At 36.7% G+C, this 288,358-nt stretch overlaps 8 protein-coding genes and 2 long non-coding RNA genes across 24 annotated transcripts; 5 read left to right on the top strand and 5 right to left on the bottom strand.

Annotated features, from left to right (window-relative positions):
- The first annotated feature begins 14,179 nt into the window (after positions 1 to 14,179).
- On the top strand, positions 14,180 to 44,522 carry LOC113435447 (ras-related protein Rab-10-like). 4 transcript variants are annotated; one of them, XM_087931204.1, is made up of 7 exons: positions 14,180 to 14,544; positions 26,745 to 26,805; positions 28,334 to 28,472; positions 38,623 to 38,716; positions 42,265 to 42,419; positions 42,780 to 42,881; positions 44,181 to 44,522. In XM_087931204.1, exons 1-7 carry the CDS (start codon positions 14,388 to 14,390, stop codon positions 44,256 to 44,258), a joined length of 786 nt encoding a protein of 261 aa, XP_087787330.1. In that variant the 5' UTR covers positions 14,180 to 14,387; the 3' UTR covers positions 44,259 to 44,522. The 4 variants fall into 4 exon arrangements, with proteins under 4 accessions (XP_087787330.1, XP_087787329.1, XP_026555027.1 ...); XM_087931203.1 differs by lacking the exon at positions 42,265 to 42,419 and adding an exon at positions 23,267 to 23,325 and having other exon boundaries at positions 14,185 to 14,544; positions 38,623 to 38,712; XM_026699241.2 differs by lacking the exon at positions 42,265 to 42,419 and having other exon boundaries at positions 14,189 to 14,544; positions 38,623 to 38,712.
- Positions 17,682 to 56,361, bottom strand: LOC148126373 (uncharacterized). Its single transcript, XR_015743190.1, has 3 exons — positions 56,234 to 56,361; positions 29,523 to 29,633; positions 17,682 to 21,719 (listed from the first exon to the last, which is right to left on the bottom strand). It is a non-coding gene; the product is annotated as an uncharacterized LOC148126373 (long non-coding RNA).
- GAREM1 (GRB2 associated regulator of MAPK1 subtype 1) lies at positions 55,781 to 129,528 on the top strand. 2 transcript variants are annotated; one of them, XM_026699239.2, is made up of 6 exons: positions 55,781 to 56,264; positions 80,707 to 80,847; positions 113,035 to 113,165; positions 116,859 to 118,022; positions 119,763 to 119,929; positions 122,861 to 129,528. In XM_026699239.2, the coding sequence occupies exons 1-6, from the start codon at positions 56,144 to 56,146 to the stop codon at positions 123,774 to 123,776; spliced, it is 2,640 nt and encodes an 879-aa protein (XP_026555024.1). In that variant the 5' UTR covers positions 55,781 to 56,143; the 3' UTR covers positions 123,777 to 129,528. The 2 variants fall into 2 exon arrangements, with proteins under 2 accessions (XP_026555024.1, XP_026555025.1); XM_026699240.2 differs by having other exon boundaries at positions 55,782 to 56,264; positions 122,864 to 129,528.
- An 18,572-nt stretch (positions 129,529 to 148,100) lies between these two features.
- On the bottom strand, positions 148,101 to 161,188 carry RNF138 (ring finger protein 138). 5 transcript variants are annotated; one of them, XM_026699246.2, is made up of 7 exons: positions 159,229 to 161,188; positions 156,974 to 157,100; positions 156,234 to 156,399; positions 155,348 to 155,463; positions 153,629 to 153,700; positions 151,363 to 151,468; positions 148,101 to 149,238 (listed from the first exon to the last, which is right to left on the bottom strand). In XM_026699246.2, the coding sequence occupies exons 2-7, from the start codon at positions 157,078 to 157,080 to the stop codon at positions 149,170 to 149,172; spliced, it is 636 nt and encodes a 211-aa protein (XP_026555031.1). In that variant the 5' UTR covers positions 157,081 to 157,100; positions 159,229 to 161,188; the 3' UTR covers positions 148,101 to 149,169. The 5 variants fall into 5 exon arrangements, with proteins under 5 accessions (XP_026555031.1, XP_087787327.1, XP_026555029.2 ...); XM_087931201.1 differs by lacking the exon at positions 159,229 to 161,188 and adding an exon at positions 158,847 to 159,209; XM_026699244.2 differs by lacking the exon at positions 159,229 to 161,188 and adding an exon at positions 158,280 to 158,717.
- On the top strand, positions 157,962 to 187,493 carry LOC148126372 (uncharacterized). Of its 2 annotated transcripts, none has more exons than XR_015743188.1 (3): positions 157,962 to 158,106; positions 182,394 to 182,521; positions 183,293 to 187,493. It is a non-coding gene; the product is annotated as an uncharacterized LOC148126372 (long non-coding RNA). The 2 variants fall into 2 exon arrangements; XR_015743189.1 differs by lacking the exon at positions 157,962 to 158,106 and adding an exon at positions 182,051 to 182,124.
- RNF125 (ring finger protein 125) lies at positions 174,472 to 182,610 on the bottom strand. The gene is made up of 6 exons (XM_026699247.2): positions 181,655 to 182,610; positions 179,661 to 179,814; positions 178,570 to 178,664; positions 178,237 to 178,327; positions 175,470 to 175,577; positions 174,472 to 174,785 (listed from the first exon to the last, which is right to left on the bottom strand). The coding sequence occupies exons 1-6, from the start codon at positions 181,846 to 181,848 to the stop codon at positions 174,693 to 174,695; spliced, it is 735 nt and encodes a 244-aa protein (XP_026555032.1). The 5' UTR covers positions 181,849 to 182,610; the 3' UTR covers positions 174,472 to 174,692.
- A 3,100-nt stretch (positions 187,494 to 190,593) lies between the features above and the next one.
- TRAPPC8 (trafficking protein particle complex subunit 8) lies at positions 190,594 to 254,643 on the top strand. Of its 5 annotated transcripts, none has more exons than XM_087931200.1 (32): positions 190,603 to 191,008; positions 193,886 to 194,080; positions 202,774 to 202,857; positions 208,499 to 208,588; positions 211,358 to 211,532; positions 212,567 to 212,720; positions 214,587 to 214,677; positions 216,886 to 217,139; positions 218,019 to 218,134; positions 222,765 to 222,915; positions 224,425 to 224,525; positions 224,986 to 225,091; positions 225,857 to 225,874; positions 226,812 to 226,943; positions 228,403 to 228,627; positions 229,089 to 229,197; positions 230,200 to 230,394; positions 230,544 to 230,674; positions 231,321 to 231,395; positions 235,769 to 235,895; positions 236,776 to 236,933; positions 237,314 to 237,753; positions 238,717 to 238,864; positions 240,406 to 240,502; positions 243,627 to 243,695; positions 243,791 to 243,831; positions 245,338 to 245,505; positions 246,855 to 246,956; positions 249,980 to 250,027; positions 251,412 to 251,557; positions 252,698 to 252,787; positions 253,653 to 254,643. In XM_087931200.1, the coding sequence occupies exons 1-32, from the start codon at positions 190,852 to 190,854 to the stop codon at positions 253,885 to 253,887; spliced, it is 4,428 nt and encodes a 1,475-aa protein (XP_087787326.1). In that variant the 5' UTR covers positions 190,603 to 190,851; the 3' UTR covers positions 253,888 to 254,643. The 5 variants fall into 5 exon arrangements, with proteins under 5 accessions (XP_026555036.1, XP_087787326.1, XP_026555033.1 ...); XM_026699248.2 differs by having other exon boundaries at positions 225,854 to 225,874; XM_026699250.2 differs by lacking the exon at positions 202,774 to 202,857 and having other exon boundaries at positions 225,854 to 225,874.
- An 809-nt stretch (positions 254,644 to 255,452) lies between these two features.
- LOC113435452 (cation channel sperm-associated auxiliary subunit delta) lies at positions 255,453 to 257,795 on the bottom strand. The gene has a single exon (XM_026699253.2). It carries the CDS (start codon positions 257,793 to 257,795, stop codon positions 255,483 to 255,485), a length of 2,313 nt encoding a protein of 770 aa, XP_026555038.2. The 3' UTR covers positions 255,453 to 255,482.
- Positions 257,796 to 263,448: 5,653 nt separating this feature from the next.
- B4GALT6 (beta-1,4-galactosyltransferase 6) lies at positions 263,449 to 284,107 on the top strand. 2 transcript variants are annotated; one of them, XM_087931199.1, is made up of 9 exons: positions 263,449 to 263,538; positions 267,839 to 267,955; positions 268,173 to 268,286; positions 272,803 to 272,927; positions 274,162 to 274,278; positions 274,596 to 274,783; positions 276,735 to 276,857; positions 280,087 to 280,188; positions 281,004 to 284,107. In XM_087931199.1, exons 1-9 carry the CDS (start codon positions 263,463 to 263,465, stop codon positions 281,149 to 281,151), a joined length of 1,110 nt encoding a protein of 369 aa, XP_087787325.1. In that variant the 5' UTR covers positions 263,449 to 263,462; the 3' UTR covers positions 281,152 to 284,107. The 2 variants fall into 2 exon arrangements, with proteins under 2 accessions (XP_087787325.1, XP_026554928.1); XM_026699143.2 differs by having other exon boundaries at positions 263,535 to 264,499.
- Positions 284,108 to 285,290: 1,183 nt separating this feature from the next.
- On the bottom strand, positions 285,291 to 287,770 carry TTR (transthyretin). Its single transcript, XM_026699144.2, has 4 exons — positions 287,581 to 287,770; positions 286,664 to 286,803; positions 286,029 to 286,164; positions 285,291 to 285,555 (listed from the first exon to the last, which is right to left on the bottom strand). Exons 1-4 carry the CDS (start codon positions 287,647 to 287,649, stop codon positions 285,448 to 285,450), a joined length of 453 nt encoding a protein of 150 aa, XP_026554929.1. The 5' UTR covers positions 287,650 to 287,770; the 3' UTR covers positions 285,291 to 285,447.
- Between the last annotated feature and the right edge of the window lie 588 nt (positions 287,771 to 288,358).

Here is a 288,358-nt window from a genome sequence, read left to right as displayed (position 1 = left end):
ATACATAGAAAAGCTTCTTTTGAATCAGTGGTAAAAACATCTGATCGCTCTGAGACATGTCTGAATCATATACTGAGACACTCAGGAGGCAAGGGACATCTTTATGTTTCTATCCACCCTGGGACATATTATTACTGCATGGGTTATGCTTTAGAAAGGGCATTTTTAAGAAAATAAACCCTTAACAAAAAAGCATTGTAGCAGACAATGAAGATTTGACACTGCACGTTTTTCATTAAGAGCAATTTGGCAAAAGAATATAGATGAAAAAGTGTGTGTTTTAACTTTGTTATCAAGACTACTGCATTAAATGAGAATCTACAGGTGATGGAGATGGATTCATTGCCATGTTCAATAGGTAATGATCACAAATGCTAAACACTGAATTTCAGTAGCGGCAGAAATATTAATGTGAATTGCAAAATAGGTGCAGTAGTGTTTCCATGATTTGGGGTGATGGCTCAAAGTAGGAAAAATTAACAATGGTTATGAAATATATCGTGGAATTTGGACTATATAGCTGATGCCACCACAGTAGCCTGACTTTTCTATTGTGTTTAAATTGCATCATGTGTTAGTGGACGGAAAAGATTTCTAAGACCTTCATTAAGAAAACTATATTTTCAAAACAAATTATAACCAAGATTATTTTCATGTGGTCAACCCTAGAATTCTTGGTATAAAGGGGAAAATATGGGCGGTGGAAAACAAGAATTGAAGCTGAATTGGAATCTCTTCTGATGTATGCAAGCTTTTAGTCTTTGTTCTTCCTGGAACTAACTGCTCTTCTCATTTCATAAATTTACAGTGCAACTTTTGACACTGCCAACATTTTGTTTGGTAAAGATTTTCTTGTGTAAGAAATAGTATCCTTCCAGTAGATGCCTATAAATATGATCACTGGATTGAAGTCAAGGAATATCTTCTGAGAAAAAGATTCAGTGTCAATATTTAGTGAAAGACTAAGCATATTTATTTTACAACTGCAATCACAAAAAATATGAATATTCAAGACTTCAACAAGCATCAGCCCTGTTTAGTAGAATTGACTTTCCTCTGAACCTAAGTTATTTGAAATATTAAAGGTATGGATTATTAAAACAGCTAAGCTCAAATCTTCCAATATTTTTTCTCGGTACAATAATATATAATACTTCTGAAGAACTGTACAATATATACATTATTTAGCTTTAGCATTCATACTTTTATATCACTTAATGTTAAAATGAAATTGTGTAACTCCACTAGTCAGTGTGTAAGCTGTAACTTACATAAGGCAATGTGCAAATTCATTTATCTATTGAAATACGTTTTATCACATTTTTCTACTTAAAAAGCACTCAAGCCGTATGCCTTGTTACTTGATTATTTATGTTTGCTTTATAAAGGGATCATATTTTCTGAAGTTTCTGAATATTACATTACTGGAACCTGTATAATATAGTAGGAGAAAATAGTATTTTTATAAACACTTTACAGCCAGTCTATCATGCTTATATAAGCCATCAATATTTAAACTGATTACATTAAAACAGGGTAATAATTCTGTACCTTTTAGATGTGGTGTTCTTATGCTGTTTTTGTTACAATTCAGGGCATAGCTCCTGCTGAATCCAAATTTATAAAGCAAGGATGGGTAATTTTTTTTAATCAATGAGGATATTTTGATGTTGAGTGCTCACATTGTTGAAGGTCTCAATAATTGGTTGCCATGCTGAAGGATGGCTTTTCATAAAAGAGCTATGGTGATGGACACAAGTCTCAGAACTACCAGAAAGCAAACTGGTTAGGTTATTTCCCTACTATTCCATGGACCTTCCATCCTTGAATACTCTCAATCATTCCTTATTAGCTTTTCTTTTCTTTTCTTTTCTTTTCTTTTCTTTTCTTTTCTTTTCTTTTCTTTTCTTTTCTTTTCTGGAAAGCCATGGGGGCAGGGAGGAGATATCTCTAATAAAGCACACTCTGCAACCACTCAAGGCCAAGTGAGCATTCTTACAAATAAATACAGTAGTAAAAGCTAGTGCTTTGCTTTGTAGCATGCTACTTTTCCTTTTTTAAAAAGGTCATGTGAATAGGGGGCCTGGCAAACCCTAAGAAAAGAACCACAAGCATTCTGAAGTCAACAAGAAAAATACAAGTAGTCCTTGACTTATGACCACAGCTGGGAATATTGCTAAATGAGGCTATTAAGTCAATCATGCCAAATTTAACAACTTTTTTTGCTATAGTTGTTAAACAAATCACTGCAGTTTTTCAGTGAATCATGAGGTTGATAAGCAAATGTGGCTTCTCCCATTAAACTTGCTTGTTGGAAGCCAGCTGAAAAGGTTGCAAATGGTGATCATGTGATCCTCGGATACTGTAATCCTTGTAAATACATGCTGGTTGCCAAGCTCTTGAATTTGTATCATAGGACGATAGGGATACTGCATCAGTCATAAGTACAAGGACCTACTTTTTCAGTGCTTTTGTAACTGAATGATCGCTAAGCGAATGTTCATAAGTTGAGGACTACCTGTAATTGCATAATACCAAAAAAGAAAGAAATGGCCAGGCATAAATACCCAGAAACAGAATGTTGAGATGACATATTTGCCTTCCATTAGTGATTGAAAAAGATGATTGTACTGGCTGCTTCTACTATAAGGTTGGGTTAGTGTAATTCGAAATAAAGCAAGCTTTACAGAGAAGAGTAATTTTCCTGCTTGTTTTAATTTATTCACATAAAATGCTTGCTGTGATATTTTTTTTCTCGCCCAAGTATTCTATACACAATCTCAGACATTAGCAAAGGGTAATAAATAAGGTTAAGCAGAAGTTAACAGTCTCCATCCTGATAATGGTGTCTGACTATTTAGCAAGGAAATGAAGAGATTTTACATGTCCAGATTCAAATGGATACCACTTTGGAAGCCCATGAAAGGAATAGTAACAGGAATGTTTTCCTGGAAAACTCTTGACTTAGCTTCAAATCCTTAAATTTTATAAATAACTCTATGCTATAATATTGGGGAGAAGGAAAAAACAAGTGAATTAAAATATTCTTTGTTGGAAAAGAGTATTATTTTAGCTGTATTCTCTCCTTTGCCTATCCTAATAACTACAAGGTATTTACTAGATTCTCTTCTCTCTTCTGTTGAATATCCTTATGGATGAAGATATAATCATATTGTAACAATGTAATAATAAATTAAATCCTGTTTAGTTTATTGGACAATGGTTCCCTCATCCCATTTTTGTTCTCCTTACTGATGGCTGTCTGAATTTCTTCTTTGTTTGCTAAAAAAGTTCATCCTTACTGCTAAGAAGCTCTTTGCAACATACAAAGCAAAGTGAGAGAAAATGAAAAAAGAATGTGAAGACTTCAAGGAGACAGTGAATGACTTAATGCAGAAAGGGGGAAATTTGTCTGCATATTCCAAAAGTAAGGGCATTCTACACATCTCTAAATGCACTAAGTGGTGCAGTAAACCAATAAATTAGAAGAATGTAAATGTTTTGTGGGAATTGCACACAAGGGGAAATGCTTCCTCATCCTCATATTTGTTTTCATGCAAATTATTACAGAACTAGTACTACTGATACAAAGCTGAGTAAGACATCGAAACCAGTTACAGAGATTACCTTAAATTGCAAAATTACACCAGTATTCTTCTGCCTATAAAAATCATTCTGATAAAAATGTCAAAAGGAAAACTTATTAACACCTAGCCTTAAGTAATTTCTTCTTTCAGTTCTAATATTCTTAATTTTTCTGATTTATTATAAATTCAGCCTAATAAGGGTTCAATGAGATGATTTAACTTATCAGACTGAATTTATATTAAATGACCTAGCAAAGTTTGATTGTTGATGCATTTTGTAATTCTCATAGACTTTTTGCAGGATGATTTTGTGTATCCATATGGTTCTTTCACACATTATCTAATAGCACAGCCCTATTTTGCTTCTGTCTGAATGGCAGAGATGGAATCACAACTGATGCCTTTACCAATGAGACACAAGTTTAATGCCATTGGGGGAAATGTAATTACCCCAAGGTTTGTTTTGGGATTTATTCTGCAGACGTTCTTTGCCAGAACTAGCCATCTTTTTGATCCTTTGATGTTTTGTCTAGCTAAAAGGAACTCTGCTTAGCATCTGACAGTTTGGGGACACATTTTCTGCCTTTGTACAGTTGGTAGACTTTGGACTACTCCATAGTATATCCTAATGGCCACTATCAAGAGGAAAGTCCATGTTTAACCAACAAGTGGAGATGGGAGGCTAATTTCTTTCCAATTCAAACTGTAATTAAGCTACACCAATTGAAGGATGCCATTATTGTCCTTAGTAGACTAGACAAATCAATTAACTTTAGAAGACAAGTTATTTAAGCTGATGCAATGAATCTGCACTGGCCCTAGCAAAACCATCATCCTGTAATAAATGGGTCTAAGTAATAGCTCCATTACACAAATGGAACAGTGCCAATGTAGGACAAATGTTTTTAGTATTCTCAGAGGCAACTTATATATCTACTACTACTACTACTACTACTACTACTACTACAAAGACCTTCAACTATATTGGCAGATGAGATTCAGAACTACCAAATAATCAAGCCTTGGGCAGCAAGAAGAGTATAGACTGGAGTATTTATATTTCAACCCCATGAAACTAAGATCAGTTAATTGAATGAATTAATATTATCCTCACAGCATTGATGATTCCAAGTAATTAAACTTGTAACTGAAAATAGTAGGAAAAAAACCACACCTGACTGAAGAGATAAGAAGTCCAGTGAAAAAGTAGTATCATTTGTCCTACAATACTAGGTAGCCTTTCCTAACATGAAAGGCTAGTCTTTCCCAATGCTTCCCAGATATGTAGATATCAGTATTCACAATTCCCAGCCAAAATGGTGATTACTGAGATTTTTAGAGGTTCAAGCCGGGCATTCGGGTTGGGTAAAATTGTCCTAGAATTTCTGTGCATTTCCAGAACATTTGCTAAAATTTGGTAAGCAAATGAAATAGGGCAATGGATAAGTTTAGAGATACCTCATTCAACTTTCAGTAGAGAAATTGTCCTCATGAATTCCTTGAGGTTCATCCAACAACCACACAGTTCACTAAATAGCACTAATGTTGCTGTTTTGTTTGCATATCATATCTTTCAGCCCTACACTGATGAATTATTCTTCATTCTGGGAATCAAAACAAAGGCAGTGGATTTTTACTAGAATTTTATAATCATGCCATTGGACCTTCCACAAGGACAGCAGAATAAACCCTAATGACTGAGTTATCACCTGTATGTCCAGTTATTGCTAGTGTAGTAAACCAAGTGATCAGACTTAACTACAGGAAATTTTATAGTAGTTTGCCAAGAAAATAGAACAATTGGTAAGCATCTAAATTAGCAATGTGGGAGGCAATGTGAATGGGATGGAGGAGTTTGAAGAACTCTTGGGCTAAGGATATTGGCTAAGCACTCTAACTAATAATCACATTATTTGCACTGACTAAAAGACTTTATTATGGCTAGTTAAGGAGACTTTGGTTAGCATTTGAAACTCAAACCTCCTACATGCTGAGCTTGCTGTCAATTTAGTATTGAAGACAATGTTATCTTGCTTAAAGTGCTTTGAAATTTTTATTTAAAATGATAAATGGCAGTGTTGCAAGGCCCTTTTATCTTTGATCTAATCTAAGGGACGTATGAGGGGGTATATACTGAATTTTGAGGGGTTACAATGGTTTAGTTCTTCTTCAGACATAAGCAACATACATATGTTTTACATGTGAGCAGACAGAACAGGAACAAAATCCTTTGTTTTCATCACCTACAAATGACAACTATTACTACTCACCCATAAAGGTTCTCTGTGAAATTCTAGAGTGAGGAATGGAAAACCTTTACAGACATTTGTTTATTTATTTAAATTTTCTTTGGTTGCTCATCTTAAGAATAGAACTCTGAATGGATCTTGGCAACAATAACAAACAAAAACTGTGCTTCAGCCAACTTACTTGGATGCATCCAAAAGAACCTTTCACAGGCTCCTATCTGTCAGGTGCAAGCAATCAGATCCACGTGTGAAAAAGTTCAAGTTGACTACTTTATTGTATTCTATCTCAGTACAAGAATTTCCCCAGACTTGGGAACAAACAGATAAAATTCCATGAAATTTCGGGTGGGTGGGTGGGGTTGTCAGGCCTAAGTCTCTTGCAATTGTGCAAAGATTCAAGGCTAACTCCCCACTTGATCCCTCTTTCTGCCTGGCTAGGACTTTCCCAAGACTACCTCACGTTACCTCATCCTTGGGGGAAACAGCCAGTTCTTTACAGCATTCTGGTAGGCTAAAAAAATGGGGGTCTGCTATATCTCAGAGATAAGGGTGTTCCACAGGTGGGAGCTGCTATGAAAAAGGCACACTTCCTAGGTGCTAGTAAATGGCTATATTTAGGAGATGGGACCTGGAGCATGCCCACTGGATCCAACCCAGTGGGGTGGACAGATACCATATAGGCCATACAGAGGGCCTTATAGATCTTAATGATCATTTGAATCATCACCTGTACAAGAAATTTCCTTTCCAACTGAAGACATGTTACCAGATATATTACAGTGCTCATCTTATGAATTTGCTTCCTTTCATTCTTTCTGTCCCTTGAGAAATTATTTCAATCACAGATCAGTCTGTTAATGTAGTTATATTTTTATTACAGATTTTGATGTTTTTGTAAGGAGGCCACCATTAAGAGCTGTCATGAGGCATTTTAGCCGAAGCAAAGAATTTGTTATGAATCCTTACCCTCCTGTCAAGTGATTAACATTAAGAATATCACTCTGCTCTGCTAAATCATTACATACAATTTGATTTGACAGAAATATAACTGTGTGTCTTTGAATTTTGAACCTTAGTCTTATACAAAATGAAAAATGAACCCCTCTCACCCCAAAGAATTAATTTCTCTGACTGCATTAACAAGCAGGTCTGCACACTTTCTATCTTTAAGGCTCCTATGCCTGACTGCATTTATGCTCTCATTTAGCATCTCAAAATGGGCACTTTCTTTCAAGAAGGATTATTGCATGAATCACCTGCTTAGTTAATCAGACTTATTAGCATACTGTCATCCATTAATTGCAATATAGGAACTATAGTTTTCCTTGTTTCCCTTACTGCCTTCCAAATAGAGATCTTCAGGTTTGCAAAGACATTTGTTGCTTTCTGTCTTTTGCAAATTATATTATTTAACAATTCAGCGTGGTATCTGTGATTAGAAAGATGTTGTTAATATGCTTCAGACCATCTTTAGTCTATCAGCTTTCCTAATAATTTATTAGAAAACATTGTAAATAAAGTTCTTAACACTGCAAGGACCCTTTCTGGACTCAAAGTTGTTTCTCAGGCATTTTTTCATACTCCAACATAAAGATATTGAGGAAATAATGCATTTATTTTTCACATGTAAGTAATTCATATCAGGTGGATTGAAGCTAACATGCAAAGTAGGAAAATTTACCATTCATAATACAATTTTACTGCTCACAAATATTTTAGGTTGATATTATTATTCACGAGAGCATTGGCTTAGAATCCATTTAAAATGTATGGCTGCTTGGAATTATCCTTTCATTTGGTAACCATGCATTACAAACCAGAAACATTCTTTGAGGTGATTCAAGAAGAGGTGAGGGAGTACAAAGAAGTAAATGCCTGCAGTAAATGCCCGACTTAAAATTATTATGGAGAATTTCAACTTCTCATATTCTCCCTTCTAACTGCATGATATCAGCAGCTAGTATATTGATGTTAGCTCTTGAATGAAGTAATTTGATTTTTCTGAGAATTCAAGAGCCACTTCTAATGTCAAGTGTTGATACTTATGTTTTTGAAAAGAATGTAGGGAAACCAGCTAGAAAGTACTACCATATTTAAAACAGTTGTGGCATAACAATTGCAAAGTCTGATTACAAACTGGGAATATTCTTCTTTGAGGCGATTCTGGAAGTGGTGAAGGATTAAAAGCCTGAACCATTCTGGAAAACTTTTGACAGAATAAAGAAGGTTTCTCCCCTAGTTATTTATCACTTGATCATGCATAATAAAAAAAAAAAGAAACTTCTAAACCTCCCCTTGAGCAGGTTAGGGCAATGACTGTTTCGTACTCAACTTGATTATGCAGTGAAGGTAAAGAACAGATTTCATGGACTACATTTGAGAAATTGAAGAACTCTTAACTGAATTTCATGGAATTATTAAAGGAAACATTCCTGATGTCATTATAGATGTAACTATAGTACTTGGAACACTAACAAATCCTCTAATAATGCATATATCCACATTTAAGAATTATTACAAAATAGATGGAGTGGATTAGATTTGATAAATAATACAGCCCAGGGTACAGGTATTCTCAAGTTACAACAATTCATTTAGTGACCATTTAAAGTTACAATGGTACTGGAAAAAGTGACTTACGGCCATTTTTCAGTTAAAACCTTTGCAGCTTCCCCTTGATCATGTAATTAAAATTCAGATGCTTGGCAACTGGTTCATACTTATGACCTTTGCTGTGTCCCAAGGTCATGTGATCATCTTTTGCAACCTTCTGACAAGCAAAGTCAATGAAGAAGCCAGATTCACTTAACAACTGGGTTTTCTAACTTATCAGTTGCAATGATTCGCTTAACAACTGTGGCAGGAAAGGTCGTAAAAGGGGGCAAAACTCACTTAACAAATGTGCTCTAAGTTGAGGACTACCTAGACTCTGACCTGAAATTTATGACATCTTATTAAAGAGAAAGTAAACCCCCCCAAAAAAACCTTCCCAAAGTGCAAAAAGCAAAAGAAGGCCAAGTGACTGTTAACAGATACATTAAAAGTAGAAGAAAAGTTGAAATGAAAAAGTAACAGAGACAGAAAATTTGTCAAGCTAGATAGGGAATTCGGGTGAAGAGCAAAAAGAGGTGAAGAATTATATCTAAATAAGATATTTAGAGACTCCCAGGATAACAATCAGATGGGAAGGACAGGATGTTTATTTCAGAAAATTACTAAAATCAAAGGAATTTTTAATGCAAAGATGGGAACATAAAAGAAAGCAAAGTTCTGTTGAAGAAAGAAGATATAAAAGAGCAATAGTGTGATTATATGGAAGAACTGTGCAAAAACAGTCCCAAAATCTATGATACACACCAAGACTTGATCATTGAACTAGAACCAGACATTCTGGAAAGCGAAGTTAAATGGGCCCTAAAAAATATTGTTAACAATAAAGCTGCAGGAGCTGATGAAATACTAGCAGAATGGTTTGAAAACTTAGGCAGTTAACATGCTACTTGTCTGCAAGGAAGGAAGGAAAACACAGCAGTGGCCAAGAGACTGGAAATGATCAATTTATATTCCAATATAAAAAAGAAAGTTCACACTACCAAACAATTGTATTTATTTCACAAGCTAGTAAGAAAATGGTCAAAAATGGGAAATGCCAGATGTACAAACTTGATTCAGAAGAGGCAATTGTACCTAACAGTGCATTTGATGGATTAATGGAATATCTGATGGATAATGGAAAAGATAACAAAATTCCTAAAAGATATTTATTTTTGCTTTTCCAATTATATGAAATCTCTATGCAGTAGGGATCAGATACAGATTTCGGATTCCAACATGTAGTAATCAGGATATTTTAGATGACAGGATCCGTTAAATGTTTACTATCATTATTGCACATTATGATTTATGTTTATTTCCTTGTATTTCATTGAGGCATTTCTCACTGTGCAAGGAGGTTGATATTCCTGTGGTTCTTACCCAAAGACTGGAAGCTAGAGAGTTTGGATGAGTGGGAGAATGGGCTTCAATTAAATCTGGCAAGACCAAGGGAAGTGCATGTGTGGACTTTTTTTTCCATGTTTGACTCTGAATGGGGTTACACTCCCCAAGACACAAGTAATGCAAAACCTGTGGGTTTTCCTGTGTTCACAACTTTTGTTCAAAGAACAGGTAGCAACTATGACTGGGAGCCCCTAAACACAAGGGCCAATTGTACCCACTTCTAAATTGGAAAGCCTTATGGTAACCAATGCCTTTACCACCTCCCCTTTAATATACTGTAATGGGGCTACCCTTGATGAACATTTGAAAATAGAAACTGCTCCAGAATATATAGCAGCCTTGGGAACATTTGTGATACACTTCTGTAAAACTGCACTTCATCAAGCTTTATTGGCTTCAAGTGAGCTTCCAGGTGCAATTTAAATTGCTCATTATCACCTATAAAACCCCACATAGCACAGGCCAGCCTACTTGTGAGATTACCCATCTCCTATTGTTTCTGCTCACCCCACCAAAGCCAATAGGCTGGGCAAGTTTCCAGTCCCTGCTATCAAGCAGTGTAATTTTGGTGGATCCAGGAGTTGTGCTTTCTCTGTCACAGTGTCTGCTCTATGGAACATAGATGACCCCAAGCACACTAGTCTTTTGCAAGGCTCTAAAAACCTGATTGGTCCCTAAGACATTTGGGCCAGGAAGTTAAGTGGGCTCTGCTGATTGATTGGCTTTACTGCTTGGGTTTTTTTTTCCTGTTTATAAATTGGGAATCAGTCTTTTCTCAACTTCCTATGTTACGTGGATCGTAGGCTGTTTTAATTCTATTTGGGGGAAGATGCGTTAATTCATTGTATGCTGCCCAGAATCACTGCTGTGAGATGGGTAGCCATATAAATTGTTTAAATAAATAAATACAACAATGTTTATATTAAGATTAATTAAAACCCTGAAAGAGATGCCTGTTGCCTCCTATTCTACAGGCAGCTCATTCTATAGCTTGAAACAAAGCAAATGACTTTTTTTCCATGTGTTTAATTAATAAACCTTTGACAGTGGCAGCGTCTTCAGAAGACTGTCTCTCTCTCTTACAAATCTTAACACTCAGACATGTTTGTAATACATGAGGTGGGCCTTCAAACAGATGTCTTAAGACATCTAAGCTTTAAAGATTAATATCAGTAACTTAACTTAGACCTTCCAAATAAAGTGGCAATCAGTGCAGATAGTTCAAGAAGCATACTGCATTATTTGAACTGACTAGTACTTTGCTACTGCATTTCATGCTACTTTTCAGTTGCCTTTTAAAGTTTAACTATATGTTTCTCTCAATATATGCATAAGTACTTTTTCCCAATATGTTGCCTTTTTGTATATATGTTCATATAGAGAAGCATTTCTAGGTACCAATATGTAGATGACTGCATGCGCACTTCTATTAGAAACCCATTAGAAAAGCGGAGAAGTCATATTTTAATTCAGATATTAGTCTGAAAGTTTGAAATTTGCTAAGATCATATTAAAATGTGAGTTAAACTACTGACTCCAACTTACTGTGTCAGAACTATAGCTATCAACACAATTAAAAACATTGAAATTAGGAGGAAAGGTCTAGAAAGGCTAATAATATTCTGAAACCTTTCAATATTTATTGGAAGAAAAATGGAAAGAGTGTCCTCTTGTGTGTAGGAATATGAATAAAATGAAACAGAAAGAGTAACAATTTAAGTGCGGACTATTAAAAACATACATAATAGTTGTGCTTTTAAAATTAAGCAAGTTTGTGTCTGACACCTGTTAAATAATGCAAATAGAACTGATAACTGGAACTGTACATTACTGTATTAAAGTTAGTAAATAATCCATTTAGTTCCTGCCTAAAATATTGTTCCTGTTTTCTGCTTCTTGATATGTTTTTCCCCATTTTGTGACCACCAATATGCTACAAAAGATATCTCAGCCACTAGTAATTCACATTTATTGAGGTGAAAAAAGAATAGCTGTTGCCATTTGATTGGTTGTAGTAGGAACTTCCAGTAAACAGCTCCAAATCTACCGACTCTAGATTTTATTATTCAAAAGACTTTTTCCAATAGGTTTTAACAAGAATTAATAAGAAAAAAATGTGAAGATACTTTCAACAAATATTAACTCACTGATACGTTTCTGAATCTATTTAATGCAGTTTACGTTTTTTCTCTCTTCTTATGGCTATTTGTCTTTAGATGAGGACTTCAGATAGGAGTCTCTGGCTTGTTAAGTAGCAGCAACAGCAGCAGTTTTTTGTGACCTCAAAAAGCTAAGCAGAAACACATCTAGTTAGTACTTGGATAGGGGACCACCACGAAGTAGCAGGGCTGTAGGCTACAGTAGAAAGTCAGAACAACCCAGAAGAAGGAATCACAAACTATTTCTATATTCTATGCCAAAAAAATAGATGACATGCATATGTTATCAGGAGTTAAACATGTTTCAGAGGAGGAGCTTGGTGCTAAACAGGTTATGGTAATAGTAATTAATACGAGGTATAAGAGTGAGTTAAAATTTGCCTCTTCTCCAGGTCATAATCAGATAAGTCTATATCCTCTAACCCGTTTGTTCCCAAAGTGGGCGGTACTTGGTATTTGGTTTGCCAGTCACATGACCACCTGGCCGCACCTACCCAGTCACATGACCACCAAGCCACAGCCACAAATTAGGCCACACCCACAGAACCAGTTGTTAAGAAATTTGAATCCCACTCCTGGGTGGGGGACACTAAGGATGAGTTTGTAGCACCAAGGGGGCGGTGGACTGAAAAAGCTTGGGAACCACTGCTCTTACCTTTGCAATTAACCTTCTTACAAATTATCTGTTGGAAGATTTGACCTGGGAGTTACCAAATTCACTACATGCAAAATAATTTTCCCTTTTCAGCAAGCTACTGCCTGATGTAACATTTTTAGCCAAGCCGTAATATGTATCCAAGAAGCTCTTCCCCTGTTTGCACATACATAACGACAAATTCAGATCTATTGTATAACTACGTCTCTTTGAACAACAGATTATTTGCAGCTGAAGACTCAACCACGGCTCCTGAGTTTTCAGACACAGAGGCTGTACTTCTAATCCCATGTTTAAGTGACAAATGGGGAAGGCCAAGCCTTGATGTCCTGCTTCGGAGCTTCTCCAGGCATATAGCTGGCCACTTTTTTCCAATTCATTCCTGCCCCTCCAATTCATTTATTCCATATAATTAATTGCCTTCTCTATTTTCCATCCCCCATAATTGTGAGCAGACAAGTGAAAGTTTCTCACCCAGTAGCTCTCTCTCCCTATCCCCCTCGCTTACCTTTTTCACCTTCTTCTCACTTAGTGCACAGTCAGTTCTTTGGTAGGAAAATAAAGATTTACACAACTTTAAATTGGAAACTGCTGACCGATTAGTAGTACTTTTTTCCTGCTCTGCAAGGTCTTGTGCCTTCAAGCATCCTGTCTTCAGTTCTTCTAATACTGCTCTGCATAGTATTCAGTCTTAATCTATAGAAGAAATAGAATCTGAACTCTGTAATTTGAGAGGAGGAGAGTTATTCTTCCCCATTCTGCTCTCAAGCCCAGTTATCAAGACGTGTGCCAAGGCAACTTCCTTTCCCAACTGGTGCTGGTATGGAATTTTAAAATTGAGATTGTTCTGCATTTTATCGATGCCACAGTTTAAATACATATTTGTGTAAGATTAATTATATTGTGTCAGTCCCCTTGTAGCTGTTGTTCCTTTGGCAAAACACAACATAAATATTTGATTTTGTAAAAAAAAAAAAATTCATGCTGGTTATGCACCTATAGATTCGTTTTTTTCAGAATTTCCTCAACAAGATCACTGTTGGCACATGTAATGAAAATGAAAAGTGCCTCCAGCTTTTCCCTACCATGACAGACAAAAAAGAAAAAAAACCCATCAGGGTCAGAATAATTAAAGATGATATACATTAATATTTATGTTTCACTAACTGCAGAAACTTTTTCAAGGAAATCAATGCACTTTAGTCTCTTTGGAGTCCCAATGCATCTCACCCCATCAAGTGGGGAAAGCCAACACAGATTTGGTGATGCCAAGCAACTATAGTATCAATCCTAAAAGACAATCTCGCCCTGCTCTTCTTTTTGCCAGGTTTCAGGTGCTTATAATGATAGCTCGATCACAACCAGCCAGTTCCTGCAGCTCCCCAATGGAAGGGGTGAAGGAGCTTCTCCGGTGGCCTTTGTGGAATGGCCAACCTGCAGCTGCTCTTCTAAGGGCTCTGCTGGGAAAAGGCAAGGAAGGTGCCGAGAGCCCGCCGAGCAGAAAAGGGAAGGAACTTCGTCAGCTCGCCCGCCCGGCATTTAGACAAAAGAAGCGCCTCGGAAACCGGAACAGTCCTTTAAAACCCAAACTCTGAGAAAAGAGCGGAGCCCAGCGACGGAAGAGGAGCAGCAACAGACGCCAAACGGGCCGACGCTTTGGGCGCCAGTCGCGCCAAAGCTAATAAGGAATCCAGCGACTCCGGCTAAGCCAGCTTTGATAGACGCCTGCTGGTGGGCCATGGCGGAGGGGACAGGCTGCGAGGCGCCCAAAACGTGCTTGGCCAAGATAGTGATGGTGGGTGACTCCTTCGTGGGGAAAACCTCTATCCTCAGGCGATACACCGACTTTTGCACCACCGGCCGCGCGCCATCGTCTTCCTATATCACCACCGTCGGTGAGTAGTCAACGCGCCCCGACGGTGCCCGTTTCCTGTGCCTGGTGAGCCCCTGACGCTCGGCGAAATTACACTGGGCGAGCTTAAGTCCCGCATTTCCTTTGAGTATGACGACCTGAGTTCATTTAGCCAGCGAAAGAGAAAGGCGTACCCGCCCTGCCCCACCCGCTTTATTTCAGGTAATCATAAACTAAAACACACACCCTCAAAGTTGATGGAAAGTCTCAGTCATCCAGGTCAAGGTTGTCCCAAAGGTGCTTTTTTTTTTTTCTCCCCAAGAGGACAACTGGACTTTCTGGTTTTTCTTTGAAGACGTTTTTCTTCTCAGCCAAGAAGCTTCTTCAGCTCTTGGATGAGAAGGAAAGATCTTCAAAGAAAACCCCCTTAGAAAGTCCCGTTTCCTCGTGAAAAAAGCACCTTTGGGATACACCCTAAAAGACAGTAGTTGCTGAGATTTTATTGGGTGAGATAGGACTGTAGTCTGTCAATGGCTGCAAAGTGTGAAGTTTAATAAATTTTGCACTTGAAATCTTTGCGGCTCACACACATAACACTAAACTGTACTGTGGTTTATGTATCTAACTAGATATACTGCTAGTCTGGGTTTGGGTTAATGTATGAACCCAGACCCTGTGTCTTGTAAATCATGAATTATGACTTAGTTCTGGACATTAAGGAAACCATGACTTTGCTTGTGGGGCATTTTCCCACTACGACTTAGAATACCTTGTAGCATCACCCAGCCTCCAGGCAAATATAAAGAGTATTCCCATTACTGCTATATTGTCTCAACAATATAATAGAAACCCTCCTGTATGGCAAAGGTACCCCTGGGTGAATCCTTTCACCACTATGTATACGTCATAAACAAAAACATTAAAATCCCTCCTCTGTTGCCTTGGATGTAACTTTGTCTCTGCAACCTCGTAACTTTATGTGGAAGTGAATTGCAATCGTGTACACATCTACACTGGGAAGAAAGAAGTAAGGATACCTCTTCCTAACTAGTGATCTATGACTTTGTGTATAAAACTCTAAGTCAGAATATGATCTTTTGGGCTGAGTTATACAAATTTAGCCAAATGTGTTATGCAAACCATAAAAAAATGCATCCTGTGGACATAGCTCACAGATTTTTCCTCAGGTAACAGCTGAAAGCCTAGGATCAGCTGCTTTTGTTGTGTACAATATAACATATGGACTATGTTTTCAGGATGCGTTAAGCTATAAATGTCTGTTAACAAGCACAGACTACCATTACACACAACCTAGCTTTTTAAGTGAAGTCTCCAACGTATCATATCATCCGTAGTGAAATGGATAGTTCCAAACACTAGACTTTGTCCCTAGGCTTTATCCTAGGTTACAAATTCCATTTCAGGTCTCTCAAAAGTAGGGATGCCACATCCCTACTGGGGAATAGGTAAAGTGGGAATAGGTAATATGGGTGTAGAGGGGGCTTAGCAGGGGTCGGATTCTACCGGTTCATACCAATTTGGGTGAACCCCTTGCTCCAAAGATCCGCTGGCAGCGAACTGGTTTGCTGCGACGAGCATGTGGGCCCACCCGCCCCTGCTCTTTCCTGTGCTTTATTTCCTTTTGTTAGAGCACAGCTGATTCATGCGGCAGAGCGGTTTGCCACACCTCGGCTGTTTTATTCACAGGGACACGGAATGCATGTTTGGCGTGTGTGCGTGCAATCACCGAACTGGTTGTTATACCAGTGGAATCCCACCCCTGGGGCTTAGTGGTATGATATTCCATTAACTGAATTTTATAACTTATCCTTTCATGCAAATAAAGTCATAGTTATGTTTGAACGAAGCTGTATTGTGAGGCAAGCACATTTTCTCCTTTCTGTTTCTTAATGTTGAAACTGAAAATCTATGTTATTAAAGTAGGGCAAAGTATGATCAGTCTATTTTCTGTATATGTTATGTAGCCATATGTTGGTGAGTTGTTCTAAACTGGGAAAATGCATAATATTTTAAAAGAGTTTCATCAGCCAAAAAAACCCCATATCTTTGAAGATAATACTCAACATTTTGATAACAATAGCTGAAGAAGGAAAGACAGTTGATAAACACTGGTAAGTGCAATTATACATACTTACAGATAGGATTTTAATTGACAAGGGAAATCTATTGCCAATCTTAATAGTATGAGAGAGTTAATTGTATCTATTGATCATAATCCAACCCTGAATTGGTTATGCTTGTTAAATTGATTATGTAAGTCTAATTCTGTGCTTCATTGTGACCGTGAAGTTTAAAAATTCTTTATGCATGTTTATATGAAACATATGTGGAATCCTTTTGATTTCTTTAATGGCATGGACATATACTATAAAAATAAACCGATTCACTCTCATATAAATTATGCTATTTCTCTAAGCATTCTTCAGTCTCATTGATTTCCACTTGGTTGTCAAATTGAATAAAAGCTTCAGCATCTTTATGAGAGATAGATGAATTAATGCTAGATTCTGTCAATCAAATGTAAATATGCTACTGAAGATTTGCTCATTATAGTCAACCCCATCTGGAAGTTTACTGTTTAAAGCAGCTATCACCAGATCATTGATTCTAGAAAGGAAAGTGTCTGAGGGAGGGCGGGGAAATAGACTTACCCTCTGTAAAAAATAATAATAAAGGCAACAGGAACTGACTGGCAGTTGGTTCTGTGAAAGAGGAAGAGATTTATTGAAAACCAGGCTGTACATTTGTAGAGATATCAGTGTAGTTATCCTGGCAGAAAAAATAAATAAACTGATGTAGTTTAAATGGCTTCTTATGTATTTGACTTGAATTTCAGAAAATGTATATTATACACCACAAGGTAAAAGATAATATGTGGGCGAATTAGATGCAGGCTATAGTTTTAGATGCCATTCTATCCATATTGGAAGGTTTACAACACAACAATCGTACTTTCCCAAATAGTTCAATGCAATGTTTTAAAAATCATTTATAGAAAATGGTTGTACATACATTTATTTGAGACTCATACACATAACAATTTAGCATTTCATGTTTTTGGAAAAACATTTTATTGATATTTTTAAGAGAATAACAAATATGCCAATATTGTAGCTGGAAGCTAGTAGAATATCAGTTTTGGATTCTAAGATGGTGGGATGCTAGAGCCACACTTTAAGTTAGGACAAAAGTATTTTAAATTTATTTTAGATGTAATTAAAATAACAGTACCACAAATATCATTTCAAATTCTCTGTGCCCATTCTGTATCAAAGCAATGTTATTACTATTGCTGGGATTCAATTTTTCAATAGAGATAGAGCAAAACATGATCTTTTGAAATCAGAATGTTTTGAATACAAAAATCCTTTTGCGTGTTTCTCTTTTGAGAAAGATAAAGAATGTATCAAAATGGAGGGAAATACATCAAAGAAGAAAGGTTTTGTGCATGGATGAAAATTCAACAAAACATTCACAGTAGGAGAAATTTTCAAAAAAAAAATCGAAATTAAATTAATTTTTCCTATTTTCTTTTCCATAATGTCTAGTCTTGAATTATCAGATATGAAAGTTCTTCAAACCGATTCTCAATTAGAATAATCTTTGGACTTGTAAAGCAAGGTTCTCAACACAAAATAGTACTTTGTATGTACCAAAATAAAGTTATCAAATTAATATTCTAGCTTTAAGGAAAAACTAATTGTGCCAATGACATTTTTCAAGAAAAGGATCATATGACAGTTCACAAACATTTTCAGTGGCATGATAATTTGCAATCTGTATGCATGATAACATCTAACTATAATACTTCAGCAAGTTCACATTCAGTCTGGGTTGAACAAATTTCTGTTATTAATTAAAAGTCAATTTGCTTGATTGCAGAAAAGTATCATGCATAGTATGTAGCCTGTAGGGTTGCATACATAGGGCAGGAAAAAATCCTTGATGACTACTTGCTAAAAAATTTAATGCTAAATAAAGGAATATAAAATTAAGGAAAGAAATAAAGGGACTGATTAATATAACAGAATAGAACATTATGTGCTATTGAAACACCTTACTTCTTTTTAATAATAATTTTACTAAAAATTACAATTACAACAAAAACTAATACAAACTAAAAATGAATATGAAGAACAATAGAAGATGCAGAAAATGAAAAAGAAAAAATAGGAGAAAAGAATGAAATAAAGAAAAGAAATATATAAAGATATATATTTTTATATTTCTTTATATATTTTCCCTTCATCACAATATATTCAATTTTAGTAACTTTAGTAAATTTAAGTAACTTTAGTAACTTATCTTATAATGCAACTAGTGATCTCTTCTTGCCATATTCTATCTCTCATCTATAAAATCCATAAAGCCTCATCCTTTCAATCCTAATGTCAGCAGAAGTCCTTTAAGGGTTACGACAGATAACAATATATTTATTTTAACCTTGATCAGATAGACCAACTTTATATTCCTTCCTTTACTTTAAGTTTCTTGATCTTTATTCCCTTCAAGTAATTTCCTAGAAATTGATTTATTTTCATTTTTTCTTCATCTCTTCTCACAAAATTCTTCAAAGCTTTAAGAAACCTATTTTTGTAAATCCAATGTAGGAAACTTATTCAGGTCACACTATCGTTTTGCTATTTGAATATCTTTTTTAATTATTGTGACATCAGTCAGTTTCTTTTGTACTCCCAGTGTAATATTTTTTCCATATATTTCTTTCTGCCTTTCAATTTTAAATCCATTTTCAAATCAGTCTCAATCTTGTCAGGTAAAACTTCTACATCATATTTTAAACAGAGTCTATCTATAAGGCAGAAAGTCTTAAAATTAAATTCTGGGTCCATTGTTCAAAAATCTTTTTAGTGTGTCCAATGTTAAAGTATTTTGCTTCATTTTGTATTTATATGTTGAGTCTGAATTTTCTCCTTAAGTTGTAATCTGTAGTTCCTTCTAGTGTCAACTTTTTAAAGTTTCATTATGTTTTTAAAATAATTACAACAAAAGTATTTTCCCATGGAAAGGATTTATTTTAATTAATTCCAAAATCTTAATTCAAATTTATCTGGTCTCTCAGTCCATTTGTAACTTTGTAAAATCAAAGTTCTAATCAAAGTTCTTTTGCTGTTTTTTTAAAATATTTCTATAAGATTGTGCTTAAAACTTGTTTTTTGTAAGGATTAAAGGGAACTCACCAGATGTTATGCTGTAAAATTTATCAGCCCAAAGGTTTCTAATAGCTGAAAGATAGTTAATAAGCAATTTCCAAAAATGATTAGAAAATGAAGTATGAGAACTCAGTGTTTTTTCAAAGGGACTGACAAGCAACTGTTTGGAGCACTTCTGGGCAATCTCAAGTCCTGTCCTTGTCCCAAGAAGAAAAATCAAAGGGCTGGTCTATTCACTGGCTCTTCATCACGACACATTCATTGCTCTGCTTTACATGGAGTCATCTTCAGTCTATCATTTTTCCCCAGAACCCGAGCTCCTCCCTATTCTGTGAGTTAGATCCATACTTAGAATATTATACCCAGTTTTTGGTATTTTAGGAAAAACATTGACAATTTGGAGCATGTCCAGAGACCAACCAATATATTAAGGATCCCAGGAGGAAAAACATGAGGAACAGGCAGTAGGCTTACAAACAGTGGGCTTAAATGACAATGAAGTAGATTTTGATTGGTTGTCAGGAAAACTGTCTTAGTGGTAAGTTTTCAACCATAGAACAATTTCCTCAGGATATTGTGAACTCTTCCTCACTGTATGTTTTTAAATAGAGGATGGAGGGCCATTTGTCAGGAGAGCTGTAATTACCAATGAGTACTGAAGCACCTCTGTGATGCTTTTTTTCCCCTTTCTAGCATTTTTTTCTGCAAGTGCAAGTTTCACATCTTCATTTGGATCAACCAAGTATTGACCCATTTGGTTGCATGCAACAGGAATTGACTGACTGGCTTGTTGCCCAAGCCTGATCATCATAGGCTGAGAGACCATGACTGGCCTAAAGGCATCTAGCTAGGCTCCATAGTTAAGGTAGGACTAGAATTTCCACATAGCCACTGGAGTCACGTTTCTGAGTCTCTTTAGTTGACCTGCACTGCCACATAAGTGCTGAATGGTCTCCCAAGCATTGGAGCAATGAAAAGTCCACTGTTACGATGAAAATATCTCACCCATTGTCTGCTACTCACCACCCCTTGTTTTTTCTTGGACTTGTTTCCTTTTGAGTATAACTTGACCTGGGATGATGGCAGGGGAAATATTATTCTGCCTTGGCTGCAGAAAAAGAAAGAAATCTTGGGAGTTAGGACAAGGCTAGAATGCCCATTAATATTAATATTAATTAATATTAATATGCCCATTATATGCAGAACAAATATAGCTTTTTTGCAGAATCACCTCTAGAGTAGCAGTTGAGCTAAAAGTTAATCAGCTCAACTTCCAAAGATATCTAGATGTATCTTAGCATTATGGAGACATGGGTGCATTATCAGTCTCAAATCAATGCAGGTCATGTGAAAGGGAACATAGTTTAATTAGATGTAATGGGCATTATTCTGACGGAGAGGTTATTCAGAACCTGTGAATCAAAGGATCTCAGCAAGATAGAGAAGTAGTGGTATCCAAACTGAGCATTCTCACAGCACATGAGAGTTGGCCTTCAAGTTTTAATTGTCCTTCATTTGGCATATAGGAACAGCAAACTGCTCAGTATAAATAGAAAGTCATTACTGTAATTGAAATGGAAAAGACAAAATCACTTCTTTCCAACCATGTTTTTGCCTTGGGCAAACATTTCTGTCACAGCTAAACTCTTCAAAATATTCATATAGCATATCTTGTAGTTTGCTGAGGGCAATAAATGCACTCTTATATTTAATTTCAAAATCCAGCCAAGGTATTAAGGATCAATCATTCATGGGCCATTCTGAGCAGAAGGAGCTATTCTCTTCTTATAGCACCTGCAGTAGTATTGGATAAGCTGGTATGGGAGGAATTGTCCTATGACACAGCAAAGAGAAGTCTGTGATCTTGGAATGTTGAGTTATTATGTTGAGTATGACCTTGACTTTTTCCTCTCCAAATCTTGCCTCAATAACCCACTGATTCAACTTATCTGTTTGTCTCTGTTGCTTTATTTCTTTTGGTTGCTTAGCTTTCGAGGTTCTTTTGATGCATGACAAAAACAATTACCTGTGAAATAGATATAGATATACAAAATACAATAAAATGAGTTACTTTTAGATTTGAAATAAAGGGACATAAACAAGCAGAACTTTCATTTAATATGACTGAAATGTTTATGCCTGAGGAATCATTTCAGTGTTAAAATAGATAAGATCCATAATATTTTATACTATAAATCAATCATGTGCAGTATCATCTAAAGCTAATTCTTGAAGGTTTTAGATACAGCAGCTTTGTGCATGCTGTGGACTGATCTTTTCAGCTGGACGTGATGTTTAAAACTAGTATGTGACTAGTTTTAAAATCCTCTTTTACAAATTGTTTTCTAGCTAAGGCATAGCTAAAACAAAGTGTGCATAGGTGAAAATCTGCAGACCGGTTGCTTACATTGGCTACACAGTAATGCACAATCTGCATTATGTACATCTGTTGTATGTCGGCTATAGAGCAATGCACAACCAAGTTGTAGAATGTACTGTACATAGTGGAACAGTTGCTGATGTGATTGCTGTGCTCACATCAGCATGGTGCCGGGATCCATGTCAAAGCTGGATTGTGGTTTTAAAAGTGTATATTATTGTGACTTTTGTCTAATATCTGAATGAAAAGAATGAAAAAAATTGCTGAGACACTGTTTGCAGCTCAAGCTATGATTCTTTTACCAGAAACTATGGTTTATGCTTATTATCTCTCATTCTCCCCCACCTTGATATAATATTGTAGGTAATAAGGTGTAGTCATGCCTTGCTCTTTTGCTCCCTATCTGAAAAATGGGCAGTGGCTACCAGTCTTAGGACTCTCCTGCACAGCCGCCTTAGTTACTGACCCCATGGTAAAATTGGCTGGAAATAACCTGGATTAAAAAGTAGTTGTCCAAGTTACAACTCATTCTTCAGCTTTGACAATGATGTTGTACTAAAGGTGCTTGTGCAGTACATCCAACCGGTGTTATTTCCCTGCTTCTTTAGCCATCTTTCCTATCCATGCTAAGAGAGCAAGTGCCACAGTGAAGGCAAGTGCTTTCCATTGTTAGAACTTTTATAGTAATCCTCCTCCACTCCCTAGTACTTGACATCTTCTGGTTTGGTGCATCTATCTGTGGAACACACACTGCCTTACTACTCTTACCATGGTTGGGTTAGAAGTAAAAGTCTTGTCAGTTTCTCCCTTTTTAAAAAGTAAGAGAAAGCCGTCCATTTTAGTGGCCCACCAGTGAAGCTGTTTAATGGGATAGGAGCAGGGGAGAGTCAGACAAGTGAATGACTCTATTGCTGCTCCTCGACTGTTGCAAAAATGATTAAACATCAGTGAGCTCAACTTATTAGAGATACAGAAGAAACCCACATAATGCCTGAGGGAGAAGCAGAGTGGGATTCAGGTTTTAAGCTGGAATGTTCTGTTTCTTAGATGGATTCTGCAAATATAATACCACACAACTTGTAGCAAGAGCTCAGTGTCCATTTTTCAAAAAGGAATTATGTAAACGTCAGATCATATCTCAATTGGAGGCATCGATTCTTTTTATTTCAAAGTCCTCTCTCATCTCCCCCTAGAATATCCTCTCTGAAAGAAATGGGAGTTCCTTCACTTTGCTTAGAGACAAAGGAATACAGTGAGTAAGATAATATGATAAAATGTCATTTCTTGATGCTTAAATGCTTGTTTCTCATAGTTTGGGGCACTTCAACTCCTGCTCACAATTCCAGTGTTATAATTGCATGTTGCTAATTTGCTAGCAATATTGGAGGGTTGCAGCTGTGGGTAGTAGCGTTTAGTTGTTCAAGATTTGCTTTCCTTAAAAAAACAAAAAAGCATTCACAGTAAATTTTCATTGAAAGCACTTTATTCAGCACTTAAACTCTCAGGGATGGTTGCCCTTCTTCCTCTTCAATTATGCAGTTTTTGTGAATTATAAGCAGCTATAGTTTTCTAATTAAACTTATACGGATCATAAGGCAGACTCATCACATTGAGAATAGCAGACTATAAAGAATAACTGTTTTTTGTTTAAACAATGGCACCTCATTGAACACCAGGGAAAAAGTTTATGGGAAGAAAGATTTGCATGTCCAAGTGAACAAGGAGATGCTTCGCCAAATAAATTTTTGAAATATTCTGTGACATATTTTCTTGCAATGAATATTGTATTAGCACATTGAGAAGTATATACAGGAAAGTACTGAGTTTTTAGAACTCTTTAGAAGCAAAACTTATTTTCTACAGAGGAATTATGCACCAACAGAATCCTTTATTTCATCTTTGTTCTCAAAGTAGAGGCAATTTTTTTTTACCTATTGATAGAATCCTTGCTAAGATAAAAAGCCAAGAGTTCAATTCTGCACTTCTTCCTTGCATACTCCCCATATACAGATACATAAACAGCCACACATATATTACACAGCCTCCCATCCAGATACTGGCCAAATATGCTGGTTGCATCATGTATTTTCATCTGTTTTTGTGAACATTCTCTCACTTGCTTTATGGCAATACTGAAATGCTTTCTTGCCTTCTTTTTTCCTCCTAGAATTTTCAGATAATTACATACTTATTTATACTGTCCCAAATGTCCTTTTGTCAGCCCACCCAGGCAAACCAGACAGGAAACATGAAAAGATGAACTAATTTTATTTTATTGTAAGACTACATTAATAGAATCTTGTAAGTGAAAGCATAAACTTCCTGCCACTATTTTTAACCACTTGATGCATTAGGGCAGGTTCTTCCTGATTTTTTTTCTCTGACTATTAAGCCACCGGGGACTCGTGCCTCTCTTGTCTGATTGTTTCCTAGGCAGCGTCTCTTCCCTTCTTTCCCCAAGTTCATTCCTACATTCCATTACATCTTTTCATCTACTCGGAGATGAACATACACTTAAACATCACATGTAATTGAGAAATGTATAACTGTTTGGACTTCCAAGGGCAACAATGGCAGATTGGTGAAAATGAAACCCAGTGAATGTATCAGCTCCTCAAAATTCCTTTCTGGATCAAGAAGAGGACAAGGGCCAACCACAAATTTGCTCCATACAGAATTTCCCTGCAAAGAGATTGTAAAATAGTGGTTTCAGCAGGTTTGAGAGCTTTGGGAGCCATGTTAAAAAATCATCCTGCCTAACGTTCAAAGAGACACTGGGTTCCCCCACTTCCTCTCTTAATTACTTTAGGAAGCTGCTTATTATTGACTTCTTAAAAGTTAAGAATCTCCCAAATATCCAATTCTATTACACTGTCAGAAGAATCTTCTTCTAGCCTTAATGAAAGAAATTTCATGTAGGTTTAAGGATGAAAAAGAAAAGTTGTACTTTTTGGAAAACAGCAAAAGGCAGCTAGAATATGGATTTTGGAAAGTTAAAGGGCTAGATGGATTAATGTCATTTTCCTTTCTTGGACATCATAAGAATTGCTTCTTTATTTGCATATAGCTAAGTGGAGCAGGAAGTAGATGTACTGTTGTTTGAACACTAGCCAGATTTTTAACAAGAGAGAGATCCATTAACTTTGTATTGCAGAAAGTATACCCGAGCATAGAATACAGTAATTGTTATAACAATAGTATGTTATCTCCTTCTTTCCAATGGAAGAATAAAAGAGATGCATCAATATGATTGGAAAAACCCAAGATGTAGAAAAGCGTGTAACTTTATCAACACATATGAGTAAACCTCATCTTCTTGCATGGTAGCATGCAAGTTAGTCTTGACTGAGTTAGCTTAGAAAATGTCCGGCAAAAATGTGGAGATGGATTAAACACCCCTCTTAAATTTTCTGCATTTTCATCTCCAGTTAGTAGCTACCCAGGAAAGGAACATTTTGTTTAGGAACTGAATATATACAGTGTGTCATTTATTATTCTTTTTCAAGATCTCAATCGTACTTGATAATTCAGTGTTTTTTAACCTTGGAAATTGGCAGATTCCCAGAGTTGAAGTCCACCCATTTTCAAGTTGCTAAGGTTCATCCATACTGGAAAGAATAAGATGTTGAAGTCTAAGTGTCTCCTTCCTCATTTACCACTTCAAGTGTTGAAGGCGTCTAGAATTAGACTCTTAGAATTAGATTTGGATTGTTGTGTATCAGATTTATATTAAAAAGGCAGGATCAAATTAGAGAAGATACAGTTTGATAGGTTTAACTTTTTTACAGCCATGCAACTGGATTGCTGAGTACTATTGGTGATGCAATTCGTGCTCTTATTTCTTTTTCTCTTTCCCTATTTCAACCTTGTCCTTTTGTGAAATTTGTTTAAAATTTTATATAAAGCTATGAATAACTCATGCATGCACTGCTTATTGACTTCTGTTTTTCACTAACATTCATTGACCCTTAGGTCAATAAATGTAAAGTTGATTTAAGCAGTCAATATGCCTTATTTTAATTTAGATTAAGTTTTTGTCTGATTCAGCACTTTAGCTGTCTTTTTATAAATAAAAACCTCATGTCAATTTATTATTAAAATTTATGTCAAATATAAAATGTTTTCTGTAGGACTGGAAATCCCCTGTTGACTTATTATTTTTTAAGCATTTCCAACCCAGTATTTTGAAAGTGACCTTCCTGTTTTTATTGTGCCCTTTTAGATGCTGCCTCAGCTATTGCTCAAAAGGAATTCAACCATTAATTTGTACAGCTGGCTCCCTACAATAAGGGCACACTTTATTCTTATTTTATAGATCTTACAGTGCAGAAATATCAATGTATTGGACTTAGATAATAATTTTCATTTTTATGTTGTCTTTCTGGAATTGAAGTGTTAATAAAGTGATCACTTGTTGAACTTAAACTAAACCAGACTTCTAAATATGCATTAAATGCAAAAAGATAATTTAATTTGGTTAGAGTATACTGCAGAATGTTTCTGATGATGAGATGATTTCTCAATGGGAAAATACAGCTGTGGAGTTTCCATTTACGTGAAAATTGCTCTTTTACTATGTACTCCCCTTGAAAAGATGATTTTATTTTCTTCGTCATTTGATTTGCTTTCTTATTTAGAGTTACATTCATAAGTTTGCATTTTTCTTCTTAGGCATTGATTTTAAAGAGAAAACAATTTCATGTGATAACACAACTATGAAACTTCAAATATGGTAAGTTTTATAAGGAATGTAATTAGTTTTGGTCTTCTAATAGCCTTCTTTAGCAGAGAAAAAAGCATAATTAATATATTGTTGTTTTCAAATGCACACTAACCAGTAGATTAAGGTTGTTAATGTTCCAGTAGATACCAATTGTGCTTGTGAATGCCTCCATTGTCTTCTAGAGCTACCAGCATATCTGAATTATTTGGCATCGTTTTACATCTAAAAATATTTGTGGGTTTCACATGTAAAGACTGTAGATAATGAGATCTGCAGATATGTATGATTTAAGGCAGGGGTGGGATTCAAATTTTTTAACAACTGGTTCTGTGGGCATGGCTTAATTGGTGGGCATGGCTTGGTGGTCATGTTATTGGCTGGGCGTGGTCAACTCAATATCATTCACATCGAGGCACGCATCTCCTTGCCTGGCCTCTCATGATTGTGAGGATGCTGCAACAGTCGTAAATGTGAAAAATGGTCATAAGTCACTTTTTTCAGTGCCATTATAACTTTGAATGGTCACTCCACACGAGCAAAGTACCAGCAAAGGAGGAGAAAAACTCTTGAGTAGTTCCAGAGACAGGAAGTCTAGTCCTGCCAAGAATGTAATAAGGGTTAACAGAGAGGCAGTTTCTGTAAGCAACTTCAGAATGTTTCCTTCCTGACTCCTTACAGGATTAGGCCAGTAATTTCTTCTAACAACCGGTTCTCCAAACTGCTTAGAATGTTAACTGGTTCTAGCGAATAGGTACGAACTGGTAGAATTCCACCCCTGATTTAAGGTCAAACCAAGAAAAAGATTATAAAAACAATTCAGACAGCACCTTCTCCCCAATACTACTGCTAACTATCATTCTAAAAAAGGAAGTTTTAAGCCTATACAATATCAATTCCTTTGTTTGGTCTATCCTATAGGGTGGATATTTCCCCATAACAACCATTTACATTACCTCCATGTCATCCTTGAATATATATAGATTCTTGATGTATACATCAGGATATATATATTTACAAACCTAATATGTATATGCACATGGACTGACTATACCTGTCAGTCAGTTTTTGACTCCTGGTGAGGCCCTGCAGTTTTCTTAGCAAGATTTGGGGGCGATTTGCCATTGTCTTCTTCCTAGGCTGAGAGTAACTGACCCAAGATTACGCAGGTGGCTTTAGGCCTCAGAGTAGGATTAGATCTCATGGTCTCCCAGATTATAGTCTAGTACCTTAACTGCAGCACCAGACTGATTCTGGTGTATTCAGAATAGGCCATAAACTAGATGAAAAGAAACTTTTTTTCATAGGGCAAAAGTCTTTAGATTAAGAATATTTTCTATAGCCATAGTTCCAGTTTTGCAGAGCATCTACTCTGGATCAACTCTCTTGTGTAGAAGGGGAAGGCTAAAATACCTAAATAACTCAGCCCTGTTTCTACTTTTAATTCATAGATACTGTAATTGCACTGAGTGCATATGGCTCTTTGTCTACATTTCTGCAGTGAAAACTGGTGCTAATTATCTATTATAATGTATTTTAGGGACACAGCTGGCCAGGAAAGATTTCATACATTTACTACTAGTTTTTTCCGAGGAGCACATGGATTTGTTCTTGTTTATGATATCACAGATGGAAAAAGCTTTCAAGGAATTTCACACTGGATGAAAGATATATATGAGGTAAGCTTTGTCTCTTCTGGCCTCTTGACCCCTCCCTCAAATCTGGCTGGCGATTCCATCACAAAGATTAAATCCACAAATGGCACATACAGCACAGGAAATCAAAAGGAGCATAACAGCTATTTTGATTTTTTTTTTTCTGTATGAAGAATGGAGGTGGGGGAATTGGTATTTGGCAGGATTAAATTGTTGTAAACAAAATCAGCATCCCAACTTTTGTATGGTGCTCATTTATCTCCTATTTCAATTATGGAATCCTTACAGATAAAATTCCGTGGCAGAATTTTACAGCTATCCAGAGGTATAGCAGATGATTGGGCTGTAGAAAGTTGAAACTAGAGGTTGGATACCAATTGCCAATTATTGGCTACAAATAATTCTTCCCAGATATAAAATAAAAAATAATTAAGTCAAAATATTTTTCCCCAATTGGCTTGTCTAACTGTCTATATATCTTAATAAATTCTAATCTAGGTAAAAACAGTGTATAGTTTTAAAATTCTGTTCCCTTGGATTTTCTCCTGAATATTTACTTTCCTTGTGTTATAAATAAGCAATAATTGCTCCAAAACAACATATTAAAGATGTAAAGCTTCAACAAGAAATTAGATCCTAAATTGGTAGAATCGGAGAGTGGCTCATCCATCTTTCCAGCTGGATGGCTTATTCTTTTTTGCTTACTCCCTAAATATAAGAGAGAGTTTGCTAAATCAAAATTTCACTTGCTACTTTGGTAGTTTTACAGGTTAAATTTAGTAACATTGTACTTAAGAAACATACATACTCTTATGGATCAAAAGCAATAGCATTTTTTTTTCTTGTGAAATATGCTAATTCTTATAGAGATAGTGATTTTGTTGACTTCCCAGATATCACAGATTTATTTTTTTATTTCCATAAATTTAACAGTTAAAGATAATATACCAGTGGTGGGATTCTACCTGGTCGGATCGGTTCTATAGAACCGGTTGTTATGATCTGCCCAGTTCGGGAAACCGGCAAGTTGCAACACTGGCTGACCTCTCCTCTCCCTGCCCACTCACTCCTTACCTGGCATGTGTGCCATCAAACTTGCCTGCTAAGTTGCTATTTTTCCTTTCTTTGCCCTGACCACCAGTTGTTCTGCTGTGCCGATTTACATAAAGTTTATTAAATTTTCACCTTAAAAAAAACCAAATTCTATATACATTTTTGCAGTTATTTGTGAGATCAGTTATACCATTCTCCTATACATACATACATACATACATACATACATACATGTTATGTCTCACCTTTACAAAGGAGGTGAGAAGTCTAAATTCCAATTGAATATAAACAAGCAAGCAAATCTAGTAATTATAGAGTTAACTCCTTGAACTGATAAAGTTCTTGGCAGTCTCACACATACTGTCTGCCAAGTCTGACAAGAAAGCAGGAATATAAATCACACAAGCTATCACCACACAGAATAATCCGGAGCTCCTCTGAATAAGTCACACGTTGTCCCGAACGAAGTTCCCAGAGCAAACACACCCACTTTTATTCCCTGTGGGGCATGTCAGTCCCTCAGCTCAGTCTCTGATTCGTCCCTTCTTTCTGCGTTGCAGCTCGCACTTTTGCCTGCGACGCTACCTCGAATCAAGCCAACATTCCTCTGCTTGATTCTCAGTCAGAGACTCTGATACGCCCTCCTCCTTTTCCTGATTAGTCTCAGGTCTTCCCTCCCGATTATCTGCCGACACCTGAGGCACAATCAGGGAGGAAGGCATTGCCGAAGAGGAAGGTCCTGGGGAGGAAGGCATTTCCAAAACCTCCTCTTCCCCATTGTCCGAGTCTTCATCCTCTAACAAAGCAGGCTCAAACCTCAGAGCGACAACACTATCCCTCACCGCAGGGCCCTTCCCCCGAGTCTGACGATCAGGACGTGGTTTCAATGGGAACTGTTCATGGAATCTCTGGATAAGGTCCAGGGCATGGAACGTGGAAGCATCCACCCAGGAAAGAGCCTCCGGTCCATCCCCCAGCCTCTCAAAGTATTGAAACCGTCCTTTCAGCCAGTGAGAATCCCGAATGCTGACCACCGTGTTGTCAGCAGCGGGATCATCGCTGGGTACAGATGGAGGAACTGTAGCAGCGGGAGAATGGAGAGCACACGAAGGGGCATCAGGAACCAGAAGGGAATGGTGGAAGACAGGATGAATGTGCATGCAGCGCGGTAGGGTGAGCTGATAAGCAACAGGATTGATGACCGCCTCGATAGGGAAGGGACCGATGAATCGATGGTCCAACTTCTTGATCGGATGGTCAACCCATAGATGTTTCGTGGATAACCACACCCGGTCTCCCACAGCCAGCGGGGGCATCGCCCGGTGAGAGCGATCCTTGAACCTTTTATAGTCCTCTTTAGCCCGTAACAATTGCTGTCGAATCAATTGTTGCACAGAATGCAGTTCCGAAAAGAAATCCTGCATCTCAGGAACCAGGGAATCCAAGAGCGACAATGGGAAAAACCTCAGATGGAAGCCGACATTCGCGTAAAAAAGTGTCATTTGGGTGGAGGTGTGCTGGGAGTTGTTGAAGGCAAACTCCTCCAGAGGGAGATAAGTCACCCAATCGTTCTGTTGGTGGTTGATAAAACACCGTAAATATTGTGCGAGGATGCCAATCACCTTCTCCGTCCCACCATCAGTCTCCGGATGGCTCGCCGACAATAAGCACACCTGCACCTGCAACGCAGTCATCAGGCTCTTCCAAAATTGAGCGGTAAATTGGACACCACGATCCAAAACTACCCTGTCCGGCAGACCATGAAGACGGAACACATGCTGCAAAAACAACCAGGCAGTAGTACGAGCCGACGGTAATTTCCGACAGGGGATAAAGTGGGCCATCTTGGTTAACATGTCGACCACCACGAGTATCATCGTATATCCAGATGAAGAGGGCAAATGTGTTAAGAAGTCCATGAAATTGCCCCCATGGTCTGTCCGGAGTCGGCAGAGGTTGAAAAAGACCAGGAGGCGCACCCGTCATGGCTTTCTCTTGCCTGCATGGTACACAGGATGCTACATAGGCGTGGACATCATGCCGGACTCGAGGCCACCAAAATGTCCACATGACAAGATGAAGGGTCTTAAAAAACCCAAAATGGCCAGCAGCAGGATTGTCGTGACATTGAGTCATAATAAGGGCTCTAAGTGGCCCCGTGGGCACGTACAACGAGCCCCAATGTCGGAGTAAGCCCTCTTCCAAAGTCCATGGGGAGTCAGGTCCAATCTCCCCCATCCTCTGCTGTGACCAAGCGTCCAAGCCCTGTGCCTCTCGCACCCGAGTCTGCAAATCCACCAGTTCCTGGACAATGGCCAAAATTCTGCTGGCAGCACCGTCCATGGAGGAAGGGAGTCCTCGGGGCAAAGGTACTCAGGCTTATGGGACAGGGCATCTGCTCTCCGATTGTGACCACTGGGAATATAGGTCACAGAAAAGTTGAACCGGGCAAAAAACAATGACCACCAGATCTGTCGCTGGTTCAACTTCCTCGCCGTGGACAAGTGTTCCAAATTACGATGATCCGTCCGAACCTCCACCTTGTGCCAGGCGCCCTCAAGATGATGTCGCCAGGTCTCAAACGCAGCCTTGATAGCCAGCAACTCTTTTTCCCTGATAGTATAGTTGCGCTCAGAAGGAGTGAGTTTCCGGGAATAGTAAGCACAGGGAAAAAGAGATGCGCCATCTCCCGGGGCTTGCAACAACACAGCCCCAATAGCCACGTTGGACGCATCCATCTCCACCACAAATGGACGATTTGGATCAGGATGCCTCAGGACAGGTTCTGCGATGAAGGCCTTCTTGAGAGCCTCAAAGGCCTGTTGCTGCGGGCCCCCCCACTGGAACAGGACCTTCTTTCGAAGGAGCTGGGTTACTTGCTGTTGAAAAACCTGGTTTTCGTTCTGCAGCTGGTGAAGCTGCTGCTGCTGCTGCTGTTGATCCATCTTGGTCAAAAGATGGTTTTTGTTATGGTTCGGGACAAAAATGTTATGTCTCACCTTTACAAAGGAGTTGAGAAGTCTAAATTCCAATTGAATACAAACAAGCAAGCAAATCCAGTAATTATAGAGTTAACTCCTTGAACTGATAAAGTTCTTGGCAGTCTCACACACACTGTCTGCCAAGTCTGACAAGAAAGCAGGAATATAAATCACACAAGCTCTCACCACACAGAATAATCCGGAGCTCCTCTGAATAAGTCACACGTTGTCCCTAATGAAGTTCCCAGAGCAAACCCTGTGGGGGTGTCAGTCCCTCAGCTCAGTCTTTGATTCGTCCCTTCTTTCTGCATTGCAGCTCACACTTTCGCCTGCGATGCTGCCTCACATCAAGCCAACATTCCTCTGCTTGATTCTCAGTCAGAGACTCTGATATGCCCTCCTCCTTTTCCTGATTAGTCTTAGGTCTTCCCTCCCAGTTATCTGCCGACATCTGAGGCACAATCAGGGAGGAAGGCATTGCGGAAGAGGAAGGTCCTGGGGAGGAAGGCATTTCCAAAACCTCCTCTTCCCCCTTGTCCGAGTCTTCGTCCTCTAGCAAAGCAAGCTCAAACCTCAGAGCCACAACACATACATACATACATACATACACATACATACATTATTTACAATTACACTTTAAAGTTTCTCCTTTTGCATTATATTTTCTTTTTATATATATATATATATAGAATTCTTTATCTTTCCTCTTCCACAATGCCATTGTGAATTTGTTCATTTCTGTGCAATTCATTACTCTTTTTTTATAATCTTGTCATCTGTGGATGTACTGTCTAATTTCCAAGTTTGAGCATATAGTATCCTAGCCTCTGTTAAGATATGTATCATTAGACATTCATTCTCTTTTGTATATTCTTCTTTGGTTATCCCTAATAAAAACATTTCAGGTTTGGGTACTATCTTTATACTTGTTATTTCATGTAGCCAGATCTATATCTTATTCCAGGATTATTTTGCTTTTGGGCAAGTCCACAACATGTGAAAGAATGTACCAGGTTTCTTTTTGCATTTCCAACACTCGGATTTTAGTTTTGGATAAATTTTAGCCAAACTCACTGGTGCTAGATGCCAATGATAGAACATTTTATATAAATTATCTTTATATGAGTTTGCCAATGTTAATTTATAATTTTTAGTCCATAATCTTTCCCAATCTTCTAATTGTCTGCTATATCCAAAATTTTTCATCTAGGGTATCATGATTGGTTTCACTACCTCCTCTTTTCTATCAAAACTTAAAAGATAATTATACATTTTAGTTATAAATTTTTCCTCTGATCCTAATAATATTTTGTCTAGTTGTTGTGGTGTTTTATCTATACCAAATTCTTCTACATCTTTTTTATATTTTGTCTGCAATTGTAGGTAGGGCCACCAATCTATCACTATGCCTTCCTCTTTCAATGTTTGATTTGGTTTCAATATCCCTTGATCATCTAATAATTGATTGTATCTCATTATTTTATTTGTATCTAGATTATTTTGGTATATCATGGCTTCCATGCTGGAAAACCAATCTGCTGTGCCAATTTAGATTAGTTAGAAAGCAGGAAATCATTCGATTTCTTGCTTTCTAGCTAATCTAAAAAAAGCTGAACCTTCCTTAGGACTGAAGCTTCTATTTTTCAGTGCAGACTCAGGTAGCAGATGGCAGATAGATAGATCTCTAAGTGAATCTGCGATTCTGTGAGCAACTCAATTTGCCTGCCTGCTTTGCCTGATTTTGAGTAAAAGTTGCTTTTTAATTAAAAAATTAAACATTTACATAAATATTTACAATATTTACATACAAACCATGCCCAGCCAGTCACATGAACACGAAGCCACACCCAGTCAGCAAGCCACACCCACCTAGTTACATGACCACCAAGTCACACCCACAAATTAGGCCACGCTGACAGAACCGGTGGTTCTTTATATTACCCCTGTAATATACCATGCTACAATAAAGGACAATTTGATTCTTATCTGGAAAGTATTGATTAATATGCTGAAAAGCCAAGAACATATTATCTTTATACAATATTTTATTATTTCTAAATGTTTGTTGGCCTTTAGTTGTAAAGAATACTTATCTACTACATGCTAACTTAATCATATTTACTGGTTTGATAGGCTTGTTTGCAAAAGTATAAGAAAAATTCTATTGCAATTATACTAGAGTCATTTAATCCATTCTTTATCATAAGAGTTAATTGGATATCTCCAAAAAACCCACAATTAGGTATGATGGTAATATTTTTCATATGTTGCTACTTTGTTATTGTTCTCACTGAAATGTTCCTATAACAGTTAAAGTTCCTTTTAGCCAGCTTTGCTAATAGCTCGATAGCTATTTTTCCATGCTACTGTCTTTTATATTATCTATTATTTTATAAAGCTACTAAACCCAGCAATTCTTATTTTGTAGTGTTGAAATCCATGTATTAATCATTATGAAATTAGAAGCACTTCCCCCAATTGTTTCAAATTTACAATTTCATTGGGTGAACATGCATTTTAGATTTTAAAAAAATTAAAGTATTTCCCCTTAATATTCTGCTCTAGCACTTAACCTGAGCTAAATATTAGGCCTCTTAGATGAGTGACTATAACCTGTCGAACTGCATGCTAATCTAACTGAAACAAATGATGTATTTACAAAACTGCAATCTTCATGTTAGTAGCTTATGGCTTATGAAGCACTTTATGCATCTTAGGGAGCCCTCTTAAGGACATTTCAATTTCTTGCTATTACTTTTTAATAGCAAAGATTAATCTCTCCTTCAAGCAATTAAAACGTATTTTGTAGTACAAAGTATTTACACATGTTCCTGTTCTATGCATGAAGTATACAGAATTGCTGTTGTGTCTTTTTTTTCATTATGTGTATTGTACGGATGTTTGGGAGTGAAGGATACTTGTAGTTATTTATTGGGCAAAAATTGTTTTTCTAGTGCTCTTTGCTCCTAAGCAAAATTAATTTCTCATCTCCCAATTAAGTGGCTGTGTGTAAACTTTAATCCACCAAGTGATTTGGAATGAATAACAATTAAGGAATAAAACTTTTATTTAAAAATTAGGAAACAGATAAAATGAGGTTAAAAAGAAGATAAGCAACTAAAACCATGGTTCCTTCACTTCCATTATCGGTGAAAATTCTAATAATTCAAGCAGCTGCTAGTCTGTGTGTCAAATCACATCTCATTGCATGTTAATTGCAAAGATATGTTAAATAGCAGATCTGCTAAACTCCCAAATTTTCAGATAATCCAGAACAAGGCTGCCCTTGCATTGAGTCTCTATGCAATCAATTACTTTCATATACTGATGTGGCAAACTACTATTGAACTACTCCTCCTAGTGGCTGATAAAAAACATAATGCTGCTCATAAGGAATCCAGAATGTGAATTAATTTCTAAAGCTGAAAAACCAGTCTAGAGTTCTCCTATCTGCCCTTGGTTTAAAGAATAACTGGGAAAAGAAACCAAATTAAATTCTAGATTTCTCAAAGTAATGTTGATTATTTGAATTGTGCAAATAGCACCACACAATGAAGGAATCTGTGTTAAGATTTTAATTTAAAGTAATATGTGAATGTATTTTTCTGGAAAAAATAACTTTCTGTATTTTCTGATATGACTGCATTAAATCAATATTGAATAAAGCTACACATATCTGAAAAGTAGAAAATAATTTCATTGTTCATTTTTCAAATGTAAGAATTTGTCAGTTTTTAGAAAGCAAATAAAATTAAATATCTTTTCTAATTATTACAAATTTTTATATGATATACTTATCTGTTCACAATGCTTTGTTTTAGGAATATAATATAATTTAATGTAGGGGAGCCATTGACTTTAATGAGTAAAGTGCCAATGCCTACTGAAAAAAAATTCAACATTTTGGTCTATCACAGGTTAGAATGATTCATTATTTTAAGCCTGTACTCTGATAATGAGGTTATTTCATTTTAGAAACTGCATTATCTTGAACATCAGCTGCATTTATGAAATGAGATTAGTTGAGTAAATTAGAAAAGATGGAATGGCAGACCTTAATAAATCTTGTCTAGTGCTCTGCTGTTAAAACTGAGCAATACAGTTATGATGAGTAGGTATGCAGGATACTAATAACTCTATTGACTGTCATGAATAATAATATTGTTCCTTGGCATCTTTTCTGCGTGTTGGGGTGACATTTCTGTTTTACGCTAAAATATGAGATCACTCACTAATGCAAAGTTACTCACATAACTTAACAGATGCAAAGCAAGCGGTCTTGTTTTGTTCTATTTACATGTCTTTCTTTTTGCTAAGAGTTAATTATGTCAACTTTCCTGGCTTTAGGCTTGAGCAACATCATAATTCCATTTAAGACTTATAGGGTAAGAGCGTGATTTCTATAGACTTTTTAAATTTAGGGTTAATTTGACATTCTTCTTTAGGATCACTTCAATTCTTGGAATGCTTGGGTGGGAACTGGGATCTATAAATATTGAATGAAGTAAAAATGCTCCATACTTTGGGTACGTCATTGATACATTGCATATAAAATTCCAAACTCCAGATTTAGTTTTTGGAATAGACAGAAGAACTTTGATTTAACAGTCCTTGATTTTACAGATTTCAGATGCAACAACAGAAAAAAAATGTATATTGTATGCTTCTGCGTATGCATAACATCCAATTGGCCATATTAGGCATGTGTGAAATACATACAACATGAATGAATAAAATGCTATTTCAATTTTACATAAGCATAAAAAAGCATGTGTAAAATTTCATTCCCATATTATGCAGGCATAAAGCACATAAAGTATTTTTACATTGAAGTCTTCCGCCTCTGAAGACTTCTGTTTTTTAAAAATGATTACATGTCTCTATATATACAGTCAACTTTTTGAAGAAGAAAGTTTCCATTGTATATCATATTTTATATGAATGTCCTAAAGAAGCGTAATACCTTTTTGTTACCTGGACTTCAAAGAACTTCAATTGTCAGGAAGCAGCAGAAACAATTAATCTAAGTCAATGATTAGAATTAGAAAAGTTTCCCTTGCTGAAACAATAGATTTGTATTTCACAAATACTTTTTAAAGTGCCTATTTACTACTTATTTGTCTATACAAGACAAATAGAGGAAAGCCCAGCCAAGGCTTCATTCCAGTGTATGTGTCTGTGTCTATATGGGCTGCCTTATTTTGGCTAGAACAATGGATTCTATCCCATCCTTTGTAGTGTGTGTTTTGATGAAGATAGTCAATCAAAACTTACAGTTTCAAGGTAAATCTGATAAGTCAGCGGTCCCCAATCTCCGGTCCGTGAACCGGCACTGGTCTGTGACATGACAGAAACTGGGCCACGCAAACAAGCGAAACCCCACCTGTGGGATGCAGGCAGAAGCATGCAAAACCATGCCCTCTCCAGTCCATGGAAAAATCTCTCTCCATGGAATCAGTCCATGGTGCCCAAAAGGTTGGGGTCCGCTATGCTAAGTAAAGAAACTGAAAGCAAAGCCTTTCATATTGATTCAGTGGTTTGTGAATGCTGGGGTTTTTTATTTCTTGAAGTATTAACCCAGTATGTGCAAAATGTCTAGTGCGGGATGGTTACATATTAGGCTATACATCATCTTGGATACAGGGTCTAAAAAGTGCTTCAGAGCATGGGGGATGCAAAACATAAAACGCATCCCCGTCTACAATACTTTAAAGCAGCTGCACCCTTCCATCACATGGCTGAATACAGTTAGAGATTTATGTTTCATGCATAATTACTTGTAATTTATGACTATTTTTTAATTGTTGACTATCTGGCTTGGCTCAAGTTTTCCTAAACATTTGTAGAAAAGTTGTAAAGTTCATAACATCCGTGCGATCCCAGAATGGACTAAGGACTGGACAGTTCCTTATAATAATTAAGTTGGAAGCAAATAAGGAATGAGATGATTCATTTGTTCAGTTTCATTCACTGAATGTTTTCTTGATTGGTTGAAGTTTTCCTCAGGTTTACATTTTTGTCTATTTGGGTGTGGTAAGATTTTATTTTTCAGATGGAGAAAATGTATATTGTAAGACTAGGCAAAAGAATACTACAACTATATTTGAATGTATTGATACTCATATTCTGTCTATTTATAGAAAGTAGGTGAAGATACAGACATAATACTGCTGGGTAATAAGTGTGATAAGGAAGCAGAACGTATAATTTCAAAAAACAAAGGAGAAAAGGTAGGCATGTATTATAAGTGATTGCCTTGTTGCTTAAATATTTTTAGGTATATTATAAAATACATGCAACATGACCATAAATGCAGTCGTTTACTATTGCAGATTAGCCTGTTTCAGTACTAAAGGGTAATATAGTGAAAAATTATTTCAAATACTGCTTCTATACTTGGTAAATTGCAAAAATAAACCAATAGCAAAAATGTTTAGACATTAAATCTGAAACTTCTATTTTTCTTAATTTCATCAAATTTTTAAAAATATTATAAAACTCTGCATTTGTAATATTATGGATAGAGTTATAGAATGGAATCCAAAGATGTAAGAGTGGGCTTCTAGTCACAGGATTATACTTTTCTTGTTGCCTCTAGTTGTCCCTGATGTGGATTCAAAATCTACTTTAACGAAATCTTCCAATTTTTCAGAAGAAATTTCCACCCACAGAATGCTCCAATGACTTACTGGTAGCAGAAGCAATTATCATTAGCAGAAAGAGTGCATTTCATTTCAATACAGTTTTAAAATATTTTTTTATTTTAATAAGAAAAACAATATAATGTTCAGAGAATAGGAAAAATAAAGAAAAATAGTAAACAAATATTATTTAAAAAATGACATCCAACGTTCTCCAGTGTGTACGGTATAAATGCGTTTATATTTTGTCCCCTCTTAAGGTTAAATCATAATTGGATTTAATTAGAAATTATAAAATATGAGACAAGTCAATTCATTTAAAATTTGTGGGAGCTTTTTGGAAAAAAAACAACAACCTGGTTGCTAAGATTTATTTTATGCCCTTCAATCTTACAAAAAAAGTTAAATAGAAAATAGAACACTTTCAGAAATTATTGTATTTCTGTCTTCTTCCACTCTACATGTTTAACACTTTTAAATAATACCTATATTGAATATTTTACGCAAGTGCAAAAGGGAACCCGTTTATTTATGGCTCCCAGAATTCCTTCCATCTCAGCTGTCAAAAACCAGTATTCCTGCATTTTATAACCCCTCAAATGACTATAAAAGGTGGATCAAAACAATCTTCTAACAGACATACCCCAGGAAAAAAACACCTTGACACCATAGATTAAAATTTATATTATGACAGGTATTTTAAGTGGCATTCAAGAAAATTACAGTAGTACTTTGTAAGTATTCGTGACCACACAAGTTTGGTAAAAACCAACATTATAAATGATCACAAGGTGGCAGTGTTGAGATATCTCATTGTCTCACTTTAAATATTTCAGCTCATTTTCCAATTTTCTATGACTAACCTGCAATTGTTTGCTTACTAGTGGAATAAAATCTATGGTTTCCTTTCCTTAATCTGCCTTCTGCCTCAGTTTCCTTTATGTTCTGAATTGCCTTTATATTTCTTTGTCAGAACATGAAAGGTTCTGGCTTTTAATTTTTATTTATTTTTATTTATTAAATTTTTATGCTGTCCATTTCCGTATAAGGGACTCTTATAATGACGCTTTAGTTTATTAATAAAAGCTTCTTGGAAAGCAATGTTGGACTAGTTCTGGGCAGCTCCCAGATTCAAGTCCACTTTTGGAAACTTACTCAGTGACTTTATGTTTGTCACATTATCTCAGCCTCACTTCACCGGGTTGCTATTGCAATAAAATGAAGAGTGGTCCCATGTTAGCTGCCTTAAAGTTTTGAAGGAAAGATTGGCTAAAAAGCTGAGTGAACTAATGTCGTTTCTTATAATAATATTAATAAACAAACAGAAGTGTATTAGTTATATTGTATTTGTAACAGCAGACAATAGTGACTGAAAACACCATTAAAAGGAGTTTGAAGAATAAACAGCCTTCCACGTAATTTCTGCTTTATCACTTCACTGCTGTAAGCATAAAGTGGCAATTTTAAATCACTGCTGAGATCAGGTTTTAAACAAGTAACTTGAACTATACTTCCATTAAGGAAATTAATATAGGAAAATTCTGATTTCCTTCTCCATCATACCCAAATCTCTCATCTTTTTCCCCCTTTGGAATGAACATTCACATTACATTTATAACTTGAACATATAAACATGTGATCACTTTATTTTTGCAAATTGTAATGAAAGTACTTCATTTTGTTTTTAACTGTGATTATAGGATACATCTGTGGCATGGTTGTCCAACCTTTTGGCTTTCCTGGGCTACTTTGAGTTAAGAGGAATTGTCTTGAGCTGCATACAAAATATGTACATAATATAGTTAATGTATATAAGTCACATAATCTTAAAACTTTATGATCTTTTGGGATCACATTAGTTACTAGCTGCCCAGGACCGCATGTAGTCCACGGACCATGGTTGGACATGCCTATATATGATTTTTCTCATTAAATTAAACTTATCTGGAATCATGCAGTACACTGAACCATAAATTCATGACATGAACTGGCTTTACGTAATATGCTAGACTGAAACCTAGTTGTTAGTGTACATATTGTACAGAAGAATCTTCATTATTCATTTAATTGAAAAGATAAAACATGTCAACATACATTAGATTATTAAAACAGAAAAGGAAGGCACTTTTTTCTCATTCACACAACACTTTCTAGGTTTCTTTTAATGCAAGTTTCATAGCATGAAAAGGACGTTCATAAAATGAAAAATACAATCCAAGCTTTCACTTGGGTGAGGTTGTAGAAATCTTCCTGTTATCCATGTTTTTATTTGCTTCCCTTAGATTTGCTTTTGCTGGCACAAGTGATTCAGTCATTATTATTATTATTCCAAACAATCACATAGAACCTAGAGGAAGTAATAATTACAGGTGCTCAAAATAGCTATAAATTCTCTGTTTCCCTCATAAAGATATTTGCCATGGAGCTATACTGAATTCAGGTGACACAATGATATTTGCTACTCAAAAAAAGCGGTCTTTTTTCCCCAACTTGAATTATTTATTTTTTCTTTCCTATTTTTTTCCAAAATGTCTCCTATAGAAATTCCGTTTGAAATTTAGTGGTTCCCAAATGGTGGCTTGTAGAATAAACATCTGAAATTATGTTTAGTTACTTTTGCCAACTCATTGATGGCTGGGGGAGGGGGGGGGTTATGTACATAGAGGCATCAACTGGGATTATGAGAACTATAGGATTACTATCATCCAAAAACATACTTCTAAAGCTTTACATATCTTGGAATGTAGTATAATTTATTTTTAAAAATATGAGGTCTCTAGTACAGCTATTACAACGAAATCTTGGGCTAAAATTCTTGATCTTAATTATAATTACTTTGCATATTTAATTAAAAAAGAGATATGATATGCTTGGAGGAAGACATTACATTTTCTGAAAATTATTTTCTATGATTTTAAAACATTTGTATTTAAAAGTTGCGAATGAGTGTTTTAATGTAACTATTTTATAATACAGATTTGAAAATGCATAAATAATTGCGTATTAAACCAAATACATTTGAGTTTTCAACTTCTTAGCGGGGGAGGGGAACCGTAAGGTTGTAGGGGATAAGATCAGATGAAAATGTTGGACAGATACTTTTTAAATGTGAAACTGAAACATAATTTTTCAATTTTGTAGGTCTTGTTCAGTTCAATCTGGCAAAGATCCTTCACATCATTTACTATCTGATCCTTTTACTGGGTATCTCAACAACTAAACATGATTATGATTGCATTGAAAACATATGCTGCACCATATGCTCTACAATGATGTCTATTTTAATCATTTTTAATGTAAAGTATCTGCTGGTTATCAGCAACAAATGTACCAATCTTCAAGAATATGAACCTTTGTGTACTACAGATTTGAACCTAGTTAATAAAGGAAGCATCTGCCACAGGTTCAAGAAAGCTAGATAAACTGATAGTGAAGAAACATCCCTTCAATCATTATTTAACTATCCCATTATAAGTATTAGTTTAAAATGTTAATTCGGTAAATAAAGGAACAAATATGTATAGTCAGATGATCCTCGACTTCACTATGGGAATTAGTTTATATTCACAGTGTATGAGCTATCATTTGAGTTAATTTTTCTAAGAATTATATTTTAAAGCAAAGTATTCCCTTATTTCCTTTCTTTTGCATTCCAGCTTGCTTGGGAATATGGAATACCTTTCTTTGAGACCAGTGCAAAGGATAATATAAATATTGAAAATGCATTTTCAGTTCTAGCCAAAGAAATATTGAACAAGGTAAGCTAATTGAAAGAAACTTCTTTTTTCTTATACCATTTCATATGAATTAAAAGACTGTCCAAGGTAAGAGATCTGTTTGCTATGTTTCTATCTTTTATTCTTTATCATAATAAGCAAAAAGCTTTAAAGAAAGAAAATATGAACCAGAAAGGCTCAACTTTCAAAAGGTTTGTGTATATTGGCTGTATAGCTCTGCCTATCTGTAATACTGACCATACCACTCTCAATTATTATTATACTAAGGTACTGAAACCAGTTCCTTCCAATTCAGTAGACTGAACACTCAACCTGTGAGATGTTAATATTTATCTACTTATTTACCTTATAGGTAGTCCTGGACTTATTAAAACTTTTATTAAAAAGTCCCACCTAAGTCATGACTTTGGACTAGTCACACACTCTCAACCCAACTCACCTCATGGGGGGGAGGGGGTAATGTGGGGAAAATAAAAGGGGGGAGGTGTGTTTAATATGTTTGTCACTTTGAGTTATTTGTAAAAATAATAAAGGCAGGTTACAAATAAATAAAAACAGTAAAAAAAATTCATGTACATTTCAAATCAAATAAAAAAAACAGCATTAACCAATATCTATATCCCATAAACTTAATATCTTTCCTGAATTTCAATATAGATAATCCTTAGATTATGACCACCTGTTCAGTGACTGTTCAAAGTTACAATGATACTCAATGAGGGGGACTTATGATTCTCAGATTTGTGGCTGTTGCAGCTTCTCACAAAGTCAATGGGGAAGCCAACAGGAAGTCTGAAGTTGCTCCCACAGCACCACCTCCCACAGCACTCTGCATCTGCCCATGCTCCTTAGTACCTGCCAGTGGCCCTGTACCTCTGCGGCACCCACCTGTACTCCCTAGTGCCGGTCTGCAGCACCTCAATGCCCCTTATGGTAACCATGCTCTGGTGTGCCTGCTTACAACATCCCCTGCCTGCACAACATCCCCTGCCTCCTCTCACGTCAGCTCTCACCTGTGAGCCTGCTTGCTTGAAACTCCCACCTTCTCCTGCTTAATGACCCACAGGGTCCCAGAGTTATGACTGCAACCAGAACTGCTGTTGCTAAGCAATGCAGTCACATGACATCACTTTACAACTGCATCACTTATTGGGATGCATTTTGCATCCCTCAAGTCATTACTACAACAGGATGCTACTTGAATTTCTTTTCTCCGCTAACAGTAATTTTATTTTCAACAATTTTATTTAAAATACTAAATAAAAAAGTATTTCTTTATTTTACCAGCTGAACACAATTCTATGCTTTTTCCTCCCTCAGAATTCCCATGTATTACTCAACTTAGATGTGGTGGACCTAAATGAAAAACTACAAACAAGATCTTGCTGCAAATTGTGACTCTACAAAGAAAGAGAAAGCTACTAATATTAGTAACTTGTATATATCAAAGCCTTGAATTCCTAACATATAAATTACTCAGTTAAAGCACTGATAGAATGGATTATTTATCCATTGACATTTAGTTGCTGTTACAAGCCAAACCATTGTACATCATGACTATAAAAGTTATTCAGAATGGAAGAGTAAAAAAAAAATACCAACTATCTTTGAATGTTGGCCATCATAGCTTATTTATACAATAAACCTAAAAGGTAAACATGACATCTTTGTGAAGATTTGAATTCATATTTACTAGTGAACACGTTAAAACACTTTATAAAATGAAAAAAGGAAGAGATAACTAGAGTGAACTCAGAAATGGTCACTTCAAAGCTCCCAAAAGCAACCCAAAATCACAGACTAACAGCCAAGAATGACCTGCAAATAGAGACTGAGCAACAACTGATTTCTCCATCTCTCTCCAAGATTCCCAAAATGCTTTTACAATATATATTACTTCTTCTAAGGCTTCTACCAGTTCTCCAACACTTCTAGCTGGAGGGACAGAATCTTACAAATGAGAATGAGCCTCAGACTTTATACTTAGGAAATGCCTTTGAACAGTAATTGGAGACAGCAGTTTCTATTTTTGAGGATTTACCAATAAACAACAATTTAGATTCTTTTTAAAAAGCCTTTTAGCAGAAACAACTAAAGAAACTAATCACTTACAGAAGCACAAACATTAAGGGAGACCAGCGTGGACTTAACTGGAAGGGACATTTAAACTTCAGTAGGAAAGGGATTCTGTATTACTATATAATAAAAAGAGGGAGAAAAAAATTAAGAACAATTGGTTCCCTCAGAATAACCAGGTCTCCCTACTTAAGAGCTTATAAGAGTTGTTGGGATACCAAAAGAGCTCATTTTATCTTCAAGCAAATTCTTCCAATGTTAACTGCATCTGATAGACTTATATGCAGCCAAATGACAGCCCAGTGAAACCAAATAAAACCCAGACGTAAAAGAGATTTGTTGATATTCAAATGCCCTACAATCCCAGTACATGCAGCTCAAAATGATGGATATGTTGGAATGCAAGTTGGAAATCTCTCTATACATACAAGGGATAAAAAGCTGCCCACTGCAAACAGCCTCAACAAAGAGAAATTCAGACACTTTTAGACAATTAACAACATAAACATTACAGATGAAGCTGTAGAAGTATGGCTGTTTCATTCTTTTACAACACTGCCAAGTTGTGTAAAGATGAAATATTGAGAAAATTAACAAATGTACAACAATCTGCTTAGCAGTAGAACTTCTGGTTTACATTTTGGGGCAATATTTTCTAAAGCAGATTGCAGCTATAATAACAACAAACAATATATACCTTGGATATATTTTGAATCAACTGCTGATGTAATGAAAAGAATATGTTAACCTAATAGCTGGAAAGGGTTGAATTTACAACACCATTTATGACTCCATCTCCCTGATGTAAGATCTGGTCCATGGTATTCTAATCCCTTGCTTCTCTCTAAGGCTATAGTTGGCTGAAGTGGACTACAAGATATAGAGAACCCACAGAATAATATTCAGTATTTTGAATGAACTGGGAGTTTAGCAGTGTCTTTGTCTGAGCAAACTAAATCAAATAATAGGGATGTCTAGATAATTGGTGGGATTCAAAAAAATTTACTACCGGTTCTGTGGATGTGGCTTGGTGGCGTGACAGGGGAAGGGTACTGCAAAATCCCATTCCCTCCCCACCCCACTAACCTGCTTTTACAACCAGGGCAACAAAAGAAGACCCAGCCAATCAGCTGGGACTTGGGAAGTGGAGTATACATGGGGATGGGCCATTCAGAGGTGGCATTTGCTGGTTCTTCGAACTACTCAAAATTTCCTCTACTAGTTGTCCAGAACTGGTCAGAACCTGCTGAATACCATCTCTGGTCTAGATCCAAAAGACAGTCCAAAATGGATGGCTCAAGCATCAATGAGGCCGCAGCAGGAATATGGATGGGGCAAAAGACTCAGAAGAGACATTCCCTAGTTCTTTGGTTTATAAGGGATGTACTTTTAGATTTGTAAGGTTCTGTTGGTGTAACTCACAAGTAGATTTAGCTCATCTGGTAGCGTTTCCTGTCTAGTCTACCTTGTAAGGCTGACAGGGACCCACATAATGAAAGCACTGTAGCTTAAGCTCCAGATGGCCTGATTTGCCTTTGGCTGCTGAGGGTTTGCAGACTCCACCTGGCCTGATCGCTCTTTGAACCTAAAGGATTCTGGTGACACCAAGGGCCAAGAAGTGGTGCACAAGGAGCCCCAGGAAGTAGTTGTAGGCTTGGGAGATGTGCTGCTCAGGCAAAATGGAGTGCACACACTTTTCATTGCTCATGTAAGCGGGGATAGGCGGGCAAGTACATGCTCGCCCACCACTTTGGGCAGCCCGGGTCATGCAAATGGAGCTGCGGACATGAGCTTGCTTGCCTGCTGCTCACACAAAACCAGCCCCTCTCCTCCCCGACTGGTCCACAAAGCCAGAAAGGTTGGGGAGCTCTGAATTAAACCATCTCAAAGTTACCAGTCTACCTTGTCTAATATAGTGTTACCTCCAAATCTTCCTTATGGATCTTTTTTTAAAAAAGCCCCTGCATATTGCTATTTACCTCCCCTTTTGAGAATTAACATGAGGATAGCTTTGATATCCTCACTCTTGCAGCTTTTGTGGGCTTAAAATTATTAGATCTTTTTAAACAACCAGATAAAGCAAGTGAAAAGAATAGATGAAAATCTATTACTATTTCTTATCCCATTATCAAGGCAGCAAAAAACCTCAGGCTCCCACATGAATCATTGTTAAGTTCAAATGCTCAGGCAGCATTTATAACATAAGTCACTTTCAGTTCCACTTTGCTCAGGAATAATTTTATTACTACCTTGTATGAGGAAGGAGGTTATCATAGCTAGCATAAAAATGCTGCCGGGCAGTTAGGAAGGTAAATTTATTTCTATGTAAATAATGTCGTTCATAAAACATTTTATACCAACCACCAGAAGTTGAGGCCATTTGAGAATTTGAGTTGTATGCAGAAACATTGAAAACAATCATATCTTGACATCACACCAAAGTTTAGTAGCGGAGGCCAGTTCCACTGTGTCATGCTTTACAAAAGAGTTAAATAGGTCAAGCATAATGTTTCATATTCCTTCATGGGAGAAGAATCTCAGAAGGTTTGTGCTAGAAAATACCTGTTCCACTTCATGATTATCAGCTAAAAAGTGCTGCAAGGTTCCATCTTGTGCCCCAAGTTGTAATGAATCTGTACGTACTGAGAAAAGTCTGTATGATAGTCACATTTACCTTTCACTCCTTTCTACTTACCTCACAGAGACTACAGAACTCTTGAAGGAGCATCACAAGACTTCCTGTCCTGAACAACAATGCTTAAGAAGCTTAGATCAGGTCTTTGATTGGGGCTGTATATTTGAAGGATTGTATATTTTGAGGAACTTTTGCCATCTAGGGTTCTTGTGGCTTCAATGGCCCATTGAGGGCCAGCTATTTGTCCTATCCAAGCTAAGCTATTATTATTGCTTCCAAGTCCAGTTCAAGGTATTGATGTGACCCCCTAGATGGCATGAGGCCAGGCTACCTACAGAACCTTCTTTGTCCCATTATATCAGCCCATCCCACTGAATCAGGCAGGGAAAATATGTTGCAGATCATGTCAATAAAGGAACTCTTGACTGGTGGAATCTAGAAAGACAGCTATCTCTGCTGTTGCCCCTGTCCTGTCAAATTCTCCCCAATGAATTAAGGCAGGCCCCCAGTCTCCTGACTTTCTGAAAAGGAGCCCAAACATGGCACTGTGGCCTTGTGTGGAGAATCCAGAGGAGCTGCCTGGTACTCTGAGAATCCTGCCTTCCACTTTTTTGATTTTAACTGTATAATCATCCTTGCCTCCCTCTAAATCTGTAATTTTTATATACTATTTTTATATTTTAACATTTTATTGTACACTGCTCAGAGTCCCCCTCTGAGGAAGATGGGCAATTCAAAAATGTAATAAACAAGCATTCTGTACAAAGCTGCATTTAAAGACTATCTGCAAACTTGAATTGGTGTTAGAATCTAAGTACCCAGGAGTTAGTAAGAACAAGAAGTCAGAACATATGATACCCGTAGGGCATTAACTATGATTGCCAAAGCTAATTAAAATTGTTGGTATTCTGGGAGCAAGTGATGTGAAGAATAGTTTTCACCTATATCAACATGTCAATACTTTTTTAAGACAGGAAGGGGGACGCATCACATTTACAAGTTGTTCTCCTGGTTTCCATAAGCTGTGGTATCCATATGGATTGCTGTCTCAGCCAATTCTGACATCTTTCATGAAAACCCTAGAGTCCTATCTTTTCCTTTAAAGTTCCCCATGACTGGCTCTCTTTTGAGATTTAGCTGCAATACAGTCTGTTTTCAATACCCTAGGGCAGTGTTTCTCAACTTCAGCAATGTGTGGACTTTCACTCTCGGAATTCCCCAGCCAGCATGCTTTTTTATTCTTAAGGGCCTGAAATTACTTTAAGTATAGGCAGTACTCATTCATAGCTGTATGACTTGTTATCAAAATCCATTTTTAAAATATCTACCTAATATGCCTGACTTCTTTAATTCTTTTGGGAGACAGTGTTAGCAGGGCAAACTTGAGATGTTGTCACACTGAACAAGGTATATTTTCTGTCAGACATAACTTATTTTACTGAACAAAACAACATCTGTGACATTCCCATTGGTAACCAGTCACTTACCCTACCCTAACGCATGAGAGAGCACTAGAAGTGAATATCAGTTCCTCCTGGTGTCATTTTTTTCAAAGCAGTCACAATACCGAAAGAGAGGGTATATTTTATGTATTTTACCATAGGGAATCTAATAGTAAATGCACAAGATTAGAAAGTGGGAGATTCCTCCTTAGGCATGAAAACTGGCTGGGTGATTTTGGGCCAGTCACTCTCTGTCAGTCTAGCCCACCACAAAGAGTTATTGCTGTTGTGGGGAAAACAGTAAGGAGAAGCATTTTAGTTCATTGCCTTGGTAATGACTGGTATTCTATAGTCACAAGACTATGATTTGCAATATTTTTTGCCAGTGTCGGGCACTTTTTGTTGGTTACCAGCAAAAAAAACCCATTCAAATGAATGGGTTCACTTAACAATTGTGGTGTTCACTTAAGGACCACCACAATAAAATCTGGAAAATTACTTTGGATCACATGATACTTTGATTTATAACCACAATGACTTACAACTGTAATTCCAGGCTGAATTATGATTGTAAATTGAGGACTGTCTGTAAAACCTTAAAGAAATATCAAATAATGATGGCCTACTTCAGGGCTGTCAAACTCAATTTCATTGAGGGCTGCATCAGGGTTGTGTTTGACCTTGGGGGCCCAGGAGTAGTGGTCATGGCCGGGGTGGGAGTGGTCAGCATGGCCATGGCCAGTGTGGGGATGGCCAGCTCAATGTCACTCAAGGCTCTGTTTTCAGCTGCAATGGCCTCCTGCAACCCTCTGCCAGTGAAAACGGAGCCCGAGTGGGCCACGCGTGGCCTCCCTGAGCTCTGTTTTTGCTGCAGAGGGCTGTGGAAGGCCATCACAAAAATGGCTCTCGTGAGCTCCGTTTTCACTGTTTCCAGGGTGGTCCCATGGGCCAGATCTAAGTGCCCCAAGGGCTGAATCCGGGCTGTGTGTCTTGAGTTTGCCACCCCTCACCTAATTAGTCACTAAAATTGTAACTATTCTTTGAATGACCGAGGAGTGGGGAACTCTTTGTGCCTCAGAGTAGAATAAGGAAAGCAGCCACCAAAAACACCTCCCTACATGCACTCTCCAGTCATACCTTTTGATAAAAAGGACCTTCAGGCAAGGACTCCCTATTCACCTGGGCCAGTTGGGCAGAATTTACTTAGGACAGCTAGTCTCCAAAAGAACTGTGTCCTGTAGCTTTATTGACAATAACCAGCATATTGAATTGTACTTGGAAAGAAGCACTAAACTAGCACAGCCCCCGTAACTGTGATGTTATTAGACAATACCATATTGCACAATAAGCGCACGGACTGTTGCATTATATATTAGCTGAATTTTCAGAGTGGTCTTCAAGGGTAACTCCCCCTCCCCAAGTTAATTGCAATAATCCAGTCATGAGATAAAGGTATGTGTAACCATATTGAGAGCATCCTCTTCTGATTAAGGCTGCAGCTGAAAATACCAGCTTAGCAAAGGGTCTCTTGGGCATGATTTAGATTTGGTCTGATTTGGCTAGCTTTTGGGATGTAGCACATCTTGAACTGAGTAAGGAACAACAGTATTTGCTGTTTTACCTTAGACTGAATGCAACTAACAAAGCACAAAACACCAAATTGCCAATACATAAAATAAATACATCTATTTTAAGTTATGGCCATCTGCCACAATTGCTACAAATGCTAACATTCTAGGATCATATCTCATTGCTTACCTGAAGCAGTACACACATTCCTTCAAAGCAATAGTATTTTTTTTAAATAAAAGTTTTATTTGGGTTTTCACAAAACATAATACAAGTAAAATTTCTTTTTTTTTTTAGAATAGCATGGTCCCGGGTTATCACTTCTCCATACAGACACAAATTCAATTTCATATTCACCTTGTGTTCTATTCCATATCTTATTACTATTTTAACATTTTCTCAATAATTTTTCAATTCCCTTAGTTTTCTCAATCTTACACTGAATTATCTCATTCCTTTCTAAATTCAATTATATATATCTTTTTCTAAGTTTCAATACCTTTCTAGTCATCATATTTATACTTTTGTCTGTCCTATTTCAATTTCATATTTTCTTTTCTCATTAAACAAAATTTTCCCTGTAGTTGCTAACTGGAGTATGACACCTTTGTATCTTTTAATTTTTACCCATTCATCTCTTATTTAAACTTCAATTTATGCCTTTACAATTATAACATTCAATATAACACATAACTTCCAGTTGAATTCTGCTTGGTACATTCTTAAAATACGCACTAAGTTCTTAAGGAGAAAATATATATATAACAATAATAAATAAAATACTTATTCTATTCCAATTCAGCTCTATCATTAATGTTAGTTATAATCTTTGACATCTTTAACATTTCTTTTCAATAGGATATCATACTTCTAGGAACACTTATAATATTTCCATAATTTTTCATGTTTCTTTCATGTTCCTCTTCACTTAAATTTTTATAACACATTTATAATAATTAAGATGTTCCCCTCCTTTCCTAATTTCATTCTCTCATTCTCTTTATTTCATTTTATTAAACATTCCATTACATTATAATGAGTATTTTTATCTATCATTTTAATCACACTTGTTTCATATTTTCAAAGTTCATTTCTATTTCTAATATAACAATACTATCTTATGTACCCTTGCAGAATCTCCCTTTCAATTAAGTTTTCACCCATTATCTCTGTGAATTGTACATTTTCCCTGTTTCTCTATGTCCTGTTTCTGTCCTTTATCATTTCTTTTCCTTTCCATCTTGTCCCTTCCCTTTTTGACCCCTTCTCTCTCTAATTCTGATTCTCTCTTCTGTAATCCTCTCTTCTGTTTCTTCCTAATGTTGTAATTACTTTTCAAACTATTCTTTTTTTGAGTTGTTTTTTCAGATCTTAAATTTTTCACTCTCTTTCCCCCTTTCCTTTCTTTTCCCCACATAGAAATACTTGGTCATTGAATATGGCTTCTTTTTTGTCCCGCCCTTCTTGTTCTACAGGCATTTCTTGTTGTTTCTCATAGTTCAGGATCTCTATGTCTAAAAATTGAAATACAAAGCCAAAAGAACCTCTTCCTTCTTGTGCATTTTCTTTCTGTTTTTTAAGTTCCATTCTGAATTCTTCCAAGAGTGATACCATTTTAAAAGCTTTTAAACAACCACACGATTAATTTTAGTCCCAATAGCCCCAAATCCAAAAATCACAAAGTAATCCAAATAATCCAAAGTTTTTTCTTCTTGCTTCTTTTTTTCCCACTTTTTCTTCCTGGGGTTCTCTTATCGTGTTACAAAATTTCAGTTAAAATGTATCTTTTAGGAATCTTATTAAAGTTTCACTGTTAATTCCTTTCACTTCAGGTGGTCTCCTCCATTTTTCCAGATCCCACCCTTTTGTTTTTTTCCTTCTTTTAAAAGTTTTTGAGAATCCAGAAATTTTTATTATCCCTTTGACATTTTATTTTCAGCTTAAATACCTGTTAATGTCAAAGTGGATTTTTGCTGGTTTCTTGTTTAAATCTCTTAGTTGTCAATATAGGGAAGAAGAAGAAAAAAAACCAAATCCTTTCCCTTCCCTCTCTCATTCACCGCTTCAAAGTCTTCTTTGGGAACAATGCTGTTCTTTATAATTCAAATTCCAGGGTACCTTGTATTGTTGTTTTTCCCATTTGACCTGATCAGCCAAAACTTTCTCTTCTTATCGTCCTCCTGCACATTCTTTTCCACTCAAGTTTTTTGTGGTGACCATTTCTGACCACTGCTGCAACTGCCTTCGGGAAAGGGAGTAAGGCAACCTGGGGAGGAGAGATGCGGCTCTCCTCAACTCTGCTGGCAGTCTCCCCCCTCTTTACCACCTCTACGGGGTGGTTTAGCCCCAAAACCAGCCAGCTCAGAGTGCTCCAGCGGTGAGCACAGATTGAAACTACATGATTGCATATTTCAGTCTGTCACCGAAGAAGCTCAAACCGGAAGTCCCAAAGCAATAGTTTTAACCAAAAATGTCCCTAAGTTACACATGAATTTATAAACTGCAGAGACTCAATTCTATCTTCAATTAAAATGTTCTATATTTAAATTTAATGGTCTATAATATGGACTCTGTGCTTTAGAACTAAACACAAAAGTACCATGACATGAATGTGACACTTGTCTGCAACTTCTCAAAGTAACCATGCTTTTTTCTGAGATTAGATGGTTGCCCTCCACTACTGCCATGTGATTCTGAGGTAAAAATGCATTTGGTTTAAGAAACCACAGAAAGGTGTCTGTAATAATTTTAAAAACAGGACTATCATATATTAGTTATAAAAAATCTAGATGTCCATTTTAACAGTTAAGTATTAGTTCTTTCTAAAGGCTCTGCCATCATGTGATTAGCTGGATTTTTGTAATCTAAAAATAGCAACCCTAGCTTTTGAATCTTATAATTCTCATTACTACATTAAAATGTACTTATTTGCAATAGAACACTACTTTAAACATAGCATATGTAGTAATCAGAATTAAAACCAAGTAAGTTTTCTAATTAAACATGGATATGTATTCTAAAGAAAGTTTGTTTTAATTTGCATATCTCGTAAGGGTACTACTCTGAAGAGATTATCCAGGATTATAATATTTTCTTGCTAGTTCTACCTGGTACATATCTTCTTAATCTTTAACAAAGCCATAATATTGCTTAATTCAAAGGAACATTGTTCTAACACAATAATTTGTAACATATTGAACAATTATCATTTTGTTTCATTCCTTTGGTAACATTTACTGCCTTTATTTTACCACATTTGCAAAACTGGAATAGTTACCTTAAACTCTGCAAGATTGTGGAGTACCAAACACTTGTTATGAGAAATATTTAGGGCTTTCTTTTTTAGTTGTATTTTTAACTTTTGTGTATAGCTTAGCTCATCTACCCAATTCACCAGCTGAAAGCTGCTTTTTGCCCACTTTTTAAAAATATACATACTGCTTTTATTGGGACTTCCCTTGTAGGAAAGGAGAGAGATTTAATCCTCTCTTATATTAGCTGTTGTTCTATATCATTTCATCTTGTCCCAATGCTGATGCGGAATGTCATGTCTGCCTCTCAGAGACTAGAATGGAGCAGGTATAGATGGTAAGACTGGGTGGCAACAGGGCTGGGCTCTGGCTGGAATGCAGAAGCACTTGCTGGAAACAAGGCAGCGTGTTACTGCCTTCCTCCTTGTTGTTGCCACAACTCTCTGGCAGAGGATCCTAGCCAATGGGGCTGAACTCAAAAACAAAATGCACAGTATGCAGGACTTCAATTTTTATTCTGGTTATAGACCAGCATATGTGACTAATATTCCAGCAGCTCAAGGTGATGTACATACCATATTTTTTGCACTATAAGACACTCCTATAAGACTATAAGATGCAGCTAACTTTTGGGGAGAAAAACAAGAAAAAAAATCTGCCTCTGCCTCCCAGCAATTTGCCTCCTTGTAGCAAACAGCAAACAGCCTGGTCAGTTTCAAAACAGCTTGATTTAGCATGGGCAGTTGGATTTAGAAACAGCTTGATTTAGCATGGACTGGCGGTTGGATCGGCCTCTGGAATACTGCTAATCACCTGTTCCAGGCTGCGGGGATTGCCGCCACCTATTGCTGCCTCCACACGCCTCATTTTCAGTCTCCACATGACCCATTTTCGGCCTCCACATATCCCATTTTTGGCCTCCATGCATCCTGTTTTCGGCCTGTTCCAGGCAGTGGTGATTGGCAGCGGTGGCAGCAGCGGTGATAGGCAGCAGCCCCTGCCGCCTGGAACAGGCCGAAAATGGCATGTGGCGGCACAAAATGGCCAAAGGGTGGAGGCTGGCAGGTGGGCGGGGCTTTGGCAACATTTGCTCTGTGAGACGCACACAGACACACCCACTTATGGTCTTATAGTGTGAAAAATATGCTATGTGTTCTTGGGCTCCAATTTCCTCCTCCCATCACAGCAGAAGGTTGAGCAGTCCTATCAACCAGGAAGACCTAAGAATGACTGATGCAAAGTTGCACAGCCAATTTCTATAGGTGAAGGTAGGTTTGAACCTTGGTTTCCCTGGTGCTGATCACCATTAACTTTCTCAGCAAGTAGCTAGGGTACATAAGGCTGAATGTCATGCCAGGTTGTGTGTGTTTCGGATCAGCTGCGCTCATACGGTTCACATTGTGAATAGTTCACATAACATGTACTGGACCAGCTTCTTCTCTAATTGCAGTCCTTGTGTCCCACTCCACATCTTTACATGTTTTTGATCCTTCTGATAGAATAAGCAAAGATTGTCCTTGATGGTTTGCCCTATAACAGCAAACTCGGGTCAAGATCACAAGCAGGTTGAGCAAGCACCTGCAGGTACCTTTTGTGTAAGGCAGCCACAATTGGTTTAATTTGAAAAACCACATTAAGCATGGTTTCAATGTATTGTGTGAACTTCAAGGAGTTCAATGGGATTTAACGCCCAAATGAGCCGGCAGCAGAACAGAAACACAGCGTCCAGAAAAGTATTGATCAGGCTTATGATCGGCACAAGCTATATATATATTTGAACCGATTCCAATCCTGAACTCGGGCAGCCAAACTGCAGGCCTTTTCAGCGGCCGGCAGAGGGAGCAAGAGGGCCAGAATTAGCGGCGGGCGGGTTGCCCGTCTCTTCTTCTCTACCCACCCCCACCCCCTCTCCCTTTCCCGGTTGATCCGAGAAGGAGGGAACGCCAGGGCCTCACTTTTCCTGGGAGTGGAGAAGAGGAGGAGCGCGAATTGCGCAGGCGTCTCTCGCACCTTCTTGATTAGTCAGTCCCCTGTGCTGGGATGGCGTTTACTGGGTCAACTGGAGCTATCCGCGAAGGAGTCAGCGGGAGCGACAGCAGCCGCCTTTGCAACGCACGCCGCGGCTGGCGGAGCAGCAGCGGTCGGTGGCAAGTCACCTTGCCGTTGCGCCAAGTCCAGGATGGCCCGGGAAGGCGACGGCGGCAGCACTAGAGGCTGAAGGAAGAGTGCAGCTCCCCCCGACAACCCCGTTAAAAGACTTTGCCGCCGCCGCCGCCGCTCGACTCTTCCGACCGAAAGAAGGGCGGGAAGATGGATGCGGCTCCTTCGCCGGGCTTCGGTCTGAAGGATGTGAAATGGAGCTCCGTGTCCATCCCTTTGGACCTTCTGGTTAGCACTTACCGCTTGCCCCAGGTCGTCAGACTGGACGGCGGTAAGTCGAACCCGCGGGGGCAGGAGCAGCCCAGGAATGCCGCTTGACGAGCGGTTTTGGCTGCGCTCGGGAGCGATGGAAGAAAAAGGGGGCGAGAAGCCGGGCGGGTCTTCCCCGCTCTTTTCCCCCCAGTGAGGCGCCACCAGTGGTCCCTCCCTCCCTCCCTCGGCTTGAACGCTGGCCAAACTCCAGCTCCCGGCCGCTAGTCCTTCTGGGGAGAAGAGCCCATTGGGGAGAGAGGGGGCACGTGACCAAATTATGAATGGGCCGGGGGGGGGGAGAAACGCCGGAGCTTTCAGCCCGTGGAGTAATGCGGGGGAGGGTCAGTTCTGTCGCCCAGGCGCTGGTGCCGTCGGTGCGCGACGCCCGGGAGAAGATCCTTCAGCTGCTCTTCGACGGGACCGCGAGCTCCTTTGGAGTCCGTATCGAGCAATTGCCGTTGGCAAATACCGCAGCTTAAAGTCCTGATACTTTATTAAGAACCGTAAAACCCCACTTCATCCTTGCTGAGTTTTCTTAGCACAAGTGTATTACCTTCTTCCTAATCCAGACAAGTTCAACCGTGGGTGTGCGTGGGTGGGTGTGTGCTCACACGTGCACGCCCATTGCGGGGGTGTAAAAGATTAGGACTGAGCTCCCGAGCAATGTAATTGGAAGTTAAATCCCATAAAGGTCTTTGGGGATGGGATACTAACGTCAGTGGACGGAATCCAACTCTGAGAGTTAAGTACACTTAATTCGTTTGAAATAAGTGGAAAACTGCAGAGACTTGGATTGTGGCCGATTGCACGGAGTATTGAACCTAAATGTTGGCTTCGCGTGTATAAAGCTTTTGGTTTGTTGAACTAGTTAGCCACAGGCTGGGCTATTAGATCTGAGCTGTAAAAATCTGAATGAAAAAGATACAGAAAATACTAAACATTAAATGGCAGTGGTCGTTTTGATTTTTGCAATCCAGATTTTGTAGCTCTCACACTAAACCTAAGCAGGAATTATTTATTTCTGTGTATCTTCTTTAATTCATACCAATTGGGTGTGTAAGGAGAGATATTAGAAGGGAGGCTTGAATTAAAAATAATCATTCACCCCTTCATCCATCCTCTGTGCAGAAACACCAATCTTTACCTAGGTGAGCATTTTTTTTTAATGAACAAACATGGATACTCCAGCTAGCTCAAATAGAAGAAACCTTGACCACCAGTAGTTTGTTTTGTTGTCCAGTGAATGCCCATGGTTAATGTTACATTATGTCTCATGCTGTGCCAGTGTGCTTTGTGACATAGCAAGAAGCATGATTCCAACTGAAATTTTAAAATAACAATCTTAACTGTTAATCTATTAAAATGATGTAGTCTCTCAAATTCTCAGAAAAGTAACCCTATATTTAAAGGGCCATTGATATATCAGCTTATTCTGACAGGTTATATTTAACTGTGAAAGGATGCATTAAGAGAAACTGCTGTTCATGAAATACATTACAGTAATAGTGATAGTTATTGCACACTATACCATGGAGTTGCACTCTGCTTCCAGAGTGAATCAGAAGAACGCACTTAGTGATTTGTGATAGGTGTCTTTTGACTGCTTGTTTTGAAGAAAAACTTTCTTATACTGCTTCTGAATGTTTACTTTCTGTGCCAAGTGTAAGTAGAATTTTACTCTTTGAAAACATTTACATTGTGCGCTTTATGTTGAAATATTATGAAAACATGTGCGTACAGAAATCCATATTACAGTAAAACGTAGCAGATTAGATTGTTTATTAATTTGAAGCTTTTTATCTACATAGCACAAAAGACCAAGAGCTCTCCTGCAGTATTTATGTCCTCTTTAAATATTAAATAGAAAAGGTTTTCATTTTTATATCACCTGTTCATCCAGATCTGTTGAGGATTTTCTGAACTGATTATATCAGATATTCAGCAAATCAGAAACAGCGCTTTTCATAAATACTTAATTTTTGACTGTGATGTTAGTTTATATTTAATTTGAATGCAATGTAAATTTGTTTAACATTGCATTAGAACTAATGCAAAAAATGAAACTACACACTTCATGTTTTGTTAGAGGGTACAAAGGGTGATTGGTATTTGAATTTCCATTGCTGGGAATTCCAGTGTCACTTTTTTTTCTGCATCTTTCATTTTCTCTCATATGCAGCAGTACTAACATTGATATTGATATTGACCTTTCTTTCCTTTTGAATAAATTGATTTCCAAATCTAGACCAGCCTCAGTCGTGATTTATATATCGGAAGTAGGGAGATTTACATACCTGCCAATTTACATACAGTTATGTAGTTTATTTGTATGTGGTGTTAATATCAATGTGTTCTGTGGAAGTTCTAAAAGTTTACAGCTTGGTGTTATATGTAAAATGAGTTTTCCAACAAACCCTGGTTTAAAAGGGCAAAGACCTAGTGTTATATGGGGAGCCAACTACTGTCTGTTTCCTGTATGTATTGCTCCCAAATGTTTTCAGCAATATTTCCTGAAATCATAATTTTATCTGGGCATTCTTATCTTGTTTACTACTTTCCATGTTATTTATTTATATTTCCTGCCTCTACTGCAATTCTTTGAATCATGTGGACATCTTATTAAATCTATTGGCATTCTGTCTTTTATAATCATTCAGTTTGCACCTAGTAGTACTGTGTTACATGGATATCAGTTCAGCAGTCAGTGCTGTTGAATTTAACTAGGCTTATTCTTAATTGCTTAATTACTTCATTACCTGCAAATCTTTGTGCCAGAGTTTTCTGTGGCTTCATGCAGTGGCTACTTGTTCAAATACACTTATGTAAGACTTACTTTGCTTAACATTTTATTTACCTATTCTGTTTGCATATTACCAAACCAATACAGACTCATAAGAATTTATAGCACTCTGATAAAAACAGGTGCTCAATTAAAATATCCTCAATTGATATTATGAACAGTATAAAAGACCATCAAGCAACACCTGCCTATCCCAGGTCCTTGGGAGGGACTTGATAGGAGGATTAAAATGCCAAATCCAGTCTGGCTGGCTGTACGGTGAACCATAATAAATTATGAAGCTGAACAAACAGTGGAGCACTTAGTTAGCTACTGCAAGAAGATGACACAGACTTGGGCAAATAATAGCATAACAAAGTAGCAACAGTGAGACATCAGAATGTCTAAGAAATATCTGGTGGACCACAATCAAGAAAGTAAAGTGCTTTGGCTCTTTAGAATTCAAACAGACAAACACCTGCTACATAACACCCAGACTTAATTGCCTATAAGAAAGAAGTTGTTGTACTTGGAGAAAGACAAAAATCCAAAATACAAAGCCATGCAAATAGAAGTAGAACAACAGTGGCAAAAAAAGCAAAGATAATAGTAATAGGCATGTTGGGTGTAATCAGAAATCAACTGGAACACCAGGTGAACATCATCAGCATTGACAAAAATCACCATCAGTCAATTGCAAAAGGCAACTTTTCTTAGAACAGTTTACATCCTGTGACAATATCATCAAACAACATCTGCCTATCCCAGATCCATAGGAATGAATCAATGGGTGGATAAAAAGTCTAGCTGGCTGACTTTGTGACCAACCATAATTATTTATTAGTTCATTAAATTTATTTGCCACCCATCTCATTGTGGGGCTACTCTGGGCAGCTTACAACAATGGGAAAAGATGAAAAATGTAGAAATAACAATACTAAAGCAACAATTAGCAAAACATGAATTAAACCTTGGAAGGGAAATGAGTATTAGAAAAAAACTTAGTGTGAACCTGTCTTGGTTTTCTTTGGTACAAGAGGGAGGGGGAAAATGCTGTCAGGCTTTCAGGATTGATGTCAGTCTTTGAGGCAGGTCAAAAAAGATACTCCACCAGAAATACTGGAATTTTAGTTTACTAATATAAGCTATAATAACAGAATCTTGAAAAACTGACAGCATCTTGCATCCTCTCCCTCTTAATTCATGTTTGCTAACTGCTACCACCTTCCTTCACCAGGGCCATCTCTGTGGTTCTGAATAGTATCAAATGCTTCATGAAAGACTTTCATCTTAAGTTGGTCCCAAAACATTAAGAGATTTGGTGCAAGCCTTAATTCCAAGGGTACTATTCCAAAAAGCTTAAATAGTAACTGGAAAACAAAACCTTTCAGCCTCTATTCCCTTTATCTCATGAGAAGTGGGTAAACAGGTCCCCAGGAAAAACTAGATGTGAAAATGATCCTGAAGGCATTGGGGCACTAAGACATAAACAAAATGATTGGTTAATGCCAATACTTTGGACTATATCTGGAAACCTATTGACAACTAATATGGCAGGTCTTGAAGTACAGTTGTGATGTGCTGGGATGTAATATTTCACCTGAGATGATACTCTCCAGAAGGTTTATACTCCTATACTTATCATTGCAGGCTGTTCCACACAGTGTGGCTGATAATACTACAGTAAAAAATATGTCTGTGTGATCTCTGTGATCATGCCCAGATAAGATTTTTGGAGAAATTAAAGATTGCTTAGTACATTGTAACAATTGAGTTCATCCAGTATTATAAGATTCCCCCCCCCCCAAAACTAGTGTATGGTATTTTTTGCTAGCACTGATATAAGTAGAACATTGCACAATAATTCTCATTAGCATTTGAAAGACTTTTCCTTAGTTCTTAAGATAACTCACATGCTGTTTCATAAATATCTGAAAAGTAAACAATAGTTTTCTTCATTATTTAGGGAGTGTTACTCATAGTTTATATTTCATTTACTAAACCACTAAACTATGTACTATGTATTCCTTTAATTCCATTTTGGGGGGCCTGTATTCACTACTGATTTTGTGAACCGGTATATAAATCATTTCAATGTAGAGGTGGATAGTACTTTAAACTTAAGTACTGTCAATTTTGCAGGATCCAATCTGGGTTGGTCACTGGGACCAGAGGTTTTGTCTTCCAAGCTTTTGGACTTGTGGTGGAGCCCATCTTCAAGGAAGTTCTCGCTAAGGTCTCTGAAGACAGGCTCCAGCACGAGTCTGAAAGCTCAAAAGGCAAAACCTCTGGTCCCAGTGATTCACCCAGATTGGGTCCTGGAACATTATCCATTTTGCTTCCATTTAGATTTCTAGTTTTGTAAGGCAATTTTGCAGAAGTCAGTATTTCCAGTCCCTGAAAAAAATCTTCATAATGAAGCTGAAGTATATGGTCTTGTATCTGTTCTTCTGTTTTCTTTTCTATTTTTGTTGCTATCAAAATCCATGCCTGAATGTGAAAATGTCTTATGTGTTTTTACCCTTATCAAATTAATGATTAATCTTGATGATTTGTAGAGAAGGGTGAGATGAGCATTCTACACCATTGCTCATCTGGACTCTTAGAAGAAGAAAAGCTATGGTATCTAGAACATATATTGTATTTTGTATTTCTAGATAAATTTTATTTTACTTATGCTACTGACTTAACTGCATTTAATTTACTGATTAGTCTGCATCTACCACTGTTGACTATGAACATTCAAAAGCTTCATGATCAAACTTTATGAGAACATTTTAATATGAGAGTGATTCCTGAGAAGAATATATAGTTAAAATGAACAATAAACAAGCCAATTATGATGACTTTGCTTGAAAGAGTAGTAAGCTTTAAAAAGAGGCTTTAAAAGAAATGAGTGAGAATGGAATGTCTCTATAGGAATCTTGCACTTCCCTGCAGGAGGATGACAGTGAACATACATCAGTTTCATTGTGTAGGCTTAATAAAAACTCATAAAGCATAAACTTATAACAGCTGGCCAATGCATATATGCACTGCAGAGTAGAAAATGAATGATAGCTGTGTCTTTCTGTTTCAGTGCAGCTTGTATGGGTTTCCTTCCTGTGTAAATGTGCAGTGTAAGTAATTTTAGTTATGTTCAGATAAATTAATTTTGCCTTAATAAATTAGAATATGTTCTAATTTTGGTTCATTAAGTTTTTAGCCTTTTAAAGCTAAGTTGATTCATTCTTTGCTCTACAATATTTGGTAGTTTTAAGAAAAGGTATGTGCTTCTCTTAATGTATTTTTGTATGCTTTGTTCCCTTTTGGAAAGAACATTGTAATGTGGGGAGGCGGAGTTGTAAATAAATATATAAGGATAATTTTGGTTCATTTTATTTATTGATTTAAGAAATAAAGTCTGGCAAACATGCTTTTGGAAAAAAACAAATTGATTTCTCTATCATTTGACTTCAAATATTTTGAAACATTAGTACTTATTTGTGTTCTATACTCAGAACACATGAAAGACAGCTAATTTGGCAGGTCATGTGACAAATCTTAACAGCTCTTTCTCTACCACTTTAATACATTATTGAATCTATATTCAATATATTCTAAAGTTATCTTAACATTGGAAGTTTAAAATAAATTAGTGATTTATATAAAATGCTGCTAACAACTATTCTAAACCGTCCAGTTTTGCTATTGGTTAGAATAGTTCATATGTTTTTCTGTTATATTACCTTAGTATTTTTTTCTTCCATTCATTTCTATCCATTTTTCACAGATTCCTTGACTATAATCCTTGCAGTTTTCTTCGCAAGGTTTTCAGAAGTTTTCCATTGTCTCCTTTCTCTTGAAAGAAAGTGACTGACCCAAGGTCGCCCATAGGCTTTGTGACCAAGCCAGGAGTAGAAATCACAATCTCCCAATTTCTAGCCTGATGTCTTAACCACTATACCAGACTTGTTCTCAGAACCTTAGTATACTTGGATGTAACACATGTTAAGCAGTCATTGCAATCCCCTTGTAGTTGTTTGACAGGGACTTTCCAGGTCAACTGTGGCTATCAAGAAGAAAGGTATCAAAAAGTAGGAAATAACCAGACACCTGAACATTTAGAATATTAAATGTTTAATACCCATTATTTTTCTATTCATTATAAATATTTTATTTTCAGTGGGGTGCTCTGAAGTTCAGACTTCAGACAATTTGGCTAGTGCCACTTTTCTAGTTCTTCCCTTTTATCTCCATATCCAAGTTTATCCTTTGTGGCTTTAAATGAAGTATTCCTCCTCTACCTTGGGATGTTTGCCTATCATGCTAAGCCCCAGATCAAAACACATTGTGACTTGCGTTCCAAGTGAATTGTAAGTTATATCATACATTCGTAAGTTTGTAAGTCATATCATAAGTTCACATATTATACTACTGTAATCTAGAGGTGCTTAATCATTTATTGCATTAATCAAAATCACAGTTAGGTTTTCAAGTAAAATCTTTTATTACCTGTGGACTTATTGTGGAGGTTTAAGTTAAGAATTAAGTTTGATATGTGTTTATGCAATAGAGATGATCAGAAATAGAGAACAAACTTCACTGTTATTAGATTGTAATTTGTGTTTACGTATCAAAGATTTCTGAAAACTGTAGCTTGAGATGTGGCACCCTAATGATCTTATACAAATAATCTTTACACATTTCTTGCCTATTAAAGCATGTGGTCATATAGCTTTGAATATGAAACTCTTCTAAATAAAAGGTTTTCTTTACCAACACACTAAATAGCATCCAATGGATATTAAGATCTTCCCATTCTGAGCCACTTGTATTGTTCTCCGCATCTCCCTTATAGTATAAAAGAATTGGAACAGTGTTTTTTTCCCTACATTCTGTTGATTCCATCATGTAAATCAGACAGCAAAAGCAATAATGATTTGACTCTTCTCTGAAGAATCTTGTTTGCGTGCCATATAGTAAATAACTTGATAGGAAATTGTTTAGTTTATCCTAAGCTCCTGCTTCTCCATTGTGTTTGCAAATGAGTGTCACAGAGTTGCTATGTTGGTTTGAAGTTACTGTTTTGGAGTTTGTGTCTGAATAAATAGGTACATTTCAGAGTCAGCATTCACATTTTGAAGATACATTGTGTTTTGCCTCTCACTGCAAGGTACAATTGGATGCAAAATGTATTTGGAAGAAAATCCCCCTGAATTCAGTGAGTTTTAAGTGACATATTTAGAACTGAACTGTTGCCCTTTTAACTGAGAAAACATCTTAAGTTCAGCAGTAAATGGGGCAGCTGTGGCCACTTCCACCACATTACATTTTCTTTATTTTTTCCAAGTCCCATGGTGTGGTTAATATGTGGAAATAACTTTCAGTAAGAAGCAGAGAGTTTTATTCCTTAGTGTTTTAATGTTATCAGAGGAAGCCCAGAATAGTCTTCCTTTATATTTCTATTTCTGCTACCAGTTTTCTAAACTCTTGAAAATGAAATTCCTTCATCTAGATTTCATACATGGTGCAGCTGTCTTAGGAAGAGGCTTTTAAAATGTATTTTATCTGCTATAATTATAGCCTTCTTCCCTTCTGTTATGGAATTCAAGATTGGGGTGCTTGGTATCATTTCCCTCACCACTCCTGTTCCTCTAACAGCAATTTGATGTTTAGAAATTGGCCATAAAGCATACTTACCCTTAGCTCTCTTCCTGGGAAGTACCAGGATTCTTTAGTTTCTAGGACATTCTTCTAATGGCTAAAGCAAGTGTATGAAGGCTAAGTACACATACAAATTAAGTCAATTTCCTTTATATCATTTTGCAACTTACTGTATATCCCATCCATGCCTGTTTGGAATTTTCACAAAAAGCCGCATGCTGCAATACATACATTCAAATAACGTAATACATAGTTGTGTTTTTTTTAAATAAAGTTTTATTTGGGTTTTCACACACAAAAAATACAAGTAAAACATCTTTTTTGAAAATAGTATGGTCCCGGGTTGAACTTCTTTATACAGACACAAAACTCAATTTCATGCTCCTTTTTGTATTCTATTCCATATCTTATACTATTTTACATTTTCTATATAGCTTTTCCCCTCTTTTAATTTTCTCAATTTTATTTTGATTATCTCATCTCAATTCAAATCATTATATTTATACTTTTGTCTGTTCTGTTTCAATTTCATATTATCTTTTCTCATTAAACAAATTTTCTCCTGTAGTTACTAATTGGAGTATGACACCTTTATACCTTTTAATTACATCCATTCAACTCTTATTTAAACTTCAATATATACCTTAAGTTTATGATCTTCAATATAATACATAATACATAACTTCCAATCGAATTCCGCTTGGCACATTCTTATAATAAACACTATATTCTTTAAAAAAAGAAAGATTGTAAATATATGTAATTATAAACCCTCATTCCATTCCACTTCAGTTCTATCATTAATAATCATTAAAATCATAACATCTTTAACACTTCTTTTCAATTAAATATCATACTTCCGTAAAAACACATATAATCTCCATAGTTAATTTTTCCATTATCTCTGTTCACATATGTTTCATAAATCATTAAATATACCTTTTGTTACATTTATTTATTGACAAGCATTCCACTGAATTACGATAGCTATTTGATCAGACATTTTAATCATACATTGTTTCATATTTTCTAAAATTATTTCTGTTTCTAATATAACCATACTATCTTATGTACCTTTGTAGAACCCCTTTTTCCATTAAGTTTTCACCCATTATCTCTAAATAGGCCCTGTTTCTCTATATTTCGCTTGTCCTTTATAACTTCTTTTCCTTTCTTTCTTCCCTCTCATCTTCCCCCTCCCTTTTTTACCCTCTAGTTCTAATTCTCTCTTCTGCATTTCCCTCTTCTGTTGCTTTCTGATTTTATACTTATTTTTCACTCTATTTTTTTTACTTGTTTTTCCCAATCTTAAACTTTCCATTCTCTTTCCCCGCTTTCCTTCCCCCCCTCACCTAAGATTACTTGTTCATTAAAGATGGCTTCTTCTTTGTTGCAGTCTTCTTGTTCTGCAGGCATTTTTTGTTGTTTCTCAAAGTTCCAAATCTCCATTTCTAAAAACTGAAATACGAAGCCAAAAGAACCTCTCCCTTCTTGTGCATTTTCTTTGTACTTTTTAAGCTCCATTTTCAGTTCTTCTAAAAGTGGAGCCATTTTAAACAGTTTTAAACAACCACCCAATTGATTTTAGTTATTCAAAACAATAACCAAGAATCCAGAAATCATCAAGTAATCCAGATAGTCCCGAGTTATATCTTCTTATTTCTTTTTCGACTTTCTCTTCCTGGGGTTTTTGTTGCAATATTTCAGTTAGAATGTTTCTTTTGGAAGTCTCGTTGAGATTTTGCTGTAAGTTCTTTTTTAATTCCAGGTAGTATCCTCCCTTCCTACCCTTTTATTCTTTTTCTCTCCTTTCCTGTTTTCAAAAGCTTTTAATTATCCAGAAATCTTTATTATCCCTTTGACTTTTTATTTTCAGCATTAAATGCCTATTGATGTCAAAGTGGATTTTTTTCCAATTTCTTGCTTAAGTCTCTTAGCTGTCAGTAAAGGAAAAGGAGAAAACCAAATCTTTTCCCCTTTCTCTCTCCTTCACAGCTTAAAAATCTTCTTAGGGAACATGTTATTGTTTTTTAATAGTTTCAATTCCAGCATACCTTATTTGTTGTTTTTGCTGTTTGACCCAGTCAACCAAAACTTTCTCTTCTTATCTTCCTCCTGCACATTCTTTTCCGGTTGAGTTCTTCTTTGTGGTGGCCATTTCTGACCACCGCTGCAACCGCCTTTGGGAAAGGGAGTAATGGCCAGCTGGGGAGGAGAGATGCAGCTCTCCTCAACCCTGCAGGCAGTCTCCTCCCTCTTCACAACCTCTACAGGGTGGCTTAGACCCGAAACCAGTTGGCTTGGGGTGCTCCAGCGGCGAGCACGGATCGAAGCCTTGTAGAAACGAGGTTTTGGTCTGTCGCTGAAGAAGCTCAAACCGGAAGCCTCGCAATACATAATTTTCTAACATTATCCAGTGACTTTGCTTTTTATAGCAGCCTTTCTGTAATATGCCTAAACAACCTATGAGGTCAAAAAGCATTGCCCAATGGAAATAATTGTCAATGACAATTCACAATTATTTCCCAGAATCTGTGCAGAGGAAGTATGAATGAATGATAAAGCTGTAGAAGGGAAATGAAAGTTTCTCATACAATAGATACTCATAAAGGTTGTATTAAAATTCCCCAAAAGTTATATCAGCAGATGTTGAATTTGCATCTTTCATTATCCTGTGAGGAGAGAGATAAGAAAAGAATTAATTAATTTTATTTGGGTCTTAGCGTTTGGTAAAAATACCTTTACAGCTGCTAGATTTCTCCAATGTTTAAGCTCTTTTAAAAAGAATAATGGGAAAATATTTAGTTGCTATAATTGTTCTGGAATTGTATATACTGTAAACCTTAGCTTGAAATAGCTGACATAATGGTGTTACTTGGTATATTGCAGTAAACATTGATTCCTGTTATCAGGGGAGGAAAAGATTGTTCATGCACGAGGATCCTTTTCCTGAAAATATTTATTTTATACAATACTACTCTGTTGAATTCTGCGTGGAATATGTTCTGCACTAGCTAGCTAATATGCATTCTTAATATTGCCAAAGCCATTGCAGTCAAATATTATGTATGTAGGGGGAAGGGAATAATATATATATATTACTTGCTGTCAAAAGACATGTGCATCATTGTTAGATTTACAGTAGAACCAGAGGTATAGAACTGTGAGGTGCACGATTCCAAGTTAGAATGTATGCTGTTTACTATTATGATGGGCTGTACAATTGTATAAGTATGTGTATGTATGAAAAAAGGCAAGACATCTGGTTTTTGAGACATTCCTTTGCATGTAGATTTCTGCATGTGAAAAAAGGAGGAGGAAAACAAATCACATTATAGTTCCCAGGTAATGAAAATTCAAATATCTATCACTCTTTGTGCCCACTAGGAAAATACGATATGCCTAATTTGGTTATACGTTTCAGTTCTAATGCAATATTAGATGTACTAAGTATAACTAATATTATAAAAAATTAAATGCGTATAAGAAGTACTGCTTCTGATTTACTGAATATCTGGTATAATCAGTTCAGAAAATCCTTGATAGATCTGGATGAACAGGTGGTATAAGAATGAGAACCTTTTTCTATTTAATATTTTAAAAAGGCATAAATACTGCAGGAGAGCTCTTGGTCTTTCATGCTATGTAGAAAAAAGCTTCAAATTAATAGATATACATAAACGTTTTAAAGACTAAAATTGTACTTACACTTGGCACAGAAAGTAAACATTCGGAATCAGTGTAAGATAGTTTTTCTTCAAAACAAGCAATCAAAAGGCACTTATCACAAACCACTGTGAGTGAGTGCTTCTGACTCACTTTGGAAGCATAGTGAGACACAGTATGCAATAGCTATCCCTCCTCCTCCTCCTCCTGTTCTCCAGTCTATCCACTGCATCTTCCGCATGTTTCCAAACTATGGTCCTGAGCTTTCTTTTGCCAATTGGGCCCACAATACTTAACTGATGTCATCAATCCTTCTTGTTTTAGGTCACTTTCATGGATACTTTTTATCAAGTGGGATCCATTCTATGACTGCCTTGGTCCACCTGCCAACAGTTGTTCTTGCTATCTCTATTACTATAATGTATTTCATGAACAGCAGTTTCTCTTAACGCATCCTTTCACAGTTAAATATAACCTGTCAGAATAACCTGATATATCAATGGCCCTTTAAATATAGGGTTACATTTCTGAGGATTTGAGAGACAAAATCATTTTAATAGATTAACAGCTAAGATTATTATTTTAAAATTTCAGTTGGATTCATGCCTCTTGCTATGTCACAAAGCACTCTGGCACAGCATGAGACATAATGTAACATTAACCATGGGCAAACGCACACTGGACAACAAAATAAACTACCGGTGGTCAAGGTTTCTTCTATTTGAGCTAGCTGGAGTATCAATGTTTGTTCATTAAAAAAAAAATGCTAGCCCAAATGAAGGCCACAGCTTCTGCATGCAGGATGGATGGAGGGGTGAAGTTTATTTTAGTTTCATGGCTTTTAATTTCATTCTTTACACATCCAGTTCAGATGACTTGAAGCAGGAGACTTGGACTAGGATCATACACAGAAATAAATAATAATTCTTGCTGCTCCCCTCTACTTTTATGCTGGTGACTTAAGTGAAGACATCGGAGCATAGCATGAATGTTTGCAATAGGGAGTTTTTAAGTATACCTACTTCTGACAGATTTGCCAATCGTGGTTGTGTGTAGAGCAAGGCTGTGTTGCAGATTGTCACACTATAAGCATGAAGACATTGCATATATCACTAGTTTGACTAAAAGAAGGAGATCTTTATGGCTTTTTGTGTGTTGCTTTGCATGTTAGATTTAATAAAGAGAGTCCTGGAACTTAGCTAATGAATTATGCATCAATTTTACTTCAGAGTAAATAATTTTTTAAAAAAGCTTTCCCCTCCTTCCATGTTTTAGCTAGATATTCTTATGATATTTAAGAAAGTGTAGCATAAATCTACTTATTGATTTGAAGACTGTCTAAGAACTGATTTATTTGTCCTGGAACTTTGTGTGACCTTTTCAAGTCATTTCACCCTACAGTGCAGAGTAAAAAGCATAAATAATGTTAAGCTCCAGTTCCATTGTCTCCTTTTTTTGTCTTAACTCTTATAAAATAAGATGATCCTTTTATCTCCAAATTAGTTTAACTTAAAATATTAATTTTTTTCCTGTTGCATAATTAATTCTATATTTTCCAGTTATTCAGGCAAATATCTCTTATGAAGAAAGCTGAAGACTAGCATATCTCAGTTCAGAGTAATTTCTTTAATTGCTGAATTCCCCAATTCTTTTTAGAGATGACATGAAATCACAGTTGAACCTGTTTATCATATTTTGACCTGGACAAATAATATTTGTCTCCATTAAGATAAAATTAGTCTCCGGTATTATTCCATTTACTTTATTTAACTATAAGGACAAGGACAAAAATCATGAACTACGTCTCCAGTTTTCCAGTACCTAGAAAGCAGTCAGGCAGGCTGGCTTTGAAGCAAATCTTCTACTGTGTACATAGAAGAGATTACTACAGGAAGAATTCATCACAAAATAAAGATATGGGTAATAGTGACTGTTTTGATTGTAAGCTGGGTGAAAATTAATACATAGTTCTTTAGTAGGTAAGATTCTGATATGCTGTTTTCATTTGTACACCTTTAGTTTTTAGCAAAAGATCTTAGCAAAATCTACAAAACAGATTTTGTAAAAATCATAATAGCTATAGGATTCAAGTGTACCTATCATGTCATTTAAAAACTGAATAATGCATATGCTGTGGCTATATATTGCCTATATTATGCTTATATCGTACAGTAGGCAGTGTTTTTTTTTATTGGAAAGTATAAGTATTTATAAAGTACTGGCATTATTACTATTAATGTTATTTCTAGTATTTCTCTATTATTTCAAAAAGAATACAATTTTTATTCAAAGACTTTGATGTGTCAAGTTAACAAGTGCGATGGCATTTTCATTGTGGAAATTGCACCATCTGAGTATGGCTGAGAAGTAACTCAAAGCAATCTTCATGTAACCACTTCACTGCAGTGTATCCAGCCATTTTGTTGTACTTCTGTCAATTTCTTCCCTCCAAGTGGCCACAACAAGGAATACTGATTGAACAGATACTGCTAAATTGCCTCAACTCAGATATGCATAGTTCTACTGTGCAGTATCACAGTTCCTTTGGGTTGAGCATCAAACATGGACTTATAGAAACCAACAAAGGATGCCAATTAAACCAGAATTCTCAGTACACAGAATATTATTAGTAGGTAGATCATAGCCGCACTCTCATTTGCAGCATGGAACTTCCTGGTACACAACCAGATGTACCGATCTCAAGTTTACAACTCAAAATAGCAGCTATAGGCCTGGTGCTTAGCAATCTTTGTGAACTTACCACATCCCCTGAACCAGCCATTTCACTGGACAGAACTAGATTCACTTATATCCAAGGCACTTCATTTTGGACAATATTCTACTTTAGCTGTCTTCTCAGAGCAGATCTACCAGTCCTGATTTTCTGGCCACTGCTGCTATTGGCATTTCCTTCTGCTAGTGACTGGAAGAAGAAATACAGCAAGGAGTCAGAATCATTGCCTGTGCATCATGTCCATTGCACATCATGTTACTTTCCTGATTGGAAAAAGTTGATGTTCAGGAAAAGGAATATGTTGCAGCCATGACTGATCCTCTAAGCAAGTTTAAATTATTTTGGCACTCAGGCTGCCTATCTTGTTCTAAATGGACAATTCAAATTGCAGCATAAAGAAAATAAACATCCCATAAATTTAGTAATAAAAAATAGTTTCCATCCATAGCTTCTTGTCCTGCCTTCAAGTGCTTTGGAGAATAGATTGACTCCCTGTTCTTTGTGGCAGCCCTTGAGATATCAGAACACTGCTATCATATCACCCATAGTCTTTCTTTTCATTAAACTAGACATATCCAATTCCAGCAACCATTCTTTATATGTTTTAGCCTCCAGTCTCCTAATCATTTTTGTTGCTCTTCTCTGCACACTTTCTAGAGCTGTGATGGTGAACCATTGGCACGCATGCCAGAAGTGGCATACAGAACCATTTCTGCCAACACACAAGAGGTTCCCACTGTGCATGCGTGCATGCCCCCCGCCAGCCAGCTGATTGTTGGGTATCTGCCATGCATGTGCAGGGGGAGACGCACGTGGGAGATGCATGCGCAGGGGGCAGGGCATGCATGAGGGTCATGTGCACATGTGCACATAACATGGGATTGCATGCACATGCACAGAGGCATGCAGTACATGCACAGGGGGTCATGTGCACATGCGCAGGGGGCGGGGAGTCATGCACACATTGCATCATGGGTGCAAGCACACGAGCGAGCGCACTTTCGGCACGCGATGTGGAAAAGGTTAGCCATCACTGTTCTAGAGTTTCAACATCTTTTTAACATTGTGGCGACCAAAACTGGATGCAGTATTTTAAGTGTGGACTTACCAAGGCATTATAAAGTGGTATTAGCTCTTCATGTAATCTTGATTCTGTCCTTCTGTTAATGCAGCCTAGGGCTACTTTGGCTTTTTTTCACAGCTGCAGCACACTGTTGGCTCATATTTAAGTGATTGTCAACTAGGGCTCTCAACAGGAGTAGAATTCAAAAATTTTAGCAACTGGTTCCCTGCCCTAGTCGGCCTCCTGCACCACAGTGGGGGCATTTTTGTCCTACCCAGGCTCCAGAGGCTTTCCTTGAGCCTCCAGGTGGGTGAAAATGGCCTTCCTGGGCTCCGGAGGCCCTCTGGAGCCCATTTCCAGCCTTCCAGAACCTCTTTAGAGGCCCATTTTTTGCCCTCCCTGAGCCTCTGCACAGATCTTGTACTTATCTGGGATCCAAAACAGGCCACCTGAAGACTCCTGGGTGGGGCGGGGAGGGGCTAGCCAGGGGTTGGATTTGCCAATTCACCTAACTCGCCATAAAAAAATGATAAAATGAGCTACTGGTTCACCCAAACTGGGGAGAACCAGTAGCAGCTCACCCCTACCTTTCACAATAATTACTATTGAGCCAGATACCACCTATACTATACCTGTGCATTTGGTTTTCTTGCCTAAATGTAGAGCCTTACTTTTTTTCACCATTTAATTTCATTTTATTAGATAGGGCCCAACGTTCAAATCTGTCAAGATCCTTCTGTATCTTAAAGCTATTCAATAGATGGGATTGGCTTCAAAAATAGTGCTAAGTAAGTATGGTTTATTAAATTAGGTGTAAAAGTTGCATTCACACTTATTGATAAATTAAACCAATCAAGTTATAGTTTAAAACAATGTATGAGTCCAGCTAGGAAGGCTTAAAATATTATACAGAGTGCAGGCTTCAGATTTATGGACATACTGCTATAATTTGTAATAGCATATTTCTAAGAAACATAGAATTCTAAGTGAACTATGATTTTTGGAGCATGAATGAACACATTTTCAAAAATGTTAAATAATGGCTTTAGTAATGTGATAAATTTTGGTCAGATTCGGGCAAACTACAATAGTACAATTTTGTGCTCTGTATCGTGTTTTTGATCTCATGATATGAAAGAATATATGGAGATTCTTTTACAGACCCAAGCATGTAATGTTCAGTGCATTGGGTCTGGTAAACAAGGGTTCGTTGTATCTGTATGACACTATACACACTCTGTTCAATAGAAGAGACTCTACAGTTTGTTCACTTTGCATTAAATATAAAATGTTGCCATGATGCCAGATAGGACATTCATTTTTTTTAACCATAATAAAAATAGTCTTTAAGGAGCACATGTTTGTGGCTGTCTAAGTTATGATTGTGTTTTGTTTAATTAAAATTTTAATTAAAAATTTAATTAAAATTAAATTTAAAAATTAAAAACACCTATTTTCTCTGATTTTTTTCACTTATGAATAGTATGGCATACCATAAATGATGTGACCATATATGCATACACACATAAATCTAATTAAAGCTGCTTCTTTTGACAAGCAGGTTGTTTCTTTGCTTCCTCAAACTTGTCTGAAAGATCATATGCTAAATAATTTGGCCATACAATGAAATGAGTGAGAGTGGGCTGATTTATTTCATATCTTCTTATTTTTCTTCCACGTAGGCACAGAAAATATCATCTCAATGAATGGGGAAATGGGTTTCTTATCATTTGCTCCTATAGTAGGGCAAAGAGGCAGTGGCCTTGTACTCTGTTTACAGAGCTGTAAAAGCAGTATCTTTCCCCTGCCATTTATGATAATGACATCTCCAGCCAATTGATTAAAAAAATTCCCTGCGTTCTCTCTCACTCTCTAATGAATGTTAAAAGGCAGAGTTGGAATGTTAATCCCTTTCCCCATGCCCCTGCATCTTCTCATTGCTAATGTATATAATTTGTAAAGTTATGCGTCCACTCGGACCCTACCTCCCTGAGATGCCTTTTACTATTTCAGCTTACCTTCCAGGAAAAGTAATAATTAAAGGAAACCACTCTTTTTATTTTCTAAGATTGCATCTCAATAAATCTTAGAAAACAAAATAAGAAGTATTCTTGGAAGTAAATATGGTACCTGAGGCTGTTACAACATGCTAACTTTCTACAGCATGTATTTATTTGGAATATATATTCATTCCAAATAAAATTAGATAGAGCCTGGTGGATACTAAGGCAAAAAGCAGAAATGATAACATCATTTATACACATACACACACCCTCCATACTCAAAAACTAAGAACAATAATCTTCTGAGGACAAAGGCAATATAACAGTTGGTTTGTTTCAGTCTAACTTATTTGTAAATTTAAGCTTATAAGCAGGTACAGAACCTGGCCAACTTTGTCTAAATTTAAAAACTAATTAGGGTTGATCATAATTATTGCTTTCTAGGGAAACCACCAGGGAATAGCAGGGAGTTGGGCCAGACTGGAAAGTTGAAAAACATCTTGGAAAAAGAAACGGCTGTAAGATACGGCTTCCATACTGTGGCCAGTATTATATTCATCTGGTTATCAGGACTTGGAGATATCTTTACCTTTCTGTACAGTGGTAGCAACACTGGAGTTAAAAACATAATTGACAATTTACAGAATTGACAAATTAAGTGGCATTTTTGTCAATTTAAATTATTCTAACTGTAGTCATTTAATTTTGTATGCTTTTGAAATTTGCAGGTGATTAGACATTTTACCTAAATGACAAACTGCCCTTAAAAATATAAATTATTTATTGAAATGATGTAAATTCAATAATGCTTTGCAGACAATATGTATTTGCCTTTCAGCTGAACCTTTGCCCAAGGAAGGGTATCTCAGTCAGAAATTCGGTAATACTGCTGCTCTAATTGATCAAATGAAATTGGAAATAACTGATTCTCTCAACTTAAACTGAAGGTTCTTCTCTGCAAATCAGAGACTTTGTTACACTTTTGCTCCATAGTCCCCTAAAACATGAAGTATTACCAAATAAAATGCGACAAAAACTGCAGGTTTATGCTGCTCCTATGATTCTCACAACCAATACGTTTTTAACTTAGCATTTCAGGTATGTAGGGATTCAAGTGATATTGTTCCTAATCTGCTGTGTCCAAGAGAAGAGACTTCTGCATATTTAGGAATCCCATCAATTTTCCTATCGTGTCTTAAAGCAATTTTGGAGGGAAGATGATTTGTAATTCAGCATGTCTGGAGAGTGGCTGGTTTATCATGCCCTTCCAAATATCCTGCTGGCTGTAATCATGTCAATTGTAATCCTATAGTATTGATGAGTAGTAGGTAGATCTTTAAATACACCCACTTAGCAAATATATGTTTGGCTAAGTGGATGCATTTAAAACAGCTTATAAGTAGGTAACAGCACCTGGGATCAGATTAACTTGCATTAGAAACTAATGTTGCCATAGTCTTTCCATTCCCCCACCCCCCTGTAATTGCTCAACATACTAAAATATTATCTGTTGGTAAAACTATTAAAAGATATTACAAGATTATTACAGTTTAAGAATAAAGGTACTATTTACATAGCAAATATTTACTACTGGTAGTAATGTTTACATAGTAAAAGGTACTATTATTATAGTCTTCATTTAACTATGGTAATTGAGATGGAATTTCTGATGATAAGCAATGTGATCATACAGGACAACCTCATGTGACCGCATTGCTTAGGGACAACGATCCAGTACTCCTTATTGATGTTCTTAAGCGATGATTGCAAGCCATTATATCACTCCCAGGTGTCTTGCAAGCTGGCAGGTAAGGCATGAACAAGGGTGGCCTGTAAGGCACAGCAAGAGAGCAGCATGGTCAGCAGTAGCTGTTGCCAAGTGGGGTGGGGGTTGGGGTGAGGGGGAAGTGACTTACCAAAACAAATCGCAATCTTTCCTGCTGGCTCCCCATTGACTTTGCTTGTGGGAAGCTGTCAGGGAAAGTTTCAATAGGAAATCACATGACCCCAGGATGCATCAACCATCATAAATGTGAGCTGGTTGCCAAGGGCTCAGATCACAATCAAATGGCTATGAGGGTGGAGAACGTTAAGGACCAGTTGTAAGTATCATTACTTCAGCACCATTGTAACTTTGAATATTTGCTGAATGAATGAATGGTCATTAAATGAGGACCATCTGTACACACCAAAAATGTGGAATGTATCACTACAGAAGTATGGATTTATCACCCTTAGGTAGTAGCAAAAAAAAAATAGGATGATACTCATCCCAGATCTACAGTGCTTGATGAAAGACTTATGTTCACTTTCTGTTTATGAGCTGGTTGTTCATTGATAAAGCAGATGCACAGTAATCTTGTGTGGTTTGAGATTTAATGACATTGTTTAAAAGTTAATTTGAGATAAACTCCATGATTTCTGTCAGAAAAGAGATGCTCTAAAAGTTGATGGTGGCTGTGGAATCAGGAAAAGGAGTATATGTGGTGACAAGAAACTGAAGAAATGCTGACAGAAAAGAAATTACGTTATGACCAGTGCTGGGATTCAAAAAAATTTACTACCGGTTCTGGGGGCATGGCTTGATGGGCGTGGCAGGGGAAGAGTACTGTAAAATCTCCAGTCAGAGAGATTTTGGTGGTATTTGCCGGTTCTCTGAACTACTCAAAATTTCCGCTACCGGTTCTCCAGAACTGATCAGAACCTGCTGAATACCACCTCTGGTTAAGATGATGAATAAATCAAGTAGGAGTATTTGTTACATGTTTCACTAGGATAGGCAAAGGAAGGGAAGAAGGAAGGAAGAATTTGGCTGCATTTAATTAGCATTAGTGAATGCTATAAGCTGAGTCAGTTCTCTTCCTTCCACCATGTCCTCTTCAAATTCTTCCTAAGAAAATATGCTTAGCTTTTTTATTTAGAAGTGGGATGCAATAGATGCCTTCTTGATCAATGAAGAACAATAAACTATCTGTTACCATTTCTTGATAGAGAAAGCCACGGTACAAGAGGCAGCTGCCAGCATTTTTTAATTTTTTTTTTAAAAGATAGTAGCCTTCGTACAGAATTTGTACTTAGTCAAGCATATAGGAAAAATCAAATCTTTTCCAAACCTGTAATTATATAGAATGTCATACTGAACAGGCCCTCAAATAATAATTTCATGGTTTGCAAAATATTTCTACTTTTATTTTTAAGAGTTTAATTGAGCTTACCTTTGAATTTTTACACAAATAATCCAAAGAACAACATTTGCCTTTCATCTGTTTCATCACCTGAAAATGGGATATTTTCAAACTGTTACGTTTTGGTCACATCTATCTATAAATCAAATTTCAGATATTTGTAAACATATTTTCTTACTGCTATCACGGTTATAACTCATAAAATATTGAGAAAAAGCCTTCACCATGCCCCCTCCATTTACTAATTTGGAAAATTGATTATGTTTGTTGAATTGGTGACATGGGAAACTGCGGTTGATAGGAAACTCAGCTATACATGTGAATCCTAATTGCAAACCCACAGAACCTTGCTATAGCCACTAAACTTTGTGGTGGATACTTTGTTTGCAATTTGTGGATGAATCATAATGAACAACTCCCTCCCTTCACAACATAGAAACTGTTGTTTGTCTGACAGTCAAACCCAGTTCTGTTTGGAAGGCTCTGGAACAAACAAACTTCAACAAAGACTTAGATTCTTCAGGGAAGTTAAGCTCAAGATTTATTGTGATATGAGCATGGTCAAAACAGCAAGATCATGGGATTAAGCGATTGAAGAATTAGTTTCAGATATTATTTTAGCAGCCTGCAAGCCTGACTTAGAGTTTAATAACATGGTCTCTTAAGTCCCAGCAAGCTTCAGGTGTATGGATGCACCCCCACCAATAGCAGAGGTTTGGCTCTTCTTTCAAGAAGACTTCTCTTTCTGACTTGTAGATGGGGTAGACTGCTTAGGTTTCATCCTTTGATGCTGGTGCTCCTTATTGGGGGGTAATCCAGATCCTCTCTCTGTACCAGATAGAATTCCTTTTATCTCAATAGAGCATATTCTAGTTAAGTAAAACCTCCATGATGAAGCATCAGCTTGGATCTTCTGGTTAGAGTGATATGATTTTTCCTTCAAAAAAAAAAAAAGAAGAAAGTTAGAAAATGATAGAAATACTGTATATTAAAGTATAGACTTACATTAATTTGTGAAGTTCTCTTTACCAGGAGGTGTAAAAGTATATGTAGGCAGGTAATCAACCATAATTGAAACCACACATAATTTTGCCACCCAACAACAGTGAATTGGAAGGAGGTACAAGTCAAATAGGTTTGCCATGAACATAGTCTTCAATGACCTGGTTCCCACATAAGAGGAATTACAAACAGATGGAGAAACAGCTGAATTATATTGCAGTACAAGCAGTAACATAGTGGTTGTTGGTGTTGCACAACCAAAAAATATCTGCTTGAATCACAAAACAGGAATTTGTGATGGATAATTTTTAAGTTGGGAAAGTATAATTTTCTCTAAAATAAAGTAAAAATGATTGAAATCATTTTAGTGTTGAAGAATCTTTAAGAAGAATAGCGATGAATTTTCATAGGTAATGCTAATATATACCTATTCTATCTAAAATAGATGCTTAGGAGGTTGGGAACTGTGATAGGTATGTTTGCTTCTGATGATATGGGGATCACTCTGTATTATTAGTTTCATGAGTTTTATAAGCCTCGGTGGCACAGTGGTTAGAGTGCAGTACTGCACGGTACTTCTGCTGACTTTCAGCTGCACTTTGCCTGCACTTTGGCAGTTCAAATCCTACCAGACTCAAGGGTGACTCGGCCTTCCATCCTTCTAAGGTGGTTAAAATGAGGACCCAAAATTGTTGGGGGCAATATGCTGACTCTGTAAACCATTTAGAGAGGGCTATAAAGCGCTATAAAGCAGTATATAAGTCTGAGTTCTATTGCTATTGCTATTTATAAGCCCAAGGTAGGAAAAACCCATTTAAGTCACATTAAATTAACTAATTGGTTTGTATAGGATCAAATTGGATTAAAAAAATGCTATTTTCCAAATGAAACTAGGTTCTGCTAGCTGATTTACAGTGTATTTTAAAGCCCACTTTTTATATTATATATAATATTGATCTTTAATATTTATATTTTAATACATATGAAAAACATGAGGGTTTCTTTGGATGCTGTACTTTAAGGAGAAGGCTTGCATGGTTCTTTGTAGTTTCCTGAGTTGGTGAAACACAGTATATTTTTTCACACAGAAATAGAGATAATTTTTCTAGGAAAAAAGACCCCCATTTATTAAAAAATATTATGTCACAATCTACACTTCCATAAAAATAGTTACTTAGTACAATACACTCTATAGTGACAGAAGAATTGCTAAAATTTACCTTGGCTCGATGCATCCTTGGTCCTGTTTTCCATCCTCTTCTTTGCTAGAAAAGTTGAGGGATTTCAGTAGAAACTGAAGACATACATAAATCATGCTAATCTAACTGCTCTTGTGACATTAATTAATGTCTCATAATTCCCCTGAAAGCTCAGTGTGGGTTTTTCCTAATTTTATTTCCAAAACACTTAGTGAGATTATTGGATTGAGATACTTATCCACCCAATCATATACAGATAGCATCTTTTTGTGGGCTGAGGCTTATTTAATATTTTTGGGAAAGAAGAGGGGCATGGGCCCTGCTATTGTTCCTTTCCATCAATATTTTTTGAGGATCTGAGGATTTGCTTTCTTTTTAAGTTATTTTAAATCTAGTTTTAAGTCTGCTTAAGATTTTAAATTTTAAGTCTAGTTTAGAGACTCTACTACATTTGTACAATTTCCTCAATAGGAAGAAAATCATGTTTCTGATTTTCAGCCACTGTAGATAAAGAGAGCCCAGAGAGTTGCAAAAAACAAAAGAGATGGGGTGTCTCAAGGGATCCAACATTCCATGTCCATGGTCTCTGAAGAAATTTAGATCTTCCCAGTCCAACAGCTTAGCCACAATTCCAGAGATTTGAAGTGACTTCAAAAGGCAAAATGGCTATGGCATCCTGATGTCTCCTTAAAATCCACAGATACACACACCGCTCACATTGGACATTTTTTCACATTTTGGGGTAGTTTATGCAGTGCACTACATGCCTTAAGTCTCCAGAAGTTTAATCCTTAATTCCCCCTCCCTCAAAAACATTTCTAAAAGGATTTGCAGTTCTGCAAATATTGCCCAAGCCACTTTGATGACACCCCTAATCCTTTGGCCTCAAAACAGTTGTCAGATGAAAAAATACTGTCCATCTCCTAATTGAAATGGTGATGAGAAATATCTTCTAATCCTTATAACAGCTAAAAGAGTATTCAACTTTGCCTAATATTGCAGATTGCAGGGCAGAGTTGACAGGAAGTGGCCTTGTAATAAATATATTGCAGCAATTAGATTAGATTAAAACTGTGGGCTCAAATTTTAGTTACTACAGTATACAACGTAAAGGATTATAGTTGAAGATTAATGTACTTTAATCATTAATCGAACATGACTTAAACTTTACTCTCTTTTTGTAGGGGAACCTATAGAAGGTCTTCGAGAGAGTGATTACCTATTGATTCATTCATGCCGACAGTGGACAACTATTACAGCTCATAGTCTAGAAGAAGGCCATTACGTCATAGGGCCGAAGATAGAAATTCCAGTGCATTATCCCGGTAAGTGTAATATTCTTCAGTTGTAGACTTCAGAAAACTGAATAGTTAACTACTCGGTTTATCAGCTACAAAAAGACTACCCCTGAAAGAAACCATGACAACAATTTCAGCAAAATAAGATATATAGAAATACTGTAGTTTATCTCTACAGCAGAAATATTTGATATGCTTCTGTTAAGAGGTGTGATTTATCTAATAAAGTTTCATTGACTGCTGAAGAAAAATAGTATGTGTCTTATGCAAAGGTATTGCAATGTACAACAAAAATTTTGTTTCCTGAACACTTTTGGGTATATCTTGCAGACTTGGGGCTATTAAACATAGACATAAACTTAAATTTAGCCTATCATGTACCATTTTATAGAAATCTGTTTTTACAAGTGGCAATGAACCCTTTCAGTAGCTTTTGGCAATAGGCTGTACATATAAAAGAAACATTAAAACATGGAGCTGTTCTTGAAGCACATCCAGTACATCAAGATCTCCAATATCTGTGGAGATCTAAAAGTAGTGGCTCTACTGCTTGGAATGCAGCTCAGATATACCAAGCACTGTTGTTACGTATGAGAATGAGGCAGCCATGCAAGAGGGTTGCATTATATGAAAAAGAATTTGGTTCCAGTACCAAAAACATGGCACATGAAATACTTGTTGAGAAATATATTTTTGCCTCCACTTCACATAACACTTGGATTGATGAAAAATTTTGTGAAGGTGGTGAGCAAAGGAAGATTCTTGTTATTTGAGACAGATGTTTCCAAGAATAACTGATGCCAGTATTAAGGAAGGTATTTTTGTTGGTCCACAGATCAGATACATCATCAATGACAAGTAGGTTGAAGATAGTGAGGCCAGAAAAAAATGCCTGGAAAGCATTCAAGAATGTCTGAGAATTTTCTAGGCAACTACAGAGCACCAAACTACATTCAGCTGGTTGACAAACTTCTTACAGCCCACAAGACCATGGAGTGCAATATGTCACTGAATATTCATTTTCTGCATTCAGACTTAGCCTCCTTTCCCAAAAATCTAGGTGTAGCCAGCGATGAACATGGTGAAAGTTTTCACCAGGACGTTGCCACAGTGGAAAATGGTTTCATGGAAAATGGAATCCCTCAGTGTTGACACTCTTGTTGGACCCTGCAATGAAATGGATCAGACACCGAGCACAAACAAAAATCAGCAGCAAAACACTTTCAGCCTCATTGAGCTCCTGCTGCATGTTAGAAACATTATGCAATTAAATACATTATAATGATTAAAATTTAATTTTGTTTTTCTCAAGATTCCTACATAATATAATCATTCTGAAATTATAAGTGATTCAGTTTGATCATTAAAAGTTTTTCAGGAAGTAAAATTTTTGAAAAAAATTGTTGCACAGTGATCAGAAGTCATTGTAAAAATGGTTAAGATCCAGCTACGTTGCATTTAAAATGTTTATCTAAGGACATGATATCCTTTTTTAATTAGTTTTCCATGTGAACTGTGGAAAAGGTGTCAGCAGGTTGGTTGGTTGGTTCTCTTGTAAACAAGTATTGGGTAGGGAGCCTCTTCCAGTGTACTTTGATTGTGCTTAATCTTTGTAGGGTGACTATGTTGATAATGCAGATGGGGTGGAGGCAGTCTATAAAATTTTATTGTGTTTATGGAATAAACCTGGATTTTCTTTCTTTTTTAAAATTACTTTAAGTCTGTTTTAGGGTTTATGACACAATTTTAAGTTTTTCTCATTTCAAAATGGAAGGATATTTTGTTACACTTTCCAACAACCATAGACAAAGGTACACCTGGAATTGCAAAAAATTGTTAAGTGGTAGTAAATTGCATACCATTACTGTACTCGTTACATTACTTAAAGTTCATCCTGATCTTTTCTTTCTAGCAAACTTCAGGAATCCAGTGCTCAACAGGTTCTACAACTAATATATATATATATATTTGTTTTCTGAGGTTCTCGCGGGTATTTGTATGTGGATCTTTGGTTGTTCGGGTTTTCTCCCGAAACAACCAAACAACCAACTTTCGAATCTTACACGGGAGAAAACCCGAACAACAAAGATCCATATATATATATATATATATATATTTGTGTGTGTGTGTGTGTGTGTGTGTGTGTGTGTGTGTGTGTGTTTCTGAGGTTCTCGCGGTATTTGTATGTGGATCTTTGGTTGTTGGGTTTTCTCCGCGTAGATTCGAGTATCTAGGCAACGTTTCGATGAAGTCTCATTCATCATCTTCAGGCTTCTGTCTCCGGCTCTGTGCTTCTCAGAGTAATGGAGATTGCAGCTGCTTCCTCCTTTAACTGCCAGTGGGGTGGGACTTGATTGGGTGGGGGCTTGGCTGTGTTCTGATTGGGTGGGGTTGTGTTCTCATTGGTAGGTGGTTTGGCTGTGTTCTGATTGGTTGGGGGTTAGCGTGGGCGTGTTAGGTGGGGGGCTTGGTGTTCTGATTGGCTGGTGAGCTGTGATCTTGCTGTTGGAAGCGTGTTCTGTTCTGGTGGGGGCTTGGTTTGCTCAGGTTAGTCTTAGTTGCTGGGGAAGAACTCAATCAAAAAGAAGAAACGACTCTTCCCTGGTCCAACACCTCAAAGCCACAGGACATGAAATTGATTTTAAAAATACCAGAACCATCGCCAAAACCGAACACTTCAACAGCAGAATAATCAGAGAAGCCATAGAGATAGAAAAACGCCCACACAGCATGAACAAACGAGATGACACCTCCCGCCTTCCAGCCATTTGGAAACCCGCCTCATGAACAGACGAGTACCTAACATGAAGAAGGACACCAGACCCACACCCATGAGAGCCACACAAGATGCCACCACCACACTTCCATGTAGAAAACAGACTCACACCCACTCAGAAGATGAGACACGACCATGGACCAGAAGCTGCACTGCAGCTGCATCACTACCCACTTCAAACCCTCCGAGCCATACATGAAGCAAACCGACACCCACTATGAAGATGCAGCACCACCACGAACTCAAGCCAAACAGCAAGATCACAGCTCACCAGCTCAAATCCCCAGCAACTAAGACTAACCTGAGCACAACCAAGCCCCCACCTGAACAGAACACGCCTCCAACCAATCAGAACACGGCTAACCCCCCAACCAATCAGAACACAGCCAAACCCCTACCAATGAGAACACACCCCCACCCAATCAGAACACAGCCAAGCCCCCACCCAATCAAGTCCCACCCCACTGGCAGTTAAAAGGAGGAAGCAGCTGCAATCTCCATTACTCTGAGAAGCACAGAGCCGGAGACAGAAGCCTGAAGATGATGAATGAGACTTCATCGAAACGCTGCCTAGATACTTCGAATCTTACGCGGAGAAAACCCGAACAACCAAAGATCCATATATATATATATATATATATATATATATTCTTAAGTTTTCATGGGTATCTATATGTATGGTATTCAGCTTTGTTCGGGTATTTTCCCATGTTATTGTAGTACACATTGTAAAAGCACAACTACAATGACGTGGGAAAATACCTGAACAAAGCTGAATACCATACATACATACATACATATTTTCTTAAAGACAAACTCCTTCAAATTGCAACCCCCTTTTCCTACTGTCTTTCAATAAAAATATTGTATTCCTATTAGTTAATAAAAGGCAAAAATTTCAGCAACTCCCCCCCAAAAGATCATGTCTTAGAATTTCTATGCACAGCGCAGACAATAAAAAATAATTGCTGCTGTATGTCAGTAAAATCAATTACAGCTTGAATAGCCCAGAATAGCCAGGAAACCGGTTTCCCAGTATGTATGTTCCACATTTGTGTAGTTTAATAGACAAGGCTTTTTTTTCCTATTCCTCCCTGGAGATTGTTGTGAGAGAGTAGAAGGTTACAGACTACAGGTGGAGAAATTGTGTAGGAAGGAAGAGTAAGGTGGGTTAAGTTTCATGGCAGGAAGGAAGTGGCTGGAGAAAGAGAAAGACATGAGATTGGATTTACCATCAGGAGAAAGTGTATTAGAAGGCAAAATTTGAAGACTGGTTGTTACAGCAGCAAACTAGAGAAACTGAGACAGTGGTTGATATAAAGGAGATAGACACCCCCCTCCCACCCCCCAAAGAGCTCTATCCTCTGAAGGGCTGCATAAAAGCAAATGTAGCATGTGGTGGTGGAAAAGATCAAACCGCTAAATCTGGACTACCAGCAATTGATGAGAGTCTGCCATAGCGCCTACCTCAAATGTGAACAACTGAATGGGGCTTATGCCATAAATTAACATTGGGTCCCCTGGAAAGGTGTGCCTGAATAGGGCTACTTCAAGGCTTGCTGGCCTGAATGAAAGGCAAGGAATGACTGGGAGAACTCTTTCTAGAGTGAGAGAACAAGGAAGCTGATTTCAGATTGAGGTCTTTAGTGATAGTAGAACCCTGTGTGAGAGGGTCACCATAGAATTGTTGGAAAGTTCAACAATGCAATTAAAAATTTGTATCATGGGATATAAACTTGAGGTGGGTGAGAGATAGGAAGTGGTGGGCTAGTTGCTTGATTTCCCATCCATGGAATGATGGAGATAGTGTGAGTGGTTGAGAAGAAGGAGGCAGGGGGTCTTCAATGGTCCTATTCCCAAAAAATCGGTGTTGGGAAGGACATTTGGAAGGGCTGGTGAAGAAGAGTTGAAAATTCAGTGAAATCAAGTTATGATGGTCAAGGAAGTTATGGTGGAAAACAATGGACTGGCTGGTCCAAGTAAAAAAAAAAGAGGTTGATTTCCTCTTCCATTCAATTGCCTAAGTCCTGAGATTGAGTGGCCAGATTACTGGAAACTGAATCCTGGCCTGTTCCTGATAAACAACGCAATTTATAATTATATTCACAAACTTCATTTATTCATGTCTTGAACATAGATGGCACCTGGTATTATTACTGAAATCTGTTGGATGAATGTGGCCAATCAGTGATTTGCTCTTCCAGCTTTTCTATCCCAAAACAAAAGCAGTTCCAAGATAGAAAAAGCCAGAAGGCAAGGGACCACAATTTATCATATGTTGACTAAAGACCCTTCTCTAGAGGTGACAGGCTATGAATGCCTATATAAAAAATTGGGTTGTAGGCCTAAGGTGGGATCAAGTGGCATCTTGCTGTATGGCAGAATACCAACCTGAGTTCTTAGACCTCAGTGCAGGATTGGTTTTGGAATATCATTGTCTATTGACAATGGAGGATTTAGAATCCATTATTGTTTAAGGAGATTGATTTTCAGTGGTGTTGTTTAAGAAAATCCCACTCTCCTTTTGAGAGTAAGTTGCTGGGAAGTTGTCTTACTGGATGCCAGGAGATGTGCATGCAATAATGTACCAACAGAAGTGCTAAAGTTCTCCCAGATTCCGTGAGCCCTTCCTGGATGTGGAGGTCCTGGTGGAAGTACCTCTGACCCTTATTAAAGGATTGACTACTTCAATACACTTACTATGGGCTGTCTATGCAGACTAAGACTAAGGTACCATTGATGTAAAATGCAGGGCCTGCCTATTGCTTTCACGTAATGCTTAGTTCTGTGTGATGCCTTGGTTTTCAGTAAGCTTCTGACCAGAAGTTGAAAAGCTGCTTTTAACCTACACAGCCCTTAATGGCTTGACACCCAGGTGCCTTCAGGACCACCTTCTTCCGGTAGAACCGGTTTACCTGGTTCACTCTTCTTGAGCTGTTGAGATTTTCTCAGCATGTAGGATTGCAGGGAAATGGCTAGGAAATAGTATATCTTTGATTCATCTAGGTGTGCAATAATGTCCATCTGGACAATCAGATGACATGAACTCTGGCTGTCTTCAGAGAGGCATTTAAGATGGAACTTTTCCATAGCATTTTAATGTCTAAAATTGTTGGATTGCACATATCAGTGTTGATAAATGTTTTCATAATTGATTTTTTTTGTTATTTGTTTTTATATAGAATACTATAAATCCACAGTCTTTGTGGATTTGGCAATACATCGACATCTTAATAAGATACTTTAAATAAATGTCTATTTAAAGAGTTCTTCCACCAAAAGCCTTTATAATTTGACAATTATATAATAAATTACTTACATTTGTTTAAAACAGTATAGACCATCTCAATTTAAATTCAATTCAAGTTTAAATTTAAAACAAAGTTTTTCTAGATCAGTACCTTAAACATGCAAAGATGCAGTTCAGGAAAAAAAATGCTATTATCATACATATTATTACTTATTTTTCCAGAACAATGTGATTTATTTCAAACTCATAACAAATCTGTTTAATTTGGAATGACAGGACAGAAACGTTTATTATGTGCAGAACAAACCTAAACATTTCAAATGTTTTGCCCTGCTTGCCCTCTCATCTCTCATTTCAAAGCCACAAAAGTAGATAGGAGAGTAGCTTATAAGTGTTCCCAAGGAAGTATGATATTTAATTGAAAAGTAATGTTAAAGATGTTAAGACTTTAATGAATATTAATGATAGAATTGAATTGGAATGGAATGAGTGTTTTAATTACATATATTTATAATCACTTTTTAAGAATATAATGTGTATTTTAAGAATGTACCAAGCAGAATTTGATTGGAAATTATGTATTATATTGAATTTTATAACCTCAAGCTTAAATAAGAGTTGAATGGATAAAATTAAAAGATATAAAGGTGTCATACTCCAATTAGTAACAACAGGAGAAAATCTGTTTAATGAGAAAAGAAAATATGAAATTGAAACAGGACAGACAAAAGTATAAATATAATGATTTGAATTGATATGAGATAATTAAAATAAAATTCAGAAATTAAGAGAGGAGAAAAACTATGTAGAAAATGTAAAACAGTAGTAAGATATGGAATAGAACATAAAAAGTGAGCATGAAATTGAGTTTGTGTCTGTATGAAGAAGTGTAACCCGGGACCATGCTATTTTCAAAAAATAATGTTTTATTTGTATTTTTTTGTGAAAACCCAAATAAAATTTTCAAAAAAAAAAGTAGATAGGAGAGTATCTTATGTTGACTGGTACTTACCCCTTAACCTAACCAATCAACCAAGGAAATGACTTTTATTTTTTCTTACTAAAAAAATCAATTAGTAGAAACTGCATCTTTAGCAAGAATGTGGTGCTTTGCATTTCCTGCCTGCCTATTAGATAAAATAATTTCTTTTCAATATATTTTGGTGCTGGCAGATTTATATTTTATTCTAGGTATTCTTGGCTACCTTAGATTTCTATCATTTGGACATTTTTTGTGAGAAACCAAATGTCATATTCTTTGTTTTGTATTGCCAATGCAATCTAGGATTGGTAATGAAAAACTGAAGATTCATCTACTGCAGTTTACCATACTTAAAATATTTGATGTTATTTGTTTCCTTAAGATACTAGATAAAGTAATTAAAGCTTTGTAGTAGCCAGATCCGAAACAGGCAAGGTGTTTCAGATCTGGTATGGGCAGCGTCACCCTGCCTGTTGAGAATTCCTTAAAGGAGCCACACCTTTTCCTGGGTTGGCATTGTATGTGTTTCAGGATTTAGAAAAATATTTTGAGTTCAGCTGGTGTTATGGGTGTGTTGATACGATACAGTCAAATATTGCCACCTCCCGAGTGGCAATATATTGTCCTGAGTTCATGTAGCTATTTTGCAACCCCTGAAAAGAGCAAGATTCCTTACAGGAACTGCTAACAAGTACAAGGGTGCCCACAATGAATCCAAAGCATCTTCAGTCATTCCACATCTCTAATGAGTATCACACTTTAAAATGAAATCTAAAATATTGTATGTGAAGCCTCATTTGTTTTTGTGTTGTATCGCTGTCCACATTTGTTAAGGAGTGAAGTTCTAGTGTGGGAATTACTTTGTTGTGAAATAGTTCAGGGGATGTTTACTATCTGTATGCATTTTGAACAATTTATCTGCTTAATGTTGCAAGGCAGACTTGTCTGAGGGTGACTGATTTTGTCAGACTTCAGGCCAGACACAACTGTTAAACTGAAGCTGACATTCAAGATTATATAAGTAGAGAAATTTCCAGTATATCTAGATAATTTTCTTTATTAGAGACAAACAATGTGCCCAAAATCTGCCTACTATAAAATACAGTAATCAAGCCTTTTATGTAAGAGTGCCCATGTTTTGTAGGAGAACTGTTTGAGTTTACTATGGCAAACTATCAGGAAGAATCTAGCAGTACATCTTCCAACTAACCACTTTTGTTAAAAGGCATACATTTTTTGCAAGCTTCAGCTCAGTTCATTAGAAGCATCATCTTTTATAAAATTTAAATTGGGATGAAGGCTTTAATTCTTAAACATTTTTCTCGACTTTTTCTTTCCCAATACTGAGACTGATGAATATTCTCTATATTTATAGTGTGATTCTGTCTGGCTTGAGCAACACTGATTGTCACTATACCATCTTCAGCTAAAACAGATGATAGCTGCCTTTTACTTAGAAACAACCCACCTTTAAGAGTGTTTCATTAGATTGTCTATTCATGTTGGAAATTTAAGAATGTAACTAGATCTCTCTCCTTGTTGCTGAAGAGTAGAAAAGTTATACTGATTGAAATTAAGTAGTGCCGAGGTTGCTCCAAAGTAGAATATTACATGCATTCCGCCCTCCGTCCCTCCCTCTCTGTGTCTCTTTCTTTCAGAAATCTTAACATTTGAGACAAATGGTGACTGGAATTAGGCTGCTTTCTTTTTAAGGCCAACAAAGGAGTATACCTGTTGTTAATAGTCATCTTCCATTGTTGACTCTATCTGGTTCTTTGTTATAGAATTTCTAAATTATACATGTACATATGCTTGTAAAACATCTGGAGTAAAATTTTGCATTAGATTCCAGACACTCCAGACACATAAAAGCTGAAGCTGGGCTTGCAGCCAGATAAGGATAAGGTCTGTCACAAGACATCTCTCTTCATTTCTTATTTATTTGTTTGTTTACAATAAATAATGTCACTCTGTGTGTGTGTGTGTGTGTGTGTGTGTGTGTGTGTGTGTGTGTGAAATAAATATATATTATGATTGCATCAACAGCCTTATCAGCAACTTTTATCAAACCTTCCTTATTTCTTACAGTATTTGAAGTGAATTATGGGAAATAACTGTCCATGAGCATGGTATCCATTGTTTTGGGGCAGAGGTTCCCAAACGTTTTCAGCTCATGGCACCATTAGTGCCTCAGGAACTTTTTTATGTTATTCCTAGGCAAAAAAATCCCCAAACCCTAAACCTAACACTTGTGTTTATTTAACAATTGGGTCCAAACGACTTAATAACTATTTAAATTCTAACAAAGCGGTCACTTGAAAAATATCTAGATTAATTAAAAGAAAATAATATTTTTATTTCATTCTTAAATAACCACACCTTTTTTATTAACAGGATCTGTATGCCTGCTGTATAAATGCACAGCTTCTCAAATCTTTGAACCTTGTTTCCTGTTCCACATTGATTTTTGCTTAATACTTGCTGTTTATCACAGCAACCAGTGAAAACCTGGCTTCACAAAAAAGTACGTCACAAATGGATGTTGCAAAACACATCTTTGCAAATGGAGTTGCAAAAATTTAAAATATCCCACAGAACTTCTATGAGTTCACTGTGGCACCCTGGAGCATTATGGCAAGAATATATCTTTCTTTCTTTCTTGCATAGTAATATATAGTGAGAGTTGAAAGCATAAAGCCTCGGGATATATTGGAAGTATGTACCCCACATGCAATCAGTGCACGTCCTATCATGTTACTTTTATGAATATTTCTAAATTTCTCCTTTTGCAACTTCTAATTTGCTAGCTAAATTTGAATGTATGTCAGACATAGCTTGAAGCAGAGTGGTGATGCTGATTGGTTGAAGATAACTTCCATATGATGTTCTCACAGTAACTTCCTGATGACTTCTGACAGGAGCAGGATATCTCTGGCAATGTAGTACAAGCACACTGGCTCTTCTTGACTTTTTGGTGGCTTTTTTTTTTTTTGTAAATTTTATTGGTTTTTAAAGACAAACAAAAACAAACAAAACATAAAAACATCCAACTTTCTTCCATAAGTGTACAAGCAGTGTGTCGGTTGGTTTACAAATTTTTTGTGCATCCATTTCATAGTCTCAGTTACAGTTACATTGCATAATAACTCACATTATCAATCAAAAATTGAATACCCTAGTATCATTATTAATCAATCATTTGACTATAATTTTGTTCATTCATACTTTGCGAGATAACTATAACTTACTCAGCTTATTTTATAACAATTCATATAATCCTCCCAAATCTATCTAGAAACATTTTATTGATATAATAATTAAAAAAAGAAATACACCTTTATATATTCATTGTTTTCTAACTTTTTGGTGGCTTTTGATCCCATCAACTTTGGTATCCTTTTGGGTCAGCTTTGGGAGTTGGCCATGGAGGCTACCATTTTGTGCTGCTTCACCATCTTCCTCTGAGACTAGTCTCAACCAGTATAGATAGGGAGCAAGAGGTTGTGCCCACAGCCGCTGCTTTGTGGGATGCCACAGGATTTGGTGCTCTTTCTGCACCTTTTAATATCTCCATAAATGAATTATTTGGGTGGAATAATCCACTGCCACCAGTTGAAGTATCATCAGAATTCTGATGATACCCAGGTGTATCTCTCTGTCCCAGGTCAAATAAGTGATGCTGTGGATGCTCTTTCACTATGCCTGGTGACTGATGTGATTGGGAATAGAGTTCAGATGAGTCCTTGTAAGATGGACTGGATGTGGATTGGAGGCTCCTCTCTATCCGGGAACTTACTGTCTTTAGCCCTACATGGTGTTGTACTGCCCCAGATAGAACTGGTATGTGAACCAGTTCAACCAAGGCTCTCTTGGACACACAACCTCTGCTGGTGGAGCAGATAGTAACTGTGGCTAGGAAGCCCTTTGCTTAGCTTCATGTTGTGTGCTAATTACACCCTTTCCTAGATCAAAAACCCTTTCTTTTAGTCACACTCACCCTGGTCATCTTCCATATGGACTACTTCAATGCACTCTATGTGGGGCTATTCTTAAGGAGTATTTGGAAGTTGTGACTGGTAGAATGTAGTGCTGTGAGCAGTTCTGGGTCCTCCTTGCACTTGTAGCACCTCTGCTAGACAAGTTGCCTTGGGTCTCAGTTTGCTTCTAATTCAAAGTATTGGGTTATCTTTAAAGACCTTCATAGGAACCAGGCTATCCAAGGAACCCAATCATATCATCTTGTCCCACCCAGTCAGGCAGAGAGGTGTATTGCAGATCCCATTGGTTAAAGAATTTTAACTGGCTTAAAGCCAAGAAGAAAGCCTACATCTCCGTCATCCCTGCCCTTTGGAACATCTTGCTCCCAGAAGTGAGGCATGCCCCCATACTTCTGGCCTTCCAACTAGCTCTGCCAACTGTTATGGGGGTCAAAGGGTAATATGTGACCATGGGAAATGTCTTGTGACATGAGGGTAGTCCCACAACCATTTTAAACTTGTAATATCTTCATTTTATCTTCATTTTTAATTCTGTTTTAACTATGTTGCATTTTTATACCACCTTTTATTTTGATTGTAAACTGCTCAGAGTCACTTAGGTGAGATGAGTGGTATAGAAATGTGATAAATAAATACCGTAAATAAACGAAAATTTGGTTTCATCTTAATCGTAAATTCAGCTTTAACAAACACAGATAATAGAGTGTATTATGTATGAACTCTTATAATATTCATTACTTTTAGGCAGGTTAATCTCTCCTTCCCTAACTTGATGTCCCCTCCTCTATCCCAGATGCAACACTTAACAATTTCTAGCCAGCAAGAACAGTAGTAGATCTAACACATCTAGACAGCAGGTGGGGAGGGCTGGAGCGGATCATTACAGCTTCTTAGAACTGTAACTGAGTAGAATTTTGTAGGGATCAAATTTCCACTGAAACAAATGGCTGGCTACTGAGACAGAAATTTGGGACTCCGCCCCCCCAACATCATGGGACATCCATATATGAATTATATTTCAGGGCTAATCTACTGCTGTTCTGCTGCTTCCAAGTGAGAAGGATAATTTCTGTGTCAAATAAATAATACTCTGGGTCAGGGTAAAAACTTGGCAAGGAATTGAGGAATTGAGCCAAAGTAATCTTCTACAAAGATCACTTTAACAGCCAAGCTTGAAAAAGCAAGAAAGGAGAATCTGTGAGTGGGAAGGAGAAAGAGGAAGAGTGAAACTCCACAGCTGTATTCCAGCTGGCTAGGATTGCCATGGCCCTTGGATGGGGGAGAAGTCAACTTCTAAATGTTTCGTTTCCTCTGCCATCTTGTTTCAGAGTCTTTAACACAGCTACTAAAAGTAACCCTCTGTTATTTCATCTGTTGATCGGCTTATCCTTGTCATTGCATCTTCCTTATTGCCATTCTTACCAGTGATACAAAATTATAGAACTAAAATATATTCACATTCTTTCTTTCTCTCTCTTCTTTCATCTGTTTTTTTTTCAAAGAACTGTTTGGGAGATTATCATCCTGCACTAACTTGGTGCTTATGGAAGTAATTGGAGTTCTGGTCAAACATACCTTGAAAGTCCCCAGTTGGCTGCTTGTACATAATTAACATTTTTTGTGGTTGGTCTTTGAGAGGAAATGGAATAGATTCATCTCCTTGGTGCAGGAAGTGAACAAAAGTGGCCTAGTGATTCCCATTTATCTGTAACTCAAGGACCTGGCACTTCAGACTATTAACCAGGAACAGTCTATAACCAAATGCTCTGTTCCAGACTGTGCCCATTATACCTCTTTGCTAATACACCTTTTTCGGAGATTGATCCTATTCCATATCATAGATGAATAAGTTCATCATAGATGAATTTAAAAACAACATTTTACCCAAATCTGATTTCAACAGCGATGAACCCAAGTAAGCCATTATTGCCTTTTGCCATGTGTTTCCCTTCTTTTCTTGTGTGTGGATTTTCTTTGGGGTGGTTTCAGAGTTTGGAAATTATTGTACTAATGATGGTCTCCATAGAAACTTCAAAATAATTTTCATAGGGAAAAGTATATGCAGTTCTTGGTTGCCAATTATATTCATTTGGTTAAGGATTATTTTAAACGACTAATTATGTACTATATTTGATGCTTCCTGCTTTAAGAGGAAGGTGCTGAAAACTCTATCTTATCTATCTATCTATCTATCTATCTATCTATCTATCTATCTATCTATCTATCTATGTATATTGTTGGATTAAGTCATTCTATTTAACATCTGCTCAGATGTTCAGAAATATGTGTGGCTAGATTTAGAAAATACTGGTAAGTGTGGTTGGAATACCTCAGTCAGCATCCTCCCTATGGAAACTAAAAGCAGTTCATGTCTGGGAACCAGTGCCAGTCACGTCAGCCTTACTTATTAAAGCAACTGACATCATAGATTTCTCAGACTGTGACTGAATTGTGGTACCAGGCGATGTCTGTTGCTGAACTGAAGTTTGCTGCTTGAGCAATTTGTGAACAAATGCTTATTGTGTACATTATTCATAATATACAGTCACAGAAAACTAATTGGTATATGTGTATGGAAGAGCACTCCATTTCATTGTGAAAAGCAAGTAATGAAAAATAAATTACTTTAAAAAAAAGTGTTCACATAATGTGCTGGGTGTTCTCAGTTAACTTGAATTAATTTAAGGTGTATGTCTAAGTAAAGCTTATCTTCTTGTCACTATAATAAAAATCACATTACACTCTGTAGAGCGGAAGAGCCTCAGGAAAACTAATCTTGCTTGATTAATAGATAATAATAGATGAGAAACTAAAGAAATCCTGAAAGTTTTGGCCTTTATAAATTAGAATTTAAACTTCTACCCAAAGCTGCTTACAGTGAGTTGGTGGGATATGCTGGCCATGAAAATGTACCTTGCAACTCTAGCAGTTGCCATAGTTGGTTTCCTGCATTAAAATTCTTAAAAAGAAAGGAAGTCACCTTGTTGATACTTGAAGTCATTATTCCAGTTTTTCAAGAAACTTTTCCAGTTTCTTGAATAATATGAAAGAACTAATATTCTAATATAAAAGAACAGACTAGTATTAATTTGCCAGTTGGATGAGAAAAATATATGGCACTAGAGTTTGTAATAAGATTCCATTCAATAATGGGCTTCTCTTTATTTTTTATTCTGATTTTAAAGGGGGAAAATAATGATCCCAGAGAGTTAGGAACACCGACTACAGAACATATACAGGAGGGCTGTCAAAATCTATCACATGCTGACCACTCCCAGTTTAGCAAAGGGAAAAAAAGTCCCAATGTGTCACATGATGCCATGACAAAGTGAGCAGAGGTGGGCTGCTACCAGTTCGCACTGGTTTGGGCGGCCAGTAGTTAAGATTCTGTGCAATTCAGTGAACTGGCAAATCCCACCACTGGCTGGCTCTGCCCCTGCTTGTTTTTCAGCCTGTTTTTGGACCATTTGGGGGGTGTTTTCAGGCCATTTTTGAGCCATTTGTGGGCCCAAAAAATGGCTTGAAAATGCCCCCCAAAACAGCAAAAACTGAAAATGCCCCCCAAATGGCACCCAAAACAGCCAAGAAAAAGCCTGAAAATGGTCCAAAAAGCTGTCAAAACACAGGCCAAAAAATGGGTGGGGCCAGGCAGTGGTGGGATTAGCCCCAACTGGCTGAATCCTACCTCTTCCTTTGAGGTGAGTAGCCGGGAGGCGGGGCTGGGTGTGATGAGTGATGTCACCCTCCCAGTCACATGACCAACTAGCCATGCCTATCCAGCCAGAGAACCGGTTGTTAAATTATTCGAATCCCACCACTGGATAAGTTAGTCCTCAATTTATGATCGTAATTAAGGCCAGAATTACAGCCATAAGATATGTCAGTCATTAAGTGGATACCACATGTCTGCACCTGATTTTATGAACTTTTTGTGGTTGTTGCTAAATAAAGTGATCATAGTCATTAAGCAATCAATTGCAATTGTTAAGCAAACACATTGTTTACAATGGACATTTTTATTGGAAAGTGGAATCAAGTTTGATAATCAGTTGTTTCTTATTAAATGTAGCATTAAGAGGTAACACAAGGTTCAGCTCTGCCATGATTTCACAGCAAAAACAAAATTGGCTGAATCAACAGCAATAGAATTTTTGAATCATGGAAAGAAATTATTCAATTTTATTGGTGAGGCCCCCACCTGAAGAATTTAGTCACCTCATTCTAACGAGGATTCAGTGAAATTGTAATAGGTTCAGACAATAGCAGTGAAACAGATTGGGGACAAGAAACTAAGTCCTATGAAAAAAGATTACAGGCAGTCCTCGAGTTATGACCATAACTGAATCTAGCAATTCCAATTGCAAAGCAGGTCACCATATGACCAGATATGATTTTTCAACTTTTTTTTTGTAATGGTCATAAAGTGAATGCAGCATTCATTTAAATAAATGAATGGGATGAGTTTTGCCAGAAACCGGAAGTAAATGTTGGTTTTCGGTAAAACTGTTATAAATCGGGGTCACCTGATTATGAGGCACTGCAAATGATGTAAATGCGAGCCAGTTGCCAAGTGCCCAAAGCACAGGGAGGCAATTTCAGAACTTCAAAACTGGACTGTAAGTCCCTTTTGGGACATCGGTCATAACTTTGGTTGCTAAACAGCAGGTCGTAAGTCAAGAACTACCTGCAAATGAATCTGTGGGTGGCAACTGATATCCCTCATCAGATACATAAAGCCATGTGCCATTACAAGAAATAGATTCCCCACTGGAAGCTATAAAAAAGAACCTTATAAGAGCAACTAATAATACAGTTACTTAGAGAGAAAATGTTTCCTCCTTCATTGGATGTTTTGAAGCAAAGAATACACAGTCTTTGGTTAGGAAAGAGATTCCTGCACCAAACCTGAGTTGAACTTTATGACCTAATTTCCCTTTCAAATTCTGTGATCTCCTCCCTTTTTTAGAGCTATCTAAGGGATGAACTTGAGCCAGTGCTTGTCATGAGTCCTGGGAGTAGCTGGAGACTGTTGATCAACAGCAGCAAAACTGTGTGTGTAAAATGCATTTCTTTGCTCTCATAATATACAACAGTGGCATTATATTTCTGGGATTAGAAGGCAAAGTTCAGAGGAAATGCCTTCCTTTATCCTACCACCCACTCCCACTTGTCCAACAAGATTGATTTCTAATTCTATTATTGGCCTCCTGCCATTCTTCATTATTTTTATTATTTGGGGTATCTGGGTTCTTTTTTTTTTCTTGGCAGTCTTGGTCAGTTTAATTCTTGAATTAATTTATTTTTATTTAACGGGCTGGGGGGGAGAACCGTTCTAATTTATATTCACAGAGACATCTTTCCTACCATATATTATTGTGCTGTTGACTAAGCTTTTTCACAAAGTAAATTTAAATCCAAGAGACACATTGAAATTACTTCAGAAATTGACACACACTACTCGATCTAAGAAAACAGCATCTATTTATTTTGGTTTTTCTTATTTTTTTCTCTTTTACTTTTTTACTTTTGCTTTTTAGTTTCAAATTGCAGTGTAATTTGGTAGTTAATCCTGGTAGTTGATTAACTATCTTCTCAGGATCTCTCACAATCACCATCACTTAAGTTGGCTTCAGATGCTAGGAGTTAATAATTCAGCAATCCCAACAGAAGATAAAATCTCCCCACCCCATGCAGAAGTCTGTTTAAAATGCTCCCTTTAGCATAAAGCCAGAAGATACTTTTTGCCAAATTTCCTGTTGCCTGCACACATCATGCACAACCTCAATTCTGGAAAATCCTGGGCAGATTATCTGGACAAAAAGTCGACAATGTGTTGGAAAATGAAAAAAAAAACACATTTTTTACCAGCAGGGTTGGATGAAAACGTTTTTCCCAGTACAGTGTATTGTGTACAGGTAGTCCTAGAGTTACAACCACAACTGAGCCCAAAATTTATGCTGCTAAGTGAAACTTTTGTTAAGTGAGTTTATCCCATTTTATGACTTTTTTGCCACATTTGTTAAGCGAATCACTGTAGTTGTTATTTTTCCCCTTGACTTTGCTTGTCAGAAGGTCACAAAAAGTGATCACATGACCCCAGGACATTGCAACCATCATAAATGTGAGTCGGGTGTTAAGCATCCAAATGTAAAACATGTGACTATGGGGATACAGCAACAGTCATAAGTGTGAAAAACAATCATGTCAATTTTTTCAGTGCCATCGTTACTTTGAATGATCACTAAGTGAACTGTTTTAAGTTGAGGACTATACTTGTATTTGGGTTATATATAAGAAAGCAAGCTTTAGTGTGTTTTGAATTGGGTCAATCTCTATTTCTGTAATAAATTTGATTATTAGGAGTCAATGGTCTGCAACTCAACTGAAACATTACTTTTTATGTCAGTTTTTAAATATTGTTATTAAATGCTTTCATTTTAGGTTGCAATATCATGGTTTAGTGTAGTTCTAGAATATGTTGCTATGTTACCCTGAGATGTAATATTAGGTTTTTACCTTTCCATCACACTTTTGTTTAAAAAGTAACTATTTCTGTTCTGCTGTCATCCTATGGTATATTTTGTGCCCTGCAGGGGGAGTTTCAAACAAATCTGCCTTTCTAGAATGAAGAACACTTCTAAGAATTTGTAAGGACAGTAGGGAATTCTTTGTTGTCCTTTAATCACATTTCCAAGGCTTTTATCTTTATCAAGTCTTATTTGAGGACCAATAAATGCCTGCTGCAGACTTCTTCAATGTGATAGATGTTAGCCTATAATCTTGACTGTTAGCCATGTCATTGAAGGTTTATAAAAATGTAGTTCAGCCAGCATCTGGAGAAAGGCTGTCTTAATGACTATAAATTGATATTTAATATGTTCTGTCCTAATTTTTTAGAAAGGAAATATAGAATAATATTGAAGTATTCTTTATATAATATGTACATCTATTCAATTGATTTTTTTAAAAAAATCCTTTTCCTTCAAGGCAAACCTTGAATTAATTCCAAATTTGCAAGAAATTAACAAAATTAAAATTTAGAAATAGTACTGTTAATTGTATTCATTTTAGTGTGTGTTAAACAAAACATTCCTATTTCGTTCCTATTAAACTTCATGAAACAATTGGTAAATGAAGAAAATTCAGAAACCTATTAGTTTATTTTGTATATACCTGTGTTTTCCCAAAAATAAGACACGGTCGGGGGGGGGGGTTGCCAACAAAATGGCACCAGGTCTTATTTTGGGAGGGAGGGTTGTCTGACACTGACTCACCTTGTGGTGGTGGCACCAACAGCCCCACCAGCAAGAAACCACTACTAGCCTACTTTTTCTGCAGTTGCTTGCTACTGCTCGCATGCATAGCCCCCAGCCTCTGTTTCTCTGTTAGAGGCCTTCCTCTGCAGTCAAGAAACGAGGTCCAGATTTATGTGCACATCGCCCCTTAGCCACCATTTTGCCATCAGAGGCCTTTCTGGAGAGCCCTCTGCAGCTGATCACAGAGTTCTGAATTGATCCAGAGCTCTGTTATCACCTGCAGAGGGCTTTCCGGAAAGGCCTCTGACAGCAAAATGGAGGCCTGGGGATGACACTTGCATCAATCCAGACCTCATTTCTTGGCTGCAGAGGGCTTTCCAGAAAAGAAACAGAGGCTGGGGGTGACATGCACGAGCAGTGGCAAACATCTGCAGAAGAAGTGGGCTGGCAAGGCAAAGCAGGTATTGGGGTGTGCGAGACCCGGTAAATAGGGCAGCTCCCCATCCCCACCCTAGCTTCATTTTTACCCATGTGTCTTGCCCCACCCCTCTGCACCCCAGTGGGCGGGGTCTTAATTGGCTATTTGGTGGTAGGGCTTATATTGGGTGCACATGTAAAAATCAAGCTAGGACTTACTTTTGGGGTAGGTCGTATTTTGGGGAAAACAATGTATTAGAACAATAAATGTTTAGATACTGCTTAATCATGGTTTCTCCTAACTAAGCTCCTCCATCTCGTTCGCTGCAACCTTCCCTGCCAACTTTCTTGGGAACAGAAGATTGCAAATGGCAGCTACATGATTGCAGAGTACTTGGTAACCAATCATAAATATGAACAGGTTTCCAAGCACCCAAAATGCGCTCACATGACTGTGGGAATGGCAATGCATCAATTTACGATGACCAGAGATGCTTTATGGGCCATCAAGAACCCATACCAAGGCTGTTATAAATGCAAATAGTAATAAATCAAGGACAACATGACTATGGAGATTCTCAGTCATCCAAGTCATAGTTGTCCCAAAGGTGCTTTTTCAAGAGGCAACTGGACTTTCTGATTTTTCTTTGAAGACATCTTGCTTCTCATCCAAGAAGCTTCCTCAGATCTTTTTTCTGAAGAGAACGTCTTCAAAGAAAAAACAGAAAGTCCAGTTGCCTCTTGAAAAAGTATGTTTAGGTCAAGGACTACCTGTATACCTAGGAAGTGCTATTATGGAAGCAAGCGCCTCCAGATTTTCATTAGAGTTGTGTACCAATGGTCAAAGCCTCCTATAATTAGTATTAAACAAAAGAGAAGCCCTCCTTCTCACAGTCCTGCTTCACTTTTTGAATTAAAACATGAAAGTAAATAGAAAAAAGAGAGGATAAGATAATAAGGTCCATGCTGTATCTTCATGAGAAGTTTGCTACACTCCTATGAGACTTGTACAAGACTTAGAATGTTGATTGATCCTAAATCATCCTAATATTTACATATATATAATGAGCTCCTGGTACAGGTGTTTCCTTGCACTTGGTAATGAATGATAAGTATTTACTAATTTAGTACTCAAAGCAGCTAACAAAATTTTAAAATTTGGAACAGAATTTGAAAATTTTACATCTAAATTAATATTAAAATTTAATACGGTTGTCTATTTTAATAGCTAATATGTCAAAAGTTCGCACCTTCACCATTGCTCCAAGGTTATGAAACTACATCAGACTGAGATATGTATTTGGCGTTGGGGTCAAGTACATCTTCCAATGCAGTATATTTCATATTCTTGCCTTTTAGAGTTATGGCAGATTTAGAAGTAAATGTTATATTGCTCAGTAGCCTATAGTATTTTTATATTGTGCTGCATTTTCAGCTTGTGAACCTCTCAGGTTCCAACATTCCTCGTATTCAGTTTGCTTTAATATGTTTCGAATTTACTTCCTAACATGGTTTAGAGAGAGACAATGTTCAGTGATGGTTAATCAAATGAGGAAAAAAGGCACAGCCCATTAGGAAGGTAATAATCAAATGCACATGCTCTTTCAGCTTGGTGGCTTTGAAATGGTGGGGGGAGGAAATGAGAAAGGGAACATATGGAGTTGTGCTTTTTTAGGATGAAAGCAGAGAATGTTATTCAAGGCATAATAAAATATAATTTAGAACATCTTAAGACATTTGCCCTGGCATAGCATCAATTAAAAATTTGTCTTATGTGGCCTGCATACTCCTACAGTAATGTCTGATTTACTTCTCCATTGCTCTTTTCCCAGATACTTCTCTAACTGATGTTGCCAAGTCTTTCAATCAGTAGTGGGGTTCAAATTGTTTTACCACCGGTTCTGTGGGCGTGGCTTGGTGGGCGTGGTAGGGGAAGGATACTGTAAACTCCAGTCAGAGGTGATATTTGCCAGTTCTCTGAACTACTCAAAATTTCCGCTACCGGTTCTTCAGAACTGGTCAGAACCTGCTGAATACCACCTCTGCTTTCAATCAAGGGAGAGTTTGGTCAAAAATGGATTTAGAATAATCACATCTGAAATCATAATCTGTTCCAAAGTCTGAAATTAAAGATTTGAATAGCCACTCTCCGAAATAATTTAGCCTACCTTAATCCTTAATTCATCTTTTCAGTAGCTGGATTGTATTGTAACTGTGGAGTAAAGGGAAGGGGTTCAAGAAAGGTCTACAGAATTATTGATTATGTGCCATCAAATAAGTGTCAACACTAAAAAGTCACATAGATTTTGCCCATGACAGTTTGGCCCTTTTGGTCTTAGAATAGTGTAGTCCATCCACCTTGAATTTGGTCATCTTCTTTCTTTTTGCATTTCCTAGCATTTCTAAAGTGTTCTCCAGAGAGCCAAATATTCACATAATTTGTCTAAACTGTAATAATTGGAACATGGTCATTTGTACCTTGAGTGAGAACTCTGATTTGATTTATTTGATGATCCATTTTTTGTTTTCTTGGTTTCCAAAGCTTTCTCCAACACCAGATTTCAAAAATGTCAATATTCTTTCTATCCTGCTCCTCCAAAGTCCAATTATTGCTTTCCTAGAGTCTCATAGGAAATACCTATGTATTACTGTACCGTTCTGATTATTGCATTTCTTTTCTGTATTTATGTTTTTATTGACTTCTTTTTCTTTACTGATGGTTGATCTTTAAAAGATAGAAACTATCCACTACTTCAGTATCTTCATTGTCAAATCTAAGACTAGTTGATGTACCTTGTCACCCTTAGTTTGCTCTTTATATTTAATTTCAGTCTCATTTTTTTATTTTGCCTCTTGACTTTTATTAAAAGAAGTTGCAGTTCCTTTGCGTTGTCAACTATCAAAGTACATGAATCATAATTACACTATTTTTGACCAAGTTAAAATGGGCTAGAAGGGTCACTGAACAAGATCTGAGCTATTTATAAAGACAAGAGCATAGAAGAAAACCAAGCAGAGGTGGGCATCAGTCTCAAATTACTAAACATACTGGGAACAACCATTTCATTTTCCTGATGTAAGGGACAATATATCAAATGTCCACTTTGCTGGGAAAAGGAAACTAAGCACATCATTTTAGTGCTTTTTCCAGCTACCTGCCATCTTCTGGCAAAAGATAGGTTTGATATGCTGACTGTAAACTGCTTAGAGAGCACTGTAAAACACTGTGGAACAGTATGTAAGTCTAAATGCTATTGTACACAATACAACTAAATGTATTAATCCGATACATTTTTAAAAGGGTGAGACTTCATTCACAGTGGTGGCTAACGTTTTAATTTTTTTTTGACTCCCCCTTTCTATGCAGGTTTTTGTTTATATATACAGACACTAGGAAGAAATGAGGATGGTTTGCATTTGTAACTGATGTGTTTGCTTAGTACAGAGAGCAAATTGAAAAAGTAAAGTTAGAATGGGCTAAATAATAACAAGGAGTTGTCAGTCCCACAGTGTAGACCAGGAGTCTCAAACTCAATTTACCTGGGGGCCGCTGGAGGCAGAGTCTGGGTGAGGCTGGGCTGCATAAGGGATTCCACAAAAAAAGTTGTTAAAAAAAATCCTCAAATGTCATCAACAGTTAATGATTTCTCCAATACATGAACTGTCCTGAACACATGAATGGAATGTTGAATGAAGATCATGAACAGTTCCTCAGAACACGGCTTCTCCAACTTACTCCTTACTGCCAGAGATTTGACAATGCTTCCTCTCACATACCTGAGCCACATTTGGCTTGGGAGAGGTGGCACTTGAGATCTTCAGTATGGCTTGAAGATGATCATCAGTAAGTCTGGACCTGTACTTGGACTTGTTAAAGTTCAGGGTGGAGAAGAAGCCACGACAAGGAACGGTGGGCGGGACTTCCTTCAGAGGTCTATTCCCCCTGCGGGCCGCACTAATATACTTTCATATCACCATGGGGGCCACAGAATATCGTCCTGCGGGCCGCAATTGGCCCACGGGCCGCGAGTTTGAGACCCCTGGTGTAGACCAAACTGGAAAACCAATGCCATGGAGGTCAGTGCTACTTTTATTATAAAGCTATTGTAACAGAATCTTTTCGTTATGACTGTTGCTTTGGCCTTGTAGGTCTGACTGTTGCCTCTTCCTCCTCCCCTTTAAGGCCATTCCTTCTTTCCTCTACAGCAATAGACACTGTATTTATAACAGAAATGAGACCTTTTCAGTTCCTCATTTTATCACTACAGGGAGGGAGGGACAGAGGGAGGGATACCTTTTGAGCTTGTTGCTCATAAAAATTGTTTTTTTAAAAAAATTGAAGCATTGGATTAATATTTCTTAATGGAAAACTGCTGATGCATCTTTCCTGTAAAAATCCATGTGAGATGGTTAAAGTAGCACGCCTAAGGATAACTAAAGGTCAGCTGAATCATGCAGTTTATTTCTGAGTAAACATGCTTAAAACTGAATTCCAGCTCTAATACGATGTTCACTATGTATATCGTTGTCTGGAAATCTTCTGAAAATCTTTTCTGTGAAGTTAGATATCATTGGACTTATCACATAGCTTGGCTTACACAGTATATGCATTTCAGAACTCTTTTATTGTATTAGATATGTGAATTTCTTTAACATGTTTTTCCTCTCAATTTTATTTTCAAAGCAATTTTAAACAAGAGTACAGATACCAAAAATAAAGGAAACAACAAAGCATGAAAGATAATTAATGACAATAAAAAAGCAAACAGAACTAAGAAATAATGAGAAAACCTTCCTCTATTTATTTATTTACACACACACACACCTTCTTGCTCCAGTATTTTATCTTTTTATACACACAAAACTTTTCTAGAATTCCTTGTTAGAAATATTATGAAACGTAATTGGGAAAAAATGGTTGGAACATAATCTCTGCAATTGATTTACACCAAGTTCATAACATTGGATGATTGGTCAGTCTTGCTTAATTGCCTATTTGAGAAGAAATATCTCAGGAATTGAGAGTGTACACAGCCATGTTTAAAACCTGAGGCTTACAGCATACAGGTGACAAATCTTTGAGAAATCTTTGCTTCTTTTGATAACTTCACAGCACATGATTTCTATTGTGCTTGAACAGTTCTTGATTAGATCCTAAGTGACTCTGCTGCCCATCTGAACATAGTATGTCACTAAAACCTTCTGTCAAGTAATTTCTGTTCAGGCTGGTAGTGATCAAATATGCCATCATTGTTCTGTTCCAGTTAAAATTTATATATAATCTACTTTCTGCCCTATTTTCCATAAAGAACATTAAGAATTGGTGTATTAAGGAGCATGTCAAATGAAATAAAGTATTTCTAAGTTCTTTGAATCAATAATAGGTTTATTTAGAAACAACTGAATGTGCTCTTATTTATTGATGGTGAAATTAGTCTGGTGTTTATAATTTTGAAAGCTTCCTAATTCGATAGCAGTTATGATCTACATTTTTATTTTTTTTAAAGTAATCTGTTCTATAAATACTTCCATTACCAGTAAAGCTCTTTGGATGCTTAATATCAAAAAGTAAACACTTATCCCCAGGCTGTTACAGTAATTTATAAATGCTGCTATTAAAAGACAAAAAAGAAGACATTTAAAATAGTATGCATGAAAAGTAGATCTAAGGACTCAATTTGAGAAAACAACATGGTTTTCATTTTAGGGAAGATAAACCTTGTTTTCTTTATTAGCAAAAAATCAAGAAAGTTATCTTAAAGTGCTCTATTACACTTTTTCATGTGACATAAAATTATTTAATTTCATGTTGGAGAGGATATAAAGAAAAAGGCATATTTAATTTTACAGTTAAGACTCTTGCATATATTTAACACACAGTATGAAAATTAAGGAAATCAAATAGTATTTTTTCTCATATATACATTGGTAAGGCAATCCAACATTGGAAATATGAAAGGAATTTCATTGAACCTTTGGTATAAATGTTGACCTTTATGGAAAATTTATAAATTGAAATGATTAGAGAAACAGAAAAGATTTATTTTTTCTACAGTGGTATGATTTCATCTACCACAGTCATATATAAGATACATGTATCGAACAATTTCAGAGACTTTGCCTACTCATTGATAACTGATTAAAAATACCAGAATAAAGGCATATTATGGAATGTAATATAAAAGAGAATGTATCTCTTTTGACTTTTGGAATGATTTAAGGCCTTCTAACAATACCTCCCCCTCCCCCCTCAAAATGTCCATCCATAGCACTCAGATTGAGTTGCATCATTATTGAACTCACATTTTGAGGCTGTAAAATTAGGGCATGTTAAATTATTCAACATTCAATTCCCAAACATTAGGGGTGCTCAAAAGTTGTGACATGCCTTGAAATGTATTTTGGTTATTTTAATATAATTTATATGTGTTGGTAAATAACTACATAAGTATCATAACTTTTTAATGTTTTGTTTGTTTCATCCTCCTCCACCCTGAAACAAGTTGCCTGCTCTGTAATAAATACAAATATGTTTTATTAATCTTCCTTCATTGATGATTGAAGCTCACAGGATGGTTCATTACTCATACCTTTTTTGGATTTCATAACTGTCAGCCCTGTTTCCATAAAGGGCCTTTGAATCAAATCTTTCAGTTGAGTGAAAGCCCAGTTCCATTGTAATGTTGCTGAGGTAATATGAGATTCTGCACTGAAATAGCCTTCCATTTCTAACACAAGGGTAATGAATTCAGAACATAGAGGATATCTTGTACAGTAGAAGTTACCGCCCGCCCCCCCAAAAAACCTAACCCCATCTATGTAATCAGAATCTCAGTATCACTGCATCAGATAAATTGAAATTTTGTCTGCTTTATAGATTTGTGGATGCCAATTTTACATATAGCTAGAAGCCAAAAGCAATGAATCAAGTGAAGTAATCCTTACTATCCTAAGCATTAATGGATTTTCACTTCATTAAATACACACAGAGAAAATGTGGCTGTAGAATTGAGAACAAGTGCATTTGGGTTGACTGATTTTAAAGACAGAAAAGATATTTAAACAAGCTTTTTCCCAAATGTTTCGTATTTACTGGATAGCAAACAGATGTTGTCTGTCTCTCAGTATTATTTTGCTAGAAGTCTATTTGGCAAGTAGGTTGCTATTCATTGTACATCATGCACATATAGAGATACACTTCCATCAGCTGAAACCTAAAAAGAGAGGAATGCTGGAGGACCGATTGGAAATTACAATTATTTCCCTATTGCATAAGTAGATTTCTGGATGAGAATGGTGTCATGATCATATTAGGATGCTGCTATACCAGTTAAACCAGTTCCTAATCTGTTCAAAGTTGTTGCTTGACTTGTAAAAATCTTCCATGGTTTAGGACCAAGTGATTTAATAAAGTATTTGTTTACATATGTTCTTACCAATTTCTGAATAAATTCAGTAGAGGGCCTTCTGCAAGAATAATTTATTATTTCATTATTCATTTGTTATCTAATTTTGTTTTCAGTTCTTTTTCATTCTTGCTTCCAGTTGTTTAGATTTTCCTTTCTTATGTGCATTTTGTATGACTATTTTGGATCTTCCTTCTTTGTAATATGTATGTGAACGGATTATATATGTGTGAACTCAGGGTAAAGGAAGATATGGTTAAGGCTGCCTATAATTTAGTTATTTTACTCATCATTTGAAAAAGTTGAATAGATATTTTATAAATAAATATAAAAGTGTCAGCATCACTGAAAGTTGATCATGATATTTATCAACAACTACAATATAGGTATACACTGAAAAGGATTCAGTTTAAGCAAAATAAAACTAGCAGAAAGAATGTTTTTGTATTTATTTCTGTGTCCCTCTCACCCCCTCGCTTTATAGCAAGATGCTACTTTTAAAATTTCAAAGTTAATATGATACATTATAAACAAAATTGTTTTTAATGTGATACATTATAAACTCTTTCTCTCTTTCTCAGTCAGCCTGAAATCAGCAAGACTTGTCCTTCAAGAAAATATAACTTTGTGTCCAACATTCTTCACCCCTTTTAGAGGAATCCTAAATACCATCACCTAAAAAGAACTGGTTGGATTGCTCAAGCATTATAGTGAACTCTTGCTTGGCCCTCCTTTTTTGCAGTCTTTCTGTACCCTAGAGTTCCTCACCAGAACAGTCCTTATATTCTTGAATCTCTTTCTGGCCTTGGCTTTCCCCTCATTATAATAGTCAGATGGACCATTTTCTTGCCCCACAGCAATGTTAGACTTCTTTTGAGTCGTTATTCCTTCAGTAACTAGAATGTTAATGAATGTCCTGTGATATACCATTTAGTAGAAATGGGAGTTGGCAATTCCATATGATCATGAAACCAACTTTCACATATATTGTTTCAATCATAATATTATTCTTCAGATAACGTGAAAAACAGCAATATGTCAGAATTCTCATTACAGTATTCAAAACTCTGAAGGATTCTGTGACCAAGTGGTAATACCCAGATGATACTGCTGTGAAACACGAAGGATGACCTTGTAGATGCCCAAGGGAAGGGTCAAAGACATCATAAGTCATGAATCACTACATGCTTGCAAGAGATCTAAGTCCAACCCACCTTGAATGCCTTCTGTCTCCCACTCATTTCCCTTGATTGTTACTTGGTCAGACTCTTGTAGAGAACTTAAGATTGTAATAAATTGTTAAACTCGTTTGAACTGCCTGAATCTCCTGATTTCCCAATTACTTGACAGATCTGGACATATCAGGTAACTCTGTTTTGGGTCCTGAATATCACACTGGAGGTGATTGATTAATTAGAACCATAGTGACACAGTAGATAGAATGCCATATTGCAGGCTAATTCTGCTGACTGCCAGCAGTTCAGCAGTTCAATTCTCACCAGTTCAAGGTTGACTCAGCCGTTCATCCTTCTGAGGTCACTAAAATGAGGACCCAGGTTATTGGGGGTAATATGCTGACTCTGTAAACTGCTTTAGAAAGGGCTGTAAAGCACTGTGAAGTGGTATATAAGTCTAAATGCTGTTGCTAATTAAGAGCCAATCCTCTCTTCTGACCCCATCCTTTCCCATCTTGGAACTATGATTTTATTTTCATATTATTATGTTAGGAATATTTATCTCTGATGATTTTAATGTTTTTATGCTTTAAGCCTCCCAGAATTGCTTCAAAACAAGATGGGAGGCAAATAAATGCAATAAATAAATTTTAATAATTAAAAAATAAGTATACAAAATAAATAAAACAATTTTTTTAAAAAAACTCTTTCTGATGGGCACGTGTGTCAAAATTGTTTTTAATGTGAAATTTTTACAAATGCAAGTGACCTGTACAATAAGCCACAGGCTATATAAACCATAGATTGAAAAATAGTTGTCTTCAATAATAGGAAAGTTTTTTTCATCTTCAAATGTCAGTGTAGTGTTTGCAGGTCACACCTACTGACTTTTGACTTTTGAAATGCTAGATTCTGCGTAGAGTGTTAGCCCACATTATAATGTGGGACAAATGTACACTATATTGCCAAAGTCTATATAATCTCTTTTGGCTTTAAACTTCTCAATTTCTGTAAACTTAAAAGCTTCCTGCCCATGAAACAAGCGAAGTCTTTTACATAGAAATGATCTATGTACGTGTTCAAAAACATTGCTTTTTGAAAGCAGTGTTTCTTTCAAGGCTTGTTTGTTCTGTCCAAAGTTCTAAGTAGAAGCAGAAATGTTTACATAATTGTCCTGTCAGATGGAATTTTTTACTATGCACCATCCTACACTTCTACCACAGTCTGTTTAACATGGACCAGAATCAAGACTGGAGAGACAAGGAATAATGCTCAATAAGCAGCTTTATGATGAATGAAACAAGTCATTCAATTAAAGAAGGAGACCCTGAAGTAGGAGTAGCCACTCAGCAAGCCTTTTCAACCAAAGAATAAGAAACACTGAGAGTGGGAGTGTTCTACCAATTCCCCTCTAGTATATATTTTTCTATAGCTTGATATTAGTATACAGAACAGTTGTAGCCGTTTCCAGCCAAATATTACCCTCTTAAGAAAGAATGAACACAACTTGTTTGATCTCTGTTTTTCAATGCCAGATGTTACATTTCTGCCACGAGCCAAAGATTTTCAGACCTCCATAATGCAATAAACCAGGATGCAGCTATTGACTGAGATATTAAGTTCTGTATAGCTAGTATAATGATGCAGAACCACCAGAGTAGCAGCATATGATAAATATACTGTGTTACAACCCAAGGTTAAATAAGTCAATCCATTCTGCAATTTTCAGTAAGGTTTCCCAAAATATTAATAGCATTGTTTTTCAAATCCTTAATTCACTATAGAAAATTTGAACTATAGTGCACCCAACTATCATGGCCGAACAACGGGGATTATAAAGTTGGGAAAATATGAAAGGTGGCTTATCTGTGATCTACAATCTACAGATACTGAAAGTGTTGAATATGGATGGCAATTTAAAGAGTGGTGTTCATTCTTCCATTTTCCTAATTATATAACTATAATAAGGCAAGTAGCAAGAATAGCATGGTATGATAGAAAGGCTACTTAGCACTGAAGGAAATAAAAATCTTTGGTACATTTGAAAGCTTATGAAAATATGTGTATTGACATACATACATACATACATACATACATACATACATACATACATACATACACACACACACACACACACAACTGTCCTGGCATTACTCTGCCATACATACTAAAATTACTAAACAATTAACATTCATATTATTTATACAATACTGGTTTTGTTATACTTGTTTTGCCCATCTTTCTCAATTAAATCCTCTGTCATATCACATTCTAGATCTATTCATCCTAATTAATTTTTGTTCTGACCTCCCCTCTCTTTTGCAACTATTGATATAACTTGTTCCAGGTATTATAGTATTCTGTTTCCCCCTTGTTTTTCAGTTCTAAAGTTAATCTATCTAGCTCTGCACAAGCCAATATTTTCCTTATTATCTCTCTTTCTGATGGTGTGTTATCATTCTTCCATTGCTGTACATAACCATTCTCGCCACTGTCAGTATATGCAGTCAGGTAGGATTCAAATTTTGTAACAACCGGTTCTGTGGACGTGGCTAAGTGGGTGTAGCCATGTGACTGGGTGGGCGTGGCTTCTTTTTTTTTCGCAGCACCGCCCTTCCTGTTTTTTGGGCCTTCTGGGCCTCAGGGAAGCCTCCTGAAGGGTGTTTTTTGCTCTCGGAAGGCTTGCCTGGGGCCCAGGAAAGAAAAAAATGGAGCATGGGGGGGCACACAGCACCCCCCTGCACTCAATTTTTGGCCCTTCTGGGCCTCAGGGAAGCCTCCTGGGCGAAGCAGTAAGTAAGCGAGGAGAATCCCTGCACAGCTGATCATAGGGACAGCTGATTGTCGGGAGGGGGGGAAAAGAAATACCTTAAGAAGTGACTGGGCAAGGAAAAACATAGTGATGTCGGGCATGCGTGCAATGTTGGGTATGTGTGATAAGGACTGACTGGGTGGGGAGGGGAGGGGCCAGCCAGGGACACGATTTGCCGGTTCTCCACACTGCACAGAATCATAACCGGTTCTATAGAACCGGTCGGAATTGGTAGAATCCCACCCCTGTATGGAGTATTAAATATGTTGAGCCTTCTCTTATTATTCCTAATAGGAATAATTATGGCTAAAATTATATATGTTCTCCCACAACGCGTATTGACTTCTGTCCATCTTCAGAAAGTACCACCAAACATACTGTCAGTATATTCATGAACTGGAATAGAGCTTGGTAACAAGGTCAGCCAATGAATAGGCATAGCAACTAAATCAGCCAATGAGAACAGTTTGGAAACTGAAACTAGAAGTAGCCTAGGCTGGAAACTGAAACTAAAAGTAGCCTAGGCCTGGTTCTTTGTTAAACTCTGCAACTCTGCAGCTATGTTGAAGCTCTGAGTCTGTCTATTGAAGATGAAACTAGCTTGCTTGCGTCCTTGCTTGCTGAAGACTGGAACTCTGCTCTGAACTTGCGTCATGTTTCTGTTTGAGTTTGCTCCATGTTGGAGAAATCTACAACTGGTTTGTAAAATCTACATATGTTTATAAAGATGTTCAATGAAGCATCAGCTATCTGTGTTCATTTTTCTAGTGCTGAATTATCGCTGCAAAACTATCAATACATAATTGTATAAAGATGAAATTAAATGTGTAATTTAAGCTTAATACAGTCGACAGTTTTAGGGACTTTAAAACTTTAAAGTACAGATTTGATCCTGAAAAAGAGTGAGAGGTGAGAACTTTAAAGAACTAAAGGCCATGTATGGTGGAAGCAAATATAGTTGCAAAGACAGAAAGATTTGGAAAGAGATAATGAATGTCTTGCTGAAGGTTACTTTTAGGTATGTTTCTTATCACCTTCATTATTTTCACTTACTATTACATACTTTTTTTCTGTGCCTTTATAATGTGCTTATCCCAAAATGGAATATTATATGTGTATGGATGTACATATATGTATGTATGTAACATTTTAAATCAAATGTATTTCAGACCAGATGCCTTTACAAAATACTGGTACTGTATGCTAACTGAATAAGCACATCTGAGCTATTCTTCTGATATGATGAGACCTTTGTCCAAATAAATAATTGTGCACTATTAGCACATGGAGATATGCTTTAAATAACTAATAGATATGGGATTCAGTGCATTCTACTGAGATAAATACAAGTAATAAGTAAATTCTTGTCTACCACTTATTCTTATCCAATAAATGCTTACTTTCCCTAAAAACCATGTTACCAAGTCTCATAGAAACATGGCCCATATCAATTATCAAAGGAAGGTAGCGGAGATTTGCTACTGAATCTATGTTGTGAGCCTTCTAATTAAAATTGGAATGTTTTTATAACGCATGTGTGTGGTGGGGTTCTGTATGTGGAACATCCCAGTTTCTTCTGGAATGTTCCTTTTCTGTTCAAGTCAGAATCAACATAAGGAATTCTACCAAAAGAGAAAAACATAAGAACTTTTGTGTATGCCTGTAAAAGGATTCTTGGAAACTGACTTTATTAGCTGGTTAACAGATGTTGTTTAGCTACAAAACATCTATGATTACCCTCCTTTTTTTAAATGAAACTTTTTGTACAAAAGGAGTTCCTGTTTTAAAATTTACAGTATATAACATGAAAAAGTTCTAAGTACACAGAAGCCTGTGTGAAGTTCCATCCTGAGAATGTATTAATGCTTTCAGTTAACTTCCAGAAAGCCTGCCTGTAAATTCTATTAAATCTCACATCAGCCCCCTCCACATTCTTCTAATTCCGGTTTAGCCAAGCTTGGTAGCTCTTTCCTTTTCAGGTTTGTAAAAATGTGTGCAATCTCTTCTTCCATTACTTAACTATTAATAATTGGAGGAAACTGACCAACTTAAATGGAGTAGGGAGTGCGTTAGCAGTTGCCACAGAAACTGCAATCCAATATAAATATCTTACTCCTCATCTATCTATCAACTCTTTTTCAGGGCAGTTTAAGTTGCTGGAACAAGACCGTGATATTAAAGAGCCAGTGCAGTATTTTAACAGTGTGGAGGAGGTGGCTAAAGCATTTCCTGAACGAGTTTACGTCATGGAGGAAATAACATTCAACGTTAAGGTAGCCCCTAAACAAATGTTTATCCCAAGTTAAATGGTTTATGGTTAAGCCATTTTTTTAACATTGCAATTGAGAAATATATTGTGCAAAAAGTAATTTGGGATTGTTGTTTTCTCTTAATCTGTTTGGGTACATTTTGCATAATCTGAATTTGAGGGTTCTTAATCTTACAAGATATGAAGACCTTTTCAAGGAGAGAATTATCTCCAATCAACAACGTTCTTTTTCAGTGTTCAGCTAGAATATTGCTTCCAAATTTTAGACAGAGCTTCTTCTGTTGTAGAAAACTCTCCCTCACCTCTGAGCCCTTAGATTTTATTTGGTAAAGGAGCAGCTGTTTCACTCACTCTACACCATGTCTTAGGTCACATAAAGACAGTATATATTGTAATGGTTAGTAGAAAACAAATAATGTTTAGTAATATCTACTTTTCAACTCAGATGACTGAGAATAATAAAATATTTCTAGAAAAGCAAAATAATAATGCATTGATTTTAAGTCTACAGGAATTCAAAGAAAAAATAAAATGATTATATAAAGAAACAAAAAAACTCCTTTATGTTTAAGTGCAAAAATCAAATAATGTTCGCTTGATTAATCTGTGATTCATGTTTGTCTTGTTGTGGATCTTCTTGGAGTTGACTGTCAAATCCACTCACAGACAAATTGTTTTACATTCCTAGGTGTAGTCCAGCAATACCTGGAGAGTCACAGTCTTTTCATACTTGCTTTTCTATTAATGTCCAAATCAAAAGACAGTAGGAATTATGGACTTAAATAATATTACAGCATCGTTTGAGTTAATAATAAAATCCATTGTGCTTCCTTTTATTGAAAGGAAGAGAGTACAAGTTATACAATGGCAATGTTGCCAAAAGGGCCTAAGAAGATCACTTCAGGATTCTAATCTAGAAGATAATTCTTCAACAGGTTTCTGCTCCAGTTAAAGCAAATGCAAGCTCATATAATAGTTAACTTAAACTTTCAAGTCCCTAGAGGCAAATACCTTCAATTAACCAAACCATCATTTTATTGCCACAAACTTCCAAAACAGCAAAGGACCGCAATCTTAGTTCATTATTAAACTCTTTTACTAAGCATATTTAGAAGCTGTCCAATGTGGCAAGAAGAGTATTATTTGGGGGGCAAGAGTTTTGTGTGGATCATATACAGCAAGAATTGCTGTTTGCTTTTGATTATGTGATCTGCCTCTCTTTTAGGAAAATTCTGATCACTTATTTTCATCAAAATTAAAAGTAGATAATTTTAATTGATAAGAAATCTGATTGCTGTTACTATTCATTATGAATTATAATGTTTTGCCTTTGGGTCTGAATTTTGAACAACAAACATGTTCAATTAGATTTTTATTGTTTCCTGGATTAGCTGTATTGAGATATCACACCACTGGAATAACTTCCTCTCAGGAAATTCTGCAACTGTGGTATTAGCTTGATAAGCAGTACATAACAAAGAGTTCAGTTTGAAACATTATTTCCTTTCCAATGTTCACATTACTGTGGATCCTTTGCTAAACATATTACTGATTATTTTTTTGTGATTTCATATTTTTATACAAAAAAAGTAAATAAATTAAGGTAGCAATGTTAAACCATTTATCTGGCATAAGATCCCAGTGGATCTTTCTTCTGAATAATATTTTGTCTAATAGGTCATTATATAGGTCAGTTTTAATTCTACCCTCCAGTGCTGGAAAACTTTGAATAGGGTTTGCATCTTACATGGTATCTGTCAAGGCTCTCCATTTAAATGGGGCAGAGTATCTTCCCCTGAATGTGACTGTGGTGCTCCCCAGCAGACACCTAATCTTTTATTGTGAGTAGCTGCCATCTGAGAGCTTATATAGGAGGACAAGTAGACCTCTTGCAAGTAACAAATACCAAACTTAATTAGAAAAATGGCCTAGACATTAATATATAAAACACTAATCTTATGAACCAATGGGTTTTAAAATGTAATTTGTAATTTAATATATAACTTCTTGAATTTCTTATACCTTACAAAATTGACCACACACCTCCATCTTATTTGTATCACACTATTGTGTTCTTTTGTTCAACTTTACTGCTGCAATCCATGTCTTTCATGCCATATACTACATACATACATACACACACAAACACACACATACATACTGTACATACATAAATTTAGATCCAGTGAATGTTAAAATCCAGAAATTATTTTTCAAAAGGCAAGGGATATAGGATTCTGCTTTCTGTGTCCTAAAATCATAATCAAAAGGCTGTAGACTTTCTTAGATTCTGTCAAAAGAATTGCCATTACATATGGTGTAAATGTGAAATAATGAAGTGCCCAGGCATGCCTGTTAGATTTGCTCCACTTTTGCATTTCCTTTGTGCAATTTACAGTGTGATTGGAAGAGGTTGTTCTTTCTCAGGCTGACACTTAGATTGGAATCCTAGGTTATATATAACTCAGTTACAGAAATGTATATGTAGTAAAATATCTGTCTGTTTTTAAAAGCTGGTACATGTATCTGCAGAATTATGGCATGTCCTTATTTCACAGATTAAATTTTAGCATTTGCTAATTTTTTTTATTAACACTGCAGATCAGAAAGAAAAATCTTAACTTTTATTCTTAGTTGCAAATATGAACTGTGATGATATAGATTTACAATCTAATTTGAGTACTAGGCATTATTTACTTTTGATCACGTAAGATTCATACTTCACAGAGTTTGCCAGCAATTATCTCTGGATGATCAGCCACACAGTACTGTTTGGCCAACATTTTTATCACTCTAGGTGTGCTCTGTTTTCTAAGCTGGGAAGTAAAAATATAGAAATCTATAATCATTGATGGGATTTGTAGAATATATTAGTATTTAATTTCGAGAAAGAGAGATTTCTTTATGTCAAGACTTAGATATATGTTGCTTGCCAGATGCTATAGTCCACAATATCTGCAATCTAAATTCACTAGCCTGCCTGACTGGGGGTATTGATAACTGAAAGTTCAAATTTCTAGATATCCACATTCATGCTTTCTTTTATTTTTAAATACAGAAGAGAGAGTGAAAGGGGGGAAGGAATAAGTATACTGCCACAAATTACAGATAGTCAAATATAGCATTAAACTAGAGTAGAATAGCCAAGTATCTATAATCACTTCAGTGCTCGTGAGCAAGCCTAATTGTATAAGGTTGTAGGTTCCTACATAATTTAATTTAAAAATTTGATGTTCCTAAGCTTTGTGACATAGAGAGATTACTTATTTTTGTCTGATAAATTCTTAATATTGTATTACTCTTGATATTTCTTTAACAAAAGAAGGTAAGGTGATCAGTCACGTGGACTTTTTAGAGCAGTATTTCTCACTTTGTAACGTTCACACTGAATGTATGGATGTTATAGTCTTAACATATAGAATACCAGGCAGAAGAAGTTATACAATTCAGATTTGTTGGATTTATCCAGTGGTGTATTAACCGTTAAGCAAATTAAGCACGTGCTTAGGGCACCAGGTCCAAAGGAGACATCACAAAGTTGAGAATATGGCTTCGTTTGTACAGTACGTACAAAGGAGGCGGGGCACCAAGATTTGTCAGTGCTTAGGGCACCAGTGAGCCTTAATCCACCACTGAGTTCATCGCCTAAGTTTAGAGCTTGATATGCTATTTTAACTTTGAATGTTGTATTTTCTAGGTGGCTTCAGGCGAATGCAATGAAGACACAGAAGTTTATAATATTACCCTTTGCACAGGAGATGAGCTCACATTAATGGGACAAGCAGAAATCCTATATGCAAAATCTTCAAAGGAAAAGTCACGGCTCAATACCATCTTCAAGAAAATTGGAAAACTCAATTCCATTAGCAAATTGGGCAAAGGCAAAATGCCTTGCTTGATTTGCATGAACCATCGGACCAATGAGAGTATTAGTCTGCCTTTCCAGTGTAAAGGGAGATTTAGCACACGTAGTCCCTTAGAGCTACAAATGCAAGAAGGCGAGCATACCATTCGAAACATTGTGGAAAAGACACGGCTCCCAGTGAATGTGAATGTGCCAAGCCCTCCCCCACGGAATCCTTATGACTTGCATTTTGTCCGTGAGGGACACCGTTACAAGTTTGTTAATATTCAAACCAAGACTGTTGTGGTTTGCTGCGCACTATATAATAATAAAATTGTTCCAATGCACTTTCCTTTGCATTTAGCTCTTCCAAAGTTTACCCTTCCAGAAAATCTTGTGAAAGGAGAAGCGTGGCATGAAGCTTTTGTGAAGCACTGGTTCAGCGTCTGCCAAGAGCAGTTCGATATTGATGAATATTCTCGTGCTGTGAGAGATGTAAAAGCTGACTGGAATGAAGACTGCAAAAGCCCACAAAAAAGTCGACCCACCAGCCACAACCATGTGCCAAACTCTCTCAGTTATGCTCGGGATGAGTTGACCCAGTCTTTCCACCGTCTCTCTGTGTGTGTCTATGGAAACAACCTCCATGGAAATAGTGAGGTGAATCTTCATGATTGCAGAGACTTGTGTAATGAGTGGGCTTTATCTTCTCATGATGCTTTGCAAGATTCTAGGGATGGGAGCTGTAACTACCTTTTTCCTGAAATTAGTGAAGAAACAGTCTGTTTACCTCCTAAACTGGAACTTCCATATGAAGAATTATGGTTGGATAAAGAGGGTGGGAAAGTGAATGATCAGCCTCTTACTCGCTCACAGAGCGAAAAGAACAACTACAGGAGTTCTTTCCGGTCCACAGGTGGTACAGCTTCGCTGCCAGAACCTGGCTCTTCAGTAGCAACAGCAAAATCCTCAGAAGTTTCCCTACCTCCACCACCTGTGCCTCCTAAGTCAGAAGCGGTAAGTTCCTAGTGTTCTGCTTAATTCCCAAGATGGGTGAAATTCCTATCATACATATGGAACACACATTTTTCATAAGGGGATGAAGTAATCTGGATAGGATTGGGCCCAGTTGGCCTCTCTTAACCCGTCAATCTTGTCATTCCCCATGGTTTATGGAGGAACTGAGAGAGATGAAGCGGATCAAGAGAAGCTGGCGGAAGACAAATGAACTCAACCAAACATGGGTAAGAGTTGCTATTCGAGGCTACTTTGTGGTGATTTGTGCAGTGAAGTGGAAATACTTCTCAGCACAAATTGTATCTGCATATCATTGTCTGGTGGCCCTCAGAATATGATTTCTGAAAAAGAATATAAGTTTTAGGTAGATCCACAGGGCTTAATGCATATTTATAATACTATGTTTTAGTATATTTAGGACTTAAACAATAACACTGGGATTTTAAATTGTCTCCTAGGAACAAGGTTGGAGGCAATGCAGGTGTCAAAACCTCAGTGTGATATGTCGAACTGCTCAATTTTAATTAATAATCTAATCATTATTCTGTGGGTCAATTGCAGCTTTAGAACTGTTTTAAAGATAGCTCTATGTACAGCAGTTGTCTAAACTGGATTTCATCTGAGCAAGACTGTTTCATCATCCAGGAAGTTTCTATTCTACATTTAGGCCTGAAACCCATCTGAAATGTATCTAGATGTTTCATTTTTCCAGCTGAAGGATCTAAATCAATTACTGTATGCTTTTAAATACTTTCTGAATTACTTCCTTTTCTTATGAGAGAAAACCTTGAAATGTCTTTGAAAGTAAAAAAATCACAATTTATTTTAAAGAGGGAAGAGCAGGTTCTATTTTGTTGAAATCTTTCCCTAAAGAGTTGTAAATAGTTTGTTCATTTGAGCAACATGTTAGTGATAATTGCATTTGTACTAGCTTTTTTAACCAGTCATCTTTCAGCAGCTACCATCTGCCCTCTGCTGGTAATACATAAGTAACATGTAAAGTCCTCATTTAAAGGCAATTCTGGATCTGCTTAAAAAAAGAAAAGAAAGACAAAATCTTTTACATTTTCAATACAAATGTCAGCATTTGGGTAATTTGGATTTATTGGGGATGCAAATTACAGTCCATCAAAATCTGGATGGGCAATTTATTAACATCTGGCATCATAGATTCAAAAAACAAGCTAATTAAAGAAGTGCATACAGGAACATTCAATTGTGTCTTGCAAAAGAAGAACTGGTTCTTGAATATCAGAATCAACAGCTGAGGGCTGCTGCTGCTGCTGCCATTTCCTATCTGCCTGGTGGAAGGGTTGGCCTTGAAGGATTTTTTTCTTCTTTGTTCCTTAACCTGATATTCAGATTAGTTTCCCCAATTTGGGAGTTACATAGTGGAAGCGGTTGACCTCCTCCCATCACCATATGTCCATGATTTTATCTGTTGATGTTTTTAATCTGTGTTTTTTTACAATGGATGATTTTCATGTTTTTTGTTGTTTGTATATTGTAAACCGCCCAGAGTCGTTGGATATGAAATGACCTGCCAATAAATTTTATAAATAAATAAATGTGGTGTCTAAGGTGCAAGTTCTTCTATTCCATTTTTGCTTTAGACACTCTAAGGCTTCTTAGAGGAATAATTATTTCTTTATCCTTGTTTCATTCCTATTAATATTATTAGTTTTCAGGATAATTAATTCCCTGCATGATGTGCTACATTACAATTGTGTATGATTTCAGGTCAGAGAGGAATGTAGACTCCTGAATGCTCCTCCTGTCCCACCACGCAACTCAAAGCCAACGTCTACTAGCCCTTCTGTTCCTCCACGGATGAGCAAACCTGTGCGACAGCAAACTCGTTCTCCTAGTCCAACACTTTCATATTATTCATCAGGACTGCACAATATGTAAGTACTGAGTGTTTTCTTTTCAAAGTCAGTCTTATTTTTATGCTAACGGTGTACTGTTCAAGTGCTGGGCTGAGAAAGCACAGGTGTAAATCCCACTTGATGTTGGAGCTCATTATCTCTCAGCCTAAGCTACTGTAGTTCATAGGAGTGTTGCTGTGAAGAGAAGTAAACAGAGTTTTCCCCCTGCACATTCAGAAGTAGAAGAAAAATGGGGTAATGAACAATTAATAGAAAATGGATGGTTGCAATAACTGAAGAATAAATAATCAGAGAGGACCATTAGACCACTGAATCCAGTTTTTTTGTTCATATCCTCCCAAAACTATTTGTTAACAGAGTCATGCAAAATGTATAGGCTAAATATAAATAGATAAAAACAATTGTTGCAATTATATATCCTGGCACCTTACATTATCAATAGATTATATTTCATATTTTATCCTAAAGATAAAAATAATGTTGGAGTACTATTGCCAATTTTTACTAGTAGCAGCCAGAAGATGGGAATCTATTTCTAGATCTTTGGATGGATTGTAATAAGGCAGCAAGATCAACAATCAAAACACCAAAGATGATTTTTTTTGTAACGATGACACCTAAGCAATGAGGAGCCAGACATCGGTGCTTGTGTAACAGATGAACAAGTTTCGCCGGGTGAAACCTGTTCAACTTGTTTTGATTCATTAAAGAAAGACCTTATTAAATAAAGGACAAATTTGAGATTTGAACTGATTAGTTCACATATGAGTGGGTATCTCATGGTTGTAAATCTCAAGAAAAAATGCAAGAGCATAGTGATGGTAATCTTATATTTTGTAAATACCATTCTTGGTATTGACACTGATAAGAATCACAGCTAGCAGCATTGAGAAAAGACTTCTGATTAAGGTCTTGGAGAGCTACCTCTACTCAGAACAAACAAGATTGAGTTGCATTGTAAGTTAAAATCCTTTTTCCACTAGAGCTATGTAATAATCCTTGAAATAGAACTGTAATAGATTCATCATTATGGTCATATGTCATAACAAACCCTAAAACGGATCAGACACATGATCAACCTGATTTTTATGAACTTTTTTTGGCTATAGTCTACCCTTTTTCGCTATAGTCTACCCCAAACTAAAATCTCCCAAATGTTTTGGACTACAAGCCACATACTGGTAGTCCTTGGGTAATGATGGTAGCTAGTTTCAGAACACTGTAAGCAATACGATTGTAAAGCATGTGACTATGCTGACTTATAATGGCAGTTTCAACAGTTGCAGTTGTGTCTGTTAAGTGAGCCCCAAGTGATTGTTGAGTGTGATATTATGTGATTGCCATTTATGACCTCCAGCTACCTTCCACATTGCCTTTGCTTATCAGAAACCAGTAGTGACAGTTGCAAATGGTGATCATGACAGGATGCTCTAACTCTCATAATTACAAGGTGGTTGCCAAGTGACCAAATGGTGATCATGTGGCTACAGAAATGTTGCAATTGGCTGCAACGTCGAGGATTGATTGTAAGTCTCATCATTGTAACTTTTAACAGTTGTTGAACAAACTATTTCTAACCATGGACTACCTATATTGTTCAGATTGTCTTTCTAAACGCTGAATGGGAATTAAGGAGATTGTAGGGCAGCACTTTTGTGATGGGAAAGGCTACTTTAGATCCTTTTATCTATTATGTTAAAGGTTGGAGATTTTGAAAAATACTCCTTATAAAATAATTAGATTCTGGTTTTCATTACTGAAGTTCAAAAAATGTAGCTGATTGCCCTATTTTCCCCTGTAAAGAGATGATAATATCAAATCTTTTTTCTTATTTATTTTATTGTTCTATTATTTTGCTTTTGCTTTGTTTAAATTTACTTCTTATTTCTTTATTTTTTTAATTGTTGTAAGCCATCTAAAGTATCCCCATGGCAAATTATTATTATTATTATTATTATTATTATTATTTTCATAAAATATCATGACCTAGCCATTGAAACTACCGATTAAGGATGAAACATGTAACAGTGATACCCACTGTAATTGGGGCTTTTGGTACCATGTCCAAGAATTTTACAAAATGCATCAAGAAATTGCAGCTTCCTGCTATAACACTAGCGGAACTGCAAATGACTGCGCTACTCGGAACAACATCCATTGCAGAAGGCAGCTTTACTTGGAACAGCTTCTATTCTGCGATGATATCTGTAAGATCATCAAATATCCAAATCTGCCTGTCCCTGGTCCTTGGTAAGGACTTGATAGGTACACAAAAATGCCAAACCCAGTCTGAACATCTGGCTGACTGTGCAATGATTAATAATGATAATAGTGGTAGTAGTAGTAGTAATAGTAATAATAATGCCTTGGGAAGGACTTGATAAGCAGACATAAATGCCAAATCTAGTCTGAACAGCTGCTGATTGTGCAAAGAGCCATAATCATAACAGCTTAACAGCTTTATTGTCTTGTGGAACTGTAATGAACGCTATCTATTTAAGTACAGACTTTCACTTACACAGAAATAGATGTCATTATAACCCCAGATAGTATAGTTACTAGATTGCAAAAAAACCTATGCAATCTAGTGGACTTGAGTATGGATGGTGATTACACCTTCTTTCTGTAAAATGGATTGCATATTTGACATAAATGATTACGCCTTCTTTCTGTAAAATGGATTGCATATTTGACATAAATATTTGCCCATTATATGCAACTTAATATAATAAAAGGAAAATATTTGCCAGGAAAGTTGCCGACTTCGCTGGGAAAAGTTGTTAAATTTCTCCTGTCTGAAAAAAATGTCTATATAATGGAAGCAATAGATACTATTTTCCATTAGTCCGGTGCTCTTTTATATATAAAATTACTGAATTCTAAAGTGACTACTACTAATTATAAAAACTATATACTAATTCTGTCTCTCTTTTTTTAATTATCTCAAAGCAGTGCCACAGAAGAAGTTGCTGAAAACTCTTCCGAGATTATTCCCGTTACTCGTTATCCATGTGGTATGGTAAAAAGTGACCTGCAAGAGCTTGACAACAAATTGCCTTTGGGAAGCCCTTCTGCTGATGCTTTGTTCTCTAGACTCTCATGGCCAAATCATTTTTCTGGAGCTGCTGAAGGCCTTTCTAGGAATGAGTTTCTGTTGGATCCAAGCAGAAGTTATAGCTATCCAAGGCAGAAGACTCCCAACACACCAAAGAGAAGCTGTCCAGCACCTTTTACATTCGATTTTGACAGAAATGAAGTCTCTGCAGGAGATGAACCACCAGCTACAACTGAGGTAGAATGCACCATGCCCAGTTGCCCAAAGTCAGCAAGTTACTCACTTGAATATACTGATGAAAAAAGTTTGGCAGTAAGTGACACGTTGCAGTCAATTTCTTGCCCTGCCTTACCCCCTCGTGCACCAAAGATGGTGGAGGAGAAGCAGCCAGGGCTTGACTTGTGTCTTGGGTCTCTCAGAATAGATGGTGCTGAGGAAGATCCTCACAGGAGCTCTCCAGACCTTTCTGAAGACCAATGTCTGGGTAAAAAAAGCATGCAAGACCTCTTCTCGGTTTCTTATTCTTTCTCATCACCTCTTCATCTTCAGCTAGCACCAAGATCTTGTGGTGACGGTTCACCATGGCAGCCACCTGTAGATCTGTCTGGACTTTCCATTGAGGAAGTATCTAAGTCTCTACGATTTATAGGCTTGTCAGAGGATGTCATAACACTTTTTGTAACTGAAAAAATTGATGGCAACTTGCTTGTCCAGCTCAATGAAGAGATCCTTTCTGAGGACTTTAAACTGAGCAAACTACAAGTTAAAAAAATATTGCAATTTATTAATGGCTGGAGACCTAAAATGTAGTGCTGACCAGTTCAATAAAATGTAGAGTATGCTACAAACCCTGAAACTAACTCACAATCTACCATTTTTAATTTTTTTATTGCACTAAGTCCTTCCTTCCTTCCTTCCTTCCTTCCTTCCTTCCTTCTGTAAATAGTAGGAGAAAAACAGTTATTACTATGCAGATTATTTTGGGCGTTAAGCAAACACTTTTGTACATAATAGAAGGATAAAGGTGTGCCTTTTGCATCCCTGAACATTCAACAGCTGCTAAATAGTGGACATTAAAGGGAATTAATTTGTTCTCATGTAGTCTAGTGAGACATATTTATTACTATGGATTAGCAAAACTGGTGCACAAATCAGTTTATTATTATTATTGCATTTCCCTGTAATCTTTTTTTCTTCTTGAGTTCTTATTTTTATTCTAATAACAATAGTCATTGCCTTCTGTTTTTATTTGTTTAACAGAAAGTGTCAAATATTCCACCTTTGCACCTTGTTCTTGCTGTAGGTTCATTTTTATAAAATTCGCAGGTAGTAATAAATAATGGATCCATATTTCAGTGCAAAAGAAAAAAATCCACCACAGTCTGGGCAGATAGATTCTTGCACCTAGCAGTTTTTTTTTACGTAGCATACTATTAATAAAAAGAAAGAAAGAGGTAAAGGTTTTTGATGTCTAGTAGGGGCATGAGATTTAAAATATACTATTTTAATAATTTGAAAAGTAATAACGCAATGTCAACCAACAGCAGCAAATAATTGCATTAAAAAAAAATTCAACCATTTTGCAAACTATTGAAATGTTTACATGTATTCTGAGCAAATATTGATGCCCTAGTTTAATTTGGAATAATTGATAAAGATCATTATTTCCATTGTTTATGTATAAAGTGCATTTAAAATTAGAGTGGATTTAGAATTCAACTGTAACTTCAGTTAAAGAAGTAAGAAACTGGTAGAGTGATTCAATGATTTCTTCTATTCTTTTTTCCTTAATATTCTTAAAAATGCATACAGTTAAGGAAGAAAAAAAGCTGACTTATTAATCTAAATTAAAAGAATCCACATTCCAAAAACTAAACCTGTCTAATCAAAATGAAATGGAATAATTTTCTTAAAGCATTTTTTTGCTTAAGGGAATAATAAATATTTTATTAAATGATGTATGTATATTATAAATATCTTGTATATCTGACATGCATTTGTTTAAATGGCAGTGGGGGTTAATCCATTTACCCCTTAGTCTGTTTTGACTGTAACAGACTTTAAAATGGACAAACATTGAGCTTTTGGGATTCATTTTAGAGAAATCCTGAGTGTTGCTAGAGGACTTACACTAAATATATTATAATATTGTGCTTCTGAGCACTTGTTTAGTCCACCTTTTTTTCCTCCAAGTATTTGTTCTCAGGAACCTATTTTGGTAGAAAGCAGAGGAAGTTATTAAGCAATTGGAAACCAGAAACCTTTGCCAGTTTTACCAAATGGCAGTTTTACCAAAGATCTACCAGTATATCTCAATCTACTTTCTGTTCACAACTATCATGTTCCACAAAAACACTAATATCGCTATAAGAGAAAAATGGGTCTAATGTACCACCACTCATTCTTTGCACATTTAAATATTAAACAGCAAGAATAAATGATTCCATGTGTGTACTTTTAAGCAAAAATAACTACCCTCTCCCATCTCTTTATGGCCTTGTTGCAATATTTCTGAATGTGATATTTGCATTTGTTTTTCACCTGTTATCCTTGTATTAGGAAAGGTTTGTTTGGAAACCTGATGGAAGACTGCATGCCATATATATGAGAGGAAAAGCAATGTTTTTGCCATTAGAAGAAAATTGTGACCTTTATAATCTGATATATATTCTTTCACACACAAAAACACACACACCAAACTTGGCAAACTCAAACAAGCTTAATTTAGCAAACTGTGTAAAGAAAGTGATTTGAAAGTGGATGCCTTTAAAAATAATGGATGTTGGAGCTCATCTGCACAGAACTTTCTGGAATGAGCAGGCCAGCAGTGCCATTTGATAGATTTTCAGAAAGGTCTGAATAATTTGGCTGTATGCAGACAATCCTAGAAATTTTTATGATACAATGTCTATCAGAAGTCATGCTTTAGGCCAAAAAGTGCTATGTACATACAAGAAAGGAATGGTTTGAAATGGTTATCCTATTGATTGTGTTACATAATAGGATTATGCCAAGACAAGAGCTTCTAGGATGGGTAGTGAGAAATGATTAATCTTACACTAGTACAGGGGTGTCAAACTTGATTTCATTGAGGGCCACATCAGGGTTTGACCGTGGGGGGCTGGGGTGGCCGTGGCCAGGGTGGGTGTGGCCAGCTCATCGTCACTCATGTCAGGGATGCCTGTGGTGACCCAAGTGCTCTGCCAGAGAATGGACAAAAATGGGCTCCTGAGCTCCGTTCTCGACTGCATTGGCCTCTTGCAACCCTTGCCAATGAAAATGGAGCTATTGAGGGCCACGCACGAGCTCCATTTTCACTAGCAAGGCACTGCGGGCTGGTCCTTTGCTCTTTCCAGGGCAGTCCTGTGGGCCAGATCTAAGCACCCCAGAGGCCAGATCCAGCCCATGGGCCTTGAGTTTGACACCCCTGCACTAGTACCATAAACTCAGATTGGGCTCTGGTGCTAGTAGGACCTGTAAAGGCCTGTGATGAGAAGAAATATGGTGAAAATGAAGGAAATCCAGAACGAGTACTGCAAATTACTAGATCAAGGTTAGGGGCAGGAGGGAATGAAGACACAGACTGTTGCAGTTGGAAGAGAACACCAGGAACTAACCTAATGACTGTGCAATATCCAGGGACAGGAACCGCTAAAAGTTCAGTAAGTGAAGGTAGACATGCTGTTGCAGTTGCTGCTATAGATGGCAGAAGAGAAAGCATATCACCTAGCATAATCCTGACATTCCTGACCACCAACATTGGAACTAGCTCAGAGCCCTGAATGAGGAAAGGAGGAAAATTTTAACGAAGAAACTATGTAACTCATTGCTCTTCCTTGCTCCTTTATCTGCCCCTCCAGAGGCTGAATTTGAGGTTTTAATTTTAACTATCCACTTCCCTGATATATTTAATAATACTAGTCAGTTGGAAGATTAATTGTAGTATTCATATGCATGGGGACTCTATACAAGGGATGGTGCTAATTCTTGAAATCCTGTCCATTTATACAAAGACTCTAGTAAACTTTTAACTGGATAGTATGTCCAGTTAGATAGTAAGTTTAATGTCTGGAGGATGTATGGAAACAATATGAGACCATGCACTTAAACAGGTTACCATAACTTTCTTATGCTGCTATGCAAATACTTTGGAGAAGGAAAGTATTCTTGTTGATTTCCTCATAGAGTGAATCATTCTGGATATATTTAGGCACTATCCAATATCTGCTTTTTATGTGCTAATTGGAAAAATGACTGTGATGAAAGTGATTAGATAAAAGCACAACATGAAGAGTTTGCTTTAGGCAGAGCTTTGAATATACTTCTTGCTATTGAATCCTACTGCAGAGGATTTCGCAGAGGCAACATTTTATAATAGTTCCTTAGATCTATACAGTGTTATTCCACAAACTTCAAGTGGATTTCTGTATAGGAGAATGGAACCAGGGGAACTAATGCCAACTATGTGTCTGCACTGTCATTGATAATCAAATGCCTATATTTCAATGCATTGAGTTTAACGAAATCCCTCAGGGTTGTCCATCCAGCGGTGGCCCTTCAATCTATTCTAGAAGTGCATTCTATCTTCCAAGACAGATTTTAGGGATGCATCAAAGAGAAAACTAAGATGCAGAACTCAGGAATCCACATGACCGCTGTATAACAGCAAAGAGATTCAGAAATCTTCAACATGTTGCTGTCATATTTTGGCAGTTGGAGGCTTCAAGCCAGTGTTGACTCCTGGCAACTCTCTGGACAACTCCCAGCAGTTTTCTTGGGAAGATTTTCAGAAATAGTCTGCCATTGCCTTCTTTCTAGGACTGGGAGAGCATGACTAGCCCAAAGTCACCCAGGGCTAGAATGTGTGGCTTTCCCTGTAGCCTGGTGCCTTAAGTATTATGTTAAACTGGTTCTTATACTGTCACTTAATCATCTAACTTCTTGCAGCTGAGATCTAAACCAGTCCCTATGAAAGATAAATTTGTTTCAAGAGATGAAATCCATTTGTGCAAAGCTGGATGTACAATCTTAATGTTTTCCAGGAAATAAGTTAAAAAATATTATGGACTTTGAGAAAATAATTACAGCAAACTTGGGAGATATTCTTCTAAGTAAGTATGCATATACTGTAATACAGAGAAAATGTCAAACTGCTATGATAAAAAGAAAGGAAAAAAAAAACCACCCCTCAATCTAATTACTTTCTTCAATCTGGAGAATGTATCATATTCCATACGTTTTAAAATTAGTCACAAAGTCTAGAAATTTTGAAATTTGAGGTGCTATAATATCTGCGGGACCCCTGGTAAAGAAGAATGCCTTAAAGAATGCCTGAGGTGCAGTATACTTTTATATATGTCATAATGCAAGTGATTCAGTAAATTAGATAGGGTGAATTCAATGGCTAAAGTTATCCTGAAATAATATAACAATGTATGATCTTATAGATTCCCATGAAGCAGGTCTCACTCCTTAAAACTGCAGTATTATAAACACCTTACTGTCACTTTCCCACCATTCTCCCATGTAGTATTTCAAACAGTTTGTTTAAGGCACAGTGGAGAATAGTGATGCATTGAGTCATTCCTGAAAGGGCATGGATTCCTCTCCCGTGGGATGCATGCTACCAGTTTGAAGACTGAATATGTCTTTGATTAGTTAGATTAAAAGATAGTTTAGCATCACCCATTCCAAGCCATAAAAATCTTGGGTCTTATAAATCTTACAGAAAAAGTCTAATAAAGTTTGAAATGAGCAAATTCATAATTTTATAGTTGCTCTATTAAGTTCACAGCCTCTAGGAATTTAGAGGAGGATATATAATTATTAAAAATGAAGAAAAACAGCACCTAACAGTAAAAGAATAGGCTAAGCAACAAGAATCTAACTTCATGTTGGAATAAAGCTCTGCTAACAGTATTCAGAAACTCTGTGACCACATTGTAGCTACTTTCTAAAGTAAGATGAATGAATGGGGTTTAGCATGTCTCATGTATATATCCCTACTCGAAGTTATGTTATGCTTGGAGCAATTGCAATTTGAACATCAATTTCGAAAACTTATTTTTTAAATGAAAATTTAGAAACCAGTAGTTGAGATTGTAATTTACCTTTCAGTAGAAAGATGACACTAGAATAAGAATCCATGGCATCTCTTATTGATAAAATGAAGCTTAAAACTAAGTGGGATATAAAAGCCTTGCTAATATCTAGAACAGAAGTTTTTGTCTTTATTAGCAATGGGTTTAATTTGTGAATAAAGAAATTCATTGGATTGGGTATAAAATTTTATTTGCATTGTATCAAAAGAGCTTCTAGATTCCATATTACTATTCAGTTTCATGTTTGTAAGAAATGTTTCAGAACAAAATAAAAAAAATGGCTCAGTAAGAATATTCATTGTTACATTTGTGAAGTTTGTGCTGGTCTGTATAATTCCATTAAAGAATGAGAAACATTTATTTAAACCAGGAGCAAAGAATTAATGCTATAACGTATATAAAGACATGTCAGTGTTGTATTGTAAGTATATTTGTTTATTAAAGATACTATTTTCATGATATTTATGCAGAGATTATTCATTTGACAGAGTACTTTAATTTATTGATTAGCCCATAGGCCATATCAAAATATTGAGTTTCAAACACAAATTATTAATAAAATCCTATAAAAACAATTTTAAATGAAATTGGAGTAAAAAGAAATGATTTGATATACAGGTAAGTATAATAAGATAAAATTTTATTTCTCTTGTGAGTACTACTAGAGAGAACTTCCCTTTCTTGCCGCTTTCTGTTGCTTCTACACACACACACACACAGAGACACACACACTCCTTCCCTTTTCTCTCTCCCATGTTCTTTAGAAGTGTCTATCTCTAGGGGTTCACCTTATCTTGGGTTTGTCAGCCTTTTATAAAGCTTTCTCCTTCCTAGGACATCCCACTTACGATGGCTAGAAAGATCTCAGGATCCTTCCCTTCCTGCTTCTGCTCCATCCTCCATTTTGTGTTAGACTGGGCTCTTAGAGTACCCCTCCCTCCCAGCTTCCTCCTTGAATTTTTATCTGAGTCCAACTTTCAATAAGTGGACAATTATTCCAATCTAGGTTACATAGTAAGTTACAAATTACTCCTACCACTATTACCACTATTACTGAGGAATCCAGTGACTCCTTAAGGAGGAATAGATTACTGCCTACAGATGGGAGCATTCCCTCTTGTAAAGGATTCATTTCCCCTGTGCCCTGTACTCTGGCTTTAATCAATTTGCCCAAAGTGGTAAGGGGCTCTTTTCCCCCAAAAGGCTGCCTTTTTAATGAAATAAGGACATACCCACATCCATCTATCCCAGTAACTACTAGGTCCCTTACAATAATCACATTAAGTTTTGCTGAGGTCATAATTTTTCTTCCCAGAAGTACTTGTATAACTGCAAACATTTCCCCCTTTTCTCTGGCCTTTATAATCTTTTGAGAAATGTCCACTTTTCCCACAGTTGTAACGACTATGGGTCTCCCCGGCTTTGCAATAATTTCATTTGAGTAGGAGCTAAAGACTTTATTCTTTCTCCTTTCTCCATATTGTCATATGCATAAGCGCACAATTTTGCCTACCGTCCCTGTCCTATTGTCCCCATTTATTTGTACCTATTTCCTGTATTCATACTCATGTTTAATCTTATACCTATTATCTTGTAAGCGATTGACAAACCAAATAAATAAATAAATCAAATATGTATAACTCTTAAACTTCTGCCTGTAGATTTGAGTTACACCATACTTGCTTAGGATTACCTCTTTAACATGGTAATAATCCATTACTTCCCTCACTGGAAGATTGTTATAAGCTCTTAAAACCTTTCCTGTTAAACATGGGACTTTTCTAGCTATCCATTCACTCTCAGAACAATTATAAGAGGTAGCAACATTAGTAAAGTAGGCTTCTATATCTTCTTCCTGTGTTAACTTGGGCATTTTTATATCTTTGTGACCTCTCCTCTCTATTCATTCTGAAAATACTTGGAAGTGAACGTGCTCCTTCTGATGACTGGACCTCTTTGAGCAAGTCTATCAGTCCCCTAAACTCTTCTCACCTCTTTCACTCTTTTCTCATTCTAGCCTATCCCCTTGATGGTCCTCCAAAGCTGCTCTTCTTCCTCTTTTATAATGAATCAAAGCCAGTGGTGGAATTCAAATTCTTTTATTACCAATTCTGTGGGCATGGCTTGGTGGGTGTGGCAGGGGAAGGATACTGTAAAATCTCCAGTCAGAGGTGGTATTTGCCGGTTCTCCAAACTACTCAAAATTTCCACTACCGGTTCTCCAGAACTGGTCAGAACCTGCTGGATACCACCTCTGATCAAAGCCTCTTGCTGTTGCTTCAACACTTCTGCAATGATAATGGCTCAAATAATTGAGCCTTACCTCTTTTCTGGCTGGTCTATCATCTTCTTTGGCCTAACTATGGGCATAGGGTGGATACTCATCACTACCAAAGTAATAGTCTCTATGCCTAAGGGAGAATCTGCTCCATCTATCTTTTCCATCCTTGTTTGTTATAGGCGCTAATAAGAAATCTGGTTTCTGCAGCCAGGATGTTGACTATTAGCTGCAAAGTCTGAGCTCTGTGGGAGCCAAATTCTTTCCAGCTAAAGTTTGTTTTCTTTTCATACGAAGTAATGAATTCTTGAGTTTGAGCCAATTCCACCTGTTTTGGATAGCCGACTGCTGCCACCTCTTTGTCACATGTTATTTTTCAAATTTGACACAAAAAAGCCAACAATGCCACATGTCCCTAAGCAAAACACAAACACTCACATCCTTCTATACTATTTCTACTCATTCCTCTCCACTCTTCCCCTAAAGCTCCTCCTCCTACTGCTGCTAGTGAGTACAGCCAGAGAACAATGTCCCTTTCTTAGAGTTTGTGATGCTTACATCCACATACAAACACATCCTTCCTTCCCTTCTTTCTCTCCTCTCCCCACACACCCTCAGTTATTTCATAACAAAACTTATTGTCAATGTTTCTGTGATGCCTCTGAGAGGCAAAAGGCTTAAAGGGAAGGGAAGAAAGCAATACAGGTGCTGGCAATTTTCTGGGCAGCCTGCACTCTCACAAAGTAAAAGAACTCTTGGGATGTATAATGGTATACAAAGTAAAGTTCCTCTGAAAGCCCATTTGAACCTTTTTTTCCAAAACAATAAAGGCAGCCAAAGGGATTGATTTCCCTACCTCTTCTACTTTCAGTGAACAAGTTCTTCTTCCATTCTGTGTTCTATAATTTGCTAAGGTGTGCAAATAGTGGCTAAAATGTTGTGAACATTTTGCATTGCTTTTGGTGGGCAAAGTTCAATTGGATGCCAGAGTTGGATCAGGTTATACAGTTACTTTGGATTTTTGCCATTTATATTGAGGATCTGGACAGATTGCATAGAAGGATGAGGACCACAATCTGCTAATGAAATCCTTGTCCATCTGATTAAATCGTCCAGATTTAAGCATAGTTAAGGAAGATAACACCTCCTTGTGGGAAGGATGTGTTGTTCTCTGTCAAGGGAGGAAAACAGAACTTTTATTGAAGAAATTCACTCTTGGCCGTGATGACCTATACAATTATCTGAGAAAAGAGATCAAGGTGGAGCTTCATAATTCCAGCTGTGTGTGAATGACGGTGAACGTTCTGGCTTAATTTCAATATTGTTTTCAGCCAGAATACAATTAAAAACTACTTTTGTTATTTTGATGATATACACCAGGTACTGGATGGGAAGACTTTTTAATTCTATACTTCCTAGCAGCTTTCCAACCATTGACCATGGCATCTTTCTGGATCACCAGTTTTATCTGATTCCAATCTTTCCTATTACAGCATATGTAGAGGTTAGTGCTGGAGGACCTCTGTTCAACATGAATCTATGATATACATTGTTCAATAGGGGGCCCTCCAGAGTTCCATATTGTTCTTCATGCTGTTCAATATGTACATGAAACCACTGGGGGATGTCATTGACTTTTAGACTGCATTGTCATCAATATGCTGATATTCAGCTCTACTGTTTCTTAACATACTGCTTGGAACCACTGCATTTCAGTCTGTATCCAAAACAGACCCATTTTGGTCCATATCAAAACATACAATTTAGTTTGGACATAGACTCAGCTGTTCTTTGCATGGAATAATCTGTGCACATTTTGCACATTCTTACCTATAATGCATAACCAGTAGAGCATCTTGCCAGTGAAGACTGTATTGAGTACAATAGCCTCTACTCTCCAATTTAGAGTACATCATTCTCATGGAATCTCATGTAAAACAGTAATAGCCTTTCCACATTTATTCCATGTATCATGCAGAATACACAGCGCCAAATGTCTAACTGTGGAAGATTATGTGTCAGGAAAAACAGCTGTTTTGGACTGGGAAGCAATTTTTACCCAAACTGCTTATAAGTGTTTTCAAAAGAGTTATACTGAATTTTTCTGTGGCATGTTTCTCATATTCTTTATTCAACTTTTTTTTCTTTCTCCAAAGGAATAAGAAAAATTCAGTGACGTTCTCATGGGATGTGTTATGGATTATTTTTTTTATTAGCTAGAAGATCATGGAAGGGTGTGTGAGACTATCCTATCTTGTGGACAATCTTCTCTTCAGGCCTAATTATTTCTGGCTTTCAAGTTTCCTTTAAATCTCAAAGGAAGATGGGAAAAAAGGGTGGGTTTTTTTCCCCCCCAGATTTGGATGGATAGGCCGGAAGAATATTTAATGGTTAAAAAAATATATATGAAAGTCTCTATCAATATGGCAAAAGCCTCTTATATAAGGGAAGAAAGGTTCTGGGTGATTGAAAGACAGATTTTAGCACAATATTATGAGAAAGTGTGCTTCTAGCAATGGAAGGAAGATTGATGACATTCTTCTATAATGAGCACATTGTGTTTAACAAAGTTTGGAAGGGGATCAATTGCTTTCAGATTTACTTTAAACATGCTGATGGCTCATTTTACTAGCAGTGAAGATGTTCAGTAAAAGAGATAAATGTGTATCCTTCCTTTTTAAACAAAAACAAACCATTCGCAGAGAGCCGCGGGAAATTTCAAGTATATCCTTGAATAAAATATGTTTTATTAAAGTTAAACTCATATTAAACTCATATTAAAGTTTGGGGAGGCAAGACAAGCACATCTTTCAAGTAGTTTTGTGCCACACATTACCGATTCCTGACTTTTACATTTTTTATAATTGTGTAGGTTTGCATAAAGCGGGAAACTGAAAACTAGCTCTTTCCCTAGAAGAAACATTATTATTTTTTCTTTTAACAACCCTGTAATCATTTGCATCAGGGTAAAGTGACTGAAGTGACTGAATGGAGCTGAGCATTTTTACTGGCCAGATGCTCTTCTTGACGCCTATCCAGAGCTCACAGAGGATACTTTCTCTTTGCACCCAGAGACTGAAAAAGCTGCTGCTACCTAGGATCAAACTCACAGCCTCCTGATTGTGAGGCAAGACCTCTCGACCAATGATCACCAACCAGTGGGCCATGAGAAAATTTTGGTGGGCCACAGCGCACCCGTGTCTGCAACAGGGATGATACCGGCAGCGGATGGACTGATTTTGGTGGGCCGCAGCGCACCCGTGTCTGCAACAGGGATGATACCGGCAGCGGATGGACTGATTTTGGTGGGCCGCAGCGCACCCGTGTCTGCAAAAGGGATGATACCGGCAGCAGATGGACTGATGCGTGGGGAGGGAGGGTAGCGTGCAGGAGATTGCAGCATTGGAGCCCTTCCTGAGTGTTCCCTGGCCTGCGAGGGGGTGGAGGGAAAGGAACCTCTGAACTGGTGCTGGGTGGTGGGAATCTGATGTCTGGAGGCTGACGAGCCATGTGCCATGAAGACCTGGTGGCTGGCGGGGAGGTGTGGCAATCCTGCAGTCTCCCTAGCAAGCCTGCACGAAGGCTGATGCCTCCTACCTCAGCACATCGAGGAGGCCGAGCAGCAGTGGGAAGAGCGCAGACCTCCTTGGCCGCAGGAAGTGGCTTCCAGCAATGCCCTCAGATGAAGATGTTGCGAGGGGAAAGCTTGACCCCCTCTGCCTCGCCAGAAGTGCTCACACGCCCAGTGGGAAGGAGGAGGCTGGGTAGGTACCAGAGGAGCAGTAAGCACTTTTCATGTGAGCGCTTCTGGCGAGGAGCTAACACCAGTTCAGAGGTTCCTTTCCCCCCACCCCTACTTCCTCACAAGCCAGGGAACACCCAGAAAGAGCTCTGATGCCGCGATCTCCCATGCGTATCAGCCAATCCGCCACCGGTATCACCTCTGTTGCTCCATTTCCCCACCAGCCATCTGGTCTTCAGCACGTGGCTTGTCAGCCTCCGGACATCAGATTCTCACCACCCAGTACCAGTTCAGAAGTTCCTTTCCCCCCACCCCCACCCCGGGGACAGTGAAAGGGGGGAATAGAGAGGGAGGGAGGGAGGGAAAAAGAGAGAAAGAGAGAGTGGGAGGGAAAGAGAGAGAGAAAAGGAGAAAGAGAGAGGGGGAGGGAAAGAGAGAGAGAGATGAGAGATCCCGGTGTTTTGTTTTCTGTGGGAAATGGGTCCAAATGACTCTTTGAGTATTTAAGGTTGCAGAAACAGGCAGCCAAGCTAAGTGCCTGAAGGACCCCATCCCGTCAGTGGAAGTCCAGGCACTTTAGCGAGTGGCATGTTGGATTCATATTAGTGGTCCACAGGATTTAAAATTATGAGTTTGGTGGTCCCTGAGATCCAAAATGTTGGTGACCCCTGCTCTAGACCATCACACCACTCAGAAGGGACATTAATAATTATCTTATATTTCTAGAGGTGATAAACTATTTGAGCAGCTAATAAGTTTTTCAACAGGCAATGGCACCAGTGAAGACGGACTTTCCAGCTTCCTCTGAAAAGCTTTTGAAAATCTGAAAACTCCAAAAAAATCATTTTTTTGAGTTAAAAAAATGGTTTTACTCTCTGAGGTCACAGGAGACAACTGTTTAAAAAGATCCACTCTGGCTAACTGTATGCTCACACATGTTTTGATAAGTATAAGAAATAATTTTCTCATACTTTCTCCATTCACAAAATTATTCGAGGCTGTAAAATTTTTGTAAGGTGTTGAGAAAAAGGTTCTTTGTTATGGTGTTACAAGTAGCTATCCCAGGAATATGGCTGGTAATACTGGTTTTTTTATTCCCAAACTTTCAGAAGCTTCAAAAGCATATTTGTAAAGGGTAACTTAGGAATTTCAATTGACAGGTACAAGTTTAAGATACTAAAAACTGTTCCAATTGATCATACAACAATATTAAGTGGAACACATACATGAATACAAGCGGAATAACAGCTTATTTAAAGTACATTTTCTAGAAAGACTTGCATACCTGCAGAGAAGTTTACAAAGTTACATTTTCTACCTTCAAAGATTGACTCCTGAACATTTGCTTATAGAGGTATGGGATTTATTTAAATAGCATCCATTATACTTCTATAGGAAAAGTTGTCCTCTCTCACCTAATTTTGTTTCAGATGAGTTGTAAATTATACTCCTAGAAAATGAGAAATATAATGACAATATTTTCAGTAAGTTAATATGAACATGGGAAAAAACTTTTTTCAATACTTTAAAAAAATCCAGTAATTAGGAGTCAGTTTTTCATCTTTTAATATTGAAATATTCTCTTAGAAAAATTAATACATAAAAAGATATTCAGATAATTGAGAATCTGATGTTTGTGTGTCTACACATACACATACACAGTATATTGTGATCATTTTGTTTACTAAGATTAATGACTAATGACTCCAAATAAATACTGTTTGTGGACCAATGTAGAGACTTCAGAGGCAACTTTTAAGATGAGATAATTTGCCAGCAAGAGTTCGTTAAAAGAGCAGTCTCTAATCCTGTGTTTCTCAGTTTTGGCAATTTTCAGATACATGGACTCCAACTTCCAGAATCCCCCAACCAGCCATTGCTGCTAGGGAATTCTGGGAGTTGAAGTCAATATATCTTAAAGTTGTCAAGGTTGAGAAACACCACTCTTATATGCTTTCCAGATACATTGTTCCCCACAAGATGGGGAAAGTTCTGCCATTGGTGCTGATTTAATGGAAAGTGCATAATCATCAATTAGCATGGATAGTTATGGTATAAATGGAAAAAGCTGTCCTTCAAGCTTGGGGTCAGGCTGCTGGTGGAAAATATGATAATGGATTAATTCTATAACCACATTTGTCAAAGATATGACTGCTACTTAAAATCCTTTGGAATTCTTATGTTTTTGGAAGTGAAATACTTTTAATTCTTTAATTCTGATTATATTACCTTTAGCTTTTTACAATATTTCTTCCTAATACAACTGCTAGTTATGGTCACAAACAACTTGATGGCAAACATAAGATATTGAATAATTGCTCTGCCCACAACTTCCTGAGTAAATTCTTTCTGTTCACGTTTTTTCCATTTGTGTATCACCAACCTGCATAGTATAGCAGCAATTTAAGCAAATTTCAGTTGAACTGAAGGCAATATTATTTTTTAATTTTGTTTTATAGCAATATTTAATATAAGTTATTTTCTATCTAAAGTACTATATCTCCATTAGATTCAACTTAACAGTCAAAAAGGATTGCAGTTCTTGATTAATAGAAATACCTGCACAATTAAGTATGCTAAGAGTTAATTGTTTGGGTTTTCTTAAGTTGTTCTGTTTGATGATGGAGGCTGGATTGCTTTATTTGTAGTTTGCTTACCATCATGTTTGAATCTAGAATATTTTGGTTTTTTCTTTAAATCTTACCTAAAAATTAAAAGAAAGGAGAATCTGATAAGGAAATATTAGTAATTAAGTATAAGGTAGATCCAGTTAAGCCAATTTTTGAGAAAAGCTATTGAAATATTTTCTACAAATTTCTTTGGACTTCACTTCAGCAAACTGATTAACCAAGGCCCTCAAAACTCTGGTCCTAATGCCACCTGCATGTGGCTGACTATTATATCTGCTTATGAAACCTAGCTTCCCACAAAATATCTGGCTAAAGGACCTGTAATCAGTGTGGAGTGGATTTTAATTAAGAGTTGGCATACATTGTGCCTTCATAGCCTCCAAACAATTAGAGAAACCTTACTTCTTGGGAAAAAAATAAAGCTGAAAACCAAATATGAAATACTAGGAGGGCATGAAATTAGACTGTATATATAAAAAATTAATTCAAGCATTACAAGGTATTTTTCATTTAGTTTGTCTGTATACATAGATGAATATTGAACCTTAAGATAACTGAATGCAATATGTAGCTAGATAAAGCAAATCTACCAATCTATGTAATAATTGTGGGTCAGTTTTTAGGTTGTTTCGATTTGACATTTGACAATTGGTTTGTTGATTGGAGATAAGCAATGTAACTTGTTGCTAGAGACAAGGCCACTAAAGATGATGCTCATTTGTGCCCATTATCAAGTTGGAATATATCACATTAGATGCATCAGTATCATTCACATATGAGACAACCTAAAATGCATATCCTTTAGGAGAGTAAAGAAAAAGGACTATATAAAGACTTGTTTACAGAAGCTAAAATAAGGTTAATGATATGCCATAGCTTTTTTTTTTTTAAATTTTTTTTGGTTTTTTTTCCCAGTGTTTTCTTTTTTCGTTTTGTTGTTGTTTAATTTGTTGTTTTAGTTTTAATTTTTAAATTTTTTTTTTGTTACTCTTCCAGGATGAGGCACTGGATTTCAGACTGATTGATGTCATCAACGGAAAGACTACCATTGGATATTCTGGATCAATTAATGCTTTCAAATATGATATGGAATTCATTTTTAATTTCCAAAGGAATATAGTATACTTACAACAGTTCATAGATGAATCCAGGGGGAAATTGTTATTATATTTTCAATTACATTTACAACATTTCAATAACATGGTGTTTTCTATTAGATATTAGATTTTGAATATGTACTTAACATGCTCTTCACAGAAAATTAACTCCCTAAATGGTATTACAGAGTAATACTTAGTAATACTATGATAATCTTATTCCCAAATTTATAGTTTAAAAAATTAGCTACACTGAGAAAAAATAAAGGGGGAAGCATTTAAAAATTCTTATGAAAGGATTTGTTAGTTTGTCTTTTCTGGCTAGGAAATCCAGAATGTGCTTTCAAAGTAAACTTTCCTCTGGTCATCATAGGTGTTGCTTGGCAAAGCAGAAACCAGTCATATTTTCTGGTAGACTAATGAATCCAGAGTATGTTGTCCTTAATGCTTGATTCTACTAATTATTTCATTTTTTTTTTACGGAGTTTTCTCTGATTTTAAAAAAGTCTGTGGGTTGAATGATGCTAATTAAGATTCAGAAGAAAAGCAATCATGCCCAATTTTATTTTTCAGGGAGACAGCTCCACCAGAAAACAAAAACAGACAAATGAATACCTGATTTAGTTCAAGTGCAAGCAATCCCCATTTTGAAAAACTGCAATATCTGTGATTCATCTTGTTATAAGTTAGATCAAAATATGGCAGCTATGGCCACTTTACGACCTGTGGCCTTCAACTCCTAGAATTCCTGAGTCAGCCATGGGAGTTCTATTCTGGAAGTTGAAGTCCACAGGTTGCAAAGTTGTCATAATTGCCCACTTTTGTGGTAGATGGAAGTCTGGAATAAATGTAAATTTTTGTTCCAATATATAGTATGGAATCATGTTACAAACTAACATGACAGGTGTTACTGAAGCTGAAAGGGTGCTGAAGTAAGTGATAGAACATAAAGAAAAAAGGTAAATTACCTAAAGAAAGTATTTTAAAGTGCTTATTACCTTGGTGCATCATAAACTTATGGTATTTACTACCACAAGATAAAGGGATAACCACAGAACTAAAGTGTTACTTAGGTATATACTGTAGGTACCAGATAAACTGACAATACACTGATCTCAGAATTAACATGGCTGTTTGTATCAATTATTGGAGAATAATAGCAGGGTTGTGATTCTGTGTTTATGTTCTGCTTGTGGGTTTCCCTGGGGCATTTGTTTGGCCACTGTGAGAAGAGAATTCTGGATTAGAACTCCAGACAATTTTGGAATAGTTCTGATGCAACTCAATTCTTGTTATGCTGATGTCATTTCTTCAAATCTACTCACCATGTGGTAGTCCTGAACTTCATCCGATGTAGCAATCTGTTTCTTTGTCATACGTAACTTCTGCTTGAAGTAGGTTCTGGTTATACTTCTAAAAACTTCTGGCAGAACTTCTAAAAAAAAATAGTTCCAAAAGGTTATAGTGAAAAACATCAATAGGTTGCCAGATCTGCTAGCTCATATTTTTCCTATGTGCTGTATTGTAAACAATAGGTACAAAGTTCAATTTCAAACACTATTGATATGAAATTACTGTAGAGGGTCAACAGTGGAGCAGTTATCTTTTTAATTAATTAATTACATTTATACTTGCTGCAATCCCTCAGTGACCTCAGCAGTTTTACAGGAAAATACTATCAGAGAGAAACAGGCCAAGCGGGGGGGGGGGGCAGGGAGGGGGCTGTCAAGCAGGGAATTAGTCTGGAATCTCTATGTAGTCCCAAGAGGGTGAAATACTACTCCCCTTTGAATCTGTTGATCCTTATCTAATACACTCCAAGTGCAAACCACCAATCTAAGAAGATTCCTATGTAAAGCCTTGAGCAATAGAATAGCTAATTGAACTCCTCACATATGGATCTCATTGTTCATGCCTGACAGATATAACATACTAACATCCAGTCACAGAGCAATTAAATATATTTTGAAAACTAAAAACATACAAAAACCCAGGCATCCAAATATTGGATGTCACTTCTCAAACCCCCTCAGGAAGAGCTCCATTATAAGTTGCTTCTGGAAGGCAATTTTAGGGATCATCAGTCTGGAATAAAACAATTGTGTGGGAGAATTTCCCTCCTTGCATAGCATTTATGTGTAAGATATTGAGAGAAGACATGATGCCTCAGATAAGATTGTAGCTTGGTGTTTGCCTTAGGCATAAAGAAACCTTCATTAAAAGCGGTAATCCAGGATATCCTGGTGGCAGCTTTTATATCAATCTTATTACACACCATCAGTATCTCAGTACTTTTATCTTCTCCTTTTTCACTAAAACCAATGCTCAGTGCAGCTAACAATAAATGTACAGGAAGCAGATAATTTTGCAGAAAATTTAATACAGCAATCCATATCTTTCTCCATCATCTTCTTCAATTTTGATACAAGAAAACAACCAAATAAAATCATGAAAAAGATTTGTAAAAGCCAGGATGAATGTACAAGCACCTCTAATCAGTCTAATGTACTATACACAGCAAAAATCTTTTAATATCAGTAAACTGAGATTGGATTAAATGCAAAAACTGCAGCAATGGATTTTTAAAGTTGGTCATTGCCTATATTGCTAATTACTTTTCTCTAAATAAAAGCTGCTTCATATTTGTATGTAAAGTTGAATGTCATGTTTGGGCATATTCCTTCTTGTCCAACAGACAATTAGCATAGTGGACACACTGTCTCTAAAAACATGAGTGACTTGATTTCTAAGAAAGTTATAGCACACCAGAACACTTATCGGAGAAAGAATAGCACAGGGCTTTTAATTGAGATAGATTCCTGGAAGATGAAGATTCCTTGAAAGGACCTTTTTATTGCATTTTTTGCATTTTGCATAGTCAACATTTGCCAAGTGACTCAAAAAACTGGCCATTTCAGTGCTCAGACTAACTAATGTCCAGATCAGTAACAAAATGGAGAACTTTGTAAGAAAAAGCATTGTTTCGAGGTGCAACATGAGGCATTCTATTCAGAAATGTGAATGATGTCTAAGGATACTGCTTATTTCTTTGTAACCCATCAAGCAAACTACAGAAATCATTATAAAATACTGTTTTTTCTAGTTTCTTCAAAACTTTTGATCACAAGTATTGATTAGTTGAATATTGCTCCTAAAGGTATATCTGGCAAAACACCTAAAAAGGCAGAACAAGATTGCAATGTAAACTTGATTGATTGGGAGATTGGACTGAGAAGAAGGAGGTATCTTTTAAAAACATACAAGATGGAGATTCATGGCTTGGAAACATTGCATAAGCTAAGACTTGAGAGTGATCATTGTGAATAGGCTGAACATGAGACAGGAATGTGAGTCAGCAGCTAGATTGACACATTTCTGGGCTGCATGGGGGGTGGGTGGGATGATATATTAAGTGCTTATTTCCCTTTGCTCTGTATTGGTAAGACCACACCTAGAGTATGTATGATTCTGGGCACCACTTTTCCAGATGGGTTTACAATAGGTTCAGAGGAGGCTACCAAAAATTATATAAATACTTGAAGACATGCCCTGTGAAGACCAGCTGAAAAAACTTTGGATGTTTCTTTTGGGGAAAAGAAGTCTGAGGAAAGGCATTGTATCTGGATTTATGTATATAAAATAGTTCCATAGGAAGGATATTCAGGAAGTATTGTGAATTGCCACAGATCTCCATGTCCTGCAGTTAATTTATAAGGAAAAATATAAGGAAAGGTGAGGAAATAAATATAGGGGAAAACTCCAATGGTAGGATTTGTATGCCTATGTACGACTATAGAGCAGTATATCTATGGTTCAATTGGTTTTCTGAACAATGGAAAGGATTTGATTGTATAATCCCAATGATCCTTGCCAACTTCACAGTTCTATGATCTCATGATTCATACATAAAAGAATTGTTCTACAATGGAATGGGCCAGAATGGTACAACTATCATCATTATTACAGTTGTATTTTAACATTTTAACTGAAGCACAAGTACAAAAATAAAGGCAGAATATCAGTAGAGATAACAGTAGGTAGATAGTAATTTATATTATATGCTAGTCAAAATGTAGATTTTTACATTTTTTTATATATGTCATGTTTATATTTGTGGTTTTTATCCAATTGTTGTATGCTGACCAGAGTTGATTTTGGTGAGATGGGCAGCTGCACAAAGTTGATTAATAAATTAATAAATAAAAATAAACAGGTAAGCTAAATTCTGGATAAGTTGAATATCGAGCAAGCAAACATTATCAAATTGGAATGAAAATCATTTTAGCAAAGTTGCTGTGTTTGTTAATTCTATTACAGAAAACGTTTTGCGTACTAGAAGTGTTCTACCTACGTTATAAAATGGAGAAGGGATGGATTCCCCTGAACACTAAAACTGATAGACAAATTAGTGAGCAGGAACCAAAGGGACAATGCTTCTTAGGCCAGGAGTCCCCAAACTCTGGGCTGCAGCCCACTATCATTTGTGGCCTATTTGGAATTGGGTCGTGAAAGTGGCTATAGCTCTACTTGTGTGAACAGCAGGCCGATAGGCAATCATGTGCATGCTGGCCTGCTGCGCAAGTCAACATTGCGTGTGTGCCAGTCCACGAATTGTGCAAGGGCTACGTGCACACACACACCAGCCTTCCACTTCCACGGCCCAGTTTTCCTCCCCCCACCCAAGCTGGGCCATCAAGCCATAAAGATTGGGGACCACTGCCTTTAGGCTATGAGCTGCTTGCATTGAGGACAACCATGTAAAACTCTTGTATCAAAAAATTCCTAGCTCCTGAATAATCCATTTCAATTTTACTTGTATCTCTCTCTTAAAATTCTTTTGCACTCTTAGGATGCATCTGGTAATTATCCAATGTGATATTCTTGCAGGATCTAGTATGATGCTCAAATATATTAAGAATAATCCAAAAAGTGTTAATAAAGAAGAAACAAGAATGTAAGCATGTAAGCCTGTATCATGAAGACAGGTAGCCAGCCCTCTCTTACTAACTGCTTGTTCAAAGTTATGAAAGTGCTGAAAAGTGAAATTTATGACTGGTCCTTGAAGTTGTGGTCATCACAGCATCCTTAGTAATCTGATCACACGTTGCTGATGTGCACTTAGGATAGTTGCAGCATCCTGAAGTTATGTGATTGCCATTTGTAATCTAACAGCTAGTTTCTGAGAAGCAAAGACAATGGGAAAAGTGGCAGGAAGTTCCAAGTTGTGATCATGTGACCTGCACTTAATTATTATGACAATTTCCTTAACCACTGCCAGAACTGAGGTCATAAGTCAGGCACAATCACAAGATGTTTCACTTTATGATCTCATTGCTCAGGGACAGAACCACTTGTCCCAAATTCAGTTGGATAAGCAAGAACGAGCTGTAAATGAATGTATCTATTGTACTTTATAAATCATTTACTATAGAAGTGACAGAGAAAGCAAACTAGCTATGTTGCATCAGCAATATATATTTCTTGCATTGCTGGCCATATATTTATTTAGCCAAGCCATAAACATGTCGTGCTTTAGGCAGCCCATCTGTCAATAACTCTGAGTAACCTTTGAAATATCTTTTCAATTTATAACCATCTGGACATATTTATGAGTGCTACAAGATAGACTTTTGACTGCAATGTTTCTTTTAAATAAATAAATAAGCAACTTGCATGGGATTGCATTGATGTATAACTTTTTCAAATCAAGGATGGGGTGCCAGAGGCTTTAAGTGATGTGCCAGAGGCTGCATTGCAAAAAGTAGTGGAGAGGCCAACCCCCATCCTGCATTTCATTTCCAGTTTAAGTGGAATATACATAACATTGCTTTCCAGTGATATATTTAAAGACATTGCTGTTTTTAATTTGGTAAAAGCTTTTGGAGTTGAACTCAAGGAATCACATATGGCCCCAAGCCCTCAGATGATGCACCTGTGTGTTAAAATGACTGTGTGCAGTCTCATCAAATCTTAAAAACAAACATTTTCATAGGCTTTAAAAGGGTTTTAATAGGTTTTGAAAGAACTTGATGCCCTCTAGTGGCAAGATTGTATTATAACCACCATATGATTTTTACATTGATTAGAAAAGAAGTCATCTTCTAGCGGGTTTGGCTTTTAGAAGAAAAACTTACCAGTTATTCATGATGATTTAGAAATGACTCATTCCTTCAATGGATTATTCAAAAGACATCATGGAACCAGCTTGGAGAATCTGCTGCCCTTTAGATACTCTGGATACCCATCTCACCTCTAAGACTGATATCCTAAATTCTCTCAGAGAAAGAAAGCTTTTAAATTGTCAGAATTTGGGGAATGATAATATGCTCCCCAAGTATGTAGCAAGTGGAATTCTGGGTTTCCATGGATACATGGGGTCAAAGGAAGATCACCCTGATATTACTGACATTTGATAAGATGCCCCTCTCTTTTATCTTGGCCTTTTTCCTCCCCAGGGAAAAATAGGAGCTCTGCCATAGCACCACCATTTCCATGCCTTAGAATGCCCGTCTATGCTTTGCAATGTTTTGTCTCCAATGCCAAGTAAAGCCTGAGGTGAAAGCTTGACAGAAGATGACTCCATTTCAGGCAATGTGTCAGCAGAGGAAAGATTTGCTGCTGTTTTCCGCCAGCTCAACTGAATTGAAATAGACTTCTTAGGACATAATTGGGACAAAGAGCTAGCATATAACAAGTGAAACAGATGTAGTTAAGAACGGTATTAGTTTCAAAAATTCATCTGTTTCCCTGAACTTAGGTACCTGCTGCAGAAATTATAGTAAATTAACTGTCAATCAAATAACTTGGTTATTCCTGGCTATAGCTCAATGGTTTGTTTCAGGCCATTTGTTAAATTCAAACATATATAAATAAAATTGGCTGGATTGGGGTGAAGGTACTCTAAGCAAATCCCTAGGTAAGTCAGGTTGTGTCTGGAGTAGTTTCTTAATACCACTTAATACAAAACAGGTACTGTTTGCTTCCAATTTGCTTTATTCATTCCCACTGATTTGGGGCTTTCAAAGGATAATACACTGCTCAAAAAAATAAAGGGAACACTTAAACAACACAATGTAACTCCAAGTCAATCACACTTCTGTGAAATCAAACTGTCCACTTAGGTAGCAACACTGATTGACAATCAATTTCACATGCTGTTTTGCAAATGGAATAGACAACAGGTGGAAAGCATAGGCAGGTAGCAAGACACCCCCAATAAAGGAGTGGTTCTGAAGGTGGTGACCACAGACCACTTCTCAGTTCCTATGCTTACTGGCTGATGGTTTGGTCACTTTGAATGCTGGAGGTGCTTTCACTCTAGTGGTAGCATGAGACGGAGTCTACAACCGACACAAGGGGCTCAGGTAGTGCAGCTCATCCAGGATGGCACATCAATGTGAGCTGTGGCAAGGTTTGCTGTGTCTGTCAGCATAGTGTCCAGAGCATGGAGGCGCTACCAGGAGACAGGCCAGTACATCAGGAGATGTGGAGGAGGCTGTAGGAGGGAAACAACCCAGCATTAGGACTGCTACCTCTGCCTTTGTGCAAGGAGGAACAGGAGGAGCACTGCCAGAGCCCTGCAAAATGACCTCCAGCGGGCCACAAATGTGCATGTGGCTGCTCAAACAGTCAGAAACAGACTCCATGAGGGTGGTATGAGGGCCCGACATCAACAGGTGGGGGTTGTGCTTACAGCCCAACACCGTGCAGGATGTTTGGCATTTGCCAGAGAACACCAAGATTAGCAAATTCGCCACTGTCGCCCTGTGCTCTTCACAGAAGAAAGCAGGTTCACATTGACAGATGTGACAGGATCTGGAGACACCGTGGAGAACGTTCTGCTGCCTGCAACATCCTCCAGCATGACCACTTGGTCAGTAATGGTGTGAGGTGGCATTTCTTTAGGGGGCCACACAGCCCTCCATGTGCTCACCAGAGGTAGCCTGACTGCCATTAGGTACCGAGATGAGATCCTCAGACCCCTTGTGAGACCATATGCTGGTGAGGTTGGCCCTAGGTTCCTCCTAATGCAAGACAATGCTAGATCTCATATGGCTGGAGTGTGTCAGCAGTTCCTGCAAGACGAAGGCATTGATGCTATGGACTGGCCCACCCGTTCCCCAGACCTGAATCCAATTGAACACATCTGAGACATCATGTCTCGCTCCATCCACCAATGCCACGTTGCACCAGACTGTCCAGAAGTTGGAGGATGCTTTAGTCCAGGTGGGAGACCATCCGCCACCTCATCAGAAGCATGCCCAGGCGTTGTAGGGAGGTCATACAGGCACGTGGAGGTTACCCACACTACTGAGCCTCATTTTGACTTGTTTTAAGGACATTACATCAAAGTTGGATCAGCCTGTAGTGTTTTTTTCCACTTTAATTTGACCTCTATGGGTTGCTAAATTTGATTTCCATTGATAATTTTTGTGTGATTTTGTTGTCAGCACATTCAACTATATAATGAACAAAGTATTTAATGAGAATATTTCATTCATTCAGATCTGGGATGTATTATTTTTGTGTTCCCTTTATTTTTTTGAGCAGTGTATATTGACCTACCCAAAGGGGAGAATGTTAGGAATCTGTCCACCAGTTAATGGGTTGGCAATATATAAACCAACAATGTATGTTTTGTAGCTTTAAGACAAAATCACTGTGTTGATTTGTACTATATTCTGATTGGTTGGTTGTGTTGCAAATTGCCATAAGAGGGAGCTAGAGATCATGGCTTGCTCTCTCTGACATTCTGTCTCTGTGACATTCTGTTGCTATCTAAGGTTCTCTGTTGTGCTTATACTTTGATATCTTTGTTTACTGTAAATGACAAAGGCAACCGGTAAGAAGATTTTGTAATTGGATATTCTTTGGACTGTTAAACATATATGAACTGGACCCTTTATCGGACTCAGCTATTTCTTAAAGTAAACTTTAACTCAATTTAGTGTATCTGTGTGTGGCTGAATAATTATTCATACCTACTCTCATAAACGTTTCCATGTGAATATCCTTGTTACTCAAGGGTTATTCTGCATATATCATAACAAGAACAAAGAAAAGTGTATCTGTGCAATTAAATATTATTGCTCTTCCCAAAACAAAATTGAAGGTGGTGTGGGGGGATTCTGTAAAAAGAAGTCAATACATCTGAGTCATTCTTTAAACCTTTTCAATGAGGTAGTAATGTGTTTGAGGAAAAAAAGCCAAATTCAAATATTACCATTAACAATAAAGCAAAAAGAATAATCAAATCATGAGCACGGGTACAGAGATTCCATTGTCTGCATTCTAAAATTCTCTTTTATTCCCTGAAAATAAATAGAGCAAAACCGCTTAATAGAAACATAAAATAATAATGCAGTGACACAAGATGAAGCTGCTTATTCATAATCATAATGCTACAATGAAGATAGTTTACCAGCTAGTTTTTAAAGCAAGTACAAATTTACTTGGTTTCAGAATATGTTCAAGTAGTAGAAATATCTTGTTAACTTAAACACTACTACAATCAACCCAATTTAATACTAGTCTAAGACAACACAGCATTTTTTAAATGAAACTGTCTTATTAAAGCAATCTCAGTAATATAACATTCTGAAAGTATCAGAAATCTAATCTTTCTGTTCTAAGTGTCATTTTTTTAAAAAGGAAAAACATTAATAAACATCTCATGTGAATTGCGCTGCATCCTAAGAATCTTATCTGAGTCTTAAACTAATGTGAATTAATTATATAAAAGTAATGCTTAGGGAGGAACAGAATTTTAGAAAAGCATAGTGATAGAGGCGTTGGTGAAAAGAATCTCATTTTTTCTAGACTGACAGGTCATAGTTTTTAAGTCAATTAATTCTGTAATTCTATTTAGTAAATGCTTCTGTACTTAAGAGACTTTTGAAAACAATTAAGAAAATCCCTGCATGCAATAGTTAAGAGTTAAGTTATAGATCACAATAAACCATTTAGCTTTTCACTTCTACTTCAAAATACAAAGTATGCAAGGAAAACGGAAATATTCAAACAAGGGTAATTATCTTTTTCTGCATTCTAATATATTACAATTTATTTTACTACAAATAAAAAAAGAGTTCTGTAAAATCAAATAAATAAAAAAGAATTTTTCTTTCAAAGGCAGTGATAATTTCTCCAGATATTTGAAATATTTCTAGTAGTTGGAAAATAGATACTTTATACTACAATGTAGTAACACATGCTTTTAAAGTATTTTAAAATGAAGTTTGCCTAGGGGAAAACAATTGCTACTGAATTGGATACAGAGTTCCTTTTTATTAACATCAGACCAGACTTGACTCTCTCCCCTTGTAGATAGTAGTGATGTAAGGAAATTAGAAGCTTCAAAGGTTCACTTGATAAGATTCCTCAACAGCATTTTGAAACAGAGTTTCTTCATCCAATTGAAGATTCTAAATAACAAAGTAGCAGTAAATTAGAAACAAAACCTTTAAAATCAAGCTATTTTTCTTTAATACTCTGAATTATTACTTAGAAAATTGTAAAAAAATTCATTTCTTATATGATTGGTTTTGTTTAGTTTTATCTTCATATTAAAAGCAGCAATGAGGCTTGTTGTTAAATTCATTTACTCTGTTTCAAGAATGATGTTAAAAATAAAATAAATTGACCAAAGGCCCTTTAATCAATCATGCCCCAATTGCTTGCAGCTTGCCTATTACAATTTGATGCACACAGTGCTGCTTTTGAAGATCTCTAGAAGCTTTAACTGGTATAGAACCAAGAGCAGAAATGGGCGTACTTTAGCATGCCCATGTAATATCTCTGCTTTTGTGAGCTGTACTGGTGGCTGATTTACTTCCAGGAACAATTTAAGGCGCTAGTATTTGAGGGATTGCTTACCTACCATAGCATTTTTTAAAAATTAAGATTTGTCTTGATCCTTATATTTTTCTTTTCTTTTTTTTGTTATTTCATATTCTTTAATTACTTGCATCTGAACTTAATTTTTTTTATCTTGGCCTCCTGTCTGATCTTTCACTTTAGAATTGAATATGACTTGGTTTTCTAATTTTGATATTTTGCTCTTGTGCAACTGTCACGGTTGAGGATAGATGATTCTTTAATTCTTGCAAGCACCTTATTCACATCCTTCATTATAGATTCCAGGTCTTTTTTGGATACTACTTTCAATTAATCGTCTTTCTACTAGCAATTCTGCCTATGCCAAAATTTTATTGTTAAATTTTTAGGGGGTGGGGGAAGTTATCTCAGTGCTGTACTGGTTCTGTTATTCTTCTTCTAAGTTATCGTTTCTGTAGTCCATACCTGTTGTTTCCACTATATTTACAATTGTTATCAACTATTATACTCAGTCTTGGGGTCTTCCATTTTCACATTTTACTGAATCTCTTCCAGTTATGCATCCCTGAATATTTTATTTCTGGTAATGAATCTCCTCTGATCTGGTAAACATTGTTCAGTGATATTTGTAATGTTGTTATATTTGGTAATTGATTCTAACGAGTAGAAATTGTGGAGGGAATATGAATAGAACAGACATCTCTTATTTTAAAAGTACATATAGTGTTTCTTCTTTTAAAAGAGAAAATACTACTCACGCTCAATCCATTAAATTAAAAAGGCCTTTAAGAATGGGGGTAAAGGTGATGTTAAAAAGCCACTAGTCTCCACTAGTGCCAGTACCAATCTATCTTTGGCTGAGCTTGAAAAAACTAAGCAAAATCTGATCCGCTTAGCACTTAGATGAAAAAATCCCAGGAAATTCCAGGCCTGGGGTAAAATGAATAATTTCTGAACTGTTGCCAGGAAAATAAAACACAGGTCTTTATGTAATCAATTTGGGTAAGCTTCAATAGACATTTAAAAAAAACTCCCACCCAGTTCTGCAATATTGATATTTTTTTTTCCAAATCTAAGTATTTTAAGTACTCAGATGTTTAATGAATGAAATGCAACTTCTGTGTGTTTTTTAAAGTATGATCTATGCCAAATTTAAGGGGGTAAAGTGAATATACTATTATTAGAATAAAAAAGTTGTCAAAAAGAGATAAAAAGTTTTTAAAATATGGCATTTTATTCCCTCATTTTATACATCTTGGAATTAACATAATTTCATATACTCTTCAGAAGGAAAAATCATTTTTTACACATGTAATTAAATTTTATAATTCACAACCATGAGATGTGGTGCTGGCTATTACTTAGTTGGCTTCAAAAAAAAGGTTGCACCAATTCATGGAAGGCTTGGGGATCAACTACATAATCTGGATGGTAATGTGATTGCCCCTGAAGGCCATCAGCTGGGGGATAGGATATTCTTTGCACAGTTGGTTGGACATTATGAGAACAAATGCCTGGACTAGACAGGCTGGGGTTCAATTCAGCAGTACATTGCTTATAGTCCTATGGCTGATTTTAACAGTAATAATAAAATAACAGAAATAATTAAAACTTGTAATCCTTAAATATTAAGTCTTTATTATACCATTTGAGCTAAGCCACAAGACCTTTCATTATTTTACATATAACAAGCTTTTTACATATGTACTCACTGCTGGGTCTACTTGATAAAAATGCTTGTCATTACAATGATCCAATAGAGTCTGCCTTGTGAAGTTACTTTCTTGACATAGAGGGCATTTGAATGTAGGCTGCTGACTGAAATACAAACAGCAACAGCATAAAAAAAGAGAGAAGCAGCATGGATATATACAAGGAACTCAATGGATGAAAAACAAGCTCACAGGGCCATCTGCTGTTCACAGCAGATGACTAATTCAATATCCTTTTGCAATACTGACAACAGTCAGTTGTAGTGATTGAATAACAAAGTTGGAAGGGATATTGGAGGTCTTCTAGTCCAACTGTCTGCACAAGCAGGAGACCTTATACCATTTATCTTAAAAGCCTCCAGTGATGGAGCACCCACAACTTCTGAAGGCAACCGGTTCCACGGGTTGTTGTCACTGTCAGGAAATTTCTCCTTAGTTCTAGGTTGTTTCTCTCCTTGATTAGTTTCCATCTATTGCTTCTTGGTGCTTTGGAAAACAGGTTGACTACCTTTTTTGTGGCAGCTCATCAAATACTAGAACACAGTTATCATATCATCCTTAATCCTTTTTACTAGACTAGACATATCCAATTCTTGCAACTGTTCATGTTTTATCCTCTAGCCCCCTAATCAACTTTGTTGCTCTTTCTGCACTCTTTCCAGAGTCTCAACATCTTTTTTATATTGTGATGACCAAAATTGGATGCAATATTCCAAGTGTGATCTTATCAAGGTAGTATAAAGCAGTCACATAATCTTGATTTTTTCCTCTGTTAAATCAGCCTAGGATTGCATTGGCTTTTTTGACAGGCTCATATTTATGTGATTGTCAACTAGGACTCCAAGATCCCTCTTAGTTAGTGCTTTTGAGCCATGTTCATCTAATCTGTATTTGAACATTTGGTTTTTCTTGCCTAAGTGTAAAAATCTTACTTTTCTCTACACTGAATTTCATTTTTAGGACTCAGTGTTCAAGTCAGTCAAAATCCTTCCGGATCTTGAGACTACCTTTTGGGGTGTTGGCTATTCCTGCCAGCTTTGTGTCATCTGCAAATTTAATGAGCTTCCTTTCTACTCACTGATCTAAATTGTTTATGAAGATATTGAAGAAACAGAACCTAAAACAGAACCTTGAAGTTCTCCACTGCTTACTTCATACAAATGTAATTCCGTAAAGAAGTGCCTTTTGTCAGCCAGTTATGATTCCATCTGATGGTGATGGTGTCTGTCCCACATTTTTTAACTTACCCACAAAGGAGGTTGTGGTCTACTCTGTCAAATGCCGTATTGAAATCCACAGCATTTTGCTGGTCCATTAATTTAGTCTCTTTGTCAAAGAAATGAAATAATGTTGGCTTTATAACTTTATTTATAACTTTACCTGCTTCTAGGTGTTTGCAAATCTATTACTTATCTTTTCCAGGTCCTTCCCAGATATTGAGAGGCCAGGCTAACTGGTCTGTAGTTTTTTTCCCCTTTTTTGAAATGAAACTATAGCAGCTCTTTTCCAGTCCTCTGGTAATTCCCCAGTGCTCCAGGATCTTTAACAGATATGATTCAATGGTTCCAAGATCATGTCTGCCAGCTCTTTCAGAACTCTGAGATGCAACCTATCTGGTGCTGGTGTTTTGACCTCATCTATGGGTGTTCAGTTGTTCTCTTACCATTTTATTGCTTATTTTAATTTGTATTCCTAATCTATCTTTCACAGTTCTGTTTTGGGTAGGTTATGCTATTTTTTTCCTTTTGCATGAAGACAGATGCAAAGAAGGAATTAAGTAGCTCTGCCTTCTCCCTCTGCTTGTCACTTCCTTGCCATCTTGATAAAGACACCACTTCTGACTGGTAGCAGGGATCAGAGTATCCCTTTGTTGCTTCCATAGTTGCAGGCAATTAATAAATACCTGGGTTTATTTTTCCAGAGTGGGGTGCACAAAGGCTTGCTGGCGATTTATTTTCCTACCAATGACTAGGGCCAGCACTGTTTCCCTTACAATGAAGTTCTTCCAGGAAGAATCTGCCCTTCCTGGGGGAAAGAAGACACAGCTTTTTCATTATCCTGGCTCCTACGATCAATGATGTAGAATAATTTTATTATTACCAAATTGGCACATATTGCAATAGCTATTTGTTTACTTCATATAATGCTTTAAAAATTAGCAGTTCACACAAATGTATTCATATTATTTTGGAATATATTTCTGTTAAGCACAGCCTCTTTTTAGCCATAAAAACCAATCGTTATTAATAAGCAGGGCTATTCCTACCTTGCAGGTTCTTCAGGAACATGTAGATTAGAGTTTTCTCCCATTTCCGAAGTAGAAGAATCACTCCCAAAACTGAGTGAGAATTTATTTTACAGTAAATAAAAAAATCTTAATGGTTATGATTATAAAATAGGCCCCTCTATTTTTGATTGATAAGTGGTATCTCTAAATTTGATAAACAAAATTCATTTGAATAAAATATGCACATATTTCTTCCAGATTCTCTCTCTCTCTATGTATGTATATGTTTATGTATTTATATATAGACACACACTTGGAAGGAGAAATAGAAATAGGAACCAAGGACTGAAGTTGATTAAGCGGATGTGCACTTCAACTCCCTAGTGTAGCCTACAGAACTTGGTTTTCAGGTGGTTTTCCAAATACTAATTAGATCTGTCCTTGCTTCCCTGTTTACAACACCATACCTCCAGGACCTGCTGTTACTTTTACCACTGCTGTATAGTTACAAATTTTCCTCTAATACATTTAATATTAATTATAGCTATATTTATATATGTGGTTAAATCTTAAAATAGTTATGCCTTTATAACTATCTATAGGGAACATATAAATATGAATTAAACAACGCTGCATTCTGCAATTTTATCAGTAAAATTAGTGATATATTCAAAATAAGGAATAGTTGTTTTATTAAGTTTCTCCTGAGGATTAGCTCAGAAATAAAGATATTTTTAAATTTAGATGAAAGGGAGAGAAAAAGGCTAAAGAACTGCAGATTGAGCAAGACAGTAGCATGTGCATTCTCATTAATCAACTAAAATGACTTTCTAAGTTATAAAAACATACTCTGTGCCTAGTCAATATACCCACCCAAAAAAAACCCAATCCAAATAAACCAGGGATTAGTCTTTAATTTCTAAATAGCAAAAAATTAATTTTAATAAAGATTATCTTGACATAATTCAAATTTACAAGTAGAAACTTGACACAAATCACTTTGATAACAAGTTGAAACATCTGCTTGTTCAGATTTAATACAACTCTCTCACCATGTCAACTAAAAAGTATAAACCTGTATCTGTTTTTCAGCACAAAATTAAATAATAAATACTATAAAAGTCAGTTGCTATAAAAGAAAATGGAGATAACCTCAATGTAGAATGCATGAATTATTAAAAGACAGTAAATGATAAAGAACCTGTGAGAAAGAAACTGAAAACACTCCCAACTTGATTCTATTTGGCATACTATTCTGGTAGCATTAGGCCCAAGCAACCAGAACAGCTCCAAGAAAGGTCAAATAGTTTTATTTATTGTTGATCACTAGTTTACAAGAATCTAACCAGAATGTTTGCCTTTCATCGGGAAATGTCAAGGCAAATCTAAGTGTTTGACTTCAACTGTTTTCTCCCAGGAATGAACTGTAAGCTGCAATGTCTTTTAAACTACATCCCCACCCCCCATGAGGCATCCTCTCCTCAGTCAGTGGTTCCACCACAGGAAATACTGATGCGGTTATACTCAGATATTGAACAATACATTGAGATAGAGCTTCTTCTTGTTTTTGGCTCCTTAATCACATTGGAAATACTATTAAGAAATGTACAACTCTGTATTTTAGTTATCATGATGAAAATTCTGTAGTATAAACAGTATCCGTTAATGTTTAGAGTATATAATTACTGTAGCATAAAGCATTAAAATTTGGTTTGAATATTCTTTGAAAAAAAAAATATAAAATTAACTACACATCACCTGTTTCCTGTTGAATCCTGAGATATGTCTAAGTTTGGAATTATAGAAGGAACACCGTATTCATCTTGATACCTCTTACATGATTTATAATGCTGTCTCATACGAGAGAATCTAATCTGTAAAAGATGTATTTCATTTAATTTTTAAATACTGGTATAAAAATACTTCAGATAGTCAGTTTAGTGATGTGTTAAGATGTGGGAGAGATTAACAACCGGGAGACTAGTATTTCTAATCCTCTCTTTGGCATAAGAGCTGGCTGGGAGACTTTGGGCCAGTTTCTCTCAGCACAATACACCAAATATAGTTATTATTGTGAGGAAAACAGAAATCAGGAGTACAGTGGAGCCTTGGGTCATGACCGCAATCCATTCCCGCACTCCAGTCGCAACCCAATTTGGTCGTGTCCGGAAGCATGACCAACTGTGCATGTACACAGTAAAAGAAAAATGGCGCTGAAGGGGAAATTGGCACAGAAAGGGAATCTTTCAGCACTGATTTTGTTCGCCACTTGATTTTTGAATTGTGACCTGATTCAAAAATTGGGTGGATTTTTTGTTCACCACATGATTTGATTGTGAACAGGAGCATTCGTGACCCTAGGTTCCACTGTATTAGCTATGTCTCCTTCTTAAGCTAACCAAAAATAAAGGTGGGATACTAAAAATAATAATCTCAAAGGGTAGATAAATCAAATAGCTTATGCAATTTTAGGATGCGTTCTAATGAGTCTGTCTGATTTTGAACAGGATAATGCAGATAGATTGAATGGGCTTTCTTCCCAGATGTATTCTACAAGTTTGGAAGATCCTCTGGATTAAGTATATGTATGTTTGCAGTAACAATTATCCATTTTTTAAAAGTGACTATTTTGCATTTACTGTACCTGTTTTTCACAACATCTACAACTTCCCACCAGCTTCTTCATGTTGTTTTCAGTATCTAAGGCTCTGTTGGGACGTGCTTTTTCTTTTCTGGTTACAATGCCCCGACATAATGGACAGTGTGGTCCACCTCCTTTCATAGCCATTAAGAAACACTTCCTGCAAAATCTTAAATCAAATATAATGTGGCAGTGAATGAACAGACAAATGGCAAATCAGTGTCAAAGTGGCATGCTCTAAGGCAAATCATGATCCAAATTTTATAGATGCTGTGATGATACCTATATTAATGGAGGCTAAGGAGGAATTATGTGGTAACAACCATTAAAGTGTTATTAAAATGTGAAGGGGAATAAGTAGATTCTGGAAGGACAAGAACTCAATGACAATTCATCATAATTAGAAACAGAACATACATCAGCTCTACTAGGTAGATCAGAAAATCAACTCTACAAGGCTAATGTTACTTTTATAGAAATTTGCTATAAAAGAAATGTGCAAGTCTGATTGTGCTGTATCTGTTGGTCCTTCTTATAGTTCAGTAAAGTACAGGATTGCCTGCCTGAGTTGTTTCTGATTTCTGGATTTTTAAAAAAATGTTTCAGCCCTTTTCGCCTAGGTAATGTTCTTGCATATTCTGGAAAAAGAGCAATGCTACTGGCATAGGTGTATTCTTAAAATAGAAAGGAAGAGTGGGAGGGAAAGAAAAAAAACACTGAAAATGGGTTAGTCAGATACCCACAGATGTTGACAAATGGAAATCCTGACAGGTGTTTTGAACACATCTTGGCACACAGGACAATAATAATCATCTTCATTGAAACAAATAGTGGCAGGTTCCTCATTCATGACAGCAAACTGTGGTATTTCTGAAAAAAGAAGAATTAACATCTGAAGCATCACTTGAACCCTAGTGGCATTGACAAAATCACCATCAATCAATTGTAAAAAGCAGTTTTACTTGGAACAGCTTGCATTCTGCAAGGATACCTTTAGTATCCTCAAACAACAATATTTGGCTATCTCAGGTCCTTGGAAAGGAGTTGGATAAAATGCCAAATCCAGTCTAAACATCTGAGTATATGCACCAATCATAATAATAATACAACTACACTAGATGAAATGCTAATATTAAAGGACTATTTTTATAATACACACAGTGCTCTGTATAGCACCACACCATATTAGCAAAGACAGAGCTAATGCATAAAACTAATTAACTGATCATGAGTAATGAATGGGGGGGGGCATAGTATTTCTCAAAGTCATTTTGCAATGTAAGAACTTATAGCTCTTCCATGGTTGTATGATGACCACAGCAATGGTAGTTTGGCACAGCTTATCTGCAATCACACTGGACTTCTTTTGCCTCTGCTCTGGAATTTGGGAAAACAATAGACAGCTTCTACAGCCTGAAATACCAACTCTTTCAAATTTCTTTTCTAGGCTTCCATTCCCCTTGAAATCTTTTTTTTTTACAAACCCTTTGCATAGGTTTCAGTCATTGTACTTGGAGCCTTGCTTTCTGTCAGCCCCAGGCTTTTTTTTAGGACTATGCCCTTAACATTTGCTCTTTAATAAACAGTTGCCTGGATTTTGGGAGACCAAAAATCTAGTCTTAACTTACATTGGTTGGGCCTAAACCCATAGAATATAAAGTGAAACTTTTTCTATTTTATTACAAGTAAACAGGGCTGGGCTTGGCCCTGTGATCTCCGAACTTTGCTCACTCTTTAGGTCGGCTTATGTGTGTTGCATTAATGAATGTTGACTTTCCTTCTCGTTTTGGAATTTGACTGGGAAACTTCTAAGTCGAAAACTGGACTTTAAAAAATAAAAAAAGCAAAACGGAAGCTCCTGTCACGCTACCAAAAGGTAAGAGGCGCGCGAGCGTGAAGAGGAATCTCGCCCGTGTGGCGCGCGGAAGCCTCAGGAGCGGGACGATGCCCGAAGCCTCCCTCGCTCTTCTCAGGTCGCGGTCTGGCAAATCCACCCTGAAGGCTGCCCGCCCTGAGCCTCCAGGTGCCTCCAAGAGCTACCGCCACTACCTGTCGAGAGAACGGGAGTGTCTATCGCAGGCCTCGGGAGTGAGCCGGGATCTTCAAAGCTCCCCGGGGCTAAACCGGTCAAACCACCACCGCTCTCCATAGCTGTTAGGCCGCCGCAGCGGCGGCCTAGTCCCAAGAGGCGGTCCCAGGTTGCCATGGCAATAACTCCCCCCTCCCGTCTTGCGGGAATTGTTATTGAACAAGAGTAGCTGCCACTGCCTCCTTCGGCCCTCACGAGGGGCGGCGGGAAAACTGCTTTTCTCGCTCCTCAGTCTTCTCACGTATGAGTTAACTGGCCCGGAGTTAAGCTGTAGGTCTAGTAGTAGCAAAGCCAAATGGCTTTGTGATCCACTTCCTCGGGACTGAGGTGCAAGAACCGGACTCAGGACGCCGTGAGACAAAAAGCGCCGCTCGAACGTTCTTTTCCCGCCTTCGCCTCAGCAGCAATTTCCGCCCCCCACCGTAGCCCTGCGGGCCTCTTTATTTGCGAGGAAGCTCTAGTGGAAGGTACTAAAACTAAGGGCTTAATAAAAGTATACAGGATAACATAATAAGCCCTGCACAAACCATGATTCCTGAGCGTTCGGCGAATAAGGCTACTCTTTACAGCAAAACTCTCAAAGGTGGTGTTTTGGCCCACCGAGAACCTTGCAGATCCCGGCCCAGTTAAGAAACTTTTCTTCAAACTTTGAAGTTCTTCTGTTTTCTTGAGGCGGCCATGAAGCGTATGACTGCATTTCTTAACTGGGCTCTGGCGATAAGCTGGAAGTACAGCCACTGTTCACACTTAACTCGATCTCTTTTGTTTTAAATGCTTTACCACCCATTAATGTTACACACATTTCAGATGCTAAGTTAAGCGGCTTTTTCTGCCAGGCTATCGACCTTTTTCGTCTCTTCCCCTCCTCCCAGCACGCCTGTAAGTTTTAATAGCTGGACCTTGTTTTACCTGCTGAAACTTTTATTACGTGGTTGTTAAGAGAACCGGTCCTACGGGCTGGAAGATTTGAAAAGCCCAAGCCACCAGGTCAATCCTTTCGGTTTCTTTTCTGGGTTAACCTTGATTAAGAGAACAACGAGATTTCCTCCTATTGTTACGTCGGCGATTTCTATTTAAGCAGCGGGGCTCTGCGTAAACGTCAAAAGAACTCTGGTTTATCATAAGGTCGGCGTTTTTAAAAGGCGACCCCTGTCGTCCCTCGCCTGTCATAGCGCAGTGTGGAGCACTGCGACCGCCCTAGAGAACCACCGAGTCACCATCCCAAGCTATGACAAATGAGATAGGTACAAGCAAGTCAAGTATTCAGTGTTAGTTGAATGAAGATATCTTGAGGCTATGTGTTTTTGTATCGCTTTTTGAATAGCACTTCATAACCAGGACATAGCTCAGGAGATACGCCATTAAATCCAAAGAGTAAATTACTTATTTATATTAGTGTATGCCAAGCAACATGGTTGTGTAGAAGAAAAAAACTGCTTAAAGAGGTGGGAAGGATAGTTATCAAAACGTGAATGGAAAATGTTGCCTTTAATATATGGTAAGGTGCACCAAAGCATTCGATGAAAGCAGAGGTGGTATTCAGCAGGTTCTGACCAGTTTAGGAGAACCGGTAATAGAAATTTTGAGTAGTTTGGAGAACTGGCAAATACCACTCCTGACTGGGGATTTTATAGTATCCTTCCCCTGCCATGCCCACCAAGCCACACCCACAGAACTGGTAGTAAAAAAAATGAATCCCACCAGTGAAAGGTGATTAACAAATGTGGTGACTTTGGGTTCGATAGTATATCTTATAAATTCTTTACAGTTCAGAAAATGTACCATGCTTACAGTCCTAGATCTTTTTACTCATTTGCTTCCCTTTAAATATGTACATAAACATATTTGGACATAGTGAAATTTGTGATGTAAATGGTCCGATGTATATGTACTTTGTGACTGATGGCTTTGATTTTTATAGGGGAATAAGATCTATTTCTCCTATTTACTATTTAAAACCAGAGCACTTCTGAACAGAATGTCTGCTTATAGCTAGACTAGGCTCATACAATAGATTAAACTGAAACCAAACTATGTTAAGGTTGTACTTTCTTTCCGTCTGGATTTTTCCAGTAAAAATACAAGAGTGATTTAACGGTGCTTTATCAATTTATGGAATACAAAATGATAATACCTTCCTATTTTCCAGTTATTTTTTTTCCTTTGCAAAAGGAGAGAAAAATGAAAGGAAGATGGAATAATTGAAATCAAATATTAAATCAATTGTAGGAAGAGTCACTTTTGGAAATAGCTTCTGAGTTTAAAGGATTTCATGTTTCTGACAGATTTTATTTATTACTTTTAATAATTGTTATGAAATTTATTTGCTGCCTATCTCATTTCAAAGTGACTGGAGGACTTGTATGATATTCATACAAAATTATGCTGAATTACCATGCAACTCTATGCATGTTTACAAATAAATGGAAAATATGTCAGTCCTAAAAAGCCTATGTTAGGAATGTAAGTCACCTAACAGGTATTTGGGTTAGAAATATATAAACCAGGATAAACATTTTAGTACTATATGTTTAAGGGAATGCAAGAGCATGCAATTGGGTGTGGTTTCTCAAACAGCCAGAAGATGGAGCCAGAAACCTGGTTTGTTTAGTCTGAGTCTTAGAAGAGAGTGTAAGTGTATCACTGTTTCCTTCTGTTGGAAAGTATTGCAGTTGCTCCATTTCTTCTAATTTGACTGATATTACTGGATTTAATATAAATCTGTTACTGAACTGTTTTTGACACTGGAATTTGATATTTGGATTATCCCTGGATTGAAAACTGACTGATTTAACTTGTGAATGACTTTGGATTGCTTATTTTGGACTTTGCTTAAACCTTTCTGGAAGTAAAAACCTAGATTTACTGTACAGTGTATCTGTGTGCTCTGTGTGTATTATTCCAACACTACTCTCTATACGTCTCCATGCGCTCATTCTCCTAACGGGGAATTACCTCAACAGCCTTCCTATACTTATGTTTCTTATTTTTATTCATTTAACTAAAACGATATGCCAGATGTTCAAGCTTGCTTTAAAAATGACCAGGGACCATGAGACATTGTTGATCTATATGGGTAACTGAAAAAGTCAAACACCAAAAAGAAGTCAGTACAATACATGATTATAGACTGGCATTTGATTGTTGATTATGTCAAATTGTAGAAAGTGCTTAGAAAAATAGGAATCACAGAACAGCTCATTGTCCTCATGAGAAACACATACAAGTCAAGCCACAATACAGACAGAACATAGTAAAAGTTCTAGCTCCAAGTTTGCAAAGGAGTGAGGTAAGACTGCATATTTTCTCCTTATTCAAGTTATATGTTGGGTATATATTAAGGGAAGCTGGATTGGAAGTTGAGCATGGTTTTAAAATTGGAAGAAGTGGTTATCTGCACTATGCTACTAATACTACCATGATAGATGAAAATGCAAGCTCTAGTAATAAAGCAGAGTGAAAAAAGGGCCCTGAAATTACATCTTTACATTTAAAGACAATCAAACAAATGACAACAGATATAATAAACAGCCTTAGAACTGACAATCAAGGTATTGGTGATAGTTTTTGCCTTTTAGGATTAACCATCAACAGTACAGCAATCAAGAAATATACCACAGACTAATATTTGGTAGAGCAACCATGAAGGAAAAGATATTCAAATGCTCCAAAGCTTAAAAAATACAGAATAGTGCAGTAATGTTATTTCCTATGATACAATATGAAAATAAAAGTTGGACTTTAAATAAAGATAGGGAGAATATTGATACTTTTGAATTTTGCTGTTGTAGAAGACTCAAGAATATTGTGGACAGCTAAGAAACAAGCAAATAAAAACAAATTTCTTGAACAAATCACCCCATAGTTCCCATTCAAGGCATAAACAACAAGGATCACATTCTATTTTGTACACATTATGCAAATGCCTAGCTGTCTGGATAAGACTCTAATACTGGGAAAGGTGAAAGGAAAGAAATTAGGGCCAGCAATTTGTTCATTAAGCAAAGTGATCACTAAATAAAACTGCGACGCCGATTATAATCTTACTTCAATTTCTTTTGCATTACAGACCTGTGAAGGTTGTAGATGTGTGGACTGGTCACAGTTACTTTTTCATTACAAGTGTAACTGCAAAAAGTTGCTGTACAAGGAAGTCACTAAACAATATTTGTAGCAATTTTTTTATAGTCTTAGCCTAAAGAAACTGTTAGTTGTCTTCAATTTATTGTTAACTTATTTGATTTTTATCCTGCTATAAAAATAACTGTAAGTAACTGAAGATGGCAAACATTTATAACAATCCTTCCTATTTTTCTGACATGGTGAAGTGAACTGGCCTTCACAGAGGCCAAAATGACTGACCTAACATAGGTTTCTTCTTTTACATAATATATATAAGTACTATTATTTATGCATGCACTAATGGTGTTCTGTATTTTTAATTTTGCGACATGGTTTTGAGGGAAAAATATGAGATAAAATATGGTTAAAAATACTATTCTTGCTCTGGAACATTGTGCATCCCCTCCACAAGAAATATCTGCTTCTGTAAACTGGCCTGGGCACGCAGTGGAGTTGTGTCATTCTGGAAGTAGCTAATGATGGTTAAAGATAAGACTCCACTTCTTTCCCATATGCATCTTGTTCCCTTCCTCTCTATCTTGGTCAGTTTAAATTTAATACTTCCATTGTTTTAATGTTTTATATTTGGCATTTTGATTGATTGATTGAAGTCATGTAGAGCAGTGGTCACCGGTGGCCTGAGAAAATGTTGGTGGTCCGCAGAGAAATGTCCCCCCAAAGCATCCCTCCAGAGCAATTAATCCAGGCTGCACGGGAACACAAGGCTGTGCCACCCGCATGACCCGCCCACATGCTGGCCCCCACCCTTTGGCCAAGTGCAAACCTGCAAAAAGCAGTGCAGCCCTCGCCGGTCAAGACAAGGTAATGGTGCTGTTGCAGCAAGAGGGGGCAGGCGGCACAGGTGGGCTGAAGCGGCGATGGAGATGGCCGGAAGGTTGGCGACCCCTGATCTAGAGTTGCCTTTGGCAAGATGGGCAGCATATAAGTTAAATGAATAATAAGGCTACTTAAGAATATAATTAAATTGAACTATTCTTGGCAAGACCTTGGCAGATCTTGCTAGCTATTAAAGAGAACCTGATGACATTACAGTACAAGAGTACAGAATCCTGATTAGTTAGGAGGTAACTTAAAGAGCGCAAACTAAAACCTGAGATAATAAAGATGTAGTTAAAATTCATATCACAGTTCATGGTAATTCTAACAATAGAAAAAGTACATTACTTGTTTCAATAGCTCTTGATTTGTAGGGACAAAGGCATTCATTATATGGGATTTCCTGGAATCTACCTTGCAGAATCAGAATTTGTAAAGCACTGCACAGTGAAATGTTAGTATAACAGATTAAGATGTCTGACAGGTTTATGTGTAGTGACATCACACACCATTGTGATAAAAACTTATCCAGGACTTGGCTTGGGCCTTATTTATCTGTTCTGTTAAGCATATTTTGGGAACTCTATCAGGCTCCATTGAATGGATCCTCTGCCAGTATGTGAAAAGTTTTAATTATCAAGTGACTATGTAAGGAATGGATATTTCTTTCAACTCAAAGTGCAGGGGCAGATGTGTTCTTCTTGTCCATTCCCAGTACACATCTTAAAAAACGGGCCTGAACTTCTTCAAGTGGGGTAGCTTTATTAAACCTCCACAATTCTGCACATTGATCATTGTGACTGTTATGTCCTGAGGACTCTAGGAGTTCTCACTCAGGTCCAGTCCCTTTGCATGGGCGACCTTTCCCTTTCTCCCATTGGTTGGTTCTCCCAGCAGCCAGCTATAAAAGCGGGCTGCGGGGTCCAACCAGTTGCTGATTGCTGCGAGCCAGTTCCAGGCGTGGCAAGCACGGTCAGCCCTTTATTGTTATAATAAAGTATTGTTGCACTCATGCTCTGGTTCAGCCTCTCATTGCTCAAACTTAACACTGGCGACGAGGATGGGATGGCTACCAGAAGCACCATGCAACCGCTGAGTCACTAGCCGCCGATCCGCAGCCCAGAGAGAGCGATCGGCGGCGATAAGAAACGCTGATCCGCAGCCAGAGAGAAGCGGTCAGCAAGCGAAGAGAAGCGAACGCTGATCCGCAGCCAGAGAAAGCGGTCAGGTTCGAAAGTTAGAAGCGTCTGTAGCCGCTTGTTAGCCCAGCTACAGGGAAAGTGAAGCGCTGCGAGCCGCAGCCGCTCTGTATCAGGCGCGAAATTCAAACGGTTGTCATTTGAATTTCAAACCTAAGAGAGACACAGCACAGCGCTGTAGCGAAGTCACGCCCACACTGGCGCGAATCTAGACATCACCAACGGCTAACAGCCAACGTGGTTAACCCAGAGAGAGAGAGAGGATAGCGAAACGCCTCTCCAGAGCTGAAATCACTTGCATACCACGAGCACTAAAACCTTGCCCGTTGTCCCAGAGAGATTTTTTCCACAGGTAGCTCAGCCGGTCCCAGCACCATGAGTTCCAATCCAGTATTCCCGGCGTTCAAACCAGATGAAGAGAAGTGGGAATTGTATAAGAACCGCTTCAATCATTACATCGATGCGGTCGGCCTGGCGGATGCGGGAGAGCATCGGAAAAAATCCTATTTCCTAATCTACTGCGGAGCCACGGTTTACGATACTGCCGCAGCGCTCGTAGCTCCAAGGGAGTTGAAAAACGTTCCGTGGTCCAAGTTGCTTGAGATCCTCACTAACCACTATGCTCCCAGGCCCTCACAGATCGCCAGGAGGTTCACTTTCCGTATGAGGAAGCAATCGAGTAAAGAGACCATCAATCAATATATGGCCGCTCTCAGAACAGCAGCACTGCATTGCGGGTTTGGAACCTACCTGGAGGACATGCTCCTCGATCAATTAGTCTGCGGGGTCAAGGACCTCAACCTACAGAGGCGCCTTCTAGCAAAAAAAAGACCTCAACCTCGCACAAGCGGTCGAGGAGGCCTTGGCAGCCGAGCTGGCAACGAACTCAGTCACCGAAATACAGGGCCCAAGTGCCAAGCTGACATCACTCCCAGTCCACTCCGAGGAGGTGGTAGCAGAGGAAACCCTCAACGATGAAAACGACGTCCACCGCCTCGCCAACGACAGACGGCCACAGGTAGGGGCCAAACAAGAAAACACCGGTCCACCCAAGCACATCACCCTGTGCCTAGCCTGTAGGGGATCTCATCAAAGGTCCACCTGCAAGTTTAAAGGAGCCACCTGCAACAACTGCCATAAAAGGGGCACATCGCGAGAGTCTGCCAAGCCCCCAAAGCGCAGCACAAAGACACCCTCCCTCGCACTCGGGACCACAGAGGCAAGTATTAAACTGTCGCACGCACCGCCTTGCCAAGCGCACTTGCCACACTGTTAGTAAAATTTCTCTCTCCGTTTCCCTAGAAGGTAAACCGTGCCACATGGAGGTTGACACAGGGTCAGCGCTCTCAATAATTTCGTGGAACACCCTCAAGAGACTCCACCCCAGCCTATCTACTACCCGGCTTCAAAGATGCCAGTTCGGCCTGAAGGACTACCAGGGGAAGACCATTCCTGTGATCGGCAGAGGCAAGTTCCTTGTCAGTTTTAGAACTTTTAAAGGTCACCTACCTCTAGTGGTAGTTAACGGCAATCTACCCACCTTATTGGGGCTCGATTGGTTTCCCCACCTCGGCCTAGGGCTAACAGGAGTCCATGCTGTCTCAACCTTAGACACTGACTCCTTATTCGCTGATTACGCAGATGTGTTCAGCGAGGAACTGGGGTGTTATAATGGGACCCCCATCTCATTCTCAGTTGACCCCCAGGCAGTCCCAATCAGACTAAAACCACGCAGAGTCCCATTCGCTATTCGGCCAAAACTAGACGCTGAATTGGATAAACTATTAAAACAAGGGGTCATCGAGCCAACAGATTTCGCCAAGTGGGAGACGCCCATTGTCACACCCCTCAAAAAAGACGGTAGCCTGAGAATTTGCTCGGACTACAAGACAACAATCAATAAATATTTACAAGTTAGAGCTTACCCTGTGCCCGTCATTCAGCATTTATTGCACACATTCGAACCAGGCAGTGTTTTTGCTAAATTGGACATGTCTCAAGCATATCAGCAGTTCCCTGTTGATAACCAAACAGCGGAACTCCAGACCATCGTCACTCACAGGGGTGCCTTCCGATGCAAGCGTCTCCAATTTGGCGTTAGTGTTGCCCCAGGTATTTTTCAATCCCTCATGGAGCGGATTTTACAGGGCCTCCCTGGTGTAGTACCCTACTTCGACGACATCTTAGCCTCGGCCAGGGACAGACCCCAACTCTTCCAGAGAGTGCGAGCAGTGTTAGAGAGGTTCAGACAGCATGGCCTCAAGTTGAAAAAAGAAAAATGTGCCATTGCCACTAGACAGGTGGACTTTCTGGGTTATAAAATTGACGCCTCTGGCATTCACCCCCTGGAGTCCAAGGTTAGGGCAATCCACGAGGCCCCCACCCCAACCTCCAAAACTGAGCTACAAGCTTTCTTGGGGCTGCTGAACTTTTACGCATCCTTCTTGCCCCACAAAGCCTCAGTAGCCAAACCTCTACACAGATTACTGGACAAAAAGTCACCGTGGCACTGGGGGCACAAAGAAGACCAGGCGTTTAACGCCGTCAAATCACTACTCACATCGGAGGCGGTGCTTATCCAATTCGACCCTAACCTTCCTTTAGTACTGGCAGCAGACGCATCCCCTTTTGGAATTGGGGCGGTCCTTAGTCACAGACTTCCCAATGGCGCCGAGGCTCCCATCGCCTTTTTCTCAAGGACGCTCTCTGCCACGGAGCGCAATTACAGCCAGATCGACAAGGAAGCCCTAGCAGCTGTTGCGGCCGTGAAAAAATTTCACGAATTCCTTTTTGGCCATTTTTTCGAACTGGTTACGGACCACAAGCCCCTCCTGGGCCTACTGGCCAGGGACAAACAGACCCCTCAGGTCCTTTCCCCTAGGATGACAAGGTGGACACTCTTCCTGGCAGCCTACTCCTACAAACTTATACACCACCCGGGCAAAACACTGTCCCACGCCGATGCTCTCAGTCGCTGCCCCTTACCCGCTCCGGCTGAAGACCCCGCTCCTGTCAACGCTATTTTCGAGATCACCCAGTTGGACCTACCCATCACTGCTCTTGACATCGCTGCTAAAACCAAGGCAGACCAAACGCTCGCCCAGGTGCTCGACTGGGTGAGGAGGGGGTGGCCGGGTGGCAACGTTGAAAACAAATTCACACCCTTTAAGACTTGCATGCAGGAGCTGTCCAGTTTGCAGGGTTGTCTACTATGGGGCACTCGGTGGTCATCCCGACCTCGCTGCGTACCCGAGTCCTGGAGCGTTGCACGAGGGACACCCTGGCATCGTGAGAATGAAGGCATTAGCACGCAGCTACGTGTGGTGGCCGGGTCTCGACGAGGACATTGTCAATTGGGTAAGTTCCTGCAACATCTGTCAGGAATCCCGTCCTGCTCCCCCATTGCCACCCCTACCAGATGGGAGCGCCAGCGCCCCTTGGTCTAGAATCCATATCGATCTGGCCGGCCCCTTGCATGGGAAGATGTTCCTAGTGGTCGTGGACGCCTATTCCAAATGGATTGACGTAGCACAGCTATCCACGACCACCACACTAGCAATCACCAACGTGTTAACGCGCCTGTTCATAACGCACGGACTACCCGACTCCATTGTCTCCGACAATGGCCCACAGTTCGCATCGATCGAGTTCAGCCGTTTCGCTGCCAACCTGGGTATCCGCCACATTTTCACAGCCCCATTTCATCCTGCCAGTAATGGGTTGGCTGAAAGAGCCGTCAGGAGCACTAAAGAAGCCCTCGCCAGGTTCAGCAGGGATGACTGGCACCACAAACTCTCGCGGTTCCTGATGAGCCAGCACTCGACCCCCTGTTCAGTCACCAATAAGTCCCCAGCGGAGCTCCTGATGGGCCGGCGCCTGAGGACTGTATTGGACAGACTTCACCCACAATACTGCCCCGACTCTCCCCTTGCTTCCTCATCGGGGGTTAGACATTTTATGTTACAGGAGCCAGTATTCGTGAGGAACTTCGCTGGGGACCCACTATGGATTCCAGGCGAGGTCATAGCCATCACCGGGCCGAGGTCGTATAGGGTCAGGCTGGAGGATGGCCGCGTCTGGAGGAGGCACATAGACCAACTGCGGAGGCGCCTCAGCACCCTTGCCAGCAGGGATCCACAGTCACCAGACGAAGGGGAACCTCCTCATCCGCCTCACAGCCACATCGTGCCCAACGACCAGTTTGCACCAACAGTCGTTCCCGACAGCCCGAACTCGGACAACAGCGCCCAGAGGGTTGACCAGCCCGATCCAGTCCACGGGAGCTCGTCCCCAGTAACCAACCCTGCGAGTCCCGGGGATGCCCGAGCCGGAGAGCGCGTTGGCGACACTCTGCTGGCCCTACCGTCACAGGCTGATCCTGAACGGACAGACAATGTTCCCGAGCTGCGCCGTTCTGGGCGCCAACACAAGCCCCCTGTCTACCTCAAGAACTATGCATGTTCGCATCTGGGGGGAAGGGGTGTTATGTCCTGAGGACTCTAGGAGTTCTCACTCAGGTCCAGTCCCTTTGCGTGGGTGACCTTTCCCTTTCTCCCATTGGTTGGTTCTCCCAGCAGCCAGCTATAAAAGCGGGCTGCGGGGTCCAACCAGTTGCTGATTGCTGCGAGCCAGTTCCAGGCGTGGCAAGCACGGTCAGCCCTTTATTGTTATAATAAAGTATTGTTGCACTCATGCTCTGGTTCAGCCTCTCATTGCTCAAACTTAACAGTGACTATTTTTGCCCTTAATACTTTCACTATAGGAGTAAAAGTCATGGGTAATGTAGTTAAACACTTTGTATAATCTTTTAGTATTAGCCCAGTTCCTCCCAAAGAATTAAAAAGCAATTTAATTCTGACCAAGTGCTGGCAAAAGTCACTACGTAGGTAAAATAATTCACTTGTTCCACAGATTCCCCATTTCTCTATCAGCTATATTTCACACTTTTTTCTGCTAAATATCATCACTTTAAATTTGGTTTTATTGCTGTTTCAGAATTAAGAGCACAGTAGGTATTTAGCCTTTGTAACAACCTTCTGAGACAGATTCTGGAATCTGCCATTACAATCATGTCATCAGCACATAAAAGTGTCCGCAATATACAGGTAAATCATTGACACAGAAATTAAAAGTCATTGGGGCTAGGGATATTCTCTAACACCATTATGGGTGGTTATACTCTTGATTAAAGAAACATTTACACCTCTGCAGACTTTCTGTAGAAAGCCTTAACCAAAAATAAGAGTCTGGGTTCAATATTTAAGCTGGCCAAATTTCATCCACAGAATATTTGTATTTATGGAAACAAAAGCTGCATTAAATTGTATAAATATGGTAAATGGTTTCTTGCAATTTGTTAATTGTTTTGTTTTAAGTGTATAATAAAACAATTGTCTTGTGGAATGCTCTGGTCCAAATCCAGCTTGTTCCTCTACTAAGATTTTTTTCTCCTGAATGAAGACAAACGTGTCCCAGGATAATGTTGCAAGATCCAATCTGGGTCGGTCACCAGGATCAGAAGTTTAGTCTTCTGGCTTTCAGTCTCATAGTGGAGGCCATCCTCAGGGAAATGCTCTCTAAAGATTTCTTTCCATTACCCAGCATTCTGTTTTGCTTGACAGAGTTTCACATACATATTACCCACAACTCCAATAAATCTTATCTGTTTTTTGAGTCCCTTTTTATATGGAACTATAATGGTTACTTCCCATCCGATTGAAATACAACCTGTATTATTTATATGTGGGTGAACAGCCCTGCTAATAGAGGCTCACCAATCAATATGAGTCTCAAGAGTTTTGGGAGTAGAAAACCTTCTCCAGCCTTATGAAATTAAATTCTCCCAAACTGAGGTTGCAACAGGAATATAAAATTGAAATTATGTTCCTTCAATAAACTTGGTATCATTTTCCAGAAGAAAACTGAATTCGTTCCTTTCACTGAAACTTGCAGATCTGACTATATTTCAACTCTATAGGAGGCATTTTAAAAGGCTATTACAATGTTTCATAATGCCTAATTTTTAGCATTTTAGCTTTTTGTGTGTGTGGTGGGTATCCCTGGGGGCCTGGCACATTTGCAGCCTTCAGTAACTTTCTGGTATGCAAACAGAATCAAATCAATTTAAACATATTTGTTGATGGTTTCTATAGTAGGAAGTTTGTCTGTTAATTTTTTTTCTCAGCAAATGACAAGAGATACATGTATTGGGTCAGGATTTTATCTGAACCTTGGGTAAAGAAGGAAATTGACTCTCTCCAGGTGTGAGTTTAGAAAAGTACCTAATGTCTTGTTATCAAACTTGACTCAATTAAGCTTTCTATTCTGCCTCACTTCAAGATTAGCTAATATATTCTTAACATGAGACATGTATAACCTAGTATCAGATCTGCCTTGTAAATAAACTTTGTTAATGATTGCTATCCTCCCTCACATGAGCTTTGATATCTGAAAACAACTTTTGTTTCATCTAGAACACTGCTGAAATTTCCTGAGTGGAATGTAAAAGGATATACAGTATAACACCAGGTTCTTTACACCTAAAATGTGGAAGGTTATATTTATAAATCAAGGAGACCAATTGTGAGAGACCAATTGTGAACCTGCGGTATATCTTTTGGTGTCTCTAGAAAGCCAGATCATTAGATAATCCTCTGGAATATCCAAATGAACCAAATCTTGTATGGAAAGTCCCACACTGGCATTGAAGTCTCCTGCTAGAATTACAGTGGCTTTAAGGTTAATTGAATTTATTTTTTTATCATTGTTTTCTAGATTCACCCAAATAGAAAATTGGAGAGGTGCATGGTGGAAGACAAAGGGGAACCATTTTGTAGAATTTATAAGAAAATGCAACACCAAAATAATGGGAAATCATCTCCGAGGAGCAATTCTTGTCCTTGCCGGCTCAGCTCTGCCTTGGCAGTAGTACTCAGTCCTCTTAATGTCCACTCTTTAGTCTGAAGTTTTTTTGCAGATCTAAAATCAATTTAGAGGTTATTGTTCTACTAAATGGTATCAATGTTAGGTATACAGGTGAAACTCGAAAAATATCATGCAAAAGTTCATTTATTTCAGTAACGCAACTTAAAAGGTGAAACTAATATATGAGATAGACTCATTGCATGCAAAGCAAGATAGTTCAAGCAGTGAATTGTCATAATTGAGATGATTATGGCTTACAGCTCATGAAAACTCCAAATCCACAATCTCAGAAAATTAGATTGCAATAAAACAAGGATTATACATGGAGCAATATCGGACCTCTGAAAAGTATAAGCATGCATATGTACTCAGAACTTGGTTTAGGCCCCTTTTGCAGCAATTACTGCCTCAATGCAGCGTGGCATGGAAGCTATCAGCCTGTGGCACTGCTGACGTGTTATGGAAGACTAGGGTGCTTCAATAGCAGCCTTCAGCTCTTCTGCATTGTTCGGTCTCATGTCTCTCATCTTTCTCTTGGCAATACCCCATAGATTCTGTATGGAGTTCAGGTCAGGCGAGTTTGCTGGCCAATCAAGCATAGTAATCCAAGTCATTGAACCAGGTTTTTGTGCTTTTGGCAATGTGGGCAGGTGCCAAGTCCTGCTGGAAAATGAAGTCAGCATCCCCATTAAGCTCGTCTGCGGAAGGAAGCATAAAGTGCTCCAAAATCTCCTGGTAGACGGCTGCGTTGACCCTGGACTTAATGAAGCACAGTGGACCAACACCAGCAGATGACATGGCTCCCCAAATCAACACAGACTGGAAACTTCACACTGGACTTCAAGCATCTTACCGTGTGTGCCTCTCCATTCTTCCTCCAGACTCTGGGTCCTTGGTTTCCAAATGAGATGCAAAAGTTGCTCTCATCAGAAAAGAAGACTTTGGACCACTGTGCAACAGACCAGTTCTGTTTTTCTTTAGCCCAGGTAAGACACTTCTGACGTTTGTTGTTTAGGAGCAGCTTGACAAGAGGAATACGACATGAAGCCCTTGTCCAGGATCCGTCTCTGTGTGGTGGCTCTTGATGCATGGATTTCAGCCTCAGTCCACTCCTTGTGTCCCCAACACTTTTGAATGGTCTTTTCCTGACAATCCTTTCCAGGCTGCGGTCATCCCTGCTGCTTGTGCACCTTTTTCTTCCACACTTTTCCCTTCCACACAACTTTCTATTAATGTGCTTTGAAACAACACTTTGGGAACATCCAGCTTCCTTTTGAGGCTTCCCCTCCTTATGGAGGGTGTCAATGGTGGTTTTCTGCACAACTGTCAGGTCAGCAGTCTTTCCCATGACTGTCCTACTGAACCAGACTGAGAGACCATTTAAAGGCTCAGGAATGCTTTGCCGGTGTTATGGCTTAATTAGGTGATTGGAGTGGGACACTTTGAGCCTAAAATATTGAACCTTTTCACAATACTCTAATTTTCTGAGATTGTGGATTTGGGGTTTTCATGAGCTGTAAGCCATAATCATCACAATTATGACAAATCACGGCTTGAACTATCTTGCTTTGCATGTAATGAGTCTATCTCATATATTAGTTTCACCTTTTAAGTTGCATTACTGAAATAAATGAACTTTTCCACGATATTCTAATTTTTTGAGTTTCACCTGTACAATAGAATGATTTGGGTGAAAGCCAAATATTACCAGAATAGTTTTAGAATAGTTCCATTCAATCCACTAATGGATTACATAAACATCTGGCATACCACTTGCTGTCTATATTCAGCAGGTTAATAGGTCTATGGTTTTCAGATGATTTTTTATCACCCTTCTTTCAAATTGTTCTTGATTAGTAAATACAACTTTAATTCAGACTTGAATATTTTATATACACTCACATTGTAAAAACTTTTCTATAATCTCATCAGCATATATTACTGTACATGAATGTACAGTATATACAAAACCTATCAATGGCATTACTGGAAATAGTTTTAAAAGATCCTATGTAAAATTAATTTGTTTTACAGAGTTCTGCAAAACAGTATGAAATATGGCATAGAGAAAGATGGAACGACACAGTCACTAGGTTCTAGTTTTTAGTATGATTAAACTCAATTATGATTTTTTTATGGAAATATATTGTACTTGACAGTCCAGCTGCTGTCAATTTAAGATACATTAATATATCCAATTAATTCTCTAGGGCCATTTAATGATATACTCTTTGTTTGTCAAGTTAAGTTTTCTCACTGAGAAATGATGCAATGTTTTAAAAAGCAAATAGTTGCTCATTGGCATTGCAACATTTTCATGATCATAAAGATTCTGTCCTCTGGAAGTGCAGTCACAAGATAATCTGAGCTTTGGTCACTTTTTTCAAAACTATAGGTAAAAAAAGCCGGATAAGTTTTGCTTTTGGAAAAATGGGTAATAACAATTTGTATTCTGAACAATTACTTCCCACTGAAAGAATTAGGCATAAGTATTTAATTTGACAAACGTAAAACTATTTTTTGATAGCTAATTGTTTATTTTGAAAAACAAATATTTTCCTAATGTTGAAATTAAAGGATAAGAATGAATTAGAATTATAACAAGCTTGCCAACTTGTTTAGAGCAAATTTAAAATTTTCTGTAAATATATGTTTTGCTCTTAGAACTACTTCTGAATATTTTTAAATTATTACCTTCATTATCAGAGTACATGTGTACAATGAGATTGGCTCTCATTTTACATCATGGTGGTATAAAAATCTGGATGCTAATTGATCTTCATTAAGATCTTATTCCATGATTGGCTTGTGTAGTACCACATACATATAGGATTAATGATTAGAGACAGATTTCTTGAAAGTGTTTAAAGATAGGTTTTCCAAATCTGAAATTAATGAATAATGGCAGAACTCAAGCTATACATTGAGAAGATTTCTGGTATGCATTCAATCTCAGTAATTCACAACCAATTAAGATTAGTTTGATACTAGTGTTTATATATGTTTAAGAAAAATAATGGAGTTTAGAAATTTAATTATTAATTATAGAAATGAATTACAGACAAGGAAATCGATACACAAAGTTTCATTATTGAAATATCTCATTTTGAACTTGAAATTTATAGTTTTAAATAGAATGGTCAGAACAATTGTTTCATACTTGAAATGGAATGTTTCACATATGAAATATTTAAAATTCAAAAAAAAAATATGGTAGTTAATAACAGCATAAACAACCAGTGCTTTAATTCACAATGTAATCCATTTGTCTTCTCTTCGAATTGTTGATGATCATGCAGCACCTGGATTATTCACATGTACATAGTCCAAAACTGATCGATCCAGAACTCTTTCAATGAGAACTTCTTCTACAATATTTATGTCCTGAAATAAGGAAATCAGGTATTCAAGTAAAATACTGCAACAAAAAAAAATCTTGTTTAGCTGTGAAACCAGCCAAATTCTAGGCATCAGTAATAACTTTGTTAGCAATAAGAGATTACACCCAGCTTAGATACTTTAGGATGGTAAATCCTTGATATTTCATTCACACATATAACTAGATAACTTGCAATTATAGTTCCAAATAAAAGGAAACTGTCATTGGATATATTTCCCAGTGTTCACAAAAAATAGAATAATGTCTTTTTAAGAATGAATTCCTTGTATGCATCTTAGAAAGATTTGTAAATAGAAGATTCATGATCCAGAGAGCAAACAGGTTCCTATCTTCCATCTGATAATTTTGCATAAGGAGAACAAATTCTAGAAATTTGAAAATAAACACATATAACATGTTCAGTAAATTCTGGATTGCTATTAAACATCTGAACAAATTCTCTGGCATATCACTTGCAATATAAATTAGGTTATTTTTCCACTGAACTCTTTAGCTTTTAGAATAGAATAGAATAGAATAGAATAGAATAGAATAGACAGAGTGCAACCTATCCCCAAATAATGCTCTTGAAATCTATAAATGTCTTTATACGCTATGAGAGATACAGAGAGATAAAGATTCAGATAAAGTTTAGCAGGGATTAGGAAAAAATGATATAATTTACTCACAATATAATCTTCATAATAAAATGTATGTCTCAGTTGAAGATGCCTTATAAAATTTCTGATGTAGTAACTTGGACCGCCACCAGGTAGTAAACGACAGATTGGACAGAACTGTAGACAGTTTAAGGTGGAGAGAAGTAAAACATTAATTATATCTAAATTATTGTTGGTTGAATAGAAGCTTTCAGATATTATTCCCTTTCTATCAGCAGTAAATTCAGTTTATTTTCTCCATAGCCTATATTACAAATGCTATACAAGAATGTAAATATCCTGTCTGCAGAAGCAGTTGGTCCTGTTATCTATTTAGGTCATGGGGAAAATATAAAAATAGTTCATGTTCCAAGAACATTTTCAGCTTTATGCATCTGTAAATTAGTGCCCTCTATTCATGTAGACATCAGACATGACTAAATTCACAGATTAGACAAATCCCTGATTTTATAAATATTGTTTATTAACAGATCAAATTTATCTAGGTTCACACAAAATAACTAAGCAATAAATTATGGTTTATAAAGTACAATGGCTGTATTAATGCAAAAACACAACAATAGGCTTGGCAATATTAAACCCATGGACATATTCCATGGTACACAACTAACAAACTTCTTTATTAGAAGGCTCCTCCTTCTTTCTAATAAACTTCTTTTTTAAACTTAAAACATAAACAGGAACCTGACATGATAAGGTAAATATGTAGTTAGCTTGCAGCATCATTTTTATTTCCAAAAATGCTTCTCAACCCTACATAGCTGGAGAAAGCACCCTCACCTATAGTGTTTTCTGACTGGTTATAACCAACATATACTGAGAGAGGTCTGTTTGATGTAGGGATTTAGGGGATGCACATCAGGCTAAAAACTGGGAGACTTGAGTTCTAGACCTCCCTTAGGCACAAAGCCATAAAAGTTATTTTCCCAGTCTTAGTCTTTTGCAAAACACAAAAACACCCCTCCCCCCAAATAATGATTTTGCAAATATATGTTTCCTGCCATTTCAGGAAAATTCCTACGATACAGTCGCTAAATTTCAAACATTCCATAGAATTAATATAGCTTTCTCCTATAGTAAGCAAAATATCAAAGCAAAACCCAAAATGTACAGATATTTCTTCACTTATGTTTGTTCATTCAGTAACTTTATGAAATTATTACATTAGTAAAAAAGTGGACTTTTGACCCATGCCCAAAATTGCAGTTATTGAAACATCCCGGTGGTCACATGATCAAAATTTGAGGGCTTGGCAGCCTGCCCATACTTACAACTACGGAGATACTTCAAGTCCCCCCCCCCACCTGCATATTTTCCAGTGATTTTCCAAAGTCAACACAACTTTACAAAGACTACACAGCATTCAGAAGGCTCAAGGAGCCACATATAGGAAACGTTCATCAGAAAAGCTGGGTCCAAAAAGGAGAAAGCAAATGCAGTGGAGTGTTTCTCCTTCAGCCATGATGGGTGGGGTGGAAAGGTCAGTATGGGGAACTGGAAGAGAAGGCAGCAGGGTGAGTGAATGTTGACTGGGGTGGGCAGGGTGGAACAGTGGTTCTGGAGCTGCTTGCCATCCTGGAAGATGTAGGGCAGAGATGAGGAAGAAGAGGCAGTCCCTTACCTTACGGAGGGTAGGAGGGAGGAAAACTGAAATGCCTTAAATTGGGATGGGTACTCATTTAACAACCACAATGCTCAGTTAATGACCACAATATGCTTTGCCATCGTAAATTGGTATGATCATACCTCTTTACAACTTAGGACCACAATCCTGATCCCAAATATGATCATAAAATCAACCTGTATGCTTGAAGGTGATGTCTGAACACAGCCATGAATTTTTTATAGAAAGTATGGTTCCAAACTATAAGAGGGACATGTCACTTTTTTTTAAATCTGATTGAACGTACAGTTACATATAAAGATACAAGATATAGAAATGCAGAATAGCCAGCTGGTAATTACTACTACAACAACCAGCACTTTACTATGCTATATTTTTTTAACTTTACTATATTTATTAAAAATCCAGCATTGGATTTTTGGAAAACAAGTTGGAATAAACCTCTGCCCAATTACAGACATAATGGAAACCTCTTCCATGGATGAATATTTTGTAGCCATAGGTAGTTTTAATTACTGAACTATTTTTCTCCTGACATATGCTAGCAGTTCTCAAGTGAGTTTAAGACCTCAATGAAGCTTTAAATATATTTTAACATAAGAAAATAACATTATTTGAAACTGAGAATTGTTATTTTTGCACTTACACTGCTCACAGTGATTACTTAATAGTTGTTTGATTACTATAAATATCTTCCTTTTTCTAAATCTATGTTTATTACAATTTCTCTGATTAAAGAAGCATGCTAATGCACTGTGTTGCAATGAAGAAAATAACATACTATAGTAAGAGTCATAATAGATTTTCAAACATGCAAAATTGCCCAGACGATACAAACAGGCAAGCTGGCTTATGCTAATGAAAAGGTTAAAATAAATGCTCTAACATTTTCAGAGTACTTCTATAATGAATTATATAGAATTATAATTCTATAATGAAAAGTTTTAGTTCTGGAGCCTTTGAAATCCACATTTCACAAAACCTTTCTTAGGCAGCAAGCTGCAGAGATAATTTTTCATCAGATGTATTGTTTTTAAGAAATATCAGTTATTAATATCATGACATACAAATGTACATCTTTCTCATTTTATCTAATTTATCATACAAGTGATAATTACGATATAGACATAAATAGAAGTGTAAGAAAGTTACCACTGGTCGTCTTTCAGTTCTGTGAAAAGTTAGAAAATGGTCCAAGAGATCATTTTCATCCAGTTCATTCTGACAGAAAGGACAAGGATACCTGAAAACAGACAGATAGATATGTATAAATACTCACATTTTCAATGTTACCTACTAAATACATTCTCTGGTTAATAGCTATTTTGGATAATGAACCAATCTGTTTCTAAGAAATAAGACTATAAACATTGTCTCTCCATAATAAGTTTTAGTATTCAATCCAAGGCACTTGGACATGAAAAGCTAAAATAGCTTATAAACCTATAATTTCTCTATTCTTAATTTTACTAAGATGTAATTTACCTTGTTTCAGGGTATGCAACTTCCTGTAGAGGCCCATATTTTTCTATATATTGGTCACAAGTCTTCAAATGAGCTCTCATTTCACTAAGGCATACCTGAAACATGCAAGGACATACCTTGTTAGTTAAAACTTTACACAGATTAATACCATGTTTCTCACAAAATAAGGCCGGGCCTTATTTTTTTTTGACCCCTGAAAAAACGGGTAGGCCGTCCTTTCAGGGGTGACTAACTTTCCTCCCACACCTAGAGCAGCCCATACGCACGTACCACACCGCGAGGCCACTTCTATCAGCCAACGAAAGCTCCCTGAAGGCAGAATCCCCAGCTGCTTCAGGGTGTGGCGTGGCTGCCTGTGTCCCCTTGCCTTTAGGCAGTCTCTTTAGGGCGATGGAAGCTCCCCAAATGCAGTGACCAGCCACTTCGATCGGCCAGTAGAAGCGGCCTCAGGGCAAACACACACACACACACTCCCCTCGCCATGAGGCCGCTTCTTTCGGCAGATGAAAGCTCCCTTGAAGGCAGAATACCCAGCCGCTTCAGGGCGAGGTGTGACTGCCCGTGTCCCCTCGCCATTAGGCAGACTCTTTCGGGCGATGGAAGCTCCCCAAATGCAGTCACCAGCCACTTTGATCGGCCAGTAGAAGCGGCCACGGGGTGAGGGGAGTGTGTATGCCATGCCTCGCCCCGAAGTGGCTGGGGACTCTGCCTTCAAGGGAACTTTCGTCTGCCGAAAGAAGCGGCTTCGCGGCGAGGAGAGTGTGTGTGCGCTCGCCCGAGGCCGCTTCTAGAAAAGCATGGTTTGAATAGGCCTAAATTTGGGGGGGCTTAATTTCACCTCATGCCTAGAAATCATGCTGTGCCTTCCTATTGGTGGAGGCCGTATTGTTGGAGAAACATGGTATTTTAAAAACAAATTTGCTTTTCAAAAAGACGAGGTTACAAAGCAAGGCCAGTTCAAATTGCTCTCAGTTGGGTATCACACATTACTTACAACTCAATATAAATTACTTTGAAAAAGTGTGTATAGGAATACTGTTTAGAAAGTTCTTAATTTGAGAGTAAATTATGTAGTACCAATCATTATTTACCTGTGTTTTACATTCTGTACAGTTTTGGTGTGTATTTTTCATCATTTTGATAATATCGGTTGCTGGAATCCCTTCAGAAGGTAGGTAGGCTCGGCAATATGGACATGTGCATGTATGATTTCTTAAACATGTGGTAATACAAATGTGACAAAATCTGTAAAAGACAAAAATAAAATCATGTTTCTACACAAAACCCTATTTTAAGGAAAGCAATGTAAAATAGGGACACATCCTAAGAAGAATGATTTCTGTTAACAATTTTCTTATTTAAGCATCCCTATCTGTTGGACTATTGATAAAGAATAGCTAGAGAAGATAATATGCTTTGCTATGAGGCTACCTCTGCATTACCTAAAGTTACTAATTAGCATCAAAATACTTGCCTATTAGTGAAAATATGACTTGTAATACAACTTTAATATGAGAGTCAGTGCTACAAAAAAGAACATAAGTTAGCACAAAATGAACTAGAACTATTCCCACAGAAATGAAACTTAGAACGTCTTCAGTTTTAATTTTGCTCTCATTTGTATGCATAATTTGCAGTAATCAATTTCATGTAATCTTTCACCATTCTGAATGAAAATGTCACATATTTATACTTTCTTCACAATATACTTCCTGTTGAGTTTTCTCAAATTGAATCAGTCAATATAGTTGCTTTAATTTAATGTGAAAAACCTGGTCTTCAGGAAAACAGTGCAGGATCTTTTTGTAAAGTAGAATCTCCATAATTTCTGCTTTTCCTTTTTTTTCTCTAGCAGGGAACATGTGATGCCTACTTTTTGATAACAATCAACTCCCAGCTTATTGTGAGAGCAGCCTCTGCCCCTTATGTTTCTTTTGGTACTAGTTCTGTTTCAGAAATTTTTGAGATTTTTGGCTGCTTGTTATTGGTACCAAAGAGGTGTTCCCCCACCTCTCCCCACCCACCAGGAGGAAGTGCCTGGAAGCATTTTAAGGAATTTCACAAGAATGAAAAGACACTTCCAAGAAAGCTTTTTGAACCCTGATTGGTTTTACTCTTAAAAAGCTTGTAAATTAGAAAGTGATATGCAAAATAGACAAAAGGTGCCTGGAGATGACCCAAAGTTAAAGAAATGCAATTCACATTACATTTGCCTATCTTCTCTTGGGTAGGTTTTTATATTATAAGAACAGTTTTATAGATATCTTTGTATATGTATTCTATTTATATCTTGTTTTCCTTCCAAAAGCAAAAGGTGACTTAAATTTTACCATCTTAACAAGTTTGAGATATAAGCTGGGCTGAATGGGTGTGATGGGCACAGAACTACTAAGTTTCCATGGCTGAAGATAGTCTCTGCAGTTTACTTGTCAAGGATTTTTGGAAGTGGTTTGCCATTGCCTCCTTCCTGGATTGAGGGAAAATGACTGGCCCAAGGTTACCTAGGTGGCTCCACGTCTAAAGCAGGAAGGGAACTCACTGTTACCCAAGTTCTATCCTGATCTGAATGGATTTCACGACAAGTCCATAGTGTTGTTTGATATTCTGGCTCAATCAAATGGATTTCAAGGTTTCTTCGATGTCATGACAAATTATGGTTTGCATTGATAAAAAGCTATCTCAGGGAAAACATATATAAACTGATAGGGCCATGGTAGTGGAAACATTATTTGGCCAAACAAGCAGATTAACATGCATTTAGTTTAATTTATGTGAGGGTAAAACCATCTGTGGAGGTTAGTCCTTCATTGGACCAAACCTGGAGCTAAATGCAGTCCCATCGCAGAGAGGAAACAGATTAATATTTTTTTCGTCTTTTGGTTTTAAGAAAAATCTTAAACATTCATACTGAATTTGCCTGTATATAATACCCGGGACTTATATTTCCAATAAGTTTGCCTTGCAAAGCACAGCAGACACAAACAGAAACAAACTTTTACATATGACCAGGAGAAGACAATCTCTACTTCATTCAACACAAGTTTCTCAAAGCAGGACCAAAGTACGGTTCAGCAGTTGCACTTACACGTGGCCGCATTTGGTCCTTACGGGCTGGTCGAACACTTCCAAGCAGATGGCGCACTCAAAAGAGGGAATTTGCTGCTTTTCCACGCATCCCGCTCGGTCTGACGGTTGTGGGAACTGAATACTGCCTTGCGGGTTGCTGACATCCGGCGTCCTCGCCGTCTCCCGTCCGTCGCCGCTTAGCACCGATCCCATCGCCTAGACGAGTTCTCACGCGTTGGCGCTGTTGCTTACCGCTATTATGCTCAAATGCGTTACAACCGGAATTGTAGCAGTTTTGCAGGAGGATTTCGCCTTGAAGCAAAACAAAAGTGTCAGCTTCCCTACTTGGACCTCTTCCTTGTTTTGGGGAGAAATCCCAGAGGCGTTCGGCCGCGACTGCAGAGTCGGAATCGTGCGCAAGCTTTATTGGTGGTGACAGGGCCAGTCCCAAGTCGGCGCGGTGAAACCTGACTCCTTCAGATTAACAAAGTAGGGATCGTAGAGCCCTGGCTTCGTTTATTGGTTGCCGCAATGTTTTGTTTTGTTTTTCCTTGGACCTGGATGGTTTGCGAATGCCCTCTGCATAGCTGACCAAAGATGATTCCTACTGGGTCGGAAGGAATTGGTTTTCCGGAGTATCTGGCTTGAACTTTAAAATACTGTTTACTACGTGGGAGTGTCACCGATTATTGTAGCCAAGAAACATTTCATGACCGAGCTCATTGCACTCTTTTCCTCCCTCTCTTTCTCTCTTCCAGCCGAATGTAAACAAACAAACAAGAAAAAAAACCCTAAATCCCGAGAAAAGGACGCAATTTACAAGGGAAAACACTAAGCAGCTATCCTCTACTGAAACGAAACATTTAAATTCACGTGTTGCCTTAAGGTAATGATTTTAGTAAATCATACTAACCCGAATATTTCCTTGGTCATGTTTTATTGATAAGTTTGCAAAAATATAAAAAAAAGTCGGATTATAAAGTAGTTCACGGAACGTAGCAAGCCACAGCCATGTTTAGGTTTATACTGTGTGAACTAAAACTATGGTTTATGGTTTGGGGGGACTGGCCAGTTGATCTCATCAGACAAGGAATGTTGCTTGGGATCCAGGAGAAGAGATTTCTCTATCCTTTTGGGATATCGTATCTTCTTTCTTGAGAGGTGAAATATGGTTCCACCCTCCTGACCTTAAATCTGCTCCTTAAGTCCGGGCTCTGCCAGACGGCTCGGAGCCAATCTGGCTTCCATCTCCCCTCCTCTTGGAACTATGATTTGCTTTTTTGTGTTGGGAATACTTATCTCTGAAGATTGTAATGCTTTAATGCTGTAAACCAATTGGCTTATAGCAAATAAATAGTTTTATGTCTTAAAAACAGTTTAAGAACTGTGGCTTGGTGCAACTTGCAAATGAGACTAGAGACTATTACCGCTGCATGTTTCTCTTTGGAGGCCAGATCTAATCATTGTGATTTAGATGCTAGACCACAAATGAATATAAAACATTAACAGTGTTCCTATTCAGAATCCAGGAGATCAACTATACCTTCCTCATTTTTCCATATACTGGCTTTGCCTTTACCCTCAAAATCAGTTGGCACTTGGCTTAATGCCTAAGCTGTGTTCACCAAATGGTTTTCTTTTCCTGTTTTATTATTAGGGTTGGTTGCATGGTAAGTCAGAAGTTTATACTGGATTTGGCATTTTTATCAACCTATCCAGGCTTTCCTAACAACTTGGGACAGAAGATATTGTTTAATGCAGGGGTTCCCAACCTGGGGTGTTCGCATCCCCTGGGGGTGTGAGACGATATTCCACAGGGTGCGAGAAAAGTCCAGGTAAATGATAGGATATTGGCTATATGTTGGCATTTTTATTTATTATGCAATGGATTAACTTTGTTTTCATTTTAGAGTTAAGTATCGTTATTTAGTGGCTGTCACATACATAGCTGAAAAGATTCAATCCTACCATATATTTAACGCGTTCAGTAGTTCCTAAAGTCTAAATTTCAGGGGGTGTGAGGTTCAAGTGAAATTTCTTTAGGGGTGCAGGGCGAAAAAAAGGTTGGGAACCACTGGTTTAATGGCATTAGATATCAATTTTTACAAGTAAAGCTGCATTTTGTAATTGATAGTAATCTTGTCAATGCTGATAGCTGTTCAAGTGGTACTCCAGTTGTTTTGGGATTGAGCACAAAGTGCCTATTAATATTCATGCTACTTTGATTTCTTTTATCACAGTCATTCCATTTCTTTTTGCATGTCCTTATATTTTTTGATTCTTCCCCCAGTTCTTCCTCTTCTGCTGTTATTTATCCTAGTTTTATTATTTTTTATAAATAACTCAGTTAATAGGATTATATATTTCCCTACTTTTTTCACAATACTTTAGATATTAGTTTCTGTCACAAGTTTCTCTTGTGTATCATGCTGTTTTGACAAATGTTAAAGTTTCCAGCTTACCATCCTTTATTAAATACATGTGAGTATTTAACACAGTTCCTAGTGTCATGGGAAATGGTTTGGCATTGTCTTCTCTCAGGATTTTCTTATATTTCAACCTAGTGTACACTCCTAGTATTTCATGAAAGCTTCAACTATTAACTAAGTCCTACTTCGTTTTGCTTATCCAGGATGGTTAGGTGATCCAACTTAAATTATTCCACTACTTACATGAGTTAAACTTAACAGCACTTCAGATATATGAGTTCCATATTCAAGTAAGTGTGCACAGTAATATGGCTGGTCTTTCATAAATTTCCATACATTTATCAATCAATTATATTTTAAGAACCACCCAACTCCCTCATTAATGACCAAAGTTCAGGGGAACAAATGGACCCTAAGAAATAGTGTAGCAATATAATAGGACCAGGCAGCTGAATCAAGATGGGCAGCTATATAAATTCAATAAATACATACATTTTGAACTATAGGAACATGTTTGAAAAATAGTACTATTTTTATTTGTTTGTATCCCATTTTTAAATAATATAAGCCTTCTGGAAAATTACAATTGTATTTCTTCCTTTTTGTATTTTCATGTATTACAGCCAAAGTGCACATTTATACACACACACCCCCTTTTGGTCTTTCCTCCATTTCTTCACCTTTTTCCTTCACCTATTGTTCATTTTGCCTAAGATAAGTGACTAAAATAGTTGGCCTTTCATATTCCTAAACTATGGAAATCACACATTGTTTAGTTGTCTTGGTAAACTCTTAAAGCTTTAACACCTACTTAGAATTAATTTAATCAATAGTTCTTATCTTTAGACTGAATTTAAACTGCATGCTTCATGATCCCAAGTCTTAATTACTGGACTTTTTAAAAGAATCTTATATTTTTATGCTATTTAATGATAAAAATTCAGAAGAATATGAACTGTATTGTCTAATTCTGCATGTGGGTCTTTCCTTTGTTTTGGTATATCTTCTTACTATCTCCAATCAGTTGTTTTTTTTAAAAAAAAGCATTGTCTGGCTAGAGGCTTCCCCACACTGGGACACTGAAAAGGGCGAGGCCCTTTCTTCCAGTTTTTACCCTAAAGCAGAGTAAGGCATATTCTTACTCATATTCAATTACTTCTGTCTTTTGTTTCATTAAAAGTTTACATATTCCAGTAAGCATCATGTGCTGTGGTTTTTTTGTTGCTGGCTTTGCATGTAGTATATGAATTGAATCACCGAGTATTGTATACCACGATCTACAATATCTGCCTTGCAGGATTCCTCCCCTCCCCTCCTTTTTTTTTCTTTTTGGTAAATTCCTTTCCAGACATGCTGCAGATTTGGCTATGAGATTTTGGATAGTTTACAAACTGAAATAAAGTATCCAAGGGAATTGCTGTATTAACCTTCTACCATACAGGTAGGCAGTCCAGTGTGTTTAGTGACTTTGAAGTTACAATGGCCACTGAAAAATGTTTTATGACCATTTTCTACAGAACCATTGCAGCATCCACATGGTCACATGATCAAAATCCAGCTGCTTGGCAACTGACTCATATTTATGATGGTTGCAATGTCCTGGGATCATGTGATCACCTTTTGTGACCTTCTGACAAGTAAAGTCAATGAGGAAAGCCTGATTTATTTAACAGCCATGCCTCTAACTTAACAACTGCAGTGATTCACTTTACTATGGCAAGAAAGGTTGTAAAATGGGGCAAAATTTATTTAACAACTGTCTCACTTAGCAATAAAAAATTTGGGCTGAATTGTGGTCATAAATCAAGGACTACCTATGTAATCTCTTTTCCCTTTATAGTTCATCTCTTGAGAAAAAAACACAAATCCAAAAGTTTTGTCAAATGTTCATCAGTAAAAGCCCAGCAGACAAAACCATACTATATTCCTCTTTTAGTCCTCATCAAGTAAACTAACTTTATAAATTTTCTTTGAATTTTAAGGATCCCACTTTTTAATCCTTTCAGAAAAAGCCCAGAGTTAGTTTTGTGTTAATTTATTTTTGTAGTGTAGGAAGTTAGCACCCACCCCTCTCCCAGAAAAATGAAATATCCTAGAAAATATTAAAAAGATAGAATATTTTCCCTAAAATGGAAGTAGAAACTCAGAGAAGCAGAAGCTCACACACCCCACCTTTGTTAATGGGTGGGTCATTAAGGCCTAGGGCAGAGTATTCTACATAACAAAGGCCTGTACCCATCTCACCACCTCCCCTGGGAAGATTGCATCAGCCAGCACTCAGGTAAAGCCATGTGATCCAGACAAAGCCTATAGAGTTAGCTAAGATCTCCACCCCTATGAGTGTACAGCCAATGGGATACATTTCTTACACAGGAACAGGAAACATTAAGGTGGGGCCCAACAGAGGGTATATAACTAAGCTTCTCTCAGCATCTTACCCTTTCTTTTTTTGCTTCACCCAACATCTTGAAGCATGTGATTGTCTTTTCACTTTGGAGCTTCAAGTCATGTGGTCCTGTCCACCATTAAACCATCTTTCTGAACAGCCTCCTGTTTCCACTTTTTCCCCACTTGGAACTGAACCCAGAAGGATATTTCTTCCAACAGTAGCCATAAGGCTCTCAAAACTTTTAACCATTTTTTTTTTTTTGGTATATCCAGTAAATAACATTCTGTCCTTTTGTTTGTCCCTTCTAGAGAAATCATTCAAGACTTTAAGAAAATTATTTTGTATATTCAATAAGAAAACAAATATCCAAATCCAAAGGGATTTCTTCATTCAATTGTTGTGCATCGTAGGGAATAAATCATCAATTTCATTTGTATTTTCATATCTTTCTCCATATTACTTATCATGGTTAAATTCCCCTTCAAAGTAATTTCAAAATTATGTGTTCCAGTTAGTTAATCTCACTGTACTGTCCATTTAAGAGGTTTATCTACTTTTTCAAAAAGATAAGCAAAAAAATGTACAATAACTTCTTTTATAGAATTATGTTCTATTATTTTCTTTATCTTTTATTTCCCTCTTGTGTGCAGCCTTCCAGGTTCCCTTACCATAAAATATTTTTAAATGCTATTTTTTTGTGAGAAAATTACTTGTAATTAAATCAATTGGAACCCTTGTCATTGTTAACTTTCTGAAATCCATATACTGAGCGTCTTTTTGTTGTATAATCAAAAAATATACTTCAAAGGTTTTTAAACATCAAATTTGCATCATTTTCCTGCGATATTGTTAATTTTAGAGAAAGAAATTATTGTATGTTATATTTAGCTCTGTATAGAAGAAAGTTGAAGTTACTTTTCTATTTTTTCTTTCTTTTTGTTTCCTGAACTCCTGACCTTGTTCCCTTAACCTTTTCTGTGTCTTTATTTTTTGTTTGTATATTTTAACTCTGTTAAAACTTAATAAAGTTTTATTAAAAACATTGCATCATCTTCTTCAAAGGGGTTTTAATCTCTCCAATATATTAATCATTTTTTGAGTTTTCTATTATTAAGAAATGAAGCTTGGTCGAGCTTAATGTTCACAGAAGTCTGCAATGGGGAGGTAAGCTTGATGGAACACTGTCTCCCAGCCAGTGTCAGATGCAAATAACAAGATCCACACAGGAAGAATTCGATTAGTTGATTTCTTGCCCAAGCTTATTGCAAGAATCTTCTCAGACTAATGGTTTGCACCTAAATGAGACTAGATAATGTTCAATGGCATTCAAAGGAAGTTGAGCGTCTCACCCATGCAGGCACTGTAGACTAAGTCCCAGTTTGACTTCTCCCCTTAAGTTCCAGTCTCTCTCCTACAGTCAGTCAATTCATAAGTTCTTTGCAGAATGGAAGTTGGAAGTTTCTGCACTCTACTCAAAAGAACCAGTTGTCTGGAATCATGTGAATGATCTTACTTTCTTTCCTCCAGAAATATATTGCTGTCCCAGGTATGATTCCCAAATCATATTCAGGTATGATTCTGAACTTTCAATAGCATCCTCCGCCACAATCACAGGACCACAATTTGGGTGCTTAAGCAACCAGCCTGCATTTACAGCCATTTGTAATTTCTCACTCGTGACTATAGTTTATACTGTTTTTACCAAAAATCAGCATTTACAGTGGGTTTGCTTAAGGATCTGTTCACTTAATGACCAATTTAAAAAGATTAAAATGAGGTCAGTTATGGTGATTTGTTTTATGACTATCACAATATGATGTAAGTTGAATAATTATATAAGAATGAGAAGCTTCTACAATCATTTATTTGCAGCCAGTTTTGGGTTCTTAGGGAAGAAAGAGTAAAAATTAATAGTATCAATAAAGTAATTTTAAAAGTAGAAATATAATTTTAAATATTTAAATTTTAAATTGTATTAATTTAATTTTAAAATTAATTTTTAATTTAATTTAATTTTAAAATTAAAATTTAATTTACAATACACCAATAAATGTAGTTTAAAAACTGCCTAGAGCTGCTTGGTAAAGAGATTAATAAATTAGTAATTTTTAATTTAAATTATTAATAAGTAACAACAGCTTTTTGATATCAGAGCACAGAATCTTAGAGGGAAGGATGTTTGGGTTAATGATATACATTTGTATACATTACAATGTATGATGATATATATTTACACAAGTGATTTCTCCATGGATAATTCTTATCTATGACTATATTGATTTGACTACTTCAATCATTTTTGGTTTTGTTACTGTCAATTTTTTCCTTATTTTCTATAAGAATTGCCTTAGCTGCCCTCTTGTGGTTACTTGTGTAACTTCTTTATGTGTCAGAGATTGGGCACAAATATCCCAGCTTTTTAAATTTTAACAGAATTCTGTAGTTGCTACTATTGCTTGTCAAGGTGTTTGTAACTGTCTATCAAACTCTGGTTCTTATCAACATAACCAAGGTCAATGAATGTAATCAATGGAGAAATGAAAGCAGTAAATGAGAATACCATTTGTATTTGAATTCAGAGGTCTGGTACTGTAGCAGCTTTTTCTATTAACACATTTCCCCATTTTTATTAAAGAGCAAAGCGTGATGAAAAACATATGCCTTTTAATTAAACTTGTTAATGTACCATCATATTCCCTCCTGATTTTTTTTTCAGTTCAGTTATCAATATCTTTTCAGGTACAATTCAAACTATTAGTTTGCCTATAAATCTATATTTGTTTAACCACAAATTACAGGGCTTTCTTTTACATATATGTAGCCTGCTTGACTCATCCAGTACACACATCCTAACTTCATTTAAATTTCTCCACCCATCCAAGGATGTAAACTAAAGAGGACAGGGCTCCAGAAAATGTTCAGTTGCAAACTCCCAAGTTTTGGAATAGCTTCCCTCTGGCAAATAGGGCTAGCAATCTTATTCACCTTCTACAGATTTATTAAAGACAAAGCTATTTCAGAGGACTCTGGAGAATGAGCAGTTGCTACTGCAGATATTTTGTTCTACATTTGTTTTATATTGATTTTGGTTCTTAAAATGTTTTATATTTTTATGACAAACTGCTTGGAATTGGGGTGTGTGTGTGTGCTGGTGGTGTAAACTTTAGTCTGTAGGTGAAAGACATGGATACAATAATCCTTTTTCAGAGAAATACATGTAAGATTGAATCCTGTGTTCAAAATTTGGAAAATTACAGACCATTGTCTATGAAATCACCTACTGAAGTGATAGAGAAATGGACTGAAGGGCTAGCAATATGCCAAGACAAGAGCTTTTATATAATATTTTTGCAATTGTATCCATACTTAACCATGTTTCTCAGTAATGGTGCAGGAAAATCACTGCTTGTAGAGATTTAAAGAGGTATGATTAGAAACACTTTTAATCCACTTCAGAACTAGATCAACCATTAAATTAAAACTTACATACACCACAGACACCCTGTATCTCCTATCTATATCCTTCCCATGGCTAGGAGTTGTTCAGTGGACCAAATTTTCTCAGTTCAAAAAAAGTTACTGACTCACAAATTGATCTTTCTAGATAATTTCACACCAAACGTCTAAGACTAATTTATGTTCAACTGATCGGACAAATGCAAAAAGGGAGGGGCAGGGGGACGACAGATTTGGAAGCCTATACCGTTTTTGTATGGATAAATATTGGATGCGGACTATATAACCCACGTTCAGCTGAAATAACTTTGGGTCAATGAAATTACCGCGAGGAAAAAAAAGTGCTAGGCGATCCGTCATATATATGTATATCTATATCTATCTATCGTCGAAGAAAGCTGTGGTTAGCCTAGGTAAGTATGCTATCCGAGATTAGACACCGTCAACGGCAAACATTAAAGTTGTTGACCTCTAACACAACTTCGCTTCTGTAAGTCTAAAAATGGATGAACTGCTGCCAAATCCCCAACGCTTCTCAATGTTCTCCCCGAGTCTTTCAGCCGCAGTCAGGATCGCGGCTCATAAGATACACGTCATCGGGTCTCCCCGCCCTTTCCCCCCGCTCGATTTTTCACCTCTTCCTGTCCACTCCCGTCACGTGACAGCCGCAAAGTCTGCCGGTCTAGTTTACCCAGTTGTCTGACTTTTTCAGATCCAATATGGCGGCTCCGGGCGGTTGTTGAGGGGCCGGTAAGGTGGCAGTTGAGGCCACGGCTCTCAAGCCCTGGACGGGGTGGGCGGGGGGAGGACCGTGTGGATCGGCGCGAATTCAGCTCCGGCACGGAGGGGAACGACGAGAGAAGCGTGGGCCAAGGCGGATAGGCCCTCCGGCAGGTCGTCCGCTGGAGCTCGGTGTGTTGGGCCATTCCGTCGATCGGAGAGATGGCCCAGCGGGTGCAGTCGATTCAGGAGTTCCTCCAGGATTCCTTTGTGCCTTTAGTGGCCGCGTTGTGTAGCGAGGAGGCAGAGAGAATCACCCGCAAGAACAACCTGGGCTTCTGTGAGCTGGTAAAGCCCTTCTGTCGCCTCACTTCGGAAGGTCGGTATCGCTCGGCGGGAGAGGAACTGGGTTGTTTACATGGCAAGGAGGGGGAGTCCAGCTGTTGACACCTTCGCCAGTTGGGGGGCTGCCTGGCCTTTTAAGGCCTCTCCTTTGAGTCAGGACATGAGCGAGGAGTCTTTCTGCTGTTCACCTTTCTCTAAAGTTTGACAGCCCCGTAAGGCGGTTGCTGCCCATCATAGTTTTCTGCCAACTTCTACCGATGAACTCGGCGACCTACACTGGATTCTGCTGATATATGGATAATATCTAGCAACGAGACTTAAACTACCTTATCCAAAATATTTTCTTAATAAGCATGTGCCAGATATTTAAATGATAAGCTAGATTAACCCCTGAATGCGGGGGGAGGAGGTGTATCGGGAAGATCTTACGATGGTATTTCTCTTCACCTCATGTGTAGGCATCTGCAACAAACTTTAGATGGGACTGTCCTTGAAGATAAGTCCAAAAGTGCTATTGGTAGAACTCCAGTAATTTATGGTAAATCCCAACTAGGATTTAGTATTATTATTGTATACCACCTTGGTTGCTGCATTGGCTACTTGTACGTTTGTGGGTATAATTCAATTGATGGTTTTGACTTGAATGTCCATATGTGTGTCTTGGCATATGTGTAGTTGCCAGACTGCCTTTTCTGCTCAAATACAGCTTGAACACATCTTGAGAAATGGCCAAGAGTCCCCACCCCATGTGCAGGGAAAAAGGTTGGGCCCCAAAAGCATACCTTCTCAGATTAGCCACCCCATGTCATGAAACACGTTGATCCCCTTATTTTGATGCAGGAATTACTGTAACAAAAGCAAATATAATATGCATCTGGAAATGTAAGATATTTGATGGGAAAAATTTACAACCAAGGCAAGTTTCTATTTGGTGGGAATTTAGAAAATGGACCTAATATTCATTGTGAATGGATAGACAACATAGTCAATATGGTAATGTAAGATTCATTTTCTGAGTTGCAAGAACCCTTTATTTGTATTATACTAAGTTGGGCTTATTTGTTGAAGTACTAGTATATCTTGCATAATGCAACTAACATTCCTTCTGTATTAGGTAGTGTACACTATGTGTATCCAAAGCTGTGACATATATATTTCAGAATAGTATAGGTAATTTTCTATTCACAACCATTCATTTAATGACCATACAAAGTTACAATGGCACTGGAAAAAGTGACTTATGACATTTTTTTATATTTACGACTATTGCAGCATCCCAGTGGTCATGTCATGCCCCTGTTGGAGTTTGATTCTGAGGGGGAGATTGAGGAGCTGATAGGGAGTGGGAGTGTGGCTCCGTGGTTGTGGAAGAAACGGGGGAAGGGCACACGCCAGCTGGGCATTCAGAGGAAGACCCAGGGCCACCCCCTCTTCATCCTAGAGCACGCAGGGAGGAATGGAGAAGGGAGCAACGTGGCTTATGAGAGAGAAAAAGGCCCTGATCCCTTTCATTAGTTGCAGCTGGGAGAACAGGATATAAGAAGGGAGTTTGCACACAGGACCTTGCTGGAAGCAAAGTGTGCATTATCTTTGTCGAGGCTTATCTGGGTTTTGGCGTCCTCCCAACTGTATGTGCTTTGTTATCTTTTGGAAGTCTGCAATTTATTACCCTGGCCTGTTGTGTTAATTACTTCAGCAGGGTTTGTGTTGGTTTTTTATTTCTAATTTATCTGTACTTTGGGTTTGGACTTCATTTCTTCCCTTTGTAGACTTCCCTTTGTTTTTGGAAGAGTTTGATCTCCAGTCTAGGATAACTGGACATTGGGGGCCAAGTTGGAGGTATTAAAGGGACTTCACCTATTTTTGTGACTTCGTTGCTTTTGTGCCATGCCCCGGGTCATCACAGGTTATGTGATCAAAATTCAGCAACTAGCATATATTTATGATGGTTCCCGGGATTATGTAATCGCCTTTCTGACCTTCTGACACTAAGTCAGTGGGGAAGCCAGATGAACTTAACAACCCACATTACTAACTTAACTGCAGTGATTCATTAACAACTGTGGTAAAATGGTCATAAAATGGGGCAAAATTCACTTAACTATCTGGCTTAGCAGTTGAAATTTTGGACTCAATTGTGGTCTTAAGTCAAAGACTACCTATAATATTTACCTTGTTCATAGAAGTCAGAATATTATACCAGCAAACTTGATTTTTTCCAGGAAAAGTTGTGAATTGGCTACATTTTTTGATTTTCATTGTGAAGAATATTTTTTTTATTTTTATATTTTATTTTATATTATATTTTATTTAAAATTTTAATAATTTTCATTATTTTTCATTGTATTTTTGTGATTGTATTATTTGTTTAATCCCGGTTTTCTCTACAGTTTGATTATAATTATGAACATTAATGAGACACAATTTATATTTGAGTCAAATAAATTCCTATTACTTGACAATGTCATCATTTTACTCTGAACATTTTTATTTATTTTTAAGCAGCTGAAATGTTCTGATTAAAACAGGTAAAATTATGTATTTTTGTTTGACCATCAATCTACTCTTTCAAAGGATAAGTTTAAAATTTCCACATATGCATTTGTAATCTGTAATAAAAACAAAAAGAGTTAAATCTCAGAAAGTCCTCTTGTAGTCTAAGATAATTTTATTTGTATTTTGAACATTTGGAGCTATATCCAATTATGTTCTTGCATACACAATGCTAAAGTCAGCTGGCAATTAATGTTTTCCTAATGTGCTCTTCTGTGCTTCCTATATACAGTATAAGTTTCAGAGGACAAAGCAGTTTGGGGCACATGAACATGTTCAATGAGGGAAAAACAAATTAAGGATTAGATGCATAGTATCAGAACAGGTTATTTTTAAAACATTTATTTTCTTATTTCAGTGCATATGAGAGATCCTAATAATCAACTTCACATAATCAAAAACTTGAAAATAGCTGTCAACAACATTATTACTCAGCCACCTCAACCGGGAGCTATTCGAAAAATTCTGAATGATGTGGTGACTGTTAGCCAGCCTGCTGAAGGATTACTAGCTAATGTGATTACTGCAGGAGATTATGATCTCAACATTAGTGGTAAGTAACAAAAAGATTCCCATATGTATTAGATTAAATCATTTAAAACAAGTAGTTTAGTTTACTTTATTGTCATTGCACCTCATATAATGAAAACAAATACCATCTTCAGTGCACATCATTACCATGAAAATAAACACAAACACTTATCCTTCACACTCCACACATTGAATTGAAAACCCCAGCACCACACCACCACTGCACTATACAGTAGAATTCAAAAGAGCTACTGTCCTGGGATAGAAGCTGTTTTTCAGCCTGTTTGTCCTTGTTTTTATTATTCTGTACCGTCTACCAGATGGGTAATAGTTCAAAAAAGGGGTCCCCAGAATGAGATGGATCTTTAAGAATATTTTGAACTTTCTTAAGGCAGCAGGAGCTATAAAGCTCTTCCAAAGAGGTGAGAGGGCAACCAATGACCTTCTGGGCAATGACGTTAACCCTCTGGAGTGCTGTCCTATCTGCCACTGTGCAATTGGCAAACTACAGAGGTACAGTAAGTTAAGATACTCTCTATGGTGCAGCGGTAGAAGGTCACCAACAGTTTTTCATTCAGTTGTTGTTCTCCGATAAGTCTCAGGTAGTATAATCTCTGCTGGGCCCTTTTGACCAGGGCTGCAATGTGAGCACCTCTTTTATGATAACACCAAGAAACTTAAAACTGGCCACTTGCTCCACTCGGTCTCCATTAATAAGCAAGGGCTGGATGTCAGATATGTTTCTTCTATACAGAAAAGCTCTCAGAGATAGCACTGATCATTGGCAATATTTTCCTGCTGTTTCTCTTCCTTTATTCATCTTCCTTTAGTAAGAAGATGTTCCTTGGTCTTATTGGTGTTGAGGACCAAGTTATTGTCTCCACACCACGAAAGCAATTGGTCCACCTCATCTCGGTAGGCAGACTCGTCCCCCCAGAGATGAGTCCTACCACTGTTGTATCATCTGCAAATTTAGTAACAGTATTACTAGCGTGAATGGGAATGCAGTCATGCCCATAAAAGAATATAGAGTAAGGGACTCAACACGCAATCCTGTGGTGTACCAGTATTAAGAATAAGGGCTGAAGAGGTATGATATCCTAATATATACATGTGCACACACAAGCGCATGCGTACACACACGTTACATATATACACATGCACATTTTCTTTATGGGGAAAGTACAGTTCCTTCTACAAAAGTCTGACTATCATAAATAAAGTTTGAATGCTTCATAGTTACAGAGTTTGAAAATGCTTCAGTTTTGTTTCTTAATCAAAAACCTTTACTTTTTCAATTATCAAAAACAAGGAAACATTTAGTTACATATATGTGGAATGATGTTTTCCTAATATATCACTTACTGTTAAAAGTGTTTGTACTGTACTTGTTATTATTGCTGTAAATTGTAGTACCTGTTAACTCTTTTATCCACTCAATATTTTTTTTACAGAATCATAGAATTGGAAGCAATCTCTGAGGTGTAATTCAGACCAAATTCTACTTTGTACAGAAAAGTTCTCAGAGATAGCACTGATCATTGGCAATATTTTCCTGCTGTTTCTCTTCCTTTATTCATCTTCCTTTAGTAAGAAGATATGGAGTAGGACTCAGCCATAAGTATTGCCTGAATAGAATATACACTAGTAATATGGAAAAGGTTTAGTAGCCCTGAATTCTGATTGTACTATGAAATAATTGTATATCTCTATTTTTAAGCCTTCAAACTCATATTGACTGATCTTGAGAAGTCAAGCACGATCAGATCTGATTAGCACTGAATGTTAACCAGAAATTCCAGGATTATAGTTGTAATAAGAAGAAAGCTACCGTGTTTCTCATATAATAAGGGGCGGGTCTTATTTTTTTTTGAGCCCCGAAAAAATGGCTGGGCTGTCTTTTCAGGGGTGACTTAATCCCCCCCCCCCTTGCATCTTCGGGCAGGTGGGTGGTGACGGCTTGGATGTTGATCTCGGCATTGGTGGGGCACTTTGTATCAGAGTCAACGCAGGCAGCACTATATCCGGGTGTGCAACAAAAGTACTTCCTAACAGCAAGCCCCCCCCTCCATTTCCCCCCCATTTCGCATGTTTTAATATAGGCCTTAATTTGGGGGGAGGGGCTTAATTTTATTTCATGCCTATAAAACATGCTGGGACTTCCTATTGGGGGAGGCCGTATTGTTGGAGAAACAGGGTATTGCAAACAACTTTCAAAAGAACCGTTTCCACAAAAGCTACATTGATGTTTGTGAAGTCCTTACGAATTGAGCTCAGTTTGCAAACAACTTTTAAAAAAAAATCTCCATAATTTTGTTATTTAGATGTACTAACTTATAGTTCAGATCACTGAGAGAGACAAGGAAGTGATAGGGGAAAAAACTTTTAACAGAAAGGGAGAAGTGAAAAACTTCAGAAAGCACATTTCTGACTTAAAATATCCTAAAAGGACATAAAGTGTTGTTGTTGTTTTTTTTTACTGTTTTTCAGTTTGAATCTTCTTTTTGTCTTAAAACTTCGTTAATTTTTTTTGGCATTTGTTCTAACATTTTGAACATAAACATTTTTAGCATATACATTCCAATAGTTTATTTTTGTAGTGAAAGGTATATAAAATTATATTACATTTCAGTACAGGTTGGTCACTATTGCATCTGAATAATGCACTGTTGTGAAGTCTAATTGATATAATTAAGTAGTGTTTGTCAATTTGTTTTGCACAAAATATATGTATTTGGTTCCAATTCAATATTGCTTTTGAGTTTTTACTTGTTAGATGATTTAATTCCTAAACATCTTAATTCAGCAAAAAAAAAATAGTCATAGCTAACTAAAGCTGTTTTTTTGGCAAATAAATAGCTTTGATGTATTATTAAAGTAGTTAAAACTTAATGGTTGATCCTGAATATTTTTGTTTGAAAAAAAATGTTGTTGAACTCAATGGTATATAAATGGATGACATATTCCAGACCTTTGGTTTTGAACAAGACTATGCATTTGTATTCCTCTTAACCAGTTAGTACTTGAAATAAGTGAAGACTGCACTATAACTAAAAGTACTATTATATTATTTATATATATGGTGGGACTTTGATTATATGCACCTTCAGAGTACAAGAAGACAGTTGTCTTTGTCAAAATGTTTGCAGTCTAGCATTCAACGTAATAAAAAAATGATAGTTTCAATTGTTTATGCTTAGACATCTGTCAGTTTTTTTATAGATAAATTTCATTGTAAAACTGATAAAGGGTTTAAAATGATTCACAGAGATATAAATATATATTGAAGAATTTGAAGAAACTGAGATGAGGCATCATATAGGAGTGGAAGGAATAAAGTTTATGTTCAGGTTATATTAAAATGGAATAATTGAACAACATTATTATGAACTTTGAAGACAGTATCTGGGAAGACAGTATAGGGATTTAAAGACAATAATGCCATCATGTGATAAGAGCATTAACCAAGTTGGATTATTTTGACTGCATATTCCTGGATAAACATCAGGAGACTAAGATGAGAAAGATTGCAATAGGCTTTTGTTCCTCTCAAAGGGAGAGAGAATTCCATTCCTTAATTTTGGGAAGGGAAAGGGAAAAGGAAAGTAAGTAAAAAATAAACTCAAATAAGTGCAGATTTAAAAGGGAGATGCTAATATTGTTAATGAGGAAAGAGGTTTGGGGAGCAACAATACACAGTATCTACTGAATGTGTAAACCCAGTCAAGCAGAAATACTGGAGAAGCAGTTTAAGATGAAAACTTGAAGTGAAGGAAGTACATGAGTTGAATGTTATCTCCATAAAGATGATACAGTATAAGACTAGGCAGACTCAAAGAGATTGCATACCAAGGATGTTTGGTATGTACTCTGAAATACCTTTATATACTCTAATGTCCTAGTACTGAAAAGAATGGGTTTAAGGCCATTCAAGAGCAATCGGTTGAAAGGAAAGGGATGAAGGCCGGGACTGAATCATTCAGAATTCCTCGTAGCCATAGTTTTAAAAAATGCAAAAGGAGAAAAAAGGAAGAACTTACAGAAATACTCATTATACAAACATATGTGTACATTTATGTATTGATTTGTTTACATTTAAATAAGTTTGGTTGAGAAAAAGGAAAAGCAGGTATTAAGAATGTAGATGATGTAAGTTCACTATATTTTATATAGTCCTCTGACAGACTCCTGGTGAAGAATGGTTGTTCAATGGAGAGAGATAAATGCTTCAGATCATTGTGTAACTGATAGCAAATTGGTATATTTCTAATCTTTTAATATTAGCCTTCTTTACAGTTGTAACAGTGTAATAATCTATTTCTTGTGCCTGTTTTTAGTTTCCATATCATTAGTGTGTACTTAGAAAGAATGTATGGTAAATACCAGAGAAAACCAAAGAATCTTCCTGAGTAAAACTGATTCTGGAAGTATATTCCAGCCAATGTAACACAAAAATAATGTTGCTTTTCTTGATTTGAAAAATAGCTACTAAGTAGTAAAAAATTATTGAGGAGAGGACTTTGGTTTGATTTTATTATAGTTTTAAAATTCTTTAAGCTAATTATTAAATGGAATGCAGCTAAGATAAAGGCAGTTTTTCATTGTGTTTAAGATAATGAATCTCATAAAAAGATTTGTAGGATCTTTCCTACAAATAATTCCTAAGTCAGGGCTAAGCATTATTTATATTATTTAGTGTATGTTATATCATACATGGACTAGCAATATATGTCAACATTTAATCTAGATTAATAAAACACAATAAAATATAAATGTTAAAAAGATCTGTGTTCAAAAACCAAAGTGTATGCCTTCTAACCATTGAAGAGGAACATTTTTTAAAAAAATATGTCAAGTTTTTTATTTTATATTACTTATTATTATACATATTAATGCATGAACAGTGTGATACCTGGGTATCATACATTTAGTACAGATGAACATAATGTTGTAACTCATAATTATTACATTTCATTTTCACTGTTTCATGTTATTTAAACATATCTAACTACCGCCATTCAATTTCTAGACCTCCCTCTTGTTATTGCTTAGATCTTGTTATATTAAAATATATATATTGCTGTTCCCATCTTACTTCTATTTCTATTATTTGGAGCGTTGTTGATATAAAAAAATCAGATACTGTACCAGGATATGTCCTCAGCTTATAGCCAGTCACAATATGATCTACAGTTTGACATGGGACCTTGCAGTCATACTGAGGGGAGGATACAATGCTTCATTTATACAGAGAGTCACAGCAAATGTCATGTGAAGTAGAAATCTTATTCAGAATTGCCCATCGCTGATGATGTAGTTCAAAGCATAGCAACTTTTTTGTGGGTCATTTATCTGTCTACCTATGTCTGAGTGTTCAGCGACCATTTTGCTTTCTATTGAGAATTGATGTTAAAGTGGCTGGGCAGATGTTGTGCAAGTGCCAATGGGGGATTTCTGGATTTGAGTCTTCCAGCTGATAATTTGATTATCAGTGCTAACTTGGTGCCATCCTGATGTTTCTAGATTAATTCCTATTTGGGTTTGATGGGTAAAAAGTATCCAGAAGCACCTTTGCATTAAACAAATAATTTCTGATTACTTAAGCAACAGGTGTCAAACGCACCACATCATGTGATGTATCGGGACATTTTTCCCTTCATGGAACTGAAGTGGGCATGGCTTGTGTGACACATCTGACCAATGGCTGCCAGTTTGACATCCCTAACTTAAGCCAATCCCATTAACAGAAGGAGGAAAATTAATAGCAAATTCTAGTGGATAGCTTGGTTTAGAGTAAATCTGATGATTTTTATACAAATGTAGCAATTTTTCCTGGACTGTTGATTTGCATATTTCAATTAATTTTTGCATAATATCACTTTTGATATTAATGTGCTTAAATTGGAATAAATCAGTAGCATATTATTAAAATAAATTAAAATGTTAAATTTATTTTAGCCAAATCAATCTAGAGAAAATTTCAGTGTGTTGCTTGTATACAATTGAATTCCAATATAAAGAATAACATTTTTTTTTTATTTATACACTAAGGAATCTACAATTGTAGTTCTTGACTATAATCTGTGACATTATATCTTACTCTTGCCAACAGATCTACGCTATTAAAAGTAGATTTGAAATTTGCATTTCAAAGAAATTGAAAATTTCCTTTTTATTTGTTACTATTTATTATTTGTCATTTCTATTTATGATTTTTGATTATATCAGTTTTATGGGGTTTTTTTTGTGATTGGTTTAATATGTGGATGTTTTAATTTGTTTTATGTAGTATGAAGCTAGCCAGAGATATTTGATTATGACAGGATGAATTAAATAAACAAATTAATTGATAAATAAAGCTACTCCCCTCTCATTTTGAAAATTATTATGGATTATTAAAAATATTCAATGGCAATATTTGTTATGAATCTTATATCAACATTTACAGAAAGCTTAATTCTTGACCGCCAAAGATGGAACCTATAGGGAAAGTTTAACTATACCATTTCCAATCAGAAGAGCTTAGGCTTTTGCATCTTTTGATGGTAGCCTCTCCAACCTAGTGTTATCTGTGACTTCTATTAAAGAACTTCTTTTTCAGCTTCTTCTGACCAGCAAGCAGTGTTCTATAACCATTTGACAAAAAACTGAGATTTAATAACACAAAAACAATTTAACAATGACAAGAGTTTGCTCTCACTATAGATGTTAATGGCCTCAATTCACTTATCAGTTGTTCGTGCAGGAAAAAGAAATTGACTCAAATGGAAACAAAAGTTCCCTATCTCCTAGCTTTCCTTCAGGCAATTTTGGATAGTGAACTGAGATGTCCATGCTATGGCGACTGTGTATTTCTCCTGTTGTTAATCATCAGAATTATATGCTGGGATTTGTCTAGTATTGAGAGTTCTAACAGTGTTTTCCTTGATTGTAACTTGTTGCTTGTATCATTATGATTTATATTGACTGTTTCCTAGTATGATTTGATTGCCTATTTGTACCTTATGACTATATTAAGTGTTGTACCTTATGATTCTTGATGAATGTATCTTTTCTTTTTATGTACACGGGGAGCATATGCACAAGACAAATTCCATGTGTGTCTAATCACACTTGGCCAAAAAACAATTCATTCATTCATTCATTCAAGCCACTAGAGCCCCCCCCCTCCCCCATTTAAGACTGAATGGGAGAACTTTCTGGTGGCAGTAATTTCAATAAGAAAACTACGGACAGTAGCTTTATCAGTTAAGGGAGAGCATTGTGTTTTTCATTCAGATAGATTAATAATTTCTCCTTAAGATGAATTCAAAGTTTCATAAGATTAGGAAATAGTTTTACCTAAATTTTGCCCAAGTCTAATTATCCTAGGGATAATAGTTATTTGAAAGGTAAGAAGTCTTCTCATCTTATAGAAGATAGAAGGTCTGGGAAGCAATATCTATGTTGGTAGGAAGAATGTATTAGGCATATTTTGGTAATTGCTTACTGATTTTTTGACTTACTGTGCTAGAGGCCCAGCAAGTTCCATGGCATTGCAACAGCGGTTTTTGTTTAGAAGAAATATGCAAAGCAGCAACTTGATGTGAAGTATCACCCTTCAAGCATTAGAGAACTGATAAATTTACTTCTATGAAAAGTTCTTTTGGACACACAATGGTGCAAAGTGTGTTATAAAATGTTGCACTACTTAGGATACAGTCTTAAGTTATTCCTACGTGTCAGCTATATCATTTGTGAAGGAGAATATAAATTAGATTTACTATAATGTGCCTCTCTGGTTACCAGAAGACCCAGCCAGATTTCTAGAGGGTACAAATTTATCTTATGTATGGGATATTAATGTGTGTCATTTCTTAATTAACTTTCTTTGCTATGTTAAATGTTATTGACTCATGTACTGTATATAAACAATGTTAAAGTGCTTATTACCAAAGTCAGTAAGAAATTAGGTTAGGAAGGGCTACTTCCACAGAAAGCAGAATTCTTACCCTTGTTTTCTAATGGGAAGTAATGAAATAATTTTTTTCCTTTTGGGTATATCTTCTGGAGACTAAAATCGGGAGGGATGCTACCTGTTCTACCCGGCTCTATAGAACTGGTAGCTCTGAAGAGTAGCAAACACAGAACTGTGTCTGCTGCTTTTTGGCCCACCTGCCCACCCAGGCTCTTACCTTTGCACGGCACAGCTGAGATTGAAAAAGTAGTAAAATGGTTTTTCAAATGTTGCGCACCCACGCGCAGTGCTTATCAGCTGTCCGGGCAGCACAGCTTTAGATGTATTACATGCATGCACAGTGTATAAAAAACATAATCACCGAACCGGTAGTAACACCGGTTGAATCCCACCTCTGACTAAAATGGCACCTCATAGTAAGTTCAACTGATTTAAACTTCCTTTATTTTTGGAAAGATATCAATTGCCCATAAAAATTCATTATTCTTTAACTTATGTACATTTGCCTTATTGTAAATTTGAAAATTAGCTACATTTCATATATTTTTGTACCAACAGGATTCCAGCTTCAACGTGCTATAAATAGATATGTATTTTTCAAGATGTGTTTAGAAACTGTGAACTATTCCAAAAAGATTGGTTTGAACTAAATACATATTGGCTATGTGTGAATTAAAATTTAGGAAATATAACACTGTGAGCAAGATATTTCAAATTCTTATTTGCTTAGTGTAATAATTCCATGTTTTCTCTGTCAGATCACTCAGTTAAAGCTAATGTTCCTTGGTACTGTAGTTGGAAAGACACACTGATGGGACTGAACACATCCACATTTTATTCAGGTATTTTGTGTGATAGGTGTGGTTCTATTCCATTTCTGTTCCTCTGTTTTATAATGCTTCCATATTTCTTTATAATTCAGTTGTAGTGTAGTGCTTTCTCAAAATTGTTTTGTTTTTCCTGGAAGAATATTGGTGGTGGCTATGTTTCTCTCGTCAATTCATATACTATTGCTGACTGTGATAATGGAATTTTAAAAAGCAGAAACAATCATTTTCAATTTCTGATTATTTTGATTGTGCATGCTGACTTTTATAATATCTACTGCATCCAAAATTCTTTCCTTTCTCTTACCTTAAATAATGTCTGTGCATATATGGTATCAGAAGTGTTATGTGTGAATTTCTGTTCATTTTCTAGTTAAAATAACTTATGAATGGTCCTTTATTTATCACATAATAAATTTATTCTTATGTGCTTCACTAAATTTGGTTGTATTTCATCAAGAAAGTATTTTTTTTAATTGATTATTATGGCATTTTTAGAGGAAAAAACAATTATATTTCTCTTTAAAATAACATGAAATTTACATGAATAAAATTGTGTGTTACCATTAGAATCTATGGAATAATACTTGAGATGCATTTCTGAAAATTATTTTCTTCTAACATGCTGCTTTCCTTCTAAAAAAAAAAGTTCCACTAGACAAGAGAAAATAGGGGGATTTCAGCTGCCTGTATCCTAAATAGTGTTGATATCCTTTCTTCATTTATACAAGTAGCCAGAATAAATCTTCCTTAAATGTTTTGCTGATTTTGTAAATCATTTGCCTTTCTCTCCTGTACCTAGATTCCTTTTTAACACAGTATATAAGTTGTATAAGTTGTATTCTGATTTTGTGTCAGTTTACTGCATTTATCTCTTAACTGATGGGATACAATATGTTGGTTTGAAAGATAATTTGTACTTTCCAAGATACTGTGAGCATATGTTTGTGATATACTGGCTAAAATTGATCAGTTTTGTCATTGCTATTTTCCTACGCCACAGGTATAGATGGTATAATATATATCTCATCTAGATTAAAAAGTATTATGTGAAGCACTAATTGACCTAAATAATGATGTGCCAGTGAATCTCAATGTCCCTATTCTAATCTGGTGATAAATGTAGCATAAGGAAAATTATAACTTGGAATATAAAAGGAATTAATGATAGAAAATTAATTTATGAATAAAAAGAAAATAGGGTATACAGTATGTCTGAAACTAAATCAAACTAGAAAGATATAATAGATTTGAAAATAGCCTCATCTTATGAAGTAGAGTTGTTAAATACATGACTAATTATAAATGAAAGGTCTTAAAATGTAAAATCAGGAAAATATGAATTGGTATCACTAAAATGTTGTTAGTGTATATGAAAGGAGAAAGAAGCCATATTTTGGTGATAGTTGCAAGTTGTGCTTAGTGAATAATGAAAATGGTAAACAAGATAGGAGCTTGGGGGAAAATCTTGTAAAATTCTGAAATAATGCTATCCAATGGGGGAAAGATATTTAACGGTGTGATAGGAATGAACAAATGGGAACAAAGGAATGGAACTTTAAAAAAATGGTTGGACCATTTGGAGAGCCAAGAACAAGAAATGGTGACTGGTGAGAATGTGCTTAGGAAACTCACTGTATGTTTAGAGTTAATAAGATGCTGAAAAAGAAAGAGGGGGGTCATTTGTAGAAAAAAAAAGTAAGTATTATGTGAGTGTATTAATAGGATGGAAACAAACATTTTTTGCAGGGATAGTTAGATAGATCACATGGTGTTATTGTAAACTAAGTTTCACAACGTTCCTTTATGTTATCTCCTTCCTTAAATTTATTTGGGTTTTTTTTTTCTTTTCTGTTTTCTGCATAACATTGCTCATCCTAAAAGGAAATAGGAAATAGTGCTTTATGTGTGTATGTAGATGGATATACGGTAGTACTGTTGCTTTTAGTTGTGACTTGCAGGAGTCTATTCCAAAGGCTTGTTGAATAGTGGAAGTATAAATGTATGGATATTTCAGTACAAATTGTTACTCCTAATTTTCATATATTTCTGGTTCTTCTATAAAGGATAGATTTAACTGACTATATTTGACTATCAGGTGTCCTCAAACACTGAGCAAAACTCTTAAGTTTGCGTTGGGGTGCTGAATATGTGAAGGGCCTAATTTTCTGGATGTATTGCTAGCTGGTCAAATATCTTGTTTTTGTATATATTTAATCTGGATGTTTTTGGTGTTTTTGCTATTTTAAAAGGCTTTTAGTATTTTTAATTGTAATACATTTTTTGAGCTGTAAGCCACCCAGAATGATTGACTGACATGGGCAGCTGTAGAAATTGAATGAATGAATGTTTTTCTTTAAGGAGAGCACTGAAATATTATCCTCTCCTTCAGAGTAAATGAAGAGAGGGCACTGAATCTTTTATTGCAAAACATGTTGCCATCTGAAAATCGTTATTACTCAATAGCTAAGCTATTGAAAGCAGAAGTGTCTTCTTGCCACCTTTTAAATATATCAGAAAAATTTACCCTTCAGTTGCAGAAAGAAGCAATCACATGACTCCATCTATTTATGCATTTGTGCTTTTTCCAGTCCAAGATTTAATAAAGTATTGGCAATACTGGTCTTGAAAATACTTGAGATAAAGGGATTTATCTTTAATCCTTTACCATATCACATACACTGATACATTTAAAATACTTTATGCACCTATATTCCCTTTTTAAACGTGTAAAAGGAAACATAGCAACTGCACATCACAAAATAGTCAGCTCAATATAATAATATAACAGCTAATGACTTGATAATAATTTTTGTTCTAATGGCTAATTTTATTCTGAAATAGAATAAATTTCTACCAATGTGAAATGTATGCATAATGCTCTTCTGGACCCTTAATGAGAACATTGCACAGTCTGTAAAAATGTAGAGCTCTCTCATTCTTTCATTTTGTGGAACTCTTTAGCATTGTGATTTTGTATGCATGTTTTTCAAATTGATACATGCCTCTATTATATTATTTCACGTCAGCACATTTCTAAAATGCCATGACATATTTTAACTTAATTATTTTGCTATTAAAATCATTTTTATTTTTTAATGCATGCTTAAAGTAATGTAAACAAATCATTAATTCTAATTCTGAAATATTCACCTTCAGGAAAATATCTGTGGAGCTATTAGAATAGCAAGAAATATTTGAGAATGGCAAATACTAATAAGTGGAATCCAAAAGTGCATTTAAATTGTGTGTGTAGGTGTGTTTAGAATAATATCTAAAAGCTGGAGTGATTCATTGAATAATGACAAATAATTACATTTGAATACTACCAAATCTGTAGTAGATACTGAAATCATATGCTAATCCTTCCAATCCTCTCTCACCAAGAATATAAAATTTTTCTTGGTTCATTTTTAAAATTATTATTAGCTATTTCCCCCCCCAAATTGTATATCTGTCTCATAGAACAAATTAGCTGGAATAAGTATTACATGGTGGCAGAGTTCAATAACAGAAGTATTACATCTGTCTGATGTTTCATTTATCACTTCTTTGAAATACTAATAAGATAGGAACTGTATAAACCCAAGTCATTTGGCTGAATGAAGAATCTTATGCTGTGTATCTGAGGCATTGTCTCAAAAGGGTACAGATCACATTGAGGCAATATTTTTGCTAGGAGAATGAAATATTAAACCCTATTTACCGTCTGCACTAGTACCTAGTGCTTTGTTTATTTCATAAGTGCATCAATTTGAAGGATTCACTATGATGATGAAATTATCTTAATTACTATGTGTAGTGTAATAGTACTGCCTTTGAAAAGAAAGCTACAAGAAAGAAATATTGTATTATCGTATCATATTGGCTCCAACCTTCCTATCTTTTCGTAAGGGCCTAAAGACGTAGCTGTGCTAGCTGGCTTGGGGCTCCAATGGGGGATCTGTACAATATAGGTGATAGATTGAATAATAAGAGAACCCACCTCTCTCCCCCACCAACTCTGCTTCTGCCCTCCCCTTGTGTCTTTGGTTGTTAGGTTTGATATTGACATTTTATGTTTTAATTAAGATGTAACTGTAGGCCATCCAGAGTTATGAGTTATCTTATGGTAAGATGGGTGGCCAATAACATCATTCATTCATTCTTTCATTCATTCATTGATTTAATAAAATTTTAAATTTATGCTTTATAGACCTGTGATTTTAATTTAGCAACCACAGCTGGGACCAGCAATTTGGTCATTAAGCAGAACAGTCACATAGTAAAACCATGATAGTGCTTATGAACTTACTTCAGCTTTCCTTTGATTTTGCAGACTTGCAAAGGTTTTAAATGTGAGGATTGGTTGCAAAGTTACTTTTTCATCGCTGTCATAACTATGAGTTATTGCTAAACAAAGATTATATATTGTTAAAAATACTGTTGCAATTACAGTTTTAGCTTCTTAAAAGATATTACTTTTTAAATGTTGCTTTGGATAGCAAGATGGGCTACATATAAATTTTATAATAAAAATACTTATTACTGCTTCCTATATTCCTAATATAAATAAAAATAACCTTATGATCACTTTATGTTAAGAATTTTATGATTCATAATGCAAAATAAAGATATTACTAGTTGTAAAGATGTTACAAAATATAAAAGACATTTATATTTACAAAATATCCTGTGTATATGTCAGGCCGAAACCCAGAGACAACACAGCAAAGTCTAATTGAGTTTAATTCTTTGTTTGTTTACATCTAATTTGCCAAACTAAAGTGATTGCCTTCTAATCCATTAAATACTGTATTTCCTGAGAGAGTCAAGCATGTGACTACCCCAAATCTCTTTCCCCTTCCCCCATCCAATTTGAAAAATTGAATCTCTCTGGAAAAGCTCTTATGTTGCCAAAATTCCCCCACTGCTTCTCTAGGTGCATATGCCATCATAGCATACTGCAATGCAGGTATTCCTCATTTAATGACCACAATTGGGACTGGCAACTCCATTACTAAGCAGTGTGGTCATTAAACAAGACATCACATCACTGCCTTACACCTATGACTTCGCTTCTGCTGAGGTCATTAGAAAGCAAGACATCATGTGACCATCACTTGTGATTTTAGCACCAGATTCTCCACTGACACTGGTTGTTGGAAGCTGGCTGTGAAGGTCACAATGCAATTTTGTATTGCAGGATGCTGCTATTGTAAGTATGAGGATGATTATAAAGTTACCTTTTTAGTGTTGTAATTTTGAATGGTTACTAAACAGGGCAGTTGTTAAGTGAAGACTACCTGCAAGTAAATTCTTGTTGAGCTTAAAGCCTTGTATTTTTAATAGGCACGCACAGAGTCAGACTCTCAGCATACTACTCATAGTTTCTCAGGTTATCTTTAACTTTTTATTTGAATTGCTTCCATGGAGATAAATGAAAATGTATCTAATTATATATAAAAACATAGATACAATTTTTAAAGCTTTCTGTTGTTTTAATACATGGTTATGGGATTTATTGAAAACTCCTAATGTACAATTCTAAGTAATTTATAATGCTGTTAACTTGGTATTTTTTCTCAGCCTTCTTTTATAACTTAAGTAGCATGAATGGCTTTACAGCAAAAAAAAAGCTTGTATAACCATCTTTTTAATTTCTCATTTATTTCAGCCACTACCCCATGGTTTGAAGCTTATCGAGAGAGCTTTCTTCAGTCTATGCCAGCCTCAGACCATGAGTTCCTAAACCACTATATAGCCTGTATCCTTAGAAATGGATGGACATGATATATTTTGGTTCAGACAGACCATGTCTCTCTGGTTTGAATAACTTGAGGAAGTAATCCAAGAGGAGGAAATATAACTTGAAGACATGATGTAGTGATTAGATATATTTATCCCAGGTACACAATAAAATATTGGAACCAATCATCTACATAAAACCAAGTATTGTTCCTTTGCAACAGATTTTTGAATAGCCAGATTCTGAAATTTTAGAAGATTATAAACAGAGGACAAATTAAGATGTCTAAAATATTGAGCCAAGGTAAAAACTAATCAAGAATGCTGGGTGAATATTTTTAGGGTGTACTACAAGTAACAATGTATGAGATTATGATGAAATTTGGCAGTTATCTTGAATGAAACTAGACTGAATTTATGAATAACCTTGGCAGGGATACAACTGTAATCCAGTGGAAAAAACCAGTACATTTCCCTGCCCTTCATGAGAATAGCAGAATGGCAGAAACATCCAAGTCTGAAAGAAGGCAGAGAAAGCAATGGACTCTTCAGTAGAAAACTATTTTCTGGCGGTTCCATTCCAACAGACTCCTTAACCGTGTCCATCAAGATTAATATGAAGATTAATTTTATTTAGTATGTGACTAAAAATGAAGTTTGGTCAACTCATATTCTTCCTTACTTGTTGACACACATTATCTATAGTTTGATTGTTGTTAAGTAATGAATCTTACTTTTGTCATTTGTTGTATTTCTATATATATGTGTGTGTGTGTGTGTGTGTGTGTGTGTGTGCTAATATATTGCAGTTGATATATTTTTAAAGCTATTCATTTGGTTTTTAATTAATTTAAATATGAAACCAATAGTTCCAAGGGTTGTAGGTAATATATAAATAATCACATGACTTGAAATGACATCCTGTGCAAGAATTTGTGTATTCTAGACCTTTTCTGAGATGAGAGACTTTCCTCGTTTTTCGATACCTTTGGGAAGGATTCTCAGTGCCTCTATAACACTGCTTCTTGTCTTTTCTGACAGTTCTCTGAAACGCTTTGTTAAATTCCTTTCTGAGATTTTTGTCTTTCCTGGCTTTGGTTTCTCTTTGCAATTTTCATGATTTGTTCTAACAACTGGTTTGTTTTCTTCTCTTTCCTCATTTTTGACAATCTCTTTTTTCACATCCTTAACAAATTAAATTTATGACGACATTCTTCTGGTTCGCTATCAATGAGATTCAGGACTTCAAAGTGATTCTTGATATTCTCCTTGAAAATGGTGGGTCATATTCAATATCATATTATGGAAACTAACTGGCTCTCTTCTTTAGCTCGCCTTGAAACTTGCACGTGAACAGTTCATGATTCGTTCCACAGTCAGCATTTAGCCATGTCTTTGATGCTATAATTGAGCTCTTCCATCTCCTTTTAGCAGTAATATAATCAATTTGATTTCTGTGTACATCTGGGAGTATACATGTGGAAAGGCATTGTTTTGGTTGTTTGAAGGCAGTGTTCTACCTCTTCTGCATTTTAGTTGTAGCATAAATTTGAATGGTTTTTATATTAAAAGGTAGGTAGTGTTCTTGTTATGCCCTTTTTAACTGTAATAGCAGCACCGTTTCTTTGTTTTTAATATCCTGAATAATAAGCAGTATGATTTTATGACTAAAAATGTCTGATCCATCTCAATTTACTGAGGCCGAAGATGTCAACATTTAGTCATTTCATTTTATCTTTCAATGTATTGAGCTTTTCTCATGTTCATGAGTCTTATATTCCATGTTCCTTCCATAATTCTCTCTTTGCGGCTTCACCCCCCACCCGCCCCTGGTACAGATAGGCCACACATAATGATCCTAAGTAGGATCAGAACTTCCATCTCTAAATGATGTGGCCATTAGGCTAAACATCACTTGAAGCCACTGCTGCTCAGAAATACCAGTTCTAATAGTCCCTGCTATGGTTGTTAGGCCGGGTTTGTGCCATCATTAGGCAAGGACTCATGTTTTTTTCTGCCATGCCACCCTTGCCTCCACTTCAGTTTCCCCTACCACCCTATTTTTCTCATCTCTGGCCTTATGGCTGCCCTGCACTTTGCCACTGTCTATCTCTGCTTCCCACATCCACATCTGGCCATCATCTTCCCCCTATGTGGCCTTATGAAGAGCCGATCGCTACCTTAGCTAGGCATACGGGAACAAGAAAGTAGCGAAAGTCAGTTATGGGGTTTGTGTAGCAGGGATAGACAGTGGGGTACAGGTTGGCCAGAAGGACAGAGAGGAGTGATAAATGGATGGGAGGAAGTACATGCTATGGTCATAAATATGAATGAATGGGCTGTATTTGATCACATGGTCATGGGGGGATGCTCAATGGCCATAACTTGGAGGATTGATTGCAGCTTCCAACAAATAGTTAAGGGAGTACTATTTGTGTGGCAACATTAGCAACTAGACATCATGAATGCTTTAATTTAGCTATGTCATAAATACCAGTAGTACTTTGAGATATCCTCAGCTCTTCCTCAATATCATGTTGAATATTATTCAACCCAAGGGAACCATTCTTTAGCACTATATTATCAATCATTTAATACTTTTATCTATGTGGGTTTGGGGTAAAAAATACAAGTTTACCATTGTCTTCTCTTATACATTATGAATTGATGCCTTTGCCATTGTCAATAAAATGAGCAATTATCACCAGCATCTACCATACTTCTTTAGAGTTTGTATCAGTTGTTAGCTAATTTTTACAGTTGTGATTCTACCTTAACATTAAGTAAGGTATGCTCGTGGTATCATCTAGTGAATCTGAACCTGTGGAACAGTTTCTAAAACTATCACAAGAGCAACATCGGATTCAACATAGTAATGAATATTCCTATCCAAAGTGGTTTATTCCAAACACATTGAAATATTACGTGTTGTTGCATGATGTGAGTATAGGAGAGGAACAAAGGTGAGTAGACATCACTAATACTTGATTAGGCTTCTGAAATATTAATTTCAAGCTTGTCCATTTATTTGATTTAAAATAAATGAAAAGGTAAAGACACCTAACTTGTTTGAAGTCATTAAGGTAAATCAGTAATGTGAATTTAAATGATTCCCACCGGTGGGAAATCAGTTGCTCCTTGTCCAAAGCAGTTCTCCCTCACCTTATATAAAACAGTTTGGAAGAAAAAAATGATCGTTCATTATTTAATATTTTTAACTTCTACTGTACATAATGGAATTTTCTAAAAATCAAATAATATTAAACATGAAGAAATTTTAGTCTAGGAGACTTCTACAAGATAGAGTCATTTTTTAATTTCTTTTTTACATTCCTTTTATAATTATACATTGGGTTATAAAAAATGAATAGAAGGAAAGGATTTCTCCACCACCCCTTACCTTACCTCCCTGGCCCCATGCCTGGGATGCCCTTACCTCCATCCCAGGCAACACATTTTAAACAAACTTGTATTCTGGCTAATTAGAGGTATAACAAACTAGGACTCCAGCTTGATTATCTTATTGTGTCTTGACTTCATTTATACTGCACTTATTCTAGTTTTTCTGATGAAGAAATGTTAATTATTGACTATGCACCCAATCATGGATTTCTCATAAAGTAATTTATTGTCCAATAAATATTCATTTAATAACATAATTGTAATTCATTGATGCCTCTGAGAGAAATTGAAGCTAAAACTGTTCAAGTGGTAATTATAATTTGGTATATTTCATCTGCTAGCTGAAGGAAGAATAATTATTCAAGAATGAAATATTTTCTCTACTTAATCACCTCTATGTCATATTTTTCCTTTTGTGTTTTGAAAGGCAAAGCTCAAATTTTGCCTGTTACTTCAACCAGAAACCATTCTTGTGCTGCTCATAATTATATTTCTTATATTTGATAAATGTATTCTCCTTAAAGTTTCTCTTATTCTCTCATACTAGTTTTTCAAAATGTCATAGTTTTCTCGAGTATATTTAACATCTTTGCAGAGCTGATTCAATATATGAAGAAATGAAGCAGAGATATGGTACTCAGGGTTGCTACTTGCTTAAGATAAATTCTCGTGTGTCTAATCGAGGAACAGATGAACAGATCCCTGATCCCTGGAGCCAGTACCTTCAGAAAAACATTATACCAACTCAGGTATCCATCCATCCATCCATCCATCATCCATCCATCCACCCACCCATCCATCATTTGTTTATTAGAATCAAACCACTCCCCATCCATTTTATACTTCTGACATAACTAGTTAACTGCCAACAACCGAGCATTTAATGAAAGAATAGAATAGAACAGAACAGAATAACAGAGTTGGAAGGGAACTTGGAGGTCTTCTAGTCCAACCCCCTGCCTAGGCAGAAAACCCCACACCACTTCAGACAAATGGTTATCCAACAACTTTTTAAAAACTTCCAGTGTTGGAGCATTCACAACTTCTGGAGGAAAGTTGTTCCACTGATTAATTGTTCTAACTGTCAGGAAATTTCTCCTTAGTTCTAAGTTACTTCTCTCCTTGATTAGTTTCCATCCATTGCTTCTTGTCCTGTCCTCAGGTGCTTTGGAGAATGAGAAGAATAATATTTTTATTGATTAGATGAGAATTAGTCTTATCTTAAGAAACAGGCCTAATATTTTTTAACACCTTTAAGCCTCTATGACAGATATGGGACAGTCTTTGTTCCAGAGTTCTTAGAAATAACCTCTGATATACTATCTATTTATTTGAAGACCAAAACACAGTAGACTTAGAATCACACAAACACATCAAATATGAATAGTAATTTAAATACATTAGCATATGTATATCTCTGAGTAGGTATGTTCATCTTGATGTTAATGTTAATTTTACATAATTTGCCTTTTTCCATAAACCCAATAAATGTTTAACTATGTATATTGATTTTCAAGGTAAATTTGATATACCTATTTATCTGAAAAATGAAAACCTGTGGATTTTTGGATTTACCCCTTCCAGTTCTGCAACAGTTGAAAATCCAGTTATTACAAATTTTCATAGAAGAACCTATAGAATCATATAAAACTTCTTCCAATTAATTGAATATCCTGACAAATTACCAAACTATTGCACAATTTCAATACATTTAGTAAAAAGTCTGCTAATTTGTAAATGAGACATATTATTGGCATATAATTGTTATTTAACCCAAACACCCAAGAAGGGGCAAGTACAGGGACACTTCGCTCCCGCTCTGGAATATAGAGCAAGTCTTCATCCGCTGCTGTTGCCCTTACCTTCTTAGGCGAGGAGTGACAGGGAGGGAGGGGCAGGGGCAGCCAGTGGTGCATTCAACTGATGGAGCCACAGAAGAGGGCCCAAAGGGTTGCAGATTGCTGACACCCGATCGATAATGCTTTATATTTTCCCTTCTTCATATATTAAAATACGTATAATGTACATACAGTCCTTGACTTATAACAGTTAACTTAGTGATTGTTCAAAGTTATAACACCACCGAAGAAAGCATCTTATGACTGTTTTTCACATTTTCGACTGTTGCAGCATCCCCATGGTCACATGATCAAAATTGAGATGTTTGGCAATTGGTTCATATTTATGACAGTTGCTGTTTTTCCAAGGTCACATGATTATCTTTTGCGACCTTCTGACAAGCAGTCAACGGGAAGCCAGATTCACTTAACAACCGTATTACTAACTTAACAACTACAGTGACTTACTTAAGTAAATTTTCTTGTGGCAAGAAAATTTGTAAAATGGAGCAGAATTAAGTGTGCTACTTAGCAACATAAATTTTGGGCTCCATTGTGGTCATGGGTTGAGAATTATCTGTATTGCCCCCCTCCCAAGAGTCTATACAAATGTTTAATTATTGATCTGTAATTTAGTGAGAATATTGTATGTCTATCTTTCAAAGCTGTCTTTAAGGCCAAACTGTTTAAAAATAATTGGACATTTTTCATTAGAATATTTTGATGCATAATATTTTTGTAAAATTGAAAGTGTTTTTGTATATTTTATTCTGACAGGAACTTTATGAAGATGGCACATGTACAGTTATTTCAAATAAGAATGCTGATCACTTCATACCACTGGATGGGTTAGATAATGATTCCAAAGGTACATTTCTTTGAAATAAATAGACCAACTATCATTCTAAGTATTTTATATCACATTTTGATTGCACTACAATTTGCCATACTTTTATCAGTTTATAAAGAATCATTTGTCACCAAGAACGTATTATTTATTGCAGTTGAGTACCTTTCCTTTTCACTATACAAGCAGCCTTTGATTTAGAATGATTTGTTTAATGACAGTTCAAATTTGGGATAACCTTGGAAGAAGTTACTTATGACCCACCTTTGAAGTTATGGCTGTCATATCTGTCGTATCACCTCCACAGTCATATCATTGCAGTTCATGCACATGACATCCAGTTCGCATTTACAATGGTTGCAGTATCTTGTAGTCACATGATTGCAATTTGTGACCTTCCGAGTCAACAAGCAAAGTTGGTTGAGGAAGTCATAACACTCTGTGATTCACTTAATGTGGTAAAATGTGGAAAAAAATGTAAAATTGAATCTAGTCATTTGACCACTCACTTTACCAACACACTGATACACGATGAAAATTCTAGTCTCCGTTGTGGTGGTGATCCCAAGTCAGTGACTGCTTGTATATGTTGGGTGAACAGGAAAAAAAATGTATGTCTATTTATAGTTTTCTGTGTGAAGTAGTGACAGAAAATCCTTGTCTTATGCAATGGAGAATCATTTAATTTTGTTAGTGGGATTATTTATAGAGAAACATTATTTACTTTATTCTTTTCTTCTGGGGAGAAGTATATGCATATTGTGGCAAAGGCACACTTATAGGATGAATATTTTTGACTGGCGTTAGCAACTCTAGTTGCCACAAGGTGGGGAAGCAGGTATTCGACAGGTATTTTTGCTTGCTTATAATCTTGAAGTTTACAATACTTCCTCTTTTGCGAAAATGGTCTTCAATCCAGAGGCATCTTCCTTTCACATAAATATGGTATATTCTATTTTTCAAATAGTTATTCTACCAAGACACCTTACTTAATAGTATAATTATAACAGTATGATTATAAATAAAAATTCATGCTTTAAAAAGCAAAAATAAGAGCTTATCACAGGGCATTTGAAAGCGATAAGCCAATGGGAGGAGAGAGTCCAGAGAAACAGACTTCTTCAATAGTCTTTGCCTACCTACCTTTTTTTTAGTATTTTGGAGGAGACATAAAACAAAGATAAAATAAGTATGCTAAGCTTCCAATAAGGCAGAACAATAATTATCTTTTAAAACTTACCCTGAAACAGAAAATTTCAGTCATGACCCCTCAAGATTGTCACTATTAGAGTATCATATTCCCTGCAGCCATTGGAGGCTGGAAAAAAAATAAGACACTTTGGTTAACAAGGTGCTGAAACTTTTAAAATGGCATCAAATATTGTGATGTGTGTATGTGCGCACACATGCTTTGTGGGTTTGATGCGGATATGAAGTTATAGAAATACTACGAAAGTATGAAATCTTGACCATTCATTCAATGACAGTTCAAAGTTGCAACGGTGGTGAACAAATGGTGGTTATAACTGCTCTTTGAGTTTTAGCCATCCCAGCATGTAATCACAGTAGGTAGCTCAATTTACTACCTGCTGCACAACCTGTAATCACATGATTGTCATTTGCAAAACCTTCACTTCTGGCTTCCCCAGAAAATCAGTGAGGAAGCCAACAGGGAATATTACAAGTTACTGAGATAAATCTCTGCCACGCATGCACCCATCTCCAGCCCTTCTGTGGTTGCATTAGGCTGGCCACTTGTGCAGGCACTTCCTGAGCCCTGATGTGTCTTCCTTGCATGCTCGTGTACCTCTTCACACCTTCATGTATCCTCCCTGACCCTCTGCATTTCACACTCTTAATGCATACCATACCCTCTTGCAGACATATTCCCCATCTTTGCATGCTCCCTTGTCCCCACTCCCGCCAAGCAGCAATCACCTATCTGCTTCCTAGCTTGTTTATAAGGTTCCTGTGACTTGCAACTTCCTGCTGGCTTCCCTGTTGACTTCTTGTGGGAAGTTAACACACCTAACAGTTGTGGGATTCGGTTAAACAACAGCAGCTGGAATTGCAGTGATTGCCATTACTTAGTGATATGCTTGTGCTTTATAATCTCATTGTTTAGTGATGGAAAGTCTTATTCCAATTGCCATAAAGTTAAGGATACTGTAGGCAGTTTTGAAATCATAATTTAATGAATAGTTGTTACATAAAATTTCTTTTTCTTAGATGGTTTATCAAATAACTTTAAGACTCACCCACTTCAGTTGGATCATGCTAGCAACAGTAGTTGCTTCGATGGCACAGATTACATAAAACCAAATCTAGCTATGCACGAATCAAAGAAATCAAATATTTGGACACCTCATGGCACTTGTTTGACACTCACAGATCATGATCGAATTCGGCAATTTATACAAGAATTCACTTTTAGAGGACTTTTACCACATATAGAGAAAACTATTAGGCAACTGAATGATCAGGTAAGTAATTTTATTTTTACAAAAATGTCTTTGGGGAGGTTTTTTGCTTAGCTGAAATTCAAACTAGATTCACAAAGTCTGTTATGTAAAATCTTGAATGCATTCAGAACAAATCCTGTATATTGTTTATTTCAATGAAAATCCTTAATACAGCTTATGTCAAAGTACATGTGCACAGTATAATTGTTATTTAACATACAATTTTAATACAAACATCATTACCATTCATTTATAAAGACGACGTAATGTTCTAGAAAGCCAATACAATGTATTTTAAATGATATGAAGTAACAAATGAAACCTAGATCCAACAAAGGCAAGAGTCCTTTTATGCAAAACCTTTAGATTACTTTGATAAAATATATAATGACAAATAATGAATAATTATTCCTGCCTTTGAATTAATATCTGCTGCTGAAGAGAATTATATAACAATTCTCAATAGATGTGTGAACCTGTAAATTCATACATTTACCAAAATAAGGCATATTATGCTTTCTGAAGATAAGAGATAGCAGTATTTAACAGAAGGTATACCCGAAAAGGAAATTGTCTGACTTTTTTTAAGTCTCCCTCTCTGTGTAGGTTTGGACATGTACATGTGTGTAAAAAACACAAAATTTTTAAAAAGGCAGAAATATATGTATATGTTTTATTTTTATTTTTTTAATTTTGTGGATTTTTGTAATATTTTGTTTAAAAAAACTGTTTTCATTTTACCTTCCTTATGCTGGTCTATAACTGCAATAAATATTCGATTGGAATCTAATATTCTATATGGAATACATAGTTTTAATAGCTGTAAATTTCTGAAAATTAAGTGTTTTCTGTGAATAATAAACTATTGCATTTCAGTGAGAAAATATTTCCATCTTTCAGTTAATATCCAGGAAAGGCTTGAGTAGATCTTTATTTTCTGCAACCAAAAAATGGTTTACTGGAGGTAAAGTTCCAGAGAAAGGTGTGAATGAATTGAAAAGCACATCTGGTTTGTTGTAAGTAGACCTATTTATAAAAATGCAGAATACTTGAATTTTATTAGATTTTGCCTTCCGTTTCTGATTTCTATGTCTATTGGACTTGGGTGGCTAATAAATTAAAATTAAAATAAAATAAATAAAATGCATTTCCTTCTTGTTTTAATGATATCAACACCGTTAACAATAACTACTTTTGGCCAATTACACCCCCATTTAGGTAGGTCTTTTGCTTACAGATGCAACCCTGTAATCTTCTTTATGAGCTCATCATGATTAAATTAGTAAACTTTCCCTTAACCATAGTTTTCTTTATATCCAAATTGGAGGCTATTGACAATTTCATAATAAGCCAAGATATTTATTCCCATTTTAATTGTGGCTCAAGATCCTGATTTGTTCTACCCATAGTAATTTGTCATTTGTACAGTGAGTGATGCTTCTACTTCAGTAGTTTTGCTCTCCGTATTCCAAGCATGGAATTTATATATATACGGTGTGTGTGTGTGTCTGTGTGTGTCTGTGGGTCTGTGTGTTCGTGTGTCTGTATAGCAACTGCATGCTGGGTTAACATTCATCAAGCAGTCTGCTGTGATTCTACAATCCCATTACTGGGCAGACACTGCCAGCTTAGATTCCATTAATGAATTAGTGGTTTACATTATCTGCCAGTGTACAAATCACCCATTTATTCCTACTCTCTATTTTCTGTTTTTAACCAGTTGTCAATCCATGAGAGCACCTATCCTATTACCCTATGACAGCTGAGTTTGCTCAAGCTTTTGGTGAGGGATTTTGTCAAAGGCTTTTATGAAAGTCCAGGTATATATGGTCTATTATGTCATCCTTGTCTACATGCTTGTTGACACTCTCAAAATGTCTAGAAGGTTAGCGAGACCAAGACTTAATCTTTATAGAATCCAGATAGCCAAGGACAAGGGAGGCTCATACTTACCTGTTTGGGGTTTTTTTTTCTTCCCTGGGACAGATGTGAAGCTAACTGACCTATAATTTCCTTTAGCTTTAATTCTATTTTTAAAAATGGCTCATATTGGCATTTTCCATTTCCTAGGAACAGATGGTATTGTTAAAGAGCAGTTGCATAATTTTGTGAAAAGATCAGCAAATTCACATTTTAAAGTCTTTAAGAACTCTTAGGTGGATACCATCTACTGTATAACGAGGGATAGATTCCTTTTTTGCTCATCTCTTTACCTTTGCTTGGCTCATCTTGTCTGATCTTGTTTCTGAAAAATATGTTCCTACATCTTTATCAATGAGGATAAACGCAAATATTTAATTCACTTACTTGCTATTTCTTTCTCCCATTCTGACATTTCTTTAATACCCCCATCATCTTCTGAGTCAGTTTCCTATTCCAAACCAAATATATGTAAAGATTTGGTTACTCTTTTAGTGTTTCAATGTGGGGTGTTTTTTGTTTTTGGCGGTAGGGGAAGTGTCACTTTTTTTTTTACCACCTCTATTTCTCTGATCACATTTTATGTTCCTCACTGTACAGTACTTCCCAGCTGGTCAAGATTTCCATTTTTTTTAAAAAAAGGAGTCTTATCTTTGATAGCAACTATGAAACTGTTTATTAACTATTAGGGTGGGGTGGGTTTTTTTGCCTATATGGTACCTCTCCTGATTTGGATGTATATTCTAGCTGATATACTATCATGTTTATGAATAACCTTCAAGCATTATGAAGAAAATGGCCCTTACTACTGTCCCTTCATTTTTCTTTTCAATGTTGCTGTCGTTGTTTTTGGAAGTTTTTTCTTCTGAGGTCATGTTGGTGCCAAGCATCCACATTCCAATTGATGATTATTAAATTATGATCAGTTCTCCAAAACTTTTAGATCTTGGACAAAATTCTGAGCACAGTTTAAGATTAAGTCCAGTGTTCTGTTGGGGTTTTTTTTATGACTAGCTGTTCCAGGACATAAGAAATTTGGTTTTTGCCATATCCAAGCATGCATTTTTTAGACTTTATGAAGGTGATTACAGTCACTAAAGACTAATTTCCATCTATACACCTGCTTTAGGTTCTTTGCCAAGGAGATAATAGCATTTCTCTAGTACTAACACTCTTTCATGGGTTGATATGGATACCCCCAATGAATCAGAAGAATCTATGCTCTCTTTGACATATAGGATAACTGTGCTTCCATTATACCCCTTTCTGTCTTTCTAAAGGTGTTTTTGAAGAGGTATGTAATGAGAAATATTCATTCCCCCAGGGCTGTGTAAAGTTTGTAATACTTGTTTTTCTTTCAACATGAACCATTTTTACTTTCCCAATTTGACCTGGGGGCTCCTGGCATTTAAATAAAAGCTTATAGGTTGAATATTCTATGTGGCAAGTTCTTTTAACTTTGTGGCTTTCCCGATGGGCTGTATTCCTTTAACTCTGGGGTGATTTTCCCCCCTTAAAGATAGTTTATTAGATTTAAGGGCTGCCTGATTCCAGAATAACATTGGATAACTTATGTTTAAAATTTTTGTTTTTTAAAAAAATCATCATCGTCATTGGAAGCCATGTATATCCAACAAAATTAAGATAGAAGGTATGCTGTTCTTCATGTTAGAAAAAAATAAGTAAACTTTATTATCAAAGTTGATTAACACACTTCCGATTTTATCCCTTGTAATTATGAAGAACAAATATATTTCATCCACTTGCCTTTTCTCTCCTTTCTTCCATGGGATCACTTTAAGACTTGCTCTAGTACCTTTCTAATATTGCCCAATAGCATTCTCATACCCTTCTGATTCAACGCAGTTTATCCTTTCGTACAAATGTGGCTTCTCCTGAAAAGCATCACAATATCTGACAAATCTAAATCCCTCCCCTACTTTCAGCACAAGTGTCACATTCACAGGTTGAGATTGCTCAGTTCTGCTTGTCTGCTTTGCACTGTGTGAATATAGATAGCATTTCTGAGAAAGGCACTTCAAATTATCCAGCTATTTTCCCTGATACCATTAATGCCAATATGTACCACTGGCTCCTCTCCAACAGTATTTACTACACTGGTTAAAAATCATGTGTTTCCCACAGGAATCTCTATTGAATAACTGTGGTTAATTGAAAGTTTTCTAATTCATTTAGAGAGCACTGAAACAGGAGGTAGGAAGCGGTTGCATGTGTGGTCAAAAGATATGGGCATATTGAACAAATATATATATAATAAAAATGAGCTTGCTACCATTAATACACTTATTTTAAAATATAGTTGAATATATGACCTTCAAATTCTTTGCTTCTGCTTTGGATATACTCAAAATGTACATGCTACTACTGTAACTTACATTTTGATTACTATTATACAGGTAGCCCTCGACTAACAACCATTTGTTTAGTGACCATTCAAAGTTACAGTGGCACTGAAAATAGTGACTTATGACCATTTTTCACACTTAACAACAATTGCAGCATCCCCACAATCACGTGATCAAAATTCAGATTCTTGGCAACTGTTCACTTCTATTTTCTCGGGGTCATGTGATCCCCTTTTGCGACCTTCCGACAAGCAAAGTCAATGAGAAGCCAGATTCCCTAGACAGTCCTGTTGCTAGTTTAACAACTGCAGTGATTCACTTAACTGTGACAAGAAAGGTCATAAAATGGGGCAAAGCTCACTTTAACAAATGTCTCACTTAGCAATAGAAATTTTGAGCTCAGTTGTGGTTGTAGGTTGAGGAGTATCTGTACGCGGCATTCAAATACATGACTTGGAATACATTTGACAAATTGTACAACTGGATAAGAAACAATATTCTTATTTATGTTTCCAATGTTAGTATATAATTGAGAGTGCCTACAGATAGTCTTCGACCACAATTGAGCCTCAAATTTTTGTTGCTAAGCAAGGCAGTTGTTAAGTGAATCATGTGGTTGTTAAATGAATCTGGCTCCCTCATGAACTGTGCTTGCCAGAAGTCAGCTGGAAGATTACAAGGGTGATCACATGATCCCGGGAGAGCGCTACCATCACATACATGACAGTTGCCAAGTGGACAGATTTTGATCGTGTGACCACGGTGATGCTGCAATAGTCATAAGTGTGAAAAATGGTCATAAGTGACTTTTTTAGTGATGTTGTAATTTTGAATGGTCACTAAATGAATAGTTTTAAGTCAAGGACTACCTGTTTATTTTTGACTTTAGAGAAGAAAAGAAAAACACAGTTGAATAATAGTTTTGTTGAAATTAGAATATTATAATAAATATTTAATATGAATTAATTTCTTGTTAGTGAGTTGGGTCCAAAGCTTATGTTACAGTCACATGCATGGAATGACATGTTCCATGAATATAATTGTTCTTTTGTAGATGGAAAACTTTGTATCCAGACACACCTGTTGTTTTGACAGATTTGAAACTAAATTGGGGAGAAATCAAGCAATTAGTGTTTACTATGCTATATAACTTCAGGGGACCAATATATCTTACCTTTAAAACTTTTACAGATAGACTAGAAATAGCTGTTATCATTATGCCTTTCCTTTGAACATATAGATATATTAAATAGGTAATTTGGACTAGCTGCAATTTGGTTTGAAGCTTGTATCTTTATGAATATGGAATGGCTTATTTTTTATATATAAATTGTGCATTTTTATTTGTTTCTATGTTCAGGTACTCTCCAGAAGCACCAGAACTTCAAATCAGGAAAATGGCAGATTTGTGTTTTTTGGTGCAACACTATGAACTGGCATATAGTTGCTATCATACAGCAAAGAAAGACTTTTTGAATGATCAAGCAATGCTGTATGCAGCAGGAGCACTGGTTGGTGCATTAGCATATTTGCAAAAAAATATGTTTGTGTTTTTCTACATGTTGCCTTGCACAAAAAAATCTTAAGTGAATATTGTCTTTGTGCCACCTTATATGTTTCAGATGTTTCTCTTATGTAGCTTACAACAATGTAAGCTCTTCTGAATTCTTAGGATTGAGCTACTTGAAATCTTGAAGCATCAGAACTTGTTACTGATGCATATAATTTAAATAAGGAAGGAGACGATTTTTAGAAAATACATCTGTAGCTATTAGACTTGGTAAGACAGTTTGAAACATTGTGCCCATTCTACAGAATCAATACTAGAATCATGCTGTCTATAATTAAAGCAAATAGGCTGACAAATAGAAAGGTTAATGCCCATTCAGTAATTGCCTCCATTTATTCAATTAGCACTTACTAGTTCCCCTAAAGACTTTGGCCATTAGTTTTAGGGTCATTAGGCACTTTCATATGATTTGTCACTGGAAAATTAAATGTGGGATTATAAAAGGAATGAATGTTTTTGAGATACTGCTGCTACAGCAGCCTCAACACGTTGCAACAGTTATTGGAAACTTAGTATAGCAATAGCTATAGCATTTAAGACTTCATATAGCCTTCTTGCTGACAGAGTTAGCGTATTGCCCCCAACAATCTGGGTCCCCATTTTATTGACCTCTGAAGGATGGAAGGCTGAGTCAACCATTAATAAATAAAGCTACATAAAGTTACAGAATCTATAACTTTATCAGATTTCAAGTTAACTTTTAAAATGTAAAAATATTTTGAAATAGATTAAAGGTTAAACTTTTTAGCTACATAGTATAACAAAATGTGTGTGTGTGTGTGTGTGTGTGTGTGTGTGTGTGTGTGTGTGTGAGAGAGAGAGAGAGAGAGAGAGAGAGAGAGAGAGAGAGAATGTTCCAAAAAGAACAAAAGCAGAGAATGTTGTTTTATATTTCAAACAAAATACTTCAAACAAAAACAAATCAATGCATCCTCTGTTATTGATATGAACAACATTGGCTTTAGCCCAGGTATATTGTCCTGTAGTATCACCTGTTGCATATCATCTATCATTTTTATACATATAATCTTTGGCATTAGATATGTACTGTTTACATTTTTAAGTATGTAAACAATATTTGCATAATGCCAAAGATTATGTATATACATACTTCATAATGTATATAAATCTAGGCTTCATGCAAATAAAGAAGACAGCAAGAGCATAGGAGTAGGATACCTCTGTTGCTTTTTTTTCCCCCTTCTTTTCCTAATTTTAACATGATTTTTTCCAGCTCAGGTTAAAACAAATGTATGTTAACTGTTTTTAGTAAGAGCTCTCAAAATAACTTTAAAAGTAAAATGGATGTCCTAACATTATGTGGGTGTTGTTTTGATTTTGTCATTGCCATTGTGAATTATTGCTGAATCTGTATGTTTGGAAACCCACATTTATTGTACTATAAAATGTAATGTATCAAAATTATTTAATGACCACTTTTGCTTTATAGGAAATGGCAGCGGTGTCTGCTTTTCTTCAGCCAGGAGCACCAAGGCCATACCCTGCTCATTACATGGAGACTGCAATTCAGACCTATAGAGATATCTGCAAGTATGTGGCTGTTTTTGGTTCTTTTCAGTTGAAGATAAAGCAATCTTATTAAACATTTTTCATTATTCCATAGTGATGCATACATAATTAGAGAAATATCAACAATAAAAATAATGGCAGTAGTAGTTTAACTATAAAATTATTTTCTTTAAATGGAAGCAAACTTACTATTGCCTTCCTGAAAGCAAAGGCAAATTCTTATTTTAAATAACTATACAGTGTTCTATAACAGTTCATAAGTTTTTATCATTATTTTACTTGGTTAAATCCTCGGTAAGTATTACATATGGCAAGACTATTATTATAGTGTTCAGAATATTTCACTATTTCATAATCAAAATTGGAGAAAATAAAAAACTTTTTATTGATTATGTTTAAAATATTCAGTGCATATTTTCTATGAGAGTGCAATACATGGGATATTAAATTATACCCAAAGAATTTATTTTGTGTTTCATAGGAATATGTTGCTGGCAGAGAGATGTGTGCTCCTTAGTGCTGAAATACTAAAAAGCCAAGCCAAATATTCAGAGGCAGCTGCTCTTCTTATTCGTTTAACCAGTGAGGTAGATAAGATTTTAATTGTTTTGTTTTTGTATGTTGAGAAAAAAATAGAAATATGCATATCTTAAGTAGTTGGAGTAGTATCTAGGAGGAAGATTTGTAATATTAAAATAATACTTTTCCTATGTGTAATTGCAAGTACACTGTGTTATGTTTATTTCTTTATAGAAAAATTATTCATCTCTGCAATGGCTACAAATTAATCCCTTATACTTACTCACATTCATACTGGCAACATCCTAATAGAGTTCACTGAAAGAGTTATAATAATTTATAATACATTTGTGTACTTTTTATCTGGAAAAAGAAAACATGTTCAAGTAAACAGACTTGAAGTCATATAGATGCTGAAAATTTGCAACTTCACATTTATGCCTTATAAAGTTATGCATATTCAGATAGTAGCAGAGTATAAAAAATCTGCCTAGAAATCATAAGCTAATTAAAAGGAAAAATAACGAATATAAGTGTTTCAGTGCAAGGCCTTTAAATTATTAAAGCATATTTTTATTGGTAATAGAATCATAACAAATCTTATTCTAAAAATTATTTAGAGACAATATTTTGAAACCATATAAATGATACCAGTTGTATATTATCAACTATAGTTTTTAATCAGATTTTAATGAGCATTTTAAAATTACAGTCAGTTAGGTTTATAATATTCAGTTGTTGTTCCCAATCTTCATTTTCTTCTTGTTTAATTGAAATATTTTAAAGCTTACATTCTTGTTTTTTAATTTTTCTGTGGAAAAAAATGGCAGCAGAGCGCTTGGATGGGCACGGTGAGTGTTAGAAATGTGAGCTGGAGTAGCTGGAAGATTAGATAGTGTATTAAATATGTTGAAACAGATTGTACTAATTTGATTACTGGGTAACAATGAAGTAATTCATTGTTATTGATGCACATGTGGGATTCAGGACATAGAATATGTGCATTAAAGCATTACAGAATGCAGAATTTTTGAGATATAGATTAATAAGAATAAAACATGATAATCCAAATCAAACCAAGAGGAGGATATCCTTGTGGAAATCATTTTATTATAATGTTTAATTTTGAAATAGTTTCCCAGTAAGCACTCTTTGTCTATGCTTAGCAGACAATGAGGTAATATGCTTTTTAAACTGATATTTCACTGGTTTATAAATCAATTAATATCATGGCATCAGCTAGAAATATAAGCCTTTTAACAAGCTCAGTCTTTTCATTCAGTGGCAATTATGAGAAACAACACTGTGTTTAAAATAGGTGTATAAATTATGTTAAGAGAAATAAACTGTGAGGATAGAAAATTAGTTAAACTTTGACTGATAAGATACAATCTGAAAAAATATTTACTAAAATGTTTTAGAGATAATTTACAATACTAAGAAGCTTCTTTCTTCCGGAAACTAAAATTATATATTATTTTTAAAATTCAGTAACAGAATCCTATATTATTTAAAATAACCCTGTCTGAGATATATTTTCTCTTCTGAGGGATATTTCTGTCCAACATAAGAAATGAGATTTGCTCACAAAGTAGATTTAACTATGCACATAATCCGTTTTCAGGATAATTTTATAGATAATTTATTCAGTGTTTATTCAGTTGTTACATGTAAAACAGACACTGTTTTACTGCAGTGGTAATATAATGGGTGTTTGCATAGCTTTGGTTTTCAGAGCTTGTTGTTAAGAAAGTTGCCGGTTGTCTCATTATTCACTCTTTCTAATAGGATTCAGATCTTCGAAGTGCCCTGCTGCTGGAACAAGCTGCACATTGTTTTATAAACATGAAAAATCCTATGGTTAGAAAATTTGCCTTTCATATGATATTGGCTGGACATAGATATAGTAAAGCAGGACAGGTAAGTTTGGCAGATCAGAAAAGAAATTATCACAATTTGATTGATTTATTTCAATGTTTTTTAAAATTTAATGTTATACATTATACTGTGTCTCTGTGTTTGTGGGGGTGGGACAAAGGCAAGCCACAGATTGCAAAGAAAAGTACATCCCAGCCCCTATTCTGGCATGTCCTTAGTATAGCTTATATAATATTCAAATCAATCAGAAATATTAGCTATATATAGATAATCCTAGCAAAATTTATAGCATATCAAGTTCTAAAATCCTTAAAAGTTCTAGAAGAATATGTAGAATTTTGTCAAACCAGAGAAAAAGAACAAAGTTGATAAATCTCTGAAGAGAGAATTACATAAGTGACTCATCATAGCAGAGAATTAATTCTGTATCGTTGTAACATGCTGTATCTCTGATAATGGAATGACCTAAATAAATATACTGGCAAATTATTTTGAAATTCTTCTTTATATAACTCTTGTAATAGCTTGGAATGTCATTTTCTGTCATAAAGTGGAGTATAATTCTTTTTTCTGGATGTTAACTTGCTGTTAAGTTAAAATGTCTGATAACTATACTAGAATTTTTGGAGATGAAGAAAGAGGTACACTTACAGTCATTCTATGGCTTTGTATTAAACAAATGTAGATAATTTTTTTAATACATAAATATTTGTATAAATAATCTTCAAAGTTATATTGATCAATTTCCAAAATTATTTACATAAAAAGCTAAAGAAGGTAATATTTTTATAATACATATTTTTATTTAAAGTTAAAGATTTGTTTTTTCACTTGTAGTGTTATACTAAACAACTCGTGACCTGTTGGGTCATCATTTCAGAAAAACTTCCTGAGCAGATTCTATGATGCCTTAACAATAATAGAGTTTCAACCACACTGAAAAGTTCTTAAAAATTCAGAGGGATATTCAGAAATATAGCTGTCTTGAAAATAGCCAGTGCAGAATTGTATAGCACAGACAAACCTCTGCAGTTAACCGGAAACATTTTATAACATTTTTTATTATGACAAATCAAAATAAATATATCTGGTATTTTCCTTTCCAAGTGTTATGATGCAGTCCACTAGTTAAAAATGTATATAAACTACAAATATAAAAGATACTCCACACAAATGCTATGCCTCAGCAAAAAGAGCACAAAAATATTTTGCATGCCTATACATCACTCATAAAAGCATACATATTTGAGAAAATTGATATACAAATATGTATATTTCAAGAAATGTATAAATAGATGTATACATATTTCCACATAGACAGTAAGGAAAAGAATAATGATCTGAAGACTAAACAAAACAGATTTCAAATAATGCGAAATCGAGTGAAACGGAAATTTGCACATTTCTGCATTCTTCACTAAAATATCTTTTTGTATTTTTTAATAATATGCTTTCAATATGTGGCATGCATAATTGTTTGAACATTTTAAATTGTTTACAGAAAAAACATGCTCTACGATGCTACTGTCAAGCAATGCAAGTTTATAAAGGGAAAGGGTGGTCCCTTGCTGAAGATCATATCAACTTCACAATTGGCCGCCAGTCTTTCACCCTTCGGCAACTTGATAATGCTATATCGGCCTTCAGGCATATTTTGATCAATGATAGCAAGCAAACTGCTGCTCAGCAAGGAGTCTTTCTCCGAGAGTATCTTTATGTTTATAAGGTAAGCCACCAATTTTACTCTCAGTAGAATCTTAATTTGAGAGCTTGCTATTAAAATATTTTGTACTAAAATTTGAGTGGTTTGCCTTTATAATTGAAATAGTAAGTTCCTTTTTGAACATATTTCTGTTGCTTTGAGGACTTACTGAGAATATTGCATTTTGTTCTAGTTCAAGATATTCAATGCCTACGAAAAAAATGAAATGGCAATTCACTCTCTCTAATTATGACAAAATACAATCCAATATACTCCCTCAGTCAAGTTTCTGTACAGCAACTAAAATGTAATATATAAAGTAGACAGGTACAATTAATATTATCCCCGATTATATTGAAGTCTGACAACTTTTCATTCAAGAGGTGGGTTAGTTACCCAATAGTATTTTTTTTTTAATTCAAAAGATACACAGCTTTTACTTGCTAAGCATGGGTGAAGTTTCTTTTGTTTGTTTGTTTTTGCAGAATATAAGTCAGTTGTCACCTGATGGTCCTTTTCCACAGCTTCCTTTACCCTATATTAACAATTCTGAAACACGTGTATTCTTCGGACATGACAGACGACCAGCAGAAGGTTATTGCTCTTTTTTTCAATTGAACGAGTCTGTTAAGATATTATGTAAAAGACTGTAAAACTAATATTTTAGGCAGAATGAAGTGGTAAAATATACTACATGTCGTACATTCTGTAATTCGGGATCATTATTTTTTAATATCTGCCATATAAAATTCCCAGCAAATAGAGTATTAGAAAACTATGAGCCTGGAAATGGATCTTACGTGCTACTTTTCTCTGACGCATATTTTTTCTATTTTCATTTTCTATATATAAGTTGAAGGTCATTAACATTTAATGTCTGAAAGAGTGCAGTTCACGTTACTTTTTCAGAACCATGGCATCTAATTTTGTAGGATACATAGCTCAAGTTATATTTTGTATCATAGAATATTTATTTTGGGGTGTATTTATTTATCTCTATGCTCCAGCCAACTCAAACAAATTTAAGTTTAAGAGGAGGCAGGCAACCTTTTTACGACTTGCTGTGTCTTTTACCTGGCATATAAATGACAAGGAATAAGATGGTGATAACATTCATGTCAAAGGAAGGAGCAGGAGCAGAATTTTTCTTCTTTTTCACTCCCCTGTTTTGAGGAAATTGAGAGTTCTGTTTTGTAGTTGCTATTTTTGGGGGGAGGGGCAAATTTGTATAATAACATTGGAGATGTAATATGCTCATTTTAATTCTTGTTTTATGAAAAAAGCAGAAAGTAATGCTGCTGTTGTTCATGAGCTTTCTTTAGCATTACAGTTTTGGGGAGCTCCGGTGTCTATTAAAAGAAAATTTTCATTATCTCCTTAATTTCCCTATCCACTTAGTTGTTTTGTTTCCTATCCCAGTCAGTGACTTGAATTATGGACTTCTGCTTCTTTCCTGATAATAATACATAAAAAGTTACAAAATAGGTACCAGAGAAATCTTATGAATTTTTTTAAAGCATATCATATGAAAGAATAACAGATGAATTATAATACTGTATAAAAATAAAATCTTTTTAATTTTTATTTTAATACTAGGTGAAAAACAGGCAGCAACACATATAAGCCTTGATCAGGAATATGTTTCAGAATGTTCACAACAGTGGAAGGAACTTGAAGAGCAAGTTGTGTCTACAGTTAACAGAGGCACAGCGCTTCCTAATTTCCAGCCAACACAGTATTGTTTGAACAGATATTCGGATAACTCTAGGTTTCCACTTGCTGTTGTAGAAGGTAAACTTGTGTAAATGTATAGATAAGGAATATATGATACAACATTATTTTAATAATGGCAATTTTAATCTAAAATTTACAATTGGTTTACTAAAATCATATTTAGAAACAGTCTTTCTAAAAATATGTATACTTTTTCTTTTTAATAGAACCAATAACAGTAGAAGTAGCTTTTAGAAATCCACTGAAAGTTCCACTTTTATTAAGTGATCTGTCACTACTTTGGAAATTCCAACCAAAGGATTTCAGTTCAAAGAATAATGGAGAAACAAAGGAATTTGTAAGTAATTAGAAATTGTCTATAGCAAGGATTTGCGATATGCTAGTAATGTCAAAATGTAATTCCACTTTTTATTAGGTTGATTTCCTTTACATTTTTCAATGGTGGCATATAATATTAAACTAAAATTTAACATTTCAATCATAGTTTTGCTCAGTACTCGCACGTTTTCTTTCCTCCTTAGTATAGCAGCAAGATGATTCAGAGTTTCTGTGTAAAGAAACAAAAATGCAACATTTCATACTGACCCTAAATTAGGGTTAGGCCATGGACAAAATTCTTCTTGTGTAGAATTTTTTTTTTATTGTTGCCTGTGTGAATTTCTGTCCCCACCTGTTTTAAAAAATATTGAAAACTAGGAATAATGCAAAACAAACCAGATTATTGTATTTCACTCTTAGGAAATTAAAACAACAAAAAACTGAGGGATTAGAGTGCATGCCAGGGAGCAATTCACTGCTTTGCAATCTTGTGGTGCTAAACTAGGGTCTCCTATTAACCTGTTGATATGATTTATATCTAGGACATTTAGGTGTACGTTTCTTTCATCAGAAAATGTTGACCATGAAAACAAATGGCAGTTTTTTGGGAAAGTAGTAATGGGAAAAATTCATTGTCAGAAATAAGTGCCTTTTTTTTTTCCTAGGAAACATGTGGAAAAGATATGACTGGGGCTGAAGTGATATCAGAATTTTTGATTAACAGTGAAGAAACTAAAATGGTAGGTAGGTTTGTTTCACACCTTTAAAAATAGGAATCTAGGGATGGTTGTTCACAAAAGGATCTGGGGATTACATATGCATTAATAAGTCAAAAATGTATTTTATTTATTCAATTTCTATGACCACCCATGTTAAACATATGACTTCGTAGCTGAGAGGAAATAAAAACAAGATAAAAACATTATAACTAAACAGTAAATAACAAATACACTGCTCAAAAAAAATAAAGGGAACACAAAAATAAGATATCCTAGATCTGAATGAATTAAATATTTTTAATAAATACTTTGTTCATGACATAGTTGAATGTGCTGACAACAAAATCACACAAAAATTATCAATGGAAATCAAATTTAGCAACCCATGGAGGTCGATTTGGAGTTACACTCAAAATTAAAGTGGAAAAAAACACTACAGGATGATCCAACTTTGATGTAATGTCCTTAAAACAAGTCAAAATGAGGCTCAGTAGTGTGCATGGCCTCCACTTGCCTGTATGACCTCCCTACAATGCCTGGGCATGCTCCTGATGAGGTGGCGGATGGTCTCCTGAGGGATCTCCTCCCGCACCTGGACTAAAGCATCCCCCAACTCCTGGACAGTCTGTGGTGCAACGTGGCATTGGTGGATGGAGCGAGACATGATGTCCCAGATGTGCTCAATTGGATTCAGGTCTGGGGAATGGGCAGGCCAATCCATAGCATCAATGCCTTCATCTTGCAGGAACTGCTGACACACTCCAGCCACATGAGGTTTAACATTGTCTTGCATTAGGAGGAACCCAGGGCCAACCGCACCAGCATATGGTCTCACAAGGGGTCTGAGGATCTCATCTCGGTACCTAATGGCAGTCAGGCTACCTCTGGCGAGCACATGGAGGGCTTGCGCGGGCCCCTAAAGAAATGCCACCCCACACCATTACTGACCCACTGCCAAACTGGTCATGCTGGAGGATGTTGTAGGCAGCAGAACGTTCTCCACAGTGTCTCCAGATCCTGTCACATCTGTCATATGTGCTCAGTGTGAATCTGCATCTGTGAAGAGCACAGGGCGCCAGTGGCGAATTTGCCAATCTTGGTGTTCTCTGGCAGATGCCAAACGTTCTGCACGGTGTTGGGCTGTAAGCAGAACCCCCACCTGTGAATTTCATGCCCTCATACCATCCTCATGGAGTCTGTTTCTGACCATTTGAGCAGCCACATGCACATTTGTGGTCCGCTGGAGGTCATTTTGCAGGGTTGTGGCAGTGCTTCTCCTGTCCCTCCTTGCACAAAGGTGGAGGTAGCGGTCCTGATGCTGGGTTGTTGCCCTCCTACGGCCTCCTCCACGTCTCCTGATGTACTGGCCTGTCTCCTGGTAGTGCCTCCATGCTCTGGACACTACGCTGGCAGACACAGCAAGCCTTGCCACAGCTCGCATTGATGTACCATCCTGGATGAGCTGCAATGCCTGAGCCACTTGTGTGGGTTGTAGAGTCCGTCTCATGCTACCACTAGAGTGAAAGCACCGCCAGCATTCAAAAGTGACCAAACCATCAGCCAGTAAGCATAGGAACTGAGAAGTGGTCTGTGGTCACCACCCTGCAGAACCACTCCTTTATTGGGGATGTCTTGCTAACTGCCTCTGCTTTCCACCTGTTGTCTATTCCATTTTCACAACAGCATGTGAAATTGATTGTCAGTTAGTGTTGCTACCTAATTGGTCAGTTTGATTTCACAGAAGTGTGATTGACTTGGAGTTACATTGTGTTGTTTAAGTGTTCCCTTTATTTTTTTGAGCAGTGTATAATATACAAAATAAAATAACACAATCAACATAACCACAATATGGGTTAAACCTCATCACAAGTCCCAGGTTTAATAACAGAAGTAGGCCTTTAAAGTCTTATAGAAAGACAGAATTGTGGCAAGGTTAATTTCTGGGGGGATGATGCTCCAGGAAGGAATACTATGACAGAAAAGATTCTTCTCTTGGGACCTGCCAGGTGACATTTCCTAATGAATGGGACTGTGAGCATGCTTATCTGTCCTATCCCAGTCCATGCACACACAGCACGGGCAGGGTTAAGCATGTTTATTTCATACAATCAAACTCAGTTATTCCCCAAGTCCCAACTTTGTGCTGTCCTTAGAGTAAGTTTCAAGCAACCTTTCCAGAAAATGCCATCTGAAAGCAATGGGAACACAACAAGCCTCAGTCTGTTCCATGATGCCAGAAAGATGAACTAAAGTCCGGGCAAGATGACAGTAAGGGGAGTCAAGGGGTTTCAGTCAGGACAACAGCAAGATGAATTAATGAACTTTGAGCAGGATGACAGCAGTGGCTGGTTGCAAGGCCCAATAAAAGCAACCACGATCCTTGTATGTAAAGAGCAAAAAAAAAAAAAAAAGCAACCATGACCCTCAAAGCTTCAAGGCACTCTGAAAGCAACTTGCCTTCAATAGGTGCAAGGCACAAACAATGGCAATTTGACTTCAGTCCATGCCAGGCACAGTAACAGCAACACAGTCTCAATGAATACAAGGCAACAAGTCACAAGCATTTACAAGTGGACAGATAACAAATGGTTGTCTCTGTCAACTATCAGGTTCCAAGTGCCAAGGTAAATAGGCGCTGGCTGGTGCACCTCAGTAGGAAGGGCAAGGATGTGTCCTTGTGAATAGCCTCACTGACCTCCCTCTGCTTGACTCTGCATGACCTGGGATCAGAAGAGGGCGGCAGCTCCCCTTCTGTGATGTCTGCTACAGCTAAGTCTCTTCTCCCGCCTGCGCTAACCAGCTAAAGCTGTCTCTTCTCCAGCCTGCACATCCTGCTTTGTGTCTGGCTGCTGTCTTTTGGATTCCCTCAATGTTGCCAGCATGGTGTCACTTCGACCATCCAATCCTGCCACAGAACCTTCCATGTCCCCCTGGTGCTCCCCATTATCCCTCTCAGATTTCTCCAGAGCTAGCTATTCCTTGTGATCTGAGCTGGTGCCCAAGGTAGCCATCACACTCACCTTCCAGATCCCACAAAACATGAGATTGTCCTGTAAGCAAACATGGGTCATGTTTCATGAAACTTATAGGTCATTACTAGCACCGTGAATTGAAACCAGAAGCATGCTAGCAACCAGTGTAGCTTGCAGAGTACAGATATAATGTGCTGAACGAATGGTCTATGCCAATACATTTTGCACTGAGTGAAGCTTCGAGGTGTTCTTCAAGGACAGCCCTGTGTACAGCATTTTGCTGTAGTTCAACCAGGAAATAACTAGGGCATAATTGACCAGAGGCAGGGCCTCTTAATCCAGAAAGTGGCACATGCAAAAGCCCTCCTAGCAATGTGGCAAGCCCAGGAGAAATCCTATTCTATTTGAGGTAGTGTCCAGAATAAGTGATGGAAAATCCATAGACACCAGAGGTTCTAAAACCCAAAGCCATTCAGTCTTGTTATGAACAGGCAACCCACTATTTTCCAACCAGACCTCCAGTCTCCAGATATCAAGATAGGACTTCCATGGCATTATTCAGGCAGCCTGGGATGGAGACATAAAACTCTTGTCAGCATTGATGATACATCATCCCAAAACATTGGAGGACTTCACTATGCAGATTCATTTGCAAGTTAAACAGGAGAGGAGGGTGTACTGAGCCCTGTGGTACCCCATATAAAATAGACTGTGAGCTGAACCTCCCTTCCCCACAACATAGACTGCAACTGATCGTGGAGGAAGGAGTACAGTACCACCTTGGAGCAAGTCCTGAAGGCCGCTGAGAAGAAGATCATGGACAGATGCACCACCCCAATCCCACTCCTACCAGAAATCATCTAAAAGCACTATCAGTGCCCTCTCAGTGCCTCCAATTAATCTGTTCTCTGGAGCTACTGCAGAACCATCTTCTACATAATTTTTCCCCAAAAGGGAAGGATGGAAAATGGTCAAAAATGTTTCAGAATTGTTGGATCCAGGGAATATATAGAAAATGTAATAAGGTTTTGGCGTGTTCGGTTCTTTTCCCGTGTAAGATTGAGAGTGTGTTGGCGACGTTTCAACGAGGTCCCACTCGCCATCTTCAGGCTGGTGCTTTCGGCTTCGTGCTTGTGCGAAAGCACCAGCCTGAAGATGGCGAGTGGGACCTCGTTGAAACGTCGCCAACACACTCTCAATCTTACACGGGAAAAGAACCGAACACGCCAAAACCTGCATACCTGCACCTGTGAAAATCTATGAAAACAAAATGTAACAAGTTTATATATAGCTTCTTATAATGAGTAATATAGATTTAATGTCTTAAATGTATGACATAGGTAGTTGCTTTTATATAGTAAGTGGTTTATAAATATAAAATAACTACAGTAGCAACAACAAAAATTTAACATATCTCCACAGGCAAGACTAAAGCTCTTTCCCCATCAAACAGGGGAGCTACACATTCTGGGAGTCGTTTACAATCTGGGCACTATGCAGGGTAGTACGGTGCTAGATGGATTAGATTCTTCTATTGGATTACTGAGAGGTAAGCCTGTGTGGCATTTTTCATTTACTGAAGTTTCATGTAAGATTCCTACCGTAATGTTAGATTCTTATATAAATTCAAGCTGCTGTTGTTGAAATAATTGCTTATATAACAATAAGAAAGAAAAGCTCATGACTCCCAGAAATAGGAGCATATCATTTAATACAAAGACCTGATTTCTGCAACTCAGGATGTTTTCCCAATGATTATACATCACCATATTTCAATACGTCATATATTGGTTGCTTTACATTTGCATAAATTTGAATTCAACCAAATACAATGATAATATTTCAAAAAGTTGATATTTGATTAATTAGCAGGTCGCTAAATGAGTAGTGAAATTTCATACTGTAAAATCTCAGTTTATTCATTTGAAATATGGTACCTATTCTTGAGCCATCAAAACTCACTAAATGACCCTCAAATTAATAAAAGCCTCAAGCTTTCAATCTAGAGTAAGGATTGGAACAAGAAGAAAGAAAACAACAATGTGCTTAAATTCTCAACAATTTCTTAATATACAGAATCTGACCTGATCAAATATAAAACTAACACATCTGAACTGTTTTTAAAAACATTTTATCACAGGTAGTTGCAATAGAAGAGGCAGAGTCAAAATTACTTATGTGTAACACCTATTTGAGTAAGATCTTCTTAGCTGCTGCAGCCTCATGCAAAGTATTGGATGGTAATTGTGGGAGAAGATGCTAGCTTTTCAATAGAGTTGATTTTTCCTTCTGCTTCTTTTCTGCGGTTTCTAGTTTCCTTTCTAGTTTTTTTTTCTAGTATCTGAGATATACCATAACAGTTTTTATACCTGCTTTAAATGTTATATTTGCCATTGTATTACCGACTCATTTGATATACTTTGTTTTAGAGAAATATAATTCTACTGAAATGTCTGTACGAGGGCGGCAAGATTTGGAAATCCAGGGCCCTCGCTTAAACAGCACCAAAGAAGAAAAGACATCTATTAAATATGGTCCAGATCGACGTTTAGATCCCATTATTACAGAAGAGATGCCTTTGCTTGAGGTACAGTTAAGAGCTGCAACATCAGAGTTACTACTAGATATTTTAACAGTTTTCTGAATACCATCTTCCCACTTTTGATTTTTGTTTTCCAGTCTACTTCAGTTTTAAATTTTTATATTATATTTAAAATCAGGGTAATTCTGAAACCTGTTATAATAAAATAAAATGTAAGTACAAAATAACACCGTAAAACTTCCTGATTACATTTTGTGGAGGTTGGAATGACAACAGACCGTTTTAAAATGAAGAATATACTCTGTTTTTTTTTCTTCTTTTACTCATTTTATGAAGCTGTCAAAGTTGAAGTAGTCAGGTAGAGCTGGCATTTTAAATTTTTGCAACTTTATCAAAATATATTGATTTCTTTTTTTTAAATGCAGGTATTTTTTATAAATTTCCCGACACTGCTGCTTTGTGGAGAAATACGAAAGACATACGTGGAATTCATGAATGTAAGCAAGTGTCCCCTAACTGGAGTGAAAGTTGTCTCTAAACAGCCTGAATTCTTTACTTTTGGTAGTAAAGATGCTGTTTTATCTCCACTAAGCCCAACAGCCTCTGAACATTGCAGTGCTTACAAGACTGTTGTTACACATTCTACCTCAGTATGTTCACTGATATCCTCAGCTGTTGCATCAGAATTTGGGGTTGGAACAGGAAGTCAACCTGAAATAATAGATGTCCCACTTCCTGACTCAGTTCTCCTCCCTGGAGTATCAGTACAGCTACCCATGTGGCTCCGTGGGCCAGATGAAGAAGGAGTTCATGAAATAAATTTCTTGTTTTACTATGAAAGTATTAGAAAGCACTCAAAAATGTGGTAAGTCTTTTAAAGCTATATTGTTTTATCTAAAAACTAAAGTTTTCCAAGATGATAATTAAACAAAAGAAAAATGAAGTTTAAAAATATATTAACGTCTGTTGTGTAGCTATGGCTGAACATTTCTCCACAAATAATGCTATATGGAAAACTCTTGTAGTAATGAACATTGTCAGTACTTTTTGATAAATGTTAAATAACTCAAGTCTTCACAAATGTATTCCTCAAATTCTGAATGTACCTGCTTGTATATACTGGACACAATTTGTTTGTAGGCAATACAAATGTAATTTTCTCACATGCATTAATTCAAAATATGTAACATTGGATTTAATGTAAAATATTAGTGTTGTACAAATTTTGGATGCAATCCAGAAAAATCTGTTTTCAATTTTACTAATAATTAAACGTTATTTATCTATTGAATTACTATAGTCACTCATCTGAAGCAAGTGACTGGGTGTCATAAATTTACTAGGTTTAACATTTTGAAATCTATAACTATTCTTATTATTGACTTTCAACTCTATAAAACAGATCTACTAAAATATTCTCATAGAAAATTATGATTAGATACAGTGAAACATGGTCCCATTCTAGTTAAATGTGGACTTCCATGGAGAGCCAGTTTGATATAATTGTTAAGTGTTGGCCTAGAAACCAGGCACTGAGTTCTTGGTCTCCCTTAGGCATGAAAAGCAGGCTGGATAACTTTGGGTCAATCACTCTCTGTCTGCTTTTACACATGCAACTTTGTATTTTGGGAAATGTAAGAATTGTTGTGCACGTGCTCTATTCAGATTTTGCAGAACGCTTTTGGAGATTCTTATAATAAAAGGAAGCTTAATTTAAAAAAATCTTAATGTTTGTACTCTAATTGATAGCATCAATTTATGTGATAGTCGGTGAATTTCATTTGAAGAAAATTTGACACATGGCCTGTGAGCTGTTTCCTTTTTCCAGTCACAGAGTATTGAGACACACTGCAGTTATTTGCACCAGCCGATCTTTGACTGTGCGATCTACTGTGTATCGGAGCAATGCTCTTGAGGATGAAAAAGGTGAAGGTGACAATATGCTAGTGTTTGTGGATGTGGAAAATATCAATACTGTAAGTCTTCTCGGAACTGGGGAATAGTTGATTGCATTATAAACAACCTAAGACATTGATTGCATTTTAAACAACCTTTCTGTTCTCTTATGAAATATTTGTTTAATTCTTTAAAGTATGTAGAAAAAGTCAATACCTGGAAATCATTTTCCTTCTTCAGGACTGCATAGAAATTTGGCAGTAGAGATCTGCTATATAGAGAAATCTAGAACATTTTTACCAATGTAATTTTCCAATCAACCTCTTCCATATAGGAATAGTTGCTCATGTTGCTATTATGTGTTTTGTTTTTAATTGCTTAGTGTGTGCTTTGGGATTCAGATAATTAACTTTTAAAAGGTATCTAGAGTAAATATAGTTTTAAAATGTCTCTGTAGTAGTCAGCTTTTATTCATATGGAAATTTTTATTTAACAACTTTTAAATTTCTTTTTTCCTCTGGGATGAAGTGCAACTAAGTTTTAGACATTGCTCTTTTTCATCTCTATATAATTTGATTTGCTGCTGAAGGAAGTGAGCAACCAAACCTAAAGATCATGTGTCTTTGATTCTCTAAGAATAAAATTTCTATAAAGCAAGTATATTTCTGCAGTGTTAAATTCAATGTTCAATATTCTGGTTCAGATCTCTCTTTTTCATTATCATGAGAGCTAAGGAAAGAGTGTATACAGTGAGCTGGATAGATATAAATCATATAGGAAAAGGGGCTAACAAAAGGGCATAACAGGATTGTGCTGATGTGAAGGGCATAGGGAATGAACATGAAGTACAAAAGGTCTATTCCAAGAAGCTAATCTGAGTAAACAACTTAGTCTGCTTCCTAATTCACACAAAGGTGCAGAAAGAGATGGGAAAGCACATTCAATCTTGCAAGATTCTGTTGCTATAGCCGTTCTAATAAAATTTGATTTTATTAGAATTAGTATTGGTTTCTTAGTCTAGTCTACTTTATAGGGCTGACATCTGTTTTTGACAAAACGATGAAAGCAGTGTGGATTGCAAGGTTTACCCCTTTTGTATATACATATGATATCACAATAAACAACCCAATACTTGTGGCTTGCATCACAATGGTATAAAACCAGTTTTTTTTTGTAATTCTGTAATTTTGATTCTGTTGTGCACCCAACAGAATCACTATCAAGTGATTTTTCTATTTCCTTTTTGTCTTGTTAACATTTCAAAACCCCAGTAAATTATGAAATCTGAAGGAATTTTAGATTTCAAGAAAAAGATTCATCTCCTCCCTTTTTGTATGAACATGTAATGAGAGATTGGCTAATGCCAGTAAGTGCTGAGCATAAGTGCTGAGCAAGTGCAATGTATGTTCATTGAAATGAGGAATATTGGCCATTTAAATTGTTTTTATGTGGATGATTTGTAAATTGTTCTGCTCTAATCTTTTCCCATTCCACCCAAAAGGATTGTGTGTAAAATAAACAGCAGAATAGTTCTTTATGTATAATTTTTAGTTTTAGATAATATTTTATCTTTGAGACAGATGTATGATTTGCATATCTTATTTCGATATCTCCCTTTTAGAGTGAAGCTGGTGTAAAAGAATTTCATATAGTCCAAGTGTCTAGTAACAGCAAAAACTGGAAGTTACAGAAATCCATAAATTTCTCTGAAGATAAAGGTTTGTTATATTTATAAGATAAAACTTCAAATTATTTTTAATTAAGTGGCCATGGGATCAGGGATGGTACAAATCCAAGCAACTCAAAATGGCTAACACCCCATCCATAAGGAAGTAATTTATTACAAAAGTGATTTATACAAAAACAAACCTATTCCTTGGAGCAGTGGTAGGATTTGTTTTTTTAGATTTTTGTCTCTATACTAACATTTTTGGGGTTTTGTTTTTATCTAGATCTTCCCAGTGCTGTTTCTGTGTTTTATTTTTATTACCAATTCATCTCCTGTATTCATATGCTGACCTATAATTATTCTATTCTGACTTCATCTTTCTAAAGTCTCATTCCTTAATTTGTTTCTCTTAGCCTGTAGTTTTATATTTTGTTTTACATTTTTATCTCAATATGATCCCATGTTCTAGCATTTAGTCCTTTTTACCTTCTATTTTCTTATAACCATATCTATCTTAATTCTTGTCCAAAAGTTCTCTATTCTACACTGATGCCTAACACGGGCATCCCCAATCGCTGTCCCTTGTGGGTTGCTGATCTTCAGTGTGTTCTGTTATCCTAATCTACTGGTGTGGTTTACTTGAGAAATGGGTATACCATTTGGGGACTTAGTAACTTTTTTTGTAAATCTTTATTTTATTTCTTAAATTTATATGCTGCCCATCTCACTATCAAGCAACTCTGGGTGGCTTTGTTAATGACTGTGGACTACTCATGTTTGCTCCATGGCTGGATTTTGTGCCAAAGGATATTGTTCTTCTATTACTTTTTCTTTCTTCTTATTTCGTCCTCTGTTCTGGAAGCATGCCACAGCCAACAAACCCTCACTGCCATATTTTTCCCTTCCCTCTTCTGATTCAGCAGTTACCTCCCTTTGGAAGATCCAAAAGTCTTTTAAAAATACCCAGTCTTTTTTTCTAGCCTTTAGAAAGGCAAATGCGTGGGAGATTTTTAAAAATATAAGCACATGAGAGATGACTGTTGTGTGAATTGTGTGAATGTTCTTGCTGCTGCAATTGTTCTCTCTAAAATAGGGTTATTAGATAGTTCTATTTTTTAAATCTTTTTTTGGCTGCTGCTCTTTAATTATTTGGAAAGGCACTCTTGGGAATTTGGGAATTCTGTGCAACACATAATTTTATAATTTTATTATAGTGTGGAATGCTATAAATCTGTTTGAAAATTGGTAGAGAAGTTTTATTACAAAGTATAGTGATCATCCAGAGTGATTTATATACATAGAATTGTCTAGTGTAACAGTAAAAAGGAAAAAAAACTTAGTCCACCGATAGTTTAATTAGATAGCATATTAATCACTATAATATTACTTACACTGTGTTTATTGCTCTTGTAATGCTCTTTTTTCTCAGAAGATGGATATAAGCTCTGCATGTTTACTCACTATGGTTGTAAAATGGAGTTAAGACAGCGAATAAATTTTAAATATTTACTACCTTATAAAAGCACAATAATAAGCTTGTTCTTATCACTATTAAAATTTAAATATTGCATACACTAAAATCTTTAATGATCAAGTCAAAAATCCAAAGATTATTCCTTTCTATAATATTGAAAATAGTGGTTATTGAAAACAATGAGTATGCAAAAATGTAAAATGAATTTTTGAATTTGGGCTACTGTACAGGTAGTCCTCAAATTATAATTGCACAAGAACTCAGAATTACACTTGTAAATATTTCATTGTGGTCATAAGTCAAGGCATCACATGACCAGACTTGATTTTTGACATTATTTTGCATCAATTGTTAAGCAGATACCACGATTGTTAAGTCTTTCCCCCACAATTGGGTGGGATTCTACCGGTTTGGATCGGTTTGGCCGAACCCCTTGCTTCGAAGATCAGCTGGCAGAGAACTGGTTCGCTGCGGCAAGCATGTGGGCCCAGTTATTCCCATTTGTGAGAGTATAGCTGATTCGCATGGCAGAGCAGTTTGCCGTGCCTCAGCTGTTTTAGTCACAGGCATTGCGACTAAAGTATAAAACATTTTTGAAAGATGGAGCGTGCACGCATGCAGAGCACGATCACGGAACCGGTTGTTATACCGGTGGAATCCCACCCCTGCCCCCAATAGCTGGGGTTTTCTTTTTGTTGAAAACTAGAAATAAATATTGGAAACAGGCAAAAAAGTTGCTAACTGTGGGATTTTTCCAAAAAGGTGAGCTGGTTGCCAAACACCTGAAATGCTATCAAGTGACTGCAGGTCACTTTGAAAATTGGTCAAAGTACTTCTGGGGAGATTTGTCATAACTTTAAACAGTGACCAGTCGTAAATGAAGAACTACCTGTATGCCTTTTTGTGGTATTTTTAACTTCGGTTTATCTGGAACTGTTCACATGCAACTAGTATAACTGCAGTCCTATATTCCTTAGTAGAAGTATGGCTCACTGAAAATAGCATTGGCTATTTTTTAATAGACGTATGTAAAATGTCAACTAATGAAAATTATTCTGTTGGAACTGTTACTGATGAAACCTGCGTATGACATGCAAGTATACTGATTCTGATATAAAGCTCCTTTTTTGCCGCTTGACAATGTGGCAAAATCTGTTACATGAAACAAATAGATATAGACACAACATTGCAATCATAATCCAAAAATCAAATAGATTTTTTTGGAGACCATAACTTTTAAAAATAACTGCTGAAATTTTGCTAATCCCATTGTGTTTGAAATTATGGTCACAAAAACACATATATTGCATTTTTTTTCTTCCAACTACAATACTTTCTATTATTACTAAATAATATTATTATTTAGATGGACAATATCCTGAAAAATTCATTTTAATTAGAGTTGTATATACTGTATATTTTCTGGTATTCTACTGTACTTAATATTTATATCATAATTTATATGTTATTGTACATAAATGATACAAAGTATGCATCTTTCTGTAGCATTTGTGTAATGTAATTTCTATGTACAACATTTTGGTGAATATTTGAATTTGGTTTTCAAATAAATGGTGAAACCAGTAGGAATGTTTTTTTGTTTTGTTTTTTGGAAACCTGTATTTTGGGGGAACAGATGTTTCACGTTAAATTATTTTGTCATGATAAGCTATTCATATTTTATCATTCTTTCTACCAGATATTAAACTGGCCAATAGAGAAAAAGGAAAACTGTGCTTAAAAGCAGTCAGATGCAAACATCCAGTAGGTAAATAATCACATTTTATTTTTCATTATTAGATTTCAACTAATTGCTTTCTTATTTGGAAGACTGACTTTTTTCCTTCCTCCTTTATTCCATAGAAAATTATACTTTTGCAGATGTTGTTTTTGGAAATGAACAGGTATGCTTATCATATTTTGGTTTAAAAATGTTTAATTTCATAAAGATTGTGACTTTACATGGCAGAAATATTCTTATGAAATACATTTAGGAGAAAAATATAGAAATGCCAAATTGCTAGTATCTGTGCAATATATAAAATAAAAGCACAAAACAAGCACAACGAAAAGATCTATCAGATCTAGAAATAACAGAAAACATGATGAGTCTGCACTTTTTAAAAAATTAGTACAGGTAGTCCTTGAATTATGAATGTAATGGAGCCTGCATGTTCCATTTGTAACCCAAGGATTTGTGGGAGTGAATCTCGTACCCAGAATGGGACCACTCCCTCCTTTCGCCCACACATTCATTAATTGAATGCGAGGCTCATTAAGTGCACATGAGGTATTTCAGGGTGGAGAAGGCCATGGGGAGGGGGCTATTGATGGGACAGGCGACCTGCCTAAGACCACCCAAAGCCTCCCTGACCCATTGAAATACCTCATGCTCCCCACAGTTGCTTCCCTCCCAACCTGTTGTGCCAGGTCACTTACCTTCTGAAGATCTAGGAAGCAGTCCCCTCTCCAGCCTCTCAACCACAGGCACCCCTCTGCAGTTCCATTCAGGCCTCTGCAGGCCTTGCCCGGCAGGTTGCTGGCCAAAATGAAGCTTCTGAGGGGTGAATCCAGGGGCCGGATCTGGTCTTCCAATGCTGTGTTTGGCCCTCCACGGGCCTCCCCTGGACTGTTGCAAGCCAAATGGAGCATCTGTGGTCCGGATCCACTCCTCTGACACCATTTGGCCCTCTATAGGCCTTCCCTAGCTCTTTGCAGGCCAAAAATGGAGCTTTTGGAGGTTCCATTTCAGCTGGCAATGTGCCAGGCAAGACCTTTGGATGCCTGAACAGGGCTTCTGAGCTCCATTTCAGCCAGTAATATGTAAGACAAATGTTGCAGAGCCTCTAAGGGCGAAAAACTGCTGTGATGCTGCAAGATTCATAGTTCGGGCCTTGTTCGCAGGCGCAAGGGGGTGCTTATTGCCTAACTTAGAACTTTCATTAAGGGAACACTCGTAACCCAGAGATTACCTGTAATGCAGTAGTATTTTTTAGCCATACAAACTATAAAAAGACATATACACAGATGTGTATATGTATAGAATATGTATATTCTATGTGGATATTCTGTTGTTTAATATATATTTTGTATAGAATATAATCAAAATTAATGTATAAATCTAGATTTTTCTCAGAAATAGTTTCCTGCTTTCTCCTAGAATAACTGCTTTTTATATTTAAAACAAAAACATCCAGTCCCAGCATGTTTAAAACTGGCTATTTGGGTTGTAGACTAATAAAGTCTGGAAGAGAGGAATTAATTTTGCACTAATGTTCAAATTATAATTTTTTTAAGTTGATGAAAATTTTTGAGGTATTGGTGAATCATCATATAAATACATATTACAATATGTATTTAGAATTACAGTTTTGTGGAAGTTTTCAAAATTACGTTGTTCTTTTTAATAGATAATCAGTTCAACCAGTCCGTGTGCTGACTTCTTTTTCCGAAGTTTATATTCCAACTTAAAAAGAATACAGACCCAACAAAGTAGTTTGCAAGGCTCTTGTGACAATGCTGTCAGACAGATACAGAAATGTAGTGAAGTGGATCTGAATATTATTGTACTCTGGAAGGTATGTATAACAAAACTACAATAGGCAACTAATCTACTACAACTTTAAAAAATTAAGTATCTAGTGCAATAGTGATAGATTGTTCAGCATTATTATCATGGACCAGAGAGTACAGGATAGCTTCGAGTGATTCCTATGGAAAGTACCTAGTGATGCCTAAAGATTATTGTTTTGCATCTGAGATATCATTACAAGAACGCTATGTTTTCATATCCATTGTATTTTTGAAGTAAAAGGATCTGTCTTAGATCATATCTGAGCAGCTGGTTCACCTTTAGAGAGAGAACAATCTATGTTATTGATTAGTCCCCAGATAATTTTAAAGTTTTCAGATAAAATAACTTTCCATTTAAATATTCTGACTCAAGTGCATAAAACTGAATTTTACAGCATGTAGATACATGTGTATGCAGCCTTTTTAGAATGGATTGAATAATATCTATATTGGTTTGCTAATTGTGCCTCTTTTTAGTCTAAATCCGTTTGCATTTATGACTTCATATCCAGTTTGTTGCTCTCTGTTTAGGACAGCTAGTGTTCTACTGAAATCTAGTTCTCATGATCAGATTTTAGCTTTACAAGCCAAGGGATTTATTTTTTCAATATGTACCCCACCTGCTCATTCAAACTTTGAAATACACGCATCCACAGTCTAAAAAATGGATGCAAACATGAAAAATACTACTAACATTGATTAACAATGAAAAATCTTATGAAAGAGATGCACCTTTACAAATTTTCCAAATGTTGAGAAAATGGTGGCTTAAACTCAAATTCCGGTGAATTGTAATTTTCATTACCTGAGAACAGGACTGCAGGAAACCTTCTCCAATGTGATAGATATGTCAGCAGGACCATTTTTAGAAGTGCCTCCTTTTCCTCCTGTCTGGAACTTAATATCCAGGTAGGATTCATAAAAGGAGTGGCAGATTCTTGGATAATCAGATCCTAACTTGCTTATGACTTTAAAGGGTCTTTTAATAAAAAAAGTGAAATATGGAAAGTTAATCTGTGTAGACACAAAGTCTTGGGAGATTTTTTGATCTGAAGATCTTTCTTTGTAAAATAATATTGAAAACATTTTACAAACACTTGTCATTGTTTATATAAGATGCCTCCAGAAGCAGATATTCTTAATTTGCATAAAGATAAGGTTATATAATAGTGAAGATAATAGTAAAACTCAATAAAATACTGCAGCCAGTAGTGTGTTTTGTAGTTGGATTGTATTTGTCTATTATTTTAATAAATACTTATTGTACATAATATCTGTTAGAAAAATACATTTATGCCCAATGTATTGCAGCATCTAACATATTATGATCTATTTCAACTTTATCTTCTAACAGGCATATGTTGTAGAAGATAACAAGCAACTCATTTTGGAAGGCCAGCATCATGTCAGTCTTAATGCAGTTGGAAAAGATGCATTTTCTTTACCTCAAAAGCAGGTATCATGGAAAATTTCACTGATTTTGTCTAAATCGATACATTAAGTAAAATATTTCAAATATTGTAAAACAACACCTGAGTGTAAAAGAAAAAAAGAATTCCAAATAATTATTATTTTATTCTTTTTTGTTTTGCAAATAACTGGTATATTAGATTTTTAATCTGTTGCTAAAATCAGATTTTTTTCAGGTACTGCACATTGTATGATTTCAGACTATATTAAGGATTACAAAAATATAAATAATGTTTTAGAACTGAATGCAATGTTTAAAGTAGTAACATCTCTAACAAGACCATTGCAGAACAGGCATAAATGAAAATTGAAGCACGGCATGCAAATGAATTTCACCTCTGAAAAAAGTCAGTTTGTTATAAAGTATAGATCAGCTTTACCAGGACACTATCTCCTTATGTGTTGGAAATGTAACCCCCCAGGATTCTTGTCCTTTCAGTCTCAACACCTTGAGGTGAAGTCTGCAGGATCTAGCATTTACATCAACATGACAAAAGCATTGTCATATGCCACTGTGATGCTAGCTTCTCCCCGTGACTTATTGAATCAAATTTTCAGAGATATTTCCTTACCAGATATCTCAATGCCTTCAATACTACTGAACTTCTAATGTATTGTTTTTACTGAAAAAGTTGGAATATATTCAAAAATGTTTCTCCCTTGACAATAGCCCGTATTGAACTGTATAGCACAGTCAAACTTCATTTTAGGAAACGTTTGTAACATTTTGAATTATGTCATAAACTGACCTTCCCAACATGGCCGACTTCCTGTCTGCCTCTGCGCTCTTGCCCACTTCCTTTTGCAGCAACTGTTCCAGCATGGCCAACTTTCTGTCTGCCCTCTATCCCATGCAGCTTTTCCCCACTTCCTTTTGTAGCATGTCAATGTTATGACGTAGGAGATTCAAAGCAAGGCAGGCCTCTAGAGCAGTGGTCGCTAACCGGTAGGCCGGGGACCACTGGTGGTCCACGAGAAAATGTTGGTGGTCCGCAAAGAAATGTCCCCCCAAAGCACACCCCTCAAAGCAATTAATCCAGGCTGTGTGGGAATACAAGGCTGCGCCGTCCACATGGCCTGCCCACCCGCTGCCCCCCACCCTTCAGCCGAGCACAAACCTTACCTTAAGTAGAGCCACACGAGCTGGAACTGGAAGATAAGACCAACAGCGGGGGAGGAAAATCTGCCCCGTGGTGGCTTGCTGACATTGGTGCCATATTCCAAAGTGCAGTAGTCACAAGACTGGCTGGCCTTTTGATCATCCCAGAGCAGCTCTTCCAGTCCATGGCAGGCCGGTATACTCCAGTGGAGTAGCAGCTGCTCCAGGATGACCAAAGGGCCAGTCCTGTGACTACTGCAGCTCTGGAATATGGAACCGACTTTCCCACCAATGTCAGCAAGCCACTGTCAGTCAAAATTCGTATTAGTGGTCCACAGGAGTTAATATTATGCAAAGAAAAGGTCCAAGGCAAGAAGCAGTTCCAAAGGCACTGAAGCAAAAACCAAAAGCAGTACACAAGAGAAGGGCTACGTCCAAGACAAAAGGCGAAGAGCAATCTTCCAAGTGAGGCAAGGCAAACAGCAATAAGCATGAGTCAAAGCCGGCAGAGTGTAAGCCAAAGCAAACAATTGTTCCTGGCAAAGACAAACTCTCCACAGCTTCTCAAGTTACTCCACTGCAGGTGTTCCTTGTTAGGAGGGGTGGGGTGACCTACTCCTGAGTTGCCTTGCAGCTCTTTTCTGGACTTGCCTACGCTCCACTCTCCTTGCCCTTGGAACAGGCTGTTCCTCATCAGAGATCTGTTGCTTAACAGCACCACTGCTGTCAACATCCGATCCTCTCCTGTGTCTGTACAGGCAAGCAGCTCTCCATCTGGTCAACCACTTCCCTCAATGCCTGTCGGATGGTCCCAATTCCAACTCCTCCTTCTCCAAACCAGGCTGCAATGGGGCTATGATAGTTAAATACTAAACAAGTTTTGAAGCAGTGAAGTGCCAAAGTACCATTATATGGCCTTACATAATAAAACTGATAGAGCTTTCTCAGGCAACTTAGCAAAATTATGCCTAGGTTCCTTACAGCCAGTGTATTTATATAGAAATTAAATCGAAGTGAGGCTTCTTACAATTATCCGTGTTGGATAGGCATGGATGATGATTTAAATTTCTTGCAAGGACTTTCCTTGTTAGATCTGATACTGTTTACAGAAGTTATATAGAGAGTTGCATGTATATATATGTTTGTTTGCCTGTTTGTTTGAATTGACATCAGTGGTGGTATTCAGCAGGTTCTGACCAGTTCCAGAGAACTGGTAATGGAAATTTTGAGTAGTTCGGAGAACCAGCAAATCCCACCTCCGACTGGAGATTTTTCAGTAACCTTCCCCGGCCATGCCCACCAAGCCACGCCCACAGAACTGGTAGTAAAAGAATTTGAATCCTACCACTGATTGACACGGCTGCTCATCTCAATATCATGTCTCTGGGAAACTAATAATAATTTAAAATGACAGTATCATAACAAGATACAATATCACAATAAATACAAATTGGCAGCCGGTAGAGAAAAGCCACCACAACCATCAGCACAACCTTACTACAGCTTTGTCATATGATAATGTAGTATAAAGTTTATTTATGACAGCCAATCAATTGATATAATTGGACTGTGACTTTCGTTCCTCCTTTTGTGAAAGAGGCTAATGATTGTAAGTCCTAATCTTTATGCTCTTTGATCTTTTATGAGTAAAGAGGGTTGCAAGTACAGGGGCCCATTGTTGTGAATTGGTTTCAACAATTCTGGAGGGGCACAGAAAGAAGGAATATGCTTAGGAAATATTGAGGCTTATCTCTTTGGTTTGGAAATCCGTATCTTGCTTTCTTCACTTACAGATGCCAAATTCTTAGTCATGTTTTTGTTTTGCAAACGTTCTACGATCTTCATTGCTTTATAACAATATAGTCTACGCATTGATGCTTCTTGCTGTAATCTATTTTTATGTTTCATAGGGCTTTAAAAAAATACTTGGGAATTCTGATTGGGAAGACTTGGAGCAGGTACTGAAATTCTAGGGAAAATACATTTGTATAGTACTATACATGGTTTATTTTTCTATCTCATTGCTTGCAACATAAGAAAAAAAATGAGCCTTTTTATAATCATGGGGCATGAGCAAAGTTTAATATTTTTCATCACAAGATGCAGGTTTGTTCAGTATTTATGAATTCCTTGCATTTGAATAATTACATTGTTAAAAAACTTGGCTTCTCAATCCATTATTCTCTACTTCAAAACACATTAATATTATTTTTAAATTGTTTAGTCTCCATATGGAAGTATTTTCATGTGAAATGGACAAAAAGTAGATGTTTGAACTATTTGCACTTGGCAGTATAATACTAACCTTGAGCAGAGGCTAATTCTCAACTTAACGATCATTTATTTAGATAGAATGCCACTGAAAAAGGTGACTTATAACCGTTTTTCACATGACTGTGGCAGTATCCCTATGGGCCACCTGATCAAAACTCACTGACTCATATTTATGATGGTTGCAATGTTCCAGGATCCTGCGATCACCTTTTGTGACCTGATAATCAAAGTCAATGGGGAAGCCAGATTCACTTAACAACAATGTAACTAATTTAACAATTGCAGTGATTCACTTAGCAATTGTGGCAAGAAATGTCGTAAAGTGGATCAAAACTCCATTAACAACTGTCTCGCTTAGCAACATAAATTTTGGACCAAATTGTCGTAACTCAGGGACTGTCTGTATATGAAAGATTATCCCAAATTATGCCTTGGTATAATCATAAATATAGAAGAGTTAGGAAAAAAATGAAAAATGTTTCAAATTATTGGTTTCTGATAAGCCCTAAGCTGACACAAAATCTCATGTACAGAATTAAACCAACATCTTTCTCAGCTTGGAATGGAAACTTCGTTATTTGTTATTTGGAGACATAAAATAAGAGAAATATAAATATGGCTAGTGTAGAACTTTTGATAATCTTTCAGGCAGATATTCTTTTGCAACCACTTCCTTCAAGAGAAATAATAACACTTCTTAATATTTTTGTGCTCAGTTTATGTTTTTTCACATTAGAAACAGTATTTTGATCATTCTGAAAGTATTTCAAGCTTAAAAGAATGTTTGAAACAACTCTTTCGTACTTGAAATATTTTCAGAATAATTTGAATTTCAAGTGTTTTGTACCTCATAAAGACAATCATTTAATTATGTAAATTCTCTAGAATTATGTCATCAGTTATCTTAGACATTTTTTGTATTTTTATATGCTGCATTTGATTCATATCATAAGTATAACCCACTGACTGACTTTTTCCTTCATTTATATGGTATAATCTATTTGTCGTATATAGAATGCTAAGTGTTTCTTGAACCTAAATATTTTCTAAATGCTTTTTATGTTACAGGAATCCACAGAAATAGGCATTTCAAATATTTTTCGCCCAGAAAACACAACGGTATCATCCAGACCATCTGTGGAACAGTTTTCCAATCTTATTAAAACTAGTCTTCATTATCCTGAAACATTTAATCACTCCTTTAATCGGAAAAGGTTTGAATATTTCTTCATTTTACTCTAGACTGTAATGGCATTAACCTTCCAGCCATTTTCCTTCCTTTCTTAGAAATATGAATATGGCACTTATTACAACAATCCACTGCAAAGCATAAAGTATGATTTATACACGTCTAAAAGCGAGGCCTATTTTCTCCACTGAACATAAGACAAATAAATTGGCTTAGGGAATTATTTGCTTGGGGTCTATTGCTAAAGAAGTACATATGTGCTGATGAGATGAAAAGAATGAAGTTTGTTTTCTGCAGGGTTCAAATTCTATTTCACATACTGCCTCTAGTTTGATTCCTTTCTGAAATAACACAACACCTAACAAGAAAATCCACAATGAATTATTTTCTTGGGCTCTTGTGTTGAAATAAAATAACTTTTAGGTAACATTCATGATATTTTATGAAGTTACCTTGAAATCCTAATTTTTAAGAATTCGTAGTCCTAGCTATTCTGTTCCTTATCTTTACCTTAAGAAATACTTCTCATGTATGGTTTTTAACAGCAATTGACACAAATCATTGTATATATGTAAGACAGAAGTCCTCTTGGGAGGCCTATAGTTAGTGGGTTGGATCCAATGGTGCATTCAGTAGAACTTTTTTCTCAATAGAAATATCTGCTTGAGATTTTTCTTTGCTACTTTATTCCTGTGCCTTCTGAGAAGCTTCTCAAGAGAGGCTTTCTGGGACAGAATGGTAAATTATACTAGGTATTTAAGGAGAGTAAGCAAAAAAAAAAATGCTTTTCCATCCTTTTTTCCAATAGAAAATACTTAATCTCAGTTCCTTCTATGAATGTAAGAAGCCCTTCCTTCACAGATAACGATACCTAAATCTAACATATATGTATCTTGTTTAAAAGAGATATGCAAGTTGATGTTTGATTTATATTTCAAATTAGAATTCTAATAGAAACATGTCAAATAAAATATATTTGCATTTATCCTGCAAGCAGAACATTCTATTCTACTTTTTTTCCAGAATGGTCCGTTTTTGTTTGGCAGTTGACTGCAGCTATATACTCTGTTTAAAACTAGCACATTTCACTGTTGTTTTTAAAGCAAGGGTGATTGTGCTCTGCTGATTGATTCAGCTGATCAATTGATGCAAATTTTCTTTGCAGCCTTTGTATAGTTCCAGTTACTCTTCTACTTTCAAATTGTTCTGAAGCTGATGTTGATGTGATAATTGATCTGAGACATAAAACCACAAGGTAATTTTTACAGCCTATAAGTCATTTATACTTGGGAATATCCTTTGAATTAGATTCCTAGAGAACATTCTTTAGAATATTATTTCATGTCTAAGAAATTCAAATATCACAGCTTATCGAAGCATATTTCTAATTTGTTTTTGGTGTAATGATTTTACAAGTTTCAGATTGGTGAAGTACCAGAAGGGGCATGTTTAGTTAGAACTTAGAATTACTGACTGATAACCAGGGGTGTGCTTTAAATTTTTTAGAAAAGTGTTCTCTGCCCTGTTGCTGGGTAGGTGTGCCTTTGGTGGGCGTGGGCTAGTCAGCCTCCCACACCGTGGCATTTTTGCCCTCCCCAAGTTCTGGAGGCTTTCTTTGAGCCTCCGGGAGGGCAAAAATGGCCTCCCCAGGCTCTGGAGGCTCTCTGGAATCCAGAAACCGGCCCATTTACGGCCTTCCTGAACTTCCGGGAAACCTGTTTTTCACCCTCCCCAAGCCTCCATGCGCACTCTGAACTTACTTTTATCCAAAACAAGCCAAATGGGGACTCCTGGGAGGGGCGGGGTGGGTGGGGCCAGCCAGGAGTGGGATTTGTGGGTTCTCCACAAATCTTAGCTAGGGGCTCTCCTGAACCCCTGCGAACCCCCAGCAGCCCACTCCTGCTGATAACCTAAATAAGCCTTATTCATACAATGGTTAGGGTAGTATTATAAATGTAAGTAATAATGTTTTCTAATTTATAATTTTATACTCAGTTCAAATATTTTACATAAAATTCTCATTAACATCCAGAAATGTTGTGTTGAGGACAAATAATACATTGTTTACAACAAGGGTATAAACAGAAAGAAATTGTGACCCTGTGCTTTCTCTTTTCCAGCCCAGAAGCTCTTGAAATCCATGGTTCATTTACCTGGCTTGGGCAAACACAATACAAGCTTCAGCTAAAAGCCTATGAAGTATCTAGCCTTCAGTTAAAGGCTTGTTTTGTTCATACTGGGGTATATAATCTTGGAACCCCACGAATATTTGCCAAGCTTTCCCATCAAGTTACTTTATTTGAAACAAGTCAGCAGAATTCAGTGCCGGCCCTGATTATTATTAACAGTATTTGACGTATGGGTTTGTTTTAAAAATAAAACAAAGTACTGTTATTTCTTTGACTTGCAATCTTGGCATATAACCTGTTAAAAAGTTGTAGATAAATCTTCCACATAATATGACTACATGCCTATTTTTGTTTCATAATACCAGGCATCTTGGATTCCAGTTTCTTTCTTTTTAAAAATGTTTCATAAGTTAAATGGAAATAACCACATAACTTTTAAGATTCCTAATAGCAAAATTGGGAAATCCTCAGATACTTTTACTGCTGGAAAAAAATGTACAGCATGTGTTAATATTTGTGGCTGTATTAGATGGCAATTTAGGAAAAAAAGTTTATTGTTGGCTTTTTTTGAGCAAGCCATAGATTGATAACTATATCATGTTGTTTCTGTGAAGTTAACTAGGATCCAATTTATTCCAGTCCAATTCTTCTGTTTTTCATTTTCAATTTTGAAAAAGTTGAATTTGAGACTTGCCTCATATACTGTTAAGCAATTCTCATTGCAATTGCATTTGCATATATAACTCCACAATATTCTACAATTTTTGACAGCAGTTTGAATATTTTCTCATTCATCTCAGTACAAAATGCACTGTTTCAAACAAAGAAATGTTTTGTCAGTTAAATTCATTCACTTTATTATGTAACTAGAGCAATTCAGTTGATCTGTTTTTTTAAAGAAAGTTAAGCTTTTCAAGAAATGTATTATATTTATAACAAATTTGCTGTAAATAAAATAAATAAAATAAAATTATGCATCATATTCACTACATTCCCCACTGTGGTTTTTTTCTTCTGTGAAATTAAGGTATCAGGATGGCCAAATGTTTTGTGCACAGATAACTAATCTCAATTATCAGTGTCCAGCCTGAAACATATGTTGCAAGATTAAGGTTCTGAAGTGAGGAAAATGGAAACAAACAAGGCCATTGTCAGCCACTAAAAATGAAGAGGAAATAAAATTGACATAACACATTGTCAATTTTTAGCAATGGTCCTAAAAAGAGATGATTATTCATATGACCATTAATGTAACAACTAGAGACAAGAACAGTTGTATCCAAAAAGCCATCACTCTGGTAAACAAATAATTCCCTGAACACTGTTCAACTATAACAAAGTCTGTACTACTATTAATCTTCTCACTCTAAGCACTCATCCCCTCCCACTTGTGATTGTAGGCCTGTGACTTTGTCACTTGTATCCTTACGATTTATATTGACTGTTTCCTAGTATGATTTGATTGCTGATTGTACCCTGTGGTATGATACCTTATGTATCATTAAGTGTTGTACGTTATGATTCTTGATTCTTAACGAATGTATCTTTTCTTTTATGTATACTGAGAGTATTTACACCAAGACAAATTCCTTGTGTGTCCAATCACACTTGGCCAATAAAGTAGTCTAGGAAGTCTAGGAAGTAATAAATATTCTTGAAAATAATTTGATGAAATGAGAGAAACAGAAGAACACATACATAAATGCACATATGCAAACATAACATTTATTGTAGTATATTCTTATTTCAAACTAGGGAGCAAAAGAATAAAGGCCCACATTTAAAACCCCTACAGTAAATTGTGAAATGAGATGGTTAAATTTATTTCATCCTTGAGTACTCCTTTAGTAATTTAAGAAAAAAATAAACCATCAGCATTGTGCCAAATATGAGAACAAGAAAACTAATTAGCGCTTTCCCAATACTGACCTCAGATTTTGGGAGGGCTCCATGAATATACACACTGAAAACTGTGCTAAGGTCACAGTAGCTATATAACCTATCTACCACAGTAATTCTAAAGACGTAAAAACCATTGAACTGTGGAAAAACTATTCTATTTCTTTCGTTCCGGTTTAAAACCTGGTACTTTGAATTAACTGATGGTAAAGACTTGTTTCCTCTGGGTTTCTTGCAACTCACATAATTATATCTAGTCCATGCAGTGTCTGGAGAGCCTGGAAAATTTGCTAATTGTTTGGTCCAGTTCTGGGCCTCTGACAAACAATTGGCCTCTACTTCAGTCAAGAGATAATCATAATTGTGCATTCCATTTATTTCATACAGTACAAAATCCCCAGAAACATGTTCCACAAATTCATCATCATCCCATAATTCAAGTTTTGGAAGCCATTGCTTATCATAATAGAAGAGAAGAGGACATCCCCAGATGTCATATTTATAGGTCACATTAAGATCATCCTGTTCTAAATTTTTTCTACCAAGGAACAAAGGATCATATAGTTTCTTATCAATTGAATAAACAAAATTCTGTAGTAGTCTAGGTTCAAAGAGACCTTTATTGCAACCTGTTGTTCTCCTTAAAATTCTGATGTGTTTCTTAGGTGGGCAATCCACTGCAATAAGAGCTGTCAATGGATGCATGTCAATGCAGAATATTCCTTTGTTATGGATGTCTACAGTAACAGATGACAGCTTCTTGAACAGTGATGTGTTCTGTACTTCTACCTTTATACTTGTCAGTTGTGGTTCTTCTAATTTAATTTGCAAACGATATTTAATGTTTCCATTAAAAGTGTAGCCATCCTCCTCAATGTGTGCCTCGAATGCCAGCACAAGTGGATTGCTCACCATTACATATGGATAAGCACCAGTCCCTGGCTTTGGTACAAATGTGGCATTAAAATGAAGCTGCTGCTTGATATCAATATAATACATCCTATTATGAAAATCTCCCGTGAGGATCTCCATTGGACAGGATTGCAGTGGTGGCTGCACAGACATGAGCTTATCCTGGATGTTGAAGATGCAGTTTTGAAAATGATAGTATTTAGATACATTGCTGGGAACTGGACGGATGATGGTAAGTGTTCCAATATTTTCAAATAACATAGCTTCACCAGAAGCATGGGCTAAGGAAGCATTTTTGTCTCCCAAATGTACCATTTTTCTAAAGACGATGTTCAGGTTTCCATAGAAAAGCTGAGTCTCAGTGAGGACTGCAAATTCATTATTAGTGGCAGCCACAAAGCAAATATTTTCTGGAAGAGTTTTATTAGGATAGCTGTCTGTGGGAAGTACCTCAATATTATCTGTGGTCAATCCATCATTCAAGGAGGTCATAAGTGTTTCGTTAGTCCATAGTATGATAAAACCTCTCATACCAGGGGGGAGTGTGCTTTCAACTTTATAACCTTTTGAGAATTTTGAGCTAAAGGATGTTCCTGTTTCATTTTTTATGATTTGAATATCTCCATATGCGAAGTGTGCAGTGTCTGCATGACTGGCATCCTTGAGGAGCAATCCAAAAGTTGCTGAGGAAGCAAAAACATAGATACCAAGTAGAATGCCATCCCTCAATGGCTTACTTTTTAAAGTTTCAAATATGTAGCCCCCATCTTTCGAATAAAAGATCTCACTCTTGCTAACCAAATTGCCTGGGTCATATGCCAGAATAAGTTCATTGATTTTGTCACAGGTAGGATCATTTAGAGCAAAGCAGCATTTGTAGTTCGTGAGTTCAGTAACCGGATGAGTAATCCCCTTTGAATGCAGCCATCTCTTCCATGTGGCATAGAGATAGAGAAAGACAACACCATTCACCACTGCCACGATCGTATTCTCCCCAAAGACAGCAGCACTAACAATGGCTGGTGCTCTTGTAAAACCGTTGGGGATGGTTAGTGGAAGAAGGCTGCTGCGAAATGTATCGAAGCTGATAAATAACTTTTTTCCAAGATAAAGAGCTGGAGAAATACCACGGAAAAAAATATTTCCACATGGGTGATGCAATATATAAGGGTGATCGCGACTGAACTGAAGCGGCATACCTGATGGTGATGTGACCAAATGGCGAGACTCAATTGAATAAATCATTTCCTCGTAGCTACATGGCCAGGAGTCAATTGCCATAATGGGGGACAGCCAAAACGTTACTAACAGGGACAATAACATGATGTGACTCCTTTAGTATAACTGATATAATGCACAAATATCCTTTCTGTTGTTTCTGTTGAGGTTCTATTTGCAATGGTTGTCGAGGGAGATGGTTCCAGACGGCAGTTGGCAGCTTAAGGCTGTAAGGTACCTACTGTGTCATAAAGCACACCCAGGATCTATTGGTTACAGACCATATGTATTACTAAAGAAAAACTGATGGATAACATCAGTGGAGATCTTCCTGTTCTAAATATTTTCTGTCAAGGAACATTGGCTAATAGATTCTTGTCTGCTGAATAAATCAAATTATTTTTTACCTTCACATCTATACAATTCTGATAAATATATTAGATAGTCAGTGGAGGCATGTCTGTCAGTCAGTCAGTCTGCCTGTTTCCCCCTCCCCCCGTCTCTGTCTCTCTGTCTCTGTCTATCTACCTATCATCATCTACCTGAATTTAGAAACCACCTATCTCCCTCACAGAGTGACTCAATCAGAATATGCTTTCACTGTAGATATCCACAGTAATAGCAAAGAACATGCCTTTATAAATATCCAGGAATTCAGGATAAATAAGAGATTTGCAGCTTAGTTTTCAAAGATTATTTACTATTTCCATTAAAAGTATAGCCATCGTCTAGTCTATAACCTATTCCAGAAAAGCCAATACGTGTAGTTTTGTTATAGCTCTATAGAAACAGATACTGTCCAGCTTAGGCATATACAGTATATAATTCATATGAGGATGTTACTGTTTTATGTGAATAACACCAATAAGGATCTTTCCTAAATTCAGACAACAGAGGTTGAAGTGTTCATAAATATTCCAGGAGTATGGCTGGTGCATTTCAAAAGTAACACTGCAGAAATATTGCTGGGAGCAGGGTAGAAGATACGTATGTGAAGAAAAACTTAAGACAGTTTGTACATCTCTTAATATAACTTCCCAATATAAAATCTAAGACATTTGGAAGATATTAAATAAGATACTTTGTAATATAATTGATTAATCAATTATTTATTTATTAATTACAACCGAGAATAGTTGTTCTCCCAATCTAAGTTTAGTACTGTGATTTATAATCTCAGTCACACATTATCTTTTTAATAATTCCCCCCCTCCCGCCATTTATACGGCACCAAAAAAAGGTGTTAAAAATGGCTAAAGATAAGAAAGTAGTTTTTAAATAAAAACTGAATTGTAAAAACACACTGGAAAAATACTTAAACCAAAAAAGTATTAAGTACAGATATGAATTGGTCAATACTGTATAGAGATAACCCTTGACTTATGACTACACTTCCCCATAGACTTTGCTTGCCAGAATGTCTCAAAAAGTGATCACATGACTCAGGACACTGCAACTGTCATAAGTACATGCCAGTTGTCAAGCATCCGAATTTTGATCCCATGAGCATGGGGATGCTACTATAGTGGTGTGAAAAATGGCCATAAATCAATATTTTCTGTACTGTTGTTATTTTGAACATCACTAAATGGATGGTTGTGAGGATTATCTTTATCTCTGTTTTTGTTTTGTACACCATTCCAATTCTCTACTCTCCATTATTATAGTAGCTGCTTCTTCTCTGTAACAGTTTCCTCCGAAGAATAATCTGGCATATGCATTTTGGTAAGTCAAGGACTACCTGTAGATCTGAAAGATCTAAGAAAATCTAAAGAAAGTCAAAGGATGGAAGGACTGAATGATAAATAGAGGTCAGCTGATATAAGATCAGTTAGAGGTGGTATTCATCAGGTTCTGACCAGTTCTGGAGAACCAATAGCGGAAATTTTTAGTAGTTCGGAAAACCATCAAATACCCCCTCTGACTGGAGATTTTACAATATCCTCCCCCTGCCATGCCCACCAAGCCAAGCCCACAGGACTGGTAGTAAAAAAAAAAATGAATCCCACCACTGCAGTTAATGTCTTGAGCAGATAATTTGTTATGACTCAAAGTAATTGTGTGGTCATCAGGAAAAGCCTAGCAGACTAGCAATGAGGTTTATAATAGCACTTTAGCACTTTATTTATAGTGTCTCTCAATCTCAACAATCTTAAGAGACATGGACTTCAACTCCCAGAATTCCTCAGCTACTTTATTATGAACCCTTAGCTTCCTACTCTCTTGTATCACTATCTCCATTTTTCCTATATAAAAGGCACCCTGTTTTGATATAAAATGAATATTCACAAACAATTTACAAAAGTACTCGGGCACACTTTAGATATATAGATGATAAAATATGATTTAATATGGGAAAAAGAGCAACTTGAAAATCATACGGCATAACTGTTTTACAGATGTAAACATAAGTTGGGATTAATTATTGCCCCAGTTCCAAAACATTTGTTCAGTAAAAACTAAAAGGCAATATGCTACTTTTTGTAGGCAAAATCAAACCTGTTATGTCTGGTTGCTATAAGGACTCCTATACTTGACCTGGCTTATTTCAGGGTTGTTGTTGTTTTTTTGGGGGGGGGGTGCACTCTCTTCAGATGTTGCATTTCTCCCTACTGGAAGCATTTAGGAACTGTCGGTCTGGAAGCTTGCCACAGGTGGCAAGTTAGGTGGTTACATGGTATAGATAGGGCTTGAGTTGATAAAGCTACATAGGATATGATTCAATCTTTGAGTTAACCTGATTGTCTATGTTTAACCCTCAAAAAGAATGGAATGGAATGGAATGGAATGGAGTGGAGTGGAGTGGAGTGGAGTGGAGTGGAGTGGAGTGAAGTGGAATGGAGTGGAGTGGAATGAAATAGAAGCTTGAAGGGACCTTGGAGGTCTTCTAGTCCAGGGGTTGCCAACCTTTTGGACCTCAGGGACCACCAAACTCATAATTTTAAATCCCACGAACCAGAGACCCTGGGAAAATGCCAAAAAAAGGTTGCAGGAAAATTCCCCACCCTCTTTTCCTACCGATTGATCATTCTTTGTTTGGAATTGCAGGATACCATCTCCAGCTCCATTCTCAGGGGGAGAGAAAGAGAGAGAGAAAGAGACAGAGAGACTTTTGGCTTCATGCAAGTAAAGCAGCAGAAGTCTTTTTTTTTCTCTCCCCCAAATTCCGCCAGAAATGATTCTTTGTGAGACTTGTCATGCCGGTGCAGTCTCTTGGAGCAGGAGGCCTTGCAGGGTCCCGAAGACTCATTTCTGGTGGAGTTTGGGGGAGAGAAAGAAAGACTTTTGCTGCTTTCCTTGCATGCAGACAAAAGCAGAAGAAAGAAGCAGAAAGAAACAGCCCAGTGACCAGGCCAGGAGCGTGGGGCAAGCTCCGCCCCTTCGGCCTTTCCCCTCTCCCCTCACTACCTCATGTTGTTGTCAATGCAAGTGATGCCTGCCTTGTGTTCCCACACAGCCTGGTTAATTGCTTTGGGGGGTTCTTTTGGGGTGACATTTCTCTGTGGACCACCAAAATTTTCTCGTGGACCACCAGTGGTCCCCAGCCCACTGGTTGGCAACCACTGTTCTAGTCCAATGCCCCACTCAAGCAGGAGAACATATACTATTTCAGATAAGTAGCTGTCTAGTTTCTTCTTAAAAACCTCCAGTGATGGAGTGCCCACGATTTCTGAAGACAAAGTATTCCACTGGTTAATTGTCCTCACTTTTAGGAAGTTTCTCCTTAATTCCAGGCTGCTTCTCTCTTTGGCTAAGTTCCAATCATTATTTCTTGTCCTGCCCTCTGGTCTTTGCAGAATAATTTGACCCCCTCTTCTTTGTGACAGCCCCTCAAATACTGGAATACTGTTATGTTGTCCCTAATTTTTCTTTTCTTTAGACTAGCCAAACCCAAACCCATTGTTCAAGTTTTTCAAGATCTTTTTGGATCCTGCAAATTTGATGAGTTCCCCTTCTATTCCCGCATCTAAGTCATTTATGAAGATATTGAAGAGTACTGGGCCTAAGGCCTTGTTGTACCCCACTACTTCTCTCCGTGTGGTTGTAGTACTATTAAGGAGTACTCCTTGAGTATGGTTTGTCAGCAGCTACAAATCCATCTCGGGATGATGTTGTTTATTCCACATTTTTCTAGCTTACAAAGAAGTAGGTTGTGGCCTACTTTGTTGAATGCTTTACTGAAATCCAAGTATACTATAGCATTTCGCTGGTCTACTAATTTAGTCAAATATAAGATTGGTTTGGAATGATCTGTTTTTAACAAACCCATGCTGGCTACTAGTCATAACTTTATTTGCTTCTAGTTGTTTGCAGATCTGTTTCTTGATTCTCTTTTCCAGGATCTTTCCAGGTATTGATGTTAGACTGATTGGTCTCTATCTGCTTTTTTGCCCCCTTTCTTGAAGATGGGAACCACATCAGCCCTTTTCCAATCCTCAGGTACTTCCCCAATGCGCCAGGATTTTTGAAAGATATGGAGGGTACAATGGTTCTGAGCTAACATCTGCCAGCTCCGTCATAACTCTGGGATGTAATCTGTCAGGTCCCATTGATTTATATTAGTCAAGGTCAGATAGGAACATTTGGGATACTTTGGGATAGTCAGACAGGAACATTTCCATAAGTCTTAGAAATCTGAAACCTGCCCATTTCGAGGCCATCTCGTCTTCTACTGCTTCTATGGTCTTGAGTTGCATTAGGAAGATTTGATTCAAGATCTAATCAAGCAGCAGGGCACAAACTGTTCAAATTGCACCAATTCTTCTATTTCCTCAACTGTTGGCTTCTGTATATTTGCTACTTTTTTATTTACTTACATATTTACTTCTTTTCACATAGTGGGGGGAAATCTGATAGGAATACAAACTCCAACAAAAAACCTGAAATTGTAAAGTACTTTTTGGTGTCAGTCTTAAATTGGATCTCATCAAGGCAATAAGAAGGCAAGGAAAAGGGAGAAGTTAGAGTTGTCACTCCCCTCCCCTTCACACTTCTCTCCTTCCCCCTAGGTGAATTAAAATATTAGTATTCACCTGGGAATCAGCTTCACTCCTCTTCTTTGTACCAAATAAGATTTCTCACCTAGCCTATCCAGTCCTGTGGAGTCCTTAAACAAATATATATGGTTTTGAAGAATGGCTTGCCTTTCTTCAGAACGACAGTGGTGAATCTTTTCTTTTCACAAAAGCACAAAATGAAGACATCTTCTGGTTAGCGGTGGCCTCACAAATGGAAGCCCCCAGGGTTAGGGTTAGGATTGGGGCTAACCTGCTTGCGTCTCTTGTCTTCTCTCATCCCTGTCTCTCCACATTTGTCCAATTATGTTTTCTCTTAGCATGCTCTTTTCATCCTCATCATGCCTGCTCTTTATGCCTCTCCAAACTATTTTTTGTGCAGGGCTCATTATGTTCCTACCCACCCTTCTACATGTCACTCATTACTGCATCCCTGTCAGGATTCCAGATCACCTGAATCTCCATCAGTTGGGGAATTAACACTTACATTATACATTCATCCAAGGGATGGGGGGGGAGGGAGCTGGCTCTGCCTTCGACCCATCGCTTGGGGAAGAAATAAATTACTGCCTTCCCCAGCATCCAGTTCAATATCCATTTCCCCTCTGCTGACCACAGCAGATTGTTGCAAGGTTGTGGAGAACCAGACTGAAGCTTTTTTTTTCCTACCAGGTTTCCTAAGTGCAGTCAATCTTTGGCAGTAACGGTTATTTAAGGCATCGGAATATCCCAACTTCCCCCTTCCTTTTGCTGGCGGATGCCACTAAGAGTTGCCTCTAGTTGCTTCCTCCGATGGACTCTAACCCCGGCGGGCTTGGCCGGGGCTTGCGCAGGTGGGCAGCCTGGGCGTCAGGAAGCGGTGCGCGCTCCAGCTCGTTCCCCGCAGTTCTGCAGTCCCTCGCCGCGCAGGGGAATCCGGGGCGCGCACGCCCACGATCGTCGCAGTCCAGGCGCCTGCCCGGCCGCTCGTTCCTAAGCGAAGCGGGGATAGGTGCCGGGGTGGGGGTTTCGGCGGGGGAGAGAGAGAGAGAGAGAGAGAGAGAGCAGGGAGCCGCCGCCGATCGCCTCTCAGCCGACAGGAGAAACCGGGCTCGGCCGGGTCTGCGATGAGTCCCGGGGAAGCGACGAGATTGCCGTGGGTCGAGCGGACGCGGGAACCGAGGAGGAGGAGGAGGAGGAACCGCCACACCTGAACCGGCAGCGCCGGGCGACGCGCTCCACTTTGGCCAGGGGGAGAGGAGGGGGCGCCTGCCGATTCCCCTGTTGACTGAACGGGGCCCCTTTTTTCGCTGCCGGGGCTCCCCGGGACCCACCGACCACCCGGCTGGGGTACGGTCTGCTCGTTCCTGTCACCTGCGTCATCAAGCGTCTCTTCCCCCCCCCGCCTCTCCTTTCGCCGAGAGCCCCACCCCACCCCCCATCCGAGAGGCTCCGCTCCATTTTACACGCCCCCAGCCCAGGAGAGCCTCCCCACCCTGGGATGCAATGAGTCATCCCTCCTCCTGCTGCTGCTGCTTCCCCGCTGCCGTCGGCGGTCTGGAAGCTGCTTCCCCGGCATCAGGTCGGACCCTATCCTCGGAGCAGCGCTTTGCCCGAGTAGCATAGTGGGGGCCTCGGGGAGTGGTCCCTCCTGCCTTGGAAGAAGGAGGAGGAGGAAGAAGAAGAAGAGGAGGAAGAGGATGCCTCTCTTCAGGACGGCGCTGCGAGTCTCCAACCGCTCCCTACTGGTCTTCATCTTCTTCTTCTCCTTTTCTTCCTCTTGCCTTTATTTCATCTACGTGGCTCCCGGCATGGGTAAGACCCGTCTCTCTCTCTCTCTCTCTCTTGCCTTCCTCCAAGGTCGGTGGGTGGGATTATAAAGGAGGCGCCGCCCTAGAGCTGCCGGACCACCACCACCACCCCCTCATCCCCCCCCCACGGGAAATTCTCCCAGGTGGGCTGGGAGATCCGATCGTGGGACCACCTGCTCCGCTCCTGAGATGGTTGAGGCTACGATTGCCCGATCTCAGTAGTGTTGATAAACGTTGCCTTGGAGGGGATGATGGGAGGCGACATGAGCTTGGGGTAGCTATTTTCCCACCTGCCTATCTATAGCAGGGGTCTCCAACCTTGGCAACTTTAAGCCACCCCTGATCTATAGGACCCCTGGTGCAGTTTGGGTCAGATGAATTTGTGTGTGTCCATGTAGAAGATCCCACATGCCAAAACTTAATCGGAGACTCCCAAAATAGGAAATCTTTTCTCTTTGCTGCTTCTAGAGACGTATCCTGTAGACAGAATATGGGAGGCTTCTAGAGTTTGCTTTTTTTGGTTTTTTTTTTTTGAAAGACCTGAATGTTCTTATGCCCTACTGGTGGGGGGAAATGCACATTTTCCTAGAAATGATTGTGTGTTGCTTCAGGCAGATGAAACGCTGGCTTAAGTCAACATGCCAGATGCAAATTGTTATTCCTGACAAAATCACACACCTCCTTGGTGGTGATGCTTGGATGTGTGAGATGAGTGGAAGTTATTGGATTTTAAGTTTGTTGGACATTGTAACTTAATGGCTCACCTTCAGAATCAAATAGGTCACATAAATTTTCTAAAATAATTCTTTGAACAGCTTCTTCTATCAAAACAGTACGCCTATTTTATTTTTATTTTTTTTGAAGGGGAAGGTTAAAATATGTTTATTATTCTTTGGTAGGACTCATTTTTGTCTCTTGTGGGCTCTTGTTGATTGCTTGTTGAAAAACAGAAAAATATTTTCGTTTTCGTTTTCTTTTCTTTTTTCAATGCCATGCTGAATACAAAGCTTGCTTAGTGCTTACAATATACAGGTTCATCTTCATTGCCTTTGAAGCTATTTATTTCAAGAAAAAAACTAGTCAACATCATTTACATAGTGAGTGCCTTTCAATGTTTGCTGCCTTTACAAGAAATTCATATATTTTATAGCACATAAAATAGTACTTTGCTCATGAATTTGATAACATTAATTTGGAAAATGTCTGGCCCTCCTCCCTCCCTCCCTATTTCTTTCTTTCTTTCTTTCTTTCTTTCTTTCTTTCTTTCTTTCTTTCTTTCTTTCTTTCTTTCTTTCCTTCCTTCCTTCCTTCCTTCCTTCCTTCCTTCCTTCCTTCCTTCCTTCCTTCTTTCTTTCTTTCTTTCTTTCTTTCTTTCTTTCTTTCTTTCTTTCTTTCTTTCTTTCTTTCTTTCTTTCTTTCTTTCTTTCATGACATTTCTAGGGAAAAGAAACCTTTCCCTAAAAGAGGTCCAAATACATGAGGCCACTACTATGAAGATCTTGTGCTTGATGAAATAGTTTTTACATGTTTAAAAAGCAAGGTCAGAAATGCTGTTCCCAGGTTTGAAGCAGATTAACTGATGAAAAGTGGTCCTCAAATCAGATTATCTGATTTTACAAGCCAAAACCAGCACGCTGGATGAAGATGCAGCAAGTGCATCTAGTCATTATCTCTTCAAAGAGTTTTATCTCTCTGGAATTCAGCGCTCAGCATCTTTCTTTTGTGAGCTGTTAAAAGGCTTTGAATATTTACTCAGCATCCCTTTAACCACAATTGGAGTTCCTTACGTGACAGAAGAGCAACATCTGTTTCATTCCTCCCAGGGGCTTTATCTTCCATTTATTCTCAACAAGACACTTGATCTACCTCCCACCATAGATGCAGTATTTAGTTCCATTGCAAACTAAGCCTGTATTCAGCCATGACCCTGGCAGGTGGATATCTCCTGGAAACACAAGGGGACAAATAATATAAATATATAAGTATGCACTATCAATATTGATGAATGTGTATGGTCTTCATTTTGGTGTCATTGGACTAACTACGGACAGCCACTGATCTCAAATTGACAAAAAAGATTTCCCTATGATATTGCCATCTGCAGTATAATGGAGCTTCTGAGAAACAGATTGGGAATGAAACTTCATAGAAGTCCAGAAATAAAAAAAAACATTTCTGAATTCCTTACATCTGCTAGTGATATCAGTTTTGGCTGAATCTGAAATATATCCAGCTACATCACGGGTGTCAAACTTGCTGTGTCACATTACCATCGTGATATTTTGTGATGTTTTCCCCATTTACGGAGCTGGGGTGGGTGTGGCCTACAGGTGACACATTGGGCCCACAGGTTGCCAGTTTGACACCCCTGAGCTACATCATATAATGACATTCTCTGATAGAAAGATTTCATATAATGGCATTCTCTGATATAGGGATGTGGAATTTTTAACATCTTTTAGCATTTCATTATGCTTTGCATATTTTATATAGTTAAATAATGTTGACTTGTTTCTGTTAAGATAAAAGGTAAAGGAATAAAGGTTTGTCAATATTTCACGTGGCCAGCCTGATGTCACAGAGCACTGTTACCTTCCCACCTATCTGGTAAACTAGGATATAAATAAAAATTTATATAGTATACATTAATTTTAAATCATTCCAGCTAGTTGAAAACATAATTGAAACATTAGTTAATTTAAGTTTCTTCACATGCATTCTACATAGAATGTTGATATGACTATCAAGTGTGATTCTGACTTCCACGTTTTAGATCCAATATAACTTTAAAAGTTGACCTGTGACATGAAACTGGCATTTTTCCAATTGCAACTATAGTTCGATTATTTTCTAGAAAGAATTTAATGTTGGCTGGAATCATTTTAATATGTCGTTGCATCCTGTGGGCTTTATATTTTCCCATGTTACAAAAGATAACATGGAATGGGATTTTGTAAAAGTGTATTTAGTACTGTGATATTTTGTTGCATTTGAAGATTGATTATGTGATGGACGATCAGTGCTATTAGCATTAATCACTTATGAAATTGGAGACAAGAATAGAAGTTAGACCGATTACTAATTAATTATTCCTTTTCTTCAAGTAGATATGCTCTGCATCTAATACAGCTTTCAAGGGGAAAGGTAGAAAGCTACTCAAGAAATTGTATTTCATATTCCGATACCACATGTTTATTTTTGCCAATTTGAATGATCTATAATTCATTTATTTGAGCTGTCTGTAATAATTACCCTACAATTATTCATTCTGCCTGATTCAGGATATTATCTGTCCAACTTTAAATTTTATGTTGAAGTTAATTTTGATTTTTTTTCTTTACAGCAAATACATATTTATTTATGGTACAAGCACGAGGTATAATGCTGAAAGAAAATGTAAAAACAATAGGACATATGATCAGACTGTACACTAATAAAAATGGTACAATAAATGGCACAGGTAGGAATATTATAAAATGCTTTGAAGATTTATGTAATTATGAAAATTATTTTCAGTATCATTCTGGGCTAATTCTGAGTCAAACCTTAACATTAGTAGCATGTATATGTTAAATTGGACATGTATAAAATGATAAAACTGTATAAAAAGAGTTGGGAAGACAACCTTATAAACATTACAGAAATAATTAATGGCAAATATTTTTATTTCTGTTAAGATTATCCTGAAGGCAACAGTACAAATGATAGTATTTCTCAGACAGCAACATATCTTCCAGAAAACTTCACTTATTCTCCTTCTCAATCTTGTCCAGAAAAATTGCCCTCCATGAGTAAGTTTATTTTCACCTTAACAGAAAATTGTTAACTTAAACATGTCACAAATTGTTTTGAAACATTATTTTCTACAAAGATTATAACAGCATTACAATTTTTCAAATATTCTTATTTATGTACAGTATAACTATAATTTCCATAGGAAAATAAAAATATTTTTTTAAAATATTTTTTAAAAATATTTGTTTATTCATTTAGAAAAATAAGTTTAGAATTTCAGAATTGAATTTGGCACACTTTTATTTCCAGTTTAATGAAGCAATTCATTCAGTTGAGGTTCCGTTTAGGACAGGTTATATTTACATTAAGATTTTCTGGAAGCCAGGACAATTACCTTGCAGAAGATTAAAGAAAAAAGGAATATCTGTTAATATAACACTAACATGTAACATTATGTACAGATTGAACTATATCGGTCAGTTCAATATTTGTAATAGTTTAGAAATATTGCTCTCCTTTGTTCCTATCTCTCCTTTGATAGGATTACCAGATCTAGACTGCAAAAATTCAGAAGATCACTAGAAGAAATCAAAGAGATAGAGAAAATGTAAATTTTCCTCTTTATTTGGTGGTTGTTTGGATTTGTTTTTCATCTGAGATCTGCTAGTCCTACCTTCTCATCCTCCTATAAGAAAATTAACTTTTTTGCTTTAAGCTTTAATTAGCCATGGATCGCTGTACTTTCAGTTTACTATGACTTATCTTAGCGAGGGTAAATTAAAACAGCCCAGCTTCAAAAAGTAATGTTTCAACTAATCAGTGTTATTGGACTTATTGGATCACAGATTCTTTTTAATCTGCTCTGCTCAGATTCTAATAATACAGAATATTATGGGTAGCATGCATAGATTTAAAAAAAATCCTCAAGATTTCAGATTGCGGTTAAAGATCTTCAACTTAACCATTGTAATGATCATCTTGGCTTACCATAACATGAATGTGCTGGATGGGATTACCACAAAATAGAAGCAAAAGTTCTAAAAAGTATCTGTGTTGTTTCATCCCAGTAGAGAAGAAGTTGGGGGACTATGTCTGTAGAGATTCTCAGTTATCCAAGTCATGGTTGTCCAAAAATGCTAGTTCAAGGTGTTATGGCTCATTTGCCTATAATAAACATGACATGTTATTGTGCATGAATGAGGTCAATGATTATTCCAAGGTTTTCCATGAACTTCATATCTTCATACCTAAATATTAAGAACCAGTGTGAAATACAGTGCCTGAAATAACATTTTTTTGATTTAACTTTCTGGTTATGAAATTGCCCCAAGGCCCCTTATTTGAAAGGGTAGGAGCTGATGAATCGTCCTGTCCTCAGCCTTCCTCTAGGCTGCTGGAAGGATGATTGCTTCCCTAATATTCTTGCTCTACATCAAAAGCTGAAGTGTTCTACTTCTGCTGGAGCAAGGAGAGCCGTCTGATCCATTTGCTGAAATTCATTACACGTGAAGCAAATTCTCCTTCTCCAGTTGCCCATTGTACGCTCTCCGTGGTCCAGTTTTTGCTCTCTCTTTGCTCTCCATTTTATACTGGTCTGCTGGTATGCCTGCCAGAAAGACTGGTCTTTGAGTTTCTGGTTTTGGGAGTTCAGTAGTGAAATAGTGAAATGCTGACTCTTTTCTATTTGTTTACAATAGGTTCAGGAGAGGAATTGTGAAATGCTAGCTATAATTAGTCTTTGGGTTACAATAATTCATGCAGTGACTGTTCAAAACTATGAATTGCTAAATGATGGGGACTTATCACTGGTCCTTGAAGTTGCAGTGCCTCTATGATAACACAATTGTAATTTGGGCCCTTAGCAACCAGCTGCTTTTTCTCCTGTATCAAGCCCAGGGGTGGGATTCTACCAGTTTGCGCCTGTTTGCTAGAACCGGTTGTTAACATTCTAAGCAGTTCAGAGAATCAGTTGTTAGAAGAAATTACTGGCCTAATCCTGTAAGGAAGGCAGGAAGAAAACATTCTGGTGTTGCTTACAGAAACTGCCTCTCCATTAACTCTTATTACATTCTTGGCACGACTAGATTTCCTGTCTCAGGAACTTCTCTGGAATTTTTTCCCCCTCATTTGCTGGTACTTTGCTTGTGTGGAGGGACCATTCAAAGTTGCAGTGGCACTGAAAAAAGTGACTTATGACTGTTTTTCACACTTATGACTGTTGCAGCATCCTCACAGTCATGAGAGGCCAGGCGAGGAGATGTGTGTCTCAATGTGAGTGATATTGAGTTGGCCAAGCCCAGCCAATAACATGACCAGTCCACTCGGTCACATGACCACCAAGCCATGACCACCAACTAAGCCACGCCCACAGAACCGGTTGTTAAAAAAATTGAATCCCACCCCTGATCAAGCCTCCCCAGGTGGCAGGGGAATCTTCTATTCTGTAGTGCTCATTCGCATTTGTGTCCACCTGTAGCGCTCACCTGTGAACCTACCTACACTCCTATCTGCCTTAGCACCCATCTGCCAGCCCAATCATAGCTCTTGCCTGCTGGCAAGTTTGTGAGCTACTTAGAAGGAAAGGTTTGTTGTGACTGCAACTAGCGCATTTCCCACATTGACTTTGCTTGTTGGAAGTTGACAAGAAGGAGAAAATTATGGTCAAATAATGTCTCTGTTTAATATTCCACAGTCCTTGTTTCATGACAATAATGGAAACTGCTGGGATTGCCATTGCTAAGTGGCACGATGTAATGGAATGTGTGAATGACCTTGGAAGCTGAAGGAAGAGATGCTGCCTAGGGAACAATCAGATAAAATGGAGAGGAGCCCACAAATTGTAACGGGTATAGAAAGAAACTGAGGAAGGATCTGCCTTAACTAATCAAGAGGTTAAAAAAAGCTGGCAGGGGATTTGTACTTCAGCTTTGCAAGATTTTGTTAATATAGCCTTATAATAAAATACTCATCATGCTCTTGTTTCCTAATGATAGTAATTTGCATTGTAGCCTGAGAACTACCTGTATTTATTTTTTAAAAATCAGTGAAATTGGCAAACAGGCGAACAATTGCAGCCTGCAGAGTGCAGAAATGATTGAAACCCACCAAACCCCTTAAGCATTCTTAGAAAATAAAAATGATGGATGGCTACAACTTAGTGCTTTATTTGGAAGTGTGTCCACCACAAAAAAAGAGAGGCAGCAATAAACCTGGATATCAGATATGACTCTGTAGGCTATATTGGAGGAGTCAAGAAACATTGTCTTATATTAAATTGCCTTTAAGAGTTATCGGTGCCATGTTCCCCAGTTACAATCATTTTGTGAGAATTTCTATAATATACCTCTCAAAATTTAAAATGTGACACTGACCCCAAAAGATTGCCCATACCCTTGAGTACTTGATAGAGGAGAATGCATTAAATGAGTTTCAGACCTGTGAACCGCATTTCTCCCTTTCCTTGCCCTTAGAAGGAGAGAAAATACAACTTCCATTTACAACAAATCAGCTTTGTGTTGTTTCTGATCTGGGACAAAATAATGTGTTCATCTCAGAGTGTTTTATTTGAAAAAGGCAGTTCCAAGTCACCAATTTTGATACTTGTTTATTTGAATAAACTTTGATTTAACTAATCTTACAGCCCCAATACAGCCCCAGCGTCTCAGTACAGCCCCAAAGTACAGTTCAATGAAAACTGAAACCAATGCTACCAATGTCTTTAGCATTATGCTGGAAATGAAGAAGCACAATGGAAACTAAAGGGTCATTAGGCTAAACAAGGCCAATGATTGCAATGATGATAAAAATATATTTTCCTATCTGGTGGAGCCGGCTTTGGTCCTTGGTACATGTTTTAAAAAGATGTTCTACTTTTAACTGTAAACAATAGTAAGATTGGAGTGTCTTTGCCTAAATAGGATCCAAGCCTGAAACATAAATATCTCTTATTTATGCATAAACAAGGTCCAAGGTGGTACCAGGTGTGAGGTCTCTTAGAAAGGTTGGGAATCACTTTATATACAGTTCAAACATACTGTGTTTGGAATGTGATCTTTCATTGACAAGCATCATTTGACTCATTTGTGATCTAGCAAGCATGCTCAGTAGCTTGGTATATGCTATGTAATATTTTATATCATCCCATAATATTCTTAGCATGATCTTGTTCATGCCCTATTGCATGTTCCGTAGGTCTGTTTCTTAAATCATAATTAGTTTTCAAGTAACTAAAGTTCAAATCTTTGGGCATGTTTTGTCTCTGGCCAGCTTGAACCAGTCCTTATCAGAATTTCACATCCCTGCTTCTTTACTTCAAAGAACTAGAAACATTAATCAAAGGCACTCCTGGCTACTTAAAACATTACTCAAAGGGCTCCCTCTCCTGCTCCCATTCACCTCAGTTTCAAGCAGAAATTCTCCTTTTCTTAACTATATTATGTGGTAGCAGTGGAAAATCTGTTTCAGATATCAGTGTATTACTGCCTGTTATATGTAATATTATGTCATTTACACATCTTAGCTTTAAATGGGGGAGGAAATCTTTTTCAAAATATACATTTTGTCATCACTTAGGAGGCTTTATTGAACCAAATATGAGTGAAATTAGTTTGGAAGAAATTCAACAGATGTTTTCTAAAGATTTAGACATTGAACCAGGTGGTCACTGGAAGCCAAAAGACTGTAAACCACGTTGGAAGGTAAAGTACAAATACATTTTGAGTAATCTACAGTCTATGATTTTTTTAAAGTTTGAATCTGGTTGTTTTTGCAATATCAGAACATAGCTGCATATACAATACCTGACATGCTAAAATGTAATTTATCTTTATTTTTCATCCACACAAGAAGCCCATAATAAATTTCAGTTTGAAAAGCATGCTAGAATAAAGACAGAATAGAACCTTGTTATCTTTTTACTCACCTGCCTATCTCTATAAAAATCTAGGCATTCAATTTAGGTATAGTCCAAATCCATATAGCCATGGATAGGCTTCAGACTATAACAAAATGTGATAAGGACAACCAGATTTAGATATTTTCACATCTGTCATGTAAGACAGGATGGAGGGGAGGAGTGATTTTTTTTTCACATGAAAATCACTATTAAGAGATAAATTCTTTCTCCTTAGAGGTGTGCTAGAAAAAAGGGAATGAGAGTTCAATGTCAGTTTATCCTTTTTGATGCAAACCTGAAATCTTTACACTTATATTTCATAAATGAATGGGACCATTCTAACAATAATAAATGTATTTGTTCATGTTCAGTCTAGTTTGACTTTTTGAAAAACACCAATAAATAACTGTTCCTCCATGTATTTACTAAAAGGAACATAGATGACAGACAGTCTTTGGAAGACAAATGTCTGAACTGGTACGATTGAAAAGGCAGTTCCCTATATTCTCAGTGATTTAATTTGGCAAATGATGGAATAGGCCAGTGATTCTCAACCTGTGGTCTGAAGACCCTTGGGGGGGGGGGGGGACCTCTGGTGTCATCACAGCAGGTCCATGAAGGTTGGAAGAAATGTTATGATTTAAATCTTGAGTTAAGTCTTGGGGGTTCATGGCTACAAAAGGTATTTAAAGGGGATCCATGTGAAGAAGAGGTTGAGAACAGGACATAACTTTATCTCAGATATATCAGAACCACATATTACAATCAAATATTACCTAAGGTATGGTGATTGCAAACTGTTTATTTTATTTTTATTTAATTATCAGATTTAGGTACCACCCATCTCACTCTGAGTTAATAAAATATTAACCTAAAGCATTATCCAGAAGGCAGCTGGATATGTCAATATGAAGACAAAAAATGTTGCATAACCATAATTGTGCACACCAGCAAATAGCTTTCCTAAGATTTATGTTTAACTTCTGCAATTCAATCTGCTAGCATAATAGCTTTCAGATGGTTTACTATTTTTAAAGGTTGCAATACTCATCCCTTTTCGCAATCGTCATGAACACCTTCCTATATTTTTTCGACATTTAATACCAGTGCTGCAGAAGCAGAGGCTAGAATTTGCTTTCTATGTTGTTGAACAGGTAAGTTTGTTTGTTTATTTATTTATATCAGAATAAATGTAGATATTATTTTATTGCACATATTTGGGTGAGTATTTTAAAAATATTATTTCTATTGTTCTCCTATTAGTAGGAATTAGTGGGAATGTAATTAAGGATTGGATGTAATATGCCTAAGTTAAAATGGGCTCATTAAAATTAATAGCAAAGCTATCATAGCCCAAATTCATTGATTTCAGTGGAAATATATCATTATGCAATTGTATTCCAGTTGTTAATGTGCATATTATAATTAACTTTCTTTAACAGTTTATTCTTCTATTTTTCCCTCTGTTAAGGTAGGAACACAGCCTTTTAACCGAGCAATGCTGTTTAATATTGGCTTCAAAGAAGCTATGAAGGACAATGATTGGGACTGTGTAATCTTCCATGATGTGGATCATTTACTCGAAAATGATAGAAATTATTATGGATGTGGTGAAATGCCACGTCACTTTGCTGCAAAATTGGATAAATATATGTACATGTACGTAATATGTAGAACAGTATTTCTGACCTATATTTGTGCAACTAGTCAAAATAAGCAGTACAGGTAGACCTCAATTTACAACCACAATTGAACCCAAAATTTATGTTGCTAAGACAGTAATTAAGTGAATTTTGCCTTATTTTATGACCTTTCTTGTCACAACTGTTAAGTGAATTACTGCAGCTTTTAAGTTAGTAATATGTTTGGTAGGTGAATCTGGCTTCCCCATTGATTTTGCTTGTCAGAAGGTTGCAAAAGGTGATCATATGATCTTGGGACAGTGCAACCATCATAAATACGAACTGAATTTTGATCATGTGACCACGTAAAGTCACATGATCAATGCAACTATTGTGAGGGTGATAAAAGGTCATAAGTCACTTTTTTCACTGTTGTAACTTTAAATGGTCACTAAACGAACTGTTGTAAGTCGTGGACTACCAATGTTGGAAAATATTTTAAATTGATCCTCACATTCCCTGAATACATTTAGTGCTGTTACCAAATATTCCATGGACAAGTTCATGAAGATGAAATGCCGGTTTTAAAAATGCACTTGATATATAAACTTATTATGAACTTTAAGAATGTTAAATAAAAATGTATCAGTGTACATGATATATTTGGAAACCACAATTTACATCTCTTCTATATATCTCTTCTCCCCTTTGATTAAAGTTCAGTTTTAACTGTGAATTCAAACAGTGAAAGCCAGGAGCAGAATGAGGAAGAATTTAACTTAAGTTTTCCTAGTACCCAAGATTTTCAAAATGTGCTCAGCTTTTAAAAGTTTCCTCTAGAACAAATTGGAGAGTATGCAAAGAGCTGCGGGAAGTCTCATTTATAACCCTGGAATTTTCACAAGAGTTTTAACATGCATAGTGTGTATTATTGTGTATTTCTACTGAAAACATTCATTATTTGTAATATTTTACTTATTTCTATTCCCAATGGCTCTTCAAGCAGTTTCATATCGGTATGAAATAGGCTGCAACTGAGAAACATAGATCTTTAAAAAAACCCACAGAGGTCTTTATCTTGTCTTTTGTTCAAGAATTCAAAATAGCACATAGAGACCTCCACTCCTTTTATACCCTTAACAGTAGCAAACTTGGAGTAAGAAAATGACTACCCAAAATTACTCCAGGAGCTTTCATCCCTGAAGGGGGACTAGATCCTGGGTTTCCCCACTCTCATTCCAATATCCCATTGCTAAATGCTGTTCCTACAAATATCCTGTGTTTTGCTTGATTCCACTTTTCTCCCACCTCAGAACTTGTCCCATGTACTGTGTTTTGAAGTGATTTGCCATGGTTTTGTTTTGTTTTTGCTTCTTATTTTACTCCTAGCCATTCCAATTCAAATAAGTGGACATTCAGTCTGTGTTTGTTTTTCTCACTTTTTATCCATGTCTGGTATTCTGTCCCTTTATATTATTCTTTTTTTTATTTCTTCATTTTTTCCTAGAATTTACAAAAAAGTTCTGTATTTTAAGAAAAGGATAGTCTTAAACTATTACAAAGTACGTTAAAGATATTCTTTCATTCCCCACTAATGTCATTTTATTTTTACTTCTACCTTTTGAAAAGTAGAGTATTACTACACTATTCAGTTGTTTTGTAGTTACAGCTATACCTTATTTTTCAGAAATAATATTACTTTATCTATTATATAATCAATTTACAAAATTTTAAATCCATTTAAATATATTTAATTATTGATTTAAATTACTTATATATAAAATGTAAAAACTCTTGCTATGGAAAATAGTTATAAAAATGAGATAAAGCCAAGCTTTATCTGTGGTGGTAAATTGTTGCCTCTCTCCTGTCTCCCAAAACCCAACATAAATGTTTCCACGAGGGCAGCAGAAACTGAACTTGAGTCAAAGAACACTTCCCGTTCATCTTTGCAAGTCCTAAACATAAATACTTCCTCTCATTTTCAGACTTCCATACAATGAATTTTTTGGTGGTGTAAGTGGACTAACAGTAGAACAATTCAAAAAAATCAATGGATTTCCAAATGCTTTTTGGGGATGGGGAGGAGAAGATGATGACCTTTGGAACAGGTATTTGTATTATATTAACTTTATTAAGAGAATTGACCATAATCCATAGCAAATGGAACACATGAGGTTTCAAAGTAGATGTAGGATAAATGGAAGAGAAATATCCAAGCTCTTTTTTGCTGGCATGAAATAAGAAATTTATGAAATAGAGATTTATTGGATCCAGTCATAAAAGTAATTGGCTAATCAGATTGGAACAGCTTTAAGTAACAGCATATAAGTAAAGGAATTCCTTGCTAGCATATGCCACTAGATGTATCTAAAGCAGGGGGGTCTTCAGCCTTGGCACTTTTATGACTTGTGGACTTCATCTTCCAGAATTCCCCAACTATATTGTCTCAAAGTTGCCAAAGTTGGATACCCGGGTCTAATGGAACCTAAAGCTAGTGGAAAATGTATATATGTATTTTTCTTAGTTTTCATGGTGCTTGGTTAACAGCTGCTTCATTTTAACTACTGTGTTTTTGCTTAGAGATGTTGCTTTCAATCAGTCAAAAGCAGTCACATTCATGCAAGATTGATATGACATAGTATATTGATATGCGACACGAGCAAGTGGAACAAACATTTTCTTTCCCTCAACTACTGGCATATAAAATACACATAATATCAGACACCTGTAGGTTAAAAACCAAAAACAACAACTTTACAGAGCTCTGTATAGCAGTGTGTGCTGGATCTTGTCACTTGCTGGATCTTGTCACTTCCTCCATTTTATCATTCTGACACCATGCACATCCCTATTGGACATGAATGTGATGTTGTAGCACATGCAGAGAAAGGATGGGGCTTGCAATACAACACTATTTTTGTCAGTCTGACCCTCCTTATCCTTCCTTCAGAAATCATTTGTTGGTGTCCATATTTTAGGAAATTGCACATCTTGTTTTTTCTGTGTAGTTCAAGAGATGAACCATACTCCCTTTAAACTAAAACCAATTCAGTTGCATTTTAAACATCAAGAGGTGCAGGCCATATTTGACACATATTGTGATGAAAGTATAATTTTGGCACTTATTCACATAATAAATTTATTCTCTAGTATGATACCAGTTTGAAAATTGCTGGTAAATCTCTATTTTGGAATGCATAGGGTAGTAGGGATATTTAGCTTACTTTACTGAAAATTGGGTTTTAAAGGTATTTGAAGGATTAGATTTTATAAATCTGTGGTTCCATAGAATGCATAAATCTGACTCCTTTCCAAGTTGCTATTTTTTATTTCATGTTTACAAGAGTTTTTTTAAAATTGAAATGCCATATACGACAAATCAGTGGTTGGGCCTTAAAATATTAAATATGTTTTTATGATCTTCTTATTAATCTAGTTCAACTTCTCCCACAAATCATATGTATCATTTCACTATCAACTTCATTATGCTAGAAGTAGAAATATTCGGGAGGGCACATTGTATGATATAGGCTTGCTCTTCCATTGTCTCATTTTGGTTTAATTTTCATACTTTTTAAATGTGGTTTTTGCATAAGCACTATGGCTTAGATATGAATATGATACTAAATTATATACCAAACATGTGGAATTTTTCATTATATGAAGAAATATGGATTGACTGAGATGAGCCATAACAACAAAAGGTAACAAAAAGATAAGGAATGTATACAGAGCATGATTTAGGATTTCTTTACAACCAATTAATAATAGATTTACCCTGATTAATATGCCTGTGAAGGAGAGAGTGAGTTATAATGGAGCAGTCAGCATCATTCTGAGATGCTGGTTATCTGTTTCTATTTAGAAATGCTTTGGAATATTTTATTCTGAATTTTTTTTCTCTGCAGTCCCTCAGCGGTTCTGGCCCATTTTTAGATTCAAACTTCCTTTTGTTTCTCCTCAAAAGCAAATCTGATTCAGTTCTATTTTGGGTTAATTGTTTTGGTATCATTTGTTTGGTATAATTTCCTCTTCTTTTAATAACTAAAAAACCTTTCTGCTCCTCTATGAGATCAACTATAGCAACCTCTCTGTCCCATCAAACCTGCATAAAGTTGTCTCTGATGTCTATTACTGAATATATATATATATATATATATATATATATATATATATATATATATATATATATATATATATGGTATTCAGCTTTGTAGCAACATTTCAGCAGAATCTCATCTGCCATATCAGGCTTCTGTATTGTGTTCGTTTGTGTGAAAATATATGCAACGTTTCGACGAGGTCCCACTCGCCATCTTCAGGCTGGTGCTTTCGGCTTCGTGCTTGTGCGAGCAAAGTGTGATCGGAGCTACCATCTCCCTATATATACACTGGTGGGGAGGTTGGTTGTGTTGTCATTTCTTGATTGGTTGATGGAGTTGATGTTTGCAGATTGGCTGGCTTTTTCATAAGAACATGTGTGGTTGAGGTATTGGCTGTGTGTCTACCCAGGTCGTTACAACACAGGAGAGGCTGATAGATAGATATGTATGTATGTATGTATGTATGTATGTATGTATGTATGTATGTATGATATTAGAAACATCAATCAAGCAAAACACACCAACTCTAAGACTAATAGACACAGACCAAGACTCCCAACCAATCAGGAAGAAGAAAAAACCATTCTGGCACAGCAGTAGGCTAGCCCCAAATTTAAAACTGAAACGGCTGTGAAAGTCTTACTCACAGACGAACACAATACCTAGCAATAGCCTGATGATGGCAGATGAGATTCTGCCGAAGCATTGCTACAACTTTAAAAGCACAAGTATAATGACGTGGGAAAATACCCAAACAAAGCTGAATACCATATATATATATATATATATATATATATATATATATATATATATATATATATATATATATTGTTTTCTGAGGTTCTCGTCTGGTGTTTGTATGTGGATCTTTGGTTGTTCGGGTTTTCTCCCGCGTAAGATTCAAGTACTCTGAGAAGCACAGAGCCGGAGACAGAAGCCTGAAGATGATGAATGAGACTTCATCGAAACATTGCCTAGATACTTCGAATCTTACGTGGGAGAAAACCCGAACAACCAAAGATCCACATATATATATATATATATATATATATATATATATATATATATATATATATATATATATATATATATATATTTGCACACACACATACATATATACATATATATTCTATCTATCTATCTATCTATCTATCTATCTATCTATCTATCTATCTATCTATCTATCTATCATCTATCATCTATCTATCTCTCATGAGGATTATTTCAATTACAGAGTCCATTCTGTAGGATTTAATGTGACAAGACCAGAAGGAGAACTTGGGAAATATAAGTCAATTCCTCATCACCACAGAGGAGAAGTTCAGTTTTTAGGACGGTGAGAATAAAAACATTGAAATAAGTTTTTATTTTTGCTGTGATATTGTGCTTCAGGTAGTTAAACATAGTCATTTATTTGTATGCAACATTTTAGCATTCAAAATATTTCTTAAAAATTCCACTGTGGAATATTTATTATTCCTAGTTTATAAATGATGAATTCTCTCTGTCTTGAATACTGTATTTAGTGTGATAGAATACACTTATGATTCAGGAACCTTTGTAATAAATAGTTTTAAAAGAAATTAGGTAATACAAGCAATATATAGGTTCTGCAGAATGGTAAAGGAAAGGTAAATTATAAAATATGTGACATCATGTTCTGACACAAATTCTTGCTACTTATCTATTTATGTCATTATATTACATGCAAGTATATACGGGATAGCACATTTAATATTATCTCAATAAATTTTCAGCTTGCTGCACATAACAACAATAACAACAATTATTAAACTTGTACACAGCATTTTCTAACATGATACCTTTCAACTCTGCTTGCTTAAAGCAATGTTTTTGCTGAATACTTTGCAACAAATCCAGTGTTTTTTGTAGAATGTTTGTTGAACTTTTCCTTGTGTTCAGTTTGAGTTCAAAACTATTTATTTATTTTTAAATTTTATTGGCTGTCATCTTAGTAACTCTGGGTGACTTACAATATTAAAAAAGATAAAATTATATAAAACCTATAGATGATTTAAATAAGATGCTATAAAGAACTGCTTTCATTCTGAAGCTGAAAATATTTTGTTCTGTATAATGACAATGACTTTCTACATTTTAACCAATGCTCTGAATATTTTTTCCCCACAGATACAAACTATTAAGATATTCCCGAGAGCGTCAGTTTATTGATGGTTTAAATAATCTAGTATATATGCCATCTATATTTGCCAATAAACTGTACACTAATATCACTGTAAACCTGGTGCCAGAACTAGCTCCTGTTCAAGATTATTGATGGCATAGTAGAATAAACTACTGGTTCTACTTTTTGTAATACTGGAAAAATACTAAATCAGGTATTTCAAATGACTGCACAATCATGTGTCAATTAGTGAATGCTTCACATTAAGAAACCAATAAGTACTCAAGCATTGTTAGCTTTTCTGTAGATAATAAATACAGCATGCTTAGAAATCAGGGAAATTCCTTTCTCTAAAAAAGCGTGCATTCAATGAATTATAATTATTTTTTTAATGTTTTCCATATCATGTAAATATCTGTTAAAAATATTAGGCTTTTGACTATGGCAACATTCTGCATGTTTTGGAAGTATTTGTGTTTAGTATTTCTAGAATTTAGGCATGAAATGTAAGCAATTAAATCTAGACAAAAATTTTGAATGATTTATAGGCTGATTTATAAATACTGGCTATCTGTTATAATAAACTTTTATGCTTATTTTGAGCTACAACACTTCTGTGTAACATCTATACCTGTGATTTTGCCACCAAACCTATGATAAATAAACTTTCAGTCTTATTCTAATACGAAGGCAGTTCCATGAATATGCTTGAAGGAATATTATTTATGCATATGCCATGCGTAGAAACTCATCTATGATATTGCATTTCATTGTAGTTCTTAATGTACCAGTAGTGTTAATGTCAGATTTATAGTTAGTCTATTTTCATATTGCTCTTTTGTGAATTTTTGTAATAATCAACATCATTCCATCCAAAATCAAAAGACCAATGAATTAGAAGATAAATGAATGTTAATGGGAGGAAGTGATGGAGTAAAATCTTCATATGAGTAACAAGGGGAATGTTCAGAGTAATTGTCATTGGTTAATTTTTTTTCTTATTGAAAGTCATTGGCACTGGAGTCAACCTGAGTAGAAATGTGTTGAAACTTATTTTAAACCAATTGTCTTCAGTGTTAAAAGTTTTCCATTCCTTTGTAAACAGTGCATTTTCTGCAACAAGCTAAGATTCTTTTTTCTATGACTTCAACATGGGGTGAACCTGCCGACTATTTTACAAAGTTATTTTGTTCTTGTTTTCCCCAGTACAAAACTTAGCTATGTTTCAGTTTAGTTTTTATTGGACTGGATGATGATTGACATATAGCATCCTTTTTTGAGTACTCTTCTTTGAATACTTTACAGAGTGAATCACTCTGTTCTAATACAGGCATTTCAATGTTGAATGTAATTATGAACCAAGATTAAACATTTGAGAACCAAAGAATTACTTCTTTTTCCTTTCAGAATGGAAAAATTCATTGCTCAATATCTAAAAAAGAGTAAAATGGATTCAGATGTAATTTACATTTTGGATTAGTTCTGTCAGTGTCTTGCAGTTGTTCGGGATGAAAATTACTTTGTTTCCTCTTTATACAGCATCAGCATAAGAACTGATTGTTGGCTTCTCATTAAATATAAAAAGTAATGTCTATCATTCCAAATAATTTGTAATTTTAAGATATTAAAATGGAACAAAGTGGCTGATAAATACATAATTTTGACAAAATTACATGAATCAAGCATGCCAAAAAAAATTCTTAACCTTTAAATCTAGATACTATATTCTATACACTTTTTCTCAATTCCCAGTTAGTAGATTTTTGCAAAGCTAAACATGGTATTTATAATACCCTGTCCTAATTCGGTTCTGTATGATGACATGGTTTGAATCAAATGCCAACTTGATACATAATCTTCATAAAAACTGTGTATGGGGTATGCATGTTTGCATACACTTTAAAATTATATTTTTATCCTTTCAGGAAAGAAAAACGATAACTTTTCTGCTCAATTATACCATTCTATAATAGATGTTTATATGCCCTGATAGTTGAAATTAGTTTGTACTTGGAGCTGGGAGTCATTTACTTTCTTTTTGACCTCTAATGCAGAACTATTGACAGCCTGGTTTTGTTCTCTGGTTTTAGCAGAATGCCCTCTACTGTAGAATAGATTTGTTATGAGTAAGACATGTCAGTTGAAAAACTAAAAATCATGTAAATAATGAAGGCCTAGTAAGTGGTTGCTTCCTGCTGATCTAGTCTAAGCACAGTCCTCAGTTTAGAGCAAGTCCTGATTAATACTTAGGCGGAAAAGCTCTAATCCGAAAAGAAGGCAATAGCAAATCACTTTTTGACAGATAGTCCTCACTTACAGATTGCAATTGGGACAGGCAACACCATTGCTAAACTGTATTATCATGAAGTGAAAAAACACACTGACTGAGCTTGACATACAACAGCATCTTGTCAATTCCAGCTATAGTTATTATGTAAATCATATACAAACATTAAGCACGATGTCACATGACATGACTGTGACTTCTTGCTGGCTTCTCCATTGTTTGTCAGAAGCTAACAAGGAAAGTTGCAAACGGTGGTCCCATGACAATGGGACAGACACTGTGACCATCGTACATGCAGGCCAGTTGCCAAACAGAAATTACAATCAGGTGACTTTGGGGAGTTGTAACAGTTGCAACTTTGAGGATTGGTCTCAAGTTTCATTATTTAACACCATTGTAACTTTGAAACGTCACTGAACAATTGGTGCTGCTATGAAAAGTACATGAGTTTGTTGATGAAATCACTAGTTGCTGAAATTCAGTTTGGAGAACTTGCTTGTATGAAAATCTTAATTTTTGGATTTTTCTTTCGTTCCCCTGACACAATATTTTAGGTTGAAATGAGCATTTGTCATATCTGTAGTATTATTTTTTTGTCTTCAGTTTTAGGTCCGGTTCTTCAATTGAGTGAAATGTTGTTTGATATTTATATGTAAATGAGAAAAATGCTACTCATACATATAAGGAAAAGTGTACTTAATCTGATCTTATTTTTTCAGGTGAAAGAAGCATATTAAATGTATTAACAAGGTCTGAGTACTGTACAGAATTATGCCATCACTTACAATGTTGCTCATTAAAATATTTATACTTTTTAAATCCATTTGTTTGTTTGTTTAAATACAGTGTGCTACAGACTATGGTTTTGTTTAACTCTAATCTTTGGGGTTCTTGGGATAGGACTCTTGAGAAAATATGATGGATGCGATGGCCGAATGGCTGCCATAGAGATGAAAGTTAACAAAAGGAATCCTATGGTTCCTACATGCCTATACTGTGGGATCAGAGAAAGGGAACGGGCACAAGAATGCAAAGTAGAGATTAGGTTTGAATCTCAGAACATGAAATCCTTCTTCAGAAGTCACTGTTTCAATAAAACCCATTTCATGGGGAAATCAATTGATGAAGTTAAATGCCAAGAAATGTATCCCAGAATTTGGCTTGAAGGTGGAAAGGGTAGCTTAAGTCTTTAATCACAGACCCACAGGTCTTCCATTCAGGACCACTAGTTCAAATACAGATGACTTTTGGATGCACTTTTTTGCCATTTTCTGTTTCCATTCCATAGTCTTTCAATCTCCCATACTTTGTACCATCCTTTGCATAATATTATATTAGCATCTTTCTATTTCTGGATTTTCCATCTGGTCCCCCTCTCTTGTTATGCTGTGTCTCGCTCATCTTGCTTTTATCAAGCGAACAATAATTTCTCTCCTGAAAGTACACGACTAATCTCAAATCACTTATTGCCTTATTTTTAATCAATCTTGAAGTCAGCACAGCCAAGGTGCTCATTTAAGTAATAATGAATGCCTTGGCTGTGCTGGCTTCGAGGTTGATTTAAAAAGTCAGACACACTGGAAGGTCACCAAGTTGGAAATGCTGTGCTATACCTAAAGATATTTCTTCTCTTCTTTCCAGATAAATGTTAGTTACACTGTGCCATTGGCTCTGTTTCCTCCAGATAAACTTACTACTTGGCTGAGAACAGGACAAATTCTAAACAGATATAAAGCAATCACAATTGTTCACAAATTGGTGCTTGATTGAATGTCTTAGAAAAGGGGTGTCAAGCTCTCATTGTCATGGCATCATGTGACATATCAGGACTTTTCCCCCCTTCACTAAAGTGGGTGGGGTGGGGCCACTACATGACGCATCTGGCCCGCCGGCCGCGAGTTTGACACCGCTGTTTTAGAGCTTACTGTTGAATACAACATAGAAAAAAAAGTATTTCATGTTTCTTTAAACAGAACTGTATTGTGTTTGTTGCACATTACGCAAGTATTTAGAGAACATTTATTGATGCATTTAAAAAATAGCTAAGCAGTAGCAGTTACATGCTATTGCAGGAAACAAGCCATTGATAGTGCAAATTAACTACCTCCTTTAAAACATTGCTACAATAGTGTAATAGAATTTTGAATGAATTATGCATGGTCTTATTCCTTTGGGTCACTGACAACAGCTGTAGTTGAATAAGAAAAAGGGCTAAGAAGAGCTGCAATAGTGTAATGACGATGACCAGAATCATTAGCAGTAAAAACCACCTGTTTAAAAAAAAGAAAAGAAAACCAGTTTGGGAGTGTTTTTAGTTAACACAGTGATCTGATAGAGAGCAATGCTAAAGTGAAAAGATTGGCATTTAAGAAAATTGATTATTTTCTTTCATTCTGAAATTTTAACTTTACTTTTTTTTTTTTTACTAAAAATAATTAAAACTTACCATACTTTTAAATCCAGCTGGACATGGAGATGGGGTCAATTCAGACACATATGCATGTATGAAAGCATACACATTTAATGAATATTATGAATCTTTGATATTTTTGAATAAATATAGATGGTCTTAAAGTTATCAAACACTTCAATTTATATTTGTTCCCTCCCCAAATAAATATACCAGTAATAGCAGGAATTATTGGATCAAACTGTGCCATAATTTTGGGGAATTAAACCTTAGGACAAAAACATTTTTTTTGCCAGTGGTTTATTTGAGATTTTATTATTTTCAAATACTCACATCAGCATACTCATGAAATGGGGAAATGCCAAGTTCCTTCCAGTACACGCTAGTGTCAAATTCCACTTTGTACAAGCCTTCTATAAACAACTCATCAGTTGTAAGTTCATGGATTTCTCCAAATTCATTTGTTTTCCTTAAATTAATATTTAAGAGTGACACAGTCAATAGCTTTATTCAGAACAAATAGCATATTGTTTTATTCTGAACATGGGATGGATTTAGAGTTAGTCATATTTAAAACATACACATTGAAAACAATGGGACTCCCATCAAAATTGCCAATGATCCAAAGTTGCTAGCTTCTGGACAATTAACTTGTTTTTAATTAATGGGGAAACCAAATATACAGGGACTAATTCTATATGTGGATGTTCATAATGTTTTGGAGCTGAGGCTAAGGAAAATTTTAAAAATCTTGTCAGTTAATCAGACATGCTCATATTACAATAATATACAGTTTGTTCTATGCCCAACCACCTAATAGCAAAGCATATTGATTCCAATGAGATTTATTTCCAAATAGGTATATAAGACTTTGATATTAGTTCACACTGTGCTTTCTGCATCCATTCAAATCAAGGAAATATAGCATGCTCAATGGATTCTACCCAACACTTTTCATGTGGTCTTACCCACTGGAAAACTCCTTCCAAGTCCCATCTTCACCCTTTTTGAATACTTTTACTGGGAGGCTGGTAGCTGGAGTTCCTCGAACTGCATCAAGGACTTTCACCATCAGAGGACACTTTGAATCAGAAGAACTATGGGATTCCTTGATACAGCAAAATATATTTCTATTAGAATTTTGGTAGGATACAGCCTGTTTTGTGAACAATAGACTTTGCTTTACTCGTGCACTTTCAAATGATTTATTTTGGTACTGGTAGTGCTATTGGGGAAGCCCTAGTTTGAGCTAAGAATAAGTGACACTTATATTAGCATAGAAATAGAATGTAACTTTGAGATATTGAGATATTGTTTATAAAGTGATACTTAGAAAGTATGCAAGCACAGAACCCTGATGAAAGTTTTTTTCATATCTCCTCAGAACTGAAATACTGCCCCCCCATGCTAATTCTGCCACAGAACTATTAACATTCATTCTATCCAATGTTCTAGATGTTACAAAAACCACACAGTGAACAAGGTACACTTACTGATAGTCAAGATTTCCCAGTTTCTTGTACCTACAAATCAATCTAATTTCATTGTACTGAGATAGAAATGAAATGTAATCATTTCACAAATTTATCTGTGGAATTTGATTCAATATGCAAGATATTCATCTCTGTGCCAACATCTTAAATCTTTTTAATTAAACTAAAAAAGTTCTAAAAATGTATAAAAGAAAAAACACATTGTATACATTAAGTTGGTTTTTTTTTTAAGCCTCTGACTATTTTAGTTATTTGAAAGAAATTTATGCCTAAAATACTTTGGATAAAAATGCAATGATGAAAAAATAGAATTGATGCCATGGATTTTCCTACAGCAATTGTTTCATAATACTTACAAACAAAAGCAAAGGTGCCACTTAAAGAATACTTACCACTGGTGCAGCTTCAATAAGATATCCCACGGTAGCCAAGCAAAAGAAAAGCAGAGAAGTGGGAGCCATTGTTTATACAAACCAAGAGACTCTACCAGCAGCTACAGGTTAGTGGGATTTAGATTTTTATACTGAACCCTCGAACAAAACAGGCTACTTATCAGGTGCCTGTATGACTTGAAACCTGCTGATTCTGCTTATTTACTTAGCAAGCATCCCGCTGTGCAAAGCTTCCATCCAGTGGCCTCTTGCTGAAAGCTGTAGAATTACACTAGATAGGTGGAAGGAAGGACTACACAGGTGTTGGGAATGAGAGAATCAGTAACCTACACAAACATGAACCTTGCCTATTGGGATTACTTTGTTAGCCTAAGCATAAAAGAAATATGTTAAGCAACTGATGTCTGCTTAGATTTTACTGACTCCAGCAAGCACAATGTGAGCCTGTGGGCATCTCTGTGACGTTCACTCAACTAAAAAAAATTCTATGATTTATTTGGGTTGCATCTACTTTAGACTTTGGGGTTAAATTGCTCCTGGGTTGCTTTCCGACACACTGCTCATATTTGATATAGGCAAGTAGCTTGTATTGCAAGAGATGATACTTTTCAAAGCAACTGATACTTTTCTGCATATACCATTGGCTGTGAAAACCCTGTAGAATTTTCATTCCACTCCCCAGTGATCAACTGATATCTCTTCTAAATTCAAATTTTGTTTCTTTGCCCCATTAGCTTTTAACAATAGATTGATGTACAGATGCTAATAAATATAGTAA

Source organism: Pseudonaja textilis, chromosome 3 (genome assembly GCF_049901715.1).
Source record: "Pseudonaja textilis isolate UNSWEBS1 chromosome 3, rPseTex1.2, whole genome shotgun sequence".
NCBI classification, from domain to species: domain Eukaryota; kingdom Metazoa; phylum Chordata; class Lepidosauria; order Squamata; family Elapidae; genus Pseudonaja; species Pseudonaja textilis.
Note: the sequence above shows the minus strand (reverse complement) of the source record. Positions and strands in the feature narration are given on the sequence as shown.

Excerpts from the sequence above, each read along its gene's own strand:
- LOC113435447 (XM_087931204.1), top strand. The coding sequence starts at position 14,388 with ATGGCGGAGGGGACAGGCTGCGAGGCGCCCAAAACGTGCTTGGCCAAG. Across the intron at positions 38,717-42,264 it reads AAACAAAGGAGAAAAGGTAG|GTCTTGTTCAGTTCAATCTG; the intron begins GCATGTATTATA and ends TCAATTTTGTAG. Across the intron at positions 42,882-44,180 it reads CCAAAGAAATATTGAACAAG|AATTCCCATGTATTACTCAA; the intron begins GTAAGCTAATTG and ends TTCCTCCCTCAG.
- GAREM1 (XM_026699239.2), top strand. The coding sequence starts at position 56,144 with ATGGATGCGGCTCCTTCGCCGGGCTTCGGTCTGAAGGATGTGAAATGG. Across the intron at positions 80,848-113,034 it reads AATTCCAGTGCATTATCCCG|GGCAGTTTAAGTTGCTGGAA; the intron begins GTAAGTGTAATA and ends ACTCTTTTTCAG. Across the intron at positions 118,023-119,762 it reads TGCCTCCTAAGTCAGAAGCG|GTCAGAGAGGAATGTAGACT; the intron begins GTAAGTTCCTAG and ends GTATGATTTCAG.
- RNF138 (XM_026699244.2), bottom strand. The coding sequence starts at position 158,436 with ATGGCAACCTGGGACCGCCTCTTGGGACTAGGCCGCCGCTGCGGCGGC. Across the intron at positions 156,400-156,973 it reads ATTTCCATTTGTCAACATCT|ATTTTGCAGGAAGTGTTTCT; the intron begins GTGGGTATCTGA and ends ATTTGATTTAAG. Across the intron at positions 155,464-156,233 it reads GTAGATGTTGTGAAAAACAG|ATTAGATTCTCTCGTATGAG; the intron begins GTACAGTAAATG and ends CATCTTTTACAG.
- RNF125 (XM_026699247.2), bottom strand. The coding sequence starts at position 181,848 with ATGGGATCGGTGCTAAGCGGCGACGGACGGGAGACGGCGAGGACGCCG. Across the intron at positions 179,815-181,654 it reads AGGACCAAATGCGGCCACGT|ATTTTGTCACATTTGTATTA; the intron begins GTAAGTGCAACT and ends TGTCTTTTACAG. Across the intron at positions 178,328-178,569 it reads GTTGCATACCCTGAAACAAG|GTATCCTTGTCCTTTCTGTC; the intron begins GTAAATTACATC and ends GTCTGTTTTCAG.
- TRAPPC8 (XM_026699248.2), top strand. The coding sequence starts at position 190,852 with ATGGCCCAGCGGGTGCAGTCGATTCAGGAGTTCCTCCAGGATTCCTTT. Across the intron at positions 235,896-236,775 it reads TTCTATTGGATTACTGAGAG|AGAAATATAATTCTACTGAA; the intron begins GTAAGCCTGTGT and ends ACTTTGTTTTAG. Across the intron at positions 243,696-243,790 it reads CAGATGCAAACATCCAGTAG|AAAATTATACTTTTGCAGAT; the intron begins GTAAATAATCAC and ends TTTATTCCATAG.
- LOC113435452 (XM_026699253.2), bottom strand. The coding sequence starts at position 257,795 with ATGTTATTGTCCCTGTTAGTAACGTTTTGGCTGTCCCCCATTATGGCA.
- B4GALT6 (XM_026699143.2), top strand. The coding sequence starts at position 264,385 with ATGCCTCTCTTCAGGACGGCGCTGCGAGTCTCCAACCGCTCCCTACTG. Across the intron at positions 268,287-272,802 it reads AGAAAAATTGCCCTCCATGA|GAGGCTTTATTGAACCAAAT; the intron begins GTAAGTTTATTT and ends GTCATCACTTAG. Across the intron at positions 280,189-281,003 it reads GAAGTTCAGTTTTTAGGACG|ATACAAACTATTAAGATATT; the intron begins GTGAGAATAAAA and ends TTTTCCCCACAG.
- TTR (XM_026699144.2), bottom strand. The coding sequence starts at position 287,649 with ATGGCTCCCACTTCTCTGCTTTTCTTTTGCTTGGCTACCGTGGGATAT. Across the intron at positions 286,804-287,580 it reads TTATTGAAGCTGCACCAGTG|GAATCCCATAGTTCTTCTGA; the intron begins GTAAGTATTCTT and ends TGCTGTATCAAG. Across the intron at positions 285,556-286,028 it reads CATTTCATGAGTATGCTGAT|GTGGTTTTTACTGCTAATGA; the intron begins GTGAGTATTTGA and ends TTTTTTAAACAG.